At 45.4% G+C, this 288,358-nt stretch overlaps 1 protein-coding gene and 1 long non-coding RNA gene across 20 annotated transcripts; one reads left to right on the forward strand and one right to left on the reverse strand.

Annotated features, from left to right (window-relative positions):
- Positions 1–231: 231 nt before the first annotated feature.
- Positions 232–178,858, reverse strand: ZNF618 (zinc finger protein 618). 18 transcript variants are annotated; one of them, XM_068657138.1, is made up of 15 exons: positions 177,742–178,858; positions 108,286–108,329; positions 91,920–92,176; positions 81,778–81,855; positions 73,437–73,475; positions 46,489–46,578; positions 45,050–45,085; positions 44,266–44,343; positions 43,148–43,237; positions 35,631–35,789; positions 31,669–31,752; positions 30,521–30,577; positions 15,932–16,009; positions 10,941–11,042; positions 232–9,828 (listed from the first exon to the last, which is right to left on the reverse strand). In XM_068657138.1, the coding sequence occupies exons 1-15, from the start codon at positions 178,792–178,794 to the stop codon at positions 8,315–8,317; spliced, it is 3,759 nt and encodes a 1,252-aa protein (XP_068513239.1). In that variant the 5' UTR covers positions 178,795–178,858; the 3' UTR covers positions 232–8,314. The 18 variants fall into 18 exon arrangements, with proteins under 18 accessions (XP_068513239.1, XP_068513237.1, XP_068513238.1 ...); XM_068657136.1 differs by having other exon boundaries at positions 35,631–35,819; positions 177,742–178,857; XM_068657137.1 differs by having other exon boundaries at positions 31,669–31,749; positions 35,631–35,819; positions 177,742–178,856.
- Positions 51,398–64,316, forward strand: LOC137842745 (uncharacterized). 2 transcript variants are annotated; one of them, XR_011089199.1, is made up of 3 exons: positions 51,398–52,158; positions 59,445–59,626; positions 61,539–64,316. It is a non-coding gene; the product is annotated as an uncharacterized lncRNA (long non-coding RNA). The 2 variants fall into 2 exon arrangements; XR_011089198.1 differs by lacking the exon at positions 51,398–52,158 and adding an exon at positions 57,470–58,698.
- Positions 178,859–288,358: the final 109,500 nt, after the last annotated feature.

Genomic DNA, 288,358 nt, shown 5'->3' on the forward strand with positions numbered 1-288,358 from the left:
ATAATCCTTTTCATTTGACGTCAGTCTAAGTTTCAAACAGCACTGAATTTATTTAGCTGTAAAAACAAAACAAAACAAAACAAAACAAAATTCTAAAAAGAAAAAAATCAGAAGAACTTGAGTTGGCCTCAAGCGTTCATATATCACAATAAAAATCAGCAACTCAACCCCGTGCAATATTGCTCTCTATTGAGTCATTCGATCCACACCAACAATACATGAGACTTCAAACAGGTTTTGTTTTGTTTATTAACACAGCAAGTGTGACATTAGATAACCTTTTAAATACAGTACATGGTACAGTGCAGGGCCAGCTGCCCGCACATTTCCCCATTATGAAGACAAAGCCAGCGGTGGCGGTTTATAAAAATATTGTGTTGCTACAAAAGTATAAATTAATGCTACCGGTATTAAGAAATATTAAACACATAAAACTTATAAGGATTAAGAAAAATATTCATTAATACCTGTAGAAAACTCTGGCCTAAAAAAGATATTTTTTGTATATTTTTTGTATATTTTTTTGTATTTTTTAAGATGACATGAGATTCTTGCACTCGCAGGTAGAGACACACGCAGGTGCATCTGTGGTATTGCCTAGAACATCTGCATCTACAGAAAAGAAGGAAATGCACACAAGTTACTGAGGGGAGGGGGGGTGAGGAGGGAAAGGAGAACATTAATTGTTTTCTTGATGAAACAACAAGAATTCAGCTCCCAGCAGGAGGTTTCCAAAAACGAACACACGAACGAGGAACAGCTTCTCTTTTCAGACTGGCTGCAAACAAGGATTTCCTGACGGTTTGGTTTGTCGGCATGACACTTTCTAGCTACGGCGGACCAGAATCCTCAGGTCTGGATGCTGTGTGATCCTCCTGGACTTACAGCCTTGGCTAGCTACCTGTCACAAATATTTCAGCTCATCCATTATCGGTTTTCCTTTTAAATAATTAAAAAAAATATATTAAAAAAATCAGTCCCAGTAAGTTTTAAGGGACCATGGAAAACAGCTCCTTAGACTGCTTCTCCTTCCAGAATACACACCTCCTTCCTTGAGCGGAAAGTTCTTTCTCCATGGATAGCAAGAAAAAAATAAATGCCTCTTCCCACCCCCCCCAGCCCAGCGGAAAGAAAACAATCCTATCCACACATGTTGCAGAGACCACCACAAGAACCCCTAAAAGACTGGAAATAAGCATTCAAGGCTGATGAGGCTGGAAGTGTCTTTTTAAGGAACTTTGGTTGTAAAAAGCAAGGGTTTGACATGCCTGTACTCATCAACTCCACTGCAAAATATTCCTGTCAGTAAGGCTGCTCTGCTCACCTGGGTACCAAGACACGCTGACCACTGCCAGTGATGCTAAAACGATCGCAAAAAAGAAAATCCTTTCAGTCAGTGGTTGATGTTGTGCATGAATGAGCCATTTATGTGACTCATTTCAGAAGCTATTCTAGAAAAATCAAACTCAGCTGCCTACATTAAACTTTAAAGGGGCTACTGGATACACCGTTGTCTAACGTGAGCAAAACTTTTCTGTCAAGTTAAAAAGAAAGGACTCTATCAGGAGTAGTAGAAAACCCAACTAACCAGCCAAACAAAAACAAATAATTAAACAGACATTCCCCAAACATTCAATACATAAAATTAAATTTCAGGGCAATACACTCTCATTGGTTTACCATTTCTGGCCTAGCATAAGCAAACTATCCCACAGTACTAACGAGGCATTCAACTTGGAGCTGTGCTTGGCTTTACCTCTCCGTGTGTTATTGTTTGGTTGGTTTGGTGACATTTCCTGGAGCCCAGGACGATGACAACCTGTGGCATGGGGACAGGTCCCACGCGCTGGGAAAAGCGAGCTCTTATTGCTACAGGGTGACATCCTCAGAAGTATCTGACAAAGCACCTCGAGTCTCAGGTGATGTTTCTGGGCATTCCCAACAGATCCCATGAACTCAAGATCGTGGTGTAGCACAGAAAATGCGCAGCAGAAGCAGAAAACATTTTATACTCTCCCCTGCCCCTGATTCTTTCACCTTGGCATTACAAGGGGTGATGAGACATTTGCCCCCCAAACTGGTGTCACCTCCTCTGCCCTGCCAGCCAGCTCCCTCCCTCCTGCAGGGACTGGTGGGTGGCCAAAAAAACTCCGACTGGTGTCGGAGGTGAGTGGGAGGACGTGGGAGAAGATGCTCTCCGAGCCCTTCCGGACCTATCGGCTGTTGGGCAGGATGGGCTTCAAGCCCCAGCACCTCTGACCTCTGCACCCAGGCTCTTTCCTCCCGGTCAGGTCCTAAGCAGCCCCACAGAGCACACAGCCGTGCAGTCTCCTTTTCGTGACAGGGCTCAGGACACATTCCTGTAACAGACTCCTCCCAGATCACAGATTTCTCCTCAATAAAAACGTTTCCCAGAACCTGCCTTTAGTGTCCTTTTTTTTTGTGTTGTTCGCTTTCATCCCAGTACTCCCAATTATTCCACAGGGAATAATCTGTTCCCTGTGAGAGCTCACAGGAGCTTCTCTCCCCTCCCTTAGGCAGAGATGCAATTAGAGATCTGAGTCTTTCCTCAGCACAAGCAGCACTCCCAGCCTCTCATCAACTTTTGGCTGCTCTTTTACTGCCTTTTGATTAAGCGCTAGCTCGGTGCTGCCTAGAAGGCACGCAGTGCTCTCTGAGCAGCACAGTGTCTCATCACCCCGCTTCCGTGCAACACAGCGTCTCGGCTCGCCTGCTGCAGGACCCGTGAGGTGGAAATGGTCCCTGTCCCTGGGTAAGGCTGAGCAGAGCCACCCACCAACACAAACACACATAGGAATTTCTTCTCACACTAAACCTTCTGTGTTATTGCAAGCAGCTGGAGAAAAGCAAACCACCCAACCTGAGACATCTCACTGAATCCTGTAATAACCCAGATATCTCAATTCAGAGCTCAACAGCTTTCCGAAGTGTCTCCCCTCTGTTTTCAGTGATTCCCGAGCTTTGAACGTGTCTGCCACACCTTCACAGGCAGAATTCACATAAGGGTCATGACTCCCTGAGATGCTTCTGGATGTATTCTCTAATCAGCAGGGGAGAACACCCAGCAAGCACAGTTAAACCAGTGCAGGCAGTTCTTAGGGATGCTTAAACCAATTTATCTCAAAGTTAGACTGTTTTACCCAGCAACAACAGAAGTCTAAATTAAGCAAAACCTGAGCCTACTGTTGGCTTCCACAACGTTTTCCAGATTGCACTAATTCAAAACCAACCAAATCAGGTTTCCTAGAACAGACAAAACTTTGACGAAAAGAAAAGTTTACTTCCATCTGCAATGGACCCAGGCACAAGACACTGAGCCATCTTGCAAGCCAGAACACAGCTACCATCTACTGCTAGAGACAGGGAAAGAGACAGAGACAGATCTGGGCTCCACAATCTCCACTGACCTTGTGTGTTGGGTCTGTCTGGGATGGAGTCGCCTTTCCCTGCAGCAGCCCGCACAGTGCTGTGCTCTGCACTCGTAGCTGGAACAGCACTGGTATCACTCCAGAGGTGTGTCTCGCTGCATGGGGCTGGCACAGCATCAGGACTCCTTCCAAGCCCCCAAGAGCCAGCAAGCTGGGGGTGGGCAAGTGATGGGGAGGGGACATTGCCGGGGCAGCTGACCTAAACCAACCAAAAGGATATCCCATAACACCTGATGTCACACTCAGCAATAAAAAGGGGGGCTCTTGTGGGGGAGAGGGCTGTTCCTCCTGAACAACCACCATGCGTTTTGAGGCCCTGCTTCCCAGGACGTGGCTGAACATCTCTCGTTGATGGGAAGTAAAGAACAATTTTTTTTCCTTCTCTCTGTGCTTCAGCACAGACTTATTGTTTCTTTTGTTTCTTTTTCTCCCCATTCCCTTTCCCTTTAATTCAACCTTTCGCATCTCAAACCTTGAGCTCTCTGTGTTGTATTTTCTCCCCCTCCCTCTTTGAGGAGAGGGGGAGTGAGAGAGCGGTTGTGGTGGAGCTCGGCTGCCCACCCGAGTAAAACCACCACACCCTGACTCTGTACTCACAAAGAAGCAACCTTCTGCTGTGAAGAGCTCTGCCTCTACGCTCCTTCCTCAGTTTTGTTTTAACACAGATCTTCGGACAGGACTGGAATGCCCTTCATTCTTTACAGCTCACCTTCTGTTGGTGCCTGCTCCCCACCTGCAGACACAACCACTCCCAGAGCAAAGTGTAAATCCGAGAGAGCAGCCTGCAAGGTCAGGCTCGGAACAAGCAACAGAAACAAATGAATGTCCAGAGGACACATACAGCCTTTTTTTTTTTCTCCAAACATCTTTCTGAAGTGCAAGTATAGGAAACGGAAGAAGCAGAAGACAATTCCCAGCATGACCTACCACAGGATGATCCCAACTGTGAGGACTTTTCCCAGCCCACGGGAAGCAGAACCTCATGACAGCTCTGGCCAAACCCAAGAGGGCCTCTCTCCTCCTGCCGCCCAGCACAGGATGGGCAGGACTCCTCACAGCACAACTGCTGCTCTGTACAGAGAGCTACCACTGAGCTGATGCCAATAACCTGGCAAATAAGTTTCCAAAATTCAGAGCGTGGTAATGTACCTACACTCCCTAGAATGCAGTCCTGAGTCTGAGTCCTAAGGAGGGAAGGAGAACTAGGAGCAAAACCTTGGCATTTAGAGTAAATCCGCATGCTCCAGATGTGCTTCTCGCCTTTCAAAGAGGCAAAGGAACACCAGACACAAGCCAGCCCATGGGCAAGCACAGCACGAAGAGCTCCTCTGAGCAGAACACCCTGTGACCTTCTGAAGTCTCATGAAAAGCTGTGGCCTCTTCCACTGATCTGATGAAGAAGGGCTGGCCAACCAGCTTCTCTTCTCACCTAGACTTTCCACATTGCTCCATTAGATTTTGTTTTGCTTTTTTTTTCAGCTACTAGTTGAGTTTTTAAGTCTTTGGGAGAATCTCATCTGCCAGACATTGCTGTATGTTTGCTTAGATCCATCTTGGCATTAGTGCAATGATAACTGTGGATTTGGCAGCTACTAACTGGGGAGAGGGCCCATCAGTCCCTCTTTGGACACAGCAGAAAAGCTCCAGATCTGATGCCACATCCAGACTGTGAAAAGGAGAAGAGGAGCTACGGGTGGCGGTGGCCTGTCCACCCACACGCCCTGGTTGTGCAGCCCTGGTCCAGCTCACTGCTGGACAGCCTGGCATTAAATGTTTGCACAAATAACTGTATTTTTACCTCAGTTCTGGGGCTTTAAACCTGTGGTAAGTTCTTGTTGGTCCACTTCCCTATCCTAATGCCTAGAAGACAGACACAACGAGCCTGAGTTGGCAGATCCCATAGCAGTTACCAGCCTGTCCCACAGCAAAGAAGTGCTGGGTTTGGAACTCTCTGAAAGGAACAAGAAGCTGTCACACCTTTGCCTGAGTGCTGAAGAGCCTGTGAGCAGCTCTTAAGAGTCTCAGGCAAACCAGGCAAAAAGATGTAGCACACCATTTGGAAAAAGCAGTACACATCCTGTCCCACTTCTGCCTGTCAGCTGAGCTCTGCAGCATCAAAAGCTAATCTTGCTTTGGACTTGTCCCTTCAGCCCAGTTTTTTTGCTGCAGGATCCCTTTTGTTTTTCAGTGGAACCTGCAGCATGGCACAAATACTTCATAACCAGCACACTTTGCACCTGCTGAATTATTTATTTTTGTTTGCTTTTAGTCTGAGACTTAGTTTTTGTTTGTTACAGGCTCCTCCTGCACTGCAAGCACAAATAGATAATGCTACTGTGGGCCCAGAGAGTGGCTGGGTGGGCAGGATTTGTCTGGGGGGAAATAAAACCAGAAAGAACAAACGTTGACCCTGCGACCTGCACCTGTTTGAAAAGCCATTGCCAGAGAAATCAGATCTCCAAGTGCCTCCGCCTTGGCTGCTCATCTTTACCTGCTGCTACCTCTGCAGTTGCTGGTGGGGTTGTGGACTGCATCTTTTAAGTTATTCATACGCAAAACTCAGATTTAAGAGGGAACTAGTTTTGCCCTGAGGCCACTAACAGTGCCGAGAGGTGCTGTCAACCTAAGCTCTCTACTCAGGCTATAGTAAGTCCTGTTTCCAGGCTGAGAAGGGCAAGAGTCATCCTGGGGCAAGACACTTGGGTATAAAGAGCCATCGTCAGTGACCTTGATCTAGGGGAGGTCTCTAGCATGCAAACTGTTCCCTGTCTGAGCCCCATGGCAGTGAAGCTGTCCATTAGTGCCTGGCTTCCATGCCTGAACACAAAACCCGAGGCTGGGTAGGCTGAGCTGCGAGCTAGCTGACTGGCCCTGCCATTTCTCTTGTCCTGTGACATGCGACTTCTAATTCAACCAGAGATGGGCAGCTGGGATCTTGGTTGAATGTTTGTTCAACAGCAGCATTCCAAAAAGGGCCCCTGATCTTACCAACTGCATCACCAGCAACCAGAAGCACCACCGCGCTGTTTGAGGGCTCCAGCCTCCAGCCTGTCCTTGGACCCTGCCCCATCCGTCCTCCCACACCACCACTGCTGCTCCGCTGCCACTGCGGCTGCAGCTCCTGAGGACACTACTGGAAGCAGAAGAGAACGCTTCAAAAACAAGAATTTGTTTCAGTTTGCCTCTGGGATACAAGTCCCAGTGATGAAAAATTAACAGTTTGGCACCAGAAGTCAGGAATTGTCCAAGAGGCACCAACTCTGACAGCTCGCAGAGATCCTGTCTAGCAGCCCAGGAGCTGTGCCTATGGGAACCAGACACAGCAGAGCACTGGCCTTGGTGGACAGCAGAGTGACTGAGATGTTTCTGTGTTACGATGATCTCTAATTGCATTCGGGGTGAGCCAGTAAGTGTGAACGTTTAAGGGCCGATGGCCTTCCTAGCCAGAATGATTCAACAACATAACAAGTAGTGTAATGCACTGTAGGTATTAAAAAGACATTCGTGCTACTAGAGGAAACCATTCCAAATAAAACAGGAAGATACTCGTCGCACTCAATCAGAAGCACTTACATTCAGAAGGATCTTTGAGCCCATGCGCTTCTCTAAGCTTCCTTCAAACCCTAGTTTGACAGAACTGATGATCTTTGTTCCCCTGAAAAATCATACACCTTGGTTTGTCCTTGGCCTTGTGAAGGCTATTTTGAGTGTGTGTTCTGGGAAGGTTTAAAAAAAACTTTAGGTACAAGGGTTCTCAATGGCAGCTGGCAGATGCTGGCAAGCTTGCTGATGGCCAAAGACATCTGTGTTGTAACCACCTGCTTGCTTGTCCTGGTTTCTAGCTTTTCCATATAAGCAACAGCTGTGGCTTCCGTAAGGATATTATTTAATCATAAATGGGCTACTCTGTGAACAAATTTGAGAACCCCTGATGTACAGAATTCACAGAGAAGCTAATTTACACTGGGAATTCAGAAAAGAAGGTATGCTGTAAAAAAAAAATCCAAGAAACATAACAATTACAAACGTTTTCTGCCATGAATCATTTCTCTTAATTTTAAATCAAACTTACAATCACAGAATCACAGAATCACAGAATAGAAGGGGTTGGAAGGGACCTCAAAAGATCACTGGGTCCAACCCCCCTGCCAAAGCAGGTTCCTTAGAGCAGGCTCACTAGCTAAGAAGTTAAACTCAAAACTGGGAGTGGAGACAGAAGAGTGACTTTTGTTTTTTGTTTGTGTTTTTTTTTTTTTTGGAAAAACCCTATATGAAAAAGTTAGAATAAAAATAATAATAAAAACAATCTTAGAGTCTCCCTTCCTGATTTCTGAAGATACTGGTATTCGTAAAACACAGCTGCCCTGATAACATGCACCGTATGTCAAGAAGGCTGCAGACAAATGCCCTCAAGGTGTACAGTTATTCAAAGGAGCAAAGTCCAGTGAAGAACTGGTCTGTTCAATGTAGTCTGATTATCCATGGCAAGATGGCCCAGGGGACAAGAGGAAAGGTGGGGTGGAGGAGAAACAAAAGAAACTTCAAGTCACTTTAGATCTCAGCTGCCTGAAGACTTTAGAACATCAGCCTCCCATTGGTCTGCCCACTTGAAAACATTAGAAAGTCTGTCAAGTCCACACACTATCTATGGAAAGGAGCACGTTCCTGGCAGAGGGCTGTCTCTCTCACGTGCTCAGCTTTCCTCTCAAACTTAATTTTATATATATTTATATTTTTATATATATATAAAAAAGCACTTGGTTTCCAGGGGCATTCATAATGAGGTCCACAGTGTTTAGAACTTAAAATTCTTTTTCTTTGTTTGGAACAGTGTTTTAAAGTTTTGTTTTAATTAAAAGACAGTCTTAAAGCATGTTGGACTTCAAAAACATGAGTTTGTTCATGTCTTCTGGACTGAGTAGCCGTCTCCTTTTGATTAAGAGAGCCTGCTCACACATATTTACACATTCGCTTCTGGCACCAACAGCAGGCACTGCTAAGAGCCAAAAGGCTAGCTTGGCTAGTTTTGTATGCTTTTGGGTAACACACGACCAGTACTGAAACAGGTCAGGGGTGGCCTGGAAGAGAGGTTCTTGCAAATAATCATAGACTTCATTTTTCCCGAACCAATCTTCTTCCTGAGCTGCTGTGGCTTCCCCTGCTGCCCGGGGCTTCTTGGTTGAAGGTTCAAATTCTGTTTCTTCTGCCCAGGACTCTTTCACCTCATTAATCAACTCACAGACCTTGCCAATGATCTCTTCGTGCTGGTATGGTGGGACGGGCCGCAGCTTCTGCTGAGGGTCTAAGATCATGGCTACCTTGTGTGCTGAATGAACTTTGAAGTTCTCCTTCAGCGCCTCCAAGAAGAGGTGGCAGAGTTTGCTGACTACGCCAGCATCATTAGCTTTGGAAGTGAATAGTTTCTCCAGTTTGACGTAGGTGGGCAGTACCAGCTGCAAGGTGGGCCGGCTCTCATTGCTCAACTCAATTACTGCCTGCTTCACCGGCGCCAAAATGGCCGCCAGGTTGCTGAGCAAGTGTTTGTTCAGGTTTTGGATGAGGTTCATCTTCTTGGCCCTACTGTAGAACTCGCAGATCTGCTCGTAGCGCTCGTGGACAAGCAGGAGGGAGTCAGTGACTGAGTTCCAGCAGGGTGGGGGAGAGGTCTCCTCCAGGGAGCCAAAGGTCTCCTTTGAGAGGCCCGTGGATCCTGCCAAATCTTCACAGACATTCAGGAGCTCGATCACTTCGTGCATATTGCGAGCCTGTAGTGTTCGCTTATTCAGCACACTCTGCACTACTGAGTTCAAGGCACAGGCCGAACAACGCAAGCACATGCCTGCCTTGGAGAACGCAGAGGAATTGACTTTGCAGTCTGTGACGTACACCGTCCTGATCTCTGACATCACAAACTCTGAGAGCACGTTCTGTACCCAGTGGTGGATAAAATCACCATTATCTCGAATATCTACACCCTTAATTCCCAGGACATAACTCTTGATGTGGTTGCCTTCCACCTGATAAGCTGTCAGGATGTAGCAAGAATCAGGGCCAATGCTCTGTGAGTGGCAAGTGACACCAATGCCCAGGCAGGCATTGCTGCCCAGGGCGCAGGTTACTTTCACCTTCACTTGGTTGTACATCCGAGGCAAATGCTTCAGAGCCAGTGTGTTGAAATTGCCAAGAATTTCGGTGACTGAGAAGGCACCATAGCGAGCTCCACTGTCCACCAGGGTCTGCGCTAACTTGATGAACTCCTTCCCACTCACCACGCTCAGAGCCCCAAGGTCAGTGCACATCACCCTCAGGAGCCTCTCGGCAATGTTCTGCCGCTCCTTCTCCGGAATCGCGCTGTTCCCTACTGAACCACTCGCAGATGCTGCAGTCAAATACAAAGAGGGAGAGAAAGCAACAGATGAGAATTGTTCGTCTGCAACAGCAGGGAGGAAGTCAAAAAACATTGCTGAGATTGACCCGAGCAGTTGGAACATGCCCAGATGATGGCAGAGACATTCCAACCCTGCATTTCTTCCCCAGAGGTCTTCTGGACAGATGAACTGCCAGGGTACATGGAACAATTTGTTAAGAGCAGCTAAGACCTTATCTGCTTGCATTTCCTGGCATGGGGACTGAGACAGAGTACACACTGGCTATTCACAACACAGTGCCTTACTGATGGCATCTGTGTGGCATTCATTTAAGAACTGCCTAGGTAAGTTATAATCACATGTGCCATTTGCTATCCATTTCTACAGGCTGGTGGTCACAACTCTGCTCATGTGGCTTAGCCCAGCTGGAAAGCTGAAATTCTTGCTATTTTTGTGATTTAAGCCTCTTCTTTGAGCCAGCTGTTTTAGAAGGGAAGCATACAACTTCTTCCACCATCTCAAGCAGTGTTGAAGCCCAAATTTTATTTTTTCCTCTGATCTCCAGCAACCCTACTTTTAGTGGATGATTTTTGGCAACATGAATGTCAGTTTTGGCACACTAGAACACATAAGCACCATGGTTTTGTATCACCCATCCACCGGGATGCTCAGCTCAAGTGGTTTGGAAATGCTTTCCCAAAGGGCTGTATTCTACCATGTCCCATGAAGCATAAGGTCTCAGGATGAGCTGGGGACAAAGCCAGATACTGGCTGCCAGCCAGCTCAGGAAGCCTATGTCACACAACACTAAATGGAGCAATTTCTTAACCCCAGACTGGACGTCTGACCTTGCTGAAGTTAACTTTTTCCAGGCATTCTCAAGTGTGCCCTTACAAACGTCCTCCCCAGTTTCCCCTGTACTTTTTGCATACGAGTACTCCTCTAATGGGATGGTTGCTCTCCTCTGAAGGGCTGTACATGAATAATAGATGAAATCAAGTACAGACAGGGTAGGACAAGAGCTTTGTGTGATGCCTACATTACTGCTGCGTGTACACCCTGACAGTCACGCCTTCAAACCCAACAGGTAAGCCCGGGACGAAGACCAAACACTGCTACATACTATTGTTGGCGTTATTTCTTTGGAGCTGTGGTTTCCACTTTTCTTCAACAACAGCTAGAGGTGATCTGGGCTGGCTAGAGGCAATATTGTTCTCGTTGTCAGCTGTGGGGCAAGAGACAGGGAGGTGTTAGAAGCACAAGATACTAATTCTTAAAGCACAAAGAAGGGGAAACAATAGCCATCTGTTTAGCATCTATTTATGGTTCCCTAACTAAGGTGACCCCAATCTACTACATTCTCTGCAGTAATTCAGAAGTTTTCAGAGATGGCAGAATACTGTCAGAAACCTTGAAAACTGTCTTGCACCCCGTCACCTTCCCAAAACGTGGCTGAAATGACATTAACTTTTTATGTGCATCGGTGACATTGATGTCATCAGCACAGCTTGAGAAATGTCTCAACATTTTGGGAGGAACAGATGCTCCTTGTGCAGCCTGACCTATGCAATTTGCTTGCTTTCAAAATGAAAGCAAGGTTAACAAATATTTATCCTTCATTTGCCTTATTGGTTTTCTTTCCACATTGCAAGTTGCTCCCCTTTCCTCTACTGGAACTACTTCGTGTTTTCTTCCCAATATCCCTCAGGCTACTCACTGCTGCCTCAGCCTGGAAATAAAAAGAAAAAAAAATGTTTCCGGAGTATGACCAAAGATTGTTCCTCCTTATAGCTGCAAAGAAGACCCCTGTGGGTCGACTAGAGGTATTAATGCTCTATTTTCTTATATGTGACTGGGCTAAACACTTTGGCTGCCAAACTGCCGGGATTTTCCAAGGAAATGCAGACAAGATCAATAAATTCTGTTTCATGTCCATGTCCTTCCTTTCCTGTGTCCAAAGAACCTTTTCCCCACTCCAGAATTTTTCTAGTTGTTAGTATGCTTCACTATGAAATTGTGCTCTGAAATAGTCTCTGAAGCTATATTAAAGCGTACAATGAAGAGAGGTGGAAAAGGAAAGAGGAAGATGGACTGATGATCAAGCTGAACATTAGAATGGAATTAAAAACAAAGAAGACAAAAACAGGTCCTTTACTTATCACAACTGGACTCATCTCACCTAATTTTGGACATCTCTATCAGACATGTCTCTCTTCAAGACAGCTCCTCTATGGCTTCTTTTACCCTCAGTGGTGTGAAACAGGCTTAGGGTGTGATTCATTCACCCAGCTAGAACAAGATGGCTCTTGCAGTATGAGATCCAACATGCTCAGAACTCACCTGGAGTCAATGACTTCTCCACTGATGTTGTTGAGGACAACATCTGTAGCCTAGATACACCATCATGCAGTGAAATTAATCCTGCCGCAGCACTCCAGACAGCAGCACATGAAGGAAAGGATGCTTTATGAAAGCACACACAGGTCTGAGGGCTTTGCTCTGCAGCCCAGGTTCATCTGGTGCTAGGCAGAGCTGTGGGCTGCCCACTGGAATGAATGGGAGAGCACAAAGGTGCTCTCCTTCATGTATGGCAATGACCTGGGAGAAAAGGGAGTCCAGCAAGGATCTAGAGACAAGCAATGATATGATGAAACTCCTCACAAACAAATCCTGTTAAATTCGAGCAGCTCTGCATCTTAACTGCTGGGGCATTCATAAACCTCGAAGATGAACAGTTCTTGTTAGGCTTGGACACAGACTAGATCAACACCTCGGAGAAATCCAGGGTATGGCAGAACCAGAGCCCAGCCAGGGCTCTGAGGGACTGCCTTGAGTAATGTAGGCGCCCATGGAAACCAGGGTGCACTGTGGTGGTTGGTGGCTGGGGAGTACCGCCACGCTCAGGACTGCAGCCAGAGGTTGGTCTTCCCATGTGTGGAAGAGACACAATGAGCAGGAGGTGCTTCAGTGAATGCCAGGAATCATATATAACAGCACCCTTCCCCCAGCATTTGCATAGACTAATTGCTCCTGACCTAATGCCACAAGTGGCCTCAACTTAAAATGTCTGTGGGTAGGCAAAGGAAACTGCTGAATGTTGGCTACCAACTTGTTCATGGTTTGGGTGTATGAACATAAAGGCTTCCTCATACTGGTGAGGTGGGTGGGTGGAGAAAACCTCTGAATTTACTTTCCCCGACTCTTTTATCTATTTTACAGTAATAGGGAATTTATTCTCTGCAAATATCCATCAGCATTCAATGTGGCATAAATGAGGTTTGTACATTTTGGCCACATCTTCCTTATCAGGCAGTCTGTGAACTACACTGATCATAGTTCTTTAATTTGTCTTCATGCCTCCAATCCTTTAATCCAGATTCAGCCTAGTTGTCCCTTTATTTTTTAGCTCCAGACTGTCGGAAGGGCATTATATGGTGGCACTCGACCTGAACAAAGTACCCTAAAGGGAATCAAAGCTGTATATTGTGCAGAGTAATTACAGAACAAATTCTTTCGCCTGATGTTCTGCTGTTCTACTTCTGCCTTTCAGCCTCCAATTTGCATTCTAATTGCTTCTTCTCATTGTGTAGCTGTTTTATGGAGCTATAATCTCTCCTTATTACCTTCTAGGCTCCAGGCTCAGCCCTCTGAATGACTCAAGAGCCAGTACAACCCCGCTCTTGCTACTCGAAGCCAGCTGCATGCTCCCTATCTTTGGTCACTTACAAGAGGGGCTCAATGGACGGGTCACATTTAGGTGCAAGAGATTAGCCCTTTGCATCAGACACAGCAAGCTAAACTGGGTCCCAAACACATCAGCTGAGGGAGTATTTGACATGGATGGGCTTTTTGGATCTCCACATGCCCATCGTGACATGTTCCTTGAACACAGGCACACAGACTGTTACAAATGGCTGTGCCAACGTCCCCACTGCAGATCCTCTGCCTGCAGTTCTGCTGACTGGTAAGGCCTCTGCCTCCCCAGATGGCACAGACATCGTGCTGATGCTGCTTCTTGGATGTGCCAATCTGCAAGCTCTGACAGACTAAAAGGCAACAAATCTGTATCCACGGTAGCTGCACACCCTGGGTAATCTCTGCTGCTGCTCTCCTTGAGTATGGTTTCCAGAATACCCACCAAGGCTGCCTGAGGCTCTCACGCCTCTTCATTCTCATCCCACAGCACCAAATACTGCACTGTTCACCTCCAGCTGCACAGAGCTAGAAGAAAAGCTGCCGCTTTCCCCAGAGGACGAGGCATGAGCACATAGCCTGGCGAGCACTGTGCCCAGTGACACCACAGCGGGGACGACTGCTTGCATGGGGGGCAGCTTGGGCAGTGGCCTTGGAAATGCACTTCAGTAAGTGTAAGATATCTGGGGGGAAGCAGCCATGGTGTAAAAAAAAAGGTGTAAAACACAGAGTTTAAGAGGAACAGCCCTGAAATGGGGAGAGGGGATTTATCCATTAATCTCAGGTGACATTAATCTCTGGTGACATGTAATATAAGTGTATCTATGCATGACTCAGATCACAGCCACCTGTTCCCTCTGGCTCTATTCTGTGTTCAAAGCAAGCCAGGTAAGCAAGCCCAGAGGCCACTGGTCATTTGTAAAGAAAAGAGGAGGAAGAAGCTGCAGACAGCATTAGCTTAAAACTTTTGACAGCTTGCCAGTGAATTGCCCTTCTTCCCCCAGCACTTTGTCCCTCCTTTGCAGCTCCTCTCCTCAGTCCTACTAAGAGCTGTAACTCACACTGCTGCATTTCCCCAGCAGAGATAAGAACAAGGAATAGGACAGTCAGGACACGGTAAGGAAGCAAGCACAAATTGCCATTCATGAGCAGCAAGGACAGACCCCAACACCAAGGAATGACACCAGCCCCATCACTGCTCCTCATCATAACCTAGCTTCCGAGCACTCCACACTGACCAGTTTACGCTTTAACAGAAAATACCATCCATAAAACTTAGCTCACTGTCTTACAACAGGTCACCCTAAAGGTCTATCCATGGCATTATAAAGATGATAAATAAAGTAGCTGCTGAACGACACATGGAGCCTGCACTAAGATTTGCTAGTAAGAGCTGAGCTTGACTGAGGAACCGTGCACATGAAGAACTCAAGGGACGCTGCCACTACAATTAGGACTAAAAATAAAACAAAGAAAAAAAATACAAACTTTGATTAAATTTACTGTTACAGAACAGGATATATGCTTTTCCTCAAGCAATCTGTCCTTCCCTGCCACATTACTCAGGGCTTACCTGTGACGTGAGCACAAATGCAAAGCACTGAATGTATACTACAACAGAGCAGCTGTCTGTTGGAGAACACAGGTCTGCCAAAGGTGAATTAATTTGTAAACCTGCATCAATTCACTTGAATTTTTGATCAAGAAATGAAAAAAAAAAATCTGCTTATATCCAAAATGTGCTTTTTACTACATTTTTGAATATTCTGAATGCTGTCTTTGAAACAGCTTTGGCTTTGAAATGAAACAACCTTCTGTGTTGAGACAGAAAACAAAAAAGGTGGCTTAGAAACAAAGTAGTTGAATTACTACTCCTCAGAATTTTCTACTGTAGATAACTGAGAAGGAAATGAACCCAACTGCTGAAATGGCAAATTCTTCTGAGAACACATTTCAGTCCTTTGCAGAACTCCAGGAGACACAAGCACAGAAAAGGACTTGTGTTGGCAAAGGCTCTGCTGCCCTGCAAGCATTTTTGCTTTGTTTGCCTCAGTGAGTACTACCCTGATTGTGGGAGGCGCGATTTCATCTGCTGTAGGAAAGAACCATTAATGCTTACAAAATGAGCATTCCCTAGATACCTTTGGGTAAAGGGAATGAGCAGTTTGATGTGCTAGAATGGCACATGTCCTCTCTTCCTAGGGAAAGGAGCAGTATTTGTGATACACCCTGAGCCTCACGCTGCTGCAGCCGCTGCTGTGTGCTCCAGCCTTTGAGTATCTTTTTTTGCTGCAGGTGAAGTTACTGGGGCTTTGGAAACCGTGAGCACGGGAAGCTCCATTGACACACAACGGGGTCAACATCAGGCATCAGCGCAGAATTTAATTCTCCGCTTTAAGCGAGTCGAGGTGCCCTGCTTACCTGCATGGGACTGCATGTGCTCCAGGAGATTGTTATAAAACTGGAACTGGATTCCACAAGCTCCACAGGTGTAAGGCTCTGTTTGGGAGAAATCAGTTCAGAAGAATTATACAGAGTATGCAGGGAAGCAGCACATGTGCGTACTTCAGTCTGTGCAGCAGCGGGGCAGTGCCCGAGGGCCCAGTGCGTGTCGCCGCAGCCCACGTGTGCTCGTCACAGTGAGTCCACAGAGCCAGCCCTGCAGGGCTCAGCCTGGGAGTGGGGAAAGTGCCAGGCATGCGCCTGCTCCAGGGCCAGGGCAACTGCTCCGGGAGCCAGGGCCGGGAGTTTCTCTGTGTGCTTTTGCTTCACTGCCACGACATGGCCCCAGGCAGCGGAGCTGCCAGAGCACTGAAGCGAAGCACCTGCCATGTGTGCATGCGTTGGGTATCAGTGAATCTGCGCAGAGCCTCAAGAGGCTGCAGACCAACTGGGCTTCACTAGCTCACGCCTGCTGCAGGCTGTTTTATGCTTATCCTTGTTCTTGTTTATGCCTCAAAGCATGGTGAATGCATTTTGCATCTGTTTTTGTCAAAATCCAGTTTCTGCTGTCTTTCGTGAGTAAGGCAAGGAGCACTGGGTTGTAAAAATCCTGTTGCTCAGAAGTTGGGACATGGAGAAGTGCCACATGGGGATGCGGATGACTTTTTTTGTGGCTGTTGTCAAGCACAGCAAGACTGGGGAATGGCGAGTGCCACTGGGCTCAGCAGCAGTCAGCAGCCGGGGTAAGCAGAGGTGGAGGGGAAGAAGCACAGAAATCAGAGCTGTGCCAGACGGCGGAGAGCGGAGCAGGAGAGCCGTGTTGCCAGAGTCATGTGGATGAGCTGGAGTCAGGAAAGAGCTGGGTGCAGAGCTCCCTCATGAGCCGAGAGATACGTTCAGTTCTGTTCTAACGAGTATGCTGAAAATGCATTTCTTTCACTCAGTTAACCTAGTAGCAGATGTTTGCAGCTGCTCAGTTTAAACTGCTATTAGCTGGATGCATTAGTTGACAGATGTAGTATCAAACTACAGTGGCTGAGGTATCTTAACATTGCAGTTTGTTTTGAGACTTCCAGATATACCAGCACACAGCCACCATTTATGCTGTGGCAATTTGTTTTAGAACAGTAGAAATGCTAAATGCTTGTCTTTTTCCAATCAACAACTTTGCATATAAATACCTGGCACACACACAGCAAAGCCTATTGCTGCAGTGTACCACAAACCTGTATCTACTTCTGAAGGGAAAAATAAGTTCTTGTATCAACAAAGAGAAATCTACAGCACATAAACAAAAGCACTGGTGTCCGGGATAGAAGAGCTAAAATACTGGAAAGTACAAGCTTGACTTGGCTGTAAGACGTCTATTTTAGGTAGCAAAACACAGAATTTATCAGATGGCTACAGGAAACTGATAAGAAAAATACAATATACTTATAAGCTGTAAGGTTACAGACTCTGCCATGCCTTTCTTATAGAACCTACAGCCCTCTGGTCTGTTGTCTATTGCTGTGTTTTGGTGCAGTGAGGAAGTTTGGGAATATTGTACTTAAGGAACTGTGTTTTTTGAAGAAAAGCAAGGAATTTGGCAGCTGAGGGTCACACATAGGCATTTCAGGACTGGGGAAATTAAAATATGGATTAGCTGTTTCTGTTGAAATCATCCATAGCCACCTTGTCAGTTACAGTAAAATGATGTAAGAGGTCCAATATAACCCATTTAGATTCCTTTTGTACTTGTCAGAGAGAAAACCACACACGCGTGCAAACCATCACTCTCAGATGTGTATTTCAGCGTCAGATGACTTGTGTTACAGAGGCACCTATTTGTCTCTGCTGTTCATGGAGCCTAGACTGCTCAGATGGAGATGTCTCAAGCGCCAGAATTAACACATGATTAATCTACATGAGAGAGCTCACAACTCTAACAGGTTGCTGGCAGCAGGAGGCAGGGCCAGAAGAGCTCTGGCGGTGCAGCCAGGGCAGCTCACAGGACTACCACTCCCCACTGCTTTGCTGGAGCCTCCTTTCCTGCAGCAGAGGTGGGTGAACAGAACATGCTGCACATCTCAGGTGCTTCAGCAAGTCTGAAATTAAGAGATCTCAAACCTTGGTTCCCTGGGTCACTTTCAGATCTTCACATGTATTTTAAAGATAATGTATTCCCTTCTGCCATCTCTGCCTGTGGTAACCTTGGCCAGAGGAGTGTGCAGAGCACTGCTGAAGTCCAAGGACTCTTTGCTGCTTCCAAACAAGCACACAAACTCTGCAATTCCCTTACAGGCAAGTTTCCAAGTAGCCACTAGCACAAGGCTTCCCCTAAGCTCACTTACAGGATGTTTCAGTGGGAAGGAAACTGGCCTCCAAGCAGCACATTTCTCACATTCATTTGCCTCTCCTGTTTCACTATATTCTCACCGCTCCTTCCCAGCTCATCTCGTCTCACTGACCTGCTTTATTTACCTCCTTTTATATTTTCAGCTATTTCATCACCGTGCCATCTTTCTTCTAGCGCTCCCCTTGCCTGGCTCCCCTTCACTCCCTACAGGTCTCTGCTGGCTTCTTCCCTTCTCCATCCATCACATAGTGACCCCAGTTCTTCATCTCAAGCTCTTCTCTTTGCCATGGCAACATACCGTGTCCTCAGTGCACTCTGAAAGGTCTCTCATATGTGATTCTTAGAAAAACCCTGTTGATTTTCATCCTATTTACAAAAACCGCCTCCTGCAGGAATGTCCAGCTTGAGTACCAAAACCACTGTCTGATTTTGAAAACTAATTTCTTATTCTCAAGATGCTGAAACGTTTTCTAAATACTTCTAAGACAAAGATTCACAGAAATCTACAGTTTGCCATGAATGAAAATGAGTTAAGTTGAAACTAGAGATAAAGCTTAAATTCATCAAACAATCCAAAAGTCTGGATGTGCAGAATGCTCGTGAAAATGGAATTTCACCTTACTCTCTCAAGCCTCACTTTACTTCCCAGGACTTTCCTGGCCCTTACAGGAGTAAATTCCCTTCTCCTTTTTATTTCTGCTTGCAACTTGAAGGTACAGGGAACTGGAGATTTTGCTAAAACCACTCTGAACACCATCTGGATGCTGGTGTCCCTTTCTTCTTCCCAGGAGCACAGCCCCTTCCATGCCACTGCGGGACTTCTGCTTTTCCCTTCTGTAGGGGAATTTCAGCTCCCTTCCCCCTGCTCAGACTGAGGTCTAATGCACACAGGGGGGGGATCTGTTCTCCATCGGGTGGTCTGGGCTCAACAAGGGACCCATGAGAGCAGTCCATGCCCGGACTGCTCGCATCAATGAACCTCTTCCTTCCCTCTCAGCTTTGTTGGTGGTGCTATGAGGAAAGCTGTGACCCATCCGTGCCGCCTGCTCCAACCACCTAAGAATACCTGTGCCCCCCAGCAGCCTTAATTGTTCTGGGCTGCCAAAGCAGGCCTTGTGAATGAATGAAGCTGGAGCAGCAGCTACACAGTCAGCTGAGAGACAGCTCAGAGCTCTCCAGCCTGCAGCAGGACTTCCCAAGCAGTCTATCTCACTCTGCAGGACACCTCCCTGATCTCAAACCCTTACTTGCTTCTCCGGAACCAATTCCTCTTGCTGTTCCACAGCTGAGGGGGCCAGGAGTCATGGCAGGAGCAACACGTTGCCCCTTGGTGTGGGTTGGGGAGGAGGGGGCTTTCCTTCCTCCAACCTCCTCTAGTTGCATTCCCCTGGGCAGCTGCTGAGCACATTCTGGTGCCAGCTGGTCTCCTGCTGCACACTTGTTCAGTGGGTTGGAGCTCCTGTTCACATCAGTAACCACAGCTCCCAGAGCCCCAGGTCTCCTGGGCTGGTGCAGGAGGTGGGCTACGAGCAGGGCAAGCACTGCTGAGGGCAGCGAGGGCTTGACAGGGGCCAAGCACCTCCCTGCCGGCTTTTCCCCCCTGCACCCCAAACTCTCAACACTGCTGCCTGTGTGGCACAGCAGCATGACACCAGTCCCGTGTTTGAGGGTCTTTTATCAGCAACATGAACTGAGCAAGCCCTCAGTAAGAACCTGCATATGTGCAGCCACTCTGTGCAGGTGGGCAGCACCTGTCAGATTCCCAGTGGGCATGCAGAGATCTAGCTAGACATGAGCTGCTATATCTGGGGCTAAAATCCAGCTGTCATCCCCCACAGACCATCACTGCAAGGAGCTGTCAGCCCCCAGCCAAGGCGCTCAGGCAACAGGGCAGCTGGATCCCATTTCACACAGACACGCAGTGCCCTGGCTCCTTCTCTACTCTCAGGAGGAGGCTGCTGATCCATGACCCTTGAATGCTGCCTGCTGAGCCCCAGAGTCTCCCCTTTTACAGGCTGATATCCCAGGTTTGGGCAGCTCTTGCTTTGCTTGCCAGGCAGTGATCTAGGCACAAGGTCCTGCTCTTCACGTGTGGCAGACTCTGGCCAACTGCCACGTGCACATCTTGCAAAAAACTTTGCATTAACCAACTGACCAAAAAAATCTCACAATACTTGCCTCTAAATGCATAGCACAGCATTCTCACACGTCACTAAACTGCTCAGAAAATGAAATACCAATCTGCTATTGCTACCCTACCCACCTGCAGAAAGCAAGTTTTCCACGCAGCAAACACCAGAGCCATGAAGCTGGGGCAGCAGAGAGGCTGCTTTTTCTGCAGGCCTTGGGATACAGCTTGAGCTCAGCCGTGGTTGGATGTTCAGCCACAATTCCTTCCAGGGAAGGCTGGAGAACCTGTGCAGCAGCAGGGAAGTGGCTCTGCATGAGGCATGCTGCTGGGCAGGAAGCCTCACAGAGTCAAGGCTCTGTGCATCTCCTGTCCTCCGTGTTCTGCCTCATCTCACATACAGCCAAGCTGCATGCACCAGGCTTTGTTGCTGAAGGGGTGAGTCTTTACAAAAAGGCTATGAAATAATGAACTGTGGAGTTCGGATGGCCACACCGGCCCTGCTGCCTCTTTGGCTCTGTGTTGTTGCCATGTGTTCAGAAGTTTTCTGCAAGCCTGTAGCCTAAATCTGGCAGTGAAAAGTCTGTGCAAGAAATAGCAAATGTTGCGTGGGCCAGAACTGTCCATGTGGTGCCACAGAGTGTGTACAACTTTGACAGGCGGCTGGGTGAACAGCGCCAACAGCAGTCCCCCGCTATCTATCCACCAACCAACACCTCCCACCCCCCTCCTCACTGCCTGGCCCCATTCCCCCACAGCTCCCACAACAGACTCCTCTGCAGCCAGCCTCAGCGGAGCCTGACTCTCATTTCTGGGTTTTCCTGTGCTGACAAGGGGCTGCAGAGCACAAACACAGCGGTGCCAGCAGACTACAAACACCCATCCATTGCGTTTCTAATCGCCTCTTGCAAGCTCAGACTGGAGGTCAAGCATTGCAGCATCCCCAAGCAATGATGTCTGGCTCTCTGTCACGCATGAAGAGCTTTCCTTCCCAAAAATGAGACACTTGTCTGTGGTGCGCAGGGTGTTGGATGCTGGGCGCAGAGCGCTCCTTTGGCCCAAAAGCACACTTTCCCAGAAGACCCATCTCCTTTGCAAGACAGGTCCTTCTCCACTCTGAACAAGGCATGCTACTGGGCTGTCCTCAGCAGCTGGCCGGGTGTTCTCTGAAAACACCTTCACAGCAACCTGCCACGCCAGCAGCTGCTGAAGACTCCTCAAGGCTCCCAAGCCACACAGAACTGTCATCATCTGCACAACTTACAATCATACAATCATTTAGGTTGGAAAAGACCTCTAATGTCATCAAACCCAACCATCCAACACCAAGTCCAACACCTTTCCCCAGGGTTATTATTAGACACATTTATTAGTGCTTTAAATATATATATCCAGTGAACAAGGCTCCAGAGCAAGACAGCAAGCCAACAGAAAGAAAAAATAGCATTTGTGCACTCCAGTTCCCATGTTAACTGCCCATGTCATATCTAAACCAGAGAAGAGAGGTCTGTGGTCATGAGTGAACATGAGCTGAAGGCATTTAACCCAAAGTTTCCCACCATTCAACAGAAAATGCCTAAATCTGACCATGCACAAGTAGAACACAGCAGCCAGCTCTCAACTGAGGGCAGTGCAGGGAGTGGGCCCCCAGGCACCTCTCTCCTCTACAAAAAGGACCTACATTTCAACACCTCTGTCCACATTTTGATGAAAACCAAATATAGAACTGCAGGGAAAAGTTCTCAGCATTTTCCCGCAATGCTTCCATTGGCTATAGCTTTAGTAACTGCATCTTTGAATACCTTGCTCACAAACTGTTGAAACGGCAAATGTGAGACAGCAGCACTCTGCTAGTGGAACTGCTAGGTTAACAGTAGGACTTGATGGTCTTGGAGGTCTTTTCAAAACAAAATGATTCTACGTTTCTATGAAAATGCCATCACACCCAAAAATAAGTGCAAGTTTCTTGAAAAAAAGAACTTCCATAATTTCTGCCCATCTCAGTAAAAGAAGTGCTACACAGCATGCTTTAAAAAGGTGATCCCTGAGTGCATCATGACTGTTACATTTGTTGGCACTAATTTGATTTCTTTTCCAATATGAACTGTCATGTTCTAAATAAAACTGTGATTTTTTTCTCAGATTTGCAACTGGAGAATGAACAAGTGTCCTCTGGCACCGTGGCCATGCTCAGGGTGCAGCACTCAGAGCCGTCCCATGCGAAGGGACATCAGTCCTGGATTACGGGGCTGGCACAGACAGCACCACCCCTACGATACAGACACAAGCCAAGTAGTAACAAACCCCACTGTAAGACAAAGGAAGAAGTTCTACCTCTTGGAAACATCAGGGACACGGGGCAGAGTGCCTGCATCCACCCATCCATACCTGCTCTCCTTCACCCACTGCTGGCTCAGCACCATGCCCTGCGCTCTCACTCCTCAGCTGTGCTCTCCGGGCAATGGGAACTGTCTCTGGAAAGGCGTTTTGTGAGCTAAGCAATCAAGACAAGTTTTCCACTTTCTAAAGTTGCATTCCATGAAACTTTAACATGGGTTAATTTTCAGTCTTCAAGCCTTGGTCTCTCAGAAAATGTTACTGGTATAGTTCACAAAGCTTTGCTCCCAGAAGGCTGTGAGTGCGAATGGTCTGGCAGCCACACACTGCACTGAAACACCCTGAAGGATTGCTGTCGCATTTAAACCTGAAACCAGTGCCACAAAAGTGAGGCATTTCATTCCTTGACAACTGGACTCGTAATAAAAAATCATTTACTCATGAAAAATGCTAAGAGGGCAGGCCAGTGTGGCTGCAGGTGGAAGTCCCCACCTATGCGCACCACAGACATCCATCACACTTACTTTGTAAAAGCGGGAAAGGGTTTGAAATCAGGGGACTTGTGGTTTCTGCAAAAAAGAAAGAGATTTAAATATTGAGACTGGCAGAGACTTTGCTGCATGCTACACAGCTCTGCCTATCTACTCACTGATCCTTATCCTTGCTCCGCACTTCCAGATTTAACTGTGGCATGATGGGGCTCTCCACGTACCACAAACTACAACACGTCCAGCTGTGAATTTTCTCTCAGTGTCTTGCCAGCTGGCTGGGCATCTGCATCTTTCCTTCCCATTTCAAAAGGTCCAGAGGTTTTAACATACACTCTGTGCTACAGTAATGGGAATAGTCAAGTGGTGAGGGCCAGGAGAAGAAAAACTGAGGGGGCAAGAAGCCTTCTACAAATGCCTTTGTTGTGGCTCCAGGTGCAAATTCCCAGATTCACCACGTACCCTCCTCAAAGTCAAGCTGGGAAGGAAAAAGGGGGTGGTTCAGCCTCACTGGATGATAGGCCAAAGTAGGCAGTTCCTAACCAGTGTATGTTATTTCTGGCTGAGAATACACATCTTCTGTCAAACACACCTTGCAGACTTCCTGTCTTTGAGATATGACTGAAAGAAATGGATACCCTGGGTTCTCAAACGAGCCCTTGGTCAGCTAGGGGCTATTTGCATCTACCCCACAGTGCACTGGAGCAGAAGCAGTGACTCTTAGCACCTCGGACCTCGTGCAGTTTCCAGGTGAGATCCTTTAGCGCCAAACCCCTGAAGAGGGGAAGAAACCACTAGTGCTAATTACTCAGTCACCAATCCAGTTCATTTATGGAATGAGGTCCAAAGTCTCAGGTCCAAAGTTATGAACTGATCCATCAGTGAATGAGGGCTGATGGACTTGGAGTGGTTTGCTTAGAAGGCAAGCTTAACCGAGTCTCTTTTTAACCCTGTAGGCAAAGTACGGTGAGGCTTCATGATAAGTACTGCACCATGAGGAGGACCTGTGCTGAAGATGGCTTCAGCTGGCCGCCAGCTGGTCAGGAATGACAACGAAGGCATGGATGCTAGGCAAAGACATGAATAGACAGTGCTATGGAAAGGGTATGTATGGAAGACACTAACATGATACAGACCGCTGCTGACTGCTTAGCACAGTTCTGTTACTCAGAGTGCCTTTTGCAGCTGATGAGGTCTGCATCTGGAGGACGACCTTCACTAAAGCAGGTTCCTGATTTGGTCCTGCCAAGAAGGTGAACAGGGCATGCTACTCTGGGTACCACTTTTTCATTATTTGTGCTCTCCACTTCTCTCCACTTCTGCTTTGAGAAGCGTGCTTACACAGTGAACGCATGGATGCTCACTGGAAGGTCCCACAGCCTCAGGGTCTAGAGGGCTTTCTCAGCACCCCAGAGTGAGTAAGCTTTTGAGGGCCAAAACCCAACATTTTACCCTCCACCCAGAAGTGAACCTGGAAGAGGCACACAGCAGAGGCATACACCATTTAATACACCCCAACATGTTCAATGTTTTCCACCTATAAGTCTTAATGCAGTCTCACTTTTATGCTTGACCTCCTATATATAAATAATGTTGTCAGTTTGAAATGTGAGTTCAGGCCACACAGTAAGCATTGCTACTAAGTTATTTTAAGTGAAGAAAGACTTGGGATTTTTCTGATATTTATATTACAGTCCACTTTATTATCCATGCACTGTAATGCCCCTGCCTCAGCATAGTAAATTCCAGCTAAAGCCAACTACAATGAGTAAAATTAACCTAAGCGTCAACAGTTAGATTGATCCATGATAATCTGGCTTGCTCTGGAGGATTTGCTAATCCTTCACACCACAGACTCTTCAGGCAATACCGAAACAGAAGTTCACCTTTTTCTGTCCATACATTCATCTATCAGTGGACCTTTCTTTAGTGACCTGTCCAGCCCAAGCACTATATCTGTCCTTGAAGACTGCAATCCGAAGCTCGTATCACTGAGCAGTTGGTGGGATTTCACCCACAGAGACTTGCTGCTGAGTGGTTATTTTAACCCAGGTATCTTTCTTCCTGTCTACCTATTCAACAAGACAAGTTCAGAGCAGCATAAATGAACGCAGCACCAGAAATAAACAGCGAATTCCAAGAAAACTGAATTCCATGCAAATGCCCAGTGGACACAGGCACTCATATATAAGCGACGGAGCAAAGTGACTCTTCCTGACAGAGGCTTCTACATTTGCTGCTCTTCTGTTAGTGGTGAGAACTGCACTTTGTTGGCAATCTTTCACCTGGGCACATAATTTTTCATCTGCTTTGAAAAAATGCAACTCCATGCATGTGCAATTTCGTTGCCCTGTAGTCAGAATTACCTGTGCTCTGCACAGGTCACTTATGACAATGTGGAAACTCACATAATGACAAGTCCCTGATTTCCTCACTCCTCAGACTCAAGCATTAGCAGGCTTGGACCTGTTGCCCTTCCAACTCTGCAGAAAGGTAGGAGTATCAGGCTCTTACCATTCACAAACCAACCACTAGGTGAGAAAGAGATTTACCAAAAGATGAGTCAGTGCACTTTTGCATGGGATTGGTATTTTGAGCTTTGGTCCAGCTAACATAACCTGTAAGACAGTCAGGTGCATCTCAGGAGGCAGAGGTGTAGGGGTTGGTTGCACAAACACAAGACTATAATTAACTATCAAGAATTACTATGCCCTGAGCATTAACACTGCACTCACCCACCAAAAATCAGCCTAAAAGCCACAAGTCTTCCCAGAGGAAAACCAACTAGACAGGCTATATGAACTCTGGACTACAAAGAAAGAGAAGACGATGTATGTCCAACAGCAGAGAAGGAAGGCCCCAGTGTTTCTAACACAGGTAGTTTACTCCTTCTCTGTGTGCACCACGACCACTTGCACTTTCAGTGCAAAAGAGATTTTTTTGGACTAGCTGGCAGTTTGAGGACCTGAACATCCTTACTCTGTAGTGAGATCATCCATCCGCTTAAGTCTCATGAACACACAGTGACGCTGACAACAGTCTCATCATAATGATGTAACTTGCTTCATCCCACAAGTCTGGCCACAGCCACTGCTGGGTGTCTCCGTTCTGCTATACTACGGGACTGGGCATCGCAGGGGCAAGACTGGGAACGGGACTCCTCTTACTGCAATTGGAAGTTGCACAGGGGACTCAAGCAGACATCATGTCTGCTGCTGTCAGCACCAAAGAAAGCTTTGGAAGAGATTTATATCAAGAGTTTAAAACTCATTTGCATTATGCCTTTTTGCCATTTCTAAACAACTGAAGGTTAGGTGCTCTGTTGCTATGCAGGAAAAACACAACCTCTCAATCACACCATCTATTTCTATTTGATTACCTTTTTTAACATAAGCTAAAAACCTTATTTTTATATGTCAAGTAGTGAATGAGACATTTATAATTATCCTTCCACTTGAAATAGCGCCATGCTGCTACTAGGTGTATAGATACGTTGTTACCTAATGTACATACACACCATCTTACAGGGTTATTAGTTGAACAGAACTATCATAAGGGTGCTGCATACATGCAAAAATAAAAGTGCAGTACTGAAAAATGTTTTCAACTGCCACTAAAAAGAAATACAGAATGTAAGATCTGGAAATGACAGACTAGCTAATCTGTCATTTCAGAAAATTCTAATAAGCATACATTTAAAATTTGGTCCTACAACTTTTATATTTCCCACTTCTCATTCTTTTCAAATTTATTTATTTTTTACTTATAAATCTAAAGGAGGAAATCATATATTTTTTTCTTGTCTTAATCTTGCCTCAACATTGCATGAACTGATTCAAAAAAACAAAAAAACACATCTTCCTTGTCCCTCTACCCAGTCTGAAATAAACACTGCAATGCTGCTGGAAATAAAAGCTATCTTGTGTAAACATGAATTAAGAGCACTGACATTTTAAAAACTGTAAATGCTAACATTTCACTAGAATTTCTAAAAGTAATAGATACCTGATGCAGTAGATGAAACTGAGACATATTTATACAGCTTAAATCGACCTTGAAGTTAAAATACTTCCCAATTCCCTACGTAATTTTAAACATTGAATCTTTTGCATTAATAATGTCTACCAAGTTTAGACATCAGTGAATAATGTCATTTTTCTTTCTTTCTTTCTTTTTTTTTTTTTCTTTTAATGGTAGTATTTTAAGATATCTGAACTAAAGAACTTTAGTTTTTCCTTTTTGCCTATTTTTTTTTAATTTCTCCTCAAGGTTTTGTAGTTTCATTCATCCTTCTTGATGGTGTTACCACAATTTCTTCATTTTACAAAGGAGTTCTCTATTAAGTCCAAAACAGCAGATCAAGGCTGGATTACCCTGTGAACACTAAGTTAAAGACAACTGTTGTCCCTGAGGCTTTCTGAAGTCAGGTAAGAAGCAAGAAAACAGAGATCCAGAAGTTTGGAAAGTAACACACTGATGGTTACACACTGTCGCTGCTGGACCAGCCAACTTTGCTTTGCCTGCTGTGGGTGCGCATGGTGGAAGAGGGGAGAAAAAAAAGCAACAATCCTTCCCCATTGAACACAACACAGGTTTGCCCTTTTCTATGGCTTTTTTCTTCTACCTTGCTCAGGCTGATAATCAATACCTTTTGCATGAAGAATATTTCTCAAACTGGCCTTCAAATACTTTTTGGCCTTTTGAGAATTTAGTACAGAAAAATCCTACACATGTCAAAACTCAGCAAAATGACCACCACCAAGTGTTTTCTTTAAAGCACCTTCACACTTTAGATGATTAACAGCACTGCAACAAGCCAACTCCATCTTTCACAATCAGGTCATGCCATTGTTTTCTGGACCTTGCTTAGTTCAGCAGTGAATAATCACAAGCTTCATGTGACCAGGGACATCCGCAAGGCTGCCTGTGCTCCAGAGGCAGCGCTAGGAAGCCATCTACATACTTTAGCAGAGAATAATTTCAAAGCACTGTGAAACTTCCAGCTTTTATCAAAAAGCAAGAGGCTGTTGAGCCTCTTTCCCACTAACACAACGGACACTCTCCCTTTCAGGAGGTGGGCAGCAGCAAAAAGGTTCCTTCTCTATCCATTCTGTGCCTGTATCGTGCCCTGCTGGAAAAATGACCTGTGAGTAGACAGATTCAAATACAGCCAGGAAGCAGTGCTTTGCCAAGCAGAACAGGTCCTGTTGCTGTTCTATGGGCAGTGAGATGACAGATTTCTCAGATAAGGATACTGGTTACTTAAATTCACTATGACGAGGAATGGGGTTGCGTGCAGGGACGAGACATGTTGATTTTCCATTCTAGTTGTCTTACTCCCACTTAGGTCTCCCTACAGTACTGCTTCCACACCTACTTTAGGTGGCTTTAGCTGCTGACCTTGCTCTGCTTGTCCTCCCCCTCATTGTCTTTTTCGTTTGGACATTTGGCACTGCAAGTTTGCAAGGAGACATGAAATATAATGCACCCAGCTGGGTGGCCCAAAAAGATGCTGTCGCCTTCTTTATCACCACCGCTGAGCCTGTGACACAAAACTCACATACTCCACAAGCAAATGTTACAGGGAATCAAGCATTTCACGAGGCCAAACCATGCAGCTCTCAGGCTACTCAACTAGGTCCTGGATTCACCCCCCAAACCTGGGGATTGTTCTTTACAGCAGCAGAGTTTGGTGATTAGTAGCAGCCAGGAGTGGAGGGCAGTGTCTGTCCTGTCATTCTCAGCACATTACCACCAGCTGCTTCCCTGCCTGCATGAATTCTGCTGCCGGAGCACAAGAGAAGACAAGCCGACAATGCCAGTTACTCCGATAGTTCACATCCCATGTGTGAACACTGAGCCACGCAGAGTTTGTCCCATATATTACAACACAGCCACACGGCAGCTCTTGAAGTGAATTCTTAAATGAAGTTATAGAGAGCTCTGCCTTGACATCCAAGCACACAGATGCCCACAGAGCTTCCTATGGCCTCTCTAATCACCAGTGTCATTCACAGTGGGACATACTGATGGCCACTTAGGCTGCTATCTGTTAGAACATTCAGACTACTGATAAACATGAAGAAATAAAAGAGGTGATGGCTTGGTGGGAGAGCTGGAAAAGAGCACCGAATGGGACACTAAAGAAGTAGCACAAAGATGGAGTCAAAGGAGAAAAGGGAAGAAGTTCATATATCCCCATGCACCAGTCTGGCTTTGAAAAGTGTGTCAGCTGCCTAACGAAGAAAAGAAGCATTTCCAACCACAGACTAACGCCCTTCCAACCAGTCCTGAGCAGCTCACTAGAGTTCCTCAGGTTTCCTGGCTCAAACAACAATTTTGGTGAGCACTTTGTAACTCTCCTGCAGTCTGTCAGGCCCTAGACTAAGCCACAGAAATAAACTGACTATCGCTGTGGTGCAGGCGAAACTCTTCTAACAATGACAGAAGATGAACAAATTGTATTGAACTCACTACTCAGTTTGTAAAAATTTGTTTGTTTGTTTTTTTTTACTGCGAGCTGTTACTGGTGTGCTTCAAATGTTGGAGAAAACAGATTCAGAAGGATGAGTGTGATGTGAGTTGGTACAAGGAGATGGTAGGGAGAGTCTGTGAGATGTGTCATAGCAACAATGGGTTAGTATTTAATAGCAGTTCAGACAGAACTAAATTCTTAAGACTATTCAATACAGCCACTCTATTTTTCTGTGTGCTTCTTGTCAGCGGTTCCTGGAACCTTTTCCATGCTACGGGTTCTTTTCCACTTCTGAAACATTTATCATGAGCATGTTTGCAGCCAGAAGGTTTTACAATGCAGCATTCTTGGCTTTAGGGATAAGCTATTTGATATGAAGGGAGATAATTCTGTCCTTCGTCCATGGTGACATAGACTCCACAGGGTTTGACAGGAAAAAAAAAAAGAAGCAATCTAAGGTTGCTGTTTTCAAAGGGCCCCAGAGGAGTTAGGAGCCCAAATGGTATATTGTTTTTAAGACATGCAGGCTTTCAAATCCTTCAGACAAAGCACTCATACTGCCCACAGCAGACAAGACATGGGGAGCAGGCCTGCTGAGAGGCAAGTGGCCACTTTCAGAGCAGCAAGTCAGGCTAACAACTCTTGGCAGTCAGTGAACTGCATCTGTCTTCTGTCATGTCTAACAGCCTGGTTTGGCTGACTGAAGACAGACTTGTCTAGCCCCTAAGCTCTCCTGACTGCTGCTACCCAAGTGGAACAGGACTAGAGAGTATAAAGGCCTGAAACACAGAGACAAGCTCACCTGATGGGTTCTGCTTACATCTCTTTTCTTTAGGTTTTTCTGTCCCCGAATGAACAGCTGTAATTGTGGTGAATGCTTGGATTAGTACAGGATTGTTCCCCAAAACAAAACACACAGCATTTCAGTAACAATTTTCCCCATTCACTATCATCCACTCTGCTACTGCATGTGGGTTTTCCATCACCACTCCATTCCCTTTTAACACAGTTGTACAGGCCCCTCAATTGCTTCAGAGTCTGCCCAAAGGCAGACGCTATGCAACCTGCTGCAGGGAGAAATCCCTTTCCTTACCTGTCCATTCCAGCTAGCAGCATTGTGAACACCATGTGTTTTGGTACTCTTGAATGGGAATGGAGGGAGGCCAGCCTTTTCTACTGGCATATTATTTATCTCTGAAATTACAATTATCGCTGAAATTACAATACATCTGGTTTGTCTGTCAAGCTTCAATTAGGGAGTGTAAGAGAATAGCAGTGTCCCACTTGAAGGCAGGGGGTTAGATAAGCACGATGGAAATGTTATAAAGATGACTGTATAAATGGTGTTGTCTAGGAGATTGTCTAGGCAAGTGGTTATATTTAGTTACTACCACTTGGACTTAAAACTCAAAAGAGACTCCAGAAGTGTGGTAAATTCTGGTCTCACATCTACACATCTCAAATATTGTGACCTCCATATAGCAAATTCACAAACAGCTGGCCTTCAGTTACAGTGATTTGTAAATATATTGCCACAGTGAGCATCACAGTAATATGCAGCACACTGCTGTACTATTTATGGTCCCCAGAGTTCTCTTACATATTCCAAATGGTTTTGCTTCACAAATCCTTCACTGACACACAGACAAAGAATGAGTACTGCTTTATGTCCATCCATATTCCCCCTTCTCTACATCTTTGTTCCCCACCAAAAAAAATATGGTAAAGCACCAGGACTTAGGAACAGAATCCTCAGAGCATAATCTGTACAGGCTCTGGAGTGGCAGGAACAGGAACCTGGGGAGGATTGACAAGAGGACAACACCCCAGGAAGACTCTCTGTTTGCAAGCTTAAAGTACGTTCCCCAGATATATAATCACCAATCACAGCTGAATACTGCCCTGGAGAGGATCGTGGTAAATACAGCAGGAGGGAGTGAACACACTTACCGCTGGAGTTCTGAGAATTGCTGTTTGTTTCTTCAAAGTTGTTTTGCGCTTTGCCTTCTGCTCTCCTGCTGAAAGCACTTTCTGCTGGGTGGAGAACAAAGCAGGGATGGTGACTGGTCAATACTGGACAAGGGACTATAACAAAAGGAGGCAGACGACATGCTCCCTGTGCCATGTAATCACATACCCTGAATACAGCCAAAAAGTGGCCAAAAATACCTTGCTTTGGAGGACAATAGGACAGATTAATTGAAAAGATAACAGGTAGTTTTTTTTTGTTGTTATTGCCTTCTGTCTGAGGTGGTCTGCAGTAGCTCCTACAGTGCCTATGAGTACCAGCCCTGACTGAACCAGAAGGGTCATGCCTTTCTCCCCTCCTAAACTAAGCCAAAACAAAACACTTGTATCTTACTCTTCCTTAAGGCAATATGCAGCCCTCAAAGCTTCTGGCACAGGTGACTAGGACTGCAGATTGAACTCACGTCCTCACTATGACATTTAGAGTGTCACCTAATGACACTCTACACCTACATCACCTCTCCCCACGCTTCACAGTCATCCTCGTTCCTTCCCTAAACATCCTCCTTGAAATGTTCAAGTGGAGGACTGAAGGGCTGTCTCAGAGTCTGCCCACGATGTCTGGAAAAGCTGTGGTGGATCCCCTGCCCTCCCGTGCTTCCCAACAGCGAGCTCACCTTACCCCTACCCAACGCCATGCAGGCAGGCCCTGCTCCTCTGCACCGTGTGGCTGGCACTGTAGCAGAACCACTGGTTCAGCACTGGAGCAGAACCACTTCCCAGTAACTGTAGGGGAAGGACTACTCCTTCAATGTGCAGAGGTGGCTGCGCAACCCTGGCAATAGCTGAAGTGTCCTAAAATGTCACCGTACAGCATATCTGAGGAGCCACCCATCCTTCTCAGGCCAGTGTTCCTTAGCCGAAGTTCAACAGTACAAGGAGTGTCAGGTCTTACCTCGCTTCAACTGGGTTTGCAATATATGGGCGAGTATATTTGCTGTAGTGACTCAAAGGGTCAATTAGAGATCAGTAAAATGGAAGGCGAGCTTGCCAAACTACTGTGTAGGGTCTGTACTGCACAGACTCTTACCATATGTGGACTCATTCATGAAGTCCAGTGTCACCCAATGGTTCACCTGAACGTGGCCTAGCACAGCCCTGCTGGGTCAAGCAGCATACAAATTGTACAGGGAGGGTGTTTGGGAAAAGAAAGATTTAATTCAGGAATGATAGGAACTGCTGCAAATTGATTTCAGATAATTGTTTCATTTTGTGTTTCTGCAGACAGGGGAGCAGTCGGCACTGCTGTCCTGACTTTTGTGTGGATGCCCCAGCCACTTCATGGCCCCCTCATGACTCAGACACATGGGCTGTATGTCTGATGTGGCTCCGAAAGACCTGAAGAGCATGAAGCTCCCAGACCACAAATTTTGGCCCAGACAATCCTTAGTGGACCCTTCCAGTGCTGAGAAGATTCCTCAAACTCTCTACTACATTCCTGATTCTTTCTCATATGCAGAATAGGACAACTTGGTAATCAAATCAGTTAAACATAACTACATAAAACAGCTGAAAAAGAGCTAGGTACATTATCTAGTCTATCCCCTTCAACAAGTAAATAATAGGGACAAGTGACCTTAAGTAACCAGCAAATCAGATGGCATAATGGAAAAATAAAACCGTGACAAAATGGATTTGGCCAACCTACCCCCAAAGAGACCCAGGTTCAAATCCTGGCTTATGTCACAAGTGAAAGTGAGTTGGAGGTTTCCAAAATTGTTTGGAAAAAAATTGCATGGTGGTTTTGTCCTTATCCCCAATCCTTTTTATTTTGCCATGTCTGGCTATAAGAAAAAAATGTTTTAATGCATCTCCATGGACTTACTCTGTCCTTCCCACATTAGAGATGGCAGCTGACACAAGTTGTCTCTCTCCTCCTTGTACCTGAAACTTTTGCATGTGAAGCAAAATTCTCTGTTGTAAGAAAAGTAATCGCCAATCCACCAAGTGGCTATGAAATCCAAATACTGCCAGTGGAGCGGTATTCCACCATCTCTGGTATTATCCAGGCCCACATGAAACACTTCTAACTGCAATACTCGGAAGGCATCCCTTCTGGAGACTGTCTTCCTGATAGGTGTTACGGTCAATGCAGTTGTGCCAGAAATTCAAATGCCACTCAGATTGTGTTTGTACAAGAAGCTGCCTTGAAAGACACCATGGAAAACATGCCACCAGATAGATATGCTAGTATACCCAGACAAAATATTCTTTCTTGAAGACCAATCTACCAGGCTCAAGCATCATGAAATTTCTTCCTACATACAGGAAGACTTTCTATTCAATGTATTAATATTCTTTTTGGTTAAAGTAGTGGGGAAAAAAATGTCCCTGTATAAAACTTATCTCCCTGTTATTGCTCAGATGAATACGGACTCTGGAAGACTCCCAGTTAGGCTCTTTCTGCTTTTGAAAGCGACACGAGACTGGAAGAAGTTGTCACAAGCTTACATAAGTAATGAAAAAGGTTGCTCAGCTTGAACACCTAAATTGGTTAAACTGGATAGACCTTAAATCAGTAATAAAATCATATTAGTATTTAGGATGTGCAATAACAATATGGAATTTCAGGATCCACAAGATATAAGAAGACAGGTCACACTGCAACATCTGGTAGATGCGGACATGTGTCCTCTAACAAAAAGCACCTTTGTTCAGCATCCTGTGGCTTCTCCCACCTCTGCTTCTCAGGATCTGTCCCATGCCAGACTATTCAGGGGTGTTCACACAGCTGATTAACCTGCCCTTCTCCTGTACTGATACGGAATATGGACTGATACTACAAGTCTTACGAGGAGCAGCTGAGGGAGCTGGGATTGTTCAGCCTGGAGAGAAGGAGGCTCTGGGGCGCCTTACTGCTCTCTGTAAGTACATTAAAGGAGGCTGTAGTGAGGTGGGGGTTGGTCTGTTCTCCCATGTGCCTGGTGACAGGACAAGGGGGAACGGGCTAAAGTTGCATCAGGAGTGTTTTAGGTTGGATATTAGGAAGAACTTCTTTACTGAGAGGGTTGTGAGGCATTGGAATGGGCTGCCCAGGAAGTGGTGGAGTCACCATCCCTGGAGGTCTTTAAAAGAGGTTTAGATGTTGAACTTAGCAGTATGGTTCAGTGGAGGACTTGTTAGTGTTAGGTCAGAGGTTGGACTTGATCTTCAGGTCTCTTCCAACCTAGACAATTCTGTGATTCTGTGGAATACGTATCTACAAGTCCCACAGATTTAAAAGAGCTCTTCCCTGCTGTCTAGATATGTGAATACTATGTCTCACATCCTATTTATTAATTGATTTTTTTTTTTTAATTTGAACTTGTTTGGAGGGAGGGAACAAAGGGAAGATCCGCATTAACTTGAGTTTTCTGACACCTCTGTTCTGTCCCATTAATTCTGCTGCTGGGGCCCATATTATCTCCCAGTGGTTCCTGTGGGGAGTGGAGCACTGCAAAAATACCTGTACTCCATTTCATTTGCCCAGGCCCAGGCTTAACCCTGAATATATCTGCTTGAGAGAAATGAAAACTAAAAATCAAATAGAGCTGAAAAACAAACAAAAATCTCCATACCTGACAAACTACTAAAGCCAATCCTTCTCAGAAAGCTCTCCTCAGTATGTGACACCAGGATTTGAAACAGGGTCTTTTGTACCTTGTGGTTACCACGATGCTTTAAAAAACAAAAACTTGTCATTGGGTTATGAAGACCTACTGCTGATCTGAATTTTTATTTATATTGTGCCAAAGGATCTAATCCCCTCAACTGCTTCTGGGAGGAGCTTTTCTGGGACAGTCATGGATGGAGCAGACTGAGTCCAGGAAGGGTCAAAACCCAACCCAGGGCAGGACTGGACACTAAGCAGATAAGAAAGTTGATGGTAGAAAGGCAATTGGTACCTGTGATGGCCTTGCTTCCTGGGGATCCAGAATTTGGAGCGCGGAACATCTGGGATGGGGATGCCGGTGGGACACCGGAGGGGGTGCGGTGCAGGAGGGTAGAACATCGGTTTATTGAAGACGGTGTTTTTTTGCTGGATTGGCTCCCCTGTGTCTTCACTGCCACGAAGAGTGGAGATCGAGAGAACTCTGGATATGAACACTCAGAACTAGTGCCTGGACAGTCAGTCAGCTCCCAGACCGTGTGCCTTCTGGGAGGGTTGCTTTCTAACAGCCATGCTCACGAATCCCTTGCATGGGGACCTACAGCAAATGTGGATCCACTGATCCCAAGTAACAAAATTGTTTTCCCCACTCACCCAAGGGGATAGATTCTTGAAGCTTATTACTTCCCTTCCACACCTTTAACTGCCACATGACCAACCCATTCCTACTGCAGTAGGAATCACCCCATCCACCTAGGATTCCTATTTGATTGCCATGGCCTGGTTGGATGTACCTGCAACTTTGTGCTCCTGTGTCAGGAAGAGGCTGAACTGTGAGAAAAGATTTCTAATGTGCTAGTCAGAGCTCTACATGGGGAGAGGTATACACCTTTGTTCCTTGAGCCTCACATGTGTTCTAGAGAACCCTGGCTACGTTCCTTGTCTGTTTAACTATATAAAGCAAATGGCACTGTCTGTTTGTAATGGAAAGGAATTATGAAGCAGAGTTCTCATCCTGCACGTCAGGGAAGACTTTTTGGTCCCCATCTCCACACAAATGCTGGTGGCACATGGAAAAGTTCTGAATATTACTGGGGTATGCTCTTTGAATACACACGACTTACATTTTGGTCTCTGCAATGCACAATGAGGATCACCAGGAATTTTCAATGCCAAAAGTCATATGAAAAACTCTTGAGAGGAAAGCCCTTTGTCTAGGCCTCATTGATTAAAAAAAAAATAAAATACAGAAACAGAGAAAGAACCTAAAACCCCCCTTCATTCCTCAGTGACTTCTTCCACGGAAATCTGGATGTGGCTCCTGAAGTCAAGACCCACTCCAACCAACTGCCAAGAATCACTAACGAACAGGGTTCACATTACCCACAAACATTAGCAGCAATTTCTGTACTTGGGTGATATTTCAAGATGCCTACAACCAGAAGGTAGCACCAGTAACCTGCTAATCCTGTATAGTGTAACTCAGAAACACTTAGCCACATTGAGCAGTTCTCAGTCATGGACTGCCACAGCAGCACAACAGCCTGTCTCTGAAGCAGACAAGGAGAAAAGTCCAAGGCTGGGACTGGATGCTCATTTCCAAAATCCCATGAGACATTATAGAATTGCTCTCATCTTTTCCTGCCAGAGGTCAGCAGCATGGCAGAGTGATGATGAGTACTTTCAAAGCAACCTGCAAACAGATACTCAAAGGAAACATTTTTTTTTGTTTCATTTGATCTGCTACAGAGATCCAAGATGACATTTCCTGTAAATGTTATAGTGTACTTATGCAGGAGAGTCTACACTAGGTTCTCTCATAGTTAAGGTCAAGATACTTCTCTGCTTGGTCTCTGGCCAGCTGAATAGGCAGAAGGCTTGCTTTTGCTTCCTAGACTCCATTTCATCTCCATGGATAATTCTCCTCCAGTTGCTGCCAAAGTGCCAGCACATATGTAGTCAGATATGACAATTTCCTTCTTATGTATCATTAAATTTCCAACTATTCCTGTTCCTGCCAACTGTTGCTTTATTTCCCCATCTATACCAAATGATGAAGCAATTAGCCAACTATTCAATGTCAGAAACAGCGGGTCATTGCATAACCCTGCTCCCTCTGTGAGATCTGAAGGAAGAAGTCTGAATGCTATGTAGACCTCCAAAATGACTTCTTTTTCCTCCCAACTTAAACAAATATGATGTCATGGCTTGTATCAGGGATAAACAGGCTGACATTTGGTCTCAAACCTGTGATGTAGCAGAAGACCTGGCTTTAGTCCTCTCCCTCTCCAGTTGTACAGTTCAAATCTGGGCTCCAGAGAGAAGGCTGCTCCATCTGACTCTAGGCAGAGACAGAGTTTGTACCAGCAAGGCAAGACAGACAAAAGAATATTAATACTAGCAGTCTTGAGGATGCTAGCAACTCACTGAAAACATGTTTTAGAATTTAGCTCACCAGATGACAAATTCCCTCTGAATACTAAGCAACATATGTAGAGACAATCGTGTAGCTCTTCTGTTCTGCTCTTGTTAAGAAGTCTTCATTGTGGAACTCACTGCCTCAGGTTGATGAAAATGCCAAGTTCAAGATATTTGAAGAAATTAAAATATTGAATTGCTGAATGGCTACAAAAAAACCCTGCCTCAAAATCTGCAGGTAGACAGCAAGACCAGAGACAGCATTGTGGATAGTTGATCCCATAACTGCTGCTACAGAATATTATTTTTAAACTTTCTCAGAAAATATCCGAGATATGCCCCAGTTGAGGCTGACACGTTGGAAAAGGGAGGGCAGTAGAGAAGTTTCAGCTGTTGGTGCATCCCCACCATGTCAAACTTAGAGAAGCATCACTTCTTTATTCCCCCCCTTTTTTAATCAGTGACCTTGAGTAACACCCCAAACTTCATTAAAACGTTTTCAAATGATCCAACACGTAGTAGAAAAAGAAGTAACATGGAGATTAAGATTCACTGGATGATCTCCAATCAGTTGTTAAACTAAACTGAGTACACCATGCTATATCCACACAAAATGGCACAGAAGTGCACATGGTGTGCTAAAGAAGACAGACAACGCAGGTGATAATTAAAAGATAGGGGACTCCTCCCTGGCAGCAGAAAAAAGAGCCTGGTAGTTGCAGTGCATGGTCACAATGGTTGTGGAAGTGCTCTCAGGGCAATGCCGTGGCTAAAGCAAAGTGGTATACAAACACTCCCAAGGAGGATCAGGAAGACATTAACTCTCTGTTCTTCTCTACCACAACAGATAAGATTGTCAGATTATCTGAGTAATTTAACTTATTCCAGGTGAAAGTTCTGGCTAATAATTTGCGTATCACATTTCTTCAGACACATTTTGTCAGGACAGATAAGGAAGTATGGCAAGAAAGCCATTCAGATGGTTTGGATGGAATTATGCAATCACCTCTGGAGAAAAACCTCCCTTTAATGAACATGATGAAAAGGGATTCCTTAGCAATGGCTTAAAATTCCATATGCTGAGTGGAGACCTCCCCTATTGGAAACAGAACTTTCCATAGGAAAGACTCCATGCTCACATCTATCAAATTCTTAACGTGTTTCTCTATACAAACATGTTTTTGTTGTATTACAAATGCAGGCCTGTAAAGTCTGTTGCTAAGGCACATTGTATCTAGAGAGTGCGAAAAAACATGAAACTCACAAGTTTCACTCACTGAAACGGAGGAAGCAAAGACACATAGCTGGAATCTGGATCTTTTATTTTCTTTGGTAGGTAGGACCTAAGTGGAAACGTGACACGCTACCAAAAAGCATTGCTTTCCTTAAGAGAAAAAGCCATGATGGCAGCTGTCTTTAAGAAGCACTGCAAGTGTGTAAGCAATTATGATGAACAAATTGTATTCAGTGCTCTTTTCAACAAGAAAAGTAATTTAGCAGCCAAGCCTGATGAATTTCTGAAAGCCTCTCAGGTGTCATGGTGCAGGAAGTCTGGATGCAGGGAGTCTTTTTCATGGTGTAGTCTGGCTGTCCCCTCAGAAGCCAAGCACAGCCACAGGGCTGGCAGGGCAGGGGCCTCACCAGCCAGAACCCATCCTATGGCCTCCAAAAGGTGAACAGGGCAGGCAAGAGATGGAAGCCAGGTTCAATCAGGAGTCCAGATCATCAGGCAAGTTGTTGGTGATGAGGCATGTCTGTGGTCAAGCTGACAAGTCAATTCACAGGTCAGAGGCAGGATCAGGTCTGATGAGGATAATCAGGGTTAGCCACAGCCCAGCAAAGCTCGAGGAGGTCCAAAGTGATGCGACAGGGTTGAGGTCAAGCTGAGAGGTCTACAGGCCAGGGTCCAGACCTACATGTCTACAACTGAGCTGTAGACTGATATCACATAGTGTTGCACAGAGACTCAAAACAGCTGAGCTGACACAGGGGTTTTGTGTGTGGGTGGAGGCCCCATGTGAGGCTAGCCAGGGCCACCCAGATTTATTAGTGCACTCAGGGCCCTAACATCACTTCAGATTTCCATCCTGGAAGCAATGGATGTGGATAGCTGTGTGGATATTAGAGCTCTCACCACACGCTTCCATGACTGGAGTCTGTTGCCATACCTGCAGTTACCAGAAGAGTGCACACTCCTGAGCCTGGACTTAGCAAGCTAAAACAGTCTCAGTGGCTTTTCTAAACAGCCCACGTCCCAAAGGCACTAGGTTTTCTCTGCATCCACAATAGCACAGCCACCTGCAAATGTTCCAAATTACAGAGCAGATAGAGCCGTGAGAGGACAGAAAGAAATCTCTGAGCCCTCCCTCATGTGCACCTCCATTCAGAGACATTTCTAAACCAGTGACAACGAACATGCCTACAATCCATTTCCACAATCCTTTTTTTTTAAAAAAAAAAAACACTCTTCCTAGAGTGAATAGACCTCTTGGCTGATAGAAACATGGTAAGAATCAGTATTTTAGAAAAGTAATAACCCAGTTCTAGGCAGAGGAAAAAGCTCTTTCTCCTCACTAACAAAAGGGGAGTTCTGAAGGAGTTATTTGGCATTAACAATTCCAGGGAACCCCACAGCATAGCACTTTTACAGACAGTAGGTATCCAGTAGCACTGACCAAAAATTATCCTGGAAGGCCCCAGGGACCCTGCAGGATATAAGTCCTTGTTTTAGCCTCGTTTCAATAACTTTTAATCCATTATCACAGAAAACCAGAAAGACAGGCTCCGGAAGGGAAGCTTGCACTCAGGCAGAGAGACCCAGAAATCTGGACTGGTAATGCTGAAGTGTGTTCCTTACCCCAATAAGGCTAATTTTTCAGCATTTGCCATATAACCACAAGAACAAGGCCAGGGTAAAGACAGAGTCTCATTCTTACTTCCTCTGGTTGCTAGGGGATGAGAAAAGCCAGTTGTGCACTGCATCAAAAGTCAGGTGTTTGCAGCTACCTCACAGGACCTTGGTTTAAATGAAGAGCAGAGTCTGAACATAGCAAATTGGGAGGATGTACTGGCCAGCCTGCCTTGGGAGCTTAATCACATCCCGTAAGTTCATCAGGGATTGCAGTTTGTCACTGTAAATCATAAAGCTTACTGGTCATGGCAACTAGGAGAGGAAAAAAAAAATGTAAAAAAAAAAAAGTTTGTAAGGAGGGTTTAAACCTTATGACAGTATTATCCTGATCTGACCTCACGTGTCCTCATAGTTAAAAGATAATTGCTGAAAGGACTGGACTTGCTCCCTCAGTGACTGCTGGTTCTAGTTGTTGGTAGGAACAGCTTCTTTCTCCTTTGCAAGGGCTACTGCAGAAACCATGGTGCAAAAATGGCTTCAATCTCAGCATGCAAAACAATGTGCCACCTCCTCCAAAACTGGTGACCACTGGAAAAAACATAGCTTCCTGCTTGGCAAATCCCTGCCTAACACAGGGGAACTCCTGACCCTTTAGGGTTCAGGCTTATCTCAGCAGCTCTCCTGGCACTTGGTGAAATGTCTTTCTGACTTCTCCCACATTGCAGTTTCAGACTGTTCTGGCTTCTAGCAGCCAAAAAGCGTACATCAGGCCCACAGCACTAGCCCTAACCCTCATGCTGAGCAGATGATCCCTACAGCTGCACTTTGCTCAGGAAGAAGGGCAGTATCCACATGGACCGTCTGTATCTGCAGTCATACCTGCAGGGCCCACTTCAGGCGAATTCCTCTCAAAGAACAGTTGTGTTTTTCCTTTATGCTGGATAGGCTGGACTGGAACCAGCAGCTGCAGACTATTATTACAGATGGCTGGGAGGGTGGAGAGATATCCTTAGTGATAAATCCCCTTCAAATGGGATGTGCTGAGAAGATAAGAATCTGTTCTTGTTGAGCAGAGATTTGATGAACACTCATCACAGCACACTGCTCCTTAGCTATACAACTACTAAGTTTCTTTGATTATCTGTACAGGGGTGGACTAAAGACATCAAAGCCTCAGTGTCTATAGGCCCCTCTATACTCATAGATCAATCAACTACTGATCACCTCCAGCAGCTTTTCTGAGGACCTGAAAACACCTGAGTTTAGACTCCTGTCTCCTCTGGGAAGTGGAGTTTGAGTGTGTAGAAATGTTTAGGAATAACTGTTAACATGTGCAACCGTAAGTTAGTTCCCTTGAGCAGATGGGAGATAAGCAGATTGACTATGTGAGGGTGGTGGCAGAGATATTCTAGGCCCCACACCTTCTACCATCATCCTGGTACATCTCCATGCCCCAGGGAACCTGGATGGGAGCTGTCAAGAGCCATCAAGCCTTGACCTACCTTCTAAGTGATCATCTGGTGGACTACGTTCCCATTTTTTTTCTACGTATGTCTAAAACTAAAGCTGCCTCATTAGAATAACTCTAAAGTCTAACTTAAGCTCAATTTGGTGAGGAAGGAGTATGCACTCCCTCTGCTGGCTGTGAATGAGCAGCTAACAAAACCAACTTTAATGAACTCAGCTCATCCATCCCCATCATCAGCCAAAATGCTGGCAGCTGGACAAATGTGGGCAAAAGAGCAACCATGCTGGCTCACAGAATTAAAATTGCAATGTGGCACAGGGCGATGCTATGAAAGACGCATGAAGTTCAGGAGCAAAGAACTTCCCTGCATTCTTTTAAAGCATCCCAAACCAGCACATAGCAAGAATTTCTCTCAATTGTTTCACTAGACTTTTGCACTGAATTACACTTAATTGCTCATTACAACCTCCCCTTTGTCTGGGGAGTGCAGATCGTAGTGTCCCTCCAGAGTGCAGATCGTAGTGTCGTGTAGTATGCTGAGAACTGCCTTTTCCCGAGCTCCCTGAAATAAATATTTTATTGCCTGTGATTTAGTAGTAAGCTGCCAAGGTAATTTACATGATTTTGAATACCAGTTTGAACTCGCTGTCTGCAATAGTTTCTCAGAAGCTCAAAAGAAAGATGCTCCCCCCCCAGCATGTACTCATTTATTTAGGGGAGGCTAGAAAAGTTTGTGCATCACTTTTTTATATATACTTTAGGTACTGGAACTTTCAGTTAAACAACAAAATAATGCATCAAACCCCCACGGAACACATAAGAAATTGCATGGGCTTTGGTAAAAGTTCAGTGACTTTACAGACCTAACAGTAACAGTGCCCCTCTAAGAGAAGATTTCAGCTCAGCTTTGCAGTGGTCTGGTCAGCACATGATTTGTGGCCTGCCAGCTGCAATCCCACAGGGTCCAGTGGAAGGATCCACAAGAATGATACCCTCTCCTGCAGCCCTTATCATTTATCACCAACCACTGTAAATCACAGTCTGTAATAAAATAGATCTCCAGCAGGATACTCACTAATAGGTGCATGCAGCGCCACATGTTCTTGGTATGGAGTGTAGTATTTGTACTGCTTGCCACAGAATTCACAGGTGTAATTGCCAGTTTCTGTGAAGAATTTAAATAAATAAGCATTAAATAAAATTAGAAAAGAGTGCAGCATCCTCTCACAAAATCACTGACTTCCTGACTCTTCACACTGAAACCAGGGCCAGGTGACAAAACACACTAGAGCATTTTCCTCATGTACTAGGAACTTATCTGTCCTATAATTCACACATCCCTTTCCCCCAAAAAGGCAACAGTTAAAGCCAGTGCTTAGACTGATGGACCAGCTCCAGTAGAACTGAACAAGCTGCAAGAGATTATCCGAAATTGCAGCAGGTAAGTGTGCAAAACAAAAGAGAATCCATTTCTGAAGTCTAAACTACAGACAACACATTTTTGTCTTCTGGTCACAGACAGTTTGTGATGAATGGACATGGCAGGGATAGTCAAATCAAGGAACAGAATTGTCAAGTTTAAGTCTTAATTACAGAATATATATTGGAATTGTTGATTCGTCTTCAGGAGGATGAGCTTTTCTTTGCCAATCCATGTTTTGGGGGTACCTGAAATAATGAGGTGGTGTACCCATGCACTGACACCTCCTGTTCCTGCCAGTGCTGGGGAAGAACAGAACTGATACGAAGCCGCAAGCCAAGGTAAAATCCAGGGTTACTCAATTGTTTCCAAAATTTATCGGGCAAAACCTGGTCCTCTGATCTCTTTGGTTTCACCCTGATCTGTTTGAAGAACCCACCACAGAGGCAGTGTGCACACAATCACCTGTCAACGCTGCCAGTATACCCTAACACCCTCTCTAATCACTGCCAGTTTGCTTTTATCCTCAACTTCTTTCCTCTTTTCTCAGCAGAGATCTTGAACAGAAAACATCACAAGGCTGCATTTCTCAGGGCCAGGGCTGGTGATGGTTGGTGTTCGTTTGAACCTAAATGTATCTTTTAGAACTCCTAGGGTCCCAAAATCTATGCATAAGGCACTGCATTCTGGTTTTACTAGACGAACTCCACCTAGTGCCACATTTGAAACCATTGTGCTGCCTCTTATATTTGAATCTCTAAAATAAGTCATACTTGGACCAATCTTCTGGAAGGGTTCCGGCTCCTCCTCCTTTACTTCATCTGCTGCTATGACGGCCTGGTCATAGGGGTCTGCAAGAGAACAGAACCAGCAAGAGAGCTGACAACACCCTCAGGTTTTCCTTCTACAGCTGCATAGGCACTGAATGCTCCTGCATCTGTAATGACATTTCAATCTGTAACAAGATTTCAAGACATGAATTCCAAACCCAATGACCCCTCTGTCTGACTTGTCCCTCCTCCACCTCAGGTGCCCCAGTCAAATATTAACCCCCTTTCCAGCCCGGTAATTCAAAGCCTGATTTATATTTCCTGATTTTCTTCCAGTGCATCTCCCATCTAATGATGTTTTGATGTCTGAAAGTGGCCACAGTGATGCAGTCTGCGAGCAAGTCAGCTACCAAACACTGACCAGTGAATTCCTACCATCTAACACCACAGCTCGAAGCAAATCAGAACCCAACCCATTTTATCAAATAATGTAATCTATGCCTTGAACAATTCACTAAATCACCAGAGACATGAAACACCTGTTTCTTTGATTTTTTCAGAAGCCTGATCAATTGTACATACAACAAAAGCCTGGTATCTACTAGGGCTGGGCATTAACCTACTGGCTGTACACACCAGGTGAGGCAGAGAGGATGCTCCTCTGCCACTGCAATCAGTGAAAAAAATCGTTTGACTCTTACAAGTGTAGAATCGGACCTGCTGTACCTGAATTACTGAATGCTTGAAAAAGTTTGTGAAATAAAGCACACGAAGGATCACAGCTTACCTGCCCGGTTTTCTGGGGCACCTTCCACACTAAAAACTAACACAGAATAGAAGAAGGAGGGGAAGAAACAAAACAGAAATTAAATCCTTAAATGGCCTTGTTTTCCTCCTGTATTTCACGTACCGCTTTAGCATATTTCAGCCCCACAGAATACACCAGGCTTTGTGCCCCAGTCCCTCCTCTTACCAGCATCCACGCAGGAACTATGAGCATGCCCAGCCCTAAAACACAGAGATTCTCAAGGCCTTTGCTCTGACACAGACTCAGCCCCATGTGAAGCTCAGGTGCACACCTGCTTCACGTTTGTTTGCTGAGACACTACCACCCCCTCGGTGGAACCATGATGAACAGTGTCTTTGCAAAAGACAAGTGGAAGCCATTTCCAAAGCTGTCTCATAAGCTGAGGTAGCACTCCCTGAACCATAGCTATGAAGACACACTTCTGACAGGAGCAGACACGTCCATCTCACAGTGACTTTTAGCCCCACTAATTTAATTTTAGGTCTCTGCACAAGAACAATAGTCTGTCGTGGTGTACTGCAAGAGAACACTGGCTCTTAGAGCACATTTAGATGTCCACATGTTCCACTGAAAAACAGCAAAACATTTACTGTGAAAATCCACTTGGTTTTCTGAGATGCTCCAGCTAGCCAGAACTTTCTGCTTCCCAAGCAGTCTCTACCTAAAAATCTGCCAGGCCTTCCTCCTCAGCCAGGTGAGAAGCAACACCGACATGCTCACAGCATGTGCAGTAAGGGTTTGGAGTAGGTGTGGGCTCCAAGTTAAGGAGCTTTAAATGACCTGTAAGTATAGGCAGCCAAGCCAAAGACAGTATGTTGTTGCTTCTATTCCCCCCAGTATAGAAAAAAGAAACACACTGCTTCTAGAGGAGGATGTCTGCTTCTGTCTAAGCGTCACCCGCATAGACCACATCTACATTCACAAAGGAAAAATTAGCCTGACAACTGTATCTCTTCACTACCACAGTAATTAACAAGAATGAAACAACATTTCTCAACTCTGAAACGTGGTTTCTCACAGAAGGGCATGTTAGGAACAAACATGTGAAGTCAGAAACCAAAAAGCAACCAATTCTTGCCTAGGCAGTGGCCAGACGGACAATTTACCTTGAGGCACTCTGCTCTAGCATATCCATCTTAACCACAAGCCTTAATACAGAAGGGAGGACTGCAAGGACCGCAGGTCCCAGCAGAGGGTGTTGTTTTGATGCATGCAAAGAGAAGCAAGCCCAGCAGACTTCTCCCTGCAGTGCCTGCAGACTGTGCCTCCCCTGACAAAGGCGAGCGAGGAATGCTGCGACATGTCCTGCACATCATGGGCCACATGATCCTGCAGGACCACTTTTTGCCTTCCCCAGGGCAACACAGCAACCACTTCTCATTTTAGTTTAGGTGTCTAAATGTCAAAATAGTACTCACCATCCACGGCATGCAGGTCTCTGTGCTCTTGGAAGCAGCTATAATATTTATATTTTTTCCCGCAAATGTCACACGTGTACCTAAAGTTGTCTGTAGGAATAAGAAAACAGGCCACTTTAGAAACCTTGAAGTAAAAAGCAAGCACTCCAGAGTACACTGCTCAGCCAGAAACCCCCATGCAGTCCCAATGATCCCACACACCACGCTGAATCTCTCAGGCACGCAGATAGGCACTGCCTCGCATTGACCCCCCGTGCTACGGAGCTAATCCTAAGGTATCCTGCTTTTTGGTTCAGTCAGGCAGCTCTGCTCTCCAGTAAAGCCTCCATCAGAGCTCTCAGCAGGCCCTGCTGAAATCTCCTTTGGAAGTTAAGGACTACAGTGCTGGTCAGGGTGGAGACGAAACGGAAGAATTTAACACGGAGTCAAGGTATGCGCTGTTAGAAGCCAAAGACATAACACGCCCCCTAAAACAAGGACTGGAAATATGTGCATCTCCTGTCCACGCCTGGTGCTCGCTGCTGCTGCTGACTGACTGCTACCTGCACCCAGAATCCCGTATGGGCACATGAGAACAAACGAATCCAAAGAGAACCAGCAATTCAAAGCACAAAGGACATCTGCCAACGACAGGACCGACACAGCCTGGTACCGTATGTATCAGTACCCTCGGCCCTCTCCCTTCAGCCCACAAACAGCCCCCCTTCACCACAGCTGTGTTCCTATCTTTTCATCCCCCACTGATACATGCCACTGGCGCCCTCAAAACACCAGCTCCCTCCCGTGTCTATCCTGCTCAGGTGCCCACCCAGTGCTCCCTGCGTGTCCCTTTGTCAGCAGGGAGACCCCCTGGCTCTCCATCCTGGGGGGTCCCCCTGGGGGTCTCTCCTCCAGCGGGATGCCTACGGCCACCGCTCGCAGAGGAACACGCTGCAGTTTGAGGCTTGCAGCCTTCAGTCAGAATTGCCTGGGATCACCATAGGGATGGACTGACAGACAGACAAACATCTGCACAAACCCTGTCCCCTTCACAGATCAGACTAAGAACTGAAAACGGCTTCAGAAGGGGAGTTTTATTTTCCCCGCTGCTACAGCAGCGCTCTCTCAACTGCTCCAGGAGCGGACGCAGCGAGTTTTGCATTCAGGCACCCTGCTTCGGAGTCCTGCTGCACCTGTTGAGCTGGGGCAGTCATCTTTCAGCAGGCCCACTGGGAAACATCGGGAAAATGCCACTGGCACAGCTCAGATTTTACAGAACAGGAGGACAACCAGAGGTGGAAAGGCCCCTGTGTATGCTCAGCTCTCTGTCGGTCTGTGGCTGGCCCCATCTGGGTGGGGAGGGGAAGTCAGGTGGGTGCAAAAAGCTCGGGATGCTTGTGAATCTGCTTTGCTCTGACTGGGGACAATGAAAGCCTTTGACCCAGATGTTGCACCTGTGTAAGGAAAATCTGAGTAGGGGTGCTGAGCACATCCTTGCTGGTCAGCTCGGTGAGGTTTTCCAGCTCCTGGTATCGGGCATCCACCTGCATCCAGCAGCAGTGACCCCACCGAGACGTGCAGCGCTGTGTTTGCAGCCAGCCACAGCTGATGGCTTGCGTGCCTGTTGTGTGCCACTGGCCCACTACAAAGTAGAACGTATCAGCCCGTGTAGCCAGAAAGGATCTTAAAAGTAATGTATTTTACTTCACACCAGGAGCAAATGAGGACTGCACACAGCAGCTGTTGTGCCTCCACAGACGAGCTGCCACTCCGTGAGCTCCCCTGCCGCAGCTCAGTTGTTTGCAGCCATGTGTGCATACAATTAGCAAAGTTAAGGCATTGTTTGTTTTCACCTCCTCCATGCTGCATTCAAATGCACCAGAGTGTGCACATTAAGTAATCTTTTATTTTACTTGTCCATATTTTTATTTACAACAAATAAATATTTAAAGCTGAGATGCAATGGTACTGTCTGATCACTCGGGTTCATCACTGCAGTCCATCAGCCCTTAAGGTTTCAACACTAAATGAAGCATTATTTCCACCCCTTTATTCTGCTTGGCAAAATAAAACTAGGAGCTACTGTGATGTGTAAGAGAAAAACGTTCAGTATAATAGGTGTTAAATAGCTGGGCATTGTAACTTTACATCTACTGCCAAAAATATTCGTATCTTAATTAGAGCACAGCAATACTAAGCTAGACATAAGAGATTTTAAAGAGTTCAGGCTGAATAAGTGAGACAGAGCCCAGGCACATAAACTAAGATGAAAAAGATCCTCTGCTTCAGAGTGCACTGCTTAAGGAAGAGGAGGAGGAGAAGCAAAACATGAGAACATTCAAATAATAAAAGCACTGGTGGGTCACTGCAAAAATATGCATATCTAACAGCGGTTCATAAATAATCTTATGCAATCTCCTTCTGTAGTCGTACAATGGTGCAGAGGGTCTCAATCTACCTGGGACCCCGTTCAACAACAAAGGGAATCTAACGATTCCTAGTGAGTGTATCTGTGTATCTGCTGCGGAAAAAAAAAAAATCAGTCAATTATCAGCAAATAAAATTCGTAACGAGTCATCAGTAATCAGTCTCACCACGCATCCCAAAGACAAGAAACCAACCTCTTTTCTGAAGTGTAATGAGCCTTGTAGTCGATGAACTGAGGACTAATTCTTCAAAGGAGTAACAAATGCCAAGCACTTTCAATATCTCCATTTGGAAGAAGAAAACTATTACAGCCTTAGTTTGGAAGCAAAGTGCTCAGTAAATAAGGACACTTGTTAGAATAAAACTGAAAGCGAGGCACACCACGGCACTAGGGTATCATCTCACACTCACGCAGGCACAGCTAGTTATAGTTTCTGTAACTTGGGAAGGACTGCGGGGATTGTGCTGATAATGGCTGGGACTTGAAGGGGTGACCATGTGCTAGGTATGACCACTGCCTTTCCTAGGCAGTGTGGGGAACATAGAAACACACACCAAGTATAATGGTGCAGTCCAGGAGAAAAGGGGTTAGCTTGTTTTGTTAGGAAACTGTTTTCCCTAAGGAGGAACAACCTTTAGGGATTATTTTGAAAAAAATCATTATGAGAAGAATTTGTTCCAGCTGGTATTGGTACTAATCTCTTCCTCTCCGCTTTGAAGGAGATAACACCCAGCAAACAGTGCCAAGTCTCAGACATGAGGAGGTTTACAGAGAATTCAGAAAGTATCAGTAGAGTGCCAATGTGTAGCTAAGCTTTCCCCTCTCTGAGCAGCGGTCACTCTTGCAGGGCTGCACCAAAGCACCAGACTTCGTACCCAATAGAGCTGTCTGCTGACATCTGTCAGGCACTTCCAGTGCTCTTCCCAGCCGCAGCAGCTCTTGGGAAAAAAGGCAAAGCAACAGCCATGTTACAATGCAGTTCCTCAGATATGAAACACTGGCATACTGAGATGGCAAACAGGCCATCATTTTTCAAGTACCAAAAAAAAAAAAAACACAATTCTGTGGGACATGAAGGCATTTTTGACCATTTTGCTTGCAAGTGAACCTCCCGTACAGGACAGGGAATGTGCTGCTCTTCTCTGCCTGTCTCCAGGGGCTGCTGCCTGCTGGCTCCAGCCAAGTTGTTGCGTGGCCTGTGTTCAGTGATGACTTGTAGCTCCTGAAATACTGAAATACCCCATCGTAGGGAGGATCAGTCAGGTCATCTTTCTTCCCAAACGTAGAATCGAATATTTTGAGATTTTTAGTTGTTTTGGTTCAGATATCCAGCAGAGAAGAAAATACACATCTCATTTTGGCAGGAAAGAGGGAGGGCAGAGCACGTGTGCCCAACAGTGGCAGGCGAAAGAACCAGGATTCATTGCTCAGGGCACTTGGCCCAGAGCCTCTGGATTTTGCTCTAGAAACCCAAGAAGGGAACAATAGCAATCAAACTTGCTGAAAGGTCAGGACTTCTGTATCTCGAGCTAAAAATACAGATAATTAACCCGCCCTCGTAAGTGCAGGAATCTCAGACCACACAAATTGCACACAAATTCAAGTTTCCACTGGGCTGACAGAGCTCTGCACAGCATCACAGAAACCCAGATTGGAAACAACTACATATATCATCCAGATGACATCCCTGCAAGGATGAGATCACATCCCATTGAGCATCCAGAATAACGGGGTCTCCATACAACATGCTGCAGGAGCTACTTAGGGACTTCTCAAGGGAAACAACAAGTTTTGCCTGTCACAGAACTCACAGTCACATTTTAAATTGAAGAAGCCACAAAAGCTACATGATACAGGAGCTCTCACAGCAGTCAGACACTTTGTAGATACTCTTGAAACCAAAGTGATTCCACTCTTACCAAGCACTGCAGAGCTAGCTGTTTATTAGGAACAGACTCCAAATGCAGAAGAGCAAAACTGCTGAATATAAATTAGTAAATTGCAAGAGCCTACTGAATTACCCCTAAAACCCAGCAGTGTTCCAAGCTCATGTCAACAAAAAAGCAGCAAAATCAGAAAGGAGAAGAGGACAGTCTAGACAGTGCATTATGTGTCCTGCTCCTTGACTTTGTGGTACCAGGAGGTCTGAGAACAGCCAAGGAAGCACCAATCTCCAGAATTCCACGTCCCTGGCTCACCTCAGGAAACAAGGTTTCCCAAGCAGTTCATAAAGTCCATCATTGACAGGGAAGGGTGGCTGGATTTCTCACAGCTATGCCTGCTGCAATAGGTTTATTTGCCCTCTCTCTGTCTGAGGCTGTGATACTTCTTTTTTTCTCCAGTCTCTGCTGGCAGATGCTGGACTCCTGAAACATCCTGCTCGTGATAAACACAGCGGGCTGGAGATGGCGAGTGGCTGGTCAGAGTACCTGACAAAAGCACCATCTTGTGAGAAACAAAGTTGTGTTTTTGCAGTAGAGAATTACTTTACTGTATTCCAAGTCAGTTTTGTAGTCATAATAAGGAGAAATGCTGGCAGGAAGACAAAGATGCACAAAGCGGACAGTAGAAGGCCTCACTGCTCCAAAATAAGGTAGAAGCTTGAGAAAAACAGGATGAGCAGCATGAGAACAGTACAACAAAGATCACAAGTTCTCAAAATATAAGAAAGGAGAAATTAAAGGGTTGAAAAAAAGAAAAATTGTACATATATGGTATAGAGGAGTGTCGAGTAGCTTGTGAACCTGTAGTTGTAGGATAACCAGGCACAACCCAGAATAATCCCACAGTAGTACTCGGCCAACGAGGAAACAGGGGAGGTGATCAGGTGTTGGGTAATAGGGAATAAAAGGTTAGGATTTGTTTACTAAAATGCGCTCCTGATTGACAGGATGCCTGCCATTGCAATTGCAAACAAAATGGCTTCTCAGAAGATCCTGTCTGAAGAAAATTATTTGAGATGTTTCTCACAATTTGGGGGCTCATCCAGGATCTTGTTTCCTGCCGAAGATTTCTTGCCACCACAGAGAGGAAGGTGAACCCCACTGATTTCAGCAGTCCCGTCATGGGTGGTGGGTTGTCTCGGTACAGCCGGCAAAGGACCGAGACTGTTAATTTGAAGACAGGTTCTGCGAAGCTCTGGGGAGAAGGGAGACCAGCACAAACATACACAGACACATCCTCCATAGAGTCCAGCCCGGCTCAGGAACAGGCACTGGGATTACTGCTGATAACCTGGACCAGGAAGCCGTGCAAGGACCAAGGTAAGGGAAATTTTACCGTATCTTGCCTCGGGTTTGGGTGGGGGAAACTCTGGTGTGAATGAGTGTGAGTGTGAATGAGACACACTTTTAGTGCGGAGTGAATGTGAAGTCCTGATCCGCGAGGCTCGGTGGTCCTGCGAGGGGACGAACAAAGTCCCTCCAGCTGGAGAGGGATGAAGTGAAAGACAGAGGAGAGGAGTGAAAGAGAGTCTTGGGGAGTTTCGGCCCTTAGGTGTACGGTACCCCGAGCATGGTGAGGTGAAGTGCTCAGCAGTACACCCCACCTCTGTCCTAATCCTAGCTGAAGGCGTGTGGTACCCTGCGGGTGGTAAAGTCCACAGCAGCACGTCAGAAATTGCTGGGGATTAAATTAAGGGTTCCAAGAGTCAGCAGGGTGGGGCTGGAGACACTGGGATTGTGCCTAAAGATAGCCCTTTGGAGAGAATGATAAGGATTTGGAAAAACAACCCAAAAATTAGGGAAAAAGATTTTAAAATATATATAATTTAAAAAAAAAATGGTTTGATATTGTGTAATTGTCTGGCCTAATAATATAATAAAAGGAACTTCAGTATTTTGGCCAAAATAGGGGTTTGATGAAAATTCAGGCTTGAAATTTATATGTAAACAATAAGGTTCTGTTTTCGGAGGAGGAATCAAGTTATGCTCCCTATAATCCTAATACTGCACCAGAGGCAGCGGCAGGTGCTCCGGGAAGGGAGACAGGGACTGCAGTTGATGCTGTCCCTGGAGAAGTCGTTCTGGGGAGTGCAGAGCGGCAGGAGTGGAGGCCGGGGGGTCCCAATGGGGCCTCAGGGCTGTGCAGGGCCAATGCGGGGCCAGTGCCAGTCCCCCCTTACCAGCAGAGAGGTTGGGAGTTTTAAGAAGAAAATGGAAATCATTAACCGAGGCCCTAGCAGAACAGTCAAATCCGTTTCTAAGGCCTAATTTGTGTTCCTGGGGGGTGAAATGTCATTCTTGAGTATGTTATTCACTGGAGAAGAATGTTTAGGAGGGGAATGATTTGGCAGGTAGCTATGCAAGAATGGTAAAGAACTAACACCCCCCCCACAGACCAAGAGTAATTCCGATAGAGCAGAAATATCTGCTTATCTAACAGCAATAGTAACAACCCACAACATAGAAATCATATGAGAGACTTGGGGTCAGAATTAGAAAGTACTCGGGGATGAATCCTGAGGACCCAGTAGCCCAAGGGCTCTGTAAAGTTCATTTTGTGATTAAAACCTGGCCAGATATACAGAAAAAGCTCCAGAAAGTGGGAGGATGAAGTGAACAGTGCAGGTAGTACGAAGGTGTATGCCAGGAGGGGAGATGAGAAGGAAAAGCAGAGAGTGAAACAAATGGTATTCACAGCGTACCGGGTAGTGAGGCAGAGGGGGAGATAGTGGGACTTTTGGGAGGAGCTGGGCCCAGGATGGAAAGGAGAGGAAGAGAGATGAAGGAATGGCAGACAAGGAAAGCTACCTGTGTTGCAGCCTAAATCCTAGCAGGTACAGGCTTTGAGAAGATGTTTTAAGTGTGGCCAGGCCGGCCACTTCAAATAGGAGTATCCGGAGTGGAAGAAGGAGGAGAGATTGCTGTTATAAATTTAGAACAGGGGAGACAGAGCTTCTCAGAAAGCTGGTTCCCTGATAAATAAAAAAGTGTACCTCATTGGGGATCACTCCACAGTTATTGTTGCAGGCAAAACAGACTTGGCATAGGAAGATTAATAAAATTTATTACCTATTGCTGATGGGCTGGAGCGGTGAGAAACGAAGAAACAAGATGGGGGCACCTTCCCCCATCCACTCTCTTCCAGCTCTTCCCTGCCCTGAGTGGTGCAGGGGGGCCAGGAGCAGGGTCTGCAGTCAGTCCGTGGTGCTTTGTTTCTCCTGCTCCTTCACGGTCTCTCTGCCCTTCTGCTCTGTTGTGGGGTGCCGACCTTCCTGGGCTGTCCTGTGTGGATTTCTCCACGGGCAGCGAAAAACAGGCTCTTTGGGAGCTGCTCTGGTGTGGGGTCCTTCTCGTGGGGTGCCAGCCTTCCTGGGCTGTTCCTAAATGGGCTGCAGCGTGAAGATCTGCTCCGCTGTGCTACACCGTGGGCTGCGGGGCTGCCTTCCCCACCAGGGGACTCCTTGTGGGCCGCGGGGGGGCTTCGGCTCCGGCACCTGGAGCACCTCTGCACTGGACTCCCCCTCCTCCGCACTGACCTTGGTGTCTGCAGGGAGGTTCCTCACTCCTCACTCTCCCAGCTGCAGTTGTGCAGCAGTTGTTCTTTCCTTTTCTTGGGTGTGCTCTCATAGAGATTTAAACTGCATTGCTCATGGCTTGGCTCTGGGCAGCGGTGGGCCCCTTTGGAGCCAGCTGAATCACAGAATCACAGAATTTTGAGGTTGGAAGAGACCTCAAGATCATCGAGTCCAACCTCTGACCTAACACTAACAGTCCCCACTAAACCATATCCCTAAGCTCTACATCTAAACGTCTTTTGAAGACTTCCAGGGATGGTGACTCCACCACCTCCCTGGGCAGACTGTTCCAATGTCTAACAACCTTTTCTGTAAAGAAGCTCTTCCTAACATCTAACCTAAAACTCCCCTGGTGCAACTTTAGCCCATTCCCCCTCGTCCTGTCACCAGGCACGTGGGAGAACAGGCCAACCCCCACCTTGCTACAGTCTCCTTTAATGTACCTATAGAGAGCAATAAGGTCGCCCCTGAGCCTCCTCTTCTCCAGGCTGAACAAGCCCAGCTCCCTCAGCCGCTCCTCGTAGGACTTGTTCTCCAGGCCCCTCGCCAGCTTCGTCGCCCTTCTCTGGACCCGCTCAAGCACCTCCATGTCCTTCTTGTAGCGAGGGGCCCAAAACTGAACACAGTACTCGAGGTGTGGCCTCACCAGAGCCGAGTACAGGGGTACAATCACTTCCCTAGCCCTGCTGGTCACACTGCTTCTTATACAAGCCAGGATGCTGTTGGCCTTCTTGGCCACCTGAGCACACTGCTGCCTCATATTCAGCCGACTGTCCACCATCACTCCCAGGTCCTTCTCTGCCTGGCAGCTTTCCAACCATTCCTCTCTCAGCCTGTAGCTCTGCTTGGGGTTATTGTGCCACAGGTGCAGGACCTGGCACTTGGCCTTGTTGAACTTCATGCAGTTGACCTCAGCCCATCGGTGCAGCCTATCCAGATCCTCCTGCAGAGCTTTCCTACCCTCGAGCAGATCGACACACGCACCTAACTTGGTGTCATCTGCAAACTTACTGAGGGTGCACTCAATGCCCTTGTCCAGATCATCGATGAAGATATTAAAGAGGACCAGCCCCAGCACCAAACCCTGGGGAACGCCAGTAGTAACCGGCCTCCAACTGGACTTGACTCCATTTACCACGACTCTTTGGGCCCGGCTATCCAGCCAGTTTCTAACCCAACGAAGCGTGCGCCAGTTCAAGCCAAGAGCAGCCAGTTTCTTGAGGAGAATGCTGTGGGAAACAGTGTCAAAAGCCTTGCTGAAGTCAAGGTAGACCACATTCACAGCCTTTTCCTCATCCACCAAGCACGTCACTTTGTCATAGAAGGAGGTCAGGTTCATCAAGCAGGACCTGCCTTTCATAAACCCATGCTGACTGGGCCTGATTGCCTGCTTGCCCTGCAAGTGCCGCGTGATGACCCTCAAGATAATCTGCTCCATGAGCTTCCCTGGCACTGAGGTCAAACTGACAGGCCTATAGTTCCCCAGGTCTACCCTCCGGCCCTTCTTGTAGATGGGCATCACGTTTGCTAGCCGCCAGTCAACTGGGACCTCCCCCGATAGCCAGGACTGCTGATAAATGATGGATAGGGGCTTGGCCAGCTCCTCTGCCAGTTCTCTCAGTACCCTCGGGTGGATCCCATCCGGCCCCATTGACTTGTGCACATCCAAGTGCCGTACCAGGTTGCCAACCATTTCTTCATGGATAGTGAGGGCCACATTCTGCTCCCCATCCCCTTCTGCCAGCTCAGGGTATTGGGTATCCAGAGAACAACCGGTATTGCCGCTAAAACTGAGGCAAAGAAGGCATTAAGCACCTCTGCCTTTTCCTCATCTTTTGTAACAAGGTTTCCCTCCGCATCCAGTAAAGGATGGAGATTCTCCTTAGTCCTCCATTTTGCGTTGATGTATTTGTAAAAAGATTTTTTGTTGTCTTCAACAACAGTAGCCAGATTGAACTCCAGATGAGCTTTGGCCTTTCTATTTTTGTCCCTGCACAGCCTCGTTACCTCCTTGTAGTCCTCCTCAGTGGCCCGCCCTTTTTCCAAAGATTATAAACCCTCTTTTTTCTCCTAAGCTCAAGCTGCAACCCTCTTTTGAGCCAGGCCTGTCTTCTTCCACGCCGGCTCGTCTTTGGGCATGTGGGGACAGACCGCTCCTGCGCCATTAAGATTTCCCTCTTGAAGAGCGCCCAGCCTTCCTGGACTCCTCTGCCCTTCAGAACTGCCTCCCAAGGGACTCTACCAACCAGTGTCCTCAGCAGCACGAAGTCAGCCCTCCAGAAGTCCAATACAACGGTTTTACTGGTCCCCTTCCTGGCCTCGCCAAGAATAGAGAACTCCACCATTTCGTGGTCACTCTGCCCAAGACAGCTCCCGACCACCACATCTCCCACCAGTCCTTCTCTGTTTGTGAAGAGAAGGTCTAGAGGGGCACCACCCCTGGTAGGCTCACTAACCAGCTGCATTAGGAAGCTATCTTCCACACTCTCCAGAAACCTCCTAGACTGCTTTCTCTGGGCTGTGTTGTGCTTCCAGGATATGTCAGGGAAGTTGAAGTCCCCCACGAGAACAAGCGCCGACGATTTCGCAACTTCTGTCAGCTGCCTGTAGAACTCCTCATTGTGTCCTCATCCTGGTTCAGTGGTCTATAACAGAACCCGACCAGGACGCTAGCCTTGTTGGCCTTCCCACTGATCCTAACCCAAAGGGACCCAACCTTGTCATTCCCAGCCTCGAGTTCTACAACTTCGAAAGATTCTCTAATATAGAGAGCCACACCACCACCCCTTCTGTGCCGCCTGTCCCTTCTGAAGAGCTTATAGCCAGGCATTGCAGCATTCCAGTCATGAGACTGGTCCCACCACGTTTCCGTGATGGCAACCAAGTCGTAGCCTGCCTGCTGCACGACCGCTTCCAGCTCCTCCGGTTTGTTACCCATGCTGCATGCATTGGTGTAGATGCACTTCAGCTGGGCCATTGCCTTATCCCCCGGCCTTGCCATTGTTCCCTCTGGCACAGCTCCAACAATCCTTGTTTCAGCCCCATCCCCCTTCTTACCTAGTTTAAAGCCCTCTCAATGAGCCCCGCCAGCTCCTGGCCCAGGATCCGTTTCCCCCTAAAAGCTAGGGACCCGTCTGCAGCCATCAGGCCGGGTGCCAAGTAAAGCGCCCCATGGTCAAAAAATCCAAGATTTCTGTGCTGGCACCAGCCCCTGAGCCACGTGTATATCAGGTGGGCTTTCCGTGCCCTCTCAGTACCCCTCCCTGCCACCGTAGGGATAGATGAAAACACCACCTGTAGATGAAAACACCACCTGTATGCCAAACAGCATCAAACAAACACCACCTGCCCTCGGCTCTGGGCAGCGGTGGGCCCCTTTGGAGCCAGCTGAAACTGTCCCTTATCTAACATGGGGCAGCTGCTGGATTCTTCTCACAGGGGCTACCTCTGCAGCCCCCTCTGCTACCAGAACCTTGTCATGTGAACCCAATACACTGAGGCAGCTAGGTCATTACTGGCCTGTAAAGTGTTAAGACTTAAGTTAACTAATGAAACCCTAAATGTGATGGGGGTAGAAGGGACTGGGATAACAGTGCCACTATTTGGGGACACCAAGCTGAGACTGGGGATAGAATGATCACTGGGCAATTACTGTATGTACCTGAAGCAGGGACTAACTTGTTGGGAAAGGATTTGATAATGAAATTGGGCATTCAAATAAATTGTTAGACTGGAATAACAGTATTATTAACGGGGTACTCTCAGACCCTGAGAGCAAAGATGTATTTGCCTTTGAATGGAAAGACCCTGAAATGGGGCAGAAGCAGCAATACAGATGGACAATTTTACCTCAGGGGTTTACAGGGCCACCAATTTATTTGGGCAAGTTCTAGAACAAATTTTGGAGTAATTCCAACCTCCAAAGAGCGTGTTACTGTTACAATATGTGAATGATCTCTTATTGTTAGGACAGGAGAAAACAGCTGTGAAGGAAGCCACTAACAAGCTATTTGAATTTCTGGGAAAACAGGGCTTGAAAGTATTGGAAAATAAATTAAAATTCATAGAAAAAGAAGTCAAATATTTAGGGCATCTAGTGTCTGAGGGGGAATGAAGAATAAATCCAGAGAGGATTCAGGGAATTGTTGAGCTACCCCTACCCAAAGCCAAAAAGAACTAAAAAGTTTTAAGAGAAAGAGTTTTTTAAGGAATTAGGAGTCACGAAGTCCAAAGGAAAACAGATACTCTCTGATGGGAGAGAAATGCTGAAGAAAGTGCTAATGAGGTAAGTATTAACTGTTTTACATCAAGAGCGTCATTGGGGAATTCAAGCAACATGTGACACTGTGCTATGGAAATATTTATGTGTAGGAATATATGTACTCTAGCTGAACAAGTATGCAGGAGTTGTGTAGTATGTCAAAAAGTAAATAGTAAAATTATCTGCAGTCAGTCCAAAGGGGGTGAGAACCAGGAATTCAACGCTTCCAAAATGTACAGGTAGATTTTACAGAACACCTTAGAGTAGGTAGATTTAAATACTTATTAATCTTAGTAGATCATTTGTCAGGGTGGGTGGAAGCTTTCCCTTCAGTATCTGCTACTGCAAACATAGTAACTGAAGTAATTCTAGAACAAGTAACTCGCAGGTATGGAATTGCTGAAAATATTGACTCTAATCAAAGACATCATTTTATGCCAGAAATATTGCAAGGGCTAATGTGGACTCTACGAATTAAGTGGAAATTTCATACTCCTTGGCATCCTTCCTTTTCTGGAAGGGTGGAGAGGATCAGACAATAAGCAGCAATTGACTAAATTCTGAAAACTCATCTTCCCCAAACAAAGTGCTTACCTTTGGCACTTCTCCAAATTCAAACTGCACCAAGAAAAGATGTGGGAGTTTCACCATATGAAATATTATTTGGACTGCTGTACATGGACAAAAGGAATGAATTACCTCAATTTGAGACAAAAGATGCTTTTCTTAAGAACTATATAATAAGGCTGTCGTCCTCTGTCATCTCTCAGGACTGTTAGCTCAAACCCCACCCTTGGAAGCCCTGATCCATCCATTCCGAAAAGGAGGTTGGGATCTGATGTGAACATGGAGAGAACTTAAACTAAAGCCTGAGTGGTATGGACTGTTCCAAGTGCTCCTGACTACTGAGACGACAGTAAGAACAGCTGAGAAAGGGTGGACTCATACCTGGGTAAAAGCATTAGTTAACCCTGATACCAGAGAGACTGCATTAACAAAGACTTTTAAGGTTTAAACTGCTAAAACTATCTATTGTAAACCTTTAACTTCTCCTTAGAAGAATTCTTAATGAGTAAAAAGGATTGAATTACGCAGAATTGGAGTGTTTCCAGTGAACACTCTCTGGAAGTGGAAGAAAAAGAAAGGAGGGTATTCAATCCCCACCAGAAGAACCCTTATTAGTTTATGATTTTTATTGTTTATCTTAATTATTATTTCTTAATTATTAGAGTGGTGTGTATATATACATAGAAATGATGTATTTTAAGTTTATTTTAGTAATACCTATTCTCAATGGATTAGTGATAAAATGGAGGGAAAAATCAGCATTTCCAATTGATCCAGAACATCTCTTGAGTTCTACCTCAAAATAATTTGCACCCAGATGACTAGAAAGACTGAAGAGGCCTTGTCTCCCATTGCTATTTCCAGCAGCAACTGTGTCTGGATTCTCTAGATTTTTAAAAGTGACAGATCATATACAGTCCCGGGAAGCAACAGATTTTGAAGTTGAGTTCCCTACACATAATCCTGGCTACAACATACTGTGTTATCAAAGGTGCCTTTTAAACAACATTGATAGAAAACTCGGGGAGCAAAATTACTGACCCTGGGTGTGTAAATATCCATGAAACAGGGAATAATCCAGACCATACTGAATATGGTAGTCACGGGAATGATAATATACATAATGCACACCAGATACAACATGAGACTCCTGTAACCAAATGGCCTGTCCTGAATGTCAAGGAGTGGTACTGGCTATGTGGCAATAAATCCAGGAAGGTGTTGCCCCTAGGATGGAAGGGAGCTTGCACCCTGGAGGCAATAATTCCAAATGTAATGATTATTGAAGACCCACAAAGCCAAAGCTCCCTTGAGACCACACGCAGAATTAAGTGGACTACAGGTAATCCTTTAGTAAAATTCTCTAGCTTTTTACAGTTTTGCAAGGTGGTTTTTACCTTGGTTAAGGGTGAGTGAGTTAGAAAAAGCTATTGTAAATATATTGAAGAACAAGAAAATAAGTTTGATAAGTTTGCAAAAATAGTGCTCCAGAATCAAAAATAGTGCTCTAGAATCAAATAGTATTAGATGTATTAATAACCTTATAAGGAGGAGCGTGCACTGTAATTAATACTAGTTGCTGTATATATGTAGATCAAATGGGATGAATTTGACTGATCTCAAAAATATTTGGGGAAAAAAATACAACAAGATCCTACATAGAGTAGCTCATGATGACACTTCCTGGGGATTTAGAAACATTTGTGAGAAACTAATTTCGTGGTTACCTGAATAGAATTAGCTCAAACAACTATTTGTTGGTATTGTGATAACAATGGCATTCTATATCTGTCATCACCTGTGACATCCGAAGAAGAGTATTGCACCTTAATGTTGGAAAAACTCAAGAGTGCGGTATGTGAAGAGGTGCAAAAACAACAACAGGAGTAAGAAAAGAAGACAGGTGAATTGTGAGAAACAAAGTTGTGTTTTTGCAGTAGAGAATTACTTTACTGTATTCCAAGTCAGTTTTGTAGTCATAATAAGGAGAAATGCTAAGTAGATAAGTGGACAGTAGAAGGCCTCACTGCTCCAAAATAAGGTAGAAGCCTGAGAAAAACAGGATGAGCAGCGTGAGAACAGTACAACAAAGATCACGAGTTCTCAAAACATAAGAAAGGAGAAATTAAAGGGTTGAAAAAAAAGAAAAATTGTACGTATATGGTATAGAGAAGTGTCGAGTAGCTTGTGAACCTGTAGTGCTCGGCCAATGAGGAAACAGGGGAGGTGATCAGGTGTTGGGTAATAGGGAATAAAAGGTTAGGATTTGTTTACTAAAATGCGCTCCTGATTGACAGGACACCTGCCATTGCAACTGCGAATAAAATAGCTTCCCAGAAGATCCTGTCTGAAGAAAATTATTTGAGATGTTTCTCACAGTCTTTCCCAGGATGTCTGCCCCACAGAAGGGAACCATGAACAACTGCAGCACTCTTCACTGAGAGCCAAAGCCACTGCAATTGAACTACCTGATGCAAAGAAACAGGAAAGAATGGCGTTTTGAGATACGTGCCACGTGCCTGTCACCAGAAAGCAGCTTTCTGAGCTGTGTCCAGCAAAGGCTACCTGAGGTGCCTGCCCAGAAAAAGACCCGGAGTGCAGCTACTGTGTTCTTACAACACAGCAGGGAGCAGAAACATCTGGCAGCCCCACTTGCTTATGTGACTTCCACCCAGAGAACCACAAAGACAGCTCTGGAGAGAGGCTTCTTCTGCCTTTTAGCAGCCTGAGGGGCACCTGGAAGGAAAGGAACACATTTATGGCTTCCTAAGCTCGCAGAATATTCCCCACACCAATTCAAAGCAATTCCTCTGACCTAGCCCCCACCATCTTCAGGAGCTTCCTTCTAGATGCTGGACTGGCAGCGGGGAGAGGTAAAATGCATGCCTGCAGACACACAGCTTGCTGCCAGCAGACCTCCATCTACTCCTCATTCAAATTGTGCTGCAGCACTGAAGTTATGAGCTTTACACCTGCATTTTACAGCCAAATAGAGTTGCCAGTAAAATCCATGGCAATCTACATCAGAGCTCAACTCAAAGGTGTCTAATGGCAAAATTCCTTGGAAAGGGATCAGGAACAAGCCCAAAGTCAGCAGCAACCCCATAAGGAGATTAAAGTATCCCAAGTTATATTAGTAAGGATTAAATAATAATAACATCCAGAAATTTGGAAAGGACAGAAACCCTCACACAAATGCACAAGCCAGCTCCTAAGTGGGGGTTAGGAAAAAAACTTTCCCTGTGGGCAAACTATTCCAAGATCACTCATTTCATGATCATTTCCTTTTTTCCCACAAACTCTTGGCCTTTGTCAGAATCACAAAAGACATTTAGACATGCACTGGCCCATCCTAGCATGGTGCTTCATGTGCTTCTCAAAGGGTGTCCTAACTCACAAGCCAAGAAAAGGTAATCACAAACCCTGACACAGCCAGGTGAAACCCCTCGAAATAACCAACAGATGGTGCAGGCTGGGAGCTGTGGGCTGGTGAAGGGCTCAACGACAAATGAGAGGGCACAGAGCCACCGGTGTGTGCTCAGGTTCTCGGTGCAGCATTTCAGAGCCCAGAACCGACTCCTACAAGCAGCTGCTGCAAACACACTCAGCAGCTACAGGGCTGGCTTCACCTCACAGTGTTTTACAAGCTGCTTTCAAGCAGGAGGCCACTGAGGTCCACAAATTCTGTGATGCTTTATCCAAACAACGTGTCAGCCAAATGTATCTACACGGTGGAGATTTCAATACAGACCCTCTGGAGCTGGATGTAATCCTTCCAGGTCAGGAAGTGTGATGCCAGACTAGCAGGGGATTCCATACAGTGGAGAATATCCCATATCCGTTTCTGAAAGACAGCCCCCTGTTCATCACAGTCTCATGATCACATACAGGTGGTTGTTGGTTTGCTTTTTTTTTTTTAAACCTTTGGGGGAGGAAAGTGTTCGGGTACTGCTCACTGGATGGTGGAACGGAAAAGACTTCCCAGGAGTCCTCAGGCTGCTACACATCAATGAGTTTCCCTCTTCTACACTTAAAAGTACATTAAATTTGAATCAAAACAGATAGCAAATACCACCAATTTGAAGTGAAAATATTATGGCATTTTGCAATTATGCCCAAAATCAGCACTATGAACAGAATGTTCGGATTCCATGACACACCAGACAATATAATTAATGCCAGCAGATCTGGTTTCATGCTTTTTCATTCTGGTGTCACTTCAGGGGAGTGCTGGATTCTTTTTATTTAAATTGTAACTCAGTGCAAGATAAAGAATGTCGAAAAGAGAGTGTTAATGTTCTCCTAGCAGAATTTTGACAATGAACAGCATCAATTTTGCATAATTAAAAAACAGGTGTACCTGTACATACCTAACCTGTGACGCAGTAAGATTTATTATTTTTTTACATTAAAAGGGATGCTGAATCTCCACAAGTGAAAAACTCAGTTCAGATCACATTATGGAATTTTGCACAAGATATGATATGGGCCATTTTATTTTCAATTCCCCTGAAATCAAAAGGAGTTTAAGGTCTGACTGGGAACATACTCTACTCATCTGCCTCACAACTGTTTAGATTACATGATGCAGCACCAAGAGTTGCATAAAGGAAAACAAATCTCACCTTGACTTTTTCATACACATTTGTGCTTGACCAGAAATTTTGTTTTTACTGATTTCCAGATGGGGATTCATAGGATTCATGCATAGTTTCCAAAGTGGAAAGGAAAAGTGATAGTTAAATGACTGCACAGTACTAAAGAACAAATCCTGGCTTCCTAAACCTTCATAAGGACCAAGATCAAACTAAAATAAAATGGTGTAATAAACTCTCTACAATTGCCTGCTGTAATACAGGCCTCTAACCTTCATGTCAGGTTGAAAGGAGGAAATTTTAAGAAGGTAACCATTGTATTGTTCTGCCTTTCCTGGTTTTAAAGTGAAAATACTGAGAACTGTGGTGAGGTAAGCTGGATTAGTCAACAGTGCAGACCACTGCACTGTTGGATTTTTGTCTTGGCTTAAAAATGTTTGGGGCAGTGTTTTAATAAATTGCAAAAATACTTAAAATATATTTTTTTCTGTGTTATTCAGATAAAACATTGTTGAAATGCCAACATGCAGCTCAACAGACAAAGGTGCAAGCTGAAAGAAGAATTTGGAATAATTAATGGCATTGCTGGTTGTATACCTTTTCCACTGCTAAATTTCAACCTATGTTGAAAGCTGGAAAGGGTGTTGCTTCCTAATGAACACGGGAGGGATGTAATCCTATCTTCAGAAAAGTTCTCCTGGCATTTTCAAGACAGATTGATGGATGAATGGAACAGTTTGGAATTACTAATTTTCTAACCCTTTTTCATTAAAATAAATATATTTTTTCCATCAATTTCACTGCCTAGGAACTGTGTAAGGGATTTCTTGCAAGGTTTTAACGGCCAGATTTCTGTAAACATTGTCTATTTTGTCAGTATCCAGGAAAGCGGAAGAAATTTATTTTTTATGGGTGTATTAGCAATTTTCTGTATAAGATCATGTTTGGAGATTAACAGAAAACTTGAAACCTTCTTTTCTAAAACCTTAGACTAAAGTTACACAAAAAGCAGCTGTTCCTTTCTGGAGCTATGGAACTTGCAGAAACATCACATCCTCCTGTGTGCCATGCTCCAGAGCACACCTTACATGCTTGTAAGGAAAGCCACCCAGCAGGATACCCAAAACGAGACCATCTGAAAGAACCCGTAGCATTGCAGAGTGATGTCAAAGGAGTGAGATCAAATTTACCCTACTAAAAGGCAGGGCCAGGAGCTATACCTACTTCACCCAGCCTCAACAAAGATGTCGGTGCAGCGATGTGAAGGCTCCAAAGCAGCAAGCATTAGTCCTGATCCCCTCCCTGTGCCATTCCTGGCATACAAGGTACTTAGAGGAAGAGATTATGGGAGCAAGACAACAGTAACCTGTGTTACGGTGCCACAGACAGCACTGTGCCTCGCAACAAACACCAGCTCTGGGAGGAGCAGGAGTGACCCCAGCCCATGAGCTGGGAAGAAACACACTCTCGTGAAAGGCAACAACTGCACCACTGCGGGAACACATGCCAGGCTTACAAGTCACAATTTCCTTCCCACTGTAGACAAAGTTCCTTATTATTTTCTTAATGTCCTCCTCCTGCACAGAAATTTATCATTCTTGGTCTCAGCCCATTGGTCATTTAAATTTGAAGATGAACATATTCATCTACTTGTTAGGCAAATGGGAATCTAAAGAGACTTTACCTATTTAAAATGCAAAAGCATTAAAAAATAAAATCCATTTTTATAGCTTTCCCCAAGGAGCAGGAGTATTATTAAATAAGAACATTGGAAAAATTAATCAAAGTTGTAAATGACTAACTGTTCACTTTGGCATGTGTACGTGGGTGTGCACACGCACACACATCTTTTACTTTAGGCTTTTAATTGTGAAAGCTTACTAATGCCTTAACCAAGCACAACAGTGGAACTTCCCATTTTTTGCTCTGTTACCTCAAAAAAGTTAAAGAAAATCAAAAGCTAAAATTTACTTTATGGGAACATTAAGGTTGCAAATTTGAATATTTAAAATTAATGAAGAAATGTAGATGCCAAATATTCTTCCTTAACCTTAGATTAACACTAGCAAACCATGTACATATCCTTTCAGCTCTAGTCAGAATATTAAAATCACTATATCCTGCACATATAAGGTGTGGGCAAGAAAACCTTCATTTTTAATATATTAATTTAATGGTGTAAATTCACAACCCTCAAATTGTTTTTGCACATGCGAGGCAGTGGCACTATGCCTCCATAGTTAATGTCTGCAAGACATATTCCAGCCCAAATCCTTGTTTCTAACCTTTCACTGCTTTTTTGAATAAATTCCTTTTAGTCTGAACTTTCTCATGCTTAGTCAGAGCCCAAAGGGAGATATGTTTTTTAAAGATCAGGCCAATCATTTTTTTTTTTATTTTTGGGATTGTGAAATATATACTATGCATTCAATTCTGGAAAATTCATTTTTTTTCCTTCTAAGTAACGCTCCTCATGGACACTGTCATGTACACAAGTGATGAGTTTGCACTTAAACTGGAAAGAAAATCATAATTCTGTTTACAGCCTACAGCACCCTCAGACAGGGATGAAAGCTGGCGTCCCCCACAGCACCTCGCATCCTGTGCTCTTAGCTCAGCACCCGGGTACAATCCAGTGCACAGACAGCAAGTGTGATACTACCATGAAGGGGAAGGAGAGAACAAGCCTCACAGGTTAAACCCCGTTTTCAAACAGCTCACGTCCTGACCCATCGCAAACCTGGTAAGAATTACAGCCTGCTACCAGGAGCTGGGATATGACCACAAACTAACACGTATTGTGCTACATCTAAGGTGTATCACTACATCTTGAGCACCTGAGGAAGTGGGCGTGAAGACCAAGCAAAGAGAAATGACTCAGATATTGCATGGTACCTGTTAAACTGTGCCACAAGGCAGGAGCTTCAGCATGCGACACGTGAGCAGGCAGCTGGCCCTGCTTTAGGCTATGGCAAAGCCCAAGCTTGGAGTCAAGCTCTAAACCAGGGATAGTGACGGCACCAGCCAGAAACACAAACACCTGAGGAGGACAGGGTTATCCTGCCTGCTTCACCACGTGCACAGCTGGGTCAATGATCTCTTCTGAAGGCCCTTTGTCCCTCTTTGGTACCTCTGTATTACAAAGATACCCAGCCTTAGCAGCAGTTATCTTTAACACTGCAACACCACAGCAGATACTGTACTTCACCCCCTTCCTTGGTGTGCCACTCAGTGTACATGGAAAATGTGTCGACTGGCTTTTCTTTCCCTCGATTGCACTGCTAGAACTGGCAGCCTTTGAGCTGAAATGCTTCTCAGCATTTATAACAAGCAGTATGGTTCTGATCTCTACCCCAGTCTGTCACTCGAGAGGAGCGGAGAGCGCAGTCTATCCATTTCTCAATCTCTTCTTAATGGCCAGTTTTGAGTTGCAGAGATGCTAAAGCCTGGATTATACAGAAAAATGCAAGAACTCTTCGTATTGCCAGCTGAGCTATCTTAATGGAAGACAGATCTTGGTTTTTCTCTCTGTAGGACACCAGCATCTGTGTAAGACTTCAATTACAGTAATTTTGTACCCCCAATGCAATAAAGCAACACACTTCAACAGGGAAAGCAATTCATAATACTTTAAAAATTGCTCTAGGCTGAGAATTTCTGTCTGAAATATTTGGTAAATATCATCACCTGTGAGATTCTTTCAAAAATCCTCTGCAAACAGGAAAAATGAGCTCCAAGACAACAGGAAGGTCAACAGGCATAAAGGAAAAACAAGTTGTGTTATTTGGGATCAATCTTGGAATTCTGTGGGAATACAGGTGGAATTCCTTCATCCAGCTCATGATTTTTCAAACTATGGGGCTGGCCACAGTTAGCACAAAGGGACTAGGAAAGTTGCTTCCTATTTCTGCTAGAATTTAAGGCACAAGTGAAGGAGCTGCCAGGCAAACGATGGCCTGGGTTTACAGACAGGAATTGCACACTGGGCTCTCAGGCATACGGTGGAGTCCTTTGACGAGCTGCACAGGAGTAACCTGCTGGCAGTGTGAGCACAAGGATCTGCTTTTAAAAAACTGCAAAAATCCCAGCTTAGCCTCTTAAACAGAATTGCATGTAAACAAAAGCATGAGATGGAGGCAGAAAGAACAGGATCTGCCAGAAAACAACCATTAGTGGTCTTCAAACCTCCAGCAAATGCCACAGATTTGTCACAGTAACAAACTGCAACACTGCTAGGAATGAAAGCAGGTGAACTATTTGTTTGATGGGAACTTCTTTTTCATGTTATTTTCCAGCAAATCACAGAATAACTGGCTGGTGGCATGCTAACAGCCTAGCAGAGCAGACTTCACTTTCACGGCTTGTACTGGCTGTGAGCAATACCTGCTTTTAAACTACTACATCTTGGATGTCATGGTCCTCAAAAAAGTTCTTACCACGGCAGGAGAACAAAGAAAACCACGCTATCACTGAACTCCTCTGGACTCAGCCAAACTGATTGGCATGCTGGAGATGAAATGCTCCTGAAATCACTTCTTCCTGATTTTTCTGACTTCTAACAGCGTTTCTTTAAAAACTTCCAGGAATACTATTCCCTATGATATTAACACCGCTCCATCACACTCAGGACTTCTCCCTCGAGAAGAGGAACACTTCTGAAGTCTCAGATAGACAAACAGCCATATACAAAGCTAATATTCCAGCTACACTTTAAAAAACCTTCATCCTTTAGTAATTCTTCCTCTGCTCTGCTCTACATGCTTGCTGTTCTGCTTTCTCTCACAAGGCACAGAAATGCAATCCAACAGCATGAGGCTGTGCCTGGCAGACAGGGACTGGGCTTTGAGCCCGGAGACTTGCGCTCTCCTCCTTTGCCACTTGCCCGCTGGTTGCCTCCAGCAAGTCGCTTGCTTTCGCTCTGCTGTTCCCTGCCTGCCTGCAGAACAGCAAACTCCTCTGTGGGCGATCCAAGGCTCACCCAGGCAAAAGGCTTAGACATACCAGGGACTAGTAGGACTACTGGCTGCATTGATTAACATATGGTATTTTGAAAACAGATATTAAAAGGCCATTGGTAAGCTGAAATCAGGCAAGTGCGATATTAACAGTTGCTGGAGCGACCTTTTAATTCTGTCATATGCTGGTCCAAAGCGGCAGAGACACCATTAGAAAAAGCAGCAGTAAGCATGTAGACAAGAGCTTAAATGCTTACCCAGTCCCAGGATGAATTAAGGTTTCATGAGCAACCATAAAACTGACAGTCCAACTCTGAGCTCTGCAAGCCAATTCTGGTTGCATTGCACATGTTCTTACATGCAAGTTCTTCTTTCCTACAGAATAGTAATACCAAAATCCAACAGCCTGACTATTAAAATCCATGATATGTAGCAGAGTTACAGAACGCAGCTATGCTAACTGGAGACAGGGCCCTGTTGGGGGACGCTCAGACTTCTCTACCTCCCTCCCTTCTGGGATGAACCCAGAAGGAGCTGGCAGCACGGAGCCCATCCTGGGTTTTCCTCCTAACCCAGTTTAGGCACTGGCTCGGTAGGACTGCTCATCCAACCCTGGTGACAGCCCAGCTCTTACAACTGTTGTCTCCAGCCTGAGATGTGCACACTGAACACAACCTGCCCACAACCCAGCACAGTGCACAGATGCCTTCACATCTGAGGTGACACTGCCCACAGATGTGTCTCTGGCACACTGTCCCTGCTGGGGCAGGGTTTTCAGTCCCCTGCTTGCCAGTGGCTTTATTTAGCTATCTCTCAGGTTGCCAAGAATTTCCCGTGGAATGTGAGCAGCAGGAGGGAGATTGTTTTTACAAAGTTTGTAACCCCCTGAAACATGAATGGAATTTCCACGGAAAATGATGGTGCAGATGTAGTACAATCACCTTCTTCCCGAGGACTTTGAAAAGTCAGGAGCAAACAAGAGAGAGATAAAAGCATCTGAGGAAAGACTGCCAGACCCTTCTATAGGAAGTCAGTGACCTAGATGTCAAATTGGTCATCCCTGCCTAGGAAAAAGTATCAAAATTTTTTTTGTGTTTTTCTTTTTTTTTTTTCAAAACCTCTCCTCCCTTCCTCCCTGTCAGTCAAAGTTGGTAACAGCTTGACAATCCTTTTTATTAACACATTAGCACTGTGGGTTGCATTGTTTTCTTCACTCTACATGTGGGAATTCTGGTCTTGGATTGTGAGCCAAGGCTAAAAAGTTGCTCACAAAGTCATGCAGCTGTGTCCCCAAGGGCACCGTCCTCTCCTCAGCACCACAGATCTATGTCACTTTGAGAACGGATCCACGACAGAAAAGTGAGTCCCTGAGATACAATCTATAGACTAACATGCCAAGGCTGCAAATAGCCAACAGTTTTTCCTCGAGGCAGCCTTCAAAGGCCCTCCCAGCTGGAAAGTCTAAACACCAATGTCTCCTCTTCAAGCAGGCAGCAAACTAACAACTGGCCTCAGCTGCACCCCAGCTCACCCCACGGCTCCCTTCTCCCCATGGAAGGCTGGGCCAGCCCTGCCCGAAGCAGCCCCTTCCTACCTCAGTTTTTCAGCCCTGAAGGCACAGGCATGTTACTTCACAGCTTCACCCCCTTGTGCCCAGAGCAGGCCAGGCACAACTCGTGCATGACCTGGCACAATGAGGATGCCACCTCCCAAGAGGTCACTGCTCTGGGGTAAGTCCACATGACACGACGCCGCTAACCGCAGCTCCAGGAAGCCTGGGACCCAGCCACAGTGCTCTTGCTGCACTCCGCAGAGGCTCAGCTGAGATGTCTCCTCACTACCCACGTACAGGAGGAGCTTCACCAAACCCCCCCAGGTGCCCACTGTGGCTGTGAGTAACAGCTGCTGTCAGAAAGTCACTGTGGAGAAAAAAGCTTTTAGAAATGTGCAGGACCCAGCAAAGAAGACCCTCATCAACACCAGTTTTGGATGGAAGCAATCTATGCCACAGGGACCCACGGAGAAACACATGAGAGAAAACAGGATCTTGTTGTATCCATTAAGTACTGAGACATTTTGTAAGGCAGCAAACCATGTCTGCAGAGCCCAAGAGTCTAGAGGTTCCCAACATGGTAGAAATAGCAAAGGAAGATTTGGACAATACAGACGTCTGTAACAGAAGGGGTATAAACAGCCAAATCGGGTCACAGAGGAATAGCACTGGAGAGCAGGCAAAATAAAAATAGCAGGAAAGGAAAGATAAATAAAATTCCTAAAATATACGATGAGCAAACAGAACGACAAGAAAACAAGAGGGCCATTGAGCAAAAAGAGGAGAAGAGCCATGCATAGGCAACCAGGGAAGGCTAGGGATTTAATCCAGCTCCAGAGGAGAGGGCACAGGGAAGAAAGAAGACAGCTGAATTATTTCATTGCAGCGGCAAGGAGGGGAAGAGGAAGATGACTTTGTCAGGAAATTACAATCATCTGCAGTTAGGAACAGCAGTACTGGCTGAGCAGTTTCACATTCAAGCTGGAAGGCAGGTGACATGCACAGCTGGTCTTCCACCGCGCTGGATGCCTGCGGTGGCCTCCCTCTCAGCACCCACCAACTCCCTGCTCTGGTGGCTTGGTCTCGCCTCCAGCTCTTCAGCTAGGTGAGACTATTTTGGGAGAGCATTGAGCGTGGTAGGTTAAAGAGGGTTCAGTAACTCGTGCATTGGGGATGGCACAGGGGCAGACTCATACAGCCCTGCATAAAGACAGAAGCAGTCCCTGCCATTCTTATTGCTCGCTGATGCACCTCCACTGCTACCAAGGCAGCTCCTCCGAAACCTGGTATAAAAAGCAGCTTCTTTTCACTGTCTTCTCCCAGTGATTTTTTCTGCCTGTGACTTTCCATTCTCTCTAGTCTCTGAGATGCAGCCACCAACCACAAGAGGCTGTTATTGTCCACATAAATCCTTCTACAGCTCCAACAATGTAGGGTTTGCCCACACAGCAGGGGCACAAACCCTCACACTTTTCCCCTCTTATTGTCCATTCCTCCCTCTATCTCAGCCAAAAACATTCATTTGACAGGTAAGAAGGGGAAAGCTGACTTACAAAAAAAAAAAAAAAAAAAAAAAAACATGCCAAAATTCAAGCAAGAGATGAGCCTGGAAAGACTCAGGATAAGTGAAACACCAACAAGCAGCATGGCAGCTATGGAACAAGAGACAACGTGAGTCTGGAAAGGAGCGTCTATTCTCTGCCTGGTCCTGCAGACCCTATGTCACAGGGGGCCTGAAAGGGCCTGTCTGCAGAGCCCATCTCCTGTCCTGTGGGCACGAGGAGGAGGTACACGCTTTGAGATGGTGGGGCACTACCCAGCCATTTCAGCCAGGGGCTGAGGACCTTCACCCATGCATGGAATGGTCAGCCCTGCCTCCTGCAGGCAGAACGCCAGGACTCCCTCATGCTCATTTCCAGCTCTTCACCTATCACAGAATGGGACTGATGAAACAGCAGTTTAAAAAACGTTGTGTGGCTGTACCTTTTAATTATTTTTATTCTTCACTATTTATCCAACTTCTCTCTTTTTTTCTTTCTTTTCTTTTTTCTTTGTCTTTTCTTTCTTTTTTTTTTTCTCTTTTTAACCCAGCCAGGGTCAGTTTGGCACTTCCAAGCCATCCTCTATGACTGGTAAGACTGGTAACTTACCTTTTCAGTGAAACTCATGGTTCTTACCTAACAGGAAAAAACACAGGTCTCTAGAGATCTCAGGAGGTCTCCAGGCCAACATCCTGCTGCAAGCAGGGTCTGATCTGAGCTCAGACCTGGTTATTCAGTGCTTTATTCAGACTTGTCTTGAAAGCCTCCGAAGATGGAGAAGGTACAACCTCTCTGGACAACCTTCTCCACAGCATGGCGGAAAACTTTTCCTCACATGCAGCCTCTCTTCCAGCTTACGCCTGCTGCTTCCCATCCTCCTCGCCTGGCTCTGTCCTCCCAGTGCCACCAGCTCCCTGCTGCCCCATCCCCGGGCTGAACCAGCCCCGCTCCTAGCGGAGGGCCCTGCGCTGAACCCCTCCACTCCATCAGTGTCTTTCCCCAGGGGGCACGGAACCACATCGCGGGTTTGGGGTTCACAAATCCTACATGACTCCATCAACCTGGAGAGCTCAGCAGTACCCGGGGCCGCCCCGAAGGGCTGCGTGACGGGGAGGGCGGCGGGGCTCCGGCCGGCCCCTCGGCACCCCCCAGCCCCTCAGCGCCGCCCGGACCTGCCCGGGCCCCTCCGCTCCGCTCCCGGCGGGCCGGGGGGCGCCGAGCCGGGAGGCGGCCCCCGCCTCTCCGCCCACCGCCACCGCCCCAAGGCCGCCATCTCCGCGGCGCCGGCCGCCCTCTGCCGGCCGAGCCGCCGCTCCGCAGCCTGCAGGGAAGGGCCCCCAGGGGCCCTGGGCCTCCCGGCCCCGCTGGGTGTCCGCCATCCCCGCTCCCCGCACCGGGCACCGGCCGCGAGCCGTGAGCAGCCGGTCCCGGCCGTGCCGCCGGGGGAGAGAGCGCCCAGCCGAGCGCCCCGGGCACCCTGCGCGCCCGCGGTGCTCGCACACGTCAGGCCCCGGTCCCCCCTTTACGCGCACACAGCGCCGTGAGTACTTACTGCCTTGTGAGGCTCCTTCACCTGAGGCAGCTTCAGTGTCTGCAAAGAGAAAGAGCTGCACTTAGATCTGACAGCAGACTCTGCCCCACGTCTGAGAGCACGCAGCCTCGCAGCTGCCCCAGCTCCTTGACCGCTCGCTCGTCTCCAGCCGCGTTGCGGCACCCCACACAGCAGCACCCCACACAGCGGCACCCCACACAGCGGCACCCCACCACAGCGGCCCACGATGCCTGCAGGGGCTGCCACCACTCAAACTTTTTCTGCAGTGTCGCAGAAGCTTGGTTTTGAAGCAGGACGGCTACGAGGGTGCCCCTACCCCAACCCTGCACCCTGAGGAGCAAGCCCCCCACCTCTGGCAGCCTGCGGCAGGCTTCGTTGAGGTGCTATGTTTAAGGATCTGATCACCAGCTTGGCTTAGCCCAGCAGAGGTGCTCCATCCAGAGCCCTCGTGGGCCCCACAGGCAGCACCAGGTTGTGGGACACTCACTGGCACGGACTCAGCCCCCCTGGTCTCAGGCCAGCCTGGGTCACAGCGGAGTAGGGGACCATGTATCTCAGGGCAGAGGGGTCGTGTCTGAGGTGTGCCTAGACTGACTGACACAACTTAATTGTCCCAGTGTTATTCGTGGAGCTCATGATGATACGTTTCGTAATTTCTGCTGAAGGTTTGTGGAAATCGCTCATGTGCTTAATTCCTGGGCAAACGCTGTCAACCCAGGAAAGCAAATGGTGAACAACACATCCAGCTCGGTCTCCCCTGGGAGATGCACAGCCGGCACTGCTGCCACGTCCCTGGAGACTGTGTCCCCTCCTCCAACAGCAACGGCAAACCTCTGTGAGAGATGGGCCATGAGCCACAGGAATCCCCCCGGGGCTACTCCATCCTGCTTTACTGAAGACATATGTGAAAAGATGGGAGAGAAAGCCCCCTCCACTGTAGCACGTGTGACCGCAAGCAGCACACAGCAAAGATTACGTTCAAGCCCTAAATGAATGCAATGGGCAAAGCTGCAAGCTGGAAAACAAAACCCAATGTTACAAGTCAAGGATCATAAATGATTAGGACTTCCAAGCCATTTTGAAGTGTTTCATATTCATCCAAAGCTGCATATACCGTATGTCACGTTATCTAATAACATAACTACATTTCAAAATATTCCGTATGTCTCTTGGAATCATGCTTGCATTACTCTGAAAACCACAGCTGTGGAATGTCACAGCATTTTTAAATTTAAAATTTGCAACCTTAAGTAATAAACACTGTTTGCATTTAATTTCCTTCTTGTTTCTTAAAAAGAATACAAATAAATGGCTGTGGATTTATGAATTTGTACATTTCTTCCTGATTAACCTGCCCGATTAGATCACTTTTCTAGGCAGCAAGATTAAAGAGTATGCAATTAATTTGGCACAATTTCATAAACTGAGGGGCCAGATTAGAAAGCCTCAGTATCATATGCAAAACCTCAAAAGTCAAACCCCTGTATTTTTCCACAGCTGCTACTTGTTTGAATTACCACCTATCACTCAAGGAGAAAGCTAGCTGTGGCACAATGGAGTTCTGCAAAATACTGTTCTGGCGTTCACAGACAATGACATAAATAGACCATAAAAGGTATGTAGTATGCATGCACCAGACTATTTCTGTCATTTAAATAGCTTTTAAAAGTACTTTAGTTAAACATAGCACGAATCAAGCAACATGCAGAGGTTTAAAGAGCAGCCATTTCTGTACTGTGTTAAGAAATGCTGTTACTCTTAGTCATAAGGTAGACTAAAGGCTTCATTGAAAAAAAAAAAGAAAAAAAAAACAAAAAACCACAACAACTAAAAATCCCCTAACAGCCCATTCTAAATCACCTTTGGGCTGAGACCAAGTAATTGCAGCTTTAAACAAAAGACCAATTTCTGAGAAAGTTGCAAAAGTGAGAGTAGGGAGGTCAAAAGGAGAGCTGGAAAGCAAGCAAGTTAACTGTTAACTCCTGTGTCTCAAGTAACTTTCTGTATCTCCTATAAAAATTTGCCACAGAGTGTGAAATGCACAGTGGAAAAAAAAAAAAAGGATGCTTGGGATGCAGCACAGAGGGTGAAATGCCTGCCCCAAATATCCTATGATTTTTCAGTAGCAGATAATCATACAAATGACTCCCAGGTTTCTTCAGCTCAAAACCACCATCTCTCCTCAAGAATGGTTATTTCTCTATTAATTTTCAACTTCTCACCTCAAAATTGTTTCAATCACAGAACTGCTCCAACTCAACACTCCAAAAACATGAACACAGGAAAAATGCTTTTTTCCACATTCACGGTTTGAATGAGCCATCTTCCTTTTCATATTTTTGGAACTAAGCACAAACCATCCTTGCAAAGCACCTACCGGAAACTCCAGAAGCTCTGAGAATTTTTAAGATCATCAAACAATTGGTTAAACTAGAAATTTCACCTGAAGTCAACAAACCCTACCCTGACGGTGCTGTATCAGGCCCTGGGCTAGCACACGCACGTGGAAAGGTAACAGAGAACCAGTCTGTTCTCAGGGAGGCACTGCAGCAACTAAATAATGTCAATAAATAATAAAGAAAAACAGCTCAAGCAAAATCATCTTTCAGCCCAGAAAAGCTTATCTGGAAACAGGGAACTTCCACCAATTATTACAGCGGAGGCGATATATCCTGCGAGGGTTAAACTTGAATCTTGCTATTTTCTTTCATTTGCTTTCTGAAGAATTCTCCATTGGGTAAAAATCTTGCTTGCTTGGCCTCAGCCCAGAGGTTTTTTAATTTACTTTTTGAAAGTCTAATAAAGTAATTTCAGCCATTTCTGAGTTATCTAAAAGTGAAATAATTCTCCTCACTCAAACCATGCCGATGTTTCACTGCTCATGTTGCTCAAATACAACTGAACCGTACAAAACAAAACTTTCTAGCTGACTAATTCCTGAAGAGACTCCAAACCTTCCAATGACTTGAAAAGCCCCATGTAGCTAAACAAAAAGTACTGTAAGCAACACATTTCTGAGGCCTGGGTTTCCTGTAGGTGACGCAGCAATGTTTGTCCATGCTGACAGCTGGGACAGTGCCCACCAGTGCAACCAGGAATTTGCAGCCTCTCTGCTCCAGCCCAGCTCCAGCAGCTCTGCAGGGAGAGGAAGGAGCCCTGGTCCCGTGGGGCTGCACAACAGCTCACAAAGGAGCCTTTCAGCCCAACATTTTTATTTTTATTTTTTTGCATTTTGGGGAGGCGCAGGGTAATAACCTTTTCACTTTTCATTTCTTGCAATCTTTTCATTTCTTCCTAGATAATCTGTAGTGAGCAAATTTCTTACCTATGTACCTGACTCTTGGCAGAGCAAAAGCTTTACATGGGGTTCCCATGCCTGCAACTGGGCTTTCAGAGCAAAGCAGAAAGGGAGCCTGCAAGGCAGCAGTTCGTTGACAAAGAGCTACCTCGACGCTTAGCACTTGCAAAGTACCAGGAGATCAATCGCTCCCTGAATTCCTCCAGCCAAGCAGAGCACCATAGAGAAGGCTCAATAAACTATGAGGATGCCCAGTTTTTTATTAAGAAACCACCATTCCTGAAGGCAGATGAAGAAAAAAAGTCAGCCTGAAGAAAATCACTGTCAGCACAGCTTCTCTGCCATGGACATTCAGCGAGTAGGCAAGTGCACATAAAGAAAAATCTAGGAAATTTCTATTGAAAATGATCACTACAAAGAAGAATGTGATTTTTACACCTTAAAGATGTCACCAAGTGAGAGTCAACGTGGAACTGAAAAACTCAAAGGATGAGAACAAATTTAGGTCTTGTGTGGGCTAAACCAATGATCTGACAATTAAGGACAAAAAGGGAGAGGGTCAAAGACCCCATGCCTACACCAGCCCCAAGCTCCCCAGCTACTGCTGCTACCTCGATACCAGGCTGCACAAAACTGAGTTTAGAAATAACCCAGTGCTAAGCAAGGACAATTTGGGACCTTTCAACCTCCCCTCCTGGGAACAGAACTTGTGTCACTGATTGAGAACAGCAGGGCTGGCTATAGAGATGCTTTTTCATTTGTTCTGTCCCAAAGTAATTGTGTTGATCAGGTTTGAACCTTTCTCCTCTCCCACGACAGGAAATAGCTGATGATCCCACTGGATCACCAGCTCTGTCCATCTGCAGGGCCTACACAAATCCTGTTAGTGACACAGCAATGGCACAAGAAAGCAACAAGCAGTGGGGCTGTTCAAGAGGAAGGGGGATATCCTTCAGTGCTTAACAAAAAGTAGGTAATTCTGCTTGAGGGCCCAAAAAGCCCTGGAAGAAAGCACCCAAGGAGAAGAAAAGCAGCCTGAGCTTGCTCCAGTTATTCTGACGCTGAGCTGGAGAGCTGATCCTGCATCAGCCAAACCCTCAGGCAAAGGCAGGTACTAGGTGTCTGACACATGGCGGTGGCTGATGCTCAGAAAAACCATCAGGCAAAGAGGGAATGCCAGGTCCTGCCACTGCTCCTTCCTTGCCCAGTCAAAAGGGTCCAGGATCTGCATTTCTGGCAGCTGATGATTGCACAGAATAGGCCAAGGGAGCTCAACTCACAGTACTTCGGGGACAAGCAGAACTAGAAGAGCTGGCTTGCCAGTGCTTTGGGATTTGATCCAAGACGTGGACTGCAGATTCACAGGGAGAATATGAAGAGTGAAGAATCACACCCTCAGTGATAACCAGAAGGTTATCTCATATTTGTTATGGTGGCCAATACCAGCCACTGCTTCTACATAAAACCTTATATACTTGTTGCAATAAAAGCATCTTCCAACAAAATTTCTTTAAGTCCTACAGTCTTCTGCTATTTCCAGCATTGTTTCTGGCTCAGCTGTGTCTGACTCTCAATGGATAATAGGACACAGAGCTTTCCTCCATATAGGCCTTCTTTATTATTATTTTTTTAGGTATACATGACGTGCACATTCAATAGTATATTATTTGTCTGCAGGTAGGTACACTTCTAAACTGCTTAAGCAGCTAGTTCAGGGACTGTTTCTTGGAGAATCACATTTACAGAGTTGCATCAAATTTTCAATTTGATTTCTTGTTGACTAGTATAGAAGAATAAATATCTCATTTTGATTTTTATTGTCTTAAGGCAATTTAAATGCACTTTAAATGTTACCACTGCATGCATCAATTTACAGCAAGATAAAACAACACTTTCTAAGTTTTACATACATAAATTGTGCTTCTCCAGTGCTGACATGAAAATTACTAATAAATTTCCACATACAAAATTTTGAAAATTTCCATCTTCTGTAGCTACACATAAAAAAGACAAAAAAAAGAAGCAAAAGGCAAAACAATGTCTCCACTGAGTTTGTGGTAAACCTACAGATATCAATTGTACATGTGTGTGGTGATGAATCGAGACCATTTGATGCATACCTTAATTTCATTTGCAATATAAATAAATATATAAATACTAGTAAATTGAATCACACAATAGAAGCTGATCTCATACTAATGCAGCTCCTACAAATTCCTGTTGCAGTAAGGATCCCACAGTGCTTGTTGGAGAGAGGTAAAATAAAAGCAATCCTTGTCCCAAATTTAAATATTGCTATCATTATTATAAAATTATTGCAATGCTGTGAGGCAACAGTAAAGCCCTCTGTATGTCAGCAAACTATTAGAATCACAGAACCATGGAATGGTTTGGGTTGGAAGGGACCTTGAAGTCCATCCAGTTCCAACCCCTGCCCCCAGCCCAGGCTGCCCCCAGCCCCATCCAGCCTTGGGCACTGCCAGGGATGGGGCACCCACAGCTCCTCTGAGCAGCCTGGGCCGGGGCCTCACCACCCTCTGAGTAAAGAATTTCTTCCTCATATTTAATCTAAACCTACCCTCTTTTAATTTAAAGCCATTACCCCTTGCCCTATCACTCTGCTCCCTGCAAAGAGTCCCGTCCCCCCCACCCCCCGCCAGGGCACTGTCAGGCCGCTGTAAGGTCAGCCTGGAGCCTTCTCTTCTCCACTCCCTCAGCCTGTCTCCATAGGAGAGGTGCTCCAACCCCTTGATCATCCTCGTGGCCTCCTCTTGACCTGTTCCAACAGCTCCATATCCAGGGGATTGTCCTAGCCCAGGTACAGGACCTTGCACTTGGCCTTGTTGAACTCCATGAAATTGGCACAGGCCACCTCTCTGGCCCGTCCAGGTCCCTCTGGATGGCATCCCTTCCCTGCAGCATGGCAACTGCACCACACAGCCTGGTTTCATCTGCAAACCTGCTTGCTGCGGGTGCACTCAATTCATGTCACTAATGAAAGTATTAAACAGTACTGGTCCTAGTACAGACCTCTGAGGGACACCTCTCATAACTGGTCTTCATCTGCACATTGAACCTTTCACCACAGCTCTCTAGATGAAGCCATCCAGCCAGGTCCTTACCCACCAAATAGTCCTCCCATCAAATCCATGTATCTCCAATTTAGAGATATGGATGTTGTGTGGGACCGTATCAAAGGCTTTGGGCAAGTCCAGGTAGATGACATCAGTTGCTCTTCCCTTGTCCACCAATGGTGTCAATCTGTCATAAAAGGCCTCCAAGTTAGTCAGGCACAATTCGCCCTTAGTGAAGCCATGCAGGATGTCTCCATCACCAGTTTTCCAAGTCCCTTCCTTAGTATGGCTTCCAGGAAGATCTGCTCCATGATCTTCCTGGGCAAAGAACTGAGGCTGACCAATGTGTAGTTCCCTGCATCCTCCTTTTCACCCTTTCTCAAAATGGGGGTTATGCTTCTCCTCCAGTCACTGGGGACTTTCCCTGACTGCCACAACTTTTCAAATATAATGGAGAGAGTGGCTTAGCAACTTCACCTGCCAGTGCCCTCAGGACTAGGTATGTTCCAGGAACCATATTCAGGTTCCTCAGACAGTCACAAACCTGATGTTCTCCTACAGTGGGTGGGGCAGTTGCCACTCACTATTATTTTATGGATTTTTTTCTTCAACTGCAGAGCGAAGCTAGTTTGTAGCAGTTATTTAAAGGACTTCTAGGAGTTTTGTTGGCATTTAGAAAGAAATACGAGTATCAAAAACCAATTATGCATCTATCTAAGGATACAGAAGAAGCTCTATGATGTTAAACAGCACACAAGAACTATGCAACCATGCAATTAAAGTATTTACTGTGACTGTAGACTCTGAGAAGTTTCAGATGCATGCTTCCTTTTCAGCTGTGCATTTGCTGACTTCTGAGAGTTTAAGCATTTAAGATTTAACACTACATTAGCATTCATTATTCCTGGATTTTCAGTTTTCATTGGGAGATTCCCTTATGTGCCTTCAGACATTCCAGTCAATTGTTTAATGGAAGACCAAGAACACTAATGTTGCTAGTGAAAAATGAGGAGATATCGCAGATGCTCCTACAAGTCTGACACACTTCAGTGCTTAACTCAGGTGGAAGAAAATAAAAACACCGAAAGGCTTGTGATCTAGTTTCAAGTCCCTATGGTTTTGCTATTTTAGATACGTATTTCTCCAAATTATACATGCTACGCTAATTGTACAAAACAGCCAAGCAAAACTTCCCCATTTCTGCAATTAAGTAACTTGAAATTAGCCACTTACAGAAAATTCAGGAAAAAGAAAATCACTTCTGACTAAGCACAAGAAATTTCATGCAAACAATACATTTGGAAAGTGACCTCAGCAGGGGCACAGGGATGATTTCAAGCATCATTTTATGTGTAGCATGAAAACACAGAAGCATACCACTGCCAGCATAAAGTGACATACACAATTCAGCAGCCTGTACTGTGGGCATCCATAAATAGTAACGAACATCAGCACCTGATGCGTTTTACTGTGTGTAATCCTTTTCCATGAATAAAAACAACCCTCTGCACAGGTACGAACATCCTGAAGTCCTGGATTTTGCCTGAACTTTTTGCCTTGGTCTGTAACCGTCCTCCACCCAGACACAGCAGGGGTGGATCATAACACCTCGGGCAGGTGCCTACAGTGCCTGAGGCTGGCACATGATTTCATCTGCCAGGAGAGACTTAGTGATTTGCAGCTCTCCCAACATACAGCAATGCCGCAAACAGCCCCGTGCAGTAAATACTGCAGTTATCCTACTGCAGCAAGCACAGTGGCTGGCCACAACTTCAGGAGGAATACTGCTGGAGTGGAGAGCCACAGAGATCAGAGAGCCAAAGAGATTATCCTACAAACGGGCTACCCAAAAGAAGCATTAGTGATGGACAGAGAAGTGGCAGAGCAATCTTCAAAGCCTTCCCCAAAATATTCCCTGAGCTTGAATGTTACCCCAGGATTCCCAAATATTTGAGCAGGAGAGAGATACCTCTATGAGCTCGCACATGGGTCTGGAAACAGTTGTAATACTTGTATTTCTTCCCACATATTCCACACTCATAAGATCCTGAAAAACAAGACAGAAAAGCATACAACGCCATATTAGATCAGGAAAAACAGCCTCACCATATACTTATCCGTAAACCAGGAACAAAAAAAATGCAGTTTGCAGCAAAGTAATTTTTGGAAGATTCATGGAGATAAATGCAGGAAATCACTACGCAGACTCTATTCCTTTTACAGCCTTATTTAAGATTCCTTGGCATATTACCCTGAACTTACATTTTCAGTATATCTTTATAAATTTGCTAACATGAAAGGGCCACTCTCAAAATAGCCTGACTTATAATTTTATAATAATGACTAATATTTCCTATGGACAGAAATAACCTTGAATTACTTTTCAGTAAGTTCCTAGTAAATGGGAAAAAAGCTTTTCAACTGAAAAAAGAAGGCAGTATGTTATCTTGAGGCAAGTAGTTTTCAAAATTTCTCAAGAAATGCACAATGTACAAATTTCTCAGGAAACCCACAGAGATTTGGTAAATATCCACCCAGAGGAAACCAAATAGATACAAATAGAACTTTTGACCTTTTTAAGGAAAATCACATGACCACAGTAGTCTCTCTTCTCAATTTGTGTATCTAATTCCAGAAAACACACATCTGCAAATAGTCATTTGAAATGAAACCAGAGAAAGAGAGCTGGGAGAATCATTTGTAATGATGAAATTATGCAATGAATTTAGCCTCTTCTGTTTATTGGACAGGCAGACAGAAATTTCCTCAGATTTGTTATTTAAGATGATTCAACCCTTTTTTCCCACTCCATTTTGGCAAACAGGCTGTAAGTTAGACTTTAAAGCTCTCACTTGCAAAATGTATTGCATTTGTTAGCTGTCCATCAGCAGGTAATTAACAGATCCTGTATGTCCTATCTGGTACAGCAAGGACAGCACTCACTGGAAGAGGAGGTGGGAGAAGGCAGGACTGAGGATTCTTTAGTGTGAACGGAGTATTTCCTTTCCACGGACATGCATGCAACCTTGGAAAAATCTTCCTGATCATGCGAAACAGCAAAACTCAAGGATGGGCCACAAACAAGAACACAACATTCACGCTCACGTCCAAATAAACACTTCCAAACATCATATTACAGCAATACTTACTGTGTGTTACTCTTGAGTAAGGTCTTTCCAGGAACAAAATCAAACATGTTTTTTGAACACACTGTACACACATTCTTTCTTCTCTATGTCCTATTGCTTACAGCTTCTGAAGAAAACAACCCTCCTCCCATCTCACAGCCATGCTGAATTCCCTGCCCATCACTGTTAGCATCACTTAGGACTCTCTTTTGAGCTTGGGAGGATACTTTGTCACTGATGCTCAGACACGCAATTCGGAATAGCCCGAACACAGGAGAACACATCTGGAAAAACACTCTAAAATATGGACGCTGTAGTCAGTTGACTATGATCTGCTCCACAGCCTCTTATATTGTACCTAGCCGCATTTCCCGTATACAGATACAAATAGATGGGACAGTCATCACCAATGGCCACTCCACTCAGGTTATCCTAAGTGAAATCCTGGATACCAGCAAGTCAGCAGCATCTGCCAGCCCTCATTGTCCATGCTCAAAGACTGATGAAATTGATCGCGAATCTCCACAACTCTTTTCTGAAAACTATTCCAGCCAGAGTCCCAGAGCAAGCATGGCCAGAAGATGAGTGCGCTCCCGATCATTTGGGCCATTCCAACCCGTAACCTTGTTCAGTGCCTGAGGTTCAGCTGTACCACCAGCAAACTGAGACTGCCGCCCACCCATGCCCCTAAAACAGTGCTGTGCACACACAGAGCACTGCAAAAAATAAAAATAGATGAAAACCAATTAGGGGCTCTGGGCTGATTTCACACACACATACCTCCCCCTCCCTCCCCCAGTTCTTGTATTTCTCCCCTCCTCTGCAGGTGGTCTAAGGCACATAAATGCACTTGCTTGTGCAGAAGTTCTTCAAGAAGAACATAAGCCATACAAGTGATTGCATAGTGTCTTCCCTTGCCAGAATGCAACCAAACCGGCACTGCTGCCCCATGCAATGGGCTCTGCCCAGGAAGCAAGGGCAGGAACTGAAGGCAGGACAGAGCCCAGTGCATCTCATAGCAAGTGCTTTGGTCCCAATATCCCCTGTGACTCAGCTCTCACATGTAACGTGGGGGAGGCTACAGACAGCTTTGCCAGGGGCACCTCTACCCACCTCCTGCATGCAGGTGGCCGAGCACTGCCCCACAGGGACTGCGAGACAGCCCAACAGCCCCAGCTACGTATGCAGCACACCATGGTGGGGTCAGAGGCACAGATCCCACTGTGAAAGGAGGGAGTGTTTGCCACAGTAACTATTGTTAGAGTTGCCTAGAGATGAAGTGAAATAACACATGCTAAGGCTTTACAGAGGACATGCTCGTGTTGCCTTGGGCACTACCATTGTGGTCATGGCTTATTTCAGACTTCACCCACATCAGGATGTGCCATGCAAGGTTAAAGCCGCTTGTAGTAGGAGGGTTTTTGGTTAGTTGGTGCACTCAGTTTGGCCAGACTTCTACTGAGCCTTGCAGATAGAATTTGGGCAACACACTCAGCGTGTCCAGAGCTTTCCCTTGGTCTCTTGTTCCTGATTAGACTTTCACACCCTTCCATCACATACCAGACATGTATCTCAATACACGGTCAAAAATCCAGATCCCTGAATATCGATTTCGTGTTTATCCAACGGGAGAGCCACGTTCCACTGCTTTTCCATCTAAATTGTGCGGAAAAAAATCAGAAAAGAGCCCTTAAAGTGGATGCATTTCCAAAGGATAACGATGGTTGATACCTATTAAACATCTCTGTAGCCTCTGACATTTTGTTTTCAAGCCACAGAGACAGATAGGCTTGGAAATTTTTAAGGCTTTTGCAGAACTTACATGGTTTAACTAAGGAGAATCCAAAGATCTCACGAATTATGTGTGCATAGCAGCTCAGTACCTGAGACATCAGCATCATGGTATGAATCAAGCATGTACATAGATTGATAGTCTCAAAGCAGAAGGATTCACTCTTCACATTGTCTCAGAAACATTTCTGATATAATGCATGACTTGAAAAATCCTCTCCAAAATATTTTTCATAAAGCCCGGACCAGACTGGGGGTTGAAATAGTCTTGTATAAAACTTCTCCTGACCAACTCACAGATACCTCAGTCCTTCAAAACACAAATACTGACCTGATGGTATTCCCAGCATTAGAAAATGATCCACACCAGCCAAACAGTTTCCCTCCCTTTCTCTTGATTTATAACACCAATACCATTCTATTTTCCTCTCCTTTCTAGATCACTTCACAGTCTGCTTCTTGGCCTTTCTTGCCCTCACAGCCCTGCCCTGAGAAATGCTGATGTGCTGGAGCTCTTCAAATGGCCCTGGCCCAAGGCCAGCACATGAAGTGAGCAAGATAAAACGGACAAAGGAGGAGGAGAGGAGACATCGGCTCTCTAAGCTGTGCCCTCCCAGACACACCGGTGAGGAGGCAGCAGCTCTGGGCCCATGGGAGCCATCAGTCTATTGGCTGCCCTTGCTTGGGATGACCCGGGGGACCCATGGGCCTTGTGAGACTCATGCATAACAGCATATCAAAAGGAATCACAGAACTTCAGAATTACAGAATTGTAGGGGTTGGAAGGGACCTCAAGAGATCATCAGGTCCAACCCCCTTAGCAGGATCCCTAAAGCGGGTTGCCCAGGTAGGCATCCAGGTGGGCCTTGAATATCTCCAGGGAAGGAGACTCCACAACCTCCCTGGGCAGCCTGTTCCAGTGCTCCGTCACCCTCACAATGAAGAAGTTCTTTCACATGTTGGTGCAGAACTTCCTGTGCTCATTTTGTGGCCATTGCCCCTTGTCCTATTCTCACAAACCACTGAAAAGAGGTTGGCCACATCGCTCTGTCTCCCACACTCCAGGTATTTGTAAACATTGATGAGATCCCCTCTCAGTCTTCTTTTCTCAAGGCTGAACAGACCCAGGTCTCTCAGCCTTTCCTCACAGGGAAGATGCTCCAGGCCCCGTATCATCTTTGTGGCCCTCTGCTGGACTCTTTCCAGGAGATCCCTGTCTTTCTTGTACCGGGGAGCCCAGAACTGGACACAGTACTCCAGGTGAGGCCTGACCAGGGCAGAGCAGAGGGGGAGGATCACCTCCACCTGTTGGCCATGCTCCTTTTAATGCATGCCAGGATCCCCTTGGCCTTCTCGGCCACCAGGGCACACTGCTGGCTCATGGCCAACCTGTTGTCCACCTGTCGTCCACCAGGAACCCCTAGGTCATTCTCTGCTGAGCTCCTCTCCAGCAGGTCATCCCCCAGCCCGTACTTATCCATGTGGTTGTTCCTTCCTAGGTGCAGGACTCTACATTTGCTCTTGTACACTTACTCTTCTTCATTGGGTTTCTTCCCTGAATCCTTCACCACTTCCACTGGCTGTGCTGGGGTCAAAAGGGTGTTTGTATGAACTTCATTAGCACCTGGATAATTAAGCACCTGCAGCCAGACAGCAGCTTCCAGCAGAAAGCAGAACTGGAGGGCAGCCCCACAGGGCTGAGAGCAAATGGGCACAAACTCAGCAAAACACAAAAAAGGGCATGTTTTGGGGGTCTGCCCCAGTCTCCTCCAGGTGCTGCCCGAGCTCCAGTCCAGTTGCAGCCCCTGGTACCCTCTTGGCCCAAACCACACTCTCCAGAAGATTTTTGGGAAGTGTCACTTAGTTCACCCCATCCTTCAGGTCCTTACTTGTAACAGAAGGACTCTGTTTCTAAAGCAGGGGGATTATGAGGAGAAGACGGTGATGAACTGGGAAGGGAGCAGGAGGGGGTGGCCACAGCCCTTCATCGTGAGGGGGTTGAGAGTAAAAGCGAGGGGAAATGGAAACATCAGGGTGCGATTGGGCCTCAGGATGTGGGACCTACATTCCTGCCAGGAATAAACGTCCCAGAAGAGGAAAGGGTGCTGTTCTGAGGAGTTTGGACTAGAGGGAATGGCCTCAAGTGGCACCAGAGGAGCTTCAGGTTGGAAATGAGGAGACATTTCTTCTCAGAAAGAGCAGTCAGGCATTGGAACGGGTTGTCAGGGAAGTGGTGCTGTCACAGTCCCTGGGGATGTGTTTAAGGAAAAGTTGGACGTGGTGCTTGGGGACAAGGTTTAGTGGGTGACAGTGGTGGTAGGGTGATGGTTGGACCAGATGATCTTGGAGGTGTTTTCCAACCTTAATGTTTCTGTGATTCTGTGTTACACTGACAAGAGGATAGAGCCTGAGCTGGAAAACGTCATGTGGAACATGTGGAACATGTGGAACAAGGTCTTACCAGGCTGCAGTTTGCAACATCCTGCAGTTTTGCCACCTAACCTAACCGATAAAAGTGGCCTAGAAGAAAGCTGGAGAGGGACTCTATCAGGGAGTGCAGCCATGGGACAAGGAATAATGGCTTTGAACAAATGGAGGGGACATTTAGTTTGGATGTGACGTGAGGAAGAAATTCTTCACTCAGAGCACAAAGCACACATGGGAACTAGGGCTGAAGATGCACCTTGCTTCTGTTCTTCTCTGTAAAGAATTGAACAAAATTACCTAAAAAAAAACAGGACACAGGATGGGAGGTGCAGGGCAGTCCCTGTGGTCAAGGGGCAGCCGTTCTCTCTGGCAAGCCAAATGGCCTGGGGGAGCCAGCCCCAGAAAAGGGGCCCTCAGCCCCCCAACCCTCCTCCTTCTTCCACGGGAGGGCATCTTCCAGGCCGCTCCCAACACAGCCACCTTTGGCCACGCATGGGCCGCTGCAGTGCAGAGGCTTGCTAAGGTCACAGTGGCCACCACTGCCCCGCCTTTGCTGCGGGCCCTATAAAACAGCCCCCCTGCAGCTGGCCCACCACTCGCTCAGCGACTAGGGCCTCTGACAGCCAGCGTACGTGGCAGGAAGGAGACGAGAAGCAGCAAGGCGAGAAGCAGCCCTGCTGGTGTGCGAGGACAGCAATGCCGTCCAAAGAAGCACCAAGAAGGAATGCAGCTAACAAGAAGGAGAAGTGTCATGGGCGGAGGGAGAGCGCCGGCAGCACAAGACACACCAGTGCTCGAGAGACCTCTGGCGCGCAGCCCACAGACACATTTCAGCGGTACCACTGGTACCACGACGACACGGGGAACAGGCCGCCCCCTCTAACATCCAGCGACAGGGGGCCTGGGCCTTCCCATAGGCACAACGGTGGCATGGGGCAAAATCAGGAGCATCAGGCAGACAACCGTGGGGAGCAGAGGCATAGTGCAGAATGGAGCATGGGACCCAGCCATGGCCGTAAAACAGACGGCAGCATTGAACCCATGCGTGAAAATCAAGCTGACAGTGGCATGGGACATCGGGGTGGAACTGGACGACCCCCTGGTTTGGCACCCTGGCCTGAAAACTTTCCGGATGGAAGGCATCCTGTTTGGGCAGTCCCAGGCAAAGACTGGCTTATCCTTCTGCCAAGGACTGTGGAGCCCATGGAGATGAATCCACCAGAAGATGTGGAGGAACAAATGGAAGTGGATCCATCTCCACCAGAACAGAGCGGGGACTACCGCAGCATGTCGTTGCTCTCTTCCATGCGAGAGCACCAGCAGCATCACAGGAGTGCCCGGCCAGCTCCCTACTCATTGCTCAGGCTCCATCCCAAGCGTTAGCTTGGAGCCACCAAACACCATGGACATCTCACAGGCTTACCTGCAAGATGTCCTGGCAATAAAGAAATCTGCTGCCAATTCTCAGGGGTTGTGTGAGTGCTTCTTTCCCATCCCCCAGTCCTTGTGCGAGAGGTGGCATCCCTTCTGCACAGAGGCTCAAGGAAGAGCACAAGAGAGGACCCAGCTTCCTTTGTGCTGCTGCGCTGGAGTGACAGGAGGAGTCCCTGAGGGCCACCATGCACCTTTAACGTTTGTGAAAATAGTCTGAGGGGTGCAAATTGTAGTGTGTAAGTGATTATAGGTGGCTAATTTCTTATATTTGGAGTATGTTCATAGACCTTCCTCTTCCTTTTGATCTTGTTGATGAGCTCCTTGCTCATCCACACAGGTCTACTGCCTCCCTTCCCCGATTTCCTACTCTTAGGGATCCTGAACTTGAAAGAAGTGCTGTTTAAATGTTGCCCTGCTCTCACAAGCACCCTTGCCTTCTAGCAATCTTGCCCATGAGATAACTCCAAATAGGTCTCAGGAGAGGTCGAAGTTGCCTCTCCGAAAGTCCATGGTAGAAATCCTACTGTTTGCCTTACTTCTTCCACCAAGTTCCATCTTGAACTCCATCATCTCATGGATCACTGCATCCCAACGCAGCATTTCAAAATCTGTAGCAGTCCAAAAATTCAAACATCAAACATCAGCAGAGCCGTGGCGCTTCCCGTTCATCCACCGCAGGGCTTGAAACAGAGTTTGGCGTAGACCAGAGCTCAGGGAGAGGCACGGGAACTTGCAGCCAAACAGCAGGCAGCATGCACACAGCCTAAACTGATGAAAGCCCTCTAAGAGAACAACGGCTACCGAGCTGGGAATCCGTTATAAACTGCTGAAAGTTACAGATGTGTGAACATGGTGGGGCCCTGCAAGAGACGTGGCTCAGAAAAGAGGCACAGATCTTCTAACACATGCTGCGGCGAAGCCCCGATGCCAAGCCCCCAGCGAGCTCTGTCACCTGCAGCCACTTGGGCTCTGCCCCTGCGGGCACCGCGGCCCTGGCTCAGGTGAGACATCCCCTGTGCTGCCCACTGTGCCCACTGCACCATGAAACCACAGTGTGGGGAGCAGGCTTCCCATTCCCATGGAAAGGATGGGGATTCATTTACCTCCAGTTCTCTACTTCATCCCACAACATGAATTACTATAAAAAATAAACCTTTTTGACACCTTCTCAGCTACTCTGATGAAGGGGAATAAAACCCTACCGAGGCCTTGCCTTTCTGCATGGCTGAAGTGATTTAGACACAGGGCTACCAGAATTGCAAGAAAGGCTCCAGGAGAACACCTCCTGGAAGCACCAGCAAGCAGTAGCAGAACGTGTGGAGCCTCTGCTCCGGAGCTGGGCAGCACTGGTGCCCCCCTCTGCCTGCAACCTTGTGGCTGCCTCAGAGCAGCAGCCGAAATCACTGGCGCAGCAGCAGGCACAGGGCTTTTCCCCTGTGAGTTCCGCAGATGGCTGCAGCCATAGAAATAGTGCCTGCCTGTGGTTTCTGTGGGGGGTGGAGGGGACCAGAAGAATTGACTGGGAGCCAGTTCCAAGAAACCACAAGGAACTGATATCTGGGCACCATGGTCAGTCCACACAGAGCACAGTATTTGGTGGCCAAACAGAAAAGTTATTCAGAGCCATCTCCCCAACAAACAAGAATTATGCGAATGGCTGGATGAATAGGGGCACTTACAGGGCTCTTTGCACAAAGGAATCGGCCACTAACTGCCAATCGCCTCAGGACCAAGTTGCCTTTAAAGAAACCCAGCACGAGGCTATAAAATAACAAATGCGATGCACATTTCATTTCAAGAAGCAATTCCAGATAGAAGTTCTCCAGTTTACTTTCTAAAACTCTCAACTACCACTTGTTAGCTAGTAAATAACCCTCTCTGTCCCTCACGCCATGGGGAGGAAATCCCTCACTCCAGCCTGTCCCCAGCACCTTCAATATGTGACATGTTGGTGTGCATCCAAGCTAGCCAACAGCAAAACCCCATTCCCCACTTTGTATGACAATCTAGTCAACCTTAGCTGGAAACCACATTCTCAGGAGACACCATCTGCAGAGCCCAGCCAGCAGGAGGAGGGGAAGGGGGTTCTACGTGACAGGGGCCCAGATCCCCTCAACAAGGGCTGGCGTCCACAGATGGAAAAGAAGCTCCTATTGCCTCTGCTCAGCAGCCATCCCCAGGGATACCTCTGTGTTTCAGGGTTGCCCATACAGTCTTCAACTTCTCAAGAGCTGCGGAGGCACAAAAAAAATCTGAAAATACACAGAGTGTTTCCTTCAAAGTAGAAGATTTTTAAGTTGAAGCCAGTTATGGACTTAGGCTTTTCCCAAATGTTTTAAACTTCCATAAAATAGCAGTGACCACCCACCCTGCCTTTCCTAGTGGCTGTCCTGATGGCGAAGGGAAAACAAACAGGACCACAATGCTCCCAAGACAGTCCCCAGCTAACAACATCCTCCAGGATTTCTTCCCAACAGCATGAACAGCAATCAAGCAAAAATCAGGAGAAAATCTAACATCAGTGGCTCTTTTCCTTCCCCCTGCAAGACAAACCAACCCCAGAAGCAACAACAGGCAACTCAAATTAGCTTTCTCCCTAGCCCCTTAACGGAAACATCAACCGACTCCTCTCTCCTCTTCGTTATCAGCAATCACTCTCAGAGTCACTGCACGGCACCTGGGACCTGCTCCATGTCCCAGAGATGTAGGAGACCCTTTAGCCAGAGCAGAGGCTCCCCCAGGGCCCCACAGAAACACCCTTGCCTGGAGCAGGAGAGGACAGTCTGATGTTCACAGCAAAAAAGAAAACCTTCTTATGACAACTTTACAGCTCTAGGTGGGGTATGGATAGGAAATACTGTTTTGGAAGTGGTGCACCGCAGCCAACTCAAAGTCAAAATTATTCTGAAATGTTACTAGCAAACATAAAAGCTAACAAACAGCAACCTGTAGAAATGTTTCTAAGCTAAATCTAATTATTTACAGGAACATCTACTTTCATCAAAGCAACTTCCCTCAAAACACTGAAACTTTTTCTCAAGCTTTTTTTCCTGGTTTCCTCTATACTGGGCAGCTCTGGGTTCACCAAGAATTTTGCATGACTGATGGACATGCGATTTAACTCTTCAGAAGAGGTGATAATCTTTCTCTTAAAGTTACCCTTATCTTGATTGCGTCTTTAGGAGTGACCAGATGCAAACAGATAGCAATAGTTAAACGAAGTCACTAATCCTAAGCCAGGCCCCAGGGAGCAATGTGCACCCCGCTCTGGTCTGTCCAGCAGAGCCGAGGCGCCAGGAGCAGCTCTGGGGCACACTGACCCACAGCTTACCGAGCGTCTGCTGGTTGCGAACCCCACCGATCACCACGCAGATCTCTGCTGGCACGTCTCCTGGCCCATCTTTTATATTCTTCTTCGAATCTTTGGCATCATCCTGCCAGATCACCTCTTCGATGTAGTCATCTGGTACCTCTGTTTTCACCTTCACCTCAGTCATCATTCCAGCCTCTTCACTGGGTGAGGACTGAGATGTCACCGAATCGGAGCCCTCTGCTTTTGGGCTCCGTGGGCTCCTCTTCAAACACTCCCTGAATGGGGGGAAAAGAAGAGAAACCATGAATTCTCATTTTCAAACACTCACATTTAATGAGTGGGAATTCGGTAAAGATATTTTTGTTTAATGCAATTATTTTAAAATGTGGCTTATTTTAAAATATGGTTAGGTATGGGTGCTGCTCATATAAATAAACAATAATTACATATAGTCAACAATTAAAACTTAACCAGACAAAAGTAGTAAAACCACTTGCCAGTTATGAAAATAACCTTACTCATCACTAACAACACTGACAGTCAAAACCAGCCCAATTCAGTGAGCAGGAGCACAGAACTTCAGATGGCTCGTAGTAGGTCCATGACAACAACTCCAGCAGTCCAAACAATGACTATCGTGCCAAAAGTAGTCCACACATGCAGAAGAAACATCATTTGCTCCCAACATTTGAAATTTGGAGCTATCTCTGCCCCTGTGCATTCCTCCGTGCGTTAATCTACTGTTGCATCCTCTCTTAAACCTTCAAAGCAACCTAACTCTCATCCTGTGGTATTCACATGGCCTTATTTTACACATACAGTGATGATCAAAGAGGTGATATAGAGTGATGATCATATAGTATGATAACAACTTCTATGGAGGCTATTAATTTATGGGCAGATGCAAGTATTAAAGATGACAGGGAAAGTGTAGTGGGCAGGGAAAGATGGAGGAGGAAAGGATTTAGGAGCAGATGAACAAAATAGTGAGAAAACTCAAAATTAACAGAAGAAAAGAATCAAAACAAAATACATAAATTCCCACACCCCCTCAGAAAAGGAAGGAACCTGGACAACCCAAAGCTGCAAGGCAATACCAGCAAATTCAAATGTGCTGAGATGGCAAAAGACAAAGGGATTTAGAGCACATTAGACAAGGACCAAGTATTAACCCAGTGTAGCTCCTTTTCCAAGTGCACCATCCCATCATTCTTTATGGGCTCCCTGTTTGCAAGACTGACTATTAATAAATTCTAACATGCAATGCAAAAATAAAATAATTGCTGGTTCAGTCTGTGCAGAAATCAGAACTAAATTTATAAAAATATCCTAGACTACACAGAACATGAGATTTTAACAAGTATGAGACATATTTAGAGTCATATTAACACTGGGAACAGCCAGCAGTGTTTGAAAAAGTTATAAGCGGAAGTAATAGACAAAATTAAGTGAAAAATAGGCTGAACTTATGGATTGGAGTTATTAGACCATGCAATGGCAAAAAAAAAGAAGTAAATCCCATTCCTTGGAACATCATAGGAAGCCAGAACAAAGCATAAATTAACATGATATAAAACTAACTCCTGCAACGCTTTCGGATTCTGGTTATGAAGCTGGAAGACAAATCCAAATGTTGCAACTGAAGAAGGCGCTCAGCGGGTAAGCCTGGGAGGCTGGAGATGAGAGGAGCAGATGAAGGAAGAGAACAATCTTTTGCAGTAATTACTGCACAACCTCCTACACAGACATGTAGCTGCTATTTCAGAATGGGTCAATCACATCGTATCACCAGATATTTTATTATTCATCGTTTCATTCTCATTATGGAATGAAATGTGCAATTAATAGCCCCTAAACAGAGAGAATTAGCCTTGACCTGCCTCCCCACTCATTCCCATCCTCCTCACACATGCTTCCCCCCATGCTCCCAAAATCATCCAGGGCTTTTACAAGTGAGAAAGATGAATTAAGACAGAGAAAACGTGGCTGAAAATTGGAAGTTCTTTATGGTAATATTATTGGACGTCCAAGAAGGTCCATCAATCTCACCAGACAGCAACATGGCTGAGTGCCCGCTCCAAAGCCGAAGCAAAGGCAGCAGCCAGGAGTGAGAGTGAAAAGGGTAGGATCAATTGTAAATCAATCAGACCAGGAAGGTGTGAAATGCAAAACACTGATAAAGGCAGCAAAAGCCACGGGTTCTGGGGACGAAAATCCCTCCCTTAATGGGGGAAAGAGAGGAAAACCAAAATCAAAGAACTACAATTCTCACTGTTAGGCAGAAAGGTAAAAGCAGTCAGTAAAAGCCGGTTTTGACCTAAAATGAAGGCGAAATGGCTCAGTTATTGATGGCACAGCAACCTGTACTTGCCAATCCCAGGCAGAACAACATAAAAATCAATGCAGGAGCTAAGTGATGTGGAATTAAAAGCTTATACAGCTAGCAGTGAGACTAAGGATAGTGCTTTCTGAGCAGATCATAAGTTTGGTGGGAATAACAGAGATCTTCTGACGGTGCCCAGCTTTATGTCACATTCAGACAAAATTTATCAGCAGTACATGGTCCAGAGAGAGCAACAGGCCACATGCTGTAAGGCAAAATGCTATCCTCAACCTGTAGTGCTCCTGAGCGGAGGGATTTCCACAGGGCTTCCCAAGTGGTTGATCTGAGGCAGATTTATTCATCGTGCTCTGGAATTAAATTTAAAACCATTGCTGCCAAAATTTACTGCTGACTGAAGGAGGTGTGGGGGATGGAGAGCAATGACTGTGAAAGGGACACCAAAACCAGTGATCCCAGTCACTCTGTCAACTGGACCTGCACAAGCCGAGTAGTTTCAGCGTAGCAAAATGTGTCCAGGAACGTGGTGCCCCCATGGACATGAACCCAGTGCTCACACACAGCCCCCCAGGCAGGTCGCTCCACAGCCACAGAGCCACGCTGTGGCTGAAAGGACTAACATGACTTCTGGATACACATGCGTGAGAGCAGAAAGATGTAATATGGAGGTGATTTTCTCTTTGCACAAAGCTGCGGCAAAGCCAGCTCCAGTGCACTGCAGACAGGTTGAACTCCCTTGTTTTTAAAAGGTGATTAGCAAAGCTGGAGAGGGTTCAAAAAGAGAAAAGAGGCACTCAAATGGTTCAAGACTGGGAAAAAATGCTTTATGACTTTATAAGACCAAACAACTTCATGCTGCTTCTCATGCCAAAAGGCAGACTGAGAGATGATTTGATTGCAGCGTATTATAATCTTCATGGGGAGAAAATACTGTCTTTCCTTAATTTGGCAGGGAAAAGTAGAGAGAGAGCTCATCACTGGAAGCTGGAAACAGTTGAAATGAGGCATAAAATGTGAGCACTGATGGTGGTCCACTGGAACAACCATTTTCCAAAGGATGTGCTCAGGCAGAACAAAACTCTCAAAGGCTCCAAAACCCAGGGCATCTGCATCTGGCCAGCCCCAGGTTAGGGGGCTCGGTACACATGTGCTGGCCAGAGGTACACAGGTGCCCAACTTAGTGGCCAGAAGCTGCAGGAAGATGTAAGCAAACAGACCAGACTAATGGACTATCTGAAACTTTGCTCCTGACACTCACCGACCTTCTGGATCCATCTCTGCCAAGAAAGTAGCTTCCCAGTTGGGAAGTCTGCTCTTAGGGACCTAAATCTGCAAGTATTAATTAAAAGCAATCCATTCCTCTGACATTGCCCCATATGTTACAATCCTGATCAGATACTCAATGTAGAGGAAACCAGCCCAAAATGTTTTTGCAACTGTCTTCTGCATGATTTTGGAGCATGGAAGCTCTGAGAGAAGCCCACAAGCCCTCTCAAAAATAATAGTAATTTAAAAAAAGCAGTGCTACTGGATTTTCAGAATCAAGACCCTCTCTGTCTTGTGACACTTTCTAGGAGCAATGAGAGCAGCAGCTAGCAGATGTACCCAGGTGTCATGGAAGTGAAGCTACAGCCCCCAGTGCTTCTCGTCGAGCACCCTGGCATCGCCTGCACGGTGGTGACCCTGTGGTGAGGTCTATGCCCAGCCACGTCCCGCTCACATGCCACATCTAGGGAGAGAAGGGAATAAATGATGAACACTAACTACAAGAGATTTTTTTCAGTATATATATATGCTCCCACTCCTGCTGCCACTGCCCCAGGACACACCTTCACCTCCAGCAGCCCGAGGTGCTGGTGTTTTACTGAGTAAGCCAGATCCTGTTTCAGAGCACTGAGGGCTCCAGAGCCCAGACTACACAAGCCAAAATGCAGAGAATGCCACCCCAAACACAAGCACGCTGCAAGGAAATGCTGTGTTGCGTTTCCCTTGTTGACATGCATGTGGCTGAAATTAGTCCCACAACCCTGACAGCAAATTTATCTTCTTCATGACTGTTGCTGTTTTGCTTAAGAAGGAAGAGCTGTGTTCTTCTATTACTCTTATAATTTCACATCCCACAGATATTTTCCAGCTACTGGCTGATGCCAAGCTTTAGCCAAGCTTCAGCTGCAGATTCACCCCAGCTGAATATCCACAGGAGCACAATGGTTTTGCAAAATACCTTCACATAAATGTAACTGAAGGGCAACATGGTCCCAGCCCACCTTCCCTCTCCTGCGGATGTGCTCTGCAGGGGACAGAGGAGCCAGCAGACTGGGATTACTTCACGTGATGCGTGACGAGGGCCCTGAAAACAGCTCCTGAAAACAGCAGGTGAAGGCAGCAGCCCTCTCCTATCTTCCCTTGTACTTCTACACCCACAGATTGAGAATATCTTCCTCATTTTTACTCTTACAGCCTCTGAGGGACTGACAGTAAGACTACGTGGGATAACTTGTCTCAAGACCACAAAACAAGATCTTGACTTGGGTGGTGGGGCTGACTTGCAAATAGTGGCAATGAGAGTGGTCTCTAAGGGCACAGCAACAATCACCATTTTCATGGTGACTGTCCAGTGACAGACTCAATCTGCTTGGAAACAGCAACCAAAAAGCTCCCCAGGCATGAAGACCCAGGCATGAAGGTCCCTCTTCAGGCTAGGAGTAGCAGGGCTGACAGACGGCTGCTGTTGTAGATCCACCTTGACAGGAAGGAGGCAGAAGTTGCGTAGGTGGTCTGGTGTCCTGGTTTCAGTTAGCACAGAATTAATTTTCTTCCTAGTAGCTGGTGGAATGCTGTGTTTTGGCTTAGGATGAGAAGAGTGCTGATAACACCCCGATGCTTTAATTGTTGCAGAGCAGTGCTTATACTAAGCCAAGGACATCTCAGTCTTTTGCTCTGTCCTGCCAACGGGCAGGCTGGGGGTGCAGTAAGAGCTGGGAGGGGACAGACCCAGGACAGGTGACCCAAACTAGCCAAAGGGGTATTCCATACCATCTGACGTCATGCTAAACAATATATAGGGGTGGCTAGCTGGGGGGAGGGGGCCGGACTGCTCGGGGTTAGGCTGGGCATCGGTCAGCGAGTGGTGAGCAATTGCATTGTGCATCACTTGTTTGTACATATTATTATTACTTTCCTATTATCACCATTGTATTATTATTGTTATTATTTTATTATTATTTTGTTATTATTATTTTCCTGTCTTATTAAACTGTCTTTATCTCAACTCACGGGCTTCACTTTCCATTTCTCTCCGCCGTCCCAGAGAGGGAGGGGGGAGGGTGAGCGAACGGTTGCGTGGTGTTTAGCTGCCGGCCGGGTTAAACCACGACATCTGGAAATCCACTTAGTTGGCTTAGTAGTCAACATGGTCTTCTACATCCATCTCCCAGCACTTAGCCACCAGCGCAGCAGGAGGCTGTGGGCTGCACTTGAAAAAGAAACAGGGCCGTGGTGCTACTTCATCCAACAGCGCAGCACTGAAAACACTGGGCTCAGGCCTGGCTCTCAGACAGCTCACTTGATGCCTCCACTGGGGGCCACGCAGCTTTGGAGAGAGATGAGGAGGCACCAATGGTGGAAGATGGCTTTCCTGGCAAGCACTGGCACCATCCGTGGAGGCCCCTTTCTTCTGCTCTCATGTGAAGTTCAGCCAGTGCTCCTGTGACTAGATCAAAATTAGGATCAGTCCAGGCTTCTTGGGTCTGAGGTGATGTCATGAAGAACTGAATATAATTGTCTCTTGAGACCAGGGGAAGGAGGATCCATGCTAAAGATCCATGTGGGACAGCAGAGCTTGAAACTTCCAATTGTGGCTTGAAAAAACTCTACAAACACCTCACAGCAAACTGGTAGAGAAAAAAGAGAAGACATTGGAAACTTCAGATAGGATGGAGAGGGGGAGTACTGCAGGTCTGTGAGGAGCCGAAGAGACCTGACCCAGTAAAGCATAATTTCTTCATTACCCCTCTGGTCCTAGGATGTTGCATCCCTTGCAAGCCTGCAAAACAGCACTTGCTGTGTGTTATGCAGAATTCTGCTTTCCCTCGTTCCAGACAGCTCAAAGGGTCTCCACATAAAGAAGGAGAAAGCAGCAGCAGATCCAGAACATTTTCCAGAAAATTCCCTTGAGAATGACAGTAACTGAGAACATGCTGCCTGGCCTTCAGTTAAGTCAAGAACTGGTATTATGACCTGGAAGAAGTAATCCTCACCACGAACCAAAAAGTGACTGTGTCTCCAAACGTTGTGACCAAGAGGCAGAGAGCTCATGCTGTGCCAACACTGAGACCAGCTCCATCTTCTGAATTCCTGCAGGGCACTGCTGGGTAACACACAGGTACCAGGAATGTGGTCAGAGCCTCCACTTGGTGGAGACAGCAGCGCACAAGAACTAAGGGACAACTTCCCGTGAGCCAGATTCCACTCCTGGGTTCCTGCACCCATCCCACTCATGGTGGCTCTGAACTGTACAGTGTTCAGGTGTGGCCTTCCACAGATCCACTGCAATTCCCTCTATTAAGTCCAGCCTGCATTTAACATCCATGGCATTATCTCCTGGGAAAAGGACATTCTTCAAAGTACTGTTTGCATATGACAAAAACTCCTCAGAGAAATTAGACCAGAGATTAGCAGAGTGCATAATCTGCTAACTTCCTTCCACTGGGTGCTAGCTTAGACCCTACCTCCTTCCACAGGGTGAGTTTAAATTCTTCTCCATGTCTTTGAGCTCTCCTGGGTAATACCAACCTCCTTTACTACTTATTGTCTTGTCTTTACCAAGCTGTGGAGCTTGGAGATCCAAGAGGCTTTCCCTTGCTGAGGAGAGGAGGCACAAACCTTGGGATCACACACTGCTCACACGATCGCTCAACGCATGCTCCTGCTGGAGCTCCTTCCTTTCCAGAACACAGGCCCTATGGATTTTAAACATTAAAGAGGCAAACAAACATTGTACTTGTATGTGTCACTCCTCTGTGTAACTAGGCCACAGAGCCAATTACTGTATTACCAGCTCTACCATCTCACAATGCTCATTTCAACATTGCTGCCCGCTTTGATCATCAGACTTTCATCTTCCAATGACGTTACGGCCACTTTCATGTCAAATACAAGCATGTGAAGGCAGAAGAGATTTAAGGAGGCTTGTTTCACAGTCATCACGGGGATTTGGACAGCTACAGGTAGATATGTGTTCCGGGACCCATTTAGGGACAGCTACAATAGCTCCTGGAGGCCTGAGGCTTTACACAGCCAGATGATGCAACCACAGACTATGGACAAGTGACTGTACAAGGTGCACGGTTTGGGCTATAAAGCCAAGTAGTCCAGGTGATGCCCCAGGGACAGCAACACAAGGAGCAATGGTAGGAGCTCTTCCAGGTGGGAGGACAGAAAGGAAATGGGCAACTCTTTGCAGCTGTCTCCTCTGCACCGTAACACTCTCAGGATGAGGCCAGAGGCTTCCAGCCCATCTCCTGCCGAAGAAGGAAAAGGAGGGGAAAGAGGTGCAAACCAAAGAGCTGCAATATGGTGTCGTTTTTATCTTTGGAGAGTGTTTCTTCCTGGCTGTGATAAGCGGAACCGGCAATGACTGAAAGCAAATGGGATCAGTCAGCTGCTGCAGCCAGAAGAAACTCGCATTTGCAGTTTGCTTTTTCTGATCTGGAGTAGCATTCTCATAAATAATGAAAGTGACTAAAAGCTACTTAAAAAACACACACTCCTCCCTTATGAAAGAATGAGAAAAAACCTCAATTACAAAAGGACATTTCTTCCAGCTAGGAATAATTTGTCATGTAATTCTCTGAAGACAGCAACAGAAACATGCATGCTCTGTGCTCCCTTTTGAGTGATCTGTGATTGTATATGTACTCAGACGGCTTCTAATGAGGCTATTTTTATAGCGCATATCCTGCTGAGCTTTTGGGGAGGAGCAAAGTGAGATCAGTGGAGACTCAGTTTTCAACGTCAGCTCCTGTGTGTTTTCTCCTCAAAAGGAGAGGAAAAGGAAACAAATGAGGAGGACATAGTCTGAGTCAACACCTACAAACAAAGCTCTTCCTCCCCAGCAGCAAACATGGAGCATCTTCTTTTTTTTTTTTTTTTTTTTTTCCTGGACACCACTCAGGCTATAAGAACCTAGCCACGTCAGTACGTCACTAATGCCTTGACGATATTGATGATGGTGATATCTAACTTCCCCTTGGGAAAGCATGCTGTGTCCTCTTTTACACTACTAAAATACACACTTGTACAGTGCTTGGCCTGCTCTTCTGGTCTGCAGGACCAAAGAGGTTCAGAAGAGCAGAGTAATTGGGACCATGAAATGGACACTTGAAAGGCCATGCTTTGCAGAACTCACTGAGATAACGTCACCCGTATGACACTACAACTTGCCTTCTCAAAACCAACAGGCAGCTCGCTCATCTCATGCCTTATCAAAAGGCTTCAGCTGTCAGAAATGAAAGCAGGCAAAAAATGTAGGGCTGAAAAAACATTGGGCTCAACTTACAGACCTCTGCCACGGTTTTCAGAGTCAGAAGGTTCCTGCCAGGACTGGAGCTAAGAGAAATAGAATGGACAGAACAGCTGGTAATGAACTCTTGGTTTACATGGAGATGATGAAAGCAGAAAAAGAACGATTTAAAATGAAAATCTGCTTGATTGATAAATGATTTGCAGTGCCCTTCCTACCCCCTCTTCTTAGCTCTCATTTGCTCCCCAGGGCAGCCCCACTGTGTGGGCACCATGCCTTGCATGGGGAGGAGAGAAGTGGAGTGGGTCAGAAAGCAGGGGAACTGTCTGGTGTCCTCCACCAGGGCCACCTCTTTCACAGACATTACTGGGCAAAAAGGCTTTCAAGTTTAGGGTTAAAAGAGAGAAAAGATGGGGCTACGTGTATTTTTTCCAGTGACACAGCTGAACATTTTGCTTCTAGTTTCGATGCTTCCTGCTTCAAATTTTCCCTCACAGCGACCAACCTACTCATCCAACCCAACCTCCTGAGCTCTAGAGCTGTTCCTCTGCCAAAAGCACACCTGCAGTTTGATCAGAGCCCATGCAACATGCTCATGTGAACCTCATGCTTCGAGGACTTCAAGGTTGCTGCTTGGAAGTGTTACTTCAAATCTCTCTGCTTGCTTCAATCACAGTCCTATGGGCTGTATCCTTGGTCAGCCAGAGGGTTTGCTTCACCAGGCTGGTGCACCCATCCTGTGCCAGAGATGACTTTTTGGAATGCAGTAATCACTTACAAACTAACCAAAATATGCTGAGGCTAACCAGGATTAATGTGCAACTCTCAGGGGCTGTGAGACCCATTCTGCAAATTTAGCAATTAGATTTGAAGAGATCACATTAATTGGACATGCAAAGATAATTTCTGAGGTAAGAAATACAGCCCAAAACCCTGTCCTTTCCTGGGACACATCCAAGTTTTTTGCTTTTCCCTCCAAAAACAAACTAAAATCAGAGTGTGACACCACATCCTTCTGCAGGCAGAAATACAACAGTAACTGCCATTTAGGCAACCCTGGAAAAATGTTGCTCAATAGATACCACAGCTGTCATGGAGTTCATAAATTCAGAATAACCTAAGAGCTTTTTAGAGAGAGATGCATCAAGTAGGATCACTACCTGCCTCAGATGGCAGCCAGCCATCAGAGAGAGGCAACATCAGCCAAAAAGAGAGGCAATAACTTTCAAAAACACCAAACTAACTAATCCAACACATGGCATGGTGCGGGATCGCCACCACGAGGACCCCAGGGACCAACTAACAGCACAATCTCAAGAAAGCATCAACCGAAGTGATTTCTAGTGTTCTAGCCCGGTTGTTGCACCATCATGTCCTGAGCTTTACGTAGTGATCCTAACCTCGACCCTCACCATAATTTAACTGACTGCAGAACACATATGCCTGCATTTAGCAGGAATCCCCCAATGCAAAAAAATAAGAAATTCTTAACAGGAATATAAGTGTTCATCTGCTCAGAGAGTTCTTATGCATGCAGTATCAACAGCTTTGTAGCAGTGAGGGTCTCAAGACATAAAAGAAATAAAATGTTTTTGAAGAGATAATACCATAAATGAAACAACTGCTAAAATCTAAGGAAAACACACAAACAAAGCAGCATACTTTTTTTTTTTTTTGAACATTCTTGGTCTACTAAAACACACAACCTTTCCTAACAACAAACTGCTTCAGTAAGTGTAAGAGAAATTTAATTGTGTGTTCATTCCTCAGGGGATGCTCAACAGCTCCAAAGCTCCAAATCCTTCAGAACAGGTAAATTACAGGACCAAATCAGGCTGCCTCTCCTCTAGAAAATAAACATTAAAATACAAACATGAACAATAGTAAAGAGCCACAAAGAATTCCTAAGTTATTAGCAAAACAAATTCCCTTAAGTCCTTATTAGGAGCATCTTGAGGATGGTTTGAAGAGGGAAGTCTAACCAAATTAAAATAAAAATAAAAATGGGCTTATCCAACAAGAAACAAACGCTCAGTGTTTGCCAAAAGCAAAAGAATTCAGTCTGATAAAAACTGTGACATACAAATGATGCAGGTTAAAAACTAAATTTAAGATGATAATAGAATAGCTGCCAGCGTCTTTAAATTTTCAAGCGTGGAAATGTCAACAGAGACAAAGAAATTCAGGGAAAAACAAAGAGAATAGATTAAGGATTTATTTATATCAGCGAAAGAGCTCTATGTTGCTTGACTAAGAAATGACTGAGGGGGTGACAACTGTCTGCAGACCTCCATAGGTCCCCCAACACCACCAGGAGAAGCTCACACCAGACTGCCATGGACCCATGGGTGACAGCATGACACAGCACGGCCATGAGAAGAATGGGATAAAACGAGCAAACAGAAGAGATGGCCAGAAAAGGAGACAGGACCTCAAGACTGGGAGAACTCCTCATCTGGGGAGTGGTACAAATGAGGTGGCAGATGTCCTGTTGCTGGAGATACACACGCATTTAAAGTAAACAAGATAGAAGACTATAAGCTCTTATGACCTAAGAAAAATTATGTCCTGGTAACTTAGCTTTGCCCAAGACAATATTGCTACTGCGTCTCAGTACTTCACATCTCCAGAAAGACACATTTCTCCACCTCAAACCATCAGAGGCTTTCCTGGGTCTGGCTTGGCAAATTGGCATGGATTATGCAGAAAACATGTCGGTTCCATGGGCACTGGGATGCATATATGCACTGTTGTCTCATCTTTTACGTGTACACCTACGGCACCTTGACCTTGATCTGTGTTTCAAGGAAAGCGGCATAGGTTTCCCACAGTTTTTGTCTTCATCACAGCACAGAACTTAACACCACTGTCCACTTCTCTTAAATCAGCTAGTGGGGATTTCTGGGGGGTTGGTTTGTTCCTTTTTGGTCGGCTGGTTGGTTTGTTTGCACCTTTTTGAAGATGGCTGGTGAGAATCCTTCAGAGAGCACCAAGACTTATTAAATACCTTGCCTGGTTATTAATACTTTGTCTCTTTCTGATGCAGGGTCAGGGTATCTTAAGCTCTTCTGGGACTGAAAATCCCACAGGTGGCCTTGTAAAGGAAAGGGAAACAGTTTAAATACTTTGGCTTCTTAGAAACACTCACACACATCCCTTCGTGGGGTGCAGAACTTTCTTTAGAGGTTCAGAGAACCATGTCCCAGGGATGCCCACCCATGCTTGGCCACACCTGGAGATCCTCCTCCCTGAAAGCTGGGGACATGGTGAGGACTGGTCAGGTGGAAGAGGAGCCCGCGGAAGAGTTGGTGCCATCCATGGCAAACCTCCCTTTGGGTTAAAAGAACTGCAAATGAAGATGTGTCTACAAAGGACAGAATGCACAGAGAGGGAAGGAGGAGAAAAGATACCACCAGTAAGGCAAAGGAGCAAAGTAGGTGCAAGAATGTCTTGGCACCTTCTCCTCCAGGTGGAAACATCTTACTGAAATAGTCTTATTTACACATCTTATTGAAAACACATAATTTTTAAGAGGTAAAACTACAAACGAAAATCTGGTGAAGAGAAACAAAGCAGCATATTTAGTATTTTCCAGCTATCTTGGTCTACTAAAACACACGACCTTTCCTGACAAAAATCTTCTTGATAAAGACCAAAACTGCCAGAGCACCTAAGCACCACAGCTTGCTCTGATGTGTTAGGGAAAAGTGCACCACGTCAGAGCTGGGAGACCTCAACATCCCAGCCAAAGGAGCCGCTGGAAATGCTCATGTCCCGCACAGCCCTTCTGCTGAAGCTTCACCTCCAAGAGAGCTCCCACTGTCTTTGGGACCCTTACAACAGTGCTGGGAAATGCTGCAGTAACTACAAGACCCATCCAGGCTCTCACAGCCAGTTCACAGCCCCAGCGGGTCTGGGATTTACCTCCGTTTGGGGAGTGAAGCAGGATTTTCTGCACAGCTACATCTGTGCTGCAAGCGGGTTCCCTGGCTGGTGACAGCCCTCGTGCAGACGGGGGCTGAGCTTCCAGCTGGCTCCGTTCCCTCCGCAAACAGATGCAGTTCCTATATCAGGGTCTGATTTATTCAGCAGGAGTCTCACACATTAAGTGTAGTTAAGTCTGAAAACAAATCTAATGACTTTAAAATAAATAGCCAACGGAGGACTTGAAACTAAAAATCTTCCTTCCTTTGACACCCACCACGTAAACAGTAATAATTATATAAAACCGTGTCTAACACATGACTACACAAGGCTCTGGTGACCAAGAAAAGCACACGCTGCTTGTCAGACATAATTGCACATTTGGTTTTTCAATTATTTCTTGTCGAGATCCAGAGCCCACCATCTGAATGCTGACATTAATTATTGGTAAGCAGTTTGCCTTGTGATGGTGTCGTGAGGATTCCCAACAGCCACCCTGAGGTCCGCAGCCCTACAAGGCTGGCGTGCAGACAGCGAGTGACTCCAGATCTATCTCCCTTGCTCAGGAGGGGCTTCAGGAGAAGGTTAAAGGAACTTTCCACAGACAGCAGCAGGGTAACTGATCCCCCGGAAACATCTCTCATCCAGAAGAGAGACCCACGTCACCATTGGTCACCCAGGTGAGCCTTGTCTCCTAGAGATGACATCCTGTTTGAGCTCCTGAATGCCACTCGAGTGCCCAGCTCTTGACAATATGCTCCAACAGCTCCAACAGCCCATCATGCAAGAAAAAAGAATCCTTCTTGTTATCGGCTTTTAATTTCCTACCTTTTAATTTTGTTGACTGCCTCTTTTTTTCTTGCAAAAGGGAAAAAAAGAAGTCTCTGATCTACCTTTTCTGGAGTGTTCAATAACATGCACAGCTTTGTCATGTTGTCTCTTAGTTGTCATCTTCTCCAAGGCAAACAGCCATCTCTCCTCTCGCTCCCTTAAAAGAAGAGTTTTCCTATGCTCCTAACAATTCTCCTTGGTTTTTAAAATATCCCATTAACTAGCATACAGTGAGGTACAGGATCCACATACAAGTTAATAAGGTAGGAAACAGAGTGCGCTTTCTGCCACCACCAATTCTCAGCTGAAAATGGCTGCACGCTGAACCAATGTTATTTCAAAGGCAGCAGACAGGCCCAATCAGAGCTATAGAGGTGATAAGATCAGTAAAATCCTGTGCCTTCAGAGCTTTTAACATTTACTTGAAACAGAATAAAATCAATCCAATCCAATAAATAAACACAGGAGCGGCCCAATGCTATGGTCACCACATTAATATCAAGCATGCTATAGTAAAAAAAGTAATAATAAAAAAAATTGTAAAAAGGTAAAGTTGCCCTGGCAACCTTATTTTGCTTATACTTTTTCCTGATATAAATGAATACTTAAAATCTAAAATGATAGCTTGCAATTAATGAAACAGTTTCAAGCAGCAACAACCTCAAAAAACAACCACTCTGTATCCCCAGCCATTAGTGGCCTCAGAAGATTTCATCAAATCCAAATTTCAACCTTCAGTCACTGACAGCATTTTTTTTTTTAAACAACTGGTTTTTTTAAAAAAAAAAAAAAGTTTTTTGAACATTTTTTGTTCAGCCAGGCAGATGCTGAAGTGGATTTTGTTTCCACTTTTCTAAAAGAAAATATGTGATGGCCAGCCTCACGCTCTTTCTCTGTGTACATAAAGAGTGATGCTGCTGGAAGCAGTTCTGCCACTGCTACAAGTTTGGGTGCCTGCCTTTGGAGAGGCTCTGGCTCACACCCGAGAGGATGCTCAGGTCCTCAGCCCGAGGGCACCTCCTGCACGCCCAGGAAGGGAGCACATCCACACCAGACACCCGCGAGACATCTGTGTCCACATGAGACTGAGCTCATGGACCAGCACTGCAAAACCCTCCACTGAGAGCTACAAGATCAGATCAAAAGTCAGGATAAAAACTTTGGGGGAAGCAAGCAATGCTCAGCTCCTTAGCCAATTTTCAGCTTTCCTCCCAGTGCTTTGTTCAGGCTAATTCCCAGCATCCTGAAAGCAAGCACTGCTGGTCCTCACTGATGAGCTTTCCCCGGCTGGGAAAACTTAAATTTTCATATGCATAAGACATCCGATGCTGGTGCTTGCTCCCCCATGCTGAAATCTGCCCACCAAGCCCCAGCCACCAGGTACCCAAGAGGTGCCCAAAGCCACCAGGTACCCAAGAGGTGCCCAAAGCCGGGCACCGCCACAGCACCGCAAAATGGCAGTTTCATTTGGAAACCTCGCAAAGGTGGCTGCGGCAGCACGGAGCACCCAGTGCCGCACAGAGCATTTTGGAGATCTCCTTAGTGCTTTTGAGTCTTGGGAGGAAGTAGAAAAGTGTTCCGGAATACCATTAGCAGAGAGATGGTACCGCTGGGTAGTGCAGACAGGAGGGCACGAAATACAGCTCCACCTCTGCAGGAGGCCGGCAGTGCCTGGGATCTGGTGCTCGCTGCAAAGGGCTGCACTGAGGACAGGGCAGGTGATGCTGATGGAGGTGACACCAGGACGGGTGTCAAAACCTGCACTGCAATGACTTTTTCCACAGCAGTCAAACTGGCTCCTGTTTTCCATTGCCTATCTTCCCCCATCCATGCTGATATAACCCGCAAACGGATGTAACCCACAAACGTGCCCTGTGTGGGTGGTGGTCCCCTCACCATGTGCTGGCACTTCCCTGACTTTCCTACCAACTCTCGTGGACGCTTCCATTCTCTGTTGCAGCCCTCTCCCCTTCCCACACCATGTGCTCCCCTCCCCTGTATATCTCAGTGCTGACACTGTTTCTAGCCTCACATTTCTCAGCTCCTATATCTCCACCTATTTTTACCACAAAACTTTTTAAACCTGGCCGATGAGTTTGCCGTGCTGCTGGTGGACAGCTGACAGGCGGAACCAGCTCACAGGACCACACAAACCCAACCAGCACCAAAGCCATGCCATGCCCTGTCCTCCTGGCATACCAGTACTGCTCTCCAAAGGAAACCCAATTAAAATTAATTTCTGTCTGACTGAGAAAGGAAGCTAGGTGGCCAGCTGCCCCTCAGAGATGGAGAAGCACCATCCATAGTGCACCTCCTGCCTCCCAGTGCGCCCAGCAAGGAAAGATGCCCCACAGCACCGACGGGCAGGAGGTGGTGAGGCCACAGCATGGACAGCCCCAGCCTCAGCACCTCCCCTGCCTTTGTGCCACACTTTCCTTCGGGCCATGGGCCCCTTTGCCCAGCCAGCCTGTGCAGCACGGACTGAAGCCTCCATCAGAGCTGCGTGCTGTGATGGTTGTTGCACCAAGGCATGGCCACAGGGCCCCCCCGTTGCACTCACACACATCTCCTCGTGGACCCCAAGGCTAGAATTATCTTTCTTGCATCCATCTCTAGCGAAGTCTAAACATGGGTGTATGGCCTCTGCACTCTAACAACTCCCATCTCATTCTCCTCACCACCCATCTCTGAGACGGGGCAGCGCACCCCAGCAGAGCTGCAGCTGCCCACCGTGTCACACCGCAGAAGAGAAAACTGTCACGTACCTGCTGGAAGAGCTCCTCCTCCCAGTGCTGTTGCTCTCGTCGGCCTGTGGGACAAAACACATTAAAAAAGGCTGTTTAGGTCAAGAAAGGCAAGGCTGTCTTCCAACACTTTGGGTGCCTTCTGCACCAAAGCCACCTTGAGTTTTTCCATTCTGAGTCACATGCATCCTCCATGTTTAATTTTGGCAGGACGTGTCGTGCACTTAAATCCAAGCAGGTTCACCAAGTTTTCCAGAGACTGAGGCAGGACTTCAGAGACAGCTCCACCGAGAAGGTGATTTTTTGTTTTTATTCCCATCCCCATGATATATCCAAAAACAACTGGCTGGCAGCACTGGTGGAGATCACTTGTGCGATTATTTTGTTGTGCTCTACCAGAAACCTCCCAAGTTTAAAGCAACAATCCATTCTTTGCAGGAGGAAAACAAGGCCAAAATACGCAATTTGCTGGAAGAAAATTCAAAGCATCCAAGCTCAGACAGCCTAAAATTACACCAAAATCCCACAGTGCCTTGCATTTGCTCTGCCGGGCTGGATTGGGCATGGAGGCACTGGGTGTCATCCCAAAGCTCCTCATCCCAAGCCACGACTCCTCCGAGCCCTGCCCTGCCTGGAGGCCGGGTTGCAGGGAAGGAGCCCCCAGGGTAGCTCCCTGCCCAGACACACCTGGCTCGCCTGCGGGCGGCCCAGTCCTGCCCTCCCGGTCGCAGGAAGGGGATGAGCAGGAGCCGCCACCTCCTCCCTGCCTCCTTCCTCCAGCTCTCTGATTAGAGGCTTCCTTGGAAAGACAATATTATTCCAAACCCAGAAATTTTATTTCTGAATTTGTGCAAATACAAGTTAAAAGATATTAGCTGCATTTCACATTTTGTGCAAATGGCAGAAACAGGCAATTCATGTGCAGCAGGATGGGGGCTAGCCAACGATTTCGATAAAATAAACCCTTTTTTAATTTAAATGCTAATGCACTGAATTAAAATTTAATAACTGAGGAAATTGAAAAGCCGAGCAGGAATATTGGAAATAAATCCAAGCAGAAACAGCTGAAATTAAAAATTCTAGAGAGTGGGAGGATAGCAGCTAAGCTGTCTTATATGATTACATTTTTTTTTTTTCAGAACGAAGGGGGGAAGGAAAAAAAATCCTATCTTTGGCTGGCTGTAGGGCAGTAAATCGAGAGTGCTGTGATTTATTGCTCAATTTTCCTGAGGGAAAAAGGCTTTCTTTCATGCTGAAATATTTCATAAATTTCAAGCCAGCATAAATTCTTAATTTAAAAGTTATGGAGGTCACATTTAGTGCACTGGTGCAATTCTGAAATCTTAAAGGAATAGCAACCAAAAAATTACAATTTGATTTTATTTTTCTTAATTCTTTGGATGAAATTTTGTTCAAAGGGATTCTCTGAATTACACAAGGCAGAAAGGCATCCTGGCTTCTGAAGGTTTCAGAAATTCACTGGAAATGAAGAGATAAAAATCTAATTCAATTACAAAAAGGTATTTTTTTTTATTATTATTGTTAGCCACTTGAGGAATTTCTGTTAAAAAATTTCCTCCCTCCATTGCCTGGGAAAAGCCAGAAGGGAGGAGCTGACAATGTAATTGCTTCTGTTAGATCTCCAATCTTTTGTGAGCACTGATATGTTCATTTGTTATACAGCTGTTCAGCTACAGAAAGGATGTCAGAGCACCCATAATTCAAAGCAATCAATCAAAAATTAATGATTTGTCATGCTTACACAATGGGAAAAAAAAAAAAAAAAAGCTTTATGGGTTCCTGCAACTGGTAGATTGCTCAAACCTTCAGGGCATTTTCTAGAAGATTAGATCTGTGTGTACAAAAAAGAAAAAAAGGAAAAAAAAAAAAAAGATAAAAAGGAGACTTTACATAAAGCCAGGCCAAAAGCCTTGTGGGGTGCTATGGCATCAGCATTACCCGAACTCCCCTACAGATCAGAGCCCACCCCTTTGAAGAGCTTTCCGTACAGCCCAGCCTCATGGGCAGCCCACGAGCCACCTCCCGCGCCCCTCGGTACGAGCAGCCCCAGAACAGGAACGGAGCAGAAAGGCTCCCGAGCTCCAGGAGCCCCCCAGCGCAGAAGCCCAAGCCAAACTCTGCCCTCCCATCACCAGGCTGCACTGCTCCAGTGGCAACACTGTGTGCTATCCACCCAAAATTAAAAGATTTTGGTTTGGGAAGTAGGGAGGCACGTCAGCAGCTGGCACCAAGCCTTAAATTCAGAAAATTGTTTGAATTTGCAGTTTGCCCTCCATGTAAGCAAGGTGTCCTTTAGGTACAAATTCCTTCTTGGAGAGCACGGTGCTGGCAGCGTGCTCCAACACGAAGCGTGCCGATAGCCCAGCGCCGTACTTTATGCTTGTACACACGTGCACAACCTCTCATCTGGTTTACCACCCCACCTAATGCAGACATTGCTCCTTTTCCTACTTGTATCTGGAGTCGAGCAAGTGACGTGCTAGAAACAGGATGGGGCAACCACACTTGAGGCTCAGGACAAACGCGCCCACGCGCAAGGCCCAAGTCCAGGCCCGACCCAGGCCCACCTGCGGCATCACCTCGCGATGTGGGCAACCCACAGGCAGCACCAGAAGAGGCAGCACCAGAAGACCCCTGGCAGTTTTACATGTATTATTTACTTCGTTTTTTGTTTACCTTCTACGTTTGGTGTGCATTTGCTCTGTGCTATTTCCCCCATCCCACTTTATTTTTTTAAATGAATTCTAATGACAATTTTTTTGCTTTCTAACTTCTTTTCCTGAGCAATTCATGGGCTGCCCCGTCCTAGGCTGCTGCATGTATCAGTGTAAAGGGTGAGACATGCACGAGGAGCACAGAAAGGGAAATGCGATGGTGTGACCACACCAGCATTAGGTATTTCTGTTTTAAAAGACAAAAAAAACGAACCACAAAGAGAAGAGAGCTCTCAATCCAGGCAGTTTAACACCAGCCAAGATGCTCTTGGAGGGAAGGAGACCATCTCCCAGCCTGCCCATGTGGAAAAATGCTCAAGATCTCACTGATGGACACCAGTGGCATGGTTGTTCAGGGGCTGCTGCAAGCCAGCACCTGACTTCCTATTTTGGATCTGTCAGACCAGAAGAAGGACATCAGATCCAGACTGGCTCTCTGAAAGGTTTCTGGATGCTTAAATAAGCCCATCCTCACCAAAGGTGCCACTAGGAGAAACCTTCACACACTGCTCCAGTTTCCAAACTGGCAGATCTGCTGTACCAGCAGTTTATCTCGGTCGCGACTCCTGAGGGACACCTCCATCTGGTTCAGCGCCAAGCCCGGCGAAGCCTGGCTGCGGCTGCAGTTACAGGATGGTCTGGGCAGAGGTGACTGCTGCCAGGCTGCTGGCCCCAAACAGATCCAATTCACAAACAACCTCCTTGTCACAGACCTGAGGACTTGAATTTACGGCTTTGGTGCAGGGCTGGGTGGCAGCACACCCTGTGAGCAGCTACCTGCAGGAATGGCCATCGTGGCCAGCCCGAGCCACTTGACACGTGGCTGTTTCTGAGCATGGCCAGGCAGTGCCCAGCGACCCGCTCCATGGACAGAGACTGAGCAAGCGCTACCTGGACCAGCCTGAGAAACCACCACAACAGTGCATCGCAATCCCTGGTGGCACCACCCTGGCCTCCAGCCCATGGCCCTACCCAAAAGGTGCTTCTTCTCCTCTCCCGCTCAGTTTCAGGCTCACACGCAGCACTGGGAACACGGGGAGATGCTGCACACGTTTCTAAAAATCTGGCTGAAACAAGCTTTTGTTCTTTTATTTTGTAATGAGCTGGATTTAGAATCAAATACTAAGTTTTGATGACTTTAGCAGGTCACACTATTAACCCATATAAAGCAAAATGTTGCTTTTAACTTCTAGAACATCCCATTTAAGGAGCAGAAATATCCCAAGAAAGTTAAAGCAGTGAATTGGTAGAAATCGCCATTCAACCACTGGCAACCAGAACATACTGAAATGGTTGAGAGCAGCTTTCAATGAAGTAGTGTCTTCGGGAAGAGGAAAGATAAATCGTCTGCACACCAGTTTACCCAGTTAATTTAATTCAGGGACTTCCTCATTTTTAATTGAAAAAGCAGAAGAGCAGTGTTTGCGCCTCCCTGCCAGTCCATGAGCCAGGAAGGATGGGCTCTGCTCGCCTCCACCAGGACATGGAGCTTTGCAACAGAGGCGAGGCTCCTGCTGCATAATTAGTAGCACAGCTTCTTGCATAAAATAATTTACAATTCAAAATATGATTCCAAAGGTACTTTTGTATGTATCTGGTACGTTTAAGGTAGTTAAACAAAACTAATACAAATAAATATCTATTAAATTAAAATGCACAAAACCAGAATGTGGTTTCTGGCCATATGTTCCTCAATTCAAGTGGTAAGCAAAAAGTAAATCATGAGATAAATAGAAAATGTATCAGTCAACATCTAGCAGGATAAAGTGTCAAAAATTAGGAGTCCAAGCAGATGTACAACTGACCCCAGAAATGCATGTTTAGAGAAAGGGCTGCACTTTTTTGGGAAAAGAAAACACAACATTTTAACAGTTACTGAGAAGCATTAACAACTAAAAAGCATTAAAATGTTAAATGAGATTTCAGACTTAGGCATGGGCTTTCTGTCTGATCACTGAAGTTACCACCACAAACCCTGGGGCCAGCATAGACAGGACAGGGAGCCCTGGACCCAGACAGGCTGGTAGCAGCTCAAAATCCACCAGTATTGAACCCAAACTGCTGCCTGACACACCTCCACTGCACTGCATTCAACCCGTGTTAATTAATGCTTATAAGAATTAATTGTTCTCACCCATACTACCAATTCCATGTTTTTATGGAAACTTGTGAGGTCCTTTCACAACCTCTCCCAAAGCAGAGTAAGGCGGGTTAACTCACTAGATTGTTTGTGGAAGGGTGGAATTGTTTGTTTTACCTGGGGGGGGGGAGGGGAGGGAAAAGAAAAAAAAAAAGCAATCTGAACACATTCCCAAAGACAGCTGAATCATTTTCGGCAAAACACAAAACACACATACAGGTCAGGAGGGAGCCAGAAACAGATACCCAGCATGGAAAATTTCACCCCAAATAATTAAAATTTGGCAACACGATAAGCGACTGAAAACAGATCTTACAAAGGAATGTGTCATAAAAATAACTGCTGGCCTACCTACCTGCACTGTCTATTATTATTAACTTCAGAGCAACAGAAAATGCAGGAAGTGTTTTTTTTCTTTGTGTTTTTTTTTTTTTTTTAAACAAACGGTAAGACACTGGCAGTTTCCTATTTAACTTTCATTAAAGAACAACCAAAAAAAAAAAAAGAGAGAGAGAGAGAGAGAGAAGAAACCCCCTACTACACCAAAACATCTGCAGAACACCAGGACCCATCCATACACCCATGCCCTTTGCTTCCCACTGTCAACATGGGAATGCTAAGGAAAAGCTCAAGTGATGAATTTTGCACTGCAGCCCTCTGCATTTCCCCCACTTTGTTCTCTCCCTCTCCCCGGTCCCAGCTCAGTGACGCTCCCCAAGTTTAACAAAAGGCAGGGAGTGATGCTGAGCTGCTGGGTGAGCTGAGCACCTGTGCCCACGCACTTCTTGGAGTCAAAGTATCCCTTACACCAGGCAAAATGATCTCTGATGCTTTGGAAAGCTTTGGCTTGGCTTATCCCATCCTTACCCTTTACCTTAGCACATCTACATGGGCTGCACGAGCCTCTGAAAGGGATGATTTTTCCATGAGGGAACAACTGAGTTCATTGGCAAGGAGGAATGCACTGCCTATTTCCTCAGCTGCAGCATTCCCCTCAAGAAATAACCAAAATAATAATAATAAAAGAAATTCAACGAGGAGGAAATCTGAGCTCTACCAAGGCATCTCCCCCAGGAGGGCAGGGAGCACCAGCAGAGCTGAGCCCCGGGTATGGGGTGCCCCCGGCCCTGCTCATTGTGGGCTCTGCCCTGACGAACAGCGGTGCTGAGTTAGTGCTGAGCATCTGGGGCAATTCCTCCCCTTCCTTCAGCTGATGTCTTGCCACAGTGAAAATTCAGAGCACTTAGGGACTGAGGTCGATGCTTTCTCCTGCAGCAAGGTGGAAAACCCAGTATTAAAAACAAATCACACTCCAAGATAAGAGTAGTGGGAGTATTTTCTACTCGAGGTCACCATGAGAAAGGCGGTGACTCTTACCTTGGCCACAGAAGTGCATGAAGCCCCAGCCCAGCTAGAGGTGAGCAGGTGAGAAGAGCACCAAGGGTGACAATCAAGGACATTAAGGGCCACGCAGGAACAATCACCAGGCGCTGGGCTCACCCAAGCAGCATCAATGGCGCTGGGACAGGTCCACCCATCAGTGACTGGACCAATGCATCTACTGAAATCTTTCAGTCTGTAACTCAGTGTACCCAGTGCTGGAGGAGAGTACAGCAACAGCACTACAGATATTTCTGCATATGCATTATTTAAACCCAGCTCTACAAAGACTTGTTTTAATGTTTAGATTTCCAAAGTTCATTCACTGGAAGCTGCCAAGGTGACTCTGTGGTGCCGTGACACACCAGTTCCCAGGCACCAGACAGACAGAGCATCCCCACTGCCACTGGGACAACATTAATCCATCATTAACCTATCCAACCCCACTTGGCCACCACCAAGTCCGCATGCTTGTCGCACGTTTGAGCAGAACTCATGAGTTTATTACAGCTAGCTCACTAACATACGCTCATCCACCTCATCTACACATGCAGTTAATGCCTGCTGGAACCAGTTACTCATAGTATAAAGAAATCAGTTGTTACATAGCAATTTCTAGGTGGGAAAACACCATCATCTAAGGTTCCTGTGTCTCCTTCTTGCTGGTGGCCAATGTCCCAGAAAGGACACGTGTCAAGGAATGCATTCAGGCAGAAAACATGGTCTATCAGCATGATTCAGCACCCAGAGGTGGTGGTTCCCAGCGCCTGAGGCCAGGGGTGCTGCTTGACCACCACAGTGCAAGGACAGCCAAGAGCACTGCAGTGTCCCTCCACGAGAAACCACCAGAGCTGCAAAGAGACGCTCTTGTCCCCACAGGGCCACCCCCCGGGTGATCCCATGCACAGAGTCTGACTGATCCGTGCCTTGTCTCTCCCGGGTGCCCATCCCTGAATTAACAGGGAGAATTAAAAGCTGATGATGCTTCACAACTCTCATATGCCTGGGGAAGGCAGCAGCCCCCCTCCCTGAAGGTCCCCAGTTGTCCCAAAGCTGCTCAGCACTTCCCGAATATGGCTGACGGAGACGGAGCCAGGAGCTCCACAGCCCGAAGCAGCCCAAAGGTCAGACATGAGCACAAGATTTCACTGGAGAAGCTGAAATGAGAATGACGCTTTCCACGCTTAGAGTTTCAGTTCTGACTTAACCCAGGGGCCCTCTCTACACTGATTTCAATTCTCTTTGTATTGGCAGAAGAATTATTTTTCTTTTTCTTTCTTTCTTTTTTTTTTTAAACATTATTTGGTCTTGAAAGCGCCTGGACTTGGTTTGCTCAAACTTTTCCCCAAACTCTTATCTCAGGCAGAAAAAGTTGGAGCACAGAGGTGAAAATTGTAAGTAGACAAATAATAACAATTACTATTATTATAATAAAAGTGATTAAAATCTGGAAATTTTCTCAGTAAATTTCACTGTATTTACTTCTTGCTTATTACTGATTATCTTTCCATTTTATAATCTTAACTTAATAACTTGGGTGTTTTACTTGCAGCCACCCAGTTTCTGAGCTGGCTCAGTAACTCGTAATTACAAGTTCTTCTAAAAGTTTCAGACTGAAGAGGTTTACTCCCTGCTGGAAAAGGCACATTAAGGGTTTTGCTCGCTCGTAACTGGGAGAGCCATGCAAACACCAAAATCAGTGAAGAAATAATTCTGGCCATCTCTGTCACCTCCAGCTCTTCCTGTCCTGCACCAAGGGCACCCCTCACAGTTAAATCCACATAATGGATTACAAGATGAAAACTACCCTCCAGATTTAACGCCAGCATACTGACATGAAAGCAAAAAAAAGATCAAAATATCACAAACAGCTTGGCCAGGCACTGAACAACTCCAGAGCTTTTTGCTCCTGAAACTGAAAAAAATTGCCTTTGAAGTACTCAGGATTTCCGTGTCACCTACCATTTGCTTTGGCTCCCAATACTTCAGATAGTCCCAGACAGGTTTAAGGACTGCAAGCAGTTGCTTTTGAGTCAAGGGAATATTCATATGAGTAATTTTATGAACTTGCTGAAAGTACTGGTGGAATCTGTGCTTTGAATTTCAATTTTTCTCTTGTGGCAGCCCAGGGAAATTCAAGTAGCGTATTCTGGCAGAGGTAGACAGAAGAAAGGGAACATTAAATAAATTTTAACCTAAAACTACAACTGTTCAAACAAGTATTAAAAAGCTTCAACCTGATGCACCTCAGTATGCTGTTGTTTTTGTCTTTTTTTTTTTCTTCAAAAAAGTCATGAAATTAAAATTATGAATTAAATCAATGCAGTAAATTGCCCTGGATTTAAAGAGTTACTCCTTGATTATAAGCAACTGAAAAGTAATCAAAATATTTTTTCCATCTCCTGTTGCTCAACGCTCTTCTTACTCTGTTCTTTACGAGAAAAATAATCAAATTGAGGGTGAAGAGGAGAAAAAACATTACTGATTACTTCTGAACTCTCATATTGTAAAAGCTGGAAAATCAGAGTGACCAGGCAAAACAACAGAATTATCTGAATCAAGCCCTTGTTTATAGATTGTATGAGTTTCCCAGCAAAAGGAACAGCTGGAAATATTTTTAAAGAATAAATGTATATGGAATGAAACCTTGAGGGGGGAGGAGGGTATTATTATTTTTTACTTAGGGAAAAAAGGGGGAGAGAAACCACGCGATAGTATTTCAGAAATCCACCCATTTCTCCAGGTTTCCAATTTCACAGGAAACTCTCAGGAAATCAATTTTTAAAAAATCCTGTTACAGGCAACTTTCCAAGTTGATAAAACAAACATATCTAAAAAGCTGCAAGCACACGTGAAAAAAAAAATATAGTAGGACTTATTTATACACGGAATCCCACACATTTTACTACAGAAGTGCTGTTAAACACATTTTGTTCTGCCGTTTCCAAAGAGGCGCATCTCCTGGCTCTGCGTAGGTAGGCTCTGCTTTGAAATGCCACATCCGACGGAGCTGCGGTTGCCTCTCGTGGCATGAGTTACACAGCCCACAGGAGCCACCAGCACCTCTCCTCCACACGTGTTGAGCGATGCAGCGGGCACGGCCTGCACAGCTCTGCCCGGCCCGGCCCTGCCCCAGCAGGGCCACCCAGGGCAAGGTGCCCAGCACCACGTCCAGGAGGCTCCTGAAGATCCCAAGGAAGGGACTCCGCAACCTCTCTGGGCAGCCTGTGCCAGTGCCCTGTCACCTGCACAGCCCAGAAGGGCTGCCTGGTGTTCAGATAGAACTTGTTGTGTTCCACACCAGTCACAGGGCACTGCTGGCAGGCGCCTGATGAGAAGCCACAGGGACAGTGAACAGCCAAGGGCAGCAGAGCTGTGCTGCAGGGAGCACGGCCCCTGGGGCAGCAGCTGCAAGCGGCGACCAGCCAGGAGACACCACAAGCTCTCAAACCGTGGGATGTCCTGATTCTAAAGCACCTTCAGGTACAACTCCACCATGCAGATACAGGCCACATGGGAGCATTTCTGCCATCAGGAGCACTCCTGATGCTTGTTGGAGCTGGTGAATCACCTGCCAGCACGGTGGCTCACCAGAAGCACCTCTGCTCCTGTACCTTGAGCTGTTTCAGATGCTCAAGTTCTGCTCTCTGAGCACTGAAAATGGTGCTGGGAAAGGGAGAAACAAGCCTATCTACAGGAAAACCACCCCTGAACATGGTAGCTCCCTGGACAGATGTCCATGAAACCCCGAAGTCCCATTGCTGCTTCCCAGTGCGAAAATGCCAGAGAACCCCACAGATCACCCTGCTGGTCTCCAACAGGAGCCTGTGACCTTCAAGAAGTCCAAACCCAATACATTAGAAAACATTCAAAACAAAAAATAAAAGCAAATCATGTCCAGAACATCCTCAGAGGACAGCTTGTGCCTAGGGGAGATCCACCAACCACAGCTTCATGGGCCGAGGAGCCGCAGACGAGCCCGGTGATGAAGTACTTCTTGGAAGAAGCTTTCATAAGACTAAAACTTTGCCCTTTAAATCTGCAGACACTGTGAAGCACGTCCCAGAGCAGCTGCCCTGTCATCTGTGTGTCCATGGTAGCAATGTGATCCCTGGGCAGAACTGTACATTTTGGAATTTTAATCTTTCTTTTGTAAATTTTGGAGAATGCTTTGGATCCTTTCATAATTAACTGTACTGTACAGATGCAAGGTATTAATGATGTTCAGTTTTATACCTGAGGAACATAATGAAATATTAAAAATTTGTCAAATGATAATCCAAAGCAGTAAATTAGTATCCAGCATTAAAAATGCATAATTTAATAAATACCTCAATGGACATAGATACATTGGAGCACAGTGCAACTGTGTTAAGAGCAGGACTGTAAGAATAAAATTCTTATTTTATCACTGTAAAATAATTTTTTTTAGCCTTACAAGAGAAACCCCTTGTAGTGCTCAGAGATGAGCTAAGAAGCTGAAACTAAACAAATGTTTACCACTGGAAGGTTAACTAGGGATTGTCACCTTCTCTCCCAATTTTGTGTGATTGGCTTTTTTAATAGCATGAAATTGTGGTAATTTTACTTTGGAAAGGGAAAAAAAAAAAAGTCAAACCACACTGACCTAAAAGTAAGAAGGGGGGACGGCACACAAAGCTCGATGATTTTTTCAAACTTAAAAAAGAGCAGTAATTACAGGGGGAAAATTCAGAAAGAGTTTAGTCTGCCTGTCTCTCTCTCAAAAAAAAAAAAAAGAAAAGAAAAAAAAAAGAAAAAAAAGAAAAAAGGAAGACAAAAGAGTAAAAAGTGAAAAGAGAAAAAAGAAAAAATAGAACAAAGGGAAAAAAAACAGTTGGAAAAAAGCAGGCTTAAAGTAGAAATCTTAGAAATTCTGATTGCAAAATAACCCCCATCAGCCAACCACAAATCCTATAAATATCAACAGATCAACTCCCTGAGCAGATATAAATAAATAAACAAGCAGACCTCCTAGATTAAAAAAGGAAAAGAAAAAAAAAAAAAAGACAAAAAAATGCCTTGCTGCCCTCAGCAAAGTCGGGTGGGTTCCTGAGAACTACGGCAATTTGGAAAAAAACAGAAGAGAAAAAACAACTGCTCCTGGGTACAGCTGAAACGCAAAGGCTGTGGGAGCGCTCCTGCGGGGACACGTTCCTCTCCTGGAGACAATCCAGGGGCTGCCGAGCGTGGAGGGCGCAGTGATGGAGCAGCCAGTCTGGCTCAGGACCTGCCCTGCAAACCTCACCTCAAGTCCTCAAACCAGGCTGGGAAGAGGGGTTCTCTCTGCATACCACCAGCCTTAGTTTCTGTCATTCCCAAACTGACATCTTTCAGTAATTGCCTGGGCTAAAGAAATTCTCTTTCAAGGCACTTCTATGGGACAAACATCACCCAGACCCAGCCTTCATGACCTTCTATTCTCTATAGTTCATAGAGCTGGAAAAAAAATAAGGGCACAGAGCTGAAGGGAAATTATTTTCAGCCAGAAGTGTAGCTATATAGCAGGACCGACTATTGCATGGATTAGTGTCATTTTTGCTGAAGTACTCATACAATGGAGTCTGACACTCATTTTCAAAAAGTGGAAGTGACACGGTCTGACATTTAAATTTTTCTGATTCATACAGGCAAAATATCTGTCCTATTTATTTTTTAAAGCAAGAACTTGAAGGTATGTTCAAAATCTAAAGGAAGTACTTGCAAGCCCTAAATTTTGATCAATCCAAAACTATACACCCCCAAATGCTATTTTTTATTTTCACAACAAAAATTAAAATCGATATATTTTTCCTTTGGCTCAACCCAAGAAGGAATTTTTCAATTTGTCAGTGCTTCAAGGAAACAAAAAATCTATTATTTGCACAGCTCTGCCACTAGACAGGTTTTGTCAGAGCAGTGCTGGAAAACCGCGACTGTGATGTGAAAAAAGGTACAAATGTTCTTACAGAATCCATTTTGGGACTGAATTTTGCAGGCTGCATCATTAGTCCTCTGTAAGCCTGCAGACCAGTAACTGCTGCCACATCTCTTGAAAGGAAAGCAAGGAATCCCTTGAAAGGAGGCATGATTGCCTCCCCAGAATTCAAAGGCGGCCTTCGGTCATGTCTAAAAAGCAGAGAGAAATCCCTGAGCCCAAGTGTTAAGGCAGAATTTTCAAACGAAGTCTGGGTTTCCCCAGAGCACAGGCTGCTGCTGCCAGTGCCTGGTTCTGCCTCCAAGTTGAGAAATGAGCCCACCACAACAATGAGCCCACCACAACAGAGCCACAGTCCTTTGCGTGGAAAAAAAAAAAAAAAGAACACAAAACCCTAGGCCAAGGGCTGCTTCCTCCTCCAGAAATTCTCCGTCAACCTGCTCCTTGCTGCTCCGGTCTCCTGTTGACCATGAACAGTACGAGATGTCAAGCTGGGAAAAGCTCGCATACACCCACTTCCACAACCTCTTCGCAGAAAGTGATGCTTACTTAATGCTTCATGCTGTGGCACTCTCACAGTCACACCCAATTCACCTTTGGTGGATTGTTTCACACTGGGATCATAAATAAATCACAGTGAAAGCAGTGGATATTTTCTATATAAACTGTTTTGTACCCAAGGAATATGGTATACCACAAATTTTGGGAGTGCCTTATGGCACACAATCTCCAATAAATTAAACCTACCAAACATAGGAAAAAAAATTTAAGCCCAAGAATTGTCTTCTGCACATAACTTTTCAAGTGTGGGATTAAAAGTATGGGAAGATGCAACAACTTGGGATGTCTGTGTGAAAGTCTGGTGAATAATGGGTACTGTCCTTGCACCCCTAAACCCCATCCTGGATCTCTACTTTGATGCACTTTGCCTCCACATTGTCCTAAATAGAAAGCAGGACATGGAGAAGGTTGACTGGAGAGAGATGAGGACACAAGAGGTGTACACCCCCTGACGAGCAGGAGAGCCTTTTGGGGAGCTTCAAAATTACAAATAAACAAAAGCAGCAGACTGAGGTAGGAATGTATCTTCACTCCAGCCTTTCCCTGCTTTGTCAAGCTGGCCACTTCAATGAGGTATCTCCAGCCCTTTACAAACACCATACACCTCCTCACCTGCTGCAACACATCTCTGAAGGGGTGAGCAGAAACCCACGGCTGGAGCTATGGATGTTTCCTGAAGCTACACCAGGTCAGAGATTTGGGCTTGCAGACACTTGGCAATAAGCCATGATGTTGTATTTCTTACAAAAAGGAAAAAAATGGGCAAGGTCAGAGAAAAAGCAAGGTTGAATTGCTCCAGCTCATTAGGGCACAGGCTCATGAGCCTGCAAAGTGTCCCACAGACAAGCTCTACACTGCCAAGAAAAGCTGAACAGCTGCAACAAGAGGGATGGGGACTGAACGGAGACTGGAGATAAATGAGGATGTTACATTGAAAATATTCCCTGCTCTCGCACTAGTGAGTCGTGCAATAGATGATATTCACACTACAGAAAACCTATCCTCCTACCCCAATTCCTTCACTTATTTACGCAGCATTTAAGGATGGAAAGCCAACACCCAGTCAATTATACTGTATTCCTTTTCCAATTGCAAACCCCAAAACCTTGTATGTAAAGGATTCCATCTCGCAGTATCATATATGGTTTTCCTTCGCTCCAGCACAGCTAGCAATGGGCCTGCTTGGCACAGCAGGGATGACATACACAACTTTAAATTCCTACCCTAGTGAAACAGACCACCTTAGAAAAAATAGGAAGGTCTTATTAAATAAGTTATTTCTTGGTGAAATAAAAAATAAAAAGAACAATAAACCACATTCATGTTTAAGTTAACAGAAGCTGCGGTCCATGAAGCTGCACCTCCAAGAGATGCTCCCTGCACTTCCTGTGGGCAGCGTCTGCAGAGAAGTCAAGGAGTGGGTCATCCCTGGGGAATGCCTTCTGACACTCACACCTTCTCCAGTGACTGGTGAACATGTGAGGAAGCATCTTGCAGATCTAAGTGATGTTCTGAAGGCTGTAATTGTATAAGTATTTCCCCATACTACCTGCACCCAGAAACCGAGGTGCCTACACATCACAGCCCGTGGGAGCAGATACCCAACACAACACAAGCTGGTAGGCAGCTGACTGCCCAGGGCTTACAGCTTCTTGTTCTTTTTCTTAAAAAAGATAAGTATTCTATTTCCACCTGAAAGTTAGTCCTCCTCACTAGATCTAGATCACTGCTACTCGCATGCTGAGACAGGATCCTCGCAGGTCAGAGAGGCACTTGTCCTATAATCAAACACTGGCCAAACTGCTCGAATGGCACCTCCATTTCCTTACTGGAATCAGAGTGTGTAAAGGAGAGTGAAAAGGAAGGCACAATTCTAACAGCATCCTCAGTTCTGTTCTCAATTCTGAGATTCCAAAGCAGCTTCCTGGCTTTAAGCTTGGAGGGTCTTCGTAAAACTTTGTGCCTCACAAACAGATTTTTGTGGACATTGTGCACTCTACAGAAAATCGCAAACAGAATCAAAGTTACTCTGCTTGCTACCACAAGGGCACTACGCAGCAATTCCCCTGCTTCTGCACAGGGAGCAAAGGAGCTTCACTAAATTGGCAGAGATTCACTACAATAATTCTCCATCAATGTTATTTTGCAGCTCTGTTTTCCACTCATACATATGGTAAGGCGGCAGCTTGCGGACTCGGTGTATTGGTCTCTTGTGACTAATTGCCTAGGTAATAAAAAATGAAAAAAACTATCCTACCGCAGCTATGCAGCCACTATACTGTAGTACGAAGTGGACATACTCTCAAGTCTCCTGGGATTCCCCTAAATTTGCAGCCAGAATAGGGTTCAGAAAAAGGACACTCAAAGGTACAACTCCACGTTGCCTGCGAGGCTTGTCAGCTGTGACCTCCCGGCTTTCCTGCAGCCACTCATGAGCAAACTTCACACTTCACGCAAATTATCACATGGGTATCAAAAATATCTTTACAATGGAGCTTTTATTTCCATATATTTGAAGCTGCTTTCCCTTTTGTTTCTTCTCTAAACCAGTTAAAATGAGCATTAAGGGATATAATTATGTTGTTAGCTTAATTGCCTACTTAAAGCAGAATCTACAGGGGTTTAATGCAAGATTTGAAAAGGGGGTAAAAAAGGAAATTGGGATATTAATGGATACAATTTTAAAAATGAATCTCTTCTGGGGACAAGTGAGTTTGGGGCATGGGACAGAGCGTGTGGTGGGGGAGGTGGGATCAGCCCACATCAGTTGCTGCTGCAAGGTTTTGTGAAAAATGCAAATTGTTGGCCCATTCCTTCTTCAGCAGTCTAATTTTGGAGAATTTGACCTAATTAATCATTAACCACCACAAAAAAGTATCCCTTCAGTTTAAAACTTTAATGCTATTATTGGCGTGACACACTTCGGCTCAGGATAGGGGCTGTTATCTGGTACATGCCCGATGCTGCAAGAACCAGTCCAATTGGGAAAACTCTTGCTCCCAAATCATACGGCGGACAAACAGTTTTCTACTGCCAGAAGAGCACAAAATGGACAAGGGGAGCATGAATTAGGCACACAGCCCTTGTTCTGAGAGTTACTGTCTAAAAAAGGCACCGGTGTCAATATGCAAACGTAGAAGGATGCTGATTGCCGTACAAGTCAGCCCATCCTCTCCCACACACGCTCATACACCGGCAGTCTTTTGTATTTATTTAGAAACTCTAAACTAAACTTGCAAAGCTTTCCGTGTTTACACCGCCTCATTTAACTAATTTTATGCCAGACCAAAAAAAGCACAGCATGAAGCCTGACAAGCAGAGCTAAGTGCAATGCTTTGGGAGGGCTGGAGACCCAGACACATGTTCCAAAGATCCCACCGCCTCCCTGGTGCATCTAACTGCACCATACAGCCCTGTACTTGGGAAAGACCTTTAAGGATTTAGCAAAAAATGTTTTTTCATTTGTGGCCTTAAATGCCCCTAATTTCTGCATTGATTCTTCTCTCTTCCCATGAAGAGTTGCTGTGGCTGGTATTATTTCTGTTGTCTCAGTGATTTAGACACTTGGAGTGCTTTTGGGTTCCTCCAACTGTAGAGTTTAAGAAGCGTTTGGACTGTGCACTTAGTCACATGGTCTACAATTTTGGGTAGACCTGTGTGGTGCCAGGAGTTGGACTCGATGATCCTTATGGGTCCCTTCCAACTCAGGATATTCTGTGTTTCTATGATTTAGCTTCTCAGGCACCAGCATTTGTCAGACCTAGAATTAACCTCAGCACTTCATGCTACCCTCCCTTCCCCATCTCGACTGCTGTATTTAAAGTATGGCTCTAACTAGAGCTCTAAGCCTCATGTTTGAGTCAGAAACCCAGTTTCTGCAGGTTTTTGACCACCTCCCTGCCCAGCACTCACCACAGAGCTGGGGCACACTGAAAGCACACACTTCAGGGGAAATCCCACTGCCAGGTTTACAAGGTTTTGCTGCATGTATAACTCACCAAGGGAAAACACTCCTGAAAATCCAATAAAGACACATGGGAAATGCTGTTCTGCTCCTACAGACATTGATCAAATCTTCTTCCACAGTGTTTGCTCAGAAATACACAGCGAGCAAAACCAAGAGCCACCATCTTATCATTTTCCTGGAAAGAGAATCAAAATGGTGATGCAAAAAAGATGCTTTCCACCCAAAATGACTGCTACAAGAGCCCTCAAACAGCCTGCTCCCTCTCCTAAGCTGTCTTTTCCAATAGCTTATATAAATAAAATTTTCAAATCTTTAAAAAAACCTGATTCTTCTGTATTTGTTTTCACACAGCCTTTTGCATACCCCACTAACAGATCAACACTGGGATTCTGGAGACTGATCGTATTTGATGTGGCTGCTAAAGGGACATATGAATTATATTGGTGTACTCAGAAATCACAGAATTAATGTATTTCAAGGTCTCCTTGGGAACATGATGGAAAAGCACATTGTTACAAAGTTTGCTATTACCAGGAATACATATAGCACAAATTAAGGACTTCAGAGGAGAAGCCACCTTGGATCATTTGATTAATACAGTAAGTACTTCTTATATGGATATAAGTGTATTTCAAACATCCTGAACTCAACAAAATTGGATGGATTAATAAAGCACCAGAAAGAAGACACTATGTTGAAAGGAAAAATGTGAAAGAATTTGGAAATTAAGAGAGAGGGAGAAGGAAAATAAGCATGGGGATGCGTCAACCGCTTACAAATCCCACGACGCTGGACAGAGAGGATGAGTGACCACACTACCCTGGGGCCAGAAAAAGCAGCACCAGCAACCCATCAAAAAAATCCAGCTTTATAAGGCTGTACCAAAAACCTAACCAGGGAGCACAGAGCTTTCCCCATGCAGATTACATTAAAACCACATTAAAAAAAAAAAAAGGGTTACAAAATCGAAAGTTGGAAAATGCCAAAATTTTGGTTGAATCTACCCTGTGGTATAGGCTACTTGCCTGCCTCACGCTCTGATGCACCCTGGAGCAGCTTGAGCATACAGCACTCTTTCTGTACCACCCCATATTTGTCCAAAGCTCAATTCTCTTTAGAAAAAGATGAAAAGGACAAAAAAGAAAATTTTGAGCAGCCAGACTGATGTGGCAGGGGGCCACTGCTGGATGACCAGGGAGGATATTCACTCAGCAATATTTCTCCAGAGTATTTTTTTAAATTTAGAATTACAATTTTTAGAATACTTTTTAGAAATGTTAACTATTTATTAGTAGTTCTTTTCCAATTCTCTCATACTTGTGTTTTGCCATGTCCCCATATGAGGGCAGGACGTAGGAGGGATGCTCCTATCACCCACAGGCCCTGCTGTGGGCAGCACTTTCAGCCCCTCCAGCTCCTGTTTTCCCCTGGCTGAGCATTTGGAGCCCAAATACTTTCAGAGGTTAATAATTCAGCCAGATCAGGGTGTTTTTCTACAGTGTCACGTCCATGAAATACAAAAAGTTCTCCAAATTTTCCACTGAATGCCTAGGAGTGCTTTCTGCCTCTTTCCATGGAGAAGCAAAGTGCACAGGGTTAGTGCTGGTCCCTACCTGTATTTTAACCACGCTTAAGGAGGGGAAGTCTCAGAAAACACACACACCAAAAATATATAACAGGAGAAACACACAGAAGTGCCTAGGCCTGGCACAATGCACTTTCCCTGCTTGTGGAGCGATTTTTTCAGCTCACCATGGGCAAACACATTTTCCTCTGAATCTCATTAATCAGTGCAGGCAGAAGCAGCACTGCTGCAACTTCTCCAAACAAATTCCCCCCTTAGGCAGACACCTGGCTTGGAAATTTCAGCCCAAACACTTAAAGTTTGGCAGAGTTATAAACAGTTGAAAACAGGGGCTCATAAGTGTTAGGCAATCTCCACTGCCGGCACTGCTGCCAGCTCTGCTGCAACATAGCCACTGAAGGGAAGCAAAGGCCAAAATAAAAAAAATAATAATAATTTATTAAAAAAAAAAAAAGAAAAAGAAAAAAACACTGAATGAGTCATTGTTCGTCAGAGGGGAGGAGGAATTATGCCTTTTTTTTTGTTTGTTTGGGAGGGGGTGGTGCTGTGGAGATACTGGAGGAAGAAAGGTTGTTTTGTTTTGCATTGTTTTACAGATATATTACAGGAAAAGTCTTGTTTTGCGATTAAGCAGAGCTATTACTGACAAGTAAAATGGCTGACAGTCACAGCCTACACTCTCTGGGTGATGAACAAAGTATAATTTTTATTATTTACCAAAATAGACCAGCCCTCCCACCAGTGGTGGCTGGGCCTGGTGCTGCTCACAGACTTGGCATGGCCCAGCCAGGCCGCTGCCACCACCCAGCCCGGTACTGTCACCAGGCCTGGCAGTGTCACCGGGCCCAGCAGTGCTGTCCAACGTGGCAGTGTCACCAGGCCTGGCAGTGTCACCGGGCCCAGCAGTGCTGCCCAACGTGGCAGTGTCACCAGGCCTGGCAGTGTCACCGGGCCTGGCAGTCTCACAGGGCCCAGCGATGCCGTGGTTTGGTGTTGACCCGGCTCAGGCCCGCAGGGCTCAGCAACAGGGCTCACACTCCTTGCAGGTACGAGGCAACGCGGCATGAAGGCATGGTGTGAAACCAGCAGGGCTGGTGGCACAAGGCAGAACAGCACGGCCGCTCAAACAAGAGGCCTCTTCAGGGTTGTTTGTGGTTTGTTTGTTTTTTCTTTTTTGATGAAGCGAAGAAGAAATAACATTAATGAATCATGAACAAGTCATGTGCCTGGCGACCTTGAGGAGACACCAGCAACTCCTGCTCATTTATTTGCCAAACACAACTAGGAAATAAATATAAAAGCATCGCTAGCCCGTGTCCTTCCAAATCATGCTTTCAGAAGAACAAAAAGAAAAGAGGTCTGGACAATGTGGAAGAAGGGAAGGATTTAAATAAACAGCTCCAGTGGAAACCCGTGCCTGGCTGCCTGGCAGGAGCCTGCACGAAGTCAGGCATTGCAGGTGCCTGTAAACCCCAGCCCACTCCTTTGCTATTATAATTTTGGGAAAGCCCTTAATACCTCAAGCTTATATAGTTGTACTTTGGAAAAAAAAATAAAAAATCAAAGTACATTGGGACGTTTATGTGTTTGTTTTTTTTTTTGCAGTTCCTATTCAAGTTTTAGCAAACCTACTGAAATGAGTGACTGTAGGCTTTACCCCATCAACTTCAGCGAACCAAATTTTGATTGATCAGCTGACAACAGAGACACAAGTGCAAGGCTGTTTTGGGGAGGAAAGCACACTCTGCCAAGCAGGGAGACGAGGATGGAGCAGAGAGGATGGAACAGTGTCCCTGTCCCCCACAATTCCAACCTTTTTGGAGAATCCCTGGGCATGCCAGCAGTGGAGCTCTGTACCCCAGGAGAGCCCTGCACAGGCCTCACTGGCATAAGAAGTGCCATGCTCTGAATCGTGCCCTTACTGACTAAAACAAGAAAAAAATTAACTAAAACCTCAATGGAGAGTTTCTTGACCTACACAAGGAGAATTTCCCACGGTTGCCAATGCTATAAAAAAGACTATGGAGATGAAATATTATTTTAAATTTCTTCTTGGATTGGCACCAAAAAAATGAATTTTAAGGTCATCTTAGAACAGTTTTTGAAACATTTTGAATTAGAATGGCCTTTTTTTTTTTAATGTTTCTGTGCTGCATCATGGGCTTGGTTTTATTTTTTTTTTATTGGTTTTAAAGGGGAACTAATTTACCCAGTCTTTTTTGGAATGCAGCAGTATTAGTTAAGCACACGCTAATAGAAACGCAAATCAAGACAGGGCCAAGTGACATAATTGCTTTCCAGACGGGCGAACGTGCCGGCGATAGAGTAGCCCATCTGCTGAGAAAACAAGTGCAACTTGCTCCAATTTTTATTTTTTGAAAAAAAAGGTGCAGCAGCAAACCCACAAAATAGGTTTCACTTCCAGCAGTCAGCGCCTCAGAGCCATTTTTATAATCCTTGTTTTTCTTAGATTATCCCAGTGTGGTTTTCTCTTGTTTCCTTGTTGAGCACTATTTAACCAGCATAAAGTATGCAATCATTAAGCCGTGCGATGCAGAGCCAACTGGTCATCCAGAAATGACCAACAGCAGCAGCCAGTCATTTCTGAAATAACTGGTTGGTTGGTAAATCGATAAAAATAAAATCGCCTTTGGTGAATTTAATTTGAAGCCAATGACGGATGCTCTGTGGGTTTGGTTCCAGCTCTGCAACACGCTGGGTCCCCACCACACTGGAAGCCTCCAGACAGTCACAGATGTATGAGAAGGATGCAACTGTGTGTGTCCCTGTAGCAACAAACATTTAAAAAAAAATAAAATTTGAGACAGAGTTTCTCTTTCTTGTTGGAAGGAGATTTGCAATCAGTTAAGTTCTCATTTAAATTAAGTACTGCAAGTAACAACACACACACATTTTCCTCCAGCTGACTGCAGCTGCACCAGGGACCCAGTGCGTGCCACCACCTGATGCTCACGGGCAGTCCACCACAGCAGGTAACACTTCTCCAATTCCCTTCCCGTCCAAACTCTCTCAGTGTTCACAAAGCCTCACAGCTCTCTATCCCAATTTCAGCAGGCAGGGGACTAACCCCAAACGCTCGGATTGTGCCCGTGCTGGCTCCAGGTGCTCCCTACGCTGAGCTGTGACCTAACCCCCAGCTCTCCGCCGGCAGCGGGCAATCATTAACCAGGGTGGCCACAGGCGCTGAGTGCTCACACCTGCCCAGCCAGGGAAAGTTATGTGAAATAACAGCCGGGAGGAACCTTCACTGCCCCGGAGAGGCTCAGATGGAGTGATAACACACTTGTTCCAAAAAATAATAAAAAAAAAGTGTGCAAAAAGCAGAAACCCACCATCTACTCCTCCCAGCATTTCAAGGCACACACGGACAAGCGACCTGCAGCCCCCCTTTCATTCAGGGCTGATCAGCCCGGCTGCTGCTCCCCTGCACTGCATGCTGCACCCGGCCACAGCCCCAGGCCAGCCCCTCGCTCCTTTCGAGGCTGGTGCTTACTTCAAGTCAGAAAACCCATCTCTCATTTAACAAACAAAAAGTTATAGGAAGTCTGAGTGAGCCCCAGGGTTTGTGTGTGTCCAGCACCACTTTTGTCACTGTTTATCCATTTGGTCAATCTCGGTTTTGCAAATGAGAGGACCCAGCTCCTCGTTCACTTGGGCTCCTTGCTCACTTGGAGGGGCACGGGCACGGGGATGGGGATGTTTCTCTCATTTTGAAGTTTCCAAGTGCACTGAACCAGTTTTTCCTGTTTCCTTTCAAATTAATGGTCACCACCAAACAGGTGGAGAAACAGCCTGTGCCTGCCCCTCCCACGCAGCGCCTGCCACGGGCACCCCCAAAACCCCGGGGCCAGCACTGCCACCCCTGGGCCCCAGCTCCTGGGGCCGCACAGCAGCACCCTGCGTGTCGACCCACACGGGTCTCCTCCTGCTCCAGCTGCATGCCACCGCTGCTGTTGAAGCGTGGACGACAGCAGGACCGTCCCTTCTTTCCCTCCCGCTCCAGTAGTCCCAAGCCAACAGGTATCAAGGTTTTTGCAAGGAAAGAAAACCCTCAGTGGGAGTGATTTCTGTTCAGGTGCCCACTATTTCCCTGAAGAAAAAAAAAAAAAAAAAAAAATTTTGCAAAAATCAAGGGAGGAATTCCTGCCCCTCCACTGGCAGCACCCTCATCCTCCTGCAAACGCAACCCAACTGCTGCCCTCACTGCCACCATGGGTCCTCGGGACACCAGACCCGAGACAGAGGGACAAAACCTATTCCATGGGTCCTGCAGTGGCAGCAAGCCCCCAGCACACTCACCAACATATAAAATGACTCCAAGACACACAAAGAATAGAGATCCACTTACTTGTAGGGGCCGAACACATCCAACAGCAGTTAGCGACTGGCCAGTTTAGTTCTGTCATAGGGCAAAACATTCAGACACCTGATTTTTAATACTCTCTTGTATCTCTGTGTATACCTACATGAAAGCAAATTTTGAAATGAAATGCATAACCACTGTGGAATCACTGAATTTGTTGCCTTGCTTTCAGTAGAAGAAAGCCTGAAATGGAAGCTTTGCAATTTTTCAAATACAGAATTTGAGTTCCCAAGAGATCATTAATTTTTCTTAAAAAAAAAAAAAAGTTATTTTGTAACAAAAATATTGAATGTCTAAACTAAGTCAAAAGTTAAACATGCCACTGCCAAACTTCTGCAAGGCCCAATCTCTATATTAAGAAAAGAGATTGTAAAACAAACAAAACTTCAAACAACATAAAATCCATGATAACCCATATCCAACAGCAATACTTCTTTAGCTATGTGTAAATTTCTAATTATAACCACAGCAAAAAAAATTGTTCCAAATCCAATCAGAATCACTTCTACCTCATCCCAAGAGACTAAATTTACCCAATCACAACTTAAAAAATTATTTCCATATGTTAATTATTTCTTGTAAAAGATTAACTCACTTCTCTTTTGTGTTACAGTAAAATACATTTGAACAGCTCTAACTCGTCCGAGCACTGAATTGTGGGACTTTTCCACATTTCAAGCCCAAAATAGATGCTTGCAAAGCAAAATGTGAACCCAAGCAAACTTTTACCCAGTCAGGCCTGTTCTCATCAGCAATTGCACATATTGGTCAATGTCTGTTTGAGCGTTCAGTTGGGATGAGGATGAACAAGACATTATTTTTCAATGTCCACCCAAGGCGAAGAGTCCACGGGACATCCCTGCCAGGGAAAAGACGTTTGAATTGAGATCCAATTACTACCCTGCACTGAGGAAGATGAAGACACCGGCGATTCAGGCAGTTTCTGATGGTCCTTCTCATGCTCCAGCTCCTCCGTCCTGTCCTTCAGCCTACACAAGCTCTGCTCTCACAAACCCTTGCTGTGGCCAGACATGACACATGACCTCCAGCAGCCGAACCGAACTGGTACCCAAGAGGAAAATCACTGACCCAATAGGTATTTTATGTAATTTTTTTTGGTTTATCATTGTCTCACAGGGCCAAAATGGCACAAAATGTTCCTGCCGGCCTGCAGAGCAGTCACAGGGACAGCTGGGGACTGTAGCAGAGGAGCTTCCAATGGCGCGGAAGCACTCGGCTGCCTCTAGTCCCATAAACTTAAACCGATCCATAAGACTGTTTGCTTTGTCAATACGCAAGTACAGCATAAAGCCTTCAGGCACCAGTTAAATCTCAACATCATTGTATTTATAGTTATGAATAATAAGAGCTTTTCCACAGCACTATAGCGGCAAGGCATAATTCAACAGAAATTCAATTTTTAAAGGATGATGAATTGTGATACAGTGAGATTTTTATGCTCCTATGACTATTAAGAAGCCCATGATATTCATTTTAGTAGAGTAAAAATTGAATATGGCAAAGTATTGCTCACAACTCTGGTAAGAACACCACTACTGGCATCTGCACAGATCTCCATCACAAGTAGGCAAGAGGTGGGCAGATGCAGACTCCTGGGCTGTACCATCCCTGATGTCAGCTGAGAGTTTGGAAATCACTGAGCATCAGCATCCTCCTGAGCACCTCTCATAAGAGGCTCACTCCACTCTTGCATCACACCACACCGTGCTAATTCTGAAACTCCCTTTCCAAAATTCTTTAGCATTTCTCCCTCTGTTTCATCAATAACTGCGCAAAGACCAGTTTAAAAGCCTTCTCCAGCTCTTCTCCCATCCACTCATCATCTAGCCCATCTCTTTAGCAATGTCCCAAGGAGCAGGACAATAACTCCTGCACAGATGACACTTTGCTCACAGTGGATCTCTCATCTGTTGGCTATTTCTGAGAATCACACAAAAGGTTTTTCCCAGTTAGGATTTTGTGTTAGCTTATTCGGTGTTCCTACAATATCTCTTCTTAAGTCAAGCACTGTTTTTGCTTCCGCAGATCCAAACTCCCCTCTTTTTGTTCATCTCTCCAGACCATGAGTCAATCATCTGCTCCTTTAAAGCACCACCAGAATCCACCTCCTGAGACTTTGTCCCCTCAGCACAAACCAGACGTCAGGACGAATCACAGCAGCAGAACTGATGCCCTAACTGTGGCAGTGCCATAATCAGCTGAAAGAAAGAGATGAAGAAATTCTGAAGTGAGTAATTACAGACCAGCCCATGCACAAGGATGCTTCTGCTTAATTTGATCAGCTGGTGGCTGGCTTTTACCCTAAACTACAGGGGTTTCTCTCTTTAATAAAAACCTTTATACCCAATCTCTATTAACCACAGTGGCTTTCAGCATCCAAATAAAGATGTTTTAAAATTCTGATGCTCTTACTTATCACTGATTTCCAGCAGTAGGGTCCGTATCTACAGCTCTGTGTGTCATTTTAAAAGGACTGATTCACCACCAGGCTTCATTTTACCCCCAAATAAAGGCAACAACGCATTCCAGCCCAATGCCTGAAAAACAAATGCTTATTCACAGACCTCTACACAAACTGGCTTGTGTTCAGGCAGAGTACCCTGCAACCCAGCTCTTTGTTGCCCTAGGGCCCTACTTAAATCTAGAAATCGGTCCCCTGAGCTGACTTCTGGCACCAAACTGCCAGGGTTTTCAGCACAGGGTAGGGCCAGATGCTCAACATGGACCTAAGAGGACGCACACACGCCGTGGGACTCAGACCCCTGCAACCCCACACGAGCTTTCCCATTGCATTTTGCAAACACCCAGCAGAGCCAAGTTCTCTATCCCTTCCACTGTTGTATAATTGTCAAGGACAGTCACATAGACAGCACGTGCTCTGAAAAGTACCTGAAACCCATTAAAATAAGGAGCATAATGTCCACAGGCAAAAAACATAGGGACGGTCCATGTGCTCCCAGCATTATGAACTCCAGTTTCTCATCCATCTCCCTGGGATTCCCACAGCTCACCTCCTTCTCTATCCTCACAGCCCCCTGTGCCAGAGACTGGGGAAGAGAGTAAGTAGGTCTCACTACCTCAAGCACTTCCCAGTGCCCGCTATCCACACACACTCAAAAACTCTTATTCCCTTCTAAATCTTGATTCAAGGCTTTGCAGATTTTTGAGCCTTCCAGCTGACTTTAATGGTCTTTGGAAAAGGCTCACTGAGCCTCTTAAGCAATGCTCCACAGTGCACACAGTTCTCATCTAACAAAACCTGCAGGCAAGGTGCTGGTCCAACAATGGGGCAGCTCTGCCTTGGTGTAGCCTGACCTGCTACAGGTTTACTGGGGACACCTGGCTGCTGTTTGAGTCAGATGTAGCCAGTGAACACCAACCACATTCTTCACCAAGAAAACACCGTGAGGTCTGCCCAGACAGCCAACAGAGTCATAGGAAACAGCACTATGGTGGGAAAACTCTTTGGGAAAGTAGATTTGATGACTTTCATAGCCATTCATCCAGCTGCCAGCATCTCTGGAGGTAGGTAACCCATTTCTGGCCACCAAAACCCCATCACCAAGCACCCCGGTGGCCACCAGGAGGAGGCACAGACCTGACCTTCACATGCACCATCACCTCCAAGACACTGTCAGCTGCATTTTGGATCAGTTATAAACAGATGTCTTTAAAACAGATCGAGCCAGGAGCTATGTAGACACCTAAAGCTGTGCACTACTTTCAACTCAATGCACACTGAGATGCAGGTGACTGCTCTGATCAGCAATGCCACCCCTATGCCCAGGCGTTCCATACGCATGAAAACAGCTTGTGCTGCTTCGTCTGCGAAAACAAAGCCACCACCACAAGTAGGGTGGAAGGACACTTGTCCCTTCAGTCCTCCAGATCCTCCTGCTCATACTCCTTTCAGTCTGTGGACATCTCTGCCACATCCTGCTACACCCAATGGCAATGGGTCAGATCCCAGGGAAGCATGGACTTTCAACATAGATGAAACTTCTCAACAGCTCACAGCCCAGTACACCTCTAGAAGCATCATGTCCTTCCCAACAAAAAAGGGAAGGAAAAAAAAAAAAAACAATTATGAGGAAATGGTAGTAACTGTGTGACGCTGCCAGAGCAAAGAGAGGCTTGGACATGCCACAGCAGCTTCTCCTTCAACACTCATACCTGTGGCAGACACAATGAACACACCTCAGACAGAACAACGCAGGGAAAGGATTCAACATCATTTTGCTGCAGGTATGACTGGCCTGTGCCAACCCAGCTAAAAACATCTTAACAAGACATTCATGCCTTCTTATGGGAAAGAAGAAAAAAAAAACAGTCTTGTCAAATGCACTTGGCATTATATACTGATAAGATTTATGGTGTCGGTTGAGAAAGATAACTATTTTAGTATAAGAGACTTAGACTTCTGCATGGCCTGACATTGCACAAGATGCTAATTCAAAAAAATCAGCCCTGGAACAGATATCAATGTAAACATATACTAACTGGATTAAAAACTGGCTATTTGATAAATATTGAAAACTAACTGTAATAGGGGATCCTTATTTCTTCCAAGAGAAAGCATTCCCTGAAAGGCTTTGGTATCTATCAGTGATTTACAAGCAGCCAGAAAATCATTCCCACTCATGTTTGCAGGGAACATAAAATTAAAAATTAGTTGCACATAATTAAAGAGGACAGGTCACTAATACAATGCCATCTGGATCAATGTGTGTGCTGGACTCACTTAAACAAGATGCATTGTTACGGAGCCAAACACAAGGTTGTACAACTAGCACAAAAACAATAAGCAGCAGATGGACAGCGTCCTGGATGAGCGACTGGAAACCCATGTTTCTTGTGCAGGAAACCAAAGGAACCCCTTCTGCCTACATGAGACCGTGGAGAGAGACAGGGGGTGGTCAGCACAGGAAGATGAGGCTGTATGATGTAAGATGAGGTGTCACCACCAGTGACATTGTTATTTTCATAGAACCATTAAGGTTGGAAAAGACTTTCAAGATCATCTGGTCCAACCATCACCCTACCACCAATGTCATCCACTAAACCATGTCCTTACACAGCAGATCCAAACTTCCCTTGAACACCCCCAGGGATGGTGACTCAACCACTTCCCTGGGCAGCCCATTCCAATGCCTGGCCACTCTTTCTGAGAAGAGACATCTCCTGATTGTTTTAATTGTTGAAGAGTAGGTTTTCCACTCACCAGGGACATTGCCCAAATGACAGGACTTTTCAACTATGATGGGGAGAGGCTTGGCAACTACATCATCCAGTTCCATCAGGACTCCGGGATTCAAGTCATCAGGTCCTGTGGACTTGTACCTGTTTAGATTCATCAGGTGGTGTTGAACCTGTTCCTCACTTACAGTGGGTGGGACTTTGATCCCCCAGCCTCCATCTACGGGTTCAGAGAAATGAAAGACCTGGGAAGCCCATCTACCAGTGCAGACAGAGGCAAAAGTGGTGTTGAGTACCTCAGCCTTCTCCATGGCTGTTGTTACCAATTACTCAGATATAGAAACTCACTCCAAATAAAAGAAATTAGCCACCTATAATCGCTTACACACTACAATTTGCACCCCTCAGACTATTTTTACAAATGTTAAAGGTGCATGGTGGCCCTCAGGGACTCCTCCTGTCACTCCAGTGCAGCAGCACGAAGGAAGCTGGGTCCTCTCTTGTGCTCTTCCTTGAGCCTCCGTGCAGAAGGGATGCCACCTCTCGCACAAGGGCTGTGGGATGGGAAAGAAGCACTCACACAACCCCTGAGAATTGGCAACAGATTTCTTTATTGCCAGGACATCTTGCAGGTAAGCCTGTGAGATGTCCATGGTGTTTGGTGGCTCCAAGCTAATGCTTGGGATGGAGCCTGAGCAATGAGTAGGGAGCTGGCCGGGCACTCCTGTGATGCTGCTGGTGCTCTCACATGGAAGAGAGCAACGACATGCTGCCATAGTCCCAGGTCTGTTCTGGTGGAGATGGATCCACTTCCATTTGTTCCTCCACATCTTCTGGTGGATTCATCTCCATGGGCTCCACAGTCCTTGGCAGAAGGATAAGCCAGTCTTTGCCTGGGACTGCCCAAACAGGATGCCTTCCATCCGGAAAGTTTTCAGGCCTGGGTGCCGAACCAGGGGGTCGTCCAGTTCCACCCCGAGGTCCCATGCCACTGTCAGCTTGATTTTCACGCATGGGTTCAATGCTGCCGTCTGTTTTACGGCCATGGCTGGGTCCTATGCTCCATTCTGGACTATGGGCACGCCTCTGCTCCCCATGGCTGTCTGCCTGATGCTCCTGATTTTGCCCCATGCCACCATTGTGCCTATGGGAAGGCCCAGGCCCCCTGTCGCTGAATGTTAGAGGGGGCGGCCTGTTCCCCGTGTCGTCGTGGTACCAGTGGTACCGCTGAAATGTGTCTGTGGGCTGCGCGCCAGAGGTCTCTCGAGCACTGGTGTGTCTTGTGCTGCCGGCGCTCTCCCTCTGCCCATGACACTTCTCCTTCTTGTTAGCTGCATTCCTTCTTGGTGCTTCTTTGGACGGCATTGCTGTCCTCGCACACCAGCAGGGCTGCTTCTCGCCTTGCTGCTTCTCGTCTCCTTCCTGCCACGTACGCTGGCTGTCAGAGGCCCTAGTCGCTGAGCGAGTGGTGGGCCAGCTGCAGGGGGGCTGTTTTATAGGGCCCGCAGCAAAGGCGGGGCAGTGGTGGCCACTGTGACCTTAGCAAGCCTCTGCGCTGCAGTGGCCCATGCGTGGCCAAAGGCGGCTGTGTTGGGAGCGGCCTGGAAGATGCCCTCCCGTGGAAGAAGGAGGAGGGTTGGGGGGCTGAGGGCCCCTTTTCTGGGGCTGGCTCCCCCAGGCCATTTGGCTTGCCAGAGAGAAAGGCTGCCCCTTGACCACAGGGACTGCCCTGCACCTCCCATCCTGTGTCCTGTTTTTTTTAGGTAATTTTGTTCAATTCTTTACAGAGAAGAACAGAAGCAAGGTGCATCTTCAGCCCCAATTCCCATGTATGCTTTGTGCTCTGAGTGAAGAATTTCTTCCTCACGTCACATCCAAGCTAAATGTCCCCTCCATTTGTTCAAAGCCATTATTCCTTGTCCCATGGCTACACTCCCTGATAGAGTCCCTCTCCAGCTTTCTTCTAGGCCACTTTTACGGGTTAGGTTAGGTGCCAAAACTGCAGGATATTGCAAACTGCAGCCTGGTTAAGACCTTGTTCCACATGTTCCACATGACGTTTTCCAGCTCAGGCTCTAGCCTCTCGTCAGTGTAACACAGAATCACAGAAACATTAAGGTTGGAAAACACCTCCAAGATCATCTGGTCCAACCATCACCCTACCACCACTGTCACCCACTAAACCTTGTCCCCAAGCACCACGTCCAACCTTTCCTTAAACACACCCCCAGGGACGGTGGCAGCACCACTTCCCTGACAACCCGTTCCAATGCCTGACTGCTCTTTCTGAGAAGAAACGTCTCCTCATTTCCAACCTGAAGCTCCTCTGGTGCAACTTCAGGCCATTCCCTCTAGTCCTCTAGTCCTAGTCTAGTCCTAGTTTTCTCACTTAGCTGTGAGAAGAGGCTGACCCCCAGCTCCCCACACCTTCCTTTCAGGTAGTTGCAGAGAGGTGTAAGATCTTCCCTGAGCCTCCTCTTCTCCAGACCAAACACCCTCCAGTTCTCTCATCCACTCCTCACAGGACTTGTGTTCCAGGCCCTTCACCAGCTTCCTTTCCATTTCTTTTGCCCTTTTATGCGCAGCAATGGCAAACTGAAAGGGAAAGAGGAACAATCAGCACCTGACTCCTCGCATCCTACGCATATATGAGACGTGCCCTTCCCTTCTCACTGACTATGGACATGGACATCTAAACCTGGGAGAGACTAATACCATTTCCAGAGTCTTAAAATCAGAGTTATGTACATTTTCCTAAGAAAAAAAAAAAATCAGACCAACCAAAAACCATGGGTTGGACTCTGAAATTGCTGCCCCGGGCAGTACAGGAGGTTGTGGCTGGATGATCACAATAAGCCACTCCAGCTTGAGAGCTACAAATCCATGGAAGGTAAACAGAGCATCATTTGGACTAGGGCCATTCAGACTTTAAAGCCAGCTTCGCTTTCCTCGATCTTTTCTGGACGGGATGAGTGCAGTACAAGAGCCTGTTTATTTTTTGCTGAATTGGTCAGATGTGTTCCTATCAAAAACACAGCTAATTCTCCAGCAAATTTGATTGCATTTAACAAAAATCTGCATATCTTGGACTCAAGGATCCTAACATACACTTGCACAACCCAGGGAAAGAAAGAAGGAACGAGGTAGCAATTATTTTCTTCCCACTTTATGTCTTATAAACCCCCTTTCCTCCTTGGCTGCCCAATTTATTTTTTATTACTGCCCTAGATGGCAGCTCCAGAAATGAAACACTTAACCTCTGCAAGTTGCTTCTCTTAATGAATACGCAGCAGTTTGCTATTCATTACATCCAAAAGGAAAAGCCAAATCTGTTTCTGCTGCATTAGCCAGCGCGGCTGTTAAACGCTGCACAGAGAGTAGTCATGGCGACCTTCTCGGAAAGGAAAACTGGACTTTTCCAAAGGCTATTGTCAGTGCTAAAAAAAAAAAAAAAAAAAAGCAATGTGTTTTGGTTTTTCCTTTTTGTATTGCTACTTTGGAAGTGAATTCAACGCCAGCATAAGAAGGCAGTCTGACAACAATAAAAATGAGTTTGTCCACAGACCAGGTACAATATACTGAAGGTGAGAGAGTTTTCATATGTGGTTTGCTGTTTGGGTACCTCAACTGTGACCTGAAAATTATCACCTTTAAAATGTAACAGCAATTGATCTCCATATATAAGAAAATCATTGGCCTCTCTGCTAAGTCTACTGGTCCAGCTGGTTTATGATCTACAACCCATGGCAAATTTGGTTAAGTCTACAAGAAGAGCCATGTAAGCATTTTGAAGCTATGAGGTGGTATTTTTTCTACATCTGAAGTGGACAAAGACAAGGTAAATGGAGATAACTATGGGAAGAAGGCTCCAGAGACTCAATAAACGTCATTCTGTTACTCTAATCATTCAGAAGTATTAGAAAATCCAGAATGTCTAAAACATCCCTATGTCTCCCAAACACCAGTTAATATTGACAATTTTGAAGTGAGTTGATGAAGTCATTTTCTTGTGTTCTTGTGCTGGGAAATCTAAGATTGTACAGCTTGCCCAGAACCACACAAAAAGATTTTGTGAGAACCAGACACTTGTCTTTTGAATTTTAGCCTTGTGTTTTATTCATAAAATTGCTCCTTCATTTTGGAGAGGTTATCTAAGTGCCTGGGGTCATCCCCAGCCTCTCCTGGGTAGCCAAAACATCAGAAAGGTAACAGGCACAACCTGGCCAGTAAAAGTAAAAATAACAAGCGCACATGAAACTGCTTACTGCTATTGTAATTATTATTAAAAGAAAACAGAATCATTTGATATCTTTCCAAAGGTAAGGAGGATGTTGTGCCAGGATGGGGGGATCCAGGTTAACAAACTCAGTGATGGAGAACATTATCCAAAAAGCATTAACTTAGACTGACACACAAGCAACTACAATACATTACTAGTTACTGCTCCTTGGGGTCTGTTGATAGCTTTCTTTCAGAAAATAGATAGATAAATAAATAAATAAAGATTCCCTGGAGTGTTCCCATGTGGCAGGTAACACAATCAGATGCTGCAGTCAGCCACTGAACAGAATCACAAACTCAACAAGCAGAAGCATCAAAGAGTTACCACACCTTCCTGCTTCTCACAGATGTGACATTTGGGCTTGACAAAAATGCATAAATATCCCAGACCCAGGAGTCTGAACTCCACCTCCCTGTTAAGCACCAAACAAGAGTCCAGACCCCACTTTGTGAACCCCAAACCATCCACCTCTGGCTCCCCATCAGGGTCCCATGTTCAAACGGCCAGAGCCTGGACTTCAAGTCACCCCTAACACAGCAACCTCTTCAGACAGAAGTGGTGCTTTCCATCCCATTTTGGTAATTAACCAAGTGGATTTGTTCTTCAGTTAACTGAAGAATCTTCAATTGCTGTCCAGCCATGCAGTGCAGCTATAGAGCTTTTATGGCTGGCTGTGACAGCACTCTTCCAGAAATAGCAGGCAATGACACTTGCAGAGGTGGCTTGGCAACCAAACACATTGGCCAGGCATTGAAAAGTGCTGGCCAACACACACTGTTCGGCATGTAAAATGCCAGATCATCCACTTCTGGTCTTAAGGCTCTAATCTACGTCCTTGCAAAGCCAACACAACTACTGCTTCCCTCCGGCAACATGCAGGAAAACACAAAATCTGAACAGAAAGCATAAATCCCAACCCAATAAACCCCTTGTCTTTGGCAAGCATAACATTTTCCTCTGAATATTCTCTATGTCTTTGAGGTAAGTGGCAAACAGTGCTGAAGAAGATGGACAGAGTTCCCACTACCTGTCACCCACAACTTTGAGGACCTGCAGCACACGGTCTTGCTTATTACTGCCAGTCTGCACAAGCACTCAAAAATGTGTAACAAATCAAACAAAATCAGCTGATAGAAAGGGCAGCCACACCTGCCACACAGACCTCGCACTCTTCAACACCTTACCCACACACACCACAAAGCTGTCTCATTTCCTACATGTTTATCTGCAGGGCGAAATACTTACTCCTTATTTTTATGTATTTAACTTCCAGCACTACACAGTACCTATCTTCAAAGCTTCTGAATACCAGATGAGAAAATCGTACCTCAATGGCACATCAGCCATTTAGCAGAGCAAGCATCCATCCCAGGCAGTTGTAGGATAGGCAGATGAAGAGCGCCAGGAACGCTGTGATGAGGTTGTCTGCAACAGCCAACCTAAACTCTGTGACCAGAATTTACTTCTAAAATTACACATTTTGGCTCAAAGGATTTTCGCCTCTATTGGCTCTCCGACATTCACACCTATCACCCCACAGCCACCATCAGGAATGCTGATGGGTGGGTAAGGGTGGTCTTTGTTTTCCCACCAACAATGCTGCTGCCGCTCCGACACCGCGGCCTGGGCACACAGAGGGGCTGCAGGGCCCACGGCAGGAGGAGCGTGCTGTCCCCTTGCAGACTGGAGGCTGACCACGTTAGAGCAGTATGCAAAGAGCTGGATAGCAAATGCTTGTTATCGTATGAGAGGATACTTTGGAAAGCACCAGATAATGTGATTTTATCCTTTTTGCTTTCATTTTTGGAGCAGACAACACAAGCGCGAAGTGCGAGTACCATCACCTTTCACAACACTCGCAGGAAAAGCCCACCCATGCAGACATGCTCTTTCCAGGACACTCTCTCTTTGCAGAGGACAGCCCCAGAGCAGAGCTCAGCACCATCTAAAGAGGACATCGATGCATTTGCGCTGAGCACCCCCAGGACATGCACCAAGGGATCCCACAGGTGAAGTAGAGCTCCAGGTGTCCCAGTGCCCGAAGGCTGCTCCTCTTGGCACGCTCGGGCATGGGGGGATGCTGAGGGGCTCACACAGTTGTGTTCACCTCGAGGGATCAGGCAGAGGGGGGGTGGTAACACAACAGCTGGATGGGAGCTTCAGCAATTCAAATTCTGCAGAAACAGAGAATGTATCAATCAAGCGGGTTCTTTCCTGGACCCCACACAGAAACCACTCAAGAGCTTTTGATGTATGGGACAGACTTCGGAACCACACTAACTGCAAGCCCAGAAAGCTGCTGGGTGACAGGGGAAGGCCCAAACCAAGCAGGCTTCTTCCTCCCAGCCCCACCTCAGGCTGCTCTGCTCAGTGTTCAAAGCTATGTTCCAAATGAACAGCTTTAAATCTTTTTTTTTTTTTTCAGTTTTCTCAAATATTTTGGAGGTGCGAGCACTCCAACAGGCTTGCTCTCCCAGCAGCCTTCTGCCAGCCACATGGGGGGGCCTACACGCACCCTGGTGCAGCCGTACAGCCTTTTCCCATCACATACTGGGGATTCAAAGCACAAACTTCAGCATTTAACAAGGAGATGATCCAGGCTGCTAGACTGAGAAACTGTCAAAGGTCCATCTGAACCATTCCTGTCTCTGCTGGACCCAGTAAGACCAGTAACACCATTAGGATTTTTTACCCTTAATTCAGCACTGGTGGATGGGAACCAGGTCGTGAGCTCATCCTGCATCCAGGCACAGCCACAGGCTGCAGATGCTCGCAGTGCCCGGTGAAACCTGGGAATGCCCCTGCAGAGTGGGTCCTGCATAGCAGGAATTTCTCCATCGAACCCATGCCAAGGGTGGAGCAGTGCAGGTGGCTACAAAACTTCTTCCCTGGGCACAGCTAATGCTTTCAGCCTGAAAGCTGCCAGTAACAACAGCTTCCTGACATGTGCTTTCCAGTGCCCGGTGAGGCACAGGAAAAAGGAAACACAAATTTCAGATCTATGAATAAGTGACATCCAATACTGAACTGAAAGATAAAGGTGATGCGCTACCTGTGTCTGAAAGTCCTACTTTTGGAGCACGTAGGAGCTGGGGGAAGGTAAAAGGAGGGGAGCCACGCCGTGTCCCCTGCACTGCCTGGCTCTGAGCGCATCCCAGCCCTACTGGGGATAGCAGCAGACATCCCTCCCTCTTCCACTAAAATGTTGTGCATGTGAGGAAAGCATTTCTCCTCTTATCCAGAAGCAGGCAGCTCTGACACAGAGCTGTAAGCAGGAGATGGAGGTCTCGGACCACCTCCACCAACAGCTGCTTGGCAGAACCCCCCCCAGCAGGACATGGCAGGGCTCTTTATACCTACACTGCCAAGATAGAATTTTCTGGCTAGCCAACACTCAAAGAATTTGTACATGGACTGAATCCATGACCAACGTCATTTTCATGACTGCATCCTGCACCAGAATGAAGGCTGCTGGGCCCAAGACAGGCTGTGGCCACAGCCTCAGCGCCACCGCTGCGCTCTCCTGGCTGCAGATGAAGGCTCGGGCTGGGCTCCTCGCCTCACTCCAGCAATGCTGAGTACTGGGGACAGAGCAAGAGAGAGCAACAGGAGCTGAACTTCCCAGCACACTTGAATGAAAAATGTTTTTCTGGCTATTCTGATGTTTCTTAAAAGAAATGACCCCTCCTCAGAAAGGACAGCATCATTGCTGTGCTTATGTGGCACAGGCAGATGTCCTGCTTCAGGGTGCGACCCTGCAGGATGCCAGCGGTCCTGGCTTTGCTCCAGACTTGTCCATCCTCATGCACCGGGCATGAGACTCACGGAGTCACAGAGCAGTCTGGGTTGGAAAGGACCTAAAAGATCATATAAATCTAGCCCTCCTGCCAGGGACAGGGACAAGTCCATAAAGGACTTGTTCTGGCTCCTGCATCCTCTTGTTTCTCACTCAGTTTCGTGCAGGATCAAGCCCTTGCAAAAATCTTTAAAAAGCAGCTGGACTATTTTTCTGTAAGAATGCCAATGTGAGAAAGCTGTCAGCAGGCTCAGGACACGGCTCCATGTGAGCCACCATTCTGACCCCAGCAATGGTTGGGTCAGGCAAGTGCATGAAATCATGAAGAGCACGCGTGGGACTTCTCCAGAACTACCTCCTATGCTCCAGCAAGCTGCAGTTGTGGGGCTTCAAGGGCAAGAAGCACTGCTTTTGTGCCTGGTAACTGGGTGCATTAATTTCTTTCACGAATTTAGCCAGTAGCTGCCTTTTCTTTTTTTTTTTTTTATCAGTATAAAACCTAATGCCAGCTTCTCCAAAACAGAAAGAAAAGAAGAAGCTTGAAGCATTCCCACCAAAACCATTTAAAGTGTTTTTCTTTACTTTACTCATGTGCAGAGCAGAAGTAGAGAGGCTCCTGAGAGGCCACCTGGAGGGCATGGAGCCCCCACACCGACTGCTTGGTGCACGGCTTGGCAAACCCCTCTCGAGCTGCGAGCCCTCCCTGCTGACTCGGAGCATCGCCAGAAGCATAAAATGATTTTTAAGCAGCACCACAGAGAGGCTGCTTAATCGTCCGTGGGTTGGTTTCTTTGCAGCATAAGAAGGGAACAAATTTAAAAAAAAAAAAAAAAGGCAAAACAAAAGCTCTGTGGCACTCCTGGCTGTTACCAATCATTGCCCTTCGGACATGGGAGAAGGATTCAAGAGACTGCCAAAAACCAGCTGGCACCTTTAGTGCAAGCCAATGCTCTGAGCAGTGCCCACACATTTACCTGTAACCCGAGGTACTCTACAAATAAAATTAAAAATAAAAACATGATTTCTTGTTTTTTTTGTTGTTGTTGTTGTTTGCTTGAGTGTAGCATACAAACTTAGGAACATTAAACCTTCTGATCTTTTTTTTTAATTGTTATCTTTTAAAGCCCGATGTGACAGCATTTTACCAAGCTAAACATTTCATTGAACTCCTCATCATTTCAAGCATCCAAGAAAACAGCTGAAAAGGCTGACAGGAGACAGGCTTCATACTATTACCCAGCACTTGGACACTTCAAAACGAGTGCCAAATAATTTAACACTTGGTATCTATTATTTTAAAGCAGTGCCATTTGCAAAATCTGTTTCGGAATCTACTAGAAATATTTCCATGATTTAATAAAGTTAAAATGAAAATTGGGCTTAAGTTTTATCTTGCTTTTGTATTGTAGCAAAAAACGTACCTCCAAAATTTCCACCATGCTGGAAGAGAACCAAAAAATGAAAAGCTAAAGTGATCTCAGCCAGTTTTCACCTCTAAAATAATGGAAATGAAAACAAACAAACACACAAAAAACAAGGGAGGGGGAGGGAGCTTGGTGGGACTTTTTTGCTGCTTCACTCAGTTTCAGTGACCTTTGCCACTGGCAGTAACACAAGGAAGGAGCTCTCCAGTCCATGCCAGTGTTGGCTCTTCCCCCTAAAACCATTCCCTTCAAAACACGGCCACTTCTGGAAGGTGTTGCACTGCAGCAGCCACCTGCCCTGCAGTGCTGCCCACCTCCGCAGCTCCGTGTAGCGGGGCCATGCCATGCTGGCAGGGGTCCCCAGCTGCTCCCCGGAGCTCAGTGGGGAGCCCCGGCCCCCTGTGGGACCAGGCACCGTGCCGGAGTGGCCGCTGCACCAAGCCCAGTGACGGCACCCCCAGCCCCGCCTCGCCCAGCACTGCGTGTACAGGAGGGTTTCATGGGATTTCCTCTCTAAATTGAAGTCTGCTGTTTGCTACTGCAGCACATGGTTCTGTACCTACAAGTCCATGCTACAGAGAGAGCAACAGGAGCTCCAGTGCCAAAGCATGAGTGGTTCTGTACTTGCCCCCTCCGGTAATGCCTGACCGGCAGCCCGGAGCCAAGGGGCCAGGAAAGCTCCTGCAACCCGGAGCACACCGGGTACACACAGGACCACCCTACATACACACAGGCACTACTCCTTACCCAGCACCATGCATGTTTCCCACTAATGCCGAAAAGAAAACAAAAATCCCACTTGCACTCAGTGCACACTTGCCGGTGAATGGTCCTGCTAGCACACAACCTTAGCATCAGTCACATTCATTTTACAAACCAAAACTCTCTACCGTGGTTTCCAAGCAAAAACACATCTATGGTCATTTGTAAGGCGTTATGGAGGACAGGTTCCCTGCTCCTTGTCACCTCAGAGTCCTGTTTCCTGGGGCTAGGAGAGCTCGCGCTGTCCAAGCACCCCGCATGTACCCAGCAAAACAAAAACCCACAGCAGCAACTTGGAGCAGGTGGGGAAAATGCAGTCGCTGTGTCCGAGGCAGCAGATGACAAATAATCAATCCTTTATCGAGTAGGAGGGGAATTGTTTATTTCACAATTGCTTTGTACCTAAAAGAAGTCTTGGCACTGAATCTCAACTACACCTTTAATACTCCTACAAGACTGCGAAAGCTCTTTGGGGGACCATACAGTGCCACCAGAAAGGTAATAACAAGAGAAATGGGGAGCTGCTCCCGCTGAGCTACAGTACCTTCTCGTCCAGTCCATTATAGACTGCGAAGTTTGGGGAAAATCTTGAATTTTCATCAGAGACAACCAAAAGGTCAGCCTTTCTTATGGGATTTCAGCCATTTGAGTGCCCTTTTGAGCTACAATCTTGAAATTAGGAATAATTCATTCATTACAGACTGCTGATTACAAGGGGGAAAAAAACAGAAATTTGACATTTCTTTCCAGTTCACCAAAAGGTCAGTCTACTGATTTACAAAATTTATATTAATTTTAACTCTGAGGCTGTCACATTGGGCATGAGGCATCCAATTTGGAGAAATTAAGGTCACTTAAGGTCTCTAGCTACATTCATCATTTTGAATGCAAAAAGTTCTCAAAGGCAAGGCAGTGCTGAGGGAGCCAACAGCCAAAGTCACCCAAATTGGGGGCAGCCGCCAGTTTTAATATGCTAAAATGCATCTCTGTTTGAGACAACCAAGGCTTTTTGTCTCTTCTTCCCACATGCTGACCAACATCAACCACATGGAACAAAACCAAACTAAAATCTGGGGTCACAGCAGACCCAACTGTCCTCAGTCCCCACTGCCACCCACCAGGACACCAGCATCCTGCAAAACTTCTGGGGCTGCTCCGACAGAGCTGGAAAAGGCAGATGGGTGAGGAGGAGGATGAAGAAGAGGAGGAGGAGAAGACAGTGGTGGCTGCCCAAAAGCCATCTCCTTGCACAGCTGGAGCAGAACAAAGCATGGTTCAGAGCTGACTCAAAGGCCAGGGGAGGAGGGCAGGAAGGGTCTGCCACACACACACATGGAAAATACCGCCCCGCATGAAGCCCTCCGAAGGTGCTGCTGGAGGTCCGACAGCAATCCCAAAGGCCAAGCACAAGGCTCGGCCTCCTCGTGCTGCCATGCATGAGTGAGAAGAAAAGCAAAGTCAAAGTGCTCCATTCCAAAAATATCAAACCAAATGACTGATTTCAAAGAAGGTGAGCTGTACGAGTCCTGTTATTTCTCTCTCTCTATATATATAAAGTCGTTTTTGAAGAGGTACAGCACTACAAGCTCACCTCATGCAACCACAGGATCCCTACAAAAACCCTGAAGCTCTGTCAGTCCCTACCAATAAATTTCTATCTGGGCAGCTTTACATCAGCAGGTGCCCCTCACCACCCTGACGCCTGCACAGGGCAGCAGCAATCCCGACCCCGTGCTCCTACCAGTCCCCAGCACAGAGCACATCCCACCAGGAACCATCCTGGCTCCCGGCTGAGAGTTTGGCCAAAACCAACTTGTCCAACACCGACCAATTCACACGATTCACACCAGCCACCACTGCATTATTTCTTTTTAATTTTTTTTATAAAGACGCTCTCATAAAGACTTGAATGGAGGTCTGTTCTCGCTGCTCTGGCTGTCGCAGCGCAGCCTCGCACTCGGGGCCTTCTGACACCAGCGGCTCCCACCGCACACCCGACCTTATCGTCCTCCTCAGGCAGCAAAAATTAGGGAACCATCTTGGTGTTGTGGTGATTTTATGCTCCAGCTGTAAGCCCTGCCCATCAAGCCCTTTTCCAGCCTACCTATGTTTACGCAGTAAGAAGATTTAAATTTTCTAACTTCTTAAATACAAAAAGTTGGATTTTACTACTTTCCCTTTAGAAGAACTCGATGTTTAATATCACATTAAAAACTGGCCTTTGCAACAACTCGATTTAAAAAAAAAACTACTACATTTTAAACTGCTAAATAATATTAGTTCCTCTTTGTATTTCATTTCTTCTGAAAAAACATACAAATCAAATCACAATCAGACATCTGTATTTTTCTCCTTTTTAATCCAGTAACTTGTGAATTCATGCATTGACCCAGCCGAACAAAGGGCAAAGACTGTTAAATTCCAGAGCCCAGGAGATATTTGGTTACTCATTCAAGGCCTTCTGCGAAGTTAAAAAAAAAAAAAAAAAAAAAAAAAGAACAGACTTACTGACAAAGAGAGGCAGATTTGGAAATGATATTTTTAAATTAATAACCGAAAATGGGAAAGAAGTGAACTGGGTACGGATGAGCTGCTTGCTGTGCCGCAATGGGAAGATGGAGAGCGGGTTGGAACTCATTAGCCCAATTACATAATATCTCGTTTTGGCCAAATCCGAATGCAGTAAAAGCAGCGAGAGAAATGAACTCTTAGGTAACAGCAAATCGGGAAGAGGTGGGGGAGATGGAGGAAGAAAAGGCTTTTTATGCTGATCAGTGAAACTCCTTTAAAATCCTTCCCTTTGCCCAGCAGGGGAAGGGAGCTCTACAAGGGATGCCCCGAGAGGCAAGAATTGGGCAAGAATTAGGCAAATGTCTGGCAGGGCTGGGGCAGCGTAGGGAGGGGCAGAGGCAATGGGCACTGTGGGCTGGTGGGGGGGCAAGGGACGGCTGGTGCATGAAGGCAGGGAGAAAGTATCAGATGGCTTGAAATTTCCCTGCCTTCCCTTCCTCCTGTCCCTGAAAATCACATTTCATTGAATTCAAAACCATTCTGAAATTTTACTAGTTTAGGAAAGATTGAATAAGCATGTAATTAAATTAATTACAGAATCACTGCTCTGCATCCTACTGTAGGAATAACAGTGAATCAACCAAATGGATTCAAAATCACTTCCTAAACGCTTTCAAGTTAAAGAAAACTTCAAGAACTATTTAAAAACACTTACAGCATAGTCCAGAAAAATCCAAACTCTCAACCAGCCTGGGTGCCTCCCTGCCTGCGTGGGCAGCAGGCGCACTGAGCCCCACGCCTCCTCTCCCTGCCTGCATCCCTACCCACTCACCGCAGGGCAGCCCGTAATGAACTGGTTCCTCGTCTAATTAAGGATCCTTCTGGGCAAGGAGGTAAGAGAAGCACGGACGTGAAGGGTGCATTGTAAAGCACGGGAGCAACCAGGGCTGACTGAGGATGGCCCCGTGCTGCAGCATCCCCTCACCCGCACTGGCGCCAGAGGTCCGGAGACCCAAATGTCTCCAGTGAGGGCTGTCCCCCCTGCGCGGACTCCCTTGCCAGAGGATGTCTGAGAGCAGGGAGCCTCTTTGCCCACTACAGGAGGGCAGAGGCAGATTAGCAAAGATGCAGTGAGACACATCCCAACTGCGACCACAACTGCAAAGCAGCCCGAGGGCCGCCGTGTGCCAGCAGCGGGCACCAGCTTCCGCCCTTCCAAGAAAAGAGGAATAGCCTCACGCTGCCTCGCATGCACAGCTGGGGCAAGGCTCCCTTTTGGTTAATGCTTAATGTTAAGGTTGCCTCACATACCACCACCACTGATGAGCCTTGGAGGCAGTGGGGCTATCAGAGTGCCCATGAGCCCCTTCTGCACAGAGGCCGCAGCCACAGCACGGCTCGTCCTGCAGCCCCTCACCTAGCAGAGGAGACCAGGGATAGGACAGCAAGGGCAGCAGCCTGGGTTTGACGACCAGGTGGAGCTCTCCCCATTGCTTACCCATTGCATGCAGCACCTTCCCAAACTCCTGCAAGCATCCCGGCGGGCAGCGGGTTGACTCTCACACACTGACCTGGGGTCAAACCCCAAGCATGGGCACAGCAGCACACAGAACCACTCTAAGGAAATGAAATATGATTGTTCACGCCAGAAATCAAACGCGAATGCTAACCTAGGTGACTTTGCATGAAGTACATGAAGTGAACTCTTTCACCAGCACTGTGGCTTTCACGAAGATGTCCCCGTGCAGCCTCAGTGGCTTCAGCTAGCAATGATGGCCAAAGCCAGCCTGTGTCCCCTACGCTATGTGAGACATTGCCTCAAAACACACGAGTGAAACAGGTCCTCGTGCAGCAAGAAAGGAGAAACATCTGATAAAAAGGCCAAATCAGAGCTCAGTGAGCCACTTATTTTTAATAAACTCAATCCATGTTATTTTTAATAGCCTGATGGTCTGTTTGTCTATACCAAGTCTCACCATCTCGCTAATACGTGTGGACATCGCCTGATGGGATCACTCAAAATCTACCTCTTTAAACCCACACCAAAACCTGAGGTTTACTGGAAAGCAGCCACTTTGGAAGGCCACAACTCAAGTTTGTTGCCCCAAGTGGGACAAGCATCAAGAAAGGTATCTGGGTGCTCCTCTACTCTATAGGGACTGCAGGAAGTCCCTATAAGTCCATACAAGGAAGCCTGATCCCAGATAAAAACCCCCAGCAGCTTGTTAGCCGATGAAGCAGCTGTCTGGATGTGCAGCCACATGTACTGAACGCCAGGTACCAAGAAGGTCTGGTCACAACCAGCCCAGAAGCCACCAAGAGCTCAGTGACCCGATGGGGCTTCACCAGCCCCAGACCTCCCCTTCACCTGAGCCCAGCAGGGGCAAGCAGCCGCCAGCAGCGCCCCAGACATGCAGACGGCTGCTGCTCTGCCAGCCGGCAGTGACACCGGCAGTGACACCGGCAGTGACACCGGGCACCCAGCAGGCACCCAGCACCTTCCACAACACCGCCGCTATTGATGGAAACCACATCCATGCTACAGACTCTAACCCCCTAAAGGTATTTCTAATTGCTGCATTAAAAGGTGCAAATAGCTTCCTTTTGCAAAGGCCCGGCCATCTTCCACGTGTGAAAGCCAAACCTGTCCTTGGCATAACCACCCAGCCTTGCTACCTCCCCATCGAGTGCCCCTGTGGGATTTATGCTTGTTTGTCACGTGGCTTGTTTGACACCTGTCCCCTCACCCCCACATACAATTAATCACATTTGCACGTGGAAATACCAGCAAAGATCTTCATAACACGTCCAAGAAGGTTTCAGAATGAATTTCATGAACTGAGCAGTAATTTCCAAGACCAGATTGTGCAGAACAAAACCGCTGTTTGCTAAGGGAAAGCAAACATGAAATTGCCATGGTACCCCCACGGCACATCCACACAGGCTGACCATGGTGGGGAACAGGAACGGCAAACCTGAGCCCCACAGCTCTGCAGGTGGAGATGCAGGGGCCTAAATAAACCACCAGCAGGAGAACACACAGAAACTGTTACAAGCAAGCAGAAATACAAGTCAGAATAGAATTACTAAAAAAGCAACAGACCTATGCATTGTGTTAGGAAAGGGACCTGAACGCAACACAGCTCAGTTGGCCTTCATGTCCTACACGTGCAGAGAAAACATCAGCTCAGTACTCATTAGAGGTCAAAGAGCAAAAGAGAGGGTAAGGAGTTGTTAAAAAAAGGCAAAACAAACAGAAAACATAATTGTGCCATGCATACATCCCTACTACACCTTCATTTTGAGCTCAGCATGCAGATCTGTCCACCACCTCAAAGACCTGCATCTCTAGGGACTGCAGAGCTAGATGATCAGAGGCTGGAAACCACTTCCGTAAGAGAATTGACAAAATGAATGAAAACCTTCCAGCTGAGACAAGTTAACCAGGGAAAATGAGATGGGACTCTCAAGTGCCCATCCCGGACGGCACGAGGCCAACAGACCGCAGGCAGCACGCTACCCACCTGCGCTCAAAGTGATGCCGTGGCGACCCCACAGCTCCATGGACACTCTGGGAAGATGCTGCCTGTGCTGCCCACTCCTTCCCACACAGCCCCGCTCCTCTGTGCACTCCTGCAGACATCACAGTGTTTTAAAACTTTCCTTCACAAACACAGTTTTTTTTTTTAATGTTAATTCCACCTCTAGAGTAGCGGGGGTATAACCCATCCCTCCTTCACGCAGCAAGACCCAAAGCCTCATCCTTTGGAAGGGACTGGCCAACACCATCAGCCCTCAACCACCTCCTCCTTACAAAGCTCATCTTAAAACAAATCGACTACTATTGCATAGCAGCCCAAACCCCTGGTTTTCAAACAGAAACACCTCAGCACACAGCCCACGAGCAGCCCCAAAGCGCGGGCATCCCTCCCTGCAGAGGCGCAGTGCTTGGTGCCACCCGGTCCCACGGCAGCCCGCTGGGGAATGTCCTTTGAATTGGAGGGAGAGGAAGCGGGGGATGAATTATGCGCTGCTTGACCTCAGGAACGGAAATCCATCGAGTTTCACTACTTCATCACTTCGACACTGCCGGCTGCAGTGCCAAGATTTCTGTTGGGACCGGTGCAGAGACAGGGAGAGGACGCGGTGATGGTGCCTTGGGCAGAAGTTCAAAATATTTGTTTTTTGGGGGATCAAGATACACAAGGATGAAATATGTCTTCTTAAGCATGTTACTCAAATAGGTCCTTTAACTTCTCAAGAAGATGAATTTTGACATAGCAGCGCTTTTTCCCAGTAATACCTATTTTCACATTTTTCAGTTTAGATCAAAATAATCCCACTAAGAGGGTAACCCTATTAGACAATTTCTGTAAAACCTGAAGTTGAATGTGGTGGACCAGGAGAGCGCTAAGGAGAAACAGCAGCAGAGTCTGTGCTTCCTGCAGCTGCCCTTAATGGAAATTTAAGCAGTGCAAAGTGTCTCAATAAACCATCAGCCACGATTAATTAAGGTGCAGTATACTTAGGGTAGCCACATGTAGCTCTGGCCACCAGCATTCTGGGGGGGAGGGGGCGGTGGAAACTCATAATATAAAAGCAGAGTGCACCTCATTTCCAACTTCAGGAGGCAGAAGGCCCTTACTGGAGGCTAATGCCAAACCTCCGTCAGGAACCAGCAGTCACCATCCCAACGGCACAGCAGGAATTATGGGGTAACAGCAAGGCACGTATCGATGCTGCAAGCCAGGGTAAGTAAAACATCGTAATAAATCCTCACAGCAGCAGAAAAGCCTGGTTCACTCACATCCATCCCCTGTCACACCAGCAAACAGAGCACAGGTTGCTCAGAAATGAGCTTGATCCCGGGTGAAATTAGATGCTGGCCTCCATTGATACTCTCCCAGTAAAGAGGTCTTGCACAGAGAACAGTGGCTTGAGATTTGATTGCGCGTGGAAAACTGACAGATTTCCCCGATTCAAGGATTTTACCTTTTTTCCTGAGGTATGGTGGCATAAGCATGCTGCAGCACAACGGCCTCCTCTGAAGTCAGGAGCAGAAGGCGGCTTTCATCACAGTTCCTGTTACCAGCTTTTTATGCACCCTGGTGAGCAACAGCTTGGGAAATTGTTACAAATTCTGGAAGAAATAGTATGAGCTAGAGCTGCTCAGAGTGCATCTCTGTTCCCAGTCCTTCAGGAGAGGACTGAGCAGACCAGAGGACCACGAAGGGCTCTGAATTAGCGGGTGACAGCCCACCAGAGGTGGGAGATGCTCCACCACTCTTGTCCCCGATCTCTCTTCCCAATGACTCAGTGGTGAACCCCATGGGCCGGGCACATTTCAGAAAACCATCTCAGAACTGCTTCTGACGAGAGGGCAACTGCTCAAAGCCAATGTCCAGAGGGTACAGCAGGGCTGCAAAGTTCAAGGATTGGAAACAGTGAGTGTGAAAGTTTCCACGTGTCTTCTGGAGTCTGCTAGGACTGCCCTGGGGCTCCAAAGCTCAGGGTGAGACTTGGCACCGCTGACTGCAGAGAACAGGAAGAAGCTGAGACACAAAAGCTTTCACATAGCACGTACTAAAACAAAGCTCTTCATTTGACTTTTACATAGCTTAAGAGTAGGATCTGCCAACTTTTTGGGAAACAACTGTTCCAATGGTTCCTGCAGTTCCAGCCAGCTGCCTGCACAGCACCGCTGGCAGAACCGCGGTGGAGCCTGCAGGTACGGGGTACGGCTGCTGCGGTACAAACCCAGCAGAGGCCGAACAGCAAGGTGAACGTGTGGCTTGGTGGTGTGTTTGCCACAGGACCCCGTGCTGCAACGGGAACTTGCACGGGGTCTGGTCCAAGTCCAGCACGAGGCTGGGTATGGCAGGGTGGCATCGCAGCCCAGGGGACGTGGCACTTTTCCAGGGCTCTGAACACAGGTCCTGCTCCTGCATAGCTCAGGCACCCCCTGTGAGCAGTTTATTCTTCAACCATTTGGCACTATAAAACCATGGGACTGTGCGGTGCTCAGCTCCACGAGACCTGACCCCAGCCGGCACACTGAGCAGCTGAACTAGTGCGAGCTGAACAGGCACCGCTGCCAAATCAGGCCAAAAAAGGTGTCAGACACCTGCTGCTGGAACCAGAGAGGGATTACGACTCCGGATTCTGAAAATGTGCTGTGACAAAGCACGTGGTGGGACAGTGGCAGGCAGGGCAGTGTCCCCAAACTGCAGCAGGCACCAGCAGTATCACACCTAGAGAGACACGAGCCAAAGGACAGCAGAGCCTGCCTGCAAAGTGGCAGAAAAGATGCAAGAGTACAGCTTCTGCTGAGTGATGCTGCAGTGACTTCCCTGCCCGGTCACAGCAACGCCACGAACTGAGTTACGGAAGGGTCAAGCACACCCACACGAGCCACAGTCCTACTTCTGGCCATGCTGTCAAAAGGAGAGGTCTCCTTTCCCATCTGAACTTCGGTCCTCTCCCTTTCACCTGCCACAATCCCCAGCCCCTCGTACCACGTGGGAGGAGGGCTCCTGCGTGACCAAACTGGTCTCACAGTACAGAGGGTGCCTTCCTCCTCCCACCCTTCCTCTGCCTCCCCCCTCACTGCTCCCCTCCGTAAGCCAGCTTAGTCACCAAGCTGGCAGAAAGCCCTGCCTCTTCCTAGCCTTCACAGGTTTTTATGTTCTTTTCCACGGTTGGGGAGATAAATCAATGCACAGAAGGCTCCAACAAACACTAGCCCACGAGTGAAGCAGCAGCAGAGCATGGACAGGAGGCACAGGACCAGCACCTCCATCTTCTGCCAACAGTGAGCTCCTGGCTGGGCTCCCTATCCCAGCTTGCAGGCTCTGCTGCCACCCACTCGTCCTCCCCACGGGATGACTAGCAGTGTCATTAACATCCAACAAACGAGGGCTAAGGGAGTTCACACCTCCTCGAGTTAGTTGGTAACACCGCTGACAAACTCAAGGAGACTGTAACGTGTTGGTCTGCCTTCAACTTGCACTTGGAAAGTATTTCTCATTAAAAGTGCACTTCTAGCCCTCAGCTATTTTTAAAGGAAATCCCGAATGCTTCTGGATGTGAACTCAGCAGGCAGCCACAGAGGTACGCCAGGCCAGAGATTCAATGGGTTGGATCAGGTAGCTTGACACCACGTTGTTACGCCGCTCGAGCAGCAGCAGCCAAGGATGGAGCGAGGCTGGAGCGCCGGCCAAAGCCACGGTCCTGCCGCCTGATGCCAAAAGACACAAGTGCGGAGCCAGGAGTATGGCAGGAGGATCTCCAGAGGATGCACCAGCTGTTCGCAGGAGGCCGGGAATTGCTAACACAACTGTGCAAAAAATATGTGGCACAGCACAGTTAGTCTTGCACTTGCTTTTGCAATGGTTGATGCAAACAGGTCAATTACTGAAAGCTCGCTGAAATGAGAATTTTACTGAAAACTACGTTATCCAGCCTTTACAGGCTACCAGCAATCCTTTCATGGAAGAACAGCTGAAGAAAAAGGAAACAAATTAATCTCTAGAAACAGAACATCTTATTTTCAGAAATAACATTTCGCTACAAATCCAGTAACAGGGAAGGATCAAAACCAGCAAGCCCTCAAGTGAAATGTCTTTGAGGCAAAGGACTGTTGGAAGATGCATCAAGAACAGAACAGAGAACACCTGGAGCAATTTCCAGAGAGCACCTTCTGTGGCACCTTGGTCTCACCCATGGTGACTCCAATCCTCTAGGCAGAATGCTCCATCACTGCCTGTCCTCTGCAGAAACCGAGCTCCAGGGATGCGCCTGGACATCCCAGCGTGGCTTCCTGCATCCCAAAGTGATGTTGCTTCAGACACTCGCACCAATGTCACGATCTCAAAGGCACTGCACTTAAGAGACTCTTTCAAGTCATCTCCTTCCTTTCCCCTTCATTTGCATTTGGGCTGATGAAAGGGATGTTCCTCACCACAGCGTGTGTGGGGAGAGAGAAGAGGTGTCAGCACTGTGGAGAGATTTTATTTTTGCATTTCCTTTGAATGACAGTCAAATCAGTGACTTCTATCAACACTTCTGAACCCCAAAATATTAAATTTATCATCATTTATCATTGCACACCATCTCACCCCTGGTTTTCTCCCACCTCCTCCACGAATGGTCTCTTTTCTCCTACCTGTGCCAGCCCTGAGACCCCTCACTCCACAGCACTGCGGTGCTTGTCCTACCAAGTCCCCCACTGTGGCATCACCTTTGTTCTTTGACCCAAGATCTCCTACTTCCTCCTTAGTTTCTTGTCACTGTCTCAACTTCCAATGCTGAGCCACCACCCAGACTGTATAGCAAGTCTCCACCCATCGGTATTGTCACAGGCAGCAACTGCAGACATTTAAGCAGCAAAATCCTGCAAGTTCATGGAAATCCATCCTGTCTGAACACGCTGGTGGGATCTCACCGCATAGACCAGTAGCTTTGGGTGTGATCTGGGTTTTATTAGAACAACCTCAGATCTGAGTCTGTGCACAGTTTGAGAAAGGTGCTTACAACAAATTTACCCCACAGAAACATTCTTTCCCCACTGGTCCTGCAAAAGGGCCCTGTTCCTGGTCCCAGCCCATGGCCATGGTGCCACAGGGATGGGTCTGGGCTGATCCAAGGCACAGAGCTTTCGTGTCTCGCTGAACCACACTGACTTCCTTGGGCTCCTCTGTCTGTGAACAGGAGTAGAACCTCCCAACCACACTGCACCTTAGTAAGAACAGCCTCAAAGTCCCCTGCTGCTGCTATTATCAGGAGAAGCATCCTGGTATGCTTGATGAGACCTTCCCCATCCAACTGATGGCATGCAGAAGGTGCCCCTTCACGGCACATTTCGGGCTCCATGACACCAAGGATGCACTCCCTTGGGAAATGAGGAAAGAAGCTTGCGCAGTCTTGACAACAGACATAATCTCGTTTTCAAGCCTCCTCTCTCAATTATCTTCCATGAGGAAGAACAGAGGCAGGTCACAGCATCTGAAACTTCCTCTAGGTTTTGTTCACATTTTTCTCTTTCCATGTAGTGAACGTGGGCCGTTGACAAGAAGGAAGCAGAGTCTGGCACTTCCAAGCAAAGCTACTCAACAAGCTCTGCCACTTCATCCCACTGCTTAATGACTGCGCTGCTATACCAGAGACACATCTTCTGGTTTGCTCTTGTTCCAACCTAAGCCTCTGCGTCAGGTGGAAACCATCACCTCCTGCTTGCTCCTTCTGCTCCCAGAGAGCAGCTGACAGCCAGTGCCTGCTGGCTGCAGCATTCAGTTCTGGGGGGGAAGACAGCAAGCTGGCTAACTAATGGGATTGATGCAGGACAGACAAGGAACTCAAGACCAGGTCTGCCAAAACGTCAAGTTTTCATTATACAGACTGCATGTATTTCTGATTTTACTACTAGGCAAACCTTGGTCTAACAATCTACATAAGGGACTTGAGGTCAGTTACTTGCATGTCCTCTTAAGATCTGCTCACTACTTGCAAGGTCCTCTCATCCACCATCCAGGCAAGTTGCTGATACTGTGTTTGCACCACATAAACACTCGGAGAAGCTGGAACAAGCACAGGTCCTCTGCTGCAGGCAATATGTTCACTTTCCTCTCCAAAGCCGGCTGCGATTTGAAAACAGCCATGGTGCCAGCTCCAGCAGAAGCGAGGCTTGCTGCGGTAACCACTGCTAGATAGCGAACCCTTCCCTCCACGACAGTCCGGGATCTCTGCTGTTCATCTCTTTGGGCTGACGGCTCCAGGACTCTGTAGTCCTTCTTTTCTTCTCCACTACAACACACATCCTCCTTTGCTGCTGATAACATCTGCTGAATTACTAAAGCTTTTCCTCAAGATCTACATTTCTTCTGCACAAATTTCTTCCATATATTGGTTTTTGACTTTAATTTAACTTTTCTCCCCTTGAATTAAATTACTATTTTCCTCTGATCGTAATTTGGTTGAATGAAACAATGTTGAAGGGTATCAGATTTGAGGAAAAAAGGGAAGCAGAACATGATGACAGATGTGGCGTGCTCTTGTCTTGCTTTATTTCCCATTCAGCCCAAATAACACCCTGGTCTCATTAGCACTTAATGCAGGTGAAAATAAAATGGTTTATTATTAAAACAGTGTGGGCACATGAAAAACATCCACTCTGGGCCTGTTGGAACTTGCCAAGTATCAATGCTAAGCTCTTTCTCTGTATGAGGAGCTCTTTTACTCACAAGACTGTAACTTCTTATCTGGACTAATAACGTTCAAGAGGAAACCTCTCAAATCCTATCTGAAAACTTAAGCATTTGATATTTAGGACATTTCCCCACTCCATTAAAATTGTATCAGCTTAAAGAACACCTTCCTGCTAAAGAAACTGCCCTCCCGAAATGGGCCAGCTATTTATCTGCTGGTTACACCCGAGCCCTGAGGTGCAAATTCAAGGAGCCACCGCCGCTCCCCCAGCCCACCAGCTCCCTCATGCCATGGAAGGAACTTGCTCCAGTGCCTGAAAAGGAAGGAAGGTTGTGCAAGGGAACAGCGACTGGCAGGCACAAGGGCTTCTCCAGGACAAGGACAAGGAGCGTAGCTTGTGCAGAGAGCAGCAGCAATGCCGCGCACAGCTGGACACCTCATTCAAGCAGATGGAGCTGGCTAAACACACGCAGGCAATGCTGCGAGTCTGAAACACTCTGCGTAAATGTTGTAATGTTTTAAGGGACAAGCCATAATGCACGAACAATGGATCTGGTCACATTCCCGACAAGACAAATTCCGCCCTCCAGTCAAGATGTGACACCCAGCCACCCGACGCGCGCTGACATGGAAACTCGGTCTATTGGTGAGGCATTGCCCATGTAACCACAGCACCCCAGGAATATAACTGAAGAGCTGCGCACTGCAGCCGCTTGAAATATTGCTCGTTTCCTCCCAGATTTGTTGAAATTCAGATTATAGCGGCAGCTGGGTGAAAAGCAGGAATTCAAATCCTGGACTCCGCAGATCCACCAGAAATGTCTTCGAGCAGCCGGCGGCAGGGACAGACCCAACAGGAGGCGCCCATCGCTGAGACAGCTTCACTGAGACAGGCTGTGACAACTTACCTAGCACAACACCACATGGACTCCATCCTAATAAACACATATGACAAAATATAACGAGATCTTCTGGAACTGCTAATCCTGCTCTCTAAATCAGAGCAAGCCATTACACCCACTCACCAGGGCAGGCAAAGAGGAGCCCTCAGATCCGTCTGCTCCTGCTCCAGCAAGCAGAAGAATCACCAACTCTCCCAGCGTGTTCAAGTCAACCCATTTTCCTAAACGAAACATTAACCGCCAGCATGATATCAAGATAGATGTCGGCTTTTAATTACACACACAAAGGAGTTTGTAACACTCCAGCTCTACTGCAAGGGCGGCTTGCTGAGAAAAAGCAACTTTGATCAAAGCTTCCAAGCCCCTTCTGTAGACTGTAAAAAAGAAAAACTAGTGACCTTACAGAGTTACAGCGTAATTTGTCTCCAGATTTTTATGCGCAAAACTTGAGAGCTTCCAGCCAGAATTCATTTTGTTTGTGGCCTTACCTTTTTTTATTCAAATGTCCACTGAGCTTAGAAAGGGGGGATTTTGGAAATGGAGTACACACCAAACACATATATACAAAAAACTGCCATTTTTGCTACAAACGTCCGCTCCCAGATGACAAGCCTCGTGCTTCTGTGCAATATAGATGTATACACACACAGTATGCATACAAATATATGCATACATGCACACAAATACGTCTCCGATGGTTGTAAAGGTCGTAAGAAAAATCTAATCCTTCAAAATTGCCTGTGGCTCAAGGTCACCTCTCTGCTCAGCAGGTGTGTGGAGCAACAAGGTATGTTTATGTTTGTTTTGCAAGGAGACTCCATGCTTGGCAGCAAGTTGCACGTACCTCTTAGCTTAAAAACACAATCCCCACAAAATGAGCATGCCCCAGCATTTTGCCACTCCCTCAGATCATGGACTTCCCAGCACGTGACACAAATCGGGTCCTGGACTGTTGCAGGAAGAATGGCCGAAACCATGACAGACACTAGTATGGTCAGATCATGCTCTCCCTTTATTACCCGAAAAGCCTGACTTTTATAGCAAACTTAACAGGGGCGGATAGTGTCTCACACAAGATTATTGGTCAAAAGCACTCAGACAAACAACTGCAAGAAAACAACCCCACCTGCAAGAAAACAACCCCCTTGTGATTAGCAGTCACGTAGATCCTGTCCATGAAGCCAGCTGCTGGCAACAATATTCTTCTAAATTCCTCAATTGGGCGATGTGGGAACACTGTCATGGGAACTTCTCATAGTCGTCCTGGTAGCTTGGTTTGCTCAGCTGCAGCAAGTCGTGGCCTCCTTGCTGTTTCAAAAATCCCTCAATACTGGACCCAGTTTGCCTATCACCTATACCAAAGGCATTAAACAGCTCATTTGCAAATAGGCTGTTCCCGTATCTTCTTCCTCCAATTGCTATCACCATCTTCAGTGGACAAGTTTCCTCTGCCAGCTTCCGTCTGCTCTGAATATATCTAAGGAACCCTTTGAAGTCAAAATATTCTTAGCAATTAAATCTTCTCTATTTCTTTTCGCCTTCCTAATTATCCTTTTAACTGCCTTCTGCTTATTTTAATAGATCTTCCTATCCTCATCCTTACCAGACTGTTTATACTCTTTAAAAGCCTACTGCTTACTGCTTCTAATACTGTTTACATCTTCACTTAGCCACCTCAGCACAGTTGCTGCTTTTTGCCTGATTTCAGAGTTAACCAGGGGAAATTTCCTCTCTGATCTCTACAACAGTTTGTAAATACCTCCCATTTCTTCTGCCATACATTTCCCTCCTATCTGGACGAGGGAACGAAGCCTCCTCCAGTGCATGAGGCGCTCTCAGGCAAATCTGTATGCTTATGCAGCGCTTTAGGCACACTTCTCTCCACTGCTCTGCCTATCGTTTTTGCATTAGGAATATTAAGCAGATTATTAATGACTGAGTCCCATGTGTTCCCTAACTACCTTATTCATTATCATTTCCTGCCTGAAAAAGTAAACAAATAGCCTTTTGTGCTCAGTGTTACAGGAGATTACCAATGAATTTCATTAGTTATATCTCTACTAGGGGGGAAAAACAGTTGCAAGCACTTTGGCTTCGTGCACCGGCTTTGGCTGGGGGGTGCCTGTGTGTATGCACGTGCCATGGTCTGACACTGGCCCAGCAAAACTACCAGGAAGCTTTGGTGCATCCTGCAGGGTTTGGATGTAGGTGTAATTTGGGGTTCACCTAAGCAAACTACAAATCCATGCTGCTTTTCACTAATAATTCCAGCTGGAAAAACAGGTCAGGGCAGCAGAGTGGGAATAAACATCCATCTTTTGTTTGGAGAGACTCAGAAATGCCTCAGAAATGCCTCAGAAATACCCAGGCTGCGCGAGCCGCGACTCCCACACAGGACACATGCAGGTAGCACAATTTGGGGAGCAGGAGCCTTTCTAAGCGCCATGGTGAATGTGAGCAGGGAATGGCAATTGAGTTCATCTCACTAATGACAGGGGTTCAGACTAAGGCTCTGGCTTGGTAAGTCCCTACACCATTATTCGACAGAAGTGAGAGTATATTAAAGGCTCACTCAATATTTTCTCTGTTCCTTATAATCCTTCCCCAACCATCTGCTGCTGGACACTGGGAAACAGGACACCAAAAGAGAGAGACAGAGAGCGAGATCCTTTGTTTAAACCACAGAATAGCCATTCTTTATAACATAACAGCAATTCTCCCCTGCCTAACTGCTAAGCTCTGCCAGAAAACTCTGAAACACATATTCCATAGATGCAGAGAATAAGCAAAAGCATCAAGATATGCAGCGTCCACATTTTCCCTTGGTAGTTTGCTCTAATGGCTGATCTCCCCTGCTGTTCAAAATTTCCACCTCCTACTCTTAAAAATATTTTTGCGTCTTCATTTTGTCATTTGAATGTTTGCATTCAGCTTCCAGGTATTGTTCCTTGCTTCATGGTCTGCTAAAATGAAGAGCTCTTTGGTACCTGCCTTTTATTTTTTATTTATTTTTAAAATCCATGGAGAACTGGCTCTACAAAGATAAAAATCAACAAGTGATTTTTTTTTTTTTAATCTTATTGCCAGAGAGAATTTCCCAAAATACTGTGCACGTCCCAAAACATTTCAGAACAAATACCAATGACTATTTCCTTGGCTCCCTGAATTGCTTCACTCCAGCCACACAGTCTGTGTCTTCTCCAACTTTTCAACATCTCTTAAAAAAAAATGAGAACTGAAAATAGGGATATTGCATTAACGCACAAGCAAAAAGAAAAGACAGAATAGTGGTTTTCACATAGCTCCCTTGCTCTGCACACCCGTGGTTTGCATCACCCCTTTCCCACAGATGTGGTGTCATTGCCTCTGCTGCAGCAATTGTCCCTTTCCCACCCTAAAGCCTGCTTTGGGATCTCTGTTCCTTCTCTATTTTCCCCATTCCTAAGGCACCCCCTCGAGATCGTATCTCCCAGCGCACAAATCCTACAACTGACCGCACCAAAGCTCCTCAGATTGGCCCTAGTGTGCCTCTGGCTCCAGACCCACAGGGCAGGCAGCACCGTGCCATCGGGGCACCAGCTTCACATGAGCGCGATGCCACGAGCAGCTGATGGAGCCAAATGCTGCCCAACACCAAAACACTTCGCCAGCTCAGCACACGACATGTCCCTCCACCACTTCTGCCGAAGAACGAGCTCAAGTGGTTTGCTATTCCCATTGCTTCGTTCTCAACGCTTCCCTCATGTGCTCCTTTGCTCCATTATCCCCAGACTGATGTTGGGTTCAGGTGGTACAGCAACAGCATCTGCCAATTTTTCTGGAATGTTCTCAAAATGCCCAAAAGGGAAAAAGAAAAAAAAAAGAAAGAAACCCAGCAGCCATCCATCCCCTGTAAGACTCCCCCGTGAGCACCATCCGTACGTGCCAGCTGGAAAATGCTTCTTCCACTTCCCAGCCTCTGCTCAACACCCTCCCTGTTAACAATGGCAGACCTCTTCTGCACATGGACTATGAATACATCACACCTCTTCTTTACAAATAGGGAACAGCAATATTTATTAAACATGTCTAGTTTTTCTGCTTTATTATGCGTTTTACCTCTCCGCAGTCGTGATAAGTCTACACAAACCATTATTAGAATTTCTTTTGTTCCTAATATAAATACTTTCTTACTGTTCTTTGCAGTGACAGTCACAGATTTTTTCCCTTGTGTTTTTAACTTCCTTTATCAATTTTCTGCGCTTGATAACTTCTAACTCGAGGATAACTGTCATCTCTTCCTTTTATTATTCCTTTTTTTCCCTTATTTTAATTCTCCCCAGTCTCTCCTGGCAAGCCCAGCGAGCTCGCTGGAGGGGCAGCATGAGAGGGGAGAGCAGGGCCCTGTGCACAGCAAGCTGGGGCCTGGCTTCAGAGCAAGCCCCAAATCAGAACGTGGCTCTAGTTTCACAGCAGGGGCTGAAAAGTGCACATGAATGACACAGAAGACAACGGATCCTAGAAGCAAAACTAACTGGGGAAAAGTAAAACCCAGGACCAATGTGGTGCCCTCTTCTGAAATTTTGAGGACCCAATTATGGGTCCAGGTGGCTTCAGAGGGTCCGAAGGCATGAGCTAAAGGAGGGCTTACTCCAAAGGAGATGGAGCTCCTGCAGGAAAGCCGGACTTCAACAAAACCAAAATGAAAACAGATGCCGGCACATACAGGACTATTTAAACTACAGCCTGACAAAATCAACAAGCGCAGGAGAATGCCCAGTTCAAGTAAAGCATTTTCTATTGATGAGGTCATAAGCATACTGCATCCCTGAAAAGCATTACAGATATTTCTAAAATTCAGGTAGGAAACAGCAGTCAGCGCACTACCATCTGTGCCCAAGTTCGGTCGGCATGCCGAGTTGGGCGTGATGGCTGAGGAGCGTGCACAGCCACCAACTGGTGGCAGAGCACCTGTAGGGACCACAGCGCGCCCACGAGAGGCAGGTACAGCTCCAGCACCACTGAGCATCGAAGGATGGTGACAGCACCTTGGGCACGTCAAAGAACACCAGAAGGCTGCGGGTCTTTACAAGGGCAGGAAATACAATGATGGGAACGGCAGAACTCAGTTAATCCCAGAGGCCAGCAAATGCGAAACCTGGTTTGATGCAGCGTTGATGCTCTGGAGGCCACATCTGACCTCTCCCCACATCGTGTCCTTAAATGCGAGTCAGGAGATACAAGTCCATGAGCCCTGCTCCCTCATTCTCGAAGACCAGCAGGAGGCCACCGGGTGTCCCGCTGCTCCTATCCCCCCAAAACCTGACCCAGAAGCAGCCACCAAGCTCAGCCCTGCCGCCCTGCACCCGTGCTCCAAATCCAGAACTCTTGGGAACACAAAAGCTGCACCACAAAGTCCATTACACTCCGATTCAACTACAGAAAAGGGTACTTAAATGGGAGAATGTGTTAAAAGAAAGATCAATGGAGCAGTTAAAAGGGTGAGGTGGAGAACTTGGAGAAGATGGCTATCACTGTCAAAGGGGCTTCTTAAAAAATAAGCACAGTTAAAGAGCAGAGTGAAAAAGGCCATTAGGAACAGAAAGACACACTCAAGGAAGAATGTAAACTCGATGAATCTAAATTCAAAGCCATAAGAATCCAATCCGAAAGGAAAAAAAAAAAAAAGAGAGATAAACAGGTCGCTAAAGGAATAAAAACTAATTTTACATAAATAAATAAATAAATAAAATCAAACACATAAGCACCAGAAGTCAGAGTCTGGTATAAATCAAGCACTGAAGAAAGATAAAACCACAGTATAAAAATTCAACTTCTCTGCACCAGTGCTTGCATGTGAAAGGGCTCAGAAATTCCCCTTCTGGACCCTTCCTTCATCAGGAGTGATCAAGAGTATCTGCCTGAAACTGTAGGGTCACTGGAAAAAGATGTAGACCTGCCTAAAAAAATTATCAGCATAATAAAAAACAGAGCCAGGCAGTATCCAACAAAAAGTCTAAAAGGCACTGAGCTATTAAAATTACCTAGTACCACAAAATCACTCGTATCAGCCTCAATACCTAAAACCCACAAAGTAGGTTTAGAATAGTGCAGTTCTAAAACTGCACTGTTTTAGAAGGGTCGTAGACTAAATCCAAAGAACTACAAACTGCAGAACTTGGTTTTAGAATTAGTACAGTTAATTAGAAACAAAATCTGTCTTCACACAGAGAAAAAGGATACACCAGGAGTCAACACAGCTTTGCAGTCACAACTCACAAAACTATCAGGGTGTCCGGAAAGTGTTGATGAGCAAACAGAAAGGATGAGTGCGCGATGCAACATACCCGAATTGCCAGGTCTTTGCCAAGTTTTCTCTACGAAGGCTCTTACACTGAGTGCACTCACAATGCTGTCATATGCACAGGATAAAGCAAGAAATGTTCTGATCGCCTAACAACTGAATAAGACAGAAAATAAAGGGCAGGAATAGTTCAATATCATAGTGGGGACCAGACAGACGCCTGGTCAGCGCACCAAGTGAGATGTGGAGAAAGGGATGAGGAGAACGAGGTAACCAAGACCGTGGACAGAAGACAGTGTTGAGGCCATCCAAAGCCAAGGGGGACCATGACAAGCAGCAGAAAGATCTTATGAAGCAGGAGAGCAGGTGACAAAAGGGAATGAAATTCAACATGGATACATGAAAAGTAATACACCTGGGGAAAAGCAACTATAACAGAATACACAAAATAAAGGCATCTAAATCAACCATTAGCATTCACAAAAGCAGACGAGGAGCGGCTGAGGGTACTTCTCCAACAGCGTCAGCACAGCACTTGATGGTGGCCAGCACGGCAAGTGAAACGCAGCTAATTATTAGCAAAAGAACAGAGAATGTGCCAACGCATACTGCTGAATCCATAGCACTGTGCATAGTGCTGGTGGTCCCACCTCAAAAACAACTGCAGAAATAAAACTGGAAGAGCAAATATTTTTTCGTGCTCCTATTTGCCTAAATAAATTGCAGACGCTGCAATTACACAAACCATTGCCTCGGCGCTCAGCAACACCAGGCTACCGAAAATCCACATTAACAGGAGCCTGCAGCACACGCTGGGGCTGCAACATGAGGAGCCTCCAAAGGGTCAGCACAGAGCTATGAAGCAGGGGTGAGAAGGAAACAGCTGTACAATACCTGCCAGACTGGAAAACAAAGTTATTATTAATAAATCATCCGTTCCATACCTGGAGTTACACGGGACACAGATGTAAGACAGTTCCTGCCCTGCAGAGCTCACTGGCAAAGCCGTAGGCTTACAAGAAAGCCTAAAAGAGTTTGCAATGCTGTCTTCTAATTTACTTAGTTGGCTGCCACTCAGCATCTGGTGATGGAGGAGCACAAACTAAAGGCTGACCAGCACATATAAAAAGGATTCCCCCCTAAGGCAAAGGGCATTAAAAAAAAAAAAAACACAGGGACAGCGAGGGAAACCATCTAGCATGAACCTGAGACAACGCAGGAGCAGAAAGCTCATGCAAAGAGAAAGGTCTGGAGATGTGCCTTAAAGCAAAATTTCCATCGGGCCTCGAAATAGAGACTCTGCAACACAGCGGGACAGAAAGTTAAAGGAAAATACTGGAAGATGAATTCACAGAGGTGTCCAAGAGAGGAAAAATGGTTATGATCCAACATCTCACCTTCCTCGCACAAAATTATTAATAGTTCTCGAACAGAAATTAGCAACAGAGCCAGAATGTTTGCTGGGTCTACAGCCCCGTGGCTTTGTTCAGGGATGCTCTTTGAGTCAGCTTTGCTCCATTTCAGGTCAAATTTAAAAGCCCTAAACTTTCTCCACAGAAAGAAAGAACAGTCCCAAATTCTTCGAGTTTACAGTTGCTGTTATGACTACTTGGAAAATCTAACAAAAATAATTGGACAAAAAGTCTGAAAGTTATGATGTCCCAAAAACATGTTTCTGCAGTTTGCTTTTGAAAAATTTCCTACGGCTTTTTTTGGTTTGTGGGATCATTAAAATAGCTAAGCTGGGAACGTCATTCACTTTGTGGGTTTTGCTAGGAAAGAGTACCTTTGGGTAACAGTGGGGATGTTTATGGGGGAAAAAAGGCTTTTTGTGAATAAAATGCATTCAACTATTGAGATGCAAAATAGACTAAATGATTATTTATATAACAAACTATTATAGTGTGATCCAACTTAAAAAAAAAAAAAACACACTTTGGCAGAAAAGAAACTAAAATGTATTATTCCTGGTGCCAGAACAGTTCTATATGAGAGCATATATTAACGGAATATGTTCCTTGTATTTATTGCGCAAGGGCTCTCTTGCCATAGAGAGAGTTAAGGTGGAAGGACTGTGTGTTTTGGAAACAATGCTGGCCTAACACTTGAAAATTACATAAATCCAGAGGAGACAGATAATTTTTTTTTCTATTTTCGGGTAGGAGGAAGGAAGAGGCTTGAAAAATGTAAATATTCTAGTGCCATTTTTCCTCCAGAATGATATTTTGCTCATGATAATATTGTCTTAACAAAACGAAATCCTTCTGTCCTGCACATTCACAGGGATAGGCTGGAGTGCAGGATTTAGGTACCATTTTACTGACTTCAGTCAAAGCTCCTTTTGAGGAAATCTAACCACAAGCATAAATCCCTTTAGGACTAGTCCCTATGTGAATTCCTAAGCTGAACAAAAATTAAAGCATTGAAAGAAAGAAAGAAAAAAACACACACACACAAGAAAAAACACATTCTACGAGGAAAAGTCAAGACACAAATGGAAAATTCCTTCCTGGCTCCATGGATGCTAATTGCATATCTTATGCTAGGAGCTGAATATCATAAATTTCTACATATATATTTAATTAGGTTAATTTGTAAAATGTAGACATATGTCTGCTTAAGGTAGACAGGAACATTTCATTTTATACATTTTAAATATCACATAATGAACTACAATCACAAGCACTGTTTATGCTGGAATAGGAAGGCCAAAGAGTTCTCTGTAAAATGAGGAAAGCACAAACATGCAAGTTAGACAAACATTCACGATGTGTGACTGGTATCTACACAACATTATTAGAAACCAAAAGCAATGGAGCATTCTCAGTAAATCTACTTCTTAGCAAATAAACCAATTAAGACATTACAAAAAATAAGAAAAAGTTAAATCCACACAAGGTTTCAGAAAAAAGGCCTTTTGTTTTTGTCAGCTTGGTTGCTTCTTCTCATTTATGAACAGCAAGACTATTTCCATTAAGTGCAGGGTGCTCCAATGGACCCATGCCTACACCTCTCTGACACCTGCATGCCGCTTCCAGAAGTGGGAACTGCATGGCTACTCCCAAACCACGCACATTGCAACTCCAACCCTGCAAACTTGCTCTGGACATACTCTGCCTCCCGGCCCACGTCAAAGCAGGTCCCCCTCCAAGGCTTTCTCTCTGGCAATAACCTAAAAAACACGATGAAGGAAAAACGCTAATTCTAATGGCTGTTATCACCACCCAGCTGAATTTATGGGCCTTTACAATAAAGAGAGATAAGGCGGCAAAAATATCCCTCCATCAGATAAATACGTAGTATGACTTGGTGGCATTAACCATGAGCAGATATCAGAAGCCACATGCCCCAAAACAATCTAAGTATGACAAAGAGTCAAAATACACCCACAAGTTTTTGTTTTGTTAAATTATTAATTCATTTACTGGCAGGCAGAGTTCATCCACATCCCTGCTGGCCTGTGATGATCCCACCAGGTCACGCTATTGCCGCAGCACCAAGGACACCAAACATCAGTCCTGACCCATCTCATGCGTCACTGCCACCACCACCTTCCCCAGGACATGCTTGAGCATCTCAAGGTCCCAACATATGCTCCTGCTGACAGTATCACCTAACTGCACAGAAGAATTTAGTTGACTCTCAGTGGGGTTTTCAGTTCCCCTCTGCTACGCACCAGACCCAAATCCAGCTGTGCCTCCCTACATGGGTTTCAAAAACACATTCAGAAATCTGAGAAGGTATTTTGTTTCCAGCAAATAATTATCCTGTCTTTATGACCCTTCCTTTTCACCCTCAAATTATGAGCATCACGAACACTGCTAAAAGCTCAGGATTTGCAGACTGAAGAGCACCAGACCTCAAGTGACAGATTTACACCCAGAAGCCTGTGGCTGTTCTTGGGTTTTGAGGTACAGCTCTACTGAGGCAGTTCACACACGACTGACAGGGTCATCTCAGCTCTATTCCCGAAGTACACCCAGCGGTCTAAATATAAGAAATCATATGAATCTGCTGAAGTAGAGTTTCCTTCTTCCCTCATGTAGCCAAGTAATTAAAATAGTCGCATACAAAAAAAAAGATAATTCACCAAAATACACACACCTCCAAGCCCTGGTTAGAGGCACACACCCCAAGGCCCCAGTGCCCCCACTTCCACCACCCTGCTCTGCTCCCCCCACACCAGCCTGCCGGGCTCTCCTCTCCACAGAGCTGCTGGCTTTGGCCACAGAGTTCTGAACACCGAGGTTTAATACTTCCATAAATGGGCCTAAAGCAATTAAATACTTCTATTAAAATTGTTCTCCGCATACTGTAAGCAGAACCTAAATGATGGGCCTTCAACGCAAGCAAACCCAAGTTCTGCTGAAAACTTACTTCTGTTGTTATTTTCAGACAGGAAAGGACACCTACACCCACACAGAGTAAAAAATTAACTTTTGAAAAAATTTTTGTTGCCAGAATATACCTAGCAAAATGAAACTGCAACAAGCATTATGAAGGAAGGCCGTGAGGACACGGCGGTGCCACATGGCACCAGCACAGGACCGTGACCGCATCTGGCCCACGGAGCACTTGCTCAGCTGGCAGCTGAAGGAAGGCCTGGTGAGCACCCCTGGTTTTACTTCTGTCACTTGCTGAGATGCTGAACCTCACGCAATACCATCCCCAGTGTTTAAAAGCACAAAGCATACTGATGTTCACTGAGCCCCTTGTGTCTGCAGCCCGAGCCCTGGCCAGTACCCAAGCCTCACCATCCTCCATCGCTACACCAAGTCTCTTGGACACTATAACCGTACACATAACCATAAACACTTGTATTGATTCCCTCCACACACGATAGCTCCTCAGAGGCTTCAATAATCCCAAGACCCTCCTCCACACACCAATGTTGGCATCTTCCCTTTGTTAGCCGGCATCAGGATACACAAAATCTTGTCACTGCTTTTCTACTTCCAGCATTATTTTTCACATTATGACAGCCAAATATAGATGCGAAACAAACAGCAGTACTGTAAATTACAAGCAAGGAAGGCCTTGCCTATGTAATTAAATCTTTGCAGGTACAGTGCACCAGCTAAGCCTTTCTAAAGCACACGTTAAGGAGTGTCTTGGCAATATAGGTTAGAGAAATAATGACAGAGGAGAAAGACTCCTGAGAAGAGCTGCCCTAGCAGAATTGGTGTTTTGACACTGGTCCCACCAGTGACAAGCATTGTGCCCTTCACCCCAGGCCCTCAGCACTGGGACAGCCACGGCTGCCCCACAGCACTGCAGTTTTACTGCAAACCAGCCACACAGGCTCCAGGTTCTCCAGATGCAGCACATCACCACAAGTCTGGTCTCTGCCTGGTGGGATCACCAGCCTGCAGCTCTGCCCTGACCTCATCCAGGATCATCTGGATCATTCTGCACCTGTAGAGGCACAAGCTCAGGGGTTCAGCTGCTTTGACTTCCCCAGGGAGGACCTGGGTTCCCATCAAGCAAACTCCTCTCACTGAGATGTCCCAGCTGGAAAAAAGGATTCCAGCATGCCAGCACGAGCATTCAGATGGGTTACACACCTGAGTTATCAGTTGTCAAAAAAAAAATGTAGAGCATAAAACCTCTTCTATATTGACACAAAAGAAGTGGTTTAAGTACAGGTGCAGAGCCTAATCTGCTGATATCAAGTTGCTTCTACATCACTCATACCCTCAGTGCTGTATACACCTCTGAATAAGAAACTTCTTTTCAGCCACACTTTCAAGGAGTACTAAGGACACATTTCTCTTATTAACCTCCTTCTTCTGCCATGTTTGACACCACTCACTTTGGGAGCAACAAATATTCTAACAAGGAAAACCCAAATAACAAAGCCATCACGCAGCTTGCCCAACACCTCCACATTCATTTACACGCTCAATATTGTCAGTGCAGGATACCCACATCACAGGAGACTACCTATATCCATCATTACGGTACCCAACTGGCAAACACAATTTCAGCAATTTCTGAAAACAAAGAACCAAAGCTGCTGACCCAAGCCCAAAAGGAAGATCAATGCTCACAATCAACTTCACACACGACCAGAGTCCTACGGACAGCATGGCAGACAGGGCCCAGGACTGGAGGAGGAAGACAGATTCAAGGTGTAAATATCCAACATGAACCAAGGGAAGGAACCCTACCTTCATAAACAGTCTGATGTCTCCAGCATCATGCGTCTTGGGAAGGGACTCACTCCTTGGGAAAGTCCTTCAGCCCTTCCTTCTTCTGAAGAAGACCAAAGCATGGAGCCCATGTCCCTGTCCCGCAACTCACCTGAACACGCACTGCAGGCACATCTTGGGATCTGCAAGACAAGGCAGGGATGGGAGCCAACCGTGCTCCTCCTGCCACAGGCATTGCAGGCCCTCAGCTGTCACAGAAGCAGCCCACCAACTCAACACACCACTTATCACTGGTGATTATAATGTTCAACTGAAAAGCTCCATATATATGTGTGTGTGTATATATATAAATTATTTCTCCTCCCTTTCTGCCACAACTGTACCCCCCTTCCACCAAGAGCTAACCAAGGAGACCAGGAGCCACATGCCAAGCCTCTCCCACACCGGGTATGCGGTCACCACCTTCACCGTACACCACGTGCAGTTGCTTTCCTGGGTTTCTTTCCCACTCCAAGTGCTAGGGCTTAAAAATTCAGCTCTCACGTGACTGCTGATGAGGCAGAGCCGCCGTGATAAGTTGCACCAGAGCTGCATGCCACTGATGAAAGATACATCGCAAACGGTTATTTTTCATATACTATCCATGGTAAACAGCATCATTCATTTCTATTCCCTTGCTCCAGACAAATCAATGATTGTTAATGCAAAGTCAACACGTCCAGATGTAGTTTGCATACTAGTTAACCACTAAATTGGCATCACATAGTACAGAATAATCAAGAGACATTCAAGGAACCAAACAAAAGCAAAAAGGAGGCAGATGACTAGCAATTAATCCATAAAAGACCTTTAAAATTAAACTTCTTCCCTAGAAAATGCAGTATGGCCAAACTGAATCCATAAGTGCCCAATTCCAAATATACATAATGCTGTAGTTTTAACAGCTCAGAAACTGATAAATTACAAGGAATAAGTATCTCCCCACAGCATTTACTTGTGTCCGTCACCAAAGAGCAACCACAACCTCCAGCCACTTGCAGTCCCCATGCCCAGGTGCTCTCTTGCCACCGCTTTTCCCACCACTTACAACCAGGGCCTCATCCTGCCAGCACGACACAAAAGGCACGTTCCTGCACACTGCAGGACCAACGCTGTGCACGTTAGGCTGTTCCTGAAAGCTCCCAGCACAATTAGCATACAAATAATTGTTGATGGGGATCAGAAGGTGAATTAGAGTAACCTGCAGTGCCCTGGGCAGCAGCAGCAGGTGCAGTTGCGATCCAGCAGCCCCTCTGTACACACATCGTGCTTCGCACACGCAGGCAGGGCGATGGACGTTACCTGGGCTGGGTTGTCCCACTGCCCTGCGTGGATGGACACCGTGCCTGCTCCCAAACCTGAAGGACACCCGAGCTGCCCATGGAACGGCCTCAGGGCACAAACCCCAACTCCTTCCCAGCACAAGCCTTACGTCATGTTTCCAACATAAAATACAAATTTCTAAAAATTCTGATTTTTGGAAGCCTAATTTCACTGCCGCACTTGCATAATTGCAAACTTGGCCGTGCATCACCAGAGCCACGTGACTGCACCCAGACCTGTGCTACGCGTGCCATTACGGCAGTGATATATATTTAAATTATTCTGGAGTTATGCGAATAGGATCATAATATTTTATATTGACCTTGTGTAAATATTATCTACTACTTTAATAATGTTGTGTCTATTTTCATCCCTCGCTGAGGACTGGGTACTTTTTGCAAAATTTTCCTTTTTCAAAAGCACGTTTCAGTCCTGCCACCAGTGCGGCGTTGGTATCGCTGCTTCCTCCCCTCCCCCTCCCTGGCTGCCCAACAGCAATTTTTAAAATGATAAATATTGATCAACTTTCCAGAAAAAAAAAATCCTCTGAAAGCAGACTGCAATGAAAAATTATGAAAAATTTTTCAAGCAAGAGGAGGCTTCTCCTGGAAGGACACCAGCACACAGAAAGGTTAGATTCAGAAACCCATTATAACCTAAACCGCAGCTTTTCATCACCAGTGGAATATATAATGGAAGCCGTTGTTTAAAAGAAACTGATATACGCAGAGTTAAAGATTGTAAAGGTTGCGGTACGCACACCTACTGTATGACAGCATCCCCACAAGTTGCAACCGAGTACTATTGCCTTGCATTTCAAATCTCTGCAGAGGAGACGTGCAACACACAGCACATCCCAAATAACCACCTCAAGACAATTCACTTATTCTCACAACAGACTAAAACAGGTTACGGCAGATATAAACTAATTTCAATAATGATATTTTAGGAGACCATGATAAACTTTAAAGATAAAACTAAAACACGGTATTTGTGACCCCAAACCAAATATATGCCATTATTTATAATTAAATGCAGCACCCATCAATGCATAACCCCCCTGATCCTACAATGCAGCCACGGGGTTTCTCCCCAGATCTAAGGGTGATGGTGGGGGGAGCACAGAGGGAGAGAAAAAGCAGCATCAAAAGCTCTCTGTTTGGAAAAAAAATGTATGAATCCTTAAAAAAAAAAATACAGCTAAACAGTTTCTTTTGGTATAATCATAGAGTCAGTGAAAGTTCTGGGGTGCAGCTCAAGGAAGGGAATTCTTGGCATATAAGAATATGGAAAAGCCAGCACGTTACAGCTTCCTGGCTGAAACCATGAATAAAATATTCTCCGGGATTGTTTAATCCAATTTAGAGCATTGTGTGTAATTTTTGCCCATATGTGCCACCCCACTCTATCTGCACTACTGCAGGTCTGTAACCGTGGTACTTGTTTCATTATTTGCTAAAAAAGATCCAGGAAGAGGGTGGGTCCTTGTCGGGGGGGGGAATAAGCACAAAAATAAAAATAAAAATATGAAGCTGACATTTCAGAATATTTTCTCCTCCACCCAAAAGAATTATCCTGTTTTGCAAATTTTTTTATTGTCCCCCTGCCCCCCCCCCAAGAAACACAAAATGTGAAATAAAATAAGGGGAGCAGGGTGAAAAACAGCCTCAGAACCTTTAATTTTTCAGCCAGTGCTGCCTAATTTCAAACAAAGATCAAGTTACAATGAAATAAAACAGAAGAAACTTTTCATGGGTTTGAAATTCAGATTTAAAAATTCATTCCAGATTGAATTTTAATTTTTTTAACCAGTTGCAATTCAACATTTGAGGGTGGGTGCCCAGCAGCTCCATGAACTCTTCTGAGTTTAAAATTTAAAAATGCCTTTTTCAAAAAAAAAAAAAAAAAAAAAAAAAAAAAAAAAAAAGAACTGCTGCAGCTGTGGAGCCAGCCATCTTGCTATTTTGTCCCCATTTTAGAGAGGAGACTGTGTCAAGGTTGGTAAAATTCAATGTTGACCTAATCTTTCCCTTCCTCTCCCTCCCCCACTTTTGGGTGGAAAGGCCATGCATCTCTCCTATATTGCTTTTTATTGAAACAATGCATGTTTCAGAGCTCTTTTGTTATTTATTTTTAAAAGATCAATACCAAGACCCCAGTATTCAAGGGCAACCCTACAATAACAAACCAGTCTGTGCACAGTCCTAAACTTGCAGGCTCCCCGTAACAGCAAAATAATCTGAACATGACAACAAATTAAAAAAAAAAAATTCATCTCAAACTCCAGGAAGGCTTTGCAGTAAGAGTCAAGGAGAAAAAGGATTTTGAAATTGTGAAAAATATCATGGCACAGCCCTGAAAAGCCACTTCAGATTTACTGTTTAAAAAAAAAAAATCAAAATCACTAAATCTTCAATTAATTTTTCACAATATTGTTAATTATGCACATTCATAATATCATGGCGGACCTTATAATAAACCTGTGCAAATACTAGATTTATAAGATACACAGTATCTGGAGTAGTTACAGTCTGCATGTGCTTAAAAAAAAAAAAAAAAGAAAAGAAGGAAAAAAAAACCTACTATGGAAATTTTTTCTTTACAAATGAAGTAGGAAATTAAATGCTGGAAACTATGTTTTAATTATGCCAGAAGAAACCATCAGAAATGCCAAGAAATTCAAAAATAAAACTGACATTCGACTCTTAATTTTGCTTGTCCTCGTGTTTTCCTGGACCGTGTTTAGAATCTTATTGTTTAAGAGCAGTTTTGCATGAAATCCAAAATCACAAAAAAAAAAAAATTTGGGTGTGTCCACAGCAAATTTTCTATGGTCTAATTTTCCTGCAAAACTCCTTATTTGAAACAAATAACTTTAAGCACTGCAGCAAAAGCCCGTTCTGGCACACTGTGGTAGGCAAGTTCAAAATTACAATGAAGTACAATTCTTAATTGCTCCGTAACAGCAATTCTCCCACTTTCCCAAACTAATCATTTTATTGCAGTTAATCCAGAGGTGCCCACCTCCAACTTGAACGAGTTGGATTCCCCAGCACTCTGCTGCTTCCAGCCTTTATTTTCCTTCAGGAGAACCGGGGGGGGGGGGGGGGGGTGTGGGAGGTTAGGGGGAGAGAAAAACCTGAATTCATTCAAATTCCAGCTTAATTTTCATTTACATACGAGCACGGCTTTGCTTCCAAAGGGACAAAAATAAAATTTCGCCGGGCGGGGCGGTGCCGGGGTCCCCCCCGGCCGCTGGCCCCGCACCGCCCCGCCCGGCGCCAACTTTCTTAAAAATAAGAAATAGCTGAATATTTCCTCTTTTTTTTTTTTTTTCAATTTTAATTTCTTTTTTTTTTTTTTTTTTTTTATTTACGAAAATAGTCTCCTCTAGGTGGCGTCGTTTTAATGGAAAAAAAAAAAAAAAAAAAAAAAAAAAACTACCGTTTGGGAGGAAAATTAGAAAGAAGAAAAAAAATCGAGAAGGGGAGCGGGGAAAGGGGGGGGGGGGAAAAGCTCCAGCAGGGAGAAAGACGGGACCGGAGCGCGGGGCCGGGGGCGCCGGGCCGGGCCGAGCCGAGCCGAGCCGGGCCGGGCCGGGGAGCGGGCGCGGGGCCGGGGCCGGGCCGCGGAGGCGAGGCGAGGCGGCCGGCGGCTCGTCCCCGCCGACATGGCTGCTGGGCGCCGCTTTGTTTTCCGCCCCGGTCCGAGGGGCGCGGGCCGGGCCGTGCCGGGAGGGCCTCGGCGGCGCGGGTCCGGCTGCCCCGGCGGCGCCCCCCGCGCACTGCGCCAAAGCGCCGCCGGCGGGGCTCCGCGACGGGGCGGCTGCGGCTGCCGCCCTCCCTCCCCGCTCCCTCCGCCTCCCCCCGGGGACACGCCGCCCGGCCGCCGCGTACCTGCGCTCCCGCCGCCGCCGCCGCCGCCGCCGCCGGAGCGGAGCCGTCCGGCTGGTTCATGGGGCTGGGGCGGGAGGCAGGCGAGCCCCGCGCCGCCGGGGCCTGCGATCCGCCGCGCACAATGCCGGCGCCGCCGCCGCCTGCTTTCCGCCCTCCCAGGAGCGGCGAGTGGGGGCGATGCCCCCGCTGCGCGGGTGGGCGGCTCGCCGGGCTGCTGCAGCCCCCCTTCCCCCCGGGGGCATGGGCCGGGGCGGCCGCCGCGGGCACGGGCGCTGCCGCTAGCGGCGCGGCGCGCAGGGCTGGGCGGGCGCCTCCCGCTGCCGAGCCCGCGCCGCCGCCGCCGCCGCCGCCATCACGAAGCCGCTCTGGGGGCAGCTCCAGCCGCAGCGCGCTCGCAGCCAGCGGCGGCGGGAGAAAGGGGCTGAGTCTGGCCCAGCGCGGGAGCCGCGCCGCGCCGCCGGCCGGCCCCGCGCTGCCCTCCGCCCCCGCGCGGCCCCGGCACGGCTCGGCCCGGCCCCGCGACGGGCACCACCGCCGCCGCCGCCGCCCGGCGGGCGCGGGGCCGCTCCGCGCCGTGGGGCCGGCGAAGCGCCCCCGGCCGCGCCGAGCCCCGCGCCGCGCCGCCCCACCGCGATGGGCGGCGGGGCCCGGGCTGCGGGGCGCGGCGGGGCCCGGGGGCGGCCGGCGAGGGGCCGCGGGGCGAGCGGCGGCGGCGTCGAAGCGCCCCGCGGCCGCCGCCGCCGCCGCCACCGCCGCCGCTGCTGCTCCGGGGGGCGGCGGAGAGCCGGCGGCCCGCGGCGGGGCGAGAGCCGAGGGGTCCCGGGCGGCGCGGGGCGAGAGCCGGGCCGGCAGCGGGGCCTGCGGCGGGGAGGGGGCTGGCGGCGGGTCCCGCTCCCCGCCGCCCGCTCGCCCGGGCGGCGTCCCCCGCAGCGCGGCCGGGGTGGGCAGCGCCCGCTGTGCGCGGAGCCCCCGCGCTCGGGAGCGTGGTGGCACCCCCTGTTTGAGGAGTCTCTCACAATAATCGTCAAGTCCCCATCCTCGTGTGAAACTCATCCCGCCACCGTCGCCCTCTGAGAAAGAAGAGCGCTTCCCCGGCACGTCCTCGCGACGTTTGGTGCTGCCCGGCAAAATTTGCTGTTTTCCTCGGGAAAAAAAAAAAAAAAAAAAAGGAAAAAAAAAAAAAAAAACATGGCGCTTTTTCTCCCATGGAAAACATTCAGCATTAACTATAAACATAATTACATCTTGTGCATACCTGGTGTTTTTCTCCCTTGTGAAGCACTGCCAAAAAATAGTTATTAATAGTATTAATAAAATAATCCGAACTCATGGATTTCCCTGCCCCGGCCCATGAAGCCCTCTTTCCCAAGAGCTCCACGAAGCAGAAAATTTGTGAAGAGTCAAGCACTGGTTTTATTCTGGTTGCCCGGACTAAAGATAGCTTCAAAGACATTGCGAAATAGAAATTTATTTTTTTTAATATCTTTCATGCAGATTTCATTCCAAAATGCTGTACAATCAGATAATGTAATTACAGAGCTAAATAAAAACAAAGGGGCAGGGGAATTGGTGAAGTTGGGCAAGGGAAGATGTTTTTCCAATGAGCTTAGAAGGGATGTGGGAAGGCAGGAGGCAAAGTGCACTTGTGAGGCTCTGTCACCTCCTGCGCAGTGTAGAGAGGAGCAAGGAGTCCCCCAAGGTCAAGCGTGAAGCCAAATAGGATGTTCAATGCATGTAATAACTTTGAGGAAGATTGGGGGGGGGAAACAAAACGAAACAAAAAACAGCTGTGCTTAGGATGCTGGATTGCCCAAGGGCAGTTCCTCAACCTTCAAGACTTTCCACTCTCAGGTGCAAAATGTAGATTTTTGGAGAAAACTCCCAAAGAAGGAAGGACACGGGGTTCAGTCTGCTTCACAGCCTGGTCGCAGCCCCTGCTGCTGCATCCTTTGGAGCAGTTCCTCAGTGGTAAGCCTCCGTGCTGAGATGCCTTCTAGAGACTTTAGGAAACCTGCTCAAAGATGGTAGAGAGCAAAAATCTTCACACCTCTGGGTAATGTGATGTCTAACATTTACCGCAGTCACTGCGTGCTTCCGCATGGGTTGGAGCCTCTTCTGCACCCACTCAACCAAGCAACATGTCCCAGCTGTGCCCAGCTCCACCAATGTGCCTACAGAGCCCCAGCAGCACCTTCAGAGAGGAGGGCAGAAGCACACGGTGCCTCGATGGCTGTGACAGATCCGTGGTCTGTCTCGAGCACGGCACCGTGAAACACTTTACAACTCCCCAGTTTTACACTATGTCCCTTTAAACTGTGTCCTTGAACATCCAGTGCTGATTTAAACACTTTCAGGTACAGAAAATCCATCACAACTCACAATGATGAGGCCAGCCATCATCACCTAAAGACAAATCCATGACTCCTGTCAAACCTAACCCAGCTTTGCTCCCATTTGGTGCATTTGGAATGGCTCATTTCTGTGAGCCATGTAGATAAATCATCCCTTGCCTTCTTTTGAGGTCTCTCTTCCCTCTTGAAGGGCAGTGTTAGAGCTTCCTCAGCCCTCCTCCCCAAATCCTCTCCCATTTCTTCTGACTGTGGATACAGAACAAATGCAGAAATTGAGTAGCAATCAGGAAACTGCCAGGAACACCAGCCAGGCCTTCTTTCTCATCTCTACCTTTTCCTCTGCCCCTGCTGTCTGCTCTGGCTGTCCACCGAATGTGGCTGATGGGGTTGGGCTCCACAGGAGAGTTGCCAGTTCTTGGGCAGATCTCTGTGCTTGAAGTCCTTGTCCTGGGTGCTGGTTGGTTTTGCCTGTGTGAAACTCCAAAATCAGTACGTGTTTATAGTGCTGAGCTTGGCTCTCATCCTGTTTGTGCATAATGAACATAACCAAATTGTGATCACTTCCACCTGAAGAATGGCCTGTTCTCATTTATCAGCGTAAGGTCTAATACAGAATTTCTACAGTTCTGAGTTAGGAAATTTCTACTGATTAAGTCAGACGATTTTCCAAGGATATTTTAATGCTGGTAGGATGAGATACTTGTGCTGTCAGTCTGGCTGATGTCCCTGTGATGAGGTGCCCTTTTCTGCTGCGTGTTAGGGAAAGGCATTTTGGCCATGCCAGCCTGCTGCACCGGTAACATTCAGTGGGCTCATCTATACTACGTGATGCCAGGTTTCTGCTTTTTCTCTCAAAATCTTCTCAAGATTGGTGACCAGAACCTGAAAACCTGCATCCTCACTTTTTAAGTGTCTTCCAAGCTGCGCTGGGTGACAGCTACTGAAAGGTCCACTCAAAAATGACCTTCTGATAAAGGTTGATGTCTTTTCTCATTATTCCAGTTCCAGGTGGCCACAGGCAGAGGGCACAGCAGGGGCTCACACCAGCTCAGCATTCCCAGCCTGGATGTTTTGACTTCTGTTTTCCCATCTGTGAAATGGGGCAGCAGCAATTCCCAATTCCCATTCTCGAGGAAGCTCCACAGCTATTCCAGGCTGGCAATGACATCCTGGATCCTCCTATGTGTTGGAGGAGAGAGGGTCCTGCCTGCAATAAACTGGTGTGTTAATATGATTAAAGACTGTCAGAACATGCATATGTAAGAGGGCTGGCTCTGCAAGCTTGATAATCTGTTGTTGTACTGTATTTGCATGTATCACCCCAGCGTATTTTCAAGGCAGGCAGCACAGTGACTATTCTGTAAGAGCATCACAGTCCTCACAGCATCTGTCATGAGATGCTGAAGGTGATGCTGATGGGTGGCAGGGGATCCATTTGTTTCTGTGCCCGCTCCAAAGTTTGAACTCTGTGTCTGAAGCCCTGCGCCGGGGCATGCACCAAAGCAAAGTGCTGAGCACTTCTCGTGCGCTGCCATAAATAAGGCAGAGTCGGCAAACCGCAATCAGGAAATGGCAAAATGGCTATTTATAAATCACCCCTATCTGTAAAGATATTGGTGAGACCAGCAAAAAAAAATCCCCACTTCACTCTTCCTGACCCTAGCACCCTGCATTGCTTCACTCTGAGGCATTTAAACTCTTCAAAATATTTGCCAGTGGTGCTGTGAAAGGAAGAGTTGGATTGTACTTGTCCTTGTCAGCATCAAGCTGCTCCTGGTCCTTCTTTTCCCAGTTGTATCATCTTTGTACCCTCCTTTTGGGGGATCTTTTATGCTCAGAGCAATTGCTGTCAGTGCTTAGACCCCTCTAAGGGGCCTGTGGTTATCGTAGTTTGGCCCTTGCTTCCAACAGAGACAGATGCTCTCTGCAATGGCTTGATACCAATAATGCACTAAATAACCAACTGTGTGGAGCAGGATTTTTAGGTCCAATGTTTTTCTCTACAGCATGATGAATGAATTCTTCATTTGCATCGAAGTCTTTTTCAGAAATTGCAGTGGCTGACTCACTAGGATCGGTTCTGTTTGGGTGATGATGATGAAGCCCTGTCCGTGGGAAATCCCCATGAAAGCAATAGCCCGCTGAGCGCTGAACTGGTGTGTGGTGTTGGATGCACAAGGTGTTTTGCTCCCTCTGTTCTGAAAGATTTGGTGACAGGGCCGAAGCCATGCAAGTCTCAGAATGTGGCTGAATTTCACGAGGAAGCACAGGGGTGTGGGAGCATTTGTAAGTATGTGAGCGTACATGTTACCCGTATAAAACAAGAAACCTATGATTTTAAAAGCATTAGGATTTTATAAACACAGCACTCTCCAGAGCAAACTGCAAAGCAATACAATCCCAAGCCGTGGGGCACCTCTTACCCACTCTTTAATGACCATGCAACAGATTTCTGCTGACAGCAAAAGGTTTATTGCTACAACAAAGAGCTTCCTTCTGCCTCTGACAAGTCATGGAGTGACCACCTCCCAGCACAGGAAGCTACCCTGCCTTAATCTGGAGGTGTGATGGCAACAGATCCTCAGTTGTGGGCACACCAGATGGAGTGGGCCCTTACAGTAGGAGGATGCTTGGTGCCCATCTGCCCTCCTCAGGGGCTACACAGGAGGTGATGGGTGCTGAGGCTGCAAGCCAGAGCAGCACTGCGTCGTCTGGAGACTACGTGCTGGTCTGATGGAGAACGTCCCGTTGCGTGGATAAATCCCCCGGGTACATTCAGCCTGGCTGGCAACCCCAGGAGATGGTCAAGGTTGGCACATGCCTGCTGGCTGCACAGGAGCTCTTGGGGTATTTTCTCAAAGATGTGCATTATGATGAAGATTGTATTTGGCAGGAAAAAGGTGTCCAAGAAAATTCAGACACTGAAGCAAAGAACCTTAATAAATGGGATTTAAATAATAGATTTAGCTGAAAATCCCCAGAAGACGGATTTTTTATCCACACATCAGGTGCTGTAAGCTTAGAAGAAGATAACAAAATGCTCTTCAGACAGAAAAGGTTGAGTTTCTGCTTTAATTGAAAAATCGTATGCGGTATTGATATTCCTAGAGAGATGTTACGTTAAGAAGGAGTTTATACTGAGAGATGTATCATCACTATTTTGGGGTAAATTAGATTAAAGTGATTTGCAGTTATCCCCATGCTAAGCAGTATAAACGGAAGAAATTGAAAGTTAAAGTTGTACTTAAAAGAAGTGCATGCAGTTCACTCAGGAAATCCTAGCTCTGCTCTGCCATAACACGCAGCCATCATCTGAGCATTACAGAGGAATTGTAGCTTTCTGGGCCCATAATCAGATTCATCTGTCTCTTCTTTACAGTGTCATGGCAGAGCAGAATTAAGAATATTTGCATGCCTTAAATTGAGATTTTCTGTTTTAATTGTGTAATTATGGAAATCACTATTTAGGGATCCGTAGTTATGGCGATGTTGAATTTTGCACTTCAGGCAGGCATACAATCTCTTTGTTAAAGACTATTCTCCGCAAAATCCCAGCATCTACTTTTTGAATATCGAATGCATGTCCTGGGTATGTATTTGCAAATTCATTAATTAATTTATCAGCTAAGACTAATTAAACATCGTCCCTTTAACAAATCTAATGCATTGTGTCAGAACTGTCTTTTTTTTTTTTTTTCCTGAAGATCCTATTAACAGAATAATGCAGACCCTGCAACCTTCCTGTGTAATTAATACTCTCTGAAATCTTATATATAAATTTCACTTGGATAATTTATTTTATAGTGAATGGCCTCCTAAAAATTCTGCTTCATAGCTGGAAGTTTATTCAGTGGCACTGGTTTGCAGGGTTTTCCCTCAAAGCTTCCCATACAGATTTGCACCCAGCTGTGGTACCCAAAAGCAGGGGCACAAGTGCAAGCCCAGACTGTACATTTTGGGGTGCTTGTGTGGCCCTGTGGGATGAGGCTTCATGGAGTAGCAAGCTCCAGAGGTCAGTGGCTGCTCTGGAGCACCCAGACACAGGGGAGAGTCAGGCCATAAGTGTTAGTCTGAATAACGAACGTAAGTTGTCTTTTGAAGGCATTCAATACATTACATGTGGGCCGTGGGATGGCAGGTTGGAGAAACAAAAAATTTCCTAAATATTTTTACCATCACAAACAGAATATATTGAGTACAAGACTGTGCTGGTATAATTAATTTTATTAGCACTCATCTGGCGTGATCCCAATCATTTGCTTATGGCTTCATCACGCATGAGTAACATGTCCATCCCAGATGCACGCCAATAAAACCCTTTGTGCCATACTCCTACAGACAGCATCACCTCTGAAAACTGCCCATAAACATCTGCAGGGCTATTCAAGCTCAAGAGCCTGACCCAGATGTGAGGTGTCACCATTTGTAGCCTTACCACAGCTGCTGGCCCACCTCGAGTAGGGATGGGCTGGCACTGCCCAGGGGCGCAACCAGTAGGAAATCCACAGTCCTTGCCGAATGGCACTCGCAAAACTTAGCATTTTTTGAATGATAATGATCACTAACATTACTCAGCTCTCACTGAAGTTTGCTACCCCACAGAGATGAACTGAGAAACAAAGTAAAGGCAAAATCAAGTAAGTCAGAAAAGTTTAAAAAATCATTTTGAAAACAAAGCGGCAGCATGTGGTTCTACTGCTTGACCGAACTGTGCTGGTTCCCTGACAGTCATCTTCAACAAAGAGTCTTACTCTTTCCATGAGCACCTGTCTGCTTGTTGTGCAGAGTAATTAGGGCTTTGTGCCCCTCCCTGCAAGGCAGGGCTGAGCCCCAGCAGGACCCCTTCACCCCCAGCCCTACCGCCAGCCTTTGGTGCTCTTCCTTGCTGCGCCTCTGAGCCTGTGCTCGTAAATTAACAAATTGCAAATACAACATTAAATAATGGCAAATGCACACTAACAAACAAACAAATAAATATTTCCAGTGCTTTATTAATAGAATTTTGACAGCTTCATTAGGTTGGTGAAATTTCAAGATACTTAATGAAATAATGCTTCATCCCTTGGCTTGTGATATAAATTCTAATGAAATGCGCAATTCCGATTCATCACCAACAAACTGTGATGCTCTGTTTAGAAGGCACTATCATACTGCCAAGGTTTTTATTTTCCTGACATTATGATCCTAACAATTTTATTTTAACAGTTAGAATGGTAATGCCTAATAAGTTAAACAGCGGAATAAAAGATTCCTCTGGAAGGAAAAAAGTATATGTTTAGGTGGAAGAGACTTCAGAATAGATTATGGGGTGTTTTATATTCTAAATATGACACATTAATATCTACTTATTTAATACTATAATTTTTTTTTAAGTTCCTTTCACTAAAAGATGATCTTTATTTCTCTGAAAATTGCCTAGTGGAATCCCCACTTGTGCAAATGATAAGTGACTGCTGCACACCAAGAGCTAAACGCTCCAGAGCTCAATGGAGCCACCCTTAAATGAACAAAGTAAATGGAAAAAAAATTAAATAGAATTAATATTATTAAAGATAATAATATAAATTATTAGTAGTATTCTATTAAGGTCAGATTAATCCCACTACAATTCCATTGGAATAATACATGCAATTTATGCAATCACAAATGTTTTAACATTTAAATTACCTTTTTGGCATTCTGGAAACCTGCATTTTACATTCCACGGCAAGTCAACCACTGTGCTGTACCAAGAGCAGAGACCTGACCACATCCTGACTGCTCAGGAGACTGCTCTGTGGCCCAGACGGGGAAGGGAAGCGGGTGCCGGAGACACAGAGTGGCTCTGCCCCTCTAGGGACTACATTCCAAATCGAGGTCAGAGATTCAGATGCAGCCTCCAAGGAACAAAACTGGTCCTTGCCTTTGGATGCTGAGATTTGCACCCCTTGGATCCAGCTCATGGGTTCCAAAGAGACTTGTGTCTTCCTGCCTCTGAGGAACTCTCTCTCCCCTTGAACAATTAGTTCAAGAGTCATAAAAAGCATTTATAAACCTGTATGCATGGCGTAGCCAACAGAGGGTGACCTGCAAACATGGTGTTTGCAGCGATCTCCCTGTCCCATGGTTGGGAAACTTCAGCCCCAGCGTCTCTGCCCCTTTGGTTCTAGGGAGCACCCTTAGTTGCACTTTGGGCCTCTTGGCCCAAAAGCACAACTCCAGCACACCAGCATCAGATCAGCTTGCTCAAGTGGTGAATCAGTTCCTCTCAGTGTTTTGTAGAAAGTCAGGCCCCTACCTGGCATCTCTGGTGACACACCAAAAGCCTGAGGTGTCCAGAGCTGCTGGTTCACAACCTTCAGGAAGATCTCTCAGGAATGTCCCCCCAGATCCCAGGCATGCAGCAGGGCCTCCAGCTCTACCTACTGAAAGCGGGACTGAAACCTCAGCAGTACTGAAACCTGCTCTGAAACACTTTGGACTGGTTATGACTTGCCAGAGAGCTCAGCACCTTAGCAAAAATCTTACACTTTATTAAATACAACCAGTTTCTGAAGCAGTTGTCCTTCCGCCTTTTCTGTTTGCTGTTGCTTTAAGACTGGAGGCAATCTGTGGCAAGGCCTGTGTCTATCCAGCTTCTGGCCAGGAATCCCCATTCCCATGGGGCATCTCCTGATACTGCAGAAATCAAAGAATCCCAGAATCACAGAATGGTTTGGGTTGGAAGGGACCTTAAAGCCTATCTAATTCCAACCCTCATCATGGGCAGGGACCCCTCTCACCAGCCCAGGCTGCCCCCAGCCCCATCCAGCCTGGCCTTGGGCACTGCCAGGGATGGGGCACCCACAGCTCCTCTGGGCAGCCTGGGACAGGGCATCACCACTCAGAGTAAAGAATTTCTTCCTCATATTTAATTTAAACCTCCCTTCATTTCGTTTAAAGCCATTACCCCTTGTCCTATCACTCCACTCCCTGAAAATAGTCCCTCCCCAGCTTTCTGTAGGCCTGTTTAGGCACTGGCCAGCTGTTGTAAGGTCAGCTCAGAGCCTTTTCTTCTCCAGGCTGAACAACCCCAACTCCCTCAGCCTGTGCCCATAGCAGAGGTGCTCCAGCCCCTTGATCATCCTCATGGCCTCCTCTGGACATGTTCTAATAATTCCATATCCTTCTTGTGCTGGGGGACCCAGAGTTGAACATATAGCTTCAGGTCAGGTCTCAAGAAAGCAGAGGCAAGGTGGAGAATCACCTCCTTCACCCTGCTGGCCATGCGGCTTTCGGTGCAGCCAAGGACATGGTTGGCTTTCTGGGCTGCAAGTGCACATTGCTGGCTCATGTTGAGCTTCTCATCTACCAGCTCCCCCAGGTCCTCTTCAGGACTGCTTTTGATCCATTCATCACCCAGCCTGTATTTTTGCTTGGGATTGCCCCAGGTGCAGGACCTTGCACTTGGCCTTGTTGAACCTCGTGAGATTCTCTATGAGATTCTCATCTCTAGATGCCATCCCTTCCCCCATCACCCCCTCACCTCCTTCCCGTAGAGCTGCACTGGGGCATTGGAACTGCTGCAGCTCATGGTCTGGGTACCTTCACCCTTGTGGTGCAAAGCAGCAGCAAGACTAGGGTCTTCTCAAGGGGTGCTGAGGAATAGGTAGGACATACAGAGACAATTTCTTGTTCATTATGCAAAATGGGACATGGAAATGGCTACCTTTGTCTGGGTAAGGCTGGTACAGAGGCAAAGGGGAACATTCTGGCTGCCATGGAGCTGCAGCAGGCAGGAAGAAGCCAGTAAAGCTGGTGAACTACTAAAGCTGGTGCCCCAGCTTTGCCAACTGCCTTTGGGTAAGGCATTCCTCGGCCTGGGCTCATCCCCTTTTACCCCATCAGATTTCCCCATATATGGGTGGGAAATAGAGGTACCACCAATTCCCCCAGCAATTTTGATGGTAACGTCTTCCCTATCCATCTTTAGCAAGACGCTGAACTTCTGAGCACTGGTGGGAAATGAACAGAAAACCTCCTTACAAGCTTAAGTACCTGGACATGAACAAGCACCTGGACATGAACACTGCTGGTGGTGGCCCTGTCGTGACTTCATGGGAAGCAGGACCCAGCCTACTACTTGTGGAGTCACACTCTGTTTCTTCTCTGTGAGCTGCACTCAAAAACTATCAACCTACCTTAATCCTATTCTCTACTTCATTGCTTCTCACAAGAATAAATATATGGGAGACTGCAAGGGGCTCAGCTATTTTACTAATGGGGGTTACATAAATAATCTATACTCTAGGTTAAAAATAATCATAATTTTGTCTGTTTTTTTTTTTTTTTTTTTTTTTTCAAAATATTCTACAAGAGCAGACTATAAGCCAGCAGCTGTCTCTAGATAAAATCTATACAAAGTAAGAAAGGGCAATTTGCCATGATTTTTAAAGACATGTTTTTTAAAGACTGTAAGTACAATGGCAGAGGACAAGCTTGGGAAGAACAGAAATCTGTGGCATAGTTCACACCCATGACCAAAGGGTGGCAAATGCCATATTTCAAAAAATCCAGGCGACATGCAATGTACCATTTGCAATTTCTTCCATAAAACCCTCAAGGAGAAAGTTTTTTGTAGACTCTCTAAATTTAAGCTTCTTCCAATGCCCTGAGGAGCTCATGAGCTGCTTGACCAAGATAATGACCCTCCGACATTTTTGGATCTGCTCTGTTTCACTATTATTAATTTTATGATCTAATTTTATCATTTTCAACATCTTTTTTCAAGCAGTGGGTATATACCACAATTAGGTTTCTTTTTATTGTTGATAATAACAGCTCTTGTTATCTATAACTCATCAGCTACATTTTTCCTTAATGCATTTGGCTTCCCTTATCAATTTTCTACCACTCAGAAATGTTAAATTATCTTGATTACTGTTTTTTTTTTTTTTTCCATTTTTCTATTCTTTACGTGTTGTTTCAGTTTCTAATTGCTGTTTTCATGTTCACCTAGAAAGACCTCAAAATCATACACCATTCTTAAAAAATGAGAGTGGAAATATAACTTTTTAGTCAGGTTGTGAACTCTTAGCAAGAACTTTTCATTTTTCACTCATTTACTTACATGTTTATTTTTCTTCCCAATGAGTTTCACGCATCTCTTTATTCAGCTTAACAGATCCAGGGAGAAGCACCAGGTATATATTACTGGTCGGGACTGTCTTTTATTATCCCATAATTAATGTAATCAGGTCATGATCACCGGTCTCTAGGCAACCACCGATTTCTAGTTCAGTGATCAATTCATCTTTATCCATCATAATAAGATCTAAAATAGAATTACCTCACGTTAGGTGCCATCCCTTTTGTGTTAGAAAATTATCATATATAATTTTTAGAGATGCCACTGATGTTTTATTACTGCCTGCAGGAGGTCTCCAGCATTCACCTCCCACAGAAATATCCTGCAGAAAAGGGCAAGTTTACTTTAGATACCCCGCAGACAGGCGCATCCAGCATGGGGTGTGATGGTGTGTACCAGCCCATAACCAGCCTTTCCCACAATGTTAGCTAACGTGTTGCACCATGCACACATTACTACTTATCAATACAGCAAAAATTGCCATATCCTCTCATTTATGGACAGATATCACAAATATTTATTTCTTTATATTGCTTCCTATCTTTCTTCAATATATAATCATGGAATCACACAATTGTTTAGTTTTAATAGTTTAATTGACAAAAACCTCTAAAATCATCAAGTCCAACCATTATGCTCATGACCCCATGAATCTCTTATGAAGAAAATTCTCTGATGCTTCAAAAGACCCTCCAACATCTCCAGCTCCCACACTGTGCAAAGCCAGGCAAGAACAAATCCATGGGCATGAATGGAAGAGCTGGAAAACTGGGTCTCCATCAGAATAATGGAGGGATTCCCATTGAGGCCATCTGTAACATGTTAAGTTACAAAGACGTTTTGAAATATTTTTGATCAATTAGGATAATTCAAAATTTTGAGAAGTGCAATGAAAACTGGTGATTTAAAAAATCAATCTTATTGAATACGACTGACTTTTTAATCAACATTGCCATTGTATTTCCACCCATTATTATTTCCTGTTGGCTGGCTTGAGACTGAAAAAGACTGTCTGTTTTTACTCTTTGGAGCTGAGATCGCATCTTATGTATGTGCAAATCTTGGGAAAGAAGTCCTGTTTTTGTTTGGTATCTTTGAGTGGCATTGTAAGTGATATAGTAAATAAATTCATAAAAGTAATGCTCAGTTTTGCAGGGAGTCCATTGTTGTTATCAGCAGAACTGGGGCTGGAAGAGAGTTGGTATCTCCTGCAGTGTCGAAGGCTAAGGGAGATCTGTTGCAGCTTTCTGTGCTAACATGGGCAGGTGATTTAGGGACACAAACAGTCCCGGAGGTGAGGAGAAGCCCCAGGATGCTGCTCCTTCTTTGGCCAGTGGAAAACAATGTGCAGAGCACCTGTCCTGGATGTCCAAAGGGTTGACATGAGCCTGTCACCTACTCCCGCTCCTAATGAATATCACACTGTGCCTGGGCAGCCCTGTTGCAGGGTATGTGGGGTTGTCCTGTGTCCTTTGCTTGTAGACACCATGACAGGACCTGTGTCCCATGGGGGCAGAGATGGGGCTCTGCCCTGGAGCCTTGCTCTATTACTGTGTCCCACTGTCAAGTGAAAATGAAAATCAGCCTCTCGTGTGGGATCCTGCAGGTAAGTAATTTCAAGGCTATGTCAGACTGCCTGACATAGGAGCAGAAAGGTATCAAGATGAAAAATAATTAGAATAATTATTTGAAAATCAATAGCTGTCTGAAGCAACAATCAATTAACTCAGAGATATTTCAAAATGAAATCTATACTGATAGGGTAACTGAAGTCCAAATGTTCACTAAAAATTTGCTCTGGATATCCCTGAATTTCCTTTCATGCTAAGTCTACCATGGTCAGCAGCCAACCCTGAATCCCTGCTGCCTTGTTTTCAGAGGTGACCACTGCTGGGAGGAAGAGGACTTCCTCTTCATCAGGGCTTCTTTCAGGTCTTTCATACTGGAGGGACTGGAGACATTCCTACAAAAAAATCAAGACATGCAGAGAAGGACATCTTGCAGGGTGAGGACACCTTGCCCCCTTGTTCAATAGAAGAAATTCTGGAAGAACATTTTTGGGCTGTTGGGTATGTAGCCCCAAAAGATGGGCAAGCTGGATGATACCTAGTGCAAAATAGGACTGTTTATAGGGGCTTCCGGAGGAAGATTATCTATCACAGAACCCTGGAAAATAGGTAGTTTTATTTTTAAACTCCAGAAAGTTTCTAGGAAGGGCTGAATGAAACTCAGCGTCAGGAAAAATTTTAAGCTGTTCTGTTTTTTTTAGATTAAAATAAATACTTCATACGCGTGGTCTTCTGTGGAGTGACTACATCAGAACAGCCTTTAAAATGTTCAGCAAATCCATTTCTAAAGTCTCTGCTGCATGTCCTACTGGACATCAAATGCAGTAAGAAGCAGAAGAAGCCCAGCCATTGACCTATGCAGAGGCTCTGATGTGATATCCCTTTTGCTGCTGCCAATTCTTAGATCACTTTCTGCAGTCAGTTGTGGTGTGTTTTTTTCAGCCTGGGTGAAGGGGAAGGTTGTCTTCAGGATGAGCATTGGATGCAACTCGCCACAGGTCTGTGTTGTGTGTGACCAACCCTGTGCCTCAGGTCCCACCTCACTGAATGCGCTCCCATTCATGCTCTCCGTGCCCTCCCTTGAGCTCAGCATCGTTTCCCTGGCAGGTGAATGATCCATGTGCATACTTTGTGCTACATTTGGAAAGTGCTTTAGGATCCAGTGACAGGTGCTGAATATTTAAAACAGGGAAGAGGGAAAAATGAGCAGGTAGCTGCCAGCTGCTATGCCCACAGCTCATTGCTCTCCCCTCAAGGAGCCTGGACCATATTCTCTCCCATTCTACATTAAGCCAGGCATGGTTGCGGTTTTTTGCTGTCTTTTTGTTTTGTTTTGTTTTGTTTAATTTCACTTCTCTGCAAAGAAAACACAGGGATAGAAGGAAATGTTACAAAGAGCATAATTTTTCTTTTTAATCCAGCAACCTAAATAAAATTAATAGATTTAACCCAATTTTTTCTTTGTATTGATAGTCTCTGGCTAGTCCCTTATTGTTTCCTTGGGGCTTGAATTATGGTGCAATAATTCACGCTGAGTTGCATGGACAGCACTCGGCTTTCAGCCTTGTGCCTGACAATGCTCTAGGCATGAATTATTGTACTATAATTCACACCTTGTCATATCTTATTGCCGGAACATCCCCTAAATGACAAAGCTGGATTCATTAAGTAGAAATTCAGTCAAAACTTGGGAAAGGCAGTTGTTGGCAGGAAGGACCATATACTTAAGATCTTCATCTGTGTCGTTTCAGTCTAGAAAGGAAAAGCCCTAAGCAATTAATACAGGGGAAGAGGCTTACACATCCATATTTCAGTGCCTATGTGTGTGAATATCCTGGGTAGAATTTCTCTAAGTAGAGGGAGATGACTCCACTGAACCAGATGTCCACAAGTAGTGGAAATGCATTGACCAGCTAGTCCAGAAAAGACTTTTCAGCTGTCTAGGTTCTCATGCAGACCAGCTAGTCTGCTTCATGGGGACATCAGCAGGCATTTGCATCCCACGGTGGTCAAAAGCCACTAAACCAGTTCACAGACACAAACACACACTGTCCCCCACTTATACTCCCCTGCACACTGTCCTTCTCCATCATGCCTGCCATAAGTCACTTCTGCAAGAGTACCTCTGACCTGTCTCCCCATCTGCCAGGCTACAGAAGAAAGGCCCCACAAGCCATCAGCACCATGTGCAGTAGCAGAAGGGAAGACTCAGGATCAAACTGGGCCAAAAGTGAAGTTGCAGCTTTGCCATCACTGTGTGCTGAGCTGACACCTCTCCTTCCTGCAGCTCAGCTAAATGCCACGGCTGGGGCTGGATGGTGGCCTGGTGTCACCCACCCACCACTTGGCAGAGCACAGCTCCTTCTCTCTTGGCGAGCCATGTGTGTCAGGCTGTCCTTGGGAAGGCACAGGCCTGCCTGGTCCAGGTAGAGGGTTCTTTAAGTGCAGTCTGATCTCACAGAAAGGCACCCTATAAGGAAAAAGAACAGATCTGGGGAGAAATCACTGTTTCAACAAATAAGAGTAGGTGGCTGGAAAAAAATCAGGGACTGGAAGACATCTCTAAGAGGTGAACCTCAGCAAGTCTCACCCTGGCCAGGCACTGCGAGCCAGTCCATGCAGATGGCATAGACGTCTTTCTGTGCAGAGTGTGCTAAACGCAGTCACTCCCAGGAACAACATCATGGTTCAGGGTAGTCTAGAGGAATCACCGCCAAACATCTAGGTACTTAAAACAGCACCAGGCATCTGCTGTGAGTCAGATAATTCACACCCTTCATGCTTACTGCCGTTTAAAACATTGCAGTCGAAATACTGCTTTCTGCCAAGAAAACACATGCAGGAAGCAGCTTGCACTCAGATGGTTTGTGCAGTCCTTCCACTACTACTCATCCGGCACTCTCTGTCCTCCCTTCTAGGTGCGGGCTCACTTTCAGATGGCTGAAGCAGCAAAGATGTGGCTGCTCCTTCCTGCTCCTTCCTGCCCATTGGCCAGCCTTGTTATGTGTGGGGGCAGGGGGAGCACCCCCAAATCCCCTGCAGCCAAAATCAGTTAACACATTTCTTTCTGCCATCAGAGTGGCAGACAAACAGGGAGCAACAAAGTGGCTGGAGGTGACAGAATCCTGAGCTGGAGGAGCTCAGTTCTTCTGCAGAAGATTCTGCATCATAGACCTCAAGAGATCTTAGGACTCATGACAACAACCAGTGCTTGAAATCTAGCACCTGGACCTCAGGTTGGATTTTGCACTGCTCTGGCAGATGTCCACCTTGCAGAGCTTAAGCTCCAGGACTGTCACTGGCAGGAGCTGAGCACTGGGATGCCTCACTCAATAGGAATGTCAAAGAGCAGGATGTTCCCCGGATTTAACTACCTTCCTCAGGACTGCAGACAGGCACTTTGGTGGGTTGGGCTCCAGACTGTGCCAAATCTCAAAATCTCACACTGTTTCATCTTATAAGCAAAGGGGCAATGGCTGTGTCTGCTCACTGGCCTAAGCACTAGAGGCAAAACACAATATGCAACACTAGTCAACATCCACTGGCTTCCTCAGGCTCTCATCTGTCAGGAAATTTGTGTCCTGCCCTGAGTTAAAACAGCAGCTGGAGAAAGTGTAACACACCCTGTCCCCACTGGCATCCTGGCATGGTGCAGTAGGGAGGTATTTGAAAAAGTGCATTACACACAATATTGCAAAAGCAACAGTCTTTTGACTAACTCCACCTGAGGAGGATACTTTTGGCTTGGATGTAGTCACCAGAGCAGATGGAAGTAAAATGCCTTACACAGCAGGCCACAGCTCATCTCGGGATCTCAGGTGTGCCCAGTGCTGACAGCCTGGACCACACCAAGCCTCTAAACCAGCTCTCCATTGACTGTAACCACAGCAGAAGGCAGCAAGATCACATGGAGGCACATCTCAGAGATGCTGGAAACCCCACCAGCTGGCACAGATGCTGTATCCAGCTGGCCAAGGCTGGAGCATAGAGCCCTGAAGAGGTGAAGACAGCGGGAGAAACCCAGACACCAGGTGACTCTGGCAAATCTGGCAATGTTCGCATGAGCACATGGTTCAGTTCAGTGCTTTCCTGGTGGATGAATGCACGTCTAAAGCATTGGCTGCAGAAGTGTTTACTGACGACTGGAAATAAATATGTATTACAATTAGTTATCCATTAATTAGTGGATTAATAACTAGTTAAGACAGCTTATTAGTTAGTGATTAAGTTTTCCCTGTCATCCTGGATTATTATAATAATCACAAATACTGTGCATACTCCTGCACAGCGCTGCTGGTGACAGTGTCCTCCAGAAAGGAGCACAGTGTGCCCTGCAACTGTTCTGACTGCTTCTTTCACCCCACGCTTGGTCCTGCCAAGCAAGAGCACAAAATACCATAAATTCCATAAACTACCAGGAAACCAAATGGTAGTTTTTATGTCAAGTCCAGAAGTCTTCTAGGGCAGTAAGTGTCACAGTCTCGGAGCAAACCTTCACATCACCCTGCACCAAGGGTGAACCGAGCTGTGAGATGCCACAGAGACAGGCAGCAAGGAACTTCAAGCAGGTGAAACAAACACAGCCAAACAGCCATAACTGTGGCACACAGCCAGTTTATTTTTCTGACCACAAGAAGCACTTTAGCCTGTTAAAATCTCCTTTGGGGTATTCTACGGGCCTGTCACTGCAAGAAAACAGGCTCTTTCCTCCAAGATTGTTGACGTAGCTTATTACTGAATACTCGTCTGTTTGCAGATGTTCTATATTTTCCTGACATGAAGTTTCTTAACATCCCTTTTAAATTGTCTTTATGCTCACAATGTTGATGCATAATCTCTTTTTTCCTTAAGAAGTTACTGTAAGTGCCTCGTGCAATGATGAGATGAAAGCCTTCTTTGTGTTCCTGCCAATCCAGTTTGTATGCCTCTGTTTGTCACCTGCAGATAAAAGCTCAGAGATGTTGTTTAGAGCTAGTCTATGAAGTAGAGACTCAACTGGAGGCAAGGACAGGAGGAAAATATTAGCAAAGCAGCCACCTAATTCTCAAGAATCCCAGCACCAGCCATTGTGAAGCCTTGCCCAAACAAGAATCCCTACCTAAAACCTCTTAGGGTGGCTTATGTGAGTACATTACACTTCAAAGGGGGTACACACAAGGCCAGTTCCTGCAGCTCAGCTGATGAGCAGTAACTCATTAAGCTGCAGTAATTTGGCAGTCTGTGTTTACTTATATCTCAGTTGGAGCATCGTGTTTTGTGAACCATTTATTTCCAAACAGAACACATACATTTTGAACTGAGTCAAGCTTATGAAACCCAGTAATAGAGACCATAGCATGGCTTAAAAGCAATATCTTTAAATGATGAAAATCTTCCTAGAGATCCTTTCATTAAATTTGGGCCCAAGTTTCTTTTGTCTATTTTTAGCCAACTAGAAGCTGGTTTAAGCTAAATCAATGTCACATTTTGTTGGCAGACACTGCCATGTAGACACAATGTTAATTTCCATCCTGGGTCACCTGCTGTAGGGTGGCACACATGCACTAGGAAGCCATAGTCAGTCCTTGCTTTTCTGGTGACAGTAAAAGTGACTGGAAAGCCTTTCCACTTGACAGCTCGAACACAGAAACTACAACCTGAATGAGTTCTGTGCTCATTTGTGTGTAATCTGGCATGTTTACACACAAATTTGCCATTGTGTCCAGAAGGTAAGCCTTCAGATACCACCAGAGTCTTTGGACCAGTACAGATTTAAGCCCTGCCCAAACCCTATTAATGCAACTTGAAGATGCTACCATGTTCAGCCATTTGCCCACCAGCCACAAAGTCCTATTTGAAGTTTTGATCTCTTCTTCATTCTTGTGGTACACTGTGCATTTCCCATCTTTATACACTATTTGGTAACAGGCCCTGCCCAAATAAACTGTAATCTTTTTATCTCTGTCTGGAGAGTGGTGAACTGTCTACACCAATGCAGCTCAGTATGAGCAGATCTTTAGAGTGAAACAGAATGACAGAATCACAGAATGGTTGGGGTTGGAAGGGACCTCTGAAGATCATCTAGTCCAGCCCCCAGCAGTATCACCTAGAGCACATTCCCTAGGATGGCATCCTGGCAGGTTTTGAATACCTCCAGAGAAGGAGACTCCACAACCCCTCTGGGCAACCTGTCCCAGTGGTCCCAGCTCTGTTACCCTCCCAGTAAAGAAGTGCCCCCTCATATTGAGCCAAAAACTCCTGTGCTTCAGTTTGTGCCATTGCCTCTCATCCTGTTGCTGGGCACAACTGAAAGGAGACCAGCTCCATCCTCCCGACACCCTCCCCTCAGGTATTTATACACATTGATGAGGTCTGCCCTCAGTCTTCTCTTTTCCAGGCTAAAGCAGGCCCAGTTCTCTCAGCCTGTCCTTGTGCAACAGGTGCTCCAGTCCTCTCATCATCTCTGTAGCCCTCCTCTGGACTCTCTCCAGTAGCTCCATGTCCCTCTGGTACTGGGGAGCCCAGAACTGGGCACAATACTCCAGGTGTGACCTCAGGAAGGCTGAGTAGAGGGGGAGGATCACCTCCATTGACCTGCTGGCAACACTTCTGAATGCACCCCAGGATACCATGGGCCTTCTTGGCTGTGAGGCCACTTATGAGTCAGCATCCATATTGTGTGTTCTGGAGGGGTTATTTGGGACTAGCTCTGGGGTGGTCCTGTGTCCCCTCAGTGGCTGGAGAGCACCAAATGACCCTGGGGTGCAGGGAATATGAGATACTAGAGAGCTTTTTTGTTTAGCGGAGAAGCACATGAAAACAAACAAACAAAAAAAAAAAAAAACAAAAAAAAACAAAACATCACCAACAGCTGAAGTCAGTAAAATTTGAATTGGAAACTGGGCACAAATATCAGCAATGAGGGCAGTTAATCACTGGAGTAAACTGTTCAAGAAAGAGGTGGAGCTCTCTCTTTCTTGGCATTCTTTTCTCAGGACTGGTTAATTTCTGGAGATGTTAGCCCAACAACTCAGTGGTCCCAGTCCCATGGAAACAGGGGGAAGCTGGGAGATACAGGAGTTAAGAGAGAAACTCCTTTCTGGTTTTAATTCTAGTGCTGAGCACTGCTCCCTTTCCCAGTGGAAGGTCTCACACAAACCAAGAGGTTATCAATGAGATTGATCCCACCCATATGCCTACCCTGAAGAAAATCACAAACTTTTATGAGCTTTTTAACATTGATCCTTTTTTTACTAAACAAACAAATTAGCAATGGCATTTCTCCCCTTCAAAAGCTTCAGCAGAGATTCAGAACCTATAAAGAAACAAGAGCGGAACATTTGTTAATGCAGCTTACCTCTGTTGGTGTTCAATAGGCTGATTTATTTTAAATAATATTCACTTCTAATGTAAAGGTAGGGGTAGAAGGTTAAAGCCAGTTTCATTCTATGAAACAGCTCTGAACATCAGACTTCAACAGCAATAATACGATGATGTGAGCCATCATCTCCTGAGTCATGTTTAGCTCTTACCCTACTTGGTTCTTTGACCTTCTGCTTTGAAAGTTGCCAAGATCTTTTAGGTTCACCCAGAGCCCCGTCCAGGTAGCAGCACAGGATTAGAAAGGATCTTACTTTGGTAAATGATGCAGTTTTACCTTAGAGATCTAGCAGCAGAGAATTCACTGTGTCTTTCAGTATCTTGTTCCAATAATTAATTAACACTTGTTAATAAAAACGAGCACTTTAATTCTAGTCTTGTGCTTAACTTCCTTCAGTTGCTGCTCTGCTCTTTGTGGTCTCTCTGCTATCAGGGTTCCCCCAGCAGTGTTGATCAAGGCATTTCTTGGCGAAGGATATAGGCCGAAGGAGTAATCAGACATGCTCTAACCACTGAAGAACAGAGCAGAAAACATGGAGGGAAATGGTCTTTCTCTTAATCCACAGAGAAAAATCTTGTTCCCCATGACTTTAGCGGAGACAATTAGTCTGGAATAAAACTTCCCTTCAGAGAAGCAGATTCTTGAAGAAAGCTTGACATTGACTTGACAGTATCTACTGCAGTAAGCCATGAGAAGACATGAGTTTTGTGGGATACCTGGGATACAAAGCTTCTGTTGCAGCGACATTATATTGTAAAATCACACAAAAAAAAAAAAAAAAAAAAAACAAGAAAGTGAGTAACTCCCCCCAGACACCTCCCAGCTCCTCCCAGTCCTGGCCTGGCAGCCAAGCTAGATGATGTATGACATGGCTTTCATTGGTGAGTCGTCAAATAATCATATGCCACTGGAGGCTTCTCTGAGTCCCTCCCTGCTTTCCTCCCTCTGCCATTTAAGAAGGGACTGAGATTATTGTATTTTTATCTGTTTTACTGGGAGAATGCATTCTTGTATCCCAGTAGAACAACCTGTTCTTTAAAGCATATGGAATATATAGAGATAAGTAGGTATGTACATGGATGACTGTAGAAACTGTGGAATTGGAAGCGAAGTGTTCCACCTGGACCCATCAGGGGTTTTTTTATCTGTTCAAAAGTTTTTATTTTCTTCTTCTATTCTCCTGATTTATCACACTGGTGGCCAAAAGAACTATCAGAATGCTCAGGCTCATTTATCTTCCTCCTTTACATCCTGTCTGTCTCTATGCTCTCCTGCTCCTGTTTGCACCCCCAGCCGCAGCAGGGCAGGGAGAATGCAGACTTCCAGGATTTTAGAGCTGTTTGCATTGTATGAAAAATGTAGTTTTCTTTCTTTCTATTTTTTTTCCAAGGTAGGAAAATAGTATGATTTTCCCCTTCTCTCCTAATGCAAATATGGCCAAATTGATTTCCCTCCAACTTTCCATAAAACACATTTGTTCCAAGAGGAGAATTTTAGGAAAAGGTACAAGTTTGTGAAGACAGAGTGTTCTTATGGAGGCTGAAATAGTTACTTTAAGTAGAACATTTGTGGCACATGGCCTGTGAAAGGCAGGGATTAAAATTAAGTCATGGAATATCTTCTGATGGGAAGAAAGAGGATGGTTTTGTGTTCAGTGCAGGCTGGGGTGGTGCATGGCTCTGCACCATGCTCCCCAGGCTGGGCTTCACTGTGGGGAGCAGGATGTGGTGACTCTGCGCCTCAGAGCAGAAGAATAATGAACACAATGGAGATGATAATTTAACAGTTAGATTCAAGCACAGGCTGAAGTTTGCTCCAGGTGGTGGGATGGATAAAGCTCACAGGTTGACTGATGCTTGTTCTGAATCTTCTAATGAGGTCTAACATTTTTGTTTTCTTTCAGCTGTTTTATGCAGCAAGGCCAATAAAGCACCACTGCAAATCAATTTAAACAAAGGTGCAGGAGTAGATAACTGTGAACTCCCCACTACTTAAAATAGCTGCTGCATTTGTAGTGAAGAAAAGAGACTGAGATATTTAGCTCATCTTTGTCAGCTAATGAAACATCCTCCATATGGAAATGTGCTTTTGCATACATTTTGCTGAGAACTAGTTGAGATTAATGTAGGCCAACTCTCTCTCATTTCAGATTTCTTTTAAATTACCTGGAAGATTTGCTTATTTACAGCTTTCTGAGCATTTAAATGTAGTTACTCAACTGCTAGCACTGCAGACTGTCTGGACTTGGACTCCGTGTAGACAGCCACTTGGAGAGGAGCGAGGAGTACAGTGGGCTGGGGTATTGAGAGGGGACAAACCTTACAGGTTTGTCTTTTCCGGTGGGGATGAGAGGCCCAACTGTGAGGAAGCCCTTGCTGGGCAAACAGGAGATGACAGAGTTGCCAAAGGTCTACCTGTGTGCAGCAGAACATCTCTGGGGTGGAGAAGATCAATGCTGAAGCATCTCATCCACCTGGAATGGCAGGAAGCTGCCTGATTGCTGGGACTTCAGCCCAAAGTTCACAGGGTAGCAGTGGCCAGCACAGAGCTGCGGCTCAGGCACTGGCAGAGAGCGAGCGTATAAAAGCCGCAGAAGCGTGGGCAGGAGGCTGCCCGGGGTGGGCAGGGAGCCCTGGGCGAGGGAGCAGAGCGGGCTCTTCATGGTGCCATTGCACGGGCAGGTCCACAATCTTATTTTTGCAGATAACCTGTTGTATGGGACTTCCCAAAGTGTGTTGGGATTTTCCAGTGGGGTGGGGTTTGCTTCTGCTGCTAAATTGTTCCCCCAAGGCAGATGGTGCATATGAAATGCAGAAGATTTAAAGTTGTCGAATGTTCAGCTTTTCTCTTGGAGGGCACAGCATGCTCAGACCAAGCTGGCAGAAAGCAGGAGTGCTGTACCAGCGCACAGACTGATGTCCAGGGAGCTGGTTTACTACCTCTAAACCAGCCCCAAACCCTCATGCCTTGAATTTAAGCAAGTGGAGGTTGTGCCCACACTGGTTTTGGGACGTTGATCCCTGAGCTCCTCAGATCTCAGGGGATCCTTGACCCTCCGATCCTTGAGTCTGAGGTCAAGTTTCCTTGGCTGAGGGGTTCACGCTGATCATGGCCATACTGTGTGTGGGCAAGGAGCTTAACAGGAGTCATTCTGCTCCATGTTTGCAGGGTCTGCTGGGATCAGAGCACGAGCCAGCATTCAGCCAACATTGTGTTTAGTCCTAGGCATGGGCTGAGTGTTTGGCTCCTCTTCCAGACTCATCTCGGGGCTTGTAGACAGCCACAGTCCACATGCATGGTGAATTCCCAGGATACGTCACTTTGCAGTGATCTGGGAGGTGCAAACCCTCTTGCAGGGCAAAAAGTCTTTATTTGGCCTTGCTGGAGACATCTATGTGGGGATGTTTCCTGTGGGTGGCTGAGCTGCTTCTGCTCTGTGTTTTGTGATTTCGCTGACCATCTAATGAGCAGAAAATAATACCTTACAGGTACATTGAGCATCACAAGCTTTGATTCTGTTCATCTCTGGAGTAATGAAAAGGCATTGAAGTTGGGGATGTTAGGCTGGCACAGAGCTGGGGTGATGAGGCAGCCATAGCCTGTGTCTGCCCCAGCCCCCAGGAGCACCCACGAGTGTCCCATTGTCCCTCAATGTGCCCAGAAAAAGAGACCAGGGTCTGGTAGAGAGCATTTCCCAGCAAGGATGAGCTGCTGTCACTGCAAGGACCGCTGCTGAGAATCCGACCATTACAGCAGAAATGTGGCCCCAGGTCACTACGGCGCTGTATTTAGCGGGCCTGGCAGCAGGATGCTCAGCACAGAAACCTTTCTGACTGCCCAGAGAGGATGCCTGGGAGCCTGAGTGCTCCAAGCGATGTACAGGTACGGGGCAATTTCTCTCTTTTGTTCAAGAATTTCTCAAATTTGAAGTCTTAAATTTGAGCATACCATCTAAAATGAAATGTGGGGGAATAAGTGTACAGGCATCCATAATCACTAGAACAGGACAGAAAAGTAAATCTCCCCTGTAGCATGCATTTCAATATTAAAAAAAAAAAAAAGCCCAGTAAAAAGAATATTAGTACAATAATTCTGACTCTGTCATAATACTTTCAACATTGTTTTTTTCAAACTTCTTATTTCTTCTGTATTGTTACTTTAACTTTACTGTAAGTCTATGCTCTGTACATTGCATTTTAAAAATGGATACCACATTGCAACTTGTTTAAAATAAACCTGGATATAAAAATCCTTCTAAAAAGAAAATGAAAAAAATGATTGCCAGTAAGATCAAAACTTTTGTTATATGTTAATTGTTAATTGCAATTTTAATAAAAAAAAAATGACTTTATTCAAGTATTTTAATAGAAATATCCATTGAAAACTCTACTGCCCTATGAAATATTTGCATCTTGTTAAATATGCTTTTTAGGACACAAATTTCAATCAGTTCTAAAATTAACAAGGAAAGCCACAACCCTGGGTATGGGTACTTTTCAGGGAAGAGCCTTTGCTAGTCTGAGCACGGGGAATTCCAGGCTCTACACGCTGGGAGATGTGGTTTCACTGTCAGTAATTGCAAAGATCCTCACAGTGTTGCTCAGATGCTTGCAAGAAGCAGTAAGAGAGGAAAGTTCAAATACTTGAGCCTTCCAGGAGCCAGTCTTTTAGACACTGCAAACAAACCAGTGCAGCTCCAGTGATTGCTGTTGTTGCAGAAGGTAGCCAAAGATGCCAACAAGGGGTCTCCCAGTGGTTCAGCTCCAGAAAATTAGAGCAAAGCAGCTCCTCTTGGCCAAGTCCAGCGTGCTGATCATGACCATGTGTTACTGCTTGGCTCAGATCCCAGCTTCATTGACATGAAAACTGCCACAGAGATGTCATTGGAAGAGCCTGCAGAGGAAGGTTTGGTCTAGAGCAGTCAGTGCAGAAGTGCCAGCCAGAGAACACGGCAGCCAGGAGCCAACAGCACCTGTGCAGAGACATGACATTAAAGCCATCAAGGAGCACCGGCTGTGGGGCCAAAGCACCTTTCCAGAGCAGGGCCAGTGTGATTTGCCTCTGCTCTTGCACATGTTTAGGGCATGTGGGGCTGGACCACAATGCAGACCCTTACAGACTGAAGTCCAGCTCATCCTGGAAAGCAGACCTCGGGCACCCTTCTGGAGCTGGCCAAGCCATGGCTCCTCAGTGCCTCTGTGGTGCAGCCTGCATGCTCATGAGCAGGCAAACAGCCACATTCCTACCATGCCCCTTGATCAGGACTACAGACACATCCCATGTTGGCCAGGACTTTCTGCATGGCTTAGTACCACACATGACCCCAACACTGAGCAAAAGCTGTAAAATGCAGCTTGCCCCACTCCAAATGCTCAGCTCTGATCAATCAGGATCCTTTATGGAGCCCTTTTGGTGACCTGACCCCATCAAGAGCCCTGCATGCCCTAACCAGTCAATTGAAATTGCAGCAGAATGACCAGTTTCTATGTTTGCTTGCCAAATTTGTCTCATCTGCATGGGCTGCGGAGCATTGAGCTCATTTAGATGTGCCACATTCCCTTCCTGTCTTTGCCCTATAAATAGGCCACTCAGTGCAGCATGTGATGGAGAAGAGAGGAGATGTTCACCAGGTAAAAAGAGAATATTGCCTGAAATGTACCCATCTCTGCAAAGGCTCTGGGATGGAAAGAAGAGGAGATCTGCTTCGTGGCATGATACAAAGATGGCTCTGGCTAAGCTGTGCTGCTGGTGCGGTGACCCCCTGGAGCACAAGAGCTTCCTCTTCACCCTAGTAGGGGCAAGAATAGGTGCCCCTGCAGACCTAGAGGGTATCTGCACAGTCACAAGACTGTAAGGCATGATCCTTCATAACATGGCTTCCACACATTACAAGCCTTCTCCAAAGGGATGACCTTGCTTGCAATTTTCTGCACATTTTACTGTGCTGGGCAGTTCCCACACAGTGTGAAGGGGCACAAGCCAAAACTTTTCTGTGCTCTGAGGAAGGAAATAAGGACAGAAGCACAAAACATGAAGGATTTTGAATGGAAAGTTCTGCCAGTCTAAATAAAACCATTTTTCAAGGATCACACCTTCTCATCTGGATTTGTGGCTGGCAACAACAGAATCTGCTGCCAACCAGCAGCACTCTGCAGATCTACCCAGGTGGGCCTTCTGCATCTCTCATTTGTATTTCATCAAGGGAGGTTCAGAGCACTGTATCAATCCTCTGCCCATCAGATAAGAGTGTGAAGTACTCAGCTAATGCAAATGTATAGTAAATCAATAACATGCCACTACTAATACACTTTAATTAAAGCACAACAGACTGCAGCTCCTCTGCAATTACAAGGAAGGAGAACTGGCTGATGTGGCATCAGGAAAAGGCAGCTCAGAGATTTGAGGATAAAAGAAAACCTGTCCTATAAGTGGACCAGAGAGTGGGAGGGATCTAAACAAGGAATGGTGGAGTTCAAAGGGAAAAGACAAGGGCTGGAAAACAACAGTGCGAGTGGCACTGCCATGGCATATGCAGATAATAGAATTATCCTGTGGGCTGATGGGGCAGGAGAAGTGCAATGGGGAGAGCAGTGCCCATGGATGATGACTCACAGCTACTGCAGTTGAGACACGGAATGGCTCACTAAAATCTCTCTTTACACACTGAGGTTCAGTAAAATAAATACAAATGATGAGTAAGGCGCACAAGTGAAAGAGAGTAAATCAGGAGCTAAAGGGGTGTGTTGGAAAATGTGGACCCTGCCTCTCCAACAGGGAGAGCAGGACAGGTATTAGAGACCTCCCTGCTCTGCTAGCAAGTGCAAAATTTAATCTGGAGGAAATCCTACACTGAGAATGGGGAAGAATATTGAGCATCCCTGTTCTTACACTGCTGTAACCTGTCCCTCAGGCTAAAGTCATGGTGTCACCATGGGGCAGAAACACAGGGCAGGCCTGTGTACCCTCCTGGAGTGAGGGCAGGACCAGGGTGGTGCCACCACTGTACCATGCCACATGGACAGCATCACCAGAGATGCTCTCCCAGGCAGAGAGGTGTCTGGTGGGTCCATGGCCCTTTTCACAGTTCCTACCACATCTGCCCTCGCCAGCCTGCTGCAGAGCACAGCGCCGTGGGGAATGGCCATGCCTTTCATTTGGTATGGCCACACAGTCCCAGAAGCAAGTGCCTCTGGGGTGAGCTGCTCATGTTTGTACTTTAATCCAGCCCTCCTAGAGACTTCGTAGCATATAACATTTTGCTCAGATATGTTAATTGAAATTTAATTGAAACAGGTTGGCTAGGAGCTCTCAGAGGGCTTAAGAGCTGGAGAAACGACAGTCAACCAAGGAGAGCATTACACTTCGAGGCAACAATTTGGGTTCATTAGAGCCTGGGCTAACTCTTAAAATAGCTATCAATTCTCTGACAGCAAACACAGCAGGAATGTTTGTGGGTTGCACTTAATTTGGAAGAGGAACAAGCATGAATGGACAGAGAAGGGATCTGAAAGGTTTGAGAGAGAGAGAGAGAGGGATTATGCTGATTTTTTTCCCAGTGAATTTGAGGGAATCGGGTGAGAGTAACATGCTGCCTGGGAGGGAGAAATCAGGAGACAGAATCATGGGAAGGTCTGAAAGCATGGAGGGAGCTGATGGGAAGGTGAAGATGAGTTTGCAGTGTGAAATGGTTGCAGAAAGGCTGGCACAATTTGGGAGGATATCTCAAAGAGCCAGAAGAGAGAGATGGCTGTCCATCACGGGAATCAGCTCTACCAGAAATATCCCACCAGACAAAAATTTTTGTGAACTGGCTTATATTTATCCGTGCTGGCAATACTGGATCTGTTAGACCTGATCCCTCTGAAGCCCATCAGAAACTTTCTGTTGTTCTCCATGGTTTTCTGATTCAATCCTGGTGGTGATACCTCTCACCATGCAGCGCTGGATGAGTCCGTTCCAGCCAGCGTTGTCGCTTCCCTTGTGTGGGTCTCACATCTCAGCCCATATCCTTGTAATCCCCAGCTAAATGCACAAGGAAGGTTACCCGCTATTGATATGCTATTCCTGACATGTTTGAATGAAGTACCCTTGTCCCTGGCTGCCTGCATAAATGATATACAGTATTACACCTACTGCATGAAATGTGAAGTAAATAAATAGAGCACTTACGCAGCAGGATTACCCTGAAATTTGTTTCCATCCTATCACTGTGATTTGGTCGTCTATGGGCATCAGCCCTGCAATATAATAAGCAAAGCCTCTAAAATACCTTCATGAGAATTAGGGTTCTATAAATTAACTGATTACTGATAAAGCCTAATTATAAATTAGGTCTTATTATCAGAAGCTTCTGAACTACACTGAATGAATTAAAGCTGTAGGAGCAGAAATATTTCAGTTAACCATGTGAACTCTGATAAATGTCTGAAGAGAGACTGCTTTGCAGTGCTCCCTGCCCTGGCCCATGGCATTAGTGTTAATTTTTACACAAGTACACAGGACTGTACCCTGAGACAGCCCTCCTGTACCTCTGCATTCAGCTGTAAACTGTTCTTTGCTCCTTTCTCTGCCATTTGCTCAGGGATCAAGGTGATCTCTCCCTAGAGGTGAGATCATTTCTCCTCTAGTTACAAAAGCCCCCAACTGGCCCATGGCTGAGAACAAAGACACTCAAGGGAGGAAGTGTGGGGCTGCAGGAGGCAGGGGGTCAGAGGGCTCAGAATTAGCTCTCCTCTCTCTTTCCTTGGAAAAAAAATCCTACTTGTCAGGAGCCTCTTGCTAACCCTTGTCCTGCAGAGTCCTTGCTCTGACCTCAGTGGCACTCTGCACACAAACACAGGGGCTGCAGGGCTGGAGGTGAAAAGCGGTTTTGTCTGGTGACTTAGTCTCAGCTGAACACTCTTTTTCTTACTGGGAAAGCAGTAAGAATTTCTCTGCCTGCTTCCAGCTGAATTGTGTCAAGACATCTTCATTTTTTCAGGAAGTGCTCAACCTTGAAGAGATTTCAAAATATCCTAAGCTTTTCTTGGTAAAACTAGTAAAACTGGCTACTTTTAAGACACCGGAATGCATGTCCTTTCATAAGCACCTTTACAGCATTTCTCCTGTGCTATGTAGGTGTGCATGGGAAACAGCTCAGATCAAACACAAGAATATCATCAGCACCAGGAACCAGGGTTCAGGGAGCAGTTGGAGCATTGCTGCAGGAGCAGTCCTGCAAGGGCAGGTTGCTGACAGCCCCACCAACAGCAGGTACCTCCTTGAACTGTTTCTTATGGCTCATACTTTCCTGGAAGTGTTGAAATAGCTGGCTTCAGGACTGGTTTCTCTGTAATATTTTTTTTTTCCCTGATTCTGACTCACTCTTGGGTTTTGGAGCTGCATGTTTTTTGGTTCTCCTTTACTGGCTGTTCTGCTATTGCTCTGTATTGAAGTAGGAAATCCTTTGCTTTATGGAAGATTTCTCTTTGTTAATGGGAACTGGGAAATTTAAAAATGGAGAACACAAAAGGGAAGGACCTTTAACACCTGTCTCTGAATGTAAAAGCTGTCCCATGTTGATGGCTGTCTTGCTCAGAAATATTTTCATTTCCATCTGGAAAACAGTTTGGTGTCTTGCCTGTCCTTCCAGTTCTCTTGGGGTTTGGATTCTTCTAGGTCCCAACCACCATTTGCCTATGGCCAAGGCAGCAGCGCCACCACAGATTTTTAGCTGAAAGAGCTCCTCTCCCTCTCTGATGTTCCCTAGGCACTCCCTAGGCACATTTAAAAATTGTAGCCTTTATTTTGCTGTCTTGTTCAGGCCTGGGTTGTTAGCTCATTCTCATGTGTAAGAAAGGTTCCCTGTCACCTGACTTTGGGTACATGAGCAAGCAGATCTGCACGTAGTCCAGTTCAAAAAACTGAAGAGCTGGATCATACACTGTTGAAGGCATCTTTTCTGTCACTTTAAGTCCTATTCATCATGCCCTATCCATGGTTTTAAAAAATCCTCCAGTCTCCTAAGCGCTGGCACCAGAGCAGCAGGGCAAAGGCAACTCAAGGCCCACCCCATCCCCAGGCATTGCCCAGCTGTTGTGTGTGTCCTGGTGCAGAGTCTGGAGCATGCCGTGGCACCTGGAGGGACATTTGTGAAAAAAAACTGTGCTGCATTGATCTCTTGAACTGGATGTGTGGCTGTCAGTCCTTCACTTCAGCTGCCTCCAACCCTAATTATTAGCAGAGTAATTCAGGACAGTGCTCAAGAAGTTTAGCTCCTTTCAGAGGTATGATTCAGAAGATGTGGGTACTGTCATCATTGGAATGAAAAAAGATACTGAAAGGTGAAGATTCATGGACTTCAGGCCATAAAGGACCATCGCAACTGCTGATCTGCCTCTGTTCTGCCTAACAGAGCCCAGAGACTCCCACCAATGACTTAGAGTTCAAACCCATCATTTCCATTTAACACCTCTGAAAAGATAGCAAGACATCATCATCCAATTGATGAAAAAATCCACTGTCCCCCCAGGCATGCTATTCCCGTGATCAATTACCTCACTATTAAAAATTGCACTTTATTTCTGGCCTGAACATGTCCACCTTCATTTTCAAGCTGTTGGCTCTCAGTCTGCCTTTTCCTACTCTCGGAGAATCACCCGCCCTTCGAGCTGCTTTCCCTGTGGAAGATCTTGAAATCTGGGAGTTATATCTTTTGGGCTGATTAAAAATCAATCAATCAATAAATAAATATATTAATTGTAATACTATTTTCCAGCCTTTGAATCGTTGTTATTCTCTTGCACCTATCCAAAGTGTCAACAACTTTTTGACCCAGGAGCACCCCTTTGGGATATGCTTTCCAGTTGTGGGCTCACCAACCTCAGACCCTCAGCTCTGGGAACTCTCCCTTTTTTCTCACTCTGGAGTAGCCCTTTGCCAAAGGAAAAGAGGTTTGGACTATAAGTGAAGGCAGAAAATGCCACAGCAATCATGCCCCTGATGAAGGAGGTGTTGCATAATCCCTATGGGAATCCTACAAAATATGATGGTGTATTTTTAGGAAAAAGGTAACACCTGGGGAACAGCTTTTTCTCAAGGTATTTTGTGGTCTCCTGGGCAGCTTTGTTGCCCAGGCAGTCACCTGGCAGTCAAGGGCTTTGGTGGTCCACACATTTCACTTGTGGGAACAGCAGAAGTGTGTCCCCGTCCCCCTGTGCAGCTGTAACAAGCAGGATGTAGCTTGGTCCCCATGACCACTATGCTGCTTCTCACTCACCACCTCCTCACAGCTCTCCTTTACATTCAGGAGTGGTGGTTTCTGGAGGTGTTTCGCTAGTACTGGTGCTGTAGCAGAATTCTGTCCAGCAGTGCAGGAAAATGTATAATTACCTCGAAAGTGCATGATTCTCAGGCAGGTGATTGTTGGGTACTGGCTGGGGAGTAGCATCAAATGCCTGTGAGTGCACTGAGAAAATAAGACCCATCTGCTTCTCCAGTATGGAAAAATCATCATCTGGCTTTTTACAGAGAAGTTCCCCATAAAGCTGTTTTCATTCTTCCCCAGTAGAGCATACAGATGGGATAGGATTGTGTTCATGATGACAAGGATTTGCTTCTTCCATTTGCCAGTGCAACCAAACATTTAATTATAAAAGCTCCTGAAATTAAGTAGATGCGAAAATTAAGATGAATATGTTCATTTTTGCCAATACTGTGAAATGCTTTTACTCTGAAAGGCTCGTTTCATTACAATATACTGTAACGGAACGTTAACACTCACATAATGACCTTAAAACCTGCTTAGAATGCACAAACAGGTCATTGCTGTTCACTCGCTGAAGAAAAGTTATAAACCCCTAAAAACTGAGTTTACGACGGAAGCACTGACAGACCTTTAATTATCAGAGAACAACACCTGACACCATAATACTATGACTCAGTATCCAGCCTCTCCTTGATTACAGACTATACAGGATATGCATCTGTCTGAAAGTCTCCAAGATATATTGCTTTCCTTACTTTGCTCTGCTCTGAAACATTTGAAGAAACAAAAATTCTCATTCAGGTAGAGTTAGGTTGTTGCAGGGCTTGGCTGAGTCGCTGGACTGTGTGTGCTGCTTGAGTCCTGCAAGGGAGAGAGCCACAAGGCCCACTGCTGCCTGCAGTGCATCCTCTCTGCACTCCCCCATGTCTTGCACCGAACACTGTGTGTGCACATCTGGAGCCTCTGTGGAGTCACATCACATATGCCTGCCCAGGGTGATGGGCATTCACCTGGTGTCCCACAAAGAGGAGAACAGAGCAGCCGAGAACATCTCCTGTGCTGTAGCGCAGGTCAGTAGGGGGAGGAAATGCGGTCCCTGAATTGAAGTATTCTGGCTCCCCACATCCTGCAGGGGGGCCGGGGGTAAGGGTCTTACCTAAAAAGGCAGTGCATCTCCATTGACCACCTCCTCCACCAAGACACCAATGATTAGACATAATGTGGACTGATTCCTCTCCAGACCTGAGAGGCCAAGGGCAACAGCTCAGTTGCAATTGCCTTGTCTTTCTGGAGGGGGAACCTCCCCTGTTGGGAAGCACCAAACTGCTGTCATTTTGACCCAGAAGTTAAGCCCAAATTGAGTCTCCTTGCTCACCCAGGACTGTGATGCCATTCTGCTGCCTTGGTTTGGCAGGGGGAAATGAGAGGCCATGCTGGTGACAACTCCATTGTGACGGGGGAAGGTGTGGAAGCGATGAAACGTGGGGTCAGAAAGGCTGTGAGACCTGCTGAGACATATATGGGCTACTCAGAAGTCGGTCAGATTGTCCTGGGGGACTTGGCTCATCCACCCAAATACCCTGGGGACATGCTGGCTTCCCCAGCACTGCACGTTGGCACGTGACGTGCATGCAGACCCAATCTTCTCCCAGCCTGGCAAAAAGAGTTGGTGGGTGCAACCTGAAATAGAGACCTCGGCTTGCAACAGCAAGGGGTAACACTTAGTGGGCAAGGATTCTGGGAGATCCCTCTAATATACCTATGTGCACACCCATTGCCACTGTATGATTGCAATGATAGCAACAGAAATATCATCCATCATGTTCTGTTCCCAATCCCAGACCTGCCTCTTTTTGTAGATGGGGGCTCAGAGTGCACATGCTGGTCTTGGATGCAGATTAATTTTCTATTTTAATAGGAGTTTGTTCAACAGTGTGCTGCATGCATGGGCACAGGTCCCTGGCTATTATCACTTTTGCTGCTCTGCTTTGCCATCTATTTACTGGGGTGGAATTGCTTTTTAAAGCAGTCCACAAAAAGTTAGAGCCAACAGGACCAGAACACCAATTTCTTGGGCATTCTTGGGCTCTAAGACACACCACGTTTGTTTTTAATATGTTTATAATTTTTTTTGTGAAATGTAGGTGAGGAAGAATGACTTCCTATGAATGGCATTGCCATCTCTGTTCATCTTGTTTCTGGCTTTTGGTTTGGTTCTTTTGGAAACTAATGTTTTATGATCCTGGGAAACTACCATGCAAAGAGCATTTCTTGGTGGCTTTAGCTGTCATGCTACTCAGTCATCAAGACATGTTGTTTCTAGACAATTTACAATTTAATTTCAATTCAACACTATTTGTGAGAGCAGCCGAAGGACCCAGCCAGGTACCAACCAGCTTCTCACTACTACAGCTCTGACCCCCTCCAGCTCTGGTAGCCAGGGCAAAGTCAAGCAGCTCTAGACCCCATAGTAGGTACATACGAGCCTTCTTTGCTTAACATTTATGTTTAATATATCCAGAGATTATCATGGTTCAGCTGAAAGAAGTGGCAAAGGAACTGCAGTATTTGTCTGTGTCAGTGTGAAGGATGGATGCCTGCAAGGCCAGCATGGAGCACCTCCATTTCTTCACCCCCCCGAATCTGGAAACCTGCTTGTGCCAGTTGATGGCAGGTCAGAGTCTGTGCCAGGGAAGCTGCCTGGTGTTTTCCCTTTGCAGCTTTCCTCAGCTGAGCTTCAGGATCTGCAGGAGGGAAATGTCACCAGCTGGCTGGAAAACCCATCAGAAGCTGCGGCAAAGGGAACTCTGAACCTTGCTGTGAAACTCCCTTGTTAATTAATGAATTTCCTGGCAGCAGTGTCTCAGAATGAAGGCTTAGTGTGGGAGTGCCAGAGAAGTGACCCTGTGTGACAAAGCAGCTGGAAAATGACAGAAGAATTTGATCAATCAATCTTCTTAATTCTCCAATGAAAAAAGCAACCTTTACAACAGCACAGTGAGGATGCCAAGCCACCTTGTTTTACCCAGACCTTAAAAAGACATCCTCACATACTCCTCAAGGAGGGAAAACCCATGTGAAGAAATGATTCGTAGGAGATTGTGGTTCACCTTACAGTGAGGTGCAGAGATGATCCTGGCTCAGAAAGCACAGGAGGGCAGAGCTCATCCAGCATCAAAGAGCCAACTAATTCAGAAATATCTTATGATCCCTTCCTTTGCTTTGGCAGATTGCTTGTGGAGCTGTCAGGCAGCTAGGGTGTGCCAGGCAAGGCGGAAAAGAAAAGTGCAGCCAGCAGAGTGAAGACCCAGGAACTATCAGTGATGCTTACTTGAGGGTTTTCTTAGAGGCAATGAAGATAGGGCACAAAGCTGGCCAGAGCAGCTATTGGACATTTTTTCACCTCTTTGTCTTTTTTTTTTTTTTTTAGATATATTGTGGCTTTTATCACCCTCAAGCAGCAAAATATTGGTACTAGAGCCCATAAGGTATGGAGAAAGTAGGACCATCTGTGAGGCCAATCAGGCTACCGATACCTTGCCCTTCTAACCTCTTGTTTCCAAACCTTGTAGCTAGGCAGAGCTGAAAACCTTTTGGATTTGTATTTTCTGGGCTCCATCTCTGCTCCCAGGTGGGTTTCCTTTGAGAATATTACAAAAATAGTGCAGCTGGCATCAAGTGTCAGGAGGAAACAGTGTCTCTCTGCCCTGTCTCTCTGCCCAAGTCCTATTGACCTTGCCTGCAGCTGAAAGTGCAGAAATAAGCTGCAAGTTGAATGCTGGGCTGGAGATCCAGGGCCTGTGTGCTGTAGAAAATTTGTGTCGGATACGCTGAACTCCCAGTAAGTCTTTACAAGCTGTTGTCAGAATGAACTGTTGATGATCCTCAGCTATTTGGCAGAGCAGGTGGAAGGGGTACAGCAGCCATGGCCTCGCTACAGTCTGCATGGGGGTTGACATGAGAAGTTTTCTCAGGGCTGTCAGGATTTTAGCTTGTTGCTAACAGAAGTAAGGCAAGTCTGGGAAAATGCAAACTGAAGTCCCCTTACAGGCTGTTCCCATCAGGTTTCTGCCTGCACCGGGGTCACTCGCCACAAACGTGCTTGCAGGCACTTGTCCAGCGTGGGGCCGGGGTGCTGAGCAGTGCAGAGCCACGCTGGGGTTTGCTCTTTCCAATGACTCCTGTTTGCCAGCAGCCTCATTCCCTTTTGTAAAGGGTCAAGCTTTCCATTTTTGCCTTCAGACAGTAATTTTTGTCAGTCCTGAGTATGCCTGGTGCCAAGACTGGAAGACAGATACCAGTGCTTGTAGCGGGAGAAATCAGTCTGTGAGCCCCCTGTTGTCTGGTGGCCACAATAGGTATTGAGCTGGTCACATCACTGCAGCTTTATGCCCTGTTCATGTGGAGCTGCTTTTCCTTCAGTATAGGCCATATAAGTAAAAGCAGGAGTTAAGGCAGTCACTTTGCACAGATGGTGCTGTCATCATCCTATGATGATCTCACAGTCTGTTTAAAAGTAAGATTTCTACCACTGGGATGGGATCCTGAGATCCCAGACTCGAAATGACACTCCTTTTTGAGCCAGGCTTGAGGGAAGCACCCAGATTGGAGCAGGGTCCCCTCCACCTGCCAACCGCTGACCCCCCAGCAATTGCAGAAGGGCACAGACACAGAGCATGTGGAGTGAGGGCTCAGTGAAGGGCAGAGCAAGGCCCTGTGGATGGGGAAACCCAGCAGGTGTGCAGTGCCCATGGACAGGGTGGTCTTTCCCTTCTGCTTTCCGTTTTGCTTTCAGCATCAATTAAACAACACAGATTTACCAGCCAAAATGGCTGGGTGTAGGATGGGCTTGTGCCCAGGTCTGTGTGACACTGAGACTCCCTGCCACCATTTTCTGGAGAGCAGGAAAAGAGGCCAAAGCATAGCCAACTCCCGTTAGGTAGTGGGGGTCATTCTTCTGTTCCCGTGCTGTGCCCTTATCCTCAATACAGATCCAGGGCCATTGCATAAGGAGCACTTATTTGAGGAACATGGAGGATATTTGTCATTTTTCCATATTTCTAGGCAGTGCTGCAGCCAGTTTGGTCTTGTCATTGACCACTAAGTGTAAATATTACCCTCAGATCTCATAGCTGCTGAGGTCTGGAAAAGGATCACCCAGGAAAAGTGTGGTGCCCTCACACTCACCCAGCCCAAGTGGAGCTCGAAGCTGACTGGGTCTGCTTGGTGCCCCTGGAGCAAGGACTGTGTTGTCCTCTGATCCAACAGTGTACATTGTACATGCCATGAATCTATTGTACTTACCCTCGTGTTTGTAGTAAAATAACACTGCATCTTTGCATGTGGGCTGCCAGGCACCAGCGTTCCTTTAGTGCTGTCATTACAGGAGAAACTCAACACCAACAATATACTATTATCACTACAAAGTGACAGGACTGTAGCTGTATCTGTGCTAATGTGCCGCACTGTATGATAATTACAAATGCTTTTCATACATGCTTTTTTTCAAAAAAGGAGAGAGAGAAGTCTGAAGAGAGTCTGAGCCAGTAGCACTTCACGAAACCCTTATTCTGCAGGAGATGCTGGCCCAGGAACCAGCAAGTCATTTTGTAGTTTCAGCCCCACCAACATCACCTTTACGTTAGCCAGTCTAACACACGCTCAGCCCTGCCGGCCTTGCTTTATAAATAAAGGAGTAAAATGACACTGTGTAGGAAGACTCCACTTAGACGCTTCCTTTCCAGATGCCCAGACTGATTATGCCTTTGAACTGCAAACGGACACTCAAATGGCACGAGTGGACACTCAATGTCTCAGCACAATCACATGTCAAGGCATGCAGATGTATTTTTTTCTGTCTGTTAGTATTCCAGGATAACATTAAGCAACATCTGTTAGATCTGAACATTTTATCATCAGCATATCTCTCACTTTATACTTCAGCATCCTAAAACAGCAGATGTCTTGTACTCACTCCAGTGTTGATTTTGTAAGACATTGCAGTGATAGTGGGTTGATATTCAGGCAGTGGTAACAGGATAACATGAGTAGTTCTAAGCCAGTAAGCCTGGCACAGGTCCCAGACAAAATAATGGAACCACCACAGATTGAAAATGAACACCTAGAAAATCAACAAATGTTGGTCCACATGGTTTTATAGCAATTAGATCCTGTCACACCAACCTGATTTCCTTTCTCGCTGCAACTGGAGGTTGTTTGAGAAACATATTGCATGGATGCAGCAGCTGTTTGCAGTGCCTCTGACACAGCAGTAATTGAGAGACTGGCATCACATGGGCACATTCACGTGCATTAGTGTGAAGCCAAGTGCAACTTGTGCATCTAAAGGCAAAAAGGACATCCTGGAAAACAGCGGCTCCAAAAATGGATTGAGGAGCACTGTGGGCAAGTGAGCCCATGTAAGCTGCCAGAGCACAGAGTTAAGGTAGGCTGGTGCATACTGACATGGGGTGAGGCAGAGCAGGGAAAGGTTTCTTCTCTCCACTTGCAAGTGCTCACAACAAGCCTGGATCACGAGTCACCAACCTGATGTACACACTTGTAAAAGGGAGCTGGAGAAGCTACAGAAAAGAGCCACAAAATAATTTGAGGACTGGCAAAAAAAGAAAGAAAAAAAAAAAAAGAAGAAGAAGAAGAAGAAAAAAAAAAGCCCTACAGTCAATGATTTAAAAAGCACAATCTGTTTAGATTGTAGAAAGGACGAGTGAGAGGTGACTTGATTAGTGTGTAAGTACCTTCGTGGGGAGAAAATACCAGGTACTAAAGGGCTCTTTAATTTAATGGAGAAAGGCATAATAAGAACAAATGGCTGGGAGCTGAAGCTGGGGAAATTCAGACTAAATAAGTCACAAGGTTTTAACAATGGAGATGATTAAATGCTGGAATAAAGTCCTGAGGAAAGGGGAGCATCCTCTGTCTCCTAACAGCTTCTGTTCAGGACCCAGGTTTCTTTTCTGGAAGACATGCTATGCCCAAACACCAAGGATTTACCTTTTTGCTGGAGTGAAGCCCTGTCTGATAAAGCAGCCAGTCTCAACAAAGCAATGAGACCTTCTGGCTGAAAATCACTGTGGAAAATTGCTTTCCCATCTGGGTGTGCCAAGGGTAAAGGGACCTCTCCTCATGAAGGATATTTCAATATGCACATTTGGGTCCACAGGGCTTTCAGAGATGGCTTTAGAGCTGCCAACACTGGATCTTGGGAGGAGTGATGCATTTCAGTATCCGAGGTCACTCACTTAGCATCGGTGCCCTCTGGGGCCATTATTATTTCATTCCCCATCCTTTCTCTGGCTCAGATATTCCCTCTGCATCGACAGATATTGTTGTCAGGGCCTACAGAGAGTTTTATCCTCTTTCACTCCAGAGCATTTAGTGATGCTCGAGTCACACCTCTCCCTGAGCCCTGTAACAAAATGTGTAGTCCCTCCCAAAGTCACATCCCAGCCGTGTGAACCACCACGAGTCCAGACACACAGCCATGGGCTGACAAGTGCACATTCACACAAAAGGGAGATCCAGCTTCCATCCCCTTCACAGTTCTCTTTGGTGACGTCTTCTAATTCCACACAGGTTAGTGCTGAAATTGTCACTATTGAAAAGAAGCTTTTACTGCCTAAGTTGTCCACAGGAAGTTATCTTTGTTGCATTGTAAGATTTACTTATTGTGGTTCCCTTTGTTCATTTTCAGTGTATTTCCAGTTCCTTTAGCAGCAATGTTTTCATGACTCCCTTTGCAATACACGTGTGCTGGTATTTATTCTGCATGTGGCTGCTTGGCCAGCTTGAAACTACTTTGCTATCCCTCCGCCTATCTGTAAACATTTCAGTCACTCAGTCATGGAGCCAAAGCAATACCAGGTGACTTATGTGACAGCTTATTCACCATAAATAATGAACAGTGGAAGAAAACTACCACTGTGAATAGTTCACAAGCCATCAGTAGACAGAAATATGTTCCCATGATAAGTACATTTGTAATAACAGAGCACATTCATACAAAACAAACAGTTCACAGTTAATTTCTGAGATAAAAAGAAATACAGCATTAATGGAACAAATGGCTAATCATGTGTCACTCCAACTGTCTTAGGGAACTACCACAAGTATTGCACATTTCCACAGACAACCAGTAATGTATCACAGTGTTTAACCACTAGACTGAGCTATTACAATGTACCACTGGTGCTGGCAGAAGGGCCAGGGCAGCACACATATTTTAAGAAGATTTTTTTGACCAAGACAGATATTTTAAGAGGCAACCTCTCACCTGTTTAAGTCTGACCATTTCTGTTCCTGACAGCATGCCTGGGGCATTCATTTTGTGTGTATGTACCTTCATTTGTAAAAATTTTGCATTTAAATCTTAGCGTTTTATCACTCAACAGCATTACATCTTATTTCTTTACCTCACTGGGAATCTAATTTCTCCCCCATCTCCATTTTACCTGGTTCTTCTGTGGTGTTTAGTATCAGGAGTAAGTCATCTGTACACAGACTAGTTATTGCTGCTTGGTCTCCAGATTTGATTTCTTTTACTCCTTGGCGATTGTGGTCTGCTAAGCCAATAGTTGATTTTCTAATATTGAAAAATAGAGACACAAGAAAATAGTATTTTCCATGGATCTGTTATTCACAAAACAGTTAGAAATAGTACTGAGTTTTGTGGAGTGGTATGGCTCAATTTCTAAATTATCTTTTGCTGGAAAAAAATGTTGGCAGGACTTCAAAATTCTCAAGCAATCTTTATCAAATTCTTTTGAGAAAGCTGCAGCTTGTTGTTTTGGGGGATTAATTTGGATTTGTTGCATTCATCCCTAATAATATTTAACAAATCCAACCTAAGGAGAACATACATATCACCTTCTTTATTTCAATACCTAAGATTTGGACTTCTGTTTTGTTACCATCATCTGAGAGAGGTATTTTAAATTCAGAAGAGGGACACCTACCTAATGAACACCACAAAATGTCAGCCATAGGATGCAATGTCCTTCATGGAAGATGCAGAGGGGAAGATCCTGCTGTTGGACATTTAGATATCTGCTCTGGGAGGATTACAGATTGAGACCCTATGGTGCAGGCTTCATAAGATGTCTCGTTAGTCTCCTTGTGCTGAGAAAAGCTAATGGCGGTTACCTGTGTGAGTACCATTGGCCCAAGGAGGAACAGGAAGGAAATTTTAGACACAAAGCTTAATTTGATAATGAAGACTTTAAATAGCGAGATCTTGACAGTGTAATAATGCTCTCAGAATAATGTATGCAGCAGACAAAGAAGTAGAAAGAAAATGTCTCAGGGCATATATGAGAAAAATACGTACGTGATTGGGATCTGGAACTGATAGAAATTCAACAGGTTTTTTGGTATTGATAGAATGTGCCCTTGAGACTTGGGTTCCTACATGGCCAAACCAGACCTCAGCTGAAAATGGCCTTTAAGAATTAGGGTTAAAAAACAACAGCTAAGCCAAGACTAAATATTTGCATGTACCTATCTGAATGCTAAAATTAAGATAGGTGAACAGGAAACTCAATTCTAAAGGAGGGTATTGACTTAACAGGCCTTCTAGATACCTGCTGGACATATACCTGCATACCTGCAGTGACTAGGGTGTAATTAATAAAGTAACATATCAAGGTGTAATTCATACCAGGATGTAGTTCATACAGTAACAATGGAGTAAGTGGCAGCAGTGGAGAAGAGACATTAGGGAAATCTTAAAGGTAAATGAAAAGTTTGTTGTATCAAGAAGTAACACACAGTTCCTGTGGACTGAAGTTTTATGTGTATGTGGAAAGAGCTGTGGCTGCAGGCTTTGGTCTACGCATAAGACAACACCATGCTGGTGAACGGGGTCATCAAGCACGGAGTAATATTCGTCAGTCAGGGCAGAAAACATGAAAATAGAAGTAGACTTCAGTTACCCCCATGGTGATTAGTGACTGCTACAAAGGGCTGAGGTGCTGAAACTACGTTTTCAAGCAGCGTAAGTGACTGTTTCTTCAGAGAATATGAAAGAGAAGAAGCAACTTTTGATTTAGTGTGCAGAAGTCCAGGAGACCAGGAGTCCAGGTTCAAGGTCTAACCATCAAAACGCAGCTCTGCAAGAGTGACCATAATAGACTGAAGTTCAATTCTCTATAGGAGTGTAGGGAAAAAAGCAGAAATCACTCTGGTAAAGTATAAAGGGAAACTTAAAAAAAAAAAAAAAAGAGAGAGAGACTAGTTAAAAAGGAATTTAAAAGAATGGTTAGAAGGGTAAAATGATTGAAAGTGGTGGGGATACTTATGAAAAACATCACTTTAGAAACCCTGGAAGATTATTAAAAACTTTAAATGGACAAAAATAATTCTGGCCATGGTTATACAGCAGCAATAAAAGAAGTGACTAGAACTAAAAAGATACATTTCAAATGAGGAAAATAAACTCTAGCAAGTTAATGTAAAACATTAACATGGGCCAAAATTTTTGTGCTTAAGGAAGAACTTGCTAAAGACATAAAAGCAATTATATTTTTTTCAAGAATTAGAAGGTGATCACATGCCATAAGACTCGTGCAGCCTATGGAAGATCAAAAGTCAGTGGGACAGATATGGATAGAAAGGCCAACAGTAAAGTTAAATAAACAGAGGAATTTAGTAGTCTGACCACATGGGAAATTTTCATTAAAAGGGATGAGTATAAGGAGCTGTTCTTTATTTTAGACTTGAAATTAAAAATTGAATAATAAAAATTCATCAAGACCAGATGTTATTTTCTAAAGACTGAAGAAAAAAAAAAATGAAATTCCTGTCTATTAACTGTCACTTCTATCTATAAGCACCAGAAAATAGAAGGTGGAAAATTTCTTGCTGATTTATTAAGAAGACTTGAAAAAGAAATATGGAAAGCTACAAAATAGGAAGACGGAAGATTTTTTTTATTTTTTTTTTTTTTTTAAGGAAAGCTGGTAGACACTATAATAAAGGATAAGATAAGCAGGCACACAAAGCAGAACAAGATGGTGTCTGATCCAAAACTGACCAATAGAGCACTCCTAGATCCTGGAGTTGAGGACAGATGTAGCCATGAGTACTTGGATTTCCAAAAAGCTTGCAATAAAATTTGCCTCAAAAGAATTCATGGGATAAAAAGAAAGGATTTTCCACAGTCTAATGGACACTTAAATGTTACAGAAAAAAAAAAGAAAAAAAAAAAAAAAAAAAAAAGGAATCACAGTCAGAGAGTTTTATGTCTCAAGACAGAAATGCTGGAGTTGGGGGAATCTGCCTACAACAGTACATTACACAGTGCCAGGGAACCTTCCTGGGCAGTGCAATTCACTAATTACAACATAATGCTGTCAAATTTTATGCCTGGCCTCTAGGTTATTTGGTTTTGTTTGTTTATTTGTTTGTTTGTTCAGTCAAAGTACACCGTACTGAACAAATCATCTGGCAGTTGGCAGAGCCCAGGGAGAATTTCCAGTTATCACCGTGGATACAACCACATTTTGCCAGAGGGTAGGCCAGTACTAATACAAGGTATGGACGTGTCACACCATGCCAAACATGGTATAAAGGTATAATATGAAGATGTATAAAGATTGCTGAGCCACTATCCATCATATTTGAAAGTCATGGCAGTCCAGCGAAGTTCCAAGTGACTGGAGGAAAGGAAACATAACCCCCATTTTTAAAAAAGAAAAAGGAAGACCTGAGGAACTGCAGGCCAGACACTCTTATCTCTGGGCCTGTCAAGGAAACGGAGCAGATCCTCCTGATAACCATGCTAAGAGACATGGAAAATAAGGAGGTGATTTCCAACAGCCAACATGGCTTCACTATGGACAGATTGTGCCTGACAAATCTGATGGCCTTCTGTGATGGGAGCACAGCATTGGTGGGCTAGGGAAGAGCAACTGGTGTCATCTACCTGGACCTGTGCAAAGCTTTTGACACTGTCCCACACAACGTCCTCTTCTCTAAGGTAGAGAGACATAGATTTGAAGGATGGACCATTCAATGGGTAAGGAACTGGCTGGATGGCTGCATCCAGAGTTGTAGTCAACCATTTGATGTACAGGTGGAGACCACTGACAGGTAGCGTTCCTCAGGGGTCCACAGTGGGACCAGTGTTATCTAACCTTTGTTGGTGACACGGACAGCAGGATTGAGTGCATTCTCAGCAAGTTTACCAATGACACCAAACTGTGTGGTGTGGCCAACACGCTGGAGGGAAGGAATGCCATTCAGAGGGACCTGGCCAGGCCTAAGAGGTGGGCCTGTGCAAACCTAATGAGGTTCAACAAAGACAAGTGCAAGGTCCTGTACCTGGGCTGAGGCAATCCCAAACATGAATAGAGGCTAGACAGAGAATGGATCAACAGCAGCCCTGAGGAGGCCCAGGGGGGGTGATAGATGAGAAGCTTGACACTAGCCAGCAATGTTCACTCGCAGCCCAGAAAACCAGCTGTACCCTGGGCTGCACCAAAAGCAGTGTGGCCAGCAGTGCGAGGGAGGTGGTTTCCCCCCTCTGCTCTGCTCTCATGAGATCTGACCTGGACCCCCACATTTGCTCTGGGGCCCCAGCACAAGAAGAACATGGAATTATTAGTCCAAGTCCACAGGGAGGCCATTACGATGATCAAAGTGCTGGAGCACCTCTCCTATGGAGCCAGGCTGAGGGAGTTGGGGTTGTTCAGCTTGGAGAAGAGAAGGCTCTGGGGAGACCTTACAGTGGCCTGCCACTGCCTAAAGGGGGCTACAGGAAAGGTGGAGAGGGACTCTTTGTCAGGGAGTAGAGTGATAGGACATGGGGTAGCAGTTTTAAATTAAGAGTGTTTAGATTTGATATTCAAAAGAAATTCTTCATAATAGGGGTGGTGAGGCCCTGTCCCAGGCTGCCCAGTGGAGCTGTGGATGCCCCATCCCTGGCAGTGCCCAAGGCCAGGCTGGATGGGGCTGGGGGCAGCCTGGGCTCATGGGAGGGGTCCCTGCCCATGGCAGGGGTTGGAATTAGACGGGCTTTAAGGTCCCTTCCACTCCAAACCATCCTATAATTCTCTGAGTTAATCTTTATAGAGAGTTCCTGGGAACATCAGCCCAATCCTTGATAATGCTCATAAAGAAAATGTTATGAAAGAAAAAAATCAGGAGTGAGCAGAAAACAGCATGATTGCATGTACGAATCTGTGGAATGACATTATTTTGAAATATTGTACATTCCCATTGAAACTGTTTGTGAAACAGTTTTGGAAAGCTAGTAAAGTTTCAAAGAAGGGCAGGAAGGACAACCAGAGATTTAGACCAACTTCTGTTGTGGGTTTTAGAAGGCTACCACTCCTCACCTTGGACAAAGTATGATTGCATAGGGCAGAGAAAGATTGTGGTGGACAAAGTCCTACTAACATAGAAACAGTGAGTAGAGAACAGTTGGTCCATAATTTCCCAATCTCTGTGACCACCATATCAGGTTATGAGGCAAGTGATTTAAAAGCAGAAAAGGTCATCTGCATAATTACACTTCTTAATGTCCAAATGTGTCTGAGCACATTGTTGAGCGGAAAGATACAAATTGGATCAGAAATAGGATCAGAAAGCAGTGAAACAGACTCATGCATGAGAAGAATGGAATCTGAAACACGATGATGCAGAATAATGCTCATTGAAAAGTCCTTGAGGCACTCTGCTGGAAGCTGGGAGACTCACCAGGGAAAAGCCATTCCACATTGGTCCTGTTTCTCTGGTTCTCCTGAGCATTCTCTGGTGAGCGCTGGCAGGGACAGGTAATGGGGCAGATGGAGCTGCCCAGGGATGTCTGTTCCTTCATTCTTATTACACCGTGTTCCAAATTAGTCGCTTCCACAGTGTATGGATTCTCAGTCGTGTGTTTGGGGGATTTTTTAATAAAAACACTAATTACGGTAGTGGACAGCAGTGAATTAGAAATTCTGACAACAAAGGAAAGAGCTGATATTTATTCCACTTAGAGAACTAAAAATACGATCAGTCTTTTAAAAAACTGGGACACGTATTTGTCAACAGTTATTTGGAATTAAAAAATGCACTTCTTAAAATGTATGCTGGTGTCACATCTGATTCAACAGTGACATGAGTGTATTTCTTGGTGTGGAGGATATTTTTTTCCAGTAACTCCATGTTCTAATGAGCTTATCATGAATCACTGAGCAAGCATCATTGACACAAGCTTTGAGGATAGAACCAGCCCTTGACAGTATCTGCACATTCGCTTAGCTTTCCTCTTTATTTCTCACACTGTTTGTTGCGTTGAGAGCTCCTTCTGCTAGGCTGTTTGATCCTGGTGAGCATGTAGCTAGTTCTGGTCATGAAAACAGCATGTCTTGCACATTGTGTTTTGTTGTGTTTTGTTTTAATTTAATTTAATTTAATCTTAATTTTAATTTATTTTACTTTTTTTTTTTTTTTTAATTTAAGAGCTTGCCACAATGAATTGAAACAAATTTGATGTAGTAGGACACCAGAACTCCAAAATATCCGAACCCACTTGAACTGAAAAATAATGAGTCCAATTCTTGCACAGTGAGTTAGTCATCTGTGACTCTTGGACATCAAAATCTCACACAATGAATTGTCTGTGACATTCCCAACAGTCTACTAGATGTAGATGGATGAAGGTCCTTTGTTGAGCAGGTGGCCCAGCTTCCACATGTGCAGAGTTGTGCCCCTCACCACCTCTAGCTGTAACCAGACCATCTTTCACTCTGCTTTCCTTCCACTAAATGTCTAAATTGTGCCTCCCCCAGCTGTAAGACCTCCAAAGTCATTGTGCATTGGGGTGAAAAATGAGATTTGTTGGGGGTGTGAGCTCAAAAATTGCTGGGACTGGACCAGAAGGATGGAAAGACAACAGAGTCCAATGAAACAGGGTGAAGGAAGAACTGGAGAGGGAAGGTCAGGCAAGATGAGTATGGGTATGGAGGGTTGAGCATGGAGATGCTGCTGAATCCGGGGACTTGATGTTCAAAGTCCAGGCTGGGCTGCCTTACGAAGCTGGCTTTCGGTAGCCCTTCTTGTCTCATCTGTCATCCAAAGGGACGTCCTTTAAGAGTAGATGATGGCAGAGCACACTGCAAGTGCCACTGCTCCTTCCTTGTCCATGAATATATGAACTGTCAGGCTGTACAGGAGACTCATCTGTCTCAGAGCTTGTCTCTGGCAGCATAAGAAAGAGTGACAACTGGCAAATATACCGGGTACATTTCCCTAAGAATCTCTTGGCTTATAAATGTTTTCAGTTTAATCAATTGTTTGAACTAGATGTGGCTTCTGTATTTCACAGGGGATGAACCACTTAATGAGCTATTCTGGTCTCCTGCTGAACCTCTGTAAACTCTAATCACACACAACATGCTCTGACAAGGCAGCTTGCAGGTGTATTGCCCCTTGGTGAAGGCTTTCTCTTTTTATTTGTTTCAAAACTGGTTCCTACTAGGTTTTCTTGATAGCCCTAGTGGAGCTGGGAAGAGCAAACCTGTCTGACTTCTCCAAGGCTGCTTTCAGTTTTGTAGGCATCTGCCACAGACTCCTCAGTTCTCTCTAGGTTGAAGAGTCCTGCTCTGCTTAGTTGTTCCTCACAACGGGGCTTTCTCAGACCTTTGAATGTAACTGATGTCTTCTCCAAAGCTTCTTCAGGTCTAGTCTAATCTCTTTGAGAGGACGGGACTTGCAAATGAAGCTGGCACACAGGATTCTGGATCCTTTGCTGTATGACATCTTGACAAATATCAGTTAGTCCAGAGCTACCAGGACCATTGGGAAATCAACTGAAATATTTTTTAGATGTAGAATAATTAGTTGACTTCCTCATGGGCCAGAAGCCTGTAAAAAAGGAATCTATTTTCCCCAGAGGAGATGTTAATTTTGATTAAACATGGGATTTTTAGAATGAAAAAAAATAATAATAATAAAATAAAATTTGGAACTACCATTCTGAAGCAAGACAAAAGAATCTTTGTTTTGATTTGAAATAAAAAAAATAACATTTTAAACATGGAAATGAATAGTGAAAGGCTAAATTTGCTTTTGAAATTTCCTTTGGGGTTGATGGGAATTTCTTGCCACACTCTTCCTTAAAATAACACACTTCTAGGCCACTTTTTTTTTTTTTTTTCCTTTGCTCCAGAACAGAGAATTCATCAGACAGTGATCATGCTCATAAAAGTCATGAGACACCAGGAGGAATATGAAATATGCTTGGTCATGAGCTTTCTTTCCCCAAATCCACCATGCTGCTCTCAGCAGCTTGCAGAGGAAAGCCTTCTTCAGATTTCTGAGGGAACAAGCATCTTGAATGCTGGTAGAAAAGGGGAAAAAGAAGGCAGCTGGGAATCTCCATTCCCTCACAGGGTTGGTCACCTTCACCGAGAAGTTTCTTCCACCCTTATCTCTCCCCTCCATCTCTGATGGAGCTGGGTCAGCCGCTTCCAGATCAGGGAAGATCTCTGGTCCTCAAAGATGGGAACAGCACTGTGCAAAAAGCCCTGCTGCTCCCTTCCCCTTGCAGCCTGCTTGGGAGCACCAGTGCTAAATTAAACCAGATTGCGCTTTTCCCACTTTAGTAATTTAGATAAAAGTAACATTTTGTTGGAGAGCAGCAGCAATTATACCCTGGGGTTTGGGATTAACGTGATTAATACTTTCTCCATCTCCAAGTGGCCCTCCCACCCCCTCTTCTGCTGCAATCGGAGTCTTGTCTTTCAGTGGCGCTACAGTGGATAGCGTTACCCAAAAAAAGGGGCTTTGTGCATAAATCCTTATTAGGGAGTATTGCAAGTGTTTAGCAATGAGCATCTTGGAAAAAAAATAAAAGAGAACTGAATCGCAATGCATTAGTGTCTGTATCACATGAAAAGCCTGTCACTTCACCACCCAGGGAACTAATGAAGATCCCAATTATACAGCAATAAAATATACATATGCAGTACAGAGGGACTTATACATTTTTAATTTTTTTCCAAAGCCAAATGCAGAAAGAAAATTTTAATTAGCAATTTTGTCATTTTTAAATAGAAAGGTATGCAGTCATGGGAAACGCCCAGGAGCTGCATTTCATCCCCAGTAAACCCCAGCAAAGCCAGCCCCAGCGCCAGGCACGGAGCCCCATCCTGCCCTGCCTTCTCCTGGAAGGAGAAATCAGGATTTTGGGGTCCCTCCACAACACATCACTGTCTAAGATCTGGAGCTTAGAGCTCCCATCGTGCTCTAAGGAGGACAATCCAGATGGGCAAGGAAGGGTGTGTTCAGCTCCAAGCTCTCTTCTGTGCTCAGCTCTCCAATCAGCTCCACGTTGCTGACAAAGATTTCACCTTTCTCAGGGAGATCAGAGATGTGATAACCCAGAGGATGCTCTTTGGGGGTTTCCAAGTCCCACAGGAGCAAAACAGTGTGCTGGGCCACCCCGTGATGGGGCAGCAGGATGGCAGCAGATATCTGAGTGTCCAGCTGCACCCTACAGCTTACACTTGGTTTCCTCTTGTGGTTGTCAAAGCTGGAGGGATGGCTGCGATCTCCCAGCCCCACTCTGGCCTTGAGAGAGAAGACCCAGTCATCAGCTGCATGACAACACAGAAAAAAATTGGATGGATCTTTAGCAGCAAAACCAGCCAAACCCCCTCATTTCTCCCTAGACCATAGCCCTGGAGATACTGGGTAGCTGAATAGTGCTCCTACCCAGAAATCCCAAGCAAATGGTATTGTGGAGCAACAGAAAAGAAACCCTGACCTTTTTCTCCACTCCTTCTGGACCAGCATAACCTGATAGTTCATTCTTATTTTCCTGATGCTCCCGCCCCCATGCCCTGGGAACACAGTGAGCCTGCAAGGAGGAGCTGCACGTTTGTCCCCACTGCAGGCTCCTGTCCTGGTTGCTCCCTCACTGCTGCAGCCCCGCTGCCACCCACCAGTCCCACCACCCTGGTGGGAGCACAGGGACACCGGAGGGATGCCTAGCATCCCCTCCATGCTCCTTGCAGCACCTGGAGATGAGATTTGCAATCACAGACCTCAGCCCAGCTCTGCAGACAGCACGTACGGTGCAGATGGACTTCCAGACAGTTTAGCTGCAGCCTCATGAACTTGTAAAAAATCAGATTTTTTTTCTTTTCTGTGGTACATAGTACATATACATCTGGTTGCTGTCCATAGGAACAATAAAAGACTTACCTAGCCAAACTGCCATCCCTCACAACCAAGAGTTGCTCCAAACCAAGGAGCTATCAGAGCTATCCAACACACATACACATACAAAAAAACCCTCAAGAGTTGTTAAACATTAGCATAGCAATATATTTCCCTTAATTGCATCCAAAGAAATGATTGACCTATTTGAGTTTCAGTTTCCAAAAACCATATATATGTAAAAACATCAATCTGCGACAGGAACCCAACTTGGAAAGTTTCTGACAAAATGCTCAAGATCTGGCAAGGTTTTAAGCAATTCAGAACAATGTTTTAAAATGGAGTTGTCAGGCAACCTGAAGCATAAAGCAGTTCTGCCAGCTCCTCTTGTAATAAAAATAAATGATCATTTGTTGCTTTCTGAATTCTAATATGCAGATGAGTGAATATATTATACAATGTCCTATGTCCCAAACTCCATCTTCATTTAAATTTTAAAGTCACTGTAATATGTTGCATAAATATAAGGGGAAAAATAATTACTGTTGATAGCATAGTTCTGAAAAGTTTTCAAGCATGCAAAAAGCACAGAAATTGTTATTTTGACATTAATCAGTGAGAAGGCCCTGAGCATGTCAGAGTTGTGACAGACAGGATCATTATCACCAGACATGGCAGGAACTTTCACCTAGCACAGAATTATTGGGGGGGGGGGGGAGGGGGGAAAGAAGCCTTTCTGTTTTTTTGTTTTGGTTTGGTTTGTTTGTTTGTTTTTTCATTTCCAGAGAAATTGAAAATGTTTACAATGTGTATTATAATAATAGTGGTTTAATTCTTTTGCTTATGGAACTGATTACAAGATATCCAGGAAACATTTCAGCATAAAACCTACCCTCCCATAGCCCCCGTAACTGGCCGCTTCCTTCTGGCTGTGAAGGTGCAGGCGATTCACAGATCCCCTGGGGGCTGAGCCAGGGAATCCAGCCCTTTGCTGGGTAACAGTCCGACTGCTCATCATCTGCTCTGTCAGGCTTCCCTGCTCTGACGTGCTCTGCCGAGTTGCAGAAAGGCAGGTATGGTCCCCTCTCTGTCTAGCCTTCAGGTGCTTTAACATGATTTGAGACCCAGGAAGAAGAAAGAAATGACTCAGATAAAGTAGATGAGGGCCTCTGGTTTAATTTTTTCTCTAAGTCACAAATTTCTTCCTGAAATCCCGGTATACACCTAACTGTTTTCTTAATTACTGTGATTTTAGCTACCATGATAGTTTTAAACTACAAGTTGAACTGGAATAAAAAGCAAAGAAAGTTTAATTAATTGGCTAATTAATTATTTCTCCCTCTTATAATAAGAAGATAATGTTCACAGATACAAAACAGAGGCACAGATCCTGCAGCTGGTTTGTCACTGCTGCAAGTTCCTCAATGCTGGTAGCAGCCTGCAGTGGTGTCCCCCTGAAATCAGGGGCTCTCCTCCAGGTTCCCTCTCCTTCATCTTCCTGCTGCTTGAAGGAGCCATTAACCAAGCAACTAGAGTTGCTTCTGAGTTGTCTAAAGGGTTTCAGGAAGCTAGTCCTGATAGAAAGTTTGGGAGAAAACTATCCTAGTGAGAGAGAAAAATAAATAAATAAATAAATACTTTTTTTTTTATTGTTTCTCAAAAGGCTGAAAGCAGAACTCCTTTTGGAAATATGAAAGTAATTAAATCAGTGATACCCAAGGGGAGAGTCACTCCTGGCAGGCAGTATGTGAGTAATGGCCTCATCCAGGCAGTGTGGCAAAAGCTACAAAGGCAATTCTGAAATCTTCCCAGCATGGGGCAGAGGGACGTCCAGAGCTTCGATTAACTGTCTGCATCCCTTGCCAGTGCTCCAGCAGCAACATTTGGGGTGAGTAGGAAGTGTCTGTAAAAAATTCTACCAGCAGGATGTTGCCCTAACCCCCTAATCTCAGAGCTATTAAATGAAGCAATGATCAATGAATACAGGGTAGATTCTGCCCACCTTAAAAATAAAATAAAATAGATAAACCAAGACAGAAGGCTACATAACTGTAGTGCAGCTAGCTGAGCTATCTAGGGAGTTATTCCAGTCTTCAGAAGACAAAATATTTGCAACACTGATATCCAGAGGCTGAACATGACAGATTTAGAAATATAACTTTTTTTTCCATCCAGGTGAATTATCAATACAGAAACTTCTGCAGCAATGTAATTTTTCACATGGAGACATACAGCAAAATATGTTATCAACATTTTCTTGTGATACTATTCATAAATACCACATTTGGAATGGTAGACATATGTTAGCATCACATAAAGAGATTCACAAGACTTAGTCACTGTGATGAGCATATCAAGATAGTCTCAACCTATGAGTGTAGAAGACTGTTCAGAAAGTGGATGCAATTCAGAGATTTTCGGAGAGGTCCTTCCATGACCTTTCGGGGAAGAGCTGAAGATTGCATGGGGAGGGCAGGGTGTGGGCTGAGGACATGCTGAACAGGTGGGGGAGCAGGCACGGAGCGTTTTGATGAGAAAGGACAGTGAAACAGTGTTGGTGCAAGCAGAAAAAAAAACATTCTATGGTAATCAAATGAGAGGAACCAGCTGAGAACATCTGAGATGTAGATTCATGACATGCAGGTGTATTGTTGAGCCTACAGCATGGCTGGACCCCCCAGAGCATGGCTTTTGCTGAATTAACAAGTGCCAGTTTAGTTTTAGTGGAGGGCTAAAGCATGATGAAAGTGTGGTGTAAATGGTCTGAGGTCTGTAAGGGCTCTGGAAACTCTGGGCAGGGGACACATAGCCTCTGTGCTGCCCATTCCCCTGGAGCCAGGCTTGAAGCACCCTCTTTGCAGGACAAAACTTTTTCCAACACACAGCTGAGAAATATTTCCCTGACTTACACCCATCTGCTCCCATTGTCCCAGTTGTCCCTTACTGTAGTTTAAATAATAACTCTCTATATGATGCAGAATCAGAAGATTTCCTCCAGTGTGACTGGTTAGAGGAACAACATTGTTTCTTATCAAGAAAAGCACCTTTTTATTCAAAGTTAGTCTTGCACCATCTAGTTTACTAAATCCGTTTTAAGTTCTTCTCTTGTTTCACTGATCCCACTTTCATTTTTCTGTGTCCAAATTGGCTCCAACAGCTCAGATACCACAGGGATCAAACTAGCTGGCTGAAAGGTGCCAGGTTGCTCTTTTCTTTTGCCCTGGGAACTCCCTCACTTACTCTTCGTTGCTCCAATGCCACCCTCAGCTTAGTAAATTTATATGAAATAATCATAGAATCATAGAATATCCCAAGTTGGAAGGGACCCATAAGGATCATCAAGTCCAACTCCTGGCACCGCACAGGTCTACCCAAAATTTTAGACCATGGGACTAATTGCACAGTCCAAATGATTCTTGAATTCCGACAGGCTTGGTGCAGTGACCACTTCCCTGGGGAGCCTGTTCCAGTGTGCAACCACCCTCTCGGTGAAGAACTTCTTCCTCATGTCAAGTCTAAACTTCCCCTGCCTCAGCTTAACACCATTCTCGTGGGTCCTATCACTGGTATTAATCACTTCAGGGACTGGAAGTTGATGTTCTGGATATTTTTAGAAGTCCAAGATTATCTGGCCCCTGGCTCCTGAGCATTGAGTTGTTCAGAAGTTGCTCCTCCATGGAGGTGATCAACTCCATTTTCATGCCTTCATTCACAACAGCATCCTGACATTGCTTCTGCATTCAATGTTTTCTTCATTTGTGATAAATGATGTAAAATATGTGTATAGTTTTGGGGCTATATCCAAAAAATCTTTAATCTTCACTATCACTGATCAGCAAATGCCTGCCTTCCTTCCTTCTTTCTTTCCTTCCTTCCTTCCTTCCTTCCTTCCTTCCTTCCTGTCTCTTTCTCTTTCTTTTTTCTTTTTTCTCTCTCTTTCTCTCTTTCTCTTTCTCTCTTTCTCTCATTTCCTTTTATTCATAACAAGAACAAAACTTTTACAATTTGCTTCAATTCAGTTTTAACTCTGCTTGACTTTTATCAATTTTCACTTTTTAAATACACTTTCTGAGATTTAAGACAGAAGTTTATTTGCTGCTTAGTTCTTTCTTCTTGTCCTTGCAGCCTGTCTACTTGATCCTAACAGACTTTTGGATGAGGTTATTCATTGTGTTAAACCTGGAGCCCAGTCTTCCAGGATTTTTCCACTTGCTTTGGAAGCCTGTTCCAGACACTGTTGCATATTTGGTTTCAATATATTCCCACTGCTTTCTCACTTATGTCTCTGAGCTGCTCAGGTCAGTCATCTTAGTTCATTTGGCTTATCATTTGTCCTTTAAAATCAAGAGCCTTACTTGCAGACTAATAAAGTGAGTCCTCCATTTGTCAGAAAAAAATATAATTCAACATAAAGCTACTTATTAGTAACTGGCTCTGCCAGACAAATCCAGACGTAATGCAGTATTACTCCCAGTTAGTAGAAGAATTTTGGAGAAGGTGTACCTGCCACAGGCAGGAACATCTGGGGTGGGCCAGCCTGTAGAAGACTGTGTGTCACAAACCACTTCTCACCTGCCAGAATGTGATGCTGGCTCCAATGGAAGATGAGCAACTTCTGCTCCAACAAAAGAGTTCCAGTGTCAGAAGGAAGAAATGTCATTTCCTTTTGGTGCTTTCCAAGCAGAACCTGATTTAAGAGGCCCAGAGAAAGGACAGTCACTTGGAAGGGCCTCAGAGGTGTACCTAACTTTTCTCAGAAGTGCATTTTATGACATTTCAAGGGGCTCACTGTTTTTCTGCAAACAGCAGTTAGACCTAGGCAATGCTCATCATTGGGAGCAAGTCACTAACTTCTGTGTTACCTAGGGCAGAAGTGGACATCAGTGGAGTATCTTCGCAATGCCAACAACATAGAAAAACTCCTGTATGAACTAACTGGCCACAAAAATCAAAGCCAAACCCTATCTCATAAGAGTTTTTTTTTTTCCTGTGTGCCATCAGTGCATCTCCACAGCTGGTTCCCATGGGTTCCACTGCACTATTTGCCCTAGAGCCAGCTTAAACCATTCCACCTGAATCAACTCATCTCTGCATAAACCAGCAACTCAGGAATATGAAACACCACTAGCCTTTTATCTTAAAATACATTTGTCTCAGGAATTTACCTGTGCTTTTTCTATGTTTCTTCAGTGAGAAATTAATCTGTCTGTCAACATTTCTTTCCATTAAACCTGCACTTGTTTATTTTAAAATAAAAGCTGCCACACTGAGCATAAAAATACGCAATGTTTTATGTGGGAATCTGAAAGAATGTTATATTAAAATGCACATTCTTTGCTTCTTTCTGAATCTCATGAGACTCTCTTCCATGGAATTTCAGCTCGGAAAAATGTTCTTCTGCATTAAGGTGAATTAAACCTTTTCAACTATAAAAGTTTATTTGTGTAATGCACACACCTCTAGTGAAGTTTGCTTTAAAATAAACAATAACTAGTACTTTGACCCAACTGCTCCTCTGTTCCTGCAGTAAAAACTGCAGCCACATACTCTGGTCCATCAAGATTGCTCTGCAGAGATATTGCACTGAGTGCAATACACTTACCCCTAGCTGTAAATCCTTGATCTCTGGAGTGGCCCCACAGAGAGAGGGCATCTCTGGGAGAGGACAATGATGTAAGTAAAAGTAAAAATATCAACTTTATACTGATGCACATGTTGCCTTATCCAGGTCACTATCTCCAAATCCTTCTTCTGTGCAAATCACACTCAAGTGGAAGAAGAGGATGGCAGGAGCTCAGGCACGTAGTAGTTCTCCTTGGAGCATGAAACGTGGGTGCTGCCTTGTCAGAAAACAGCTGTGATACGGATATGTGTGTTTAGCCTGTGAGGCTGCTGTAATTAAAAGTCCTTGCTAGGATTCTGACTGACCCTTAGCTTTATACACACACGGATGTCAAATGTCAAACTGTCTCCCCAGCTCCAGCAAAACTGGCCTGATGAGACAGCCGCTAGTGAAAGTGGAGCAGTCTATTGGGACATCTGGCATTCAGCATAATTGTTTATGAGACAAAACTTGCCAGAAGCAGCAGCAGGCCAAATTGGAAAGAACTAATGGCTAAATGTTGGGGAATTATCTGGCTGGAGCAGTACGGCCCAGCCTGGTTAATTAGGAGCTAGCAATGAATATAGAATCGCTGTTAATTTTAACCCATCATGCCTTTCCTGAGGCGAAATAGTGAGAGTATCTGTATTACTGTTTTGGTAAATGGTGGAAGGGAATGTTTAACAATGGTGGATTTTCTTCTTTATCTTAAGTGCTTCACCCTTCATCTTGCAGACACACACCCACACTAGCAAGCCAGCTAAGCTGATAGCAGCAAGCACACCAGCATTTGGCCCTGGGTGCCTTTTCAGTGCTTTCTACAACTATTTCCTTCAGTGGCAGCAGCACTCCGGTGCCTGCACACTGCAGACACTGTGGCTCTGCCTGCTACCAAAGGTCCCCAGTTTCCCCCATCCTTGGTGCCGGTGACTGCTGGGCATCCCCGCAGGGCAGGAGCCAAAGCTCCACTGCTGCAGGGAGAGCTGGACAAGGGGATGTGGGGCAGAGTGGGACCCAAAAGCTTTCCTGTTTGTGTCAGGATTTAGACTGATCAGGGTTGTAGCACTGGAGATATCAGCCTATGAAGAAATGAACTTGTTTGGCTCTAACAGTCAGACAATGACTGACCTGATGAGTGAAAGCCCACTTAGCCTCAGCAGTCCCTTCTGAGGCATCTTGGGCTTCTGCATTATGTGTTCAGCCTGGCCATCACTTGGGAGGGTCTGCTTGTATGGCAACTTGATGACAACTCAAAGGAGGTTGCTTTGAGTATAATCTTACTGCCTGTTGAGGAGATAACATTCCCTCAGATGTTGTATTATGTATTAATCCACAAAAGGTACCAATTCCCAAAGAGCAGAAATGATTGTGGTAGATGTCTGTGATAAGACAAAAAAACATCTCCAGCTACTGTAAATAAGAAACCACCACAGTCTGGAAGTTCATTCCCTCAACAAGACAAATGAAATCAGTTTGGATTTTGGACCACTGCCTCTGGACACTTTCCATGGAAACATTCAAGCTTTCAGCAGGGCCTGGGGCATATCTTGGCAAGAAAAACCCGCACTTACAATTCTCTCTATATATTAGCACTGATTTAGGCAATCAGGCTTACATCTTGGCTAACGCTCCCACTTAAGTGTTTCATATCTCAGATTTCAATGTTCTCAAAGTGCACCTAGTATTCTCGAACCGTAGCTTTGATTTCTCCACAAATGTGTGAATGACAGTTACTCCAGTACTAGAGAGTGATGTGCATCAATGAAATATCCCAAGAAGATGGCCCTGATTGTTTTTTGTCTTAACTCAGGCATAAGATTTTCCAAATATGTGTGAAAATTCCCTAAGTTGCTCAACAAATTCATCTTCCATTGAACTGATGATCAAAATGTCCAAATATGGCACGATGCACGGAATTATGGAAAGCAGAACTACTCTGAAGGGTTGAAAATTTCCCCAAATGATGGAAATGTCGATTCGGGATTGGAATAGTACGCTGAGCCTCAAGACTGTGCAGCTGCAGCATCTTTGATATGCCTAAGGAAGATCCAATTCTGTGAGATCTTCCAACAACTACAACAGATTATTTATTAAAGGCAAGCATGAGATACAGCTGCTCTTGGTACCTCGTTCATGACTCTTTTGTCATGAAAGCCACAATTGCCATTTGGTCTGTGTATAGGCTTAAACTTAATTGCCCTAGCTGCTCAATGAGTTGCCCAGTGTCTGTTTCTGTCCTTGTCCGCAAAACAAAATGACACCATGGGCCTTCATTTTAGCAGTATGACTTTCAGATCCAGTAGAATGATATCAGGCTGGCTTTATAGACTCCTAACTCTTCAAAACACCTTTGGGGGGATCCTCCAACAGTGCTTCTTAGTCATTCTTCTCTGATAATGGATTCTTTGAACACCAATTCCCTTTTCTCACAAATGAGGCTTTTGTGCTCACTCATACTCTTTCTCAGAGTCAGAGCAGACTTCCAACAGGCAGGTGCTGGTGATGTGAATGTCAAGACCATTCTGGTTTCAGAGATTACATCATGAAAAGGTGAGGTTTGGGTGCCAGAAAGAAATGGCTGAAGGTGTCCTCACAGAAGACCAATCAGAGCAGGGCCAGAGCTCATTCTGTTTTGCATTTCTGGTCACTTCTAGTAAGAAGAAAGATTTTAGAACGGTTCAGAGGCCTGAGATAGGAGGCGATTTCCATGAGGGACCAGGTCTTCTACCCCACCATGTGGCATCTTTCATTTGCTAACATACATCCTCCATCTGTTTTCATTCCACTGCTGTGTCTGAACCTGGCCATTCTCAAAAACAAGCACATGCTTTGAAACACTTGAGTAATTCTCAATTTTTATCTAAGAAAATAGAAAATAAGGATGTCTATTCCCTCCTCAGCACTCAGCACTAGGAAGTAAGCCGTACCTCTGTGCAGCTTCCAGCTTGATTCCTCAACCTGCCCTGTTCTCCTTTCCTCACTTACTCCTTCTCTCACAGGATCCTCTTGCCATGATCCAGGAGAGATGAACTGAAATATTTCAGGAAGGAAGACTTTTTCTGGGACGGGTTCCAAATGACCTTTCTTTCTTAATTTAAACTTAATTTTATCTCACATTATAAAAGCTGATTGCACCAGGTTGTATAGCATTTATATGGAGAACAGAAACTGAGTCTGAGTGTTGTAATGAACTGCACTTTCCATATTATTTGTGACAATATATTTTTACTGGAAATTTCAAAACATGTCTGGTGGGATATCACTTGGCTCCTGTATCTGCTGAAGTGAAATAAAATCCTGTGTTTTTGCTAATAGCTGTGAAAATTCTTAGCAGGCGTTAATAAATAGGAGAAAAAACCTTTTCTCTCTCTCTCTCTCTCTCTCTTTTTTTTTTTTCCCTCAAAAAAATAGATTTTTAGATTGGGTTTGGAAAAAAAATATGAACAAAAAATGCAGAAAGTAACTGGGTGGGATTTACAAAAACACCTAAGAAAGAAATATACCTTTTCTCCCCATGCAATGCATTTCTTGCTGGAGCAGTGGTACAGATGCATACATTTTATACAATTTATACAATGTTATCTTTCTTCTCAAATGTTTAAAAACCTGTTATACTGTTTTTAGAGCTCAGAGGTGTGTCATTTTAACTTTTCATCAGGCTCCAATGCATGTATTTCTTGGTATATCGTCTGAAAGAAGTGAGCATTCTTCATTCACCTGGTATCAATTAAAAATACAGGATTTTTAGCTTTCCATCCTGAGTGGAGCACTCTCAGAGAGCCACCACTGCTGAGTTCCTGGTGACTTAGGTCAGGGTGAGATGTACAGGCAGCATTTTCTGCTCCCACCTTACAAACAGCAGAGGCTGAGAAGAGGAGCAACGCCTCTGTGTAAAGCTGGGCAGTGTTTAGAACCAAAACATAATTCTTGTCTGTTGGCACCTTTAAATGCAAAGAGACCTGGCCAACACTGTGCAGGATGAACATGCCCCAGGATGTGATTTTAGAGGGGGAGGCACACCAGTTCCTTTAGCAATTAAGGATGAAGAAGACTGAGTATGCCTGGAAGGATGCTCCACATGAGTTTACATACTTTCTCTTTCTCACCCTGGTGTTACATGGATCCAGATCACTGACACTGGTAAACCACCTGCAATCTCTGATTCAGAGAGAAAAACTGGTGAAGAAAACTGTCTACCATCTGCAGGAGGTGCAGGGTCAGAACCCCTGAGACCTGCTGTCTGCCTGCTTGTCCCCCCCTCTTCCCACCCTGCCCTCCAGGTTCCTCACGCTGTTTTCTCCCCTCTACAGCCAGGATAGGCCTTGCCAAGATAGAGGGATGTGTGTTTGGATGTCCTCGGTGAGGGCAGGCCAAGGGGAAGACTTGACTGGGTGAGGGTGGTTGGGTTATGAAACCCTTAAGGAATTAAACAAATTAATACACATGCACAGAAAATGTGTCCAGACTGCCATCTGAACCTACATCCTCCGAGACAATCTCACCTTTTCCAACCCCCACCCCCAGCTAGAAACACTATCTGAAGAGCAAATATGAACTCTGCTGGTTCCGTCTGCCCTCGGTGCTTGGAAACACTCATGGAGTCCTGCTGTGTGTCCAAGGCATGGGGCACCACCAGGGCTGAAGAAGGCAGAGGTTCAGAATGGACCATCAGGCTGATATGGCACGCGTCCCCAAACGCAGCCAGGCACTGACCTGTTGAGTGCAGGTTTCATCAATTACTTTTGGTGTTGGCTTTTTTTTTTTTTAGATAATTTTCAATGGCCTTCAGCTCTGTGATGATGAGCTGCAGGTTGTACCCCACCCACAGTCACCTGTGTCACTGGTGTGCCCCTGTGTAGATGGGGACAACTGTCCTACACAGCTGCAGAGAATGTGGCTGCAGCTCATTTTCCACTGCATCGGTGTCATGGAGCCTGGTGTGGTTCAAATAACTGTGATTACAGCCTTACATTTTCAGTGATTCAATTAACAGCCTGATTAGTAAGATACTGTTCCATTTTATAATTAGATTAATGGGAGCATTCATTCAGAAGTTGTTATCTCACTTAATAATGACCTCACTGATTATTCTATCTCCTTTAACTGACTGATTTTGATTAAAATAAATATAGCTCACAGCACCTGGAAATTCATTCTTCTATTCAGAAGGAATCTGATAGAAAGAGATTCCCTTTTAAGAATTTCTTGAGAGTGATTAAATATTTTGGTCCTCCTGAGGCTGAATTTTCATGTTTTTAAAGATGACATTTTTGAAATATTTGATAATAAAATATTTATCAAGCGCTGTATTTATATTTTCAATACATCTGTTTCTACTTTGACTGTTTGAACATAATTTCAGCAGAAATATATATTTGCATGCTGTGCTGATTTAAAAAAAAAACACCCGCAAGTGTTTATACACACACATACATTTTCACACACACACAGACAACGTACTGTTGAGCATTACTGTTCATGCAATCCTGTACTCACACACAGATTTCTGCTTTGGGAAGAAACACAGCCATCAGTCATTTAGCCAATTGAATTTATCAGATTCCCTGCTGCTTATGATGTTATTTTGTATATTAATCTATTTTCTAAAAGCTGTAAGAATTAGCAAGAACAACTGCTAAACACTTTAATATGGGGAAAAAAAGAAAAAAAAAGCAAAAAAAAAAAAAGCAAAAAGGAAAATTAAGTTAGCAGGCTTGTCAGAACAAGCAAAGCACACCTGATTATCATGACACAATTAGTGGCAATCACCAAATCTGTGCTGTTTTGAGCAACTTCGGTTTTGTCACCAGAGAGGTGAACGTGGTCATGACCATTTGGAGCACCTGTTTGGGGAGGTACTGAGGGAACTTTACAAGGCCTTTTTATCAAAAAAATAATGTACCTTTTTTTTCAGAATCTCAGGTCTAGAGACAAGCAGCCCCTGGTGGAAGGTGACCAGGGTGACCTGCTTTTTCTCCTATGGGAAGAGCTCGGCTATAACCCAATTTCCTGGGGCTCCAAGGAGACTCTGCATCCCCCATTTGCAGATGCAGTGGTGGGGTGAAGAGCACAATGTGTTTCCTTCATATTTCAACACTAAATGCTGAGGACCAAGAACTACACGGGTTGGCTCTGGTTAAAAGGAAAAAAGAAATCCCATCGGAGCAGGGCTGGCTCTGCTTATAGCGTTCATTGCCTCGCTGGAGGGGATGAGGTGACATGGGCTTTTGCTGGTGTGGGGCATGGTCTGGTAAAGACACGGGAACCACTGAGGGCCAAACACAACTTGGGTTGGTATTAAATGAATTGATGCAACTGGTTTTCTCCAAAGGCAGCCACCCAACCATTATCAGCCTGATGCTGATCCATAAGCAACATCAAAACTCACCGCTGACAAAGGAAGAAAAGCCATCAGCAAAAGGTGCAGCTAACAGCAAGGTCTGGACTCATGCAGCTTGTGAAATGAGAAACTGCTGAAATTACCCCTCTCTTCAGGCCCTGAATAACCTGACAAACAGAACCCATAGCCTGGTCTGCTTGGAGCAGGTCACTTCCCATCACATCCTAATCCACTCTTAAATGCTTCCAGCCCAGCCAATCTGCCTGCATCCCCAAATCCTACTCGTGCCACTTGACCTGGCTGTCACAACACCTTCCTGTAGCTCCAAGACAGAAGGAAAAAGATTCTGCCAGAGATGAAGAGAGGCAGTGGAGCTCCTCCCTTGGGTTGCTGCCCTGCTTGCTCTAGAAAACCAAACAACTAAAAGAGGAGTGGAGCAGATGCAGAAGATGAAAGCCCCTGATTTGAATCAAAATTCCCATGCCAACAAAGTGGGGAGTGCAGTAGAAACTTCAAGGTGAGAGTCAGGATCAGCAGGATCTCTGCTTGGTTCAAGACCTTTCACTTACTGTGTTAAAACATCTCCCTTATGAATTTCTCCCTCCTGGGCTCCTTGGCATGCTTCTCACCTCTGCTCCCTGTCCCCAGCAGCCCAAACCCCTGCCCCACCAAACCATGGGACACCCTCACCTTCCCCAGCCCACACCTTGGGACACAGGGTCCAGCCAGCAGCTCTGGAGGATTTGCTCTGAGCTGTGTGATGGTCTCAGGGCAAAGTTTCACTTTGTGGAGGAGCTGGTGGCAGAATCTGTTCAAAACACTCTGGTTCCCTCTCTGTGCCCTACATTTCTGCTTCAAAAGTGATTTCCCCCCTAGCTTTTCTTCCTTATGTGTAGAAAAATGTTTACTTAAAGGTTAAAAACCATTGCCTGTGAGTCAGGAGAAGAATCTGGTGTGCGTGGAGCTAAGTGTCTAGACAAAGACACTATAATGAAGACCTAATTAAATGAAAGGTGCCTAAGGAAATCAGGGTGGACAAGAATTTTCTGCCAGGTGTCAAACACCAGCACCTCTCTGAGTGCATAGGGCAGACCTGCAGAGGCTGACGAAAAGAGGACAGTCTAGAAACGTGGATGTTTATGATCATCTATAAATGGAAATTCTGAGCAACCTGCAGAGCAGAGGAACATCAGAGAGGACTCTTCTCCTAACATGAGGCAAACACACTGCCTAAAATAAGAAGTCCTAAACCAGACTTATCCCACACCAAGCCTGGCCCACGGTTGTACAGCTTTTCCCAGACTGTATTCCTTTTCATGACACTGTGCTTGCACTCCACACCTACTTCTTCCCTGGGGAACATCACCTTTTCTGCTCCTTGATGGGCAGTCTAAGTAAGGGCACAGCCTCCAGCACCAGAGAAGACCTTCCTGGTCCAGCCCAGGTTTCTGTGCTATTGATTCACCAATGAAATTGACTCCAGAGAATCTCATATAGATGTTGGAGACATTATCCTGTGCATTTCCTTTCATTTAGTTTTCAGAAGCTTCACAGGGCCCATCCATTACCTCTGTGGAAGCAATGGGCTGGTGCTTGGTGGACAGAGGGTCGGCACTCAGGTCCATGGACATAGCACAAAGCAAATGGCCCAGGAGGACCAGGAAATGACCCAGTGCAGCTGTATTCTGACAGCAGCCACCACCACGTGATGCGTGCCACAGCGCCTGCACAAGCCCAGTGCCGTGGGAAGGTGTGTGCTGCACCGCACCTGCTAGGCAGCATGAGCATATGTAGCTGAGAAAGAACAGAGCACAACATTTCCCTTGTTGTCTGAAGAAGTGTTACCATTCTGATCCTTGCATGGTGTGTGAAGTCTATTTTCTACTTTTAATTTTATTTTTCACATATTTCTTGATGAGAAAATATTGTGCATTTGTTTTTCTAACATTTCAGGCTGGAGGTCCTGAAATGGATCTGACTGAAATAACGTCAGCCACATTTGACTCATCAGGAACACAACTTGCAAATCCTTCAACCCATACATGTAATCACAGGTTCTCAGGTCTAAAGGTCTGTCAAGAAAAATAAATCCAGAGTAGCACCAATGAGCTATGTCTCCTTCTGAACTATGCTTCTGAAGTTTTTAGTCTATTTTAAAGGTAGCAGTTTCTCAGAAAAATCCCAAATCAGGGAGGTACTGTAGTCCTTGGCCTCGTAATCTGGGGAGCAGTTTGTTCAGGCTGCCGAGTGCCACCTGCATATTGCACGCAGCATGATCTTTTCTCCTCTCAGACCATCACATGGTGCTCCCCCACCCAAATTGTCTGCTTGGAGCACCTAATGAGTTTGCAGGTCTTACAGCCAGGCAGTCAAATGTTTCTAACTATATATCAAACAGAAAAATAGTCTGGAAAGGCATCTCCTGCCCAAGGCAAGTGATGAGCAGAGGAGTTTCCAAAGCACTGTGATCAATGAGATGTGTTTTCAGGAATACCTCTCAAACCTCCCAATCCCAAACATGAGGAGCAAGAACTTGTTCTGTTCAGCAAACACAAGTGAAGAGATTCAGCTTCCATCCACAAACACCATGAGGCCAAACTCCCAAGTTACATCTAAGTAAGGGTAACAGCAGGGAGTGCAGGGAGAAATGCAAAAGGCTGAGCATGACAGCCTTTGACAATGGCAGAAAATGAACCCAGTCCTTATTTGATTAATAATTAATAGGAGCAATAACTGATAGCAATAGTCTTTGAATGATCTCACTCGGGCGATAGGAAGGCTCATCCAACCCAGGCACTTGTGCCTCACTCCAGTTTCACTGATGACCAGGTGGTGACAGGTACTTTGGAGTTGTCTAAACTCCAGAATTTACTGTCCTTTTCATAACAATACAAAGTGTTAATTTTGTTAAAGTACTATACCTCTCCGTACGGAATCTGTGAAACGCTCACACACCCAGCTGTGGGAGTGCAGCCATGCTCCCCAGGTTGCAGCCAGGCACACCATCACAACACCATCACACTTAGGTATGTCTCCATCTCCCATTTCCAAGCACAGACTGGCACTTCTCAGCCTTTGAGTCTTGAAGGACCACTTAGCCTGACAAAAAAATAATTAAAATAATAATAGTAATAATAGTAATAGTAATAGTAATAGTAATAATAATAATAATAATAATAATAATATCCACAAAAAATATTTTCTGCAGTGCTTCTACATGATTTTTTTTACAAAATAATACAATAATAATATCCACAAAAAATATTTTCTGCAGTGCTTCTACATGATTTTTTTTACAACCCACCAAAAATGAGATTAAATTCTGAAAGTTCACTTAAAGATTTTATTTTCTTGTAGGATTTTTAAATCCACTCACTGACTCCGGAACTCACACAAGTGACTCCTACACCCTCTTCCAAATGACTTTGCAGAATATTCTCTAACCTGATATCTGTAGAGATACGAAATTTAATGTATTTTCAAAGCCAAAAACTATTGGCTCATTGATCCACACAAAGAAGTAGTGTTTAATCACAGATAAAAAAGCTTTGGGTTGATTTTTTTTATTTTTTTATTTTTTGTACTTATATGTAAAGTTTCCTCTTGTGTGATCTCATGGTTTAGTGCACAGTTTGGTCTATTTGCAGATCTACAGAAAAGCATTTTCACCATAGCTTTCTCTTTGTGACCACTCAACTTCCATTCGCCAGGTCATTACACCTATGTATCTACTTCTAAAAGTCAAAGAAGTTTTTGTGGACTAAACAGGACTTTATTTTATTTTATATTAAATCCAAATAGATGCTTTAGAAGAGACAGAACCTAAGAACCACCAAAAGAAAATCCATAAACATTTATTTCCCTTTGCAGGTCTCCTTTGAATAGCCAAGGAGCTGCTGTATGGATGTTCATTTACAGTAGATATCCCCAGTTTCCACTGTGGTTTTTAGGAGAACAGCCATAAAAATACCCACAGAGATGGATTGCACCAAGCCATAAAGCTCAGAAACAGAAAGATAATTATTTTTTTCCTGACTGGATAACAACAATTCTGAACGTTTTGAATTGAAGTGACACAATGACTTGGCAGAGTCTGTCAGCTTCCCAAAAAGAACATGAGTATTTCGAAAGGAGCACAAGTACTTCTAAAGAAGGTTGCAGAATGTTAATTGCCTATGGATACTGTAAAATAAGAACTAAAATACCAAAGGTTGCTAGGTCCCCATCAATCTTTTTTTTTTTTTTTTTTTTAACCAGAATTCAGGCTGCAGCTCTGACTTGCTATAAAGGTAAAAGCCTTTTTCTTATGTACCTGCAGATGCAGGATGAGACTTGTCCGTGTCTTTCTCTCCCAGACTCAGGTCATAAAACACTATCTCCATCTACAGAATCCATGCAAGACTGACATTCTCCTTTGCACATTTCTGACATGCAACCTTTAGAGGCTTTACTAGAGAGGAAAATTAGAATGAATGCCCTAAACCTATAAAATAAGAAACGTGAGATAAAACAACTGTCTCTACATGGAAACCTCAGCATCCCCCTGTATCTGCCCCCTCCAGATGGCATCTGAGGGGTCAAAAGCTGCCCCATTTACACCAGTATAAACTTCTGAAGTCCACAAGTGCAGCTAGTGACAAGATTCAGTCCTGTCTGTTGAGTTCTGCTGCAGAAAATTTGGAGGATGAGTTTAATCTGAAGGTTTTTGGTTTTTTCTCCAAGAGATGGGTAAATATTTGTTTTCAGCATGTGCGATGGCTCTGGTGACCACAACACAACAAAGTTTCCAGCTGAGCTCAGCCCCTACAGCCTCTGCCAGCTCCTGGTTTGGCTTCTCCAGAGTTAGGCTGGCTCTTTGCATGGTCCGGTACAACCTCCCCGGGGAGGTGGGGCCATTAATTACCCATGGGTGCTCACTGAAGAACAACATGTAATTATTCACAGCTAGTCTTGCTTTACCAAGTGATGATCAGATGAGTGGTAGGTGAAGTCTAAGTGCGCCAAAGGTGAAGGGCAGGGTGAGTTTCCCAGGTATTCTGAGGATGTGTGAAGCACTCATGACACAAAGATGTAAGCCTGATACAGATGCTCAGTAAGAAAAAGTTGCAACTTGTAGTACAAAAATTTATCATAGAATCCTGGAATGGTTTGTGTTAGAAAGGACCTTAAATCCCATCTAGTTCCACTTCCTGCCATGGGCAGGGACCCCTCCCACCAGCCCAGGCTGCCCCCAGACCCATCCAGCCTGGCCTTGGGCACTGCCACGGATGGGACAGCCACAGATTCTCTGGGCAGCCTGAGCCAGGGCCTCAACGCCCTCTGAGTCAAGAATTTCTTCCTCATATTTAATCTAAACCTATCCTCATTTAGTTTAAACCAATACCCCTTGTCCTGTCACAGTACTCCCAACACGGAGTCCCTCCCCAGCTTTCCTGCAGCCCTCTTTAGGCACTGGCAGGCTGCTGTAAGGTCACCCCGGAGCCTTCTCTTCTCCAGGCTGAACAACCCCAACTCCCTCAGCCTTTCTTCACAAGACAGGTGGACCAACCCTCTGATCATCCTTATGGCCCTCCTGTGGGCCCAACTCTGACTCCATCAGTCACAGGAAAGGCCTTAGACTTTCTGCCCCTCAAAACAGAATGAGGAAGACAACAGCTCTGGATGTGTTTTCATGTATTTGAAATATACTGTTCATGTTATCAGGAGAGAGAGAGGTCAGCTCAAGGTAAATACGAAATGAAAAACTTCCAGCTCAGCATCAGTATCGGTCTCTAAGAATAAGGAGAAATACTCAGGTTTCTGAAACAGTCAGACCTAAATAATAAATGTGAGTAAAGAATGGGTCATTAAAAATGCCTTAAATTCTGCATCTGAAATATTTCAGTGTCCTTGTTCGATGAAGGATGTTGAGACTGGCCTATTTGCAGATTGCAAGAAATACAAGACTTTCTGGGAATGTGTAGGGTTCTTTCAAAAGTCTCAGTGCTGCTGAATTGTAGCTCAACATCCCCCGGAACACCACACCAAGAGTGCAATCTTATAGTGGGACAACAGGACTGGTCTGCCCCCTGCATCATTCTGACCTTTCTTCATAGCCCTGTTGCTGCTGAGCAGATGCCACATCTCTGATAGCTGACCTCACAGGTGTTTCTGCTGGCAGAGATTGCACAAAGCCAAACACTTAAGCCACATACCCAAAGATGGTTATCTACAAAAAAAGCAATGCACACATATAGGAGCCTAAAACTCATGTTAGCGGGCTGTAGTAATCAACTGAGTGCTTCACAGTTACCGTCAAAAGTTCTCCAGGGTCCTCGTGAACCTGCATGGTCCATCCTCTCCACTAGGACTGGATGAGCTCAGTTGATGTGAACCCCAAGAGAAGTCTGTCTTTCTGTAAGACTGTCAAAGACAGAATTAACAGCTTTCAACACTAGCAGTTTACATGCTTAGTTTTCAGCCTTCCTTCTGACCGTAGGAAATCATGCCTGGAGTGACTGCAGACCCTGTTTCTCATCCTCCCTCTCTGAAGATGCCCTCAGCACTGCTCATTCTGTCCCCACCTTCTCACCCCTCTTACTGCAGCTTAAACAACTCACAGCTTTATGGACTTATCACCTTCCCCATTATCCTCTGGACCTGTGCAAACTCTCCCACATTTTTCCTGAAGTACAGAGCCCAAGCCTGGATCCCAGCTCCTGCTGAGGCTTCTCCAGCACTGAAAAGAGCATCGGTTGTGGTCCTCATCCAGCAGGACGAAATACCCATTTGTAGACTCCTGTAGCTTGGTCCTTTTGTAGTAGCCGAATATCCTTGCTCATGTATCCCTCCATCTCTTCCTAAATCCTTTTCTCTAACCAGCACTGTTCTTTTATTATTATTATTATTATTGTTGTTATTGTTGTTGTTGTTATTGTTATTATTATTATTATTATTATTCTTATTATTATTATTCTTATTATTATTATTATTATTATTATTATTATTATATTTTTCCTTTCTAGGCTGTTTCTCACATTTTACAAAGATATTTTCAATTCAAACTTGTCTTTTGACATGCTAACAAAGCCTTTGGGCTTGGTATCTTCCATGGCTTTAAAATGTGCATTCTCCCTCCATCATCCAGTTCCCAGGAGAGATGTGGGTGGAGACCCTCTCTGCATCTCTCTGGGTAGCTCATGACAATGTCCTCAGTACTCAGCAGTGCAGCCACCTATTGTGGATTCACTCAGATTATTTTTTTCCTCTCACTTCTTCAAGAGCATGTGAGCACTTAAAAATCATGTTCTTAAAGTACAATTGCCCACACAACTCTTTTCCTAATTTTGGAACTAAATTAATTAAACAGTGGATAATTTGCTTTTGTTGAATCCAAATATGTATCTTGTCTTCTTTCTAGTCCTTGCAAATAATTTGACTGAACAGGACAAAGTTAGTGAGTTAGTGATTCTTGGACTCAAACTTTACTTTTTACATTCCTGACATGCTACTGCTTTTCTCCAGTATTTCAGCACCTTGCCCATCCTTCATAAATGCCTGAAGACTGAAATTTCATTAATCAGCTCTTGTAGAAAGCTGAGGTGAAGTTTGTCAGGTCTGGCCAATTTGTGAATATCTGTTTAGGAACATGTTCTCTGTTCCACCCTTATTTAAGGCAGAAAACCTTCCATTTAACACTATTTTTAATTGTGACCTCTCTCTGACTGCATTTGACTTTTTTAGTGAATGCTAAAGAGACATAAAATGTTTTGGTCACCTTCCTGTCACCTGTTGATATCTCACTCTACTTGAATAGTGGATCAAACTTTTCCTTGATCTTTCTCTTCTGACTAATGTACAAAGAGAGCACCTTCCTGACAGATACCATTGACAGTCTTATTTGTCCTTCCACAACCCACGCATCTTCTCTAATACAAATACTCCTAACAGCCTCCTTCAGAGCAACTATCTAACAGCTGCCATCAAAAGTAAACTGAAAATTTGCCACTGTTTCATTTCCTTTCCTTTTGTTGTTGTTGTTATTCATATATGCTCTGACTTTTTTCTGTGACTTGGTCCAGGAAAACATTAAAAATTCCTGCCTTAGTATAGTATTTGAAGTCCAAACCCTCACTTTCTGTCAAAGCCATGAATAAACAATGTTTACAAAGGGAAATAAACCCTAAGATCAGCAGTGTAAGTCTCCATTTACCAAAATTTTAGACTTTGGTCCATCATGTTTGACACCAGTTGAAATGAGGCAGTTTTGAAGGAGAAAAGGATGTCTGCAAACACAAGGATATTAAGGAAGTTCTACCAACCTCTGCATGTGTATTGATGTGTCCAGAAACACAAATGCTTATTCCATTCACATTTACACCCCAAAGACCTTTGTCTTTATTTTTTTAAAGTAGTTTCTAGTCCCTTTTTTTTAAGGTAGTTTCTAGTCCCTTTTCAGTCTGCTGTTCCCCCGGCGTCAGTGATACTTGGAGGCAGTGGGCTGCATAGGAGAGTTTGTCCTTCACTGTTACCCTAATTTTCAGATTGTTTTAGGAGCTGGCAAACAGAACTGGTGTACTGGCTTACCTAAAGCACTGTTTGGAAGGCCCCCAACAGCCTTGCTATAGAATTTGGTGGCAGTTCAGCTGCAGAGCTGCAGCCACCTTTCTGCTATGGCATAAGACCAACATGCCAGCAATTTCATGTAGTCATGTTCATGGGAAAGCCATAATTCATCTCCCATTTAAAATTACAAGGAGGTTATGTAAACATGGCTCCTTTAGGATTTCCAGTCTTCTGCTTGAGTTGGCCAAAACTCTTGCCTCGAAAGTTAGGGAGTTTGCCTTGGGATGCAACAAACCCTACATTGTGTGATGTGTGATTAATGCAGCATTGCCTGGAGCCGTGTCAACAAGAGTATGAATGCAAGAGAAGAACAGTGAAGGCTGCCCAATAATCAATCTTGTACTAATGATACCACCTAAGCATGAGTTCATAGAGGAGCGCAGCTGGCAGCTACTGACCAAATTCAGATCCCAAAAGTCCTTGCTATTTGCCTACAAATTAGTGCTGCTCCTGAGGAAAAACGTGTCCCTGCAGGCAGGGTGATGAAGCTGTGGCATCGTACTGCTGTTAAGACAGGACACGCTACCTCTGACGCTGTTCCTTGCACTCTTTCTCCTCCCAACACTTTTCTGGAACACACTGCTGGTAGCAGAATTGAAATCAGATCCTTTGTAGGAGTAGGGCTGGTCCATTAAAGCTAAAACTGCTAAATACAGGGAGGTTTTTGAGCAAATCACTTTCATTCAAATCAGCCATAAACACTTCAGGTTTCAGAAAGAGTCTCGCCCCCTGAGGGCAGCATTAGCCAACACAGTTGTGAGCACAGGACTTGACATCCTTTTGCTCTCTGCTGCTGAACAATCAAGTACCAGAATCTTTTGTACATTTAAATGGTATTCACCTAGCAAATGGTAAATGTACCACAGCTACTATTATATCCTACTGTTAATGAGGAGGCAGTGCTAGTTCCTGGTTACTGGGGGGCTAAATTCTGCAGGTTTTATTCAGTTTTCTGGGAAGAAATTTGTTTGGATGAAAACTGGGGGCTGTAAGTCCGGCCATTATGGTAGAGCATTGAATGGCACCTCACTAAGCAGAGCTCACGCCATAGGAAACTGCCATTTTTTCTTAGCTTAAGTGCTTGCAGTTGTGCCGAGGCTGCTATTTAATTCAATCACTGGTTACATTGTCCAAATTAACTTCTAGGATCAAGTTGTAAATAATGAAAATAACCATAATTCTGCTTCCCAGAGCAGTCCATGCCTTACAAAGGGCCCAACCTTCAGCTGGTATGTATAAGAGGATCTCAGCTGAAGTCAGTGGAGATGTGCTGATTTATACCAAGGGACGTTAGCAGCTCATTAATTTTGCAAATCAAGCATTTGGACATTGGAAAGTGCCTCTAGGAAATGTAGCCAGGTTTCTGGTGCACCTTAATTGCCTATGTTCATTATGTTGATTGGTGAACAGAGACGCCACTAGAGTAAAGGCTGAGGCTTACATACTGTTTAACAAATGAGTTCTTCTGAAGTCTGTTTTATATGGAAAATTGATCAGGATAATTATACCACCGTTATAATTTTACCAGTACGACTCCCACTCACGTTCCTTCCTACAGATGCTTTTTCCAGTTTAGTGTCTTTGCTTTACTTTGAATGCAATGCAAGATAAAACAAAACAAAACATAGCACTCAGTGCTGCATACAAGTGTTCATGTGAGGACTCTTGCTTGTAGGAGTATAATTACACTGGCAGAATTAAGTTGCTGAATTTTCCTTTGCAGGCAGACTAAATCCATGTATCTAAATCAATCTGCTTCCTTGGATTCCTTTGAAATTTGCAGCAGCAGTGCTGAGATTTCTTTGGTTTTGTTCATGCTAAGAGCAGGCGTTTCCAGGATTTAGCACCCTCTAACAACCCTTCTAATAGTTATTGTTAGTTACTGGGGGAGCAGTTTGGGAGCACACCTTGAACCCGCATACCAGTCTTTGCTTCTCTAATGGAGACGACCTGCTTGTAAAGTGCCTCAGCTTGGTCTTTGGAGGTCAGCAACCCTCTGAAGAATAAATTAGAAAATTTAGCTGTGGAAAAGTGGGATCTGCAATGAAACTCCATCTAAAAATACTTGCCAGGTAAAGGTAACACTCACATCATCAGCAGGACTGGAGCTCTTCTGCAGATGAAATCACTGTCAGGCAGCTCAACATAATTAAAAAGGGCCAAATCTTGCACCCAAACAACCCCCAAATATGGAACAATAGAATTGAGTTAAAAGTGTGTCACATGAACTCCACCCACATCTGTGCTATGGTACTGTGTGCAAAAAGAAACAAGCTGAAAATCTCAGCAAGGTCGGCCTGTTATTTAGTGCCTTTTTGAGTATCACAAAGTTCTGCTCCAAAGACTAACCTAAAATCAAATTTAGATCGTATTATCCCACAATCTTGTCATCTAACACCAGCATATGCCTTTCATAAAAACATGAAATTTCATGAGAATTCATCCAGTCTATGTAAAATAAGGGATCTCACTCATGATTTCACTCTTCAATGGGATGTAGGTTTTCAGAAAACAGGAACCAGAAATAACTGTGAATTACCACAGAATCACTGATGTTGGAAGGACCTGTGGATATCTTCCAGTCCTGCTCGAGTGGGTTGCTCAGGTCCAAATTCCATTGGGTCTTGGATGTCTCTATGGATGGACACCCTGCACCCTGCCTGAGCAGCCCACTCCAGAGCTGGATGGTAGCCAAAAAGTAGGGTTCCAATCTGGCCATCAAGCAAAGCATCAAGCATCATGGCACCAAGCAAAAGCCAAAGCCATTGAGCTGCACCAAAAGCATCTCTGACTTTTCTCTTCCTAACCAGTAAATGTTTTGTTCAGTGTGGAAGACCAAAAAAAGCATGTCCACATCAGCTTGTCCAGACTAGGACACCCTCTAGATACATAACACACTGGTTTAGCTCTCTCTGCTGGAATGCAGAGACATATTAGGTCCAGGATCTCCCTGTGGCTATCATGTGGCAGAGCTGGGAAAGCTCTGAGCACATTTGTGAATCAAACACAGAGAATTTAACCCAGGATTCAGCCAGAAGCAGACTGAGTTCAGGTTCAGAAGAAGAGAGGTAGTGCCAGAACTTGGGCCAGAACATAAAGGAAGGAGAAGATGATGGCTAAGAAGGACATTAGTGAGTGTTAGAGGAACCTGTGGGTTGGATTTAAACAGCTGAAGAGATATTTAGGCACTAAAAGCTATTTGTGGATGTAAGTGACGACCCTTACTGAAATAGTCATAACAAACCTGTAATGGGAGATTCTCTCCACTGCTGAAGCTATGCACAAACAGCAATAAATATTTCAAGTGAAATTGTAATGTGAAAGTCATATTTTACAGATCTTTTTTTCTCCCAGGCTAAAATGGAAAATCTAGTATTATATGGTATTATAATCTCTTGACTTCTTGCAATGATATTATACAACCACTCTGCCTGGCAGGCAAGCTGGGGCTCTTGGGCCATATGGCCAACAGATCAGGGCAAAAGACTCTGACATTTTCAAATTCTTTGGTGCTCCCCTTTAGAGCTTCACTTTCCTTTTAATGTAATACTTGGATGATTTTCCTCATTTTTAAAACATTTTGAAGGAAAAGAACCTGGAATCATTTTGGACCCTTGAATGTGCTGCTATCAGAGCCAGGGCTAATAAATTCATAGACCCCCACCCCAAGTTGTGATCCATATCAGAAAGTTTTCAATCACAGTCTACGCAGACCCTGGTTGGAAGAGTACAGCCCAAGTGAATAAAAGTAGCAAAGTTATCAAAAAGTGAGAACTGAATCTCACAATAGGAAGTGTCAGCACATTTATGCATTACTACTTATATTTATTGTTGTTTTCTACCCCAAAACTTGTTCACCTGGATTACTTTTATTGCTAGGTCACTCTGTTCCTTGTTTAGTAAATTTTCTTTAGCTGTCTTCCAAGACAAAAACATTTATCTGCACTATATGAGTACTTTTTTTTTTGCAATGACATATATTTCTAACACACTCTGCTGTAACTTACTGTCTGATACACCAAACATTTAGAGAGTAGATTGAATTACTTTTAAGGCAATTTTCCCATTGCATGGAGTCCCATTTTCCACCATACATTTACTATTACTTTCCTACCAGCTCATTCTAAAACTTGAGCTCTACAGAGCTGGGAGTAACACCTTCCTGCTCTGGCATTTCCCCACCATCACCACCACCATCTTGTGCATAAATTTAATATTCACCTGTTCATGTGCACTGTCCCCCACTTCAGAGTCATTGCACATCCTTAGATTTCTTACAACAATTTTTCTGGAGTTGGAGCGCAGACAATGCCTTAGCTTCTCAGTTCTCTTAAATGGGTGGTTGGGCTGAGTCTGTGAAGACTGTCTCAGTTCTCAGCTCCTCAGGTATTTCAGTAGGACTTTACCAGCTTGAGGAGGCATTGAGGAGCCAAGCACATTTGTAACCCTGGTCTTTTGCACTTAGTTTGGGCGTTGGGACATACTATCAAGCTGCTAGAGCTGTGAGAGACCTCTTCTTTGGATCAGGTACACACCTTTGATCCATGCACCCCAAATGGTCTCACAAAGAGGACTGGGATAGTATTTGACTCTGCCAAGACAACTGCTTTTGAACCACTGTAAATTTCATAAATGAAGCAACCTAAAAGCCAACATGCATTTGCCCGGGCATACTTAGTGTGACTTCCAAAGGCTCTTAATTTAGCAAATAATAGTGTCAGGAAACTCTACAAGAATAGAAACTGTAGCACAGCTCACTGTACTTCAGAAATCTGATTTTCCTAACATAGTGATCATGGACTGGAAAAAAGCTCTGCCATTATTTCATTGAAGAAACCTGATCAAGCAATATGTCTGAAGACATCCTGAACTACTCACAGATGTTGCAAGAGAGAAAAAGACACCAAAACTGGGGAATAAATCATTTGCCCAACTCTGCTGGCAATGTGACACCAGATCACTTGGAAGCCCTGGGATGTTTCCAGGAAGGAAAAACTGGTTCATTTTATTTGAGATTCCAGCCTCAGTTTGAACTGACAGCACTTCACAGCAAAAACAAAGCATTCAACCATCCCTCCAACCACAACTGCTGCGGCTGTGTTTGTATCTTGCTTTTATTTTGTCTATTTCATCTATTTTCAGAATGTTACCAACTTTGCCTGTGTTTTACAAGGGCATTTTGACAAGGAGAGCCTTTAACTTGTTTGCAGAGATCTGGGCAATGTATCATTCCATGTGTTTTCGTAACAGCTAAAAGGAATGGATGATGGGTGCCCCATTGAGTGATCAGGCTTTCTGCCAAGTGTTCTCATAGGACCTTGTCCTAAGTTAATGGAGATTTGGAGGTAATAGGATGCGACTGCAGAATGTTTGTTGCTTATTCTCTTCAAGGCAGCTGAAGACTACTGTAATGTTCAGTTATTTTTCCAGTGATTTTGTTTCAGTAAAGCAATAGTTTTGCTCTAACCGGATTTCAAGGTGAGTAATGTCTCTGAGGCTGTGTCTAGTAGCGCACCTGTGCAATCTCATCTCACCACTCAGTACAAGTTTGGTTCAGATCAAGCATGAGCACTGTAAACAGTCTCAAAGAAATTTGACGTAGCAAATTATTTTGTGCCAACTCAGTGCTTTGCATGAACTGTTACTACACATTTTTATATAGAGGCAGGTGATTTACCATTTCTTTGATACTGTTGTAATGAGCTAACCTTCTCCTGCCATAGAGACTGCTGTTATGATCATTTTACAAACTGGGGATGGATCTTAGAGCAACTTGATGGTTTGATCTCAACATATTAGCTCATTTATGCTAGGTGGCAGGAAAAGAAGGAGAAGGACTGGGATGAAGAGAGAAAAGAAAGAAAGAAAGAAAGAAAGAAAGAAAGAAAGAAAGAAAGAAAGAAAGAAAGAAAGAAAGAAAGAAAGAAAGAAAGAAAGAAAGAAAGAAAGAAAGAAAGAAAGAAAGAAAGAAAGAAAGAAAGAAAGAAAGAAAGAAAGAAAGAAAGAAAGAAAGAAAGAAAGAAAGAAAGAAAGAAAGAAAGAAAGAAAGAAAGAAAGAAAGAAAGAAAGAAAGAAAAGAAAGAAAGAAAGAAAACAAGCCTGCTTTCTTTAAGCGAGCAAGTACATAGGATAATAGAATCACAGAAATGTTGAGGTTGGAAGGATCTCTGGAGTCCAGCTGGTCCAACTCAAAGTAGAGCCAGCTAGTGCAGATTCCTGAGATCTCCTAGACTCAAACACTGGAAAGGCTCATATGGAAAGAAGATGGTCCAAAAGGCCCTTCTGTAGCCTCTACTCCATTTCAAAAGTCTCCTTGACCTCCTCTGACTTTCCAGAGCACATGGCACCAGAGGTACTTGCAACTCCCATTTATTTTGCTTGTTTCACAAGACATTAAGCACTCCTGCAATTACATGTATGACTAAGGTGATCATTTAGGTGAGATTTTTTTTAGACAGCAATGACAAAATCTGTGCTGACTTTTCCCCGCAGCAACGGTCCCAAGAGGAATCCCAAACAACAAGCAAACTAACAGGGTGGCAAGAAAGAAAAAGTAAGGTTTGATAAATCACAATACAAATGGATCAAAACAATGACTATCCAAAATAACTACCTTAGAGGTCTCAGCTCATCCAGTGTGATGTGTAGGTACACTTCTGCAAGCTAATGGCTCATGTTTACTGCGGGTGGAAACAGCCTGTTTGAGCAAGTTCCTAATCTTCCTTTAATACTGATCACTGGCATTAATCACTGCATTAATACATTTTTCCTGTATTATAAAGAAACACCAGGGCAGTACACTCCCAATGGCAACAGTTTCCATGCTGCTCCTTCCCATTGCCCTCAACCAAAGGGCTGTTGGTGAAGGGAAGGTTGAAACCTGGTTAGATTCAGCCCTTCAGATTTGATAATTTTGTGACTGGCAGTTTCAGTCTGTCCTCACAGTGGGATAGGGGCTGTAGTATAAAACTGGCTTGAATTAAAAGGTGAAGTACAGAGTTGTTCGTAGGTCAAGGCAGGAATTTCCGTTTTCTGACTTGCTAAATCTTGGAGACTAATACTGTCATTCCAGCTGTGTTATTTTATGGCAGAAGTCCTCCTCGTCCTGCATGGATGAAGCTCCCAAACACCATCTCTAGGCTAAAATACCATACCCCTGTCCCAGCATGTTTTGACCTCTGTTGTTGGTAGGTTTTGTTGCATGCAGAGTTGACCACTCTAATGAAAAATGCTTTTATATTTTGGGGTAAATTGATGCAATTTTTACAGACACTCAAATAGCTTTCAGCATTCTTTATGATAATTTGAGTGTCTGTTACAGATGCCAAAGTGACAGAGGAAAATTTAAGATGATGACAGTGTCTACTCAAAATTGCAAACTGCTCTAGTTTCGCCTGGTGGAGCTTCTGACTGCAAACAACACCCGATCTTAGAGCAAGGCACAGGGAGATATACACTCAACTGCTGAGGGTGCCAGCTTGTCCTGAGGTGGTGCTGCCTAAAAGAGAGTGTGTTAGCTCCCTCTATAGTCAGGGCCAGATCCAATTCAATAGGTCAGGACCTATTGAGAGGAGAGGAGAGGAGAGGAGAGGAGAGGAGAGGAGAGGAGAGGAGAGGAGAGGAGAGGAGAGGAGAGGAGAGGAGAGGAGAGGAGAGGAGAGGAGAGGAGAGGAGAGGAGAGGAGAGGAGAGGAGAGGAGAGGAGAGGAGAGGAGAGGAGAGGAGAGGAGAGGAGAGGAGAGGAGAGGAGAGGAGAGGAGAGGAGAGGAGAGGAGAGGAGAGGAGAGGAGAGGAGAGGAGAGGAGAGGAGAGGAGAGGAGAGGAGAGGAGAGGAGAGGAGAGGAGAGGAGAGGAGAGGAGAGGAGAGGAGAGGAGAGGAGAGGAGAGGAGAGGAGAGGAGAGGAGAGGAGAGGAGAGGAGAGGAGAGGAGAGGAGAGGAGAGGAGAGGAGAGGAGAGGAGAGGAGAGGAGAGGAGAGGAGAGGAGAGGAGAGGAGAGGAGAGGAGAGGAGAGGAGAGGAGAGGAGAGGAGAGGAGAGGAGAGGAGAGGAGAGGAGAGGAGAGGAGAGGAGAGGAGAGGAGAGGAGAGGAGAGGAGAGGAGAGGAGAGGAGAGGAGAGGAGAGGAGAGGAGAGGAGAGGAGAGGAGAGGAGAGGAGAGGAGAGGAGAGGAGAGGAGAGGGGAGGAGAGGAGAGGGGAGGGGAGGAGAGGGGAGGAGAGGAGAGGGGAGGAGAGGAGAGGGGAGTTGTAGCAACTGAACCACACAGCAGAAGTCATCAGGTTTTTCTGGCATGATTTGTTGTTTAGTAGTCCTGCTGTTTATTTCTTCTTGATGTTGGATGCTGCATTATACTCTCCTCCTCTCTCTCCTGCAGTCAGTCCTGTGTACAACAACCCTGCTGATGTTACGGTGCTACCACTCTGGAGAATACTTTTGCCATTGCATGAGGCCAGGGGATAGACTTAGGATACTGGTTTGTATTCTCTGGAAAGGATACCTCAGCAATCAGACATCACAGAAAGAAGAGGGGCTTACTGCATCTGCACTGCCTGGAGAAAACCACTCACATGCTTATTTTCCAACGGATTGTCCAGAAGTGATACTTTGAAAATACCTATTACTTTGGTAGTTATTTGCTGTCAAGAGGATATTTAAAATGGGAATAGCTATATGCAATAAATATTTGTAGTATACTTGGAAACACAAAGGTTGATGTATTTTTCCTATGTAAAGGAAGTATTTACAAAATCATCAATAACCAAAGATATAACACTAAGCTACATCTGCTATGCAAGAACATTTTAAGATCAGCAGTCTTGGATAGCTTGTAGCTGAATTCCTAAGAGAACTGACTGAGAAGGTCTCTGGCTTACAGATGTTCCTTTTTTACTCATCCGGGAGTTCAAGACAAAAAGCTAGAAAACAGGAGTGGTAACTGTATACCAAGAGGGCAGGCAGAATACCTGACAAAACTGCAAACCAACATCAGTCCTAACAAAATAATGGAAAAGGCAGAAACGGCTCCAGCTGTTAATGAAAGCAAGGGTAGTAAATGGTGAATGTCAATCAACAGGATTTTATGGAAAAATAGACCATTTCAAACAAACCTGATTTCCTCCTTTTCTCACATTGCAGATGTGATTGCAGCTGACATAATGGATGCACTGTAGTGTGCCAGTGTCTACTCTGCAACCCAAGGGAGTGATGGAGCTAGTGTAGTCAAAGCTAAGCTAATTTGAATTAAGCAGATGAAGAATTGATAGTGAGGCTCAGCTTGGAAGACTTAGGAACATTTCCCCAGGTTTCCAAGCAGATTTCACAGCTTAGTTTCTGTTCTGGTTACGCTGCTCTCTCATGATGTGAGATTAAGGCCACTCTGAGTGCAGCTACTCAAATTGTGCTCACTGCTTACAGTGCTGCACTCAGGGATATCAACAGTACATGTATTAAAAGGCTCACTAATGCTGAGCAATATGAAAGATAACAGGAATGAGGTGGCCATGATAACCCGGGGATGGCAGAAAGGTAAGGTTCATGGTGAGTGGTTGCCAGCAGTGACAGTAAAAGATTCAAAGAACAGGCTTCTTAACATTTACAGTCTTAAAGATTTGGCACCTCAAATTTTTGTTTCAACTTTGGGTTGCATTTTTCAATGTTATCAGCTCCTTTAATAAAAGATCAGATATAGTAAGTGCCAGTGAGGAACAGCACCAAAGGCAAATGCTTCCAGTAGGACCCAGGTGGCTTTATGGTCTCCACTTACAAAAGATTATGAAGTGACTTAACTCCGCTGTTCATAGTGAGAAATGCTGCATAACTGAGCAAGGTGCTAATAACCTGGAAGATGTAACAGCTCGAACCAGTAGCTAGAAGATGAAAATGGACGTACTGAAATGAGAAGTAAAGCCCAAGTTTCTAGCAGTGTGGCACATAAGCTACTGAAGCAAGCCCCCATGGTGGTTCTCCTGATGTCTGCAAGCTGCGGTTTCCTCCCTGGAAAAATCATCTTTGGCCGATGACAAGCTGCTAGCATTAATGCATGTGTACTTGGTCCCAATTTTCAGGAGCAGGATGCATGTCAGGGACCCTCCCTTACATTTGTGGGAGCTGGAGATCTGTATAGGAGACCTCAGGCAGCAAGTTCCAACCAAGCATGCACTGCTCTCCTCTAGGAAGTGCTCAGTACCTCTCCCCGATATTCCAGCAGTGGTTGTACATTCTTTTTAGGTAATCTAGTCCAACACAAAATTATCCCAACATCATATCTTAAAGATAGTGTAACTTTTTCCTCAAACCATTCCAAGGCACCTTGAAAACAAATTGACTGTTCCACGTTTCTCAACTAGAGAAACCCAGTTCTTTTAATCTGTCTTCAGAGGTCATAGTTTCTAATCTCTTATTGGTTTTACTGTTCTTGTCTGGATTCTCTCCAACATTTTTTATGTGGTGCCCAAAACTGGACAGAGACTCCAGCTGGGGCCTCATGAATGCCAAGTAGAGTGAAATAATTACTGTTATAAATGAGGTCTGAACTCAATCTGAGTTTTGTAATATTTATAAACAAATATTTCTAAAAGGTATAAAAGGCAAGTAAACAGTGCTGGGTGTGTGGGGAGTCTACGCTCCACCAACGCGCACACACAAACATCAAACATTCTAAATATACAGAACATTGCTTTTACATGTACATAGCTAAACCCGAGTATGCCTATACATACATACAATCAAGAAAGATAACAAACAGTCCTTTAAGTTCCATGACTAAACTCAAATACACCTAAACATATGTAAAATCAGAAAAGGTAACAAACAATCCTTTAAGTTCCATGACTTAACAGTCTCCATTTTCCATTCCTTTTCTTGATTACATACAAGTCTCCATTTTCCATTCCCTTTTGAACAGTATGTCTCGCTTTAAGTTGTCAAGCAACTCGGTCTTCAGGCCTTATGTATCCCGTTCTTCCCGGATCAAAGAAAAGCAGATCCATCTCCTTTTCAAGGTCAATAGGCCTGGGTCAAAAGGCATGTCCGGGTCAACAGGGGGTGTAACAGCAAAAGCCTTCGATGGCTGTAGCAGCAGAGGGGCCGATGGCGTAGCAGTCGGATCAGTACAGGAGCCCGCAGCTCCCTCACTGCCTGGCAAACCACATGTTTCTGACTGTGGTCCCACACGGCTCTTCAAGGCCTCAGAGACTGCTCACCAGGTGCCGAGCAATCCCACTGCAACCTTGTCATTTTTAGTTGCAGAGTCCCACACCTTGACCTCAGTTTGGTCCCATATTTCAGGCTCATAAACTGTCCGATTGTTAATAAGGAGAATGAGCTGTAAGGTTACCAGGACAGTCTTTGTTTCTAAAGATGTATGATTCCCCGTAATGCGCAACTGCTTACCAGAGGCAGTTGTGTGCACGGGTCCGCTTCTCTCAGCTCAAGAGCAGTTTGCTGAGTCTGGCCAAACCTGTCTTCATGAGACAATCAATATGCCTGCTCCCATCCTGGTCTCCATTCTGCCAGCCTGTTCCTCTTCACTTCTTTTTCCTGCTTCTTTACTGATGTAACTTCATCGTGCTGACTTTTTTATCTTGAGGGCAGGCTCCCCTCTTATACCCTTCTCTCCACAGCAGTTCTTTTCAAAACAACTTTTCATTGGTCAAACAACTTTGAATGTAACAACAACAGCAAACACCCAGAAACATCCATGGCTTAATGGCTGGAGAACAAGAGAAACAGCTGGGGAACAAGAAACCCCAGACTGCATGGAGTCTCCTGAATCACCCTTCTTTGTTCCCTCTAAACTCTTTTATATTCCTGATGGCCTCGTCGTTAAGAGTCTAATGTTATCTCAATCATGGGGTTTTCCAACCCCCATGGCCACATTCCCAAATCTCCCCCGTATTTATTAATATCAACCATTTTCTTGACACGAATTACTACTCCATATATAACGTTACCTTCCATATCATAATCCCGTGAGACTCCTGCTATATCAGCCCAGAATAGACTGTGGCTTTGGCTATTATTTGAGACTAACTGGGCAGCTATTCTCCATTTGTATGCAAGCATTTAATTTTCTTTTCTTGCACATGTCCTTATTTGGTTTCACACTTGACACACTTTGTCCTGTCTCTCAAGATCACTGTGCATGTTAACAGTGTCTCACACCTCTCCCAGCTTGGTGCCTTGCACAGAAATGGATTTCACAGGTATACTTTGAGTGGCACCATATGCATTATGAAAGAAATCTTGATGACTGTCACTTTGGTAGTTGAGGATCCTCGGTGAGCTTTCTTGCATGTTTTGTGTAAGGAAGGGAAGAGCTCATCATGGTTCTCAGTTATGTGAATACCACTTTCTCTAGCACAGCAATTTCCTCCACAATGCCAGGAATTACCCCTGGCTTTGTGTGGCCAGCACATCGCTCACAGCCAGCCCCTCCTCTGCTCTTGATGAAGCTGGTGAGCACCCACAGCAGGAGTTGTTCCACACTGCTATTTTACATGCAAACTCTCCTATGTCAGTCTCCTCGCCACCTGGACCTGCTGCCACCCACAAAGGGCTGCCTGGGCACGGGAGTAGTGGAGAGCCTGCACTTGAGCACAGCCCACGTCAACACGGACATCAGCACTTGGCAGGTTGGTTTGTGCTTTTCACCCTCATGCTTACACCAAATGCAAAAATATTTCTGATCATTGCAGCTCTGAGATTTTGTGGCCCTCAAGAAACTCTTCCATAAATTTGAATACATTCATATGAGACTGGATGAAGATGAAAATTCTGAAGGAGTTAAATTAAATCGTTACCAATATAAAACAAATGGGTAGATTAAATCTTAAGGAACTTGGTTATCTGGTGGGTCTAGTACTCTGTATTTCTTCTTGCAGTATTGCAAATAAGAAAATTCAGCTCCTTGAGTACATGGAAATATGCCAACAAGCGGCATAAGAATATCAGAGTACATTAAAATCAAAATAAGTAAACATCAGAATGAGTTAAAATCCAAGTGAGCTATTGCTAATGGCTTTCAACCTTCGGTTTAGTTTTTCTTTAAAAATAACTATAAATTCAGAAGCTTTACAGGAAACTAAGTGAATATGAAACTAATCCCCTGAGATTGGTTTCAAATTTCAGCTCTATCAATCTCTTTTCTCTTTTTTTTTGTGTGTGAAATAAAGGAAAAGGAGTAAGAAACAGTGGATATAGTATGTGTCATGTATTTCACCATGAACATAAAAATATTAAGAGTAGATGTAACTTGATTAGAATTGTGTTTAATATCAAAGCATCCAGTAAACAGACTAGGATATTTCAGAATTTGGGGGGGGGGGGGGGGGGGGGGGGGGTTCAATCATATTTTTATTTCTTTTTAGCAGTAAAATATTTTGAGTTTTAATGTATTTTTTCCTTTGAATGATTCATGACTTGTGATGTAAAATCCCTATGGCCATATCACCTAGTCTTTCAACTACACAGTGCACAAACATTTGTTGTCAAACACAGATCTCAGAACAAAGGAACTGGGCTCTGGCTGAATTTTCAAGGGAGGAGCTGCTCCCACGAGATTTTGACACAACACAGCACTTGCCAACATAATTGGCTGATTGCACGACTTTTTCACTGTTCAAAATAATGACAGTTTTGTGATAGTTGGTTATCCTGAATGGCCAACTGGTCAGAAAGAGCCAAAAGCATTGCTGGTGATGTTTAAACTCTTACACATCTGCTTTTAATAGGAATTTATGAGCAAATAACCTACATCTTGAATGCATGAGCATCTTTCAAATTCTAGTCCAAAGTAGTTTGTAAAAGTAAGTTCTTTTGAAATGCCACTCTTGGTGCCTGCTAGATATGGAATTATTCGTGGTCATATCACAGTACTGTTACAGAGTATGCATTTTTTTTGGCCATGAAACCATGAGAAAATATGGAATTAAACCAAACCAAAAGTAACTAAAGAAGAAATAGGGCTAAACCATGCCAAGATACTCATGTTTTGACAATTACTTTGTTGAAGTACACACAGATCTGTACCTGTCATTCATCCCCTACTAATACGTCCTGTGCAGACCCATAAAATACAGTAGGTGTAGAAAAAGATGATGCTACTCCTTGTGCAAGCATAAAAATTAAGGCTTTGCAAATAATTGAGCTATTCTTTTAGTTTCATTTTGATGAATTTCATATTTTTATTGCTTTTTATCTAAAACTAAAATATATTTTCTGTGTCCTTTTGGTTACACCAACAAAGCACTCCATATGCAAAATTGTCAAAACATTTCATCCAAAGTTGTTTTGGCTTGATTTCTAAGATATTTCTTCTTTTTAGTAAAAATTCCCATACAACTAGATTTCTAACTGAACCACTTGACAATGCAAATCAGAAATGCACATTTTTTCCACATATTTTCACCCATTCTTCTGTTAACAAGAATTCACCCCTAGTCTTAAGCATCCTGAAACTGCATTTTTGGATTAATAAAAGCCAAATACAAACAACACCCTAAATTTCAAGAGAGTTCTAGGTATGTATTTTCATGTTCTTGCTCTACTACCTACTGTATGCAAGGAAGTGCTGTTTCTGTGGAAATGGTGGCTGAAGTTTATTTTAAAGCAATTATAGGGCACGTATCCTCAAAACTGTCTAGAAAAATATGCCTGCTCACAGCCAGTCCAATTTCTCCAAGGGTTTTAGACTTCAGAATAAATCTAAGAATCACCATCAAAAGCAGCTCAGATATTTTTAAGATCTTGGCTTATCAAAACTGTGTTTTCCTTTGAATTTTCCAGCTCTAGGTTTATATTTGGCTTGTCATGTTGGGTAACATCAGTTGCAGTAGTTTATTATTGGATGTAACACAATTTGACTGATGCAATGTGATGTGATAGGTCACAGTCTGATGTTTCATTTCAGTTATTAAAAATGGTTTGTGAAGCTGCAGCAAAGGAAAGCCTGGTCTGAAAACAAGGAATGTTGTCTGGCATTAGCCTGCATGACTGGTTCAAGTCATGGTTTACCTTACATTAAGCACAAAGTGCCCAACAGTAGGACATGGCATGTTTCAGCCTTCTCGGTGGCAAAAGACTCTAAATCGGGGCCACAACACATCCAATATTCGAGACATTTCCAACTCCTTTCTGAACATGTTTAGTCACATCTCTTGGTACCGGTGGTGGGCATTTCACAAAATAATCCCCTCCACCTGCAGTATTCCATCCCTCCACATCTCTGTACCCAGGGACACGGGTGGGGAGTGGATATCACACAGAAGGTCCACAAGAACTTCTCCGCTCCTAGGAAGGGGCTGCTTGCCAGCCCAGCTGTGGGGTGGCAAGGGAGTCACTGACCCCATGGACCCCATGCTCAGCCCAGCCTTCCTGCAGTCCTGGGCCTTCACTCCCAGCCCCATCCGTCCCACACGCCCAGTGCCCCTGGCCAGGAGGATGCCCTTGGCAATGAGAGATTTTGCCATTTGCCAGTAAAGCAAAAGCCATGAGAAAGAATGCTAGTAGAGGAAGAGATTTATACAAGAGTTATACAATAAACTATTGCCTTATTTGACTGCACCTCTTTTTTCTTTTCTTTTCTTTTTTCTTTTCTTTTCTTTTCTTTTCTTTTCTTTTCTTTTCTTTTCTTTTCTTTTCTTTTCTTTTCTTTTCTTTTCTTTTCTTTTCTTTTCTTTTCTTTTCTTTTCTTTTTTTTCTTTTCTTTTCTTTTCTTTTCTTTTCTTTTCTTTTCTTTTCTTTTCACACAATTTCCAGCTTTGAACACTGTGGAAGCAGGGATTTACCATTTGGAAATCTGTATGTTTTGCAGAGGTTTCCTAGGACCAAGTCAGCAAAAGGCCCCAGGATTCCTACATAATTAGGAGGAGTGGTGCCTTCCTGCTCAAAGAAATTCCAGGTTTCCTTTCTTGTACAGGTGCTGCTCACAATTCTGCACCTCTAGCTTTGTTTTAACACAGTCTTGCAGTGACACAATAGGTGTGGTATTTTTTTCCCCATCTTTTTGGCTGCCTGTTTTGAATTATTTGGGGGTTAGTCACTTATCAGGGACACACAGTAAGCTGTGTACTGTATAAATGTATATATATTTTATATATATATATAAATGAATGCATGAGCATATATACATATAGTCAGCCAAATCCAGTTCATGTTGGCACTGTACTACTATGGACCACAAGAGAGTTCAGGTTTTAAAAGTGAGTCAAACTTCTCTGCCTCTGACAAATTTAAAAGTCAAATCAGACGACTGGAATGATCCAAACAAGGAGAGGGAAAACTGGGAGCTGGAAAACTTATTTGAGGACAAGGGGGTATTTCAACACGGATATCTGGGTCCATAGGTCAATGAGGCAGCAGTGCTCACGATTGCTCACAAGTGCTTACTTGCTCAGCAGCAAATGTCTTGTTTGCCTGGAGAGTATCATTTATCACTTTGTGTGCAGTTTCTCTGGGTTTGGTCAACTTTTTTGATTTTTAAGTAAAATAATATTTCACTATATTTCATGGATCAACTTTGAAAGCAGGTTCAAATTGACTCAGAAATTTTCTATAAATGTATTCTGAGTGATTTTTTGGAACAAGTGAAAAAATATCCAAACGACATCCTAAAACCATTGCCCAGATTGTCTGCATGTCATCCCTGAGGCTGCATTCAGTTCTGCTCAGAGCTGGGCTTTCAAATGCATCTAATGTAGAAGTACAAGCCCCAGCTTTTCAAAAGCATTTAGAAACCTCATTCCCTCCAATTTCTGTGGAATTTAGGTGTATAAACATCTTTGAGGATCACCCCTAGGCATCTCTGTATAGCAGAAATTCATCTCAAAACAGATATTACAGAAAGACAAGGTCTCTTTTGTGAAAACAGACTTCAAAGATGGGCGGTATTAATTTTGAATTATTATGTATTAGTTTTGAAGGAGACAAAAAAAGTGGGAACTAGGTACAGTAATAGGAAATAATATATGATTTAGATAAAGGAAATCATTTTATGATTCATTATTTTCATATCTTGAACACCAGAATTCTATGAAATTGAATGACATGAAACTTAAAAATACTGAGGGAATATTCAGTAAGAGATCACTCTGAGGAACTCAGTGTCACAATTCAGCCTTCGGGCCAGAATTTTAGCAGGCCTCACCACAAGAAGTAGATTTTTTTTTTTTTCCTTTTTGTCTTTTTCCCCAAAGAGAGAGAAAGGCCCCAAGAGATTATCCAAAATGAGGAAGTGAGGAAAACATTCTTTTTAACTGGAAGATCTGTAAAATTTTCTTTTGAACACTAATGAACATTGTCAGCTCTGGAGCAGAACCACTGACTGAATATCCAGATTGCTACTGACATTTCTAAGTGCAAGCTTAGGTATTGGTGCAGGAACCCAGCCTCTCTCCATCATCCCTGCACACCACAAGGAACACTAGGGAAATCCCACTGAAATGCTGTGGGGCTAAACTGACCTTCCCAAAGGTGTTTCCAGAAGCTCTGCACATATTCTGTGCACAGAAGTGACTTTGTTCATGCTGGAATATTCTACTTATCAACCACTGCTGGCGGTGCCAAAAGTGACAGCAGTCAGAGAGCAAGAGTGAGTTCTCTGTCAGGATATCCTAAACCCAAGAGACACTCGTGTTTGTTATCCTATGTGTTTTAAATTTTCTCTTATGACAGTGAAGAGATGGATGCAGTGTCCTCTTCAAGGCAGGGATGTTGAAAGATGACCTACCATTTGGAAAGAGGCAGGAACAAAGTGCTTAAGGAGGCATATTCAACAATTTTTCCCAAAAGAGTTGATTTATCATGAAATCTGCGTAGCTGCCAGTTTTCTTTTGCTCTGTCCAAACACCCAGCTGAAGACAACACACCAAATAGCCCAGAATTTCATTTTTCCCTTGAGACCATCCTCATACCTTTAGGGACAGCTCTGCAAACCAATCCATCCCCTTATGCTCTTCAGAAGTTCAGGAGGCAGCACCCCAGTTCCCTACTGATGTTATCCTTCAGTGAAAGGGCAATGAGCCCTTGGTTGCATCTCATCTACCCAAAATGCTCAGATGTGCTACCAGGAATCGCTCCTGGACTTGGACTTCTTCACACTGTAACTAACACCTGCAGTATCTGGCTACAGCAGTGTCTTTGTCAGGAGTGAACACCAAGGACAACCATCAGCTGGTGGAAATATGCCCACTGATGTTTATAACTCCACTAACTGGACCATCTACAATGTCCACAAGTCTGTGGAGAGACAAAAGCTCCCTGAAGAAAGTTCAGCCCCCACCTCCAGATGAGGCAGATTCCCCACTGAGGGTGCCTCTCTGCTGACTACAGACACCCAGCACAGACATCCGAAGCAAGAGGAGAGTAATCCTAATGCAACACCATGCATGCTCTGTCAGAAGGCCCTGAATAAGGTGTGCTTTGTGAAGCTGAACACATTTGTGTAAATAACAGCAGAAGAAAACTTCTGCAACTCAGGTGAAAGACTCAAGATCGCCAAACTTCAGCAAGGTGCATTGAGCTCCTTTGAGAGCCACGGTGTAGCAAAGTGGCACAGATATTTTCAGAGGCAGTTTCATGACAGCAGAATGGGGTTTCATATGGCATGTCCCAATATGCTGGACTTTGGAAATAATTGGGTTTTACATTGCAATCAGGAAATTGTGTCATTTAGACATATCCTAAAAATGCGTAAAAGAAATGCTTGCGTCCCAAATTCAGTTGCTACAGTATGTTAGTACGTTTGCTACACACATTTTTCACAAGTAATAATGAGTGACAAAAATAACTGACCTACTTATAACTCTGCAAATACCTGTACCTCACATTTGGAGGCAGTGAAATCAGCATGGAGACATTTAGAACAAGTCTATTCTTGAATACCCTTTTTTAACTCTCTGTAAATTATTCCAATTTGGACAGTTTTTAATGTAATTTTTTTTGTACACCTTGCAACTCCCTGGAGCTGTTTTTGTAGTTCCAGGCACGTCTGTACCAAGTACAAAACCCTGACGATCATTAATATTAAAAGAGGTGGGCTCCCTCTGTAGAGGAGAGTCCACTCCTGCTGTGATACCCTGCTTGATGGAGCCCATTGACCTGTGCCCTGCATCAGATGAAGCCTAACCAGGCTCTTTTTTTTTCCCAAGTTGAAATGACCATTCTCTCCTCACTGGGAAAGTGACACTTGAATTCTTGTAGTGCAAATATGCAGCTCCATTCTGAGGACTTTCAGGGTCTGAGTTGTTTCTGGCCTTCTCCATCATATAGGCTTTTGCTCTGTAGATGGTGAGAAGTAAGTGCACAACCTCCTGATGTCCTCTTGTATGGGTCCAACCTCAGCAGGTCAGCAACCACCTCCTGTGTCATTGGAGCAGAACCTGGACAGCAGAGCATGGACCAAGCCTTGAATTACCCCACTCCTATACCACATGATGCCCACGAAGTTGTATGAGACATGGAGAACTTCTCATAAGCTGCCCCATCTCCTCTTTCCTCCACCACAGGATCCTTTTCAGCTTCCCCACATTTCTTCTTGGCTTCATCAGTCTTCCATAAGAAAAGCAAACACACTTTTTTTTTTTCTCTCTTTTTTTTTTTTTTTTCTTGAGGACAGCATTTCCCCCTCCCTGGTTCCTCTGTGGATACAGTGACACAGAGTGCCTATTGCTAAAGATTCCTTAGTCCTTTCAACAGGATTATCCCAAGCCTGCAGATTGCTACAGACAGAACTGAAATGCTTCAAGTTTGCTATTGTTTTCTCACACAGATGAGTCCCAGCTCCCACATTAATTATCATTGCCAGGTTCTTCCAGTCTCCATCCTACTTAAAATTCTTACACAGCTGCAAAGTAACTGTAATGAAATGCAGCTGGACAATAGATATAAAAGTGATTTCCCTCAAAAGTCACTGATGTTTGCTGCTCCCAAATCTTCCTGGAAGTACTGGCCAGCCAGTTTGCAGTCCACTATAAAAGTGATTCCCCACAGGTCTAAATCTCTGTGGAATGAAAAAAAAAAATAACAATTATAATTAAAAAAAAAAAAAAAAAAAAAACACTTATTGAATCTGAGTCATCTGATGTGGCGTGATTTGGCTCAGGCAAACTCCCTGTGGATGTTTCAGTACTCAGTGCACAGGGACAGACTTTCTGCATTTCTTCATATTTATGTCTAGGAATCACATCTTCCTGGGGGATGTTTTGGGGACACAACAACGGAGTCCACCAGGTTTGGATACATTAACTGAAATCTTAGTGAGAATGGACAAATCTACTCTTCCTTGTCTGATAAGATTCTGTTTTAAAATTCTAGTGGTTTTTACTACTAGAATGCTAAATAGATATGCTGGTGCTTCCAATATTATTCAAGGATAGTTGGAAGAGGAAAAAATGCCACCAATGTCATTCTTAAAAGTAAATGCTGAAGTGAGGGTTTTCTTTTCCTATTGTGATAGAATTTAGCATTGTATAAAAAAGTAATTTGGAGCAATTTGGTTTGATTTCTCTGGAAAATCAGACAAAAGTTATCCTGATCTGACTTCCCTTTCTTTGTCCAAACTCTTCTGGAATTTGGGTTTTCATTCTTCTGACAAAAGGGAGAATTGCCCTCAAATATGTTTTCCTTCTTCATATTTTTCTGACAAAATCTTCTATTTTTTGACAATCTGTTTGAAACAGCAGATGTTTGATGTTTGGGCCATAATCACATTTTAAAGGAATAAATATTGAATGTGTCTAACACTGAAAGCAAACTCTTCAAAACTCATGTAGCGTGTTTCAAAAATTTAAGAGCAAGATTTTTTTAATATGTTTGTGGACAGCTCTGCTCTTGAGTCCATATTTTCACAAGAGCTCAGCACTTGCAACTCCAGCTGAAATAAATGCCAGGTCCTCTGTTCAAAGGATGTTATTGATGTGTGAACTGAATTTAAAATCATTGTTTAAATGCTGAAAGGCAGAAATCTTTTCAGATGCTGCATTTTTAAGTCACTGCCTGGCAGTTTCCAAAGGAAAGTTATATTGGAGTCTGTGTTGTTAATATTCCTTCCAATATCATCTTAGCTTTGGCATTTGAGCCTGGAAGTATTCTTCTCAGCCATCCTGACTTGACACGCTGCCTCTCCGCAGCCAGCCTTCGCCAGGAAATACTTCACTGCAGCACCTCACAGCAACTAGTTTTAGATGCTGATCTATGTTTGTGCATGTGTACAGGTGCAGATACATTAACACAGAGGTTTGGGGAGATGCTAAGGAGCAAGTTAGTGTAAGCTGAGGTTCATTGCCATTCCTGCAACCTTCAGCTGCAACAATCAGCTCAACTCAACTGGAGGTTTCTGCAGTCCATGCCAGTGCAGGTGTCAAAAATGCTCTCCTGGATATGGCCATTTCTGCCCACATTTAGAGGAATTTGGGAAATCAGAGGAAAAGGAAAAATCAGATGGCTTTTTTTTAGCCTTGTACTCTAAAAATGTTAGCAAAAGTTGTGGAGACTTTTTCTAATGGACAGAAGGGTCAGCACTGCCCAGCCGGTTTGCTCATCACATAGTCAATGGGAGGAAACAAGAATATTGGTCTCTTTGGCTTGACGTGCTCCTTGATGGTGTTGACTGTTGCAAACTCAGCTCTGTTGCATGGCACTTTAGAAGTACGCTGTCTTTGTGTGGGTACCAGAAGTACATCCAGAAGGTGCCGCATAGCACAGAGTGAGAGCAAGGCAGAGATGCCACAGGCAAGTTCATCAACATTTTTCAAGCTAAGTGACTTTCACCAGAAACTGGTTTCCTTCTATAAATGTCATTTTTCCTCATAGTCTCTTGACTTTGCAGGATACATGACAAAAATGGCATGCTAGTGATATTTCTATGGCAATAGTATCCCAGTGGTTACTGAAAACTTGGCTTTAAAAAAACTGTTTTAGTTTGGTTTAGTTTGGTGCTTTTTTTTGTTTAGTTTTGGTTTAAATACCCAATTTGCTAATAAACCCTTCAGAATGGATACAAAATTTTTGCACAAGTGAGAGATGCCTACTTAGAAACTATAAACAAATTCCTTCAATGCCACAGGGCAGAGAGCTCAGGTTGTTTTGTATTTTGGATACTTTGCATTACAAGGAGCTTTGAGGGGAAGATAACTTTACAGAAAGTATACAAAAAAATAAAAAATAAAAAATCAAGCCTCTGCCTTTGTCAGCATCCCACCTCTCTCAGACAGACCTCACCTGGAACAGGAAGGAGCCTTGTGCAGCGGGTCAGGACCATTCTGCAGTATGGCAGCAATAAAGCTCAGCTCACAGATTGTACCCTTCTCCCCCTGGCTCATCAATTCCACTTTCATACACAAAACTGTTCAAGCAAACACTATCACAAAAAAATCCAAGATGTCACCACCATCAAGCATTTCAAGCCCAATGCTCTCTTCACATCTCAAAGGAGGAAGACTTGCAAACATCTAATACAAGCAGGAACGATGAATAATAAATGAAAGAAAAAGCAAAAATCAGGAAACAGTCAGAAGTCTGAGCAGCTAATTGCCATACATTCCCCACAACAAAGTGACAGACAAGGAAAGGCATCCTGAAGCTGGGCTGCAGGGATGGATGTGACAGCAGAGGTAACACATGAGATCAGCACCCAAGCACCAGGAGACGTGGTGTTTCCCTCTGCATCTGCACCTCTGTGCACATGCAATGGCAGTGACACCATCCCATACAAGGGGTGAGGTGCCCAGCCCAGCACCTGCAACAAAAGCAAGCTCATGTGCATGCAATGTCTGGAAGGATCAAGTGGGTGGATGCATATCTGTACAGGAAGTTTGCTAAAAGTGGGGGGCAGATACCACAACGAAAAGCATGCAACCAATTCATTCCACATTGCAGTTTCAAAATTTGGGACTCATTTTCCATAACAAAACACCCCAAAGGCCTCTCCATGGCCCATCTAACTGCAGCCCCCTTTTCCCTCTCTCCCTTCTCTTTCTTAGTTTTGATGAACTGATGGCCTGAGAAATCCAATCACCCAGAAAATTTTTGGGCATATGCTGCAGGGTGAGGTTCCCCCTTACCAAAATGAAACTGAACAAGACCAACCTAGGCCTAAAACCCATTTGCTCTCCATAGTTGTCCCATAGTCTTCTGCTGCCCCACAGGCCCACCCTGCAGCTTAGGAGATGGCTTTGTCTTGACGTCTTGGGGAACACAGGAAGCCCAAACCCTGGTGTTCAGAGGAGTTTCTATGCTCCAGACCAGACCAGACCAAGAGTGGAATGTGCAGAGTAGGTGTTTCTGGTGATTTAACACATTTTCTACTTAAAAACCATCTTCCTTTCCATCCATTTTTGTGGCACGCTCTTCCCCTGCTCCTTTCCCACCATCACGTAACAACAGAGCTGCTCCCGCAGCCTTCCATTCTCATGCAATTCCTCCCATAGCTCTCCATACCATCAGCAGCATGTTTGTTAGTTGACAGTTTTTATTTTATATTTCATTTGCTATTTGTCAGCCTAGTAACACAGATTCAAATTCCTTTTTGATGTTTTCATGTTATCTACAAATGCTTTAAAGTCACAGGGAGCTCTCATCAGCATGGGCACCTCCCTCTAGTGGTCCAAAGGCAACTCAGAGATTTTTATTGCAAAAGAAAAAACTTTCAGGCAAAACATTTGCCTGGAGTTTTGTGTCTGTCTAGCACAAAACACAGTGTGCAGAGCTGATGGATGAGCAGCACAGTCTGTGAAAATGCCCACACATTCTGTGGCATTCTGTGAAAATCCACCCCAGCACAGCAGGGAGATGTAGTACATCCCCATCCCATCTGACATCCAAGCCCGCTGTGGGGAGACTGTCATGCTGTCTGCCACAAATATTGTTTCTTTCCTTAGAAAATAGGGAAATGTGCGGTCAAGGTCCTGTGATGAAGCTGAACTCAGTCCCTGCTTTGTGATTTTGAGACCATAAGGCTCAGTAAGCATGGAATAATAATCTAGTTCTGTTTTGTACTCTGTGGTTATAGAAATCACTAGGCTGTAAAGTTAAAGTGATTTAAAATACTGTTAAGCTGCGAAAACTGAAATTAAGAGTCTATTAAAATTTCACAGTCATGGTCACTGTACCCAAACTTTACCTTCCCCTGCTACTGCTGCTAATAAATGCCATATTTCAAGACATTGCACCAGCAGAGGCCTGGGGCCAGTTCCTGCCTGGCTGCATGTGCTGTCCTTCATGTACTACCACACTGCATTCTCCTGGACATGGTGTCCAACAAAAGACAATATGGGCAAGTTTAGTTTAAGCACTGTTCTGGAAAATGACTGTACAATTCAGAATCTAAGATAATGGCTTATAATTTTTCAAAGCTATTGACAGATGAATTTTCTTCCCAGATAAGCTCATCTGTAACCTTCTATCTCATTGCAAAGCTACGATATTGGAGACATCATTTGAGTATTTTTGAACACATTTTTTAGTAGTTTTCTGGTATGAATATTGAATAGCAATAGTATCTCCGCTTGTTTTTCCTAATAGCTGTTTTCAAAGCCTGGAACAGTACTTTAAAATGTAAAAGTAAAATAAAGGATGCAGTGCATCTATCAAGCAGTATCTTTGCTTTATCCAGCTCCTTTGCCTAGGTAAGTTATAAGATATGAAGATAGCCTTAGTGCTGGAACCAGATCTGATACCAAGATACAGAATCCCACTGCAATAGCTCCTTAAAGCTGCCTTCCTACGTACCTATAGTAAACATAAAATCCACTCAAGTCTCTCTGTAAAGAGAATTACAGGTCTCATCCTGACAGCTGTAAAGTCTGATAGCAAGAATATAGTCATATACATCATCTTACAGGCTATAGATTGAAGAAAAAATGGTCCTATTAATAGAACAATGCAGGTATTCCTGGTGGAACAGTGACCACTTTCTTCATCAATTAGTCATGGAAACAATGAGAGGTGGATGCTATTTTTGACATGGTTTTGACAGGAGATGAAGACTTTTAGAAGATCTGGTATTAGAAAATAACCTTGGATTGCATGAACAGGAGTTGATTCAATTTGAATCAAAGTGAAGGGGGAAAAAAAACCTGTAAATTGGGTTTTAGTTTAAAAAATGGCAAACTAGGAGAAACCACAAAAACAATTTAAAGAGACCAAGTGGACATGGATGCTCAGGGAGCCAAATGTGGAAGAGGCATGAGACTTCTATAAGTCAAAGGTCCAAAAGTATATGGAATTTTCAACCCTATGGTTGGAGCAGGGCTTAAAATAATGAGTTGTAACAGTTCCACACTGATATATTGACTTTTGGCTAGAAAAGGCTGATGAATGAGAGTTTTGAAATGGACATTCCTGTGCCTGAGGAGAAAGCCTGCATCAGAACACTAAATGCACTGCATTTCTGCTCTGAACTAACTGAAATAGTAAGGAACCTGTGGAGTAGCACTGTTTGTCCACCATGATACACAAGAGTTTAAAAAAAAAAAAGTTTTGAAGTAAAGATGGAGAACAGGAAAATAAATATTGACTAGGAGGAAAAGGGACTCTGATTCATCCACATCAGCCCAGGACAGACTAATCCAGTACCCTCTTAGAGTTCAATACTGGATATTCTAGGCAAATGAAATGCAGATCTCATCTACATGGACTTCAATAGCATATATCGAAGAGTCTCAGAGTCCCTCTCCAGCTTTTTAGCTTTTTTTTTTTTTTTTTTTCCTGTCTCCCATAACATCCTGCTAACAATGATGGGAAAGTGTGGGATAGAGGAGTGGACAGTAAGGTGGGTTGAGAACTGGCTGACTGGCCACGCTCAGAGGGTGGCGCAGAGTCCGGCTGGAGACCTGTGACTAGCGGTGTTCCCCAGGGGTTGGTGCTGGGTCCAGTCTTGTGCAATGTCTTCACTGACGACCTTGAGGAGGAAATAGTGTCCGGCCTCAGCAAGTACACCAATGATACAAAGCTGGGAGGAGTGGCTGACATGCCAGAAGGCTGTGCTGCCATTCAGCAAGACCTGGACCAGCTGCAGAGATGGGCAGGAAGAAACCAAATGAAGTTTAATAAGAGCAAGTGTAGAGTCCTGCACCTGGGAAGGAACAGCTACATCAGTACAGGCTGGGGGGTGACCTGCTGGAGAGGAGCTCTGAGGAGAAGGACTTGGGGATCCTGGTGGATGACAGGTTGACCATGAGCCAGCAGTGTGCCCTGGTGGTCAAGAAGGCCAAGGGGATCGCGGCATGCATTAAAAGGAGTGTGGCCAGCAGGTCAAGGGAGGTGATCCTCCCCCTTTGCTCTGCCCTGGTCAGGCCTCACCTGGAGTACTGTGTCCAGTTCTGGGCTCCCCTGTGCAAAAAAGACAGGGATCTCCTGGAAAGAGTCCAGCGGAGGGCCACAAAGATGATACGAGGCCTGGAGCATCTTCCCTGTGAGGAAAGGCTGAGAGACCTGGGTCTGTTCAGCCTGGAGAAAAGAAGACTGAGAGGGGATCTCATCAATGTGTATAAATACCTGAGGTGTGGGAGACAGAGGGATTTGGCCAACCTCTTTTCAGTGGTTTGTGGGGATAGGACAAAGGACAATGGCCACAAAATGGAGCACAGGAAATTCTGCACCAACATGCGAAAGAACTTCTTCACGGTGAGGGTGACGGAGCACTGGAACAGGCTGCTCAGGGAGGTTGTGGAGTCTCCTTCCCTGGAGATATTCAAGGCCCATCTGGATGCCTACCTGGGCAACCCACTCTAGGGAACGTGCTTTGGCAGGGGGGTTGGACCTGATGATCTCTTGAGGTCCATTCCAACCCCAACAATTCAGTGATTCTGTGATTCAGAATCACAGTCCCAGGCAATGATGACTTTACCTGCAGCTCTCCTGGCCAAAGAGTGTTCACCTGCCCCAAAAAGCTCCACGGAGGCAGAGGAAGAGAAGGGTGTCCATGCCACTGTGAAGCCATCTGGTCCAGAGCTCCTTCATCCCCACCGTCAGGGTCTTTCTCCTGTGTTACAGCAAGGAAAAACTGAGCCAAATGCTCACTGCACCCAGCATGAAGGCACCAGAGGCCAAAGCGGCTCAGCAGCTCTATCACACTCAGGGGGGCTGAATGTGGATTTGGACTGAAGATAGTCACCCTCTAAAGACGGTTGCAATACTTCACCCACCCCTCATATTTTTCAGATGCTCTACCAGCACCTGGCTGTTTAGGGTCAGCAGCGGTGCTCAGATCCACGTACCAATCCCTGCTCATTGCTTTGTACATTTTGCAAGAGTCCTTCCAAACTCTCAAGCACCAACTTCCCTGTGGAGAGTTGTGCTCCAGTGTGAGCTGGGAGTGGGTATAACAAGATTAGTGTTGTCCTGAGCAGTTTGAGCTAATGATTTACCAGCCTGGCCCCTGGTTCCCATCACTTTTGTTGTTTAATGCATGGATGTCCTGCACATCTCATTTCTTTTTAGCCTCAGTCTACAGAAATTTGCACCCATCTCCAGTGAGAGCCTTCACACCAATGCAGCATTGCATCCCCGGGTGTATGTACAGCTATGGGGTGCTGCTGTCAGGGCATCTTCACCATGGGAAGAGCCCAAGCAGGAGGACCAGCTATCACAGATCCATGCTTCGGTCACTTTATCTTCATAGAATCATAGAAAAATTGATGTCGGAAAAGACCTCCAAGATCATCTGGTCCAACCTTCACCCTACCACCAATATCATCCACTAACTCATGTCCTTATGCACCAGATCCAAACTTTCTTGGACACCCCCAGGAACAGTGACACCATCCACTTCCCTGGGCAACCTGTTCCAATGTCTGGCCACTCTTTCTGAGAAGAGACGTCTCCTGATTGTTTTAATTGTTGAAGAGCAGTGTTCTTTGTTCAATTCCCTGTTTTAATTGTTGAAGAGGAGGGGTATGATATTTCCATTTTTCCACTCACCAGGGACATTGCCCAAATGACAGGACTTTTCAACTATGATGGAGAGAGGCTTGGCAACTACATCATCCAGTTCCCTCAGGACCCTGGGATTCAAGTCATCAGGCCCTGTGGACTTGTACCTGTTTAGATTCATCAGGTGGTGTTGAACCTGTTCCTCACTTACAGTGGGTGGGACTTTGATCCCCCAGCCTCCATCTACAGGTTCAGAGAAATGAAAGACCTGGGAAGCCCGTCTACCAGTGCAGACAGAGGCAAAGGTGGTGCTGAGTACCTCAGCCTTCTCCATGGCTGTTGTTACCAATTACTCAGATATAGAAACTCACTCCAAACAAAAGAAATTAGCCACCTATAATCGCTTACACACTACAATTTGCACCCCTCAGACTATTTTCACAAATGTTAAAGGTGCATGGTGGCCCTCAGGGACTCCTCCTGTCACTCCAGCGCAGCAGCACGAAGGAAGCTGGGTCCTCTCTTGTGCTCTTCCTTGAGCCTCCGTGCAGAAGGGATGCCACCTCTCGCACAAGGACTGGGGGATGGGAAAGAAGCACTCACACAACCCCTGAGAATTCGCAACAGATTTCTTTATTGCCAGGACATCTTGCAGGTAAGCCTGTGAGATGTCCATGGTGTTTGGTGGCTCCAAGCTAACGCTTGGGATGGAGCCTGAGCAATGAGTAGGGAGCTGGCCGGGCATTCCTGTGATGCTGCTGGTGCTCTCGCATGGAAGAGAGCAACGACATGCTGCGGTAGTCCCAGGTCTGTTCTGGTGGAGATGGATCCACTTCCATTTGTTCCTCCACATCTTCTGGTGGATTCATCTCCATGGGCTCCACAGTCCTTGGCAGAAGGATAAGCCAGTCTTTGCCTGGGACTGCCCAAACGGGATGCCTTCCATCCGGAATGTTTTCAGGCCAGGGTGCCAAACAAGGGGGTCGTCCAGTTCCACCCTGATGTCCCAAGCCACTGTCAGCTTGATTTTCACGCATGGGTTCAATGCTGCCATCTGTTTTACGGCCATGGCTGGGTCCCATGCTCCATTCTGCACTATGCCTCTGCTCCCCACGGTTGTCTGCCTGATGCTCCTGATTTTGCCCCATGCCACCGTTGTGCCTATGGGAAGGCCCAGGCCCCCTGTCGCTGGATGTTAGAGGGGGCGGCCTGTTCCCCGTGTCGTCGTGGTACCAGTGGTACCGCTGAAATGTGTCTGTGGGCTGCGCGCCAGAGGTCTCTCGAGCACTGGTGTGTCTTGTGCTGCCGGCGCTCTCCCTCCGCCCATGACACTTCTCCTTCTTGTTAGCTGCATTCCTTCTTGGTGCTTCTTTGGACGGCATTGCTGTCCTCGCACACCAGCAGGGCTGCTTCTCGCCTTGCTGCTTCTCGTCTCCTTCCTGCCACGTACGCTGGCTGTCAGAGGCCCTAGTCGCTGAGCGAGTGGTGGGCCAGCTGCAGGGGGGCTGTTTTATAGGGCCCGCAGCAAAGGCGGGGCAGTGGTGGCCACTGTGACCTTAGCAAGCCTCTGCGCTGCAGTGGCCCATGCGTGGCCAAAGGCGGCTGTGTTGGGAGCGGCCTGGAAGATGCCCTCCCGTGGAAGAAGGAGGAGGGTTGGGGGGCTGAGGGCCCCTTTTCTGGGGCTGGCTCCCCCAGGCCATTTGGCTTGCCAGAGAGAACAGCTGCCCCTTGACCACAGGGACTGCCCTGCACCTCCCATCCTGTATCCTGGGTTTATTTTAACACTGTTTTTTAGGTAATTTTGTTCAATTCTTTACAGAGAAGAACAGAAGCAAGGTGCATCTTCAGCCCCAATTCCCATGTGTGCTTTGTGCTCTGAGTGAAGAATTTCTTCCTCACGTCACATCCAAGCTAAATGTCCCCTCCATTTGTTCAAAGCCATTATTCCTTGTCCCATGTCTACACTCCCTGATAGAGTCCCTCTCCAGCTTTCTTCTAGGCCACTTTTATCGGTTAGGTTAGGTGGCAAACTGCAGGATGTTGCAAACTGCAGCCTGGTAAGACCTTGTTCCACATGTTCCACATGACGTTTTCCAGCTCATGCTCTAGCCTCTGGTCTGTGTAACATAGGATCACAAAAACATTAAGGTTGGAAAAGAGCATATATGATACAGTGCCTCCTGGGAAATTATTATTTAATCTGGAAATGATGGGTATTAGTGCAAGAATTGTGAGGAGCTAAAAATTTAGCTGAAAAAAGACACAGACCATACTTAAGGGGAGCTATCGGGAGGGGAGTGGTGAGGTTTCACAACTCAACCTTGGAGCAGATCAAACTGGTCTTTTACTTAGTGACCTTTGCTGAAAAGGTAGGAATGAGGTCAAGAAATTACTGCTGATGCAGAAGTGGAAGGCAAGGGCAGCCCAGTGAAGGATCTGAAGAATTCAGTGACTTTGACAACTAGAGCACTGGAAATGTAATGAAATTCCCAAGTAAGGTTTCAGCTCAGGCATTTTTGAGTTCAGTATTAGAGTTTTTGCTATACTATAAAGATTGCGGCTGGAAGCAAGAAGAGGAAGAGAAATACTTGTATAGAGTTGTTGTATTGCAACTACTGTGATGTAACTGTGAAAACTCTGAGAGATATGAGGCAATAACAGATAAAGTGTTTCCAAAGGAGATACCTCATGTTAATATTGCTGCACAAGCTGTTGATCAAACCTCATCTGAAACACCGTGTACAGCTGCAGTTGAAAAAGGTGAGCAGAAATTGGAGCAAGTACAACAAAGGGGCATGAAGTCTGTTCTCCAGGAGGAGATGAAAAGCTTGACTCAGGAAGCCAGGCTGGTAAAGGAGTGATTGATCTTTATAAATTAAACAGCAGAGTAAACTTTAGGGAAGGAAAAGCTCTATAAAGAGCAATGCTTAGCACAAGAACAGAGCTGCACAGACAGCTGTGAGCAGCTTTGGTGGGGAGTTAGAAGAAGGTCCAGAACAGCAGGAGTCAAGTCGTTATGATAGGACACACTGTTGCTTTCAAACACAACATCTATTGAAGGGATTATCCGAGGTGATTGCCAGAGAGAGAACAGGAGGGACGATGCAAGCAGGACCCTCTTATTCTATAAATCACTGTGAAAAGTATATGCATTCACTCAAAAAAAGGCAAACTGAAGTTTTACCCTAACTCCAATCTCCAACTTTTCCACAAGGAATGACCAATTTTAAATGGATTTTTTGTTGTTGTTGAATAGCAAGAAAAAACATTTGTTCTCCTTCTTGAGGATCCAATTCCAATGGTCGATGTATGTTGGGACCTAGAGATCATCTTTAGAGGACTCCAAATGAAAGAGGCTTCCATTGGCTCTTGCAGATTTTTAGCTGATTGCCTGCTTCAGTTGTTACATTAACGTTGTTGGCATATCACAAGAGATGCAAAACAGCCCGCAAAGGTGAGGCAGTGTGCCCCTGGGGCTGCAGCGTGGTGCCTGGCCCCTGGAGCCCAGCAATTCTTCCTGGGTCACAGCCGTGTTCACATGGCTCTACCTCCAGCACAGCTGGTCCAGGGCTTATCTCTTCAGGCTTCTTGTTGCTCTCCAGAGAACATACCCTGGTCCATAAAGACACACTGCATCAGCTGCTTCTCTTCCTTTCCCAAGCAAATCAGATGCCCTTCATGAAGGAACTTGCTATTTCTGTACCCAGATCCATGTCTCTCAGGAGAATGAGACATTAACTGCTATCGCATAACCTGAAAATGTTCCTTCCTCTAATTAAGCAATAATTAATAGCCCCAAAGTACTGTGTGGATTCCCAAATTCTCAACTCTATACAATAAGTATCTAGTCTGTTTTCTGCTTTTCAGTTTCAATTAAAAAAGCTAATATTTCCTTCTAGTGTCCTTGTGCCCATGGTCACAGTACTCATCACAGTACTGTCACAGTATTCTTACTTGTTCCTCACGTGAAACTATACCAAAAACAAACCAAAAAAAAAAGCTCTTCCTCATTTATTTTCTTCTTTTTATCCTTTGTAAACAGCTCCATGCCTTGACTCAGGTAAGAACACTATTTTCAGAGGCATTGCAACCACAGTTGACATCCCCACCTGCAGCCCACTGCAAGCACCTTGCTCCATCATGCCTTTTTCCTGATCAGTCCTAGGGGTCTTCTGCTCAGGCCTCACAACACGGACAGAATTAAGGTGGCTTCTGTGTTGCATAGAAAATACTGTATTTAATCTATTTTTGTTTGTTTGTTTGTTTGTTTTGTTTTCTAATGATTCCTAACAATACAAGGCTTCTTACTGAGGGAACCTCACTCATTATTTCTGGGTGCCTGTGATGCATGGGCTGTATTTTGTTGCAATTCTAACAATTAGCTTCTGGCAGGCACAATTTGCTATGCCCTTAAGTGAGCATTCCTTCCTGGGTTGATATTTTACACCTTCAGGCAAGACAGAAGGAGGAGGAAGGCCAAGCACCTGATTTCACCTTTACCGCTGCCCTGACAAGTCTTCTACAGGAGCGAAAGGCCAGAGCCTCCTTCTCTCCTGATGTGTATGAAACATCTCCTGTTGTCTCTCTGACTCTCTTCTCCATCCAGCCCAGGATCTCCAGTGCTACAAACACTCATGGAGCAACATCAGCTGCCAGCAGCAAAGCCTATTCCCCCCAGAGCAAGCATTTGTGAAGGTTTTTTTCCTGAACACCGCCACAGAGCTTAGGGCAGCTCCAGGTCTGCTGAGAAAGACCCATTGGGAATAAACCAGAGGCATGAGCTACCACTCAGCCAGACAGCCCTGGGTGGAAACCAGAGATCCCTGGAGAGATACATGCTCTAGACTTTTTTTTTTTGTTGGTCCCTTTGAATGGCCATTACAAACCACAAACCACCCAGGGACAATGTGGCTGCACTTCAGCAGAGCCTCCCCGTGACATTCTGCTCCTTGGAGAGCCAGCACTGAAACTGTTACTGCCTTACCGCTCTACAGGACTTGTCATGGGCTTTTCCAGCTGGTGACTTGGCTCCATGGGTTGCCAGAGCACTTGGTTTTCTCTGTAACCCCATTATTCTTTGTGTCTTGAGTGTGTCTACCTCAAGGCGATTTGAGGCAGGTCTATTCCTGGACACTCTTGCCCAAATGGGTAGGAAAATCTCCATTCATGGGGCTGGTGAGAACCCTGCGATGGGTTGATACAATCCACATGCTTCTGCTGAGCTGGTAAGCACAAATATGTTATTTTAGAAAATAGTGGTTATTAGCTTTTACCATGGAAAACTTACATTTGTGGGACTCTATTTTTACCGCTCCATGCCACCACTATTTCTACCACTAATTTATTGACTAGGCTAAGAAAAATGTTGTTCCATGAATTGTAACTGTTTTTATGCCAGCACCAAGTTCATCATGGCTCCAGCAGTCTCTTAATATGGAGCAACTGTGTCCTGTTTTAACTGGATATTGTCTATAAAACAGCACAGGCAGCTGAGCTGAGTAAACAGTTAAGGTGACTGGCTGGTCAATGGTTTTTAACGGAAACAAAAGGGCTCAGTTTGCTTGTGGTTTGTATGTGGGAAATTCTGAGAGTTCATCATATTTGCTAAAACCATTTCAGCGATGGCTGAAAACATCCCAGCAATGAGTGAGCTGTCATGGAAATGACACAAAATTCCAAAAGTTACCCCAAATTTTGGCTTGAATGATTATCCAGACTGAAAAGTTCATTATCTACTATTTTCTAATCTATCATTTGAAAACATTTCATTTATTATTCCCAGTCATGGAGCAGAAGCAGCCCCTGTGCAGTAGGTCTCCTACCCTCCCCAGCTCAGACCCTGCTCACAGGCATTCCCCAGCCTGGAAGCAAACTGGTAACTGCTATCAGAGATCAGGCAGTGTGAAGGCCTACTTGAAATATGCCCAACAGAAAACTGGAAATAAATCTTAATTGAAACTAAAGCTTGGCCTACTTTTTTTTTTTTTTTTTTTTTTTTTTTTCCCGAAGAAGTTGTTGATGCCATTCATGATGGGTTAGGATTTCAGTTATCCAGCTTCTCTCTTCTCAGACTTTGGTCTCTGGTTGTCTCCTTAGGTTCCTTGTGCAGGAAAGAGAAGACAGATGTACCCTCAGAGAGCTGTTGGTCCATCCTGACACAGGAACAAGTGGTCTGAACGACCAGCAGAAGGAGCTGCTCTCCCACGGTTGATTGCAAGGGCCTCTGGGCAGCCACTACACAAGACACCAGGCTGTCAGGCAGGGACATGCAGATGATGCTAATCCTTAACATTAGGACTATCTGGTACTCTTACTTTCTGCTTTGTATGATGTGCTGTGTCCACATCATACTTACGTATGATGTGGACACAGTCCATGCCTGCTGGGCCTAAGTCTGCATGTCCAGGAGGTGACTTATAGCCCACCACAACGTGACCCTACACATCTGTATTACCCCCCCATGAGATGCCCATGGCTCAGGGTGTGTGTGCCCACCCTATAAGAACCCAAGCTGCAGACTGCAGCAACCACAAGGTTGCATTGCTCATGCTGCGGGACACATGGAGATGGCTGTGCCAGACACAGCGTGTTCAGCCCACACGTGCTGCAGGGGGTGAGCTTAGCACCAGCAGCCAACATGGGACCTCAATGATTTTTGGTGAGTTTGGACTCCTGCAGGGGCTGGGCACTGCAGTGCATGTGCAGATTACGTTCTCATGGCAGCCTGGCCGACCAACCTGCCTCCTTCCCCTCCCAAGGTTTCAAGTGGAGGTCAACACAGGTCTGATACACAGGGTGGGAAACAAGTTGTTGCTTCTTCATACTGATGTCCTCCAAGGAGATGTGAGCTCTTTGCACAGGTTGGAAAGGACAATGTTGGGAGAAGGTGGTCAAGCATGTCACTGCTTTCCTACCCTACTGTTTTCAAGGCTTTGTACTACGTTCCCAAATGAAGTGACATTTCTCATGTGCAGCATGAAGCTGCTGGCTTCTGTGCTGGATACAGCCGGTGGTCTCCTTCTGCCAGCTTCATAGACACTGTGGTGCAGTGAGAGCCTAAATGGGGAGCAAGCACCAACAGCCATGCTCAGCACAGCACTGTGCCAAGCTTTTTATCTTCAGGTTGCTCTTCTGTAGAGTATTAGATCAAATTCTCATGGACAATTAGAACTGGAAGAATATTAACAAAGGAGAAAATTATGCATTGAACATTTTGCTTGCAAAATTCACTGAATAAATTATTCAGATGTAATGTGGAAGAATAATGGAGGAAATAATTGAATAATGAAATATCATAAAATTAATGAACTATTCTATTAATAATTTTACATCTTGGCCCAATACAATAGAGTGGAAAACAACAAAACAAAAAAAAATAATAATCTGGGCATGTTTTCATGAAAGCAGAGCAATGAGTCTGTTTATAAAACCATGTGCAGCATTGTCAGCACTCATGAATTTATCATGACTCCTGTGATGTACAGTACTACTCTTAAAGCCCCTGCACTGAACATTGAGAGTCGCAGACTTTCACCTCTGTGCTGACACTAAAAAATGACTACCTGTATTTGGGCCTGAAAATGCCCATATCCTTACATGAGACCTGGTGATTTTTAAGGCAATCTTCTGATCTTCAAAGTCAACCTGCCATATGATTTTGGATCACAGTGGTAAAACCTCAGGAAGGTATGAAACTGCCAGAGAAGCTGCTGACTGCCCCTGGGTGGCAAGTGTAGGGAAAATGCCCATGAACATTGTCAGAAGACAGTGAGCCCCATGGACATAATGGATTATTTCCAATTATATCAGAACGAGATCTTCTGGGCTATATTCAGCTCAGGAATTTATATTCTGTGTGGTCTTGTATACAATTAAATTTTGTAAGGAAAAAAACATAAGGAAAAAAACTGAGGGAATATAGACAACAGCTCTTAGGAAGATGTTTCAGTTTACAGAATCACAGAATCATCTAGGTTGGAAGAGACCTCCAAGATCACCTAGTCCAACCTCTGTCCTAACACTAACCAGTCCTCCGTTAAACCATATCACTAAGCTCTACATCTAAACGTCTTTTAAAGACCTTCAGGGATGGTGACTCAACCACTTCCCTGGGCAGCCCCTTCCAATGTCTAACAAGTTTTAAATAAGTTTTTCCCTAATATCCAACCTAAACCTCCCCTGCTACAACTTCAGCCCATTCCCCCCCGTCCTGTCTCCAGGCACACAGGAGAACAGACCAATCCCCACCTCGCTACAGCTTCCTTTAATGTACCTATGGAGAGCAATAAGGTCGCCCCTGAGCCTCCTTTTCTCCAGGCTGAACAAACCCAGCTCCCTCAGCCGCTCCTTGTAGGACTTGTTCTCCAGACCCCTCACCAGCTTCGTTGCCCTTCTCTGGACTCTCTCAAGCAACTCCATGTCCTTCTTGTAGCGAGGGGCCCAAAACTGAACACAGTACTCGAGGTGCGGCCTCACCAGAGCCGAGTACAGGGGGACGATCACCTCCCTAGCCCTGCTGGTCACACTGCTTCTTATGCAAGCCAGGATGCTGTTGGCCTTCTTGGCCACCTGAGCACACTGCTGGCTCATATTCAGCCGACTATCAACCAATACTCCCAGGTCCTTCTCTGCCTGGCAGCTCTCCAACCACTCATCTCCCAGTCTGTAGCTCTGCTTGGGGTTGTTGTGCCCCAGGTGCAGGACCCGGTACTTGGCCTTGTTGAACTTCATGCAGTTGACCTCAGCCCATTGGTCCAGCCTTTCCAGATCCTCCTGCAGAGCCTTCCTGCCCTCGAGCAGATCGATACACACACCTAACTTGGTGCCACCTGCGAACTTATTGAGGGTGCACTCAATCCACTCATCCAGATCATCGATAAAGATATTAAAGAGGACTGGACCCAGTACTGAGCCCTGGGGAACACCACCAGTGACCGGCCTTCAGCTGGATTTGACTCCATTCACCACAACTCTTTAGGCCCGGCTATCCAGCCAGTTTTTAACCCAACGAAACATACACCAGTCCAAGCCATGAGAAGCCAGTTTCTTGAGGAGAATGTTGTGGGGAATGGTGTCAAAGGCCTTACTGAAGTCAAGGTAGACCACATCCACAGCCTTTCCCTCATCCACCCAGCATGTCACTTTATCATAGAAGGAGATCAGGTTCGTCAAGCAGGACCTGCCTTTCATAAACCCATGCAGACTGGGCCTCATCACCTGGTTGCCCTGCAAGTGCCGCGTGATGACACTCAAGATAATCTGCTCTATGAATTTCCCTGGCACTGAGGTCAAACTGACAGGCCTATAGTTCCCCGGGTCTACCCTCCAGCCCTTCTTGCAGATGGGCATCACGTTTGCTAGCCGCCAGTCAACTGGGAACTCCCCCAATAGCCAGGACTGCTGATAAATGATGGAAAGCAGCTTAGCCAGCTCCTCCACCAGTTCTCTCAGTACCCTCAGGCCCCATCCAGCCCCATCGACTTGCGTACATCCAAGTGCTGTAGCAAGTCACCAACCATTTCCTGGTGGAATATGAAGGTCACATTCTGATCCCCATCTAAACTTAGCTGAGATGAAACTTCAGTAAGGCTCAGCGTCTTAGCACGGTGCTTCAGGACAGCTGGGGCAAATCTGATCGCTGAACTACCCATCCTCAGTGGGTCCTGGGCATCCACAGCTTTTTGTTTTGCCCCAAAATATATTGCAAAAGCTTCATTTCACATTGTTTACCACAGAGCATATAGGGTTCAGATAAATTTCCCTCTTCATGCAGCTCAAGGGTAGTCTTGCTGTAGGCCCACGTAGCAAGGCTTACGTTTCATTTCATTAGTTACCATAACTGATGAACCCGCAGAGGGTCAGTATGTTCTTTAGCAATTAACTGAGCTCCAGAGACTGTAATTTGTCTTGTTCGTGTTACAGCACCAAATGAATTTTGCTGTGTTTAATAATCATTCTAAAAGCAGATCACAGAGCCGGGAGGGAGGAGAGATCGTATCAATCATTTGTTTTCTAACTCTTTCAAGGAATTTCCTACTGTGTTTAATTTCTTGCTGGTAAGTCCTACACGAGCCTCAGGAAGGCAGGCACCGCTATTATTATTCATTTTTTAATCACCAGAGGAAACTATTTAGCTGTTCTAGAAAATTAACATGCTCCCAAATTCAGGAGGAGCCAACAATTGGGAAAATGCAATTTTCACGGACGCTGTCACATTAGTCTAAATGGTATAATTTAGGGCAGCTTCATTTAGGGATTTCTGAAGGAAATTTAGCTAAAGCCCTTGGAACATTGCTGCAGAGAATCACTTTTGGACTATGAGACTGGGCTATTAGCCCACTATGCAAATGAGGCGAAGAGAGAGAATTGGCTCACCCAGGCTTTCACATCCCTAATATCTCTAATCCCAGGCTGGGACCTGAGGTGGTGGCTACCTGGGTGAGAGCACAGGTTTTGCTTCTATGATTACTGCATCTGTCCTGTCTTGACTGGATGTGGAGAGGTATCGGAAGTAGCCAGAGAGAAAAAACAGCTCACAAAATAAAGAGCAGAGCAGAAGGGGGGGGAGGGACAGAGGAGAGGAGAGGAGAGGAGAGGAGAGGAGAGGAGAGGAGAGGAGAGGACAGGACAGGACAGGACAGGACAGGACAGGACAGGACAGGACAGGACAGGAGAGACATTGTGTTTGCCCTGAAATCCAGCTCAGTTTGAAGGAATTGTCAAAAACCAGTGTAGACAAATCATCCATATTCTGTGGGAAAAAGATGCTTTTACCTCTTTCCACCTGAACTCATTCACTGGCACCATTCTGAGGTCAGCCTCCAAGGCTCAGAGGAAAATAGCTTCAGACAGATCCTCTCCAGGCAAAGCAGTTCCCTTCAGCCTGCCTGCCTTGGTCATACTTTTTAAAGCTTTCCCTTTCCATTAACTAGCAGCATTGCAGCACCTCAACTAGGTGTTTTCTAAGAACAGCTTTCCAGGATGCTCGAGATTTAGCTCAGGGAGGAAATAATGCCCAGCCTATAAAAGCCTGGAAGCTGCAACTGCAAAGCACCTTGGAATTATCATGGAAAACAAACAAACAAACAACAACAACAACAACAACAACAAAAAACAGTAAGCTCCCAGAGCCCCTTGATGATGCCCATTAGTATTTGTCCTCTCCCATCAGGGAAGACTTCCAATAAAAGCTGGGCTCTCCTTGGTAGGAGTTTGTCTTTCAGGAGAAACCTGGAGAAACCCTTCATCTGGTTTTCTGCTGTGACATCCTGCAGGTGGGACATTTCAGTTTCACTTAGTTCTCAGTGACACCCCAGGGGAGACATTTCTCACCTGGTTTTCCTCTCAGGTGTCAAGTGTGCAAAATTTGAAATGAAGTGTCAGAAAGGAAGTTTCCATAACAATATTAAAATTTTACAGTTATTTGAAATGAATTAATCTGAACTATTTTTTAAGCATTGGAAAACGTTTATCAGCGATTATCTTTCCATCTTCTTTCTTGCCATTCCCATGGCAAAGACATCACCAGCTCGGCCTGTGTACATTGACCAAGAGGAAAACTTTACTGGAAGGCGTGGGAACCGAGTCTGGGGGCTTTTCTTGGGGGATGTGCACCAAGGTTAGGGCGATGGAGAGCGAGCTCCAGGTCTGCACTAGAGGGCACTCTTGCCATGCAAACGTTGCGTCGATGCTTTCCAGAAAGATTTAAGGTATTTCTAAGCCTGCAGTCGAACCAGAGTACAGAGGGAAGACAGACAGCTATTGCATGAGGAGGGGCTGCAATGGAGAAGCCTCTGTACACCCTCCTGCCTTCCACCCCCTGCTAAAATCTCTTTCTGGCACCACCACTGTTCTCATCGTCCTTGGAAAGACAGCCCTGTCTTCAGGAGAGGTTTCAAACAGAGCTAGGAGTTTGCTATCTCCTGGTTTGCTACAAGCTCTTGGATCTGCTAGAGAGGGGGTACAGGGGCCAAGCAGGGATGGCCGACCCCATGGTGTGCTTGTTCACTTATACCAGCAGGTTATCACTATGGGGTTGCCAGCAGTGTGCTGGGAGGAGATCACAGACATCCTATGATGCTGGTGTTGAGTGTGTGCTTCAAGCACAGCTGGGTCATGGTCCCCTCTCTCTTGCACTGAAGTAGAAGTTCCTCACAGTCTCCAGCAGGAACAGGCACCCCAACACTCTCTCCATGCCAGCAACCACCATTTCAACCCCATGACACTCAGTGCTTGCCACACACGTGGAGCCTAGTCTTGCCTCTGCTGCCAAAACCCAGTCCCACGGGGATCAGATTCCTCTGTGTAATGTTTACTTGCTGTCAGGGTTTAGTTCAGATGATATGAAATATGCATTGCAAATACACTCCCCATATCACATCTACTGTAAGGCACTACTGAGCTTTAGACAACAACT

This window comes from Anas acuta, chromosome 20 (assembly GCF_963932015.1).
Source record: "Anas acuta chromosome 20, bAnaAcu1.1, whole genome shotgun sequence".
Lineage (NCBI taxonomy): Eukaryota > Metazoa > Chordata > Aves > Anseriformes > Anatidae > Anas > Anas acuta.

Coding starts and splice junctions, on each gene's coding strand:
- ZNF618 (XM_068657136.1), bottom strand. CDS start 178,794: ATGAGTTTCACACGAGGATGGGGACTTGACGATTATTGTGAGAGACTC. Junction 30,578..31,668: donor CAATTCTCAGAACTCCAGCG/GTAAGTGTGTTC, acceptor CCACAATTACAG/CTGTTCATTCGGGGACAGAA. Junction 16,010..30,520: donor ATGTAAGCAGAACCCATCAG/GTGAGCTTGTCT, acceptor TCTCCCAAACAG/AGCCTTACACCTGTGGAGCT.